This window comes from Grampus griseus (assembly GCF_964374135.1).
Source record: "Grampus griseus genome assembly, chromosome: 6".
In the NCBI taxonomy this organism is placed as follows: Eukaryota; Metazoa; Chordata; class Mammalia; order Artiodactyla; family Delphinidae; genus Grampus; species Grampus griseus.
This window is the reverse complement of record NC_139000.1, coordinates 90048014-90336371: the sequence shown is the minus strand read 5'-3', so window position 1 is coordinate 90336371 and position 288358 is coordinate 90048014. Positions and strand designations below refer to the sequence as shown.

Sequence of the window (288358 nt, the reverse complement as noted above, 5' to 3'; positions counted from 1 at the left end):
TTCACTGTTCTCTTGTCTGGGTGGCATAGTGTAGATGATGGGTAATAAAAAAAAAATGAGATTCAAAGCAATTATTTTCCAAACTGCTGGCATTGAAAAAATTGTAGTCATTTGGAAACATTTAGGGCTCTGAACCAAATGAACTTACTATTATATAAAATGCAAGAATCAAAATACATAACAGTAATCCCTGAATTTCAAGGGCAAATCACTTAGCTATAATAATTTTAAGTCCTTGAGCATTTATTATAAAGCATACTGACAATGTGAATATACACCTGGCTATATATCTCCCAATAACACATTGATTTTCAGCTATTTCAATAATGGTATAGATCTCAGCATAGGACTGTTCTATGATAGAAGCAATCATTCTAAGGAAGGTATGTATTTAAGGTTATGTCAAGTTGTGAGAAACTTACTAAGTACTTCTGTTTAAAAAGTTCCCTGTTTAATATGTTAAAACTGTGTTTACAATATTCCAAGGGTATTTTATTCCAAAGGTCTTTCATCATAAAATATTTTCAGTGTAACATTTACTATTATGTGACAATTCAAGCAGGCAATACATACTTAAGAATTTACAGTTTGTCAGAGTCAGATGTGAAGTTGTCTTTCTTAGAAAGTGACATCTAAGAGAAGACTAATGTTCCAAATAATACAATAGTACTGCTATATACAGAAAAAACCACGTGCTTAAAACAACACACAACAAAACAAAATTGGTAGGATGCTAGAAGAGCAGATACTTGAAGAAGGATGATTGCAGGCTGGCAATGCCATGTGAAACAACACTGCACTGAAGAAACTGGAGGAGTCTGCATGCCCTGAAGGACTCTTTCTTCATGAACCCCATTGGCCTCTCACAGCAAAGGGTCTGAAAAATCAACTACGAAGTGCCTATGGTGATACAGACTGGAGAGGGGAACACAGTCACGTGGGTGGGACAAGTATATGCATCCTGATGCTTCCTCTTTATTTCCACCACAAGACAAAAGCTTTAATCAGAAAGAACAGTGACACTACTGGCCTTAGGGTATATTAAGGCCCGTTTTATCGAGCTTATATGATAGGTGAAACAATCATTTGAGGGTAGAACCTGATTAATTAAAGGTATATTCATTAAAAATATAACAATGTATCTTTTAAATTAGCAGGAAATTACTACAAACTTTATAAGAGATGTATAAGTAATAAGTCAATAGTGGAGGTAAAATGATATACTATATAATGTTTATTTAATGCAAAAGAAGGCAGAGCAAGAGTATATAATAAATTAAATAAATACAAAACAGCTAGCAATTTAGTAAAGTTTTTATCCAACGACATCCATAATCACGTTACTTATGAATGGCTTAAATATAACTTTCTTAAGAATGCAATTGTCAGATTGGATCAGACAGCAAGATCCAATTCTACTGTGTCTATTAGAAATGCAGTTAATATATACTGATAAAGATAAGTTAAAATAAAAAGATGGAGAAAGGTATGCCATGAAAATATCCCCCAAAACCTTGAATAGCTATGTTAATATCAGAAAAAGCCAGCTTCAGAACAAGGAATACTATCCAGAATAAAATGGGACAGTATATCATCATTAAGGGTCAATTCTCCAATAAGACATAATGACCATAAATACATATATATATATATATATTACTGATAACAGAGCATCAAAATAAATGAGACAAAAATGGAAGTTAGTAAAACAAGTTGGCAGTTCTAAAATTATAATTGAGACATCAAAAATCCTTTCCCAGTAATTGATAAAACAAATAGGCAGAAAGACAGTAAGAGTATAGAAGATTTGAACACTATCAACCAAATAGTCCTAATTGACATTTATAGAACAATTCACCCAACAGTAGAATACACATTATTTTCAAAGACATATGAATATTCAACAAGATAGACCATATAATAAGCCAATAAAAATACCTCAAACAATTTAAAAGAGTAGAAATCATAGCTACATTTTAATAGCATAATAGAATTTAGCTATAAGTCAAACAGGAATAAATCTAAAAAATTCTCAAATCTTTAGATATTAAACATCCCATTTCTAAATAACCCAGGGTTAAAGGGGAAGTCTAAAACCAATGAAAAAATAGTCTGTATGAAATACAGATAAAAATACAACACATCAAAATATGAGGGATACAGCTATAGCAGTGCTTTCAGGGTCATTTATAGTATTGAATACTTATATTAGGAAAGAAGAAATGACTCAGATCAATAATTTAAGTTTTCATCTTAAGAAATTTTTTTGTGTGTGTGTGGTACGCGGCCCTCTCACTGTTGTGGCCTCTCCCGTTGCGGAGCACAGGCTCTGGACGCGCAGGCTCAGTGGCCATGGCTCACGGGCCCAGCCGCTCCGCGGCATGTGGGATCTTCCCGGACCAGGGCACGAACCCGTGTCCCCTGCATCGGCAGGCGAACTCTCAACCACTGCGCCACCAGGGAAGCCCCATCTTAAGAAATTTTTAAAGAAAAATAGAGCAAACTAAACCCAAAGCAAGTAGAAAGAAGTAATAAAGAATGGAGAAGAAATTAATGAAATTGAAAATAGAAAAATTAAAAAAAAAATCAATGCAAATAAAAGCATATTCTTTGAAAAGTTCAATAAAATTGACAAACTTCTAGTTACAGTGACCAAGAAAAAAGGGAGAAGAGCTTCCTATAAGAATGAAAAATTTCAATATCAAGAATGGAAAATAAAGGGACCTTGTTACTGGCAACATCGGCTCTAAGAGGGGTCCCGTAGATAGCCTGTGACTTCAGTGTTGTCACAGAGTTGGATTTCAGAGTGGTGGATTTGGAGCCCTTAGTCAAGTTCATTCCTGGTATTTGGAAGTAAGTGAAGAAAATTCTCAGTCACAACTGTGAAAACGTCGTTATAAAAATAAAAGGAATATGGGTTGTTCTAGATGACCAGAAAATTCAATATGTGATCTTTTATTAGATCTTGGATCAGAACTAAGAAATAAAAACAACTAGAAAAATATTCAGTGGCATATTTGGGGAAAATTGTTATATTGAACACATGACATAAATATTAAAGAACATTTTGTATATCAGGCTTAAATTTTTTGGATGTGATAATTACAATTAGATAAAATATCTTTTAAAAAAAATGAAATACAAGCTAAAATATTTGTGTGAAGTATCAGAAACTTAGTTTTAAATAATTGATAAATATGTAATCAAAATGTGTATTGTTGTGAGTGTATGTTTAGGTAGACCGAGGGTGAGAGATAAAAGATATATAGCAAATAATGAAACCTGGAAACTCTAGGTAAGGGATATAGGAATGCAAACTTCTAATTTTTGAAGGTCACATATTTTTATACTAAAATTTGGGTTAAAAATAACAACGGTTTACAGTACATTCTTATGGTTAGCAGTTTATAAAAAGCCAACCCACTTCACAGTTCTTATCATTATTTTTTGCTGTCATACTGCTCAAGTGCCTTAGCCATTATAAATCTGAACTCTTCACCTTCCACCTATACCTCATCCAAATGACACATAAAATCTTTAGTGATTGTGCTGTTACATGGTGTTCTTATTGCTTTCAGTTGAGGGTAAAATTCAGTTCCGAAATTCCACCTTGAAGATTAGCATTCTAAGTACAAACTGGTAGCTTAGTCTTTCCAGAAAGCTGAGCCTGAGGCAGAGGAGTTATGTTCATTTCTAGGGAGAAGTGAAAGACAAAGTGGCAAGGAGGAAGGGAGAGATGACACAAGTATAGATTATTGAACTGCCTACCACTAAGTAAGACAAATTACAGAATACCATGATTACTCTCAAAAATCCATACTAGCTTCATTTGGGGTCCTTCTATTGCAAGGGATAAATAGGACTGAATTTACCAACAAATTACTGAATCCTACTGTTCAAAGTTTATCCCTTGGGAGATTAACTCCCACATACTTTCAGGTTGTGCAAAGGAACGTGCCAAAAGAGGTCCTGTAACGGCTCAAACAAAGAAGTCGTCAGACAGGGAGTAAGAGGGGCACAGTATGGGCGTTTTGCAAAGCACTGTCAGCTTGTGCGTACGTGAAGATTTTTATGGTTCAGCCACAGCTTATGGTCACCCTGGGAACAGAAACAATAGACAGTGAGATGGAGAAGATTGGAAGGATGGAGTGTGCATGTGTGTGTGTGGTGGTATGGGTCACGGAGGGAGGGGCTGTGGGTGGTGCAGGCTGGACTTATGGAGTCCTTTGTAACATAGAATAGCAGAAGGGGTGACTTGTCATTTCCAAGATTAGGCTGTAAAAAGACTGGCTTCCATCTTGGCTGCTTTCTCTCATGCTTTCTTGGATTTGATCACCATGTTAGGCCACCTTGTCGAGCAGCCCTGTAGGAGGCTCATGTGTCGAGGGACAGAGACTTGCCAACAACCACATGAATGGACTCGTAACTGGATTTATCCCTCCTCACTTTGAGTCTATAGGTGTGACCAGAGCCCCAGGTGGCCTACAGACTATAATTTCAGTATTGATGTTAGACAAAGGCACTTAACTAAGTCACACTCTGATCCCTGACTCCCAAAAACTGTTAGAAAATACATTTTTATTGTTAGAAACCATTAAAATTAGGTAATTTCTTACACAGCAGTAGATAATACACTCTCCTATCTCATTCCCCTTTGTGGTCTCTGCCTCAGTCACCAGGCCCTAGGCTCTCCATTGTGCCCTGTTTTCCCTCATGTCTGGACCTTTCAAATAGTGCCACCCATGTAAAATAATATTCCGTATAACACTTCTAGTTAACTGCAGCATTTCTCTAAAATCTGAACTGCTAATCACATGCCCCGTGGCATACATTAAAAGCTTTCTGTATTTTCTTGGGCTTCCCTGGTGGCGCAGTGGTTAAGAGTCTGCCTGCCAATACAGGGGACACAGGTTTGAGCCCTGGTTCGGGAAGATCCCACATGCGGAGCAAATAAACCTGTGGACCACAACTACTGAGCCTGCGTTCTAGAGCCCGCAAGCCACAACTACTGAAGCCCGCGTTCCTAGAGCCAGTGCTCCACAACAAGAGAAGCCGCTGCAATGAGAAGCCCTTGCACCGCAACAAAGAGTAGTCCCCGCTCGCCACAACTACAGAAAGCCTGCGTGCAACTAGAGAAAGCCTGTGTGCAGCAACGAATACCCAATGCAGCCAAAACTAAATAAATAAAATAATAAATTTATTGAAAAAAAAACTTTCTGTATTTTCTTAATGGAACCTATCCAATTTGGAATTATATTTCTGTATGATTATTTGGCAAATGCCTGAGATTACCAGTAAATTGTAAGTTTAATGAGGCAAGGTTTTGCTTTTTGTTTTTTTCACTCCAACACTCAATGCAGTGCTTGACACAGTTCTTGATTAATAAGCATTTTTTCAATTATCATATGATTATATGAGAGGCATAAGTGGTATAAAATTTTAACAATTTACAGATACATTACCTAGAAAATTTTAGTAATGTAACAAAAAATTAAAATAAGCAATGTGTTAAATTGGTGATCTAATCATATACCAAAATTACTTCTCCTAATAAAAATTGATAAGAAACATCATAGAAAGAAAAAAAAAACTCTGTTGCAATAGAACAAAAATTTACATATTTAGAAATAACTCATTCAATACATTTTAGAAATTCAACAGATAAAATAGTGAAGCATTATGGAGAGTCTTCAAAAAAGATATGACTAATGGAAGTAAATACCTTGTTCTTGTATGGGAAGAATCAACATCAGAAAGGTGTCTTTCTATTAGTCATGTGATACATTAACATGGTACATAGTAATTATATAAATACATGTTGTTTTCAACTTGCACTATTAAAATTATGATTTTAAATAGAAGTGCCTAGCAGGGAGGAGTATGGGAGAAGTCTCTGCTGTGAGAGAGTGCTGATGCTTGCTACTTACAGGACATAGACAAATAGCTTCTCTTTTCTTAGACTAAATTCTTTATCAGAAGTATAAACTTAATTTGTAGGAACTCAGATTTTTATAAGGATTGGTAGAAACCATTAAAAGAAAGTTCATAGCAGACTGACAACTATAAAGCTATTAATTTGTTTGCTCTTGTAATTGTAATTATTACTATTACTCTCATAGTTAGCATTGCTGCAGCATTATCAAATCTGATTAACTATTTCTGTTGAGCTCTTTTATTGAGTGGTAAAATGAGTACGTACTCTCTTGGAACAGTGTCTCTCATTAGAATTACCTGGGGATTCTTGTTAGGAATTTAGTTTCTTGTGAATCTCATTAGGATATTTGGAAATGAGGACCAGGAATGCACACTTTAAAAAGAAACCGAGAGCTTCCCTGGTGGCGCAGTGGTTGAGAGCCCGCCTGCCGATGCAGGGGACACAGGTTCGTGCCCCGGTCCAGGAAGATCCCACATGCCGCGGAGCGGCTGGGCCCGTGAGCCATGGCCGCCGAGCCTGCGCGTCCAGAGCCTGTGCTCCGCAACGGGAGAGGCCACAACAGTGAGAGGCCCGTGTACCGCAAAAAAAGAACAAAAAGAAAAAAAGAAACTGAAGTGATTTTCCACCCACACTCAAGTTATGATTTGTAAAATTCACTGTATTACCTTTTGAATTAAAGTTACATTCTCTGTGGGATACATTCTATTCTACACCCAATTTAAATCTAGGATATGTCTATTTCTAATTATTTCAAACCAATTAACTTTCCTTAGTAATAAAATTCACATTTACTTTATTAGTGTATTTTTTTCTTGCTTAATTTTTAAAAACACTTTTAATGTGGATGTATTAATCGTACCTTTCATTTTAATTAATGATAAACTGGATTCCAGAAAACTGTATGTAATTTTATTAAAATTAATCATAATGAAGTTAAAATAATCACATTTAAGAATGTGCATTTCCTTCTAATAGGGCTTAGATTTCAACTGCTGTTTATATGTCCATGTATAACTCATAGAACCATACTCTGTATTAAACTCTGATTGGTATTAACTGTTTTTTCTGCTCCCTCACTGTGATAATATTACCTAAAAAAAAGAGACTTGGGGTTTCAAAATGGCTGACTAAGGGCATGTTTTAATCTCTTCTTCCTTCAAAAATCCCATTGAGATTATAGAAATCACAAAATATAGTAAATAAACAGTTAAAGACTTGGAGGTCCTAAAAAACCAAGAGAAGTCCCTAGTAAATCAATTATTCAGTTATTTCTGAAGGATACAGAGCCAATAAGATCAGATTGCCTTGAGAGGATAAACCTAATCTGAAACTTCCACAACCCAATATAAGCAAAATTAAGACACTTCAAAATAATGTGATTTCAAACGTCCTTAAATGCATCAGGTCAAGAAATATATGGGAAACTAGAGAAGACTGTCTTGTAGCCAAGTATGAAAGCTGTTAATTCTGTGCCAGTTACCTCTTAACATTTTCTGTATCTAGAGGATTTGTCCCAGAATACCTCTCCAAAGAGATCAAGTATGGCAGGTTCCCAGAGTGTTGAAGCTGGAAGGAGAAGCTGAGAGGTGTGCTGAGGAAAACTTCTGGTCATCACCATAGAAAAGGCTATTTCTTCCTGTTCAACAGAAAAACCAGACCAGACTCAAGTTCATAATTACAATCACAGCTAGAAATCACATAAAGTAAAAGTGCATCTGCTGTTTGGAAAAGAAAAATATTTAGTGTTGTGCTGAGTGAATAAAAAGAAGCCACTTAAACAACTACTATTGATCAATGCTAACTACTGTTATAAATTTACACAGAAAAATCCATAATGACCAAATATCTGAGTAGAACATAGAAGAGGAACACTGGCTGGAGCTAATGAAAGAACTATCTATTAAGGAAAGAAATTAATGGAAAAATAAAGACAAATAACTTCATAAATATGCTTAGTAATGTTTGAGAAGATAGCATTCCTGCAAAATATGAATATGAAACTTTTCTTTAAGGGAGCTTAGGAATTTAAAATAAATGCATATGCAACCTCAGTAACATATATCCTACTAAGGGATAGAGAGAATATAAGAGAAAAAGGTATTTAGATAAATAAATAGTACAACATATCACTGAATTAAAAACAACCCCCCAAAACCCTGTTAAGATTGATGATGCTTTCATCTGAAACATTCAGACAAAATTAATGAACAAACAAAATAATAATAAATTGCTACAAACTCCTAGAGAAAAGGAATATTTACACTTTAAAACAGTCACATTTTCTTTATTATCTGATGAGGTAATAAAACATGTATTGAGAGATGACCCCATTCTCCAAAACAATATAGCGACATGTGCAAGTGTGGTCAAAAAAAAAGATATTGCAAAAACAACTCTGTAACTAATTATCCAAGTATAAAAAAACAAATATATTGAAGAAATATAAAAATTAAAAAATAAAGTACATACATATTTTTTTCAGAAAAAGAAAATTAATCACATAGAAAAGGTCAGTAAAACTGATAATAAATTTATATATAAAAAACTATATATGTATGTACATATATATGTAAATAGCAAAACACAGCTTATGCTAAATTGTGATAGATAATTTTATGCATCAACTTGCTTGACTGGGCTGAGGGATGCCCAGATACCTTGTGAAACATTATTTCTGGGTATGTCTGTGAGGGTTGTTTCTGGAAGAGATTAGCATCTGAATCAGTAGACTGAGTCAAGAAGATGGCCCTCACCAATGGAGGGGGCATCACGCAATCCACTGAGGGCCTGAATAGAACAAGAAGGCAGAGAAAGGGTGAATTTACTCTCTGTTGGAGCCAGGAGGTCCCTCTTCTGCCCTTAGATATCAATGATTTCGGTTCTCAGGCCTTCAGACTCAGACTGGGACCTACGCCATTGGCTCCCTCCACTTAGCCTTTGGGTTTGAAGAGGAACTGTGTCACCAGTGTTCCGGGCCTCCAGCAAGCCAACTGCAGATCGCAGAACTTCTCAGCCTCCATAATCACGTCACCTTCATAAAAAACTCTCTCTGCATATCTTTATATCTGCTGCAGGCTCTGTTTTTCTGGAGAAAACTGACTAAAACATAAATACTTTTTGACAACACTACTTTGGAATGTAATGCAATTTAAGTACTAAATATTTGTATTGCAAAATAATACAAGTTCAATGCAATCACAGAAATAAAACATTTTCTAGCTCCTTCAAGCAATGAGTTTTTTTTTTTTATGTATAACTTATTACATCTTTCCTCATGAATTTAAAAAGATACTGAAACCCAGCAGGACCCTATGGGGCTCCTGGGCACAAAAGCCTTTCTGTATCCCCTTCTCTGAGTTCCAAAGGCCAGGTTCAAACAGTTGCTAATCAGGAGACGGGGGGGGGGGGGGGGGGGGGGGGGGGGGGGGGGGATGCAGAGACAAGGGAGGAGCAGTCTAGAAACAATAGTACAGCCTTGAGGGCAGGGTCCTGGTCCCCCCCCACCCCCACCCCCACCCCCCGCAAAGGATATTCATAACAATATCTTTGAGCTCTTCTGCAGAACTAAACCCCTCACCAAATGGAAGATGTTAACTACTTGATGAAGCACTCTTCATTCCAGATAAGGTAACAGTTTGCCCATCACCACCTGATGCCAGATGATATTTGGATTGAAGGAATGCACAGCCCGATCCTTATCAGCAACCCTGCCCCCTTGACTATAAGGCTCTTCACAACCCCCCCTCCCTTTTTGGACACACAGTTTTGAGGACATTATACCGCTGTGTCCCCCTTTGCCCTGGCAAAGTAATAAAGCTATTCTTTTCTACTTCACCCAAAACTCTGTCTCTGAGATTCAATTCGGTGTCAGGGTACAGAGGCTGGATTCGGCTTCAATACCACGCACCCATACAAAAAACATACATACACACAAACACGTATGTGATGTGTTTGCTGTTTACTTCTATAAAGAATGGAAGCAAACTATGGACAGTACTCTGAAACCCGCATTTCCCACTTAAACATCAATCAAGATATCATGTGAGGACGGACATAAAGTCACATATAAAAACGGTAATATTTCTGTATTTATATGTACTATCATTTATTCAGCATTTTTACCATTTAAGAACGTTCATGTTGTTTACTGTTTTTGTTTGTATATATAAAAACTTATAAACAAGAAGAGATATTTTAGATGGCAGGACCAACCCTTGGGTTTAGAGGTAGGGGAGGGGAGAAGGATCAAGAAATTCCATGCAAAATGTATTGCTATGTTATAGGAGAAGTTATGCATAGTGATATTTTTGTTATTTGTTTGTTTTACCAGGGATATATACATAGATGTTTATGCTGCAGTTAAAGTTGTTTTACATTTAGATACGGTCATTTCAGTTACCTGTGATGTCGAAAGCTCAGCTTCTCCGTACACCAGTGCTGAATCGAACCTCGGGAGACAGAGCTTTGGATGAGATAGAAGAGGACAGCTTTATAACTTTGCCAGGCAAAGGGGGACACAGGGGGCTTCTGCCTCAAAAAACTGTGTGTCCCCACCCAGGAGGATTTGATAAGGAGTTTTATAACAATGCTTCCCAAGGGTGGGGTTGCTGACAAGATTAGGGTGTGTGCAGGGTCTCAGTGGCGGGGTCTCCTAATCTAGATGAGCTTCTCTGCTCCTTTAATCTTGCCTCAAGTGGTTTTTTGGCTCCTCCTCCCTTGATTAGCAACTGTTTGAATCTGCCCTTTGGAACTCAGGGAAGGTCAAGGAGGCTGGAGTCTCGCCGACAAGAAATAGGGGACAAAAAAGAGACCTCCGTGCCCGGGAGCCTCAAAAGGGCCCTGCTTGGTTCACATGTACCATTTATAAAGAGAGGATAGACATTTTTAAGTATTAGAGAAAAATAAGAACCATAAATATAAAATACAAACTATTTCTAGAAAGTTTTTAAATTGGAATACAAGAAAATGCAGAAACAAGGAAAAAGCAAAAGAATTTCAATGAAAACCAGATATAAGATGAAGTATATTATGGATCATAATAATTGTGAATTGATATAAAGCTTGCATTAAAAGACAAATTTTCCTAGACTGACTCCTTAAAATTCTATCACTATATTATTTATAGTAGACAAATCAAAAGCAAAATTTAAGACATTTAAAAGTATCTCCATTTATAGACCTGGAAATTTTAAGCAAGATTAAAACAAGATTTCCAATGTAAATCTCAGTCAAAATAGAATTTACGGTAAAAATGCTTTAAAAATCAAGGGGTTTGCTTTATATCAGTAAAAATTATGATAAACAAGAACAGAGAAACAATCATAAGTGTGTAAAACTTGCACAATATAACACGCATGTGAATGAGGGAAATACTCTAAAAAGTGGAATAAGAAATAGAAAATTCTAGCAGTTAAGACATACTTAAGAATTTACAATTTGTTAGAGTCAGATGTGACGCTGTCTTTCTTAGAAAATGACATCTAAGAGGTAACTAATGTTCCAAATAATGCAATAGTGTTGCCCGGTCCAAGCTCGCTCTGCTCGCCGCACGGCAGGCCAATAAATCGGGACAGGAAGTGGTGAGGCAAGGAAGAGCGATTTCATTCAGAAAGCCGGCAGACCGAGAAAATGTCGGATTGGGGTTCCCAAAAAAACAACTTATCGGGGTCTGGATGCCAGTTTCTTTTACAGAACAGAGAGGGAGAGAAGGTGAAGAAGTAAAGTAAAAAAGGCCATTTATCTTGCAAAATAGGAGGAGATGTGTTAATTTCTTCTTAACTGCAGCTTAACTGCAGCCATTCACAAGCGGGCAGGGTCAGATCGGCTCCCTGGGAGCTGAACAAAGGCAGTTTAGTTTAACATTCAGGCAGAGGGGCAGTGTTCCTTGAGGCAGGCCATTATGTATGATATAATAAGAAAAGCAACGAAAAGCAAAGGTTAAATTCAAAGAAACAGATCTAACCTGGAGTCCAATTTAGCTCTTCACTGTTACAATAGTACTGTTACATACAGATAAAACAAGTTCTTAAAACAACACAAAAGTAAACAAAATTGGTAGACACAGCAGGAAGCTGGTAAGAAGAATTTAGTTAGAAGGACAGACATTTGAGGAAGGTTAATTGCAGGCTGGGAATGCCATGTGAAACAACCCTGCACTGAAGAAACTGGGAGAGTCTGCTCGCCCTGGAGGACTCTTTCTTCGTTAAATCCATTGGTCTCTCACAGTAAAGGTCTGAAAGATCAACTAGGAATGCTTATTAGTGATGCAGACTGGAGAGGGGAACACAGCCATGTGGGTGGGACAAGTATATGCATCCTGATGCTTCCCCTTTATTTCCACCACAAGACAAAAGTCTTTAGCTAAAAAAACAGTGACAATGTTGGCCTTAGGGCATTTTAAGGCCAGTTTTAAAGACCTTATATGACAGGTGAAACAACATATCACCTATAGGTAGAAACTGGTTAACTAAAGGTCTATTAATTAAAGATATAACAATGTATATTTTAAATTCACAGGAAATCATTACAAACTGTATGACATGTGTAAGTAATAAGTCAATAGAAAACAGTTTTGTTCAAATATAGCAAAGCAAGCAAAAAACTAAGAGGAGAAAACAAAGAAGGAATTATATCATAATAAAACTTGGTTTTACTTGATATTAAAAAGTATCTATCCATACCCCTCTATATATTAACGTATAATATATGTGTCTACGATATGAATAACATTCAATCGATTCAAACATCTATAATGTTTTACAGACATAGAATATGGGCACTAAGAAAAATCTCACTAAATTTGCTTAAATGGCAACCGTATGGATTATGGGCTGATGAATATATAATATGATAAAAATAGTTCTCAGAAAGACATTGATGTTTCAAGAATTAACTAAAAACCAAGAAATAAATTAGCTAAGCCCTCAATCAAGAAGATAACATAAGAATAATTTTTCCAAGTCATAAAAAGTTTCTGTAACAATTCAGCAGATACTTGGCTTAAAACAAGCAAAATGTGTTCCATTTATTCTCTCACAATTCTGTCAGTATTACTTAATCTGAGTCATAGTGGCGGCAGGGCCATGGCCCCCTAGAGGCTCTATAGGAGAATTTTTTCCTTGACTTTTCCAGTTTCTGGTGGCTGCAGGCATCCCGTCAAATGTGGCCCCATCATTCCAGTGTCTTTAAGTATCTCTCTGCTCCATCTTCACGTTGCCTTCTCCCCCATCTGTGTAGAATCTGAGTCCCTTTTATAGGGATACATGTGATGGCATTTAGGATAATCCAACATAATTTTCTATCTTAAGATCTCAATTTAATCACATCTGCAAATACCCCTGTTTTTTTGCAATATAAGGTAACATTCACAGGTTCCAGGGATTAGGTTGTGAATATTTTGGGGGAAGACATTTTTCAGCTTACTACGATGCAATTACAATATTAATAGATACACAGAGATATAATACTTTAATTTTAACTGGTATTGGAAATATTTAATATTTACTTTCAAAATATTTTTAATGACCATAGGAAAGGATTAGAAAAATGTTTCCTTCAACTGAGAATGTGTATTTATAGAAACCATCACCATCATTCTTCACTCAGGCACTGTGATAAGACAGATAATGCAAATGAATGAACTCTAAATCTCTGAACAAATAATAAATGTTGCTAAAAATCTACTGATTCTACTAGAGAGTCAAGGATGTCAAAATATCATCAGGATAGTATCGGTCATATTTTAAAGTCTACACGTTACCCTGAATCAGGCCTGAGGAACTAGAATTCACTGGTTATGGAGCAGAATTCCATGAGTAGTGGTCATAAATAAGTAAACAAATAAGTTTTTCAAATATCAAACTAAGCTTTCATACTGTTCATTAATCTCACTGAACTAGCACCTGATCCTCAGAGCAATGGTCTCAATCTCATTAAGTTGAGGCAGCTGCCATTCCAAAGAAAATAAACAGAGAGGAAGAATATATTCTCTCTATAGGAGTATTTTAAAAGAATGCCCATCAGAAGCTCTGTGGTTTGAACAAGTACACCTATTACAGTTAACTGGAATAGGGCAGAGTGAATCAGTTTCCCAGTTCTGAAATGTTAAAGGGCAGACATTTCATTTTATTTCTTCCTGGCTTCTCTACATTAAAAAAAAGATTCCATTCTTGACAGACGGCAGCAGTAGAAGGCCTTGTTACAATGCACGGTCATTCTGGTGAATGACTTTGATTACCCCGGGTCCTGGTGCTGTGAAAATCCGGTAAAACATATAAGAATAGTTTCTTTTTAGTAAAAAAAGGAGAATGCCAGGAAATTCTCTCTTAAAAGAAGAAATATCCCTTCCTATGGAAGTGAGAGAAAAAGCTGAAGCATCCTTATTTTACACAAGGTAAATGCTTTGATGAGAAATGGATAATTTTGTTTTTGAAATTTGAAAGATATACTTTCTCTCTCTTGTTTTTTTTCTTAACTTAAATCAACCTGAAATTTTATATGAGTATATAATTTATCTTTAATTCTTTGAATTGAGTCTGTTTTAGAAACAACAACAAAAGTTCTTTACAAAAGACTTTTTAATGTAATTAAGATTTATAGGACTGAGCTCCATGAGTTTAGGACTCACGTCTTTTGGAAACTTACAGAAATTCCATAGCTTGGAGAAGGACCTGCCCCTAAATCAGTGCTCCATAAATATTGTTGAATGAATTAATGATAATTTATATTTAGTTTGGACTAAATGACCCTTAAGTAAATGAAAATTAATAAAATAGGTTGTTTTATTGCTAGCTCAAGTCTGTTTCACAGTGAGCCCAGTGAATATTAGATAATATATATTCTGCAACTATTGTGATGCATTTCTAAGTGGTATCCTATTTCTCAATAAAGGATGTCCTTGTGGTTAAGTGGCTTTCATTGCTTGAAACAACAAAATCCAGTATGTGAAAATGATTGGTGTTGAATTAGTTCACGGTACACCATTATTAGAAACATTTGGGCTTCCCTGGTGGCGCAGTGGTTAAGAATCTTCCTGCCAATGCAGGGGACACGGGTTCATGCCCTGGTCCGGGAAGATCCCACATGCCGTGGAGGAACTAAGCCCGTGACCACAACTACTGAGCCTGCGCTCTAGAGACCGCGAGCCACAACTACTGAAGCTCGCGTGCCTAGAGCCCATGCTCCGCAACAAGAGAAGCCATCACGATGAGAAGCCCTCGCACCACAAGGAAGAGTAGTCCCCGCTCCTCACAACTGGAGAAAGCCCGCGCACAGTAACGAAGACCCAATGCAGCCAAAAATAAATAAATTAAATAAATAAATTTTTTTTAAAAAAAGAAAGAAACATTCAAAAATATGCTGAAGTTCATAGGCTAAAAACCTAACTTGGAAAATAAAAAGTTAGATTGTTTCAGGAAATATATCAGGACTAACATTTATTTGGTGAAGGGAAATTCTTCTTTCAAAACTGCAATACTGGCAGTACTTTGAGCTATCGGCTATTCACTTAAAAGTGAATGCATGTTATATTTTGTTTATTAACAAAATGCACATAAAATATTTCCCCCCACACCTAATCACTTATTAATAAGATTTTATTATGATCGTATCTAAAATATTAATTTTATTGATTGTGGTTTTTGAATATGTCTGTTACCCAGTGGAATAATTTTCAAGTCACTGCTAATGTGAAAATGGGCCCAGTCTCACAGTTATCCAAAAATAAGCCCCCAAACCCTTAAAGTATAACACCAGTGACCTTAATTCTTGCATTCAGACTGAAGTATACAAAAGTCTGAAAAACGAGACCCATATTAGAGAGACACATCACACCATTTTAATTTTTTCCAAATAAAAATCTAAAACTTTTTCAAATACACACACATATACAGATGGGGGTGGGGATAAGGTGGTACCAGAGAACCTCTTTAAAGGGATAGATCATGAGATTGAAATCATTTCATTGAAATTTTTCTATAAATAAAGAAGACTCACATTGAACTCGCTGCTGCTTTTACATTTTTACTATATATAATTTGCCAACTTTTTCCATAAAATGAGGCATATGATTATATGTATGTTGAAAATGGTATAAGTAAATATATAAGATTTTTTGATAGTTGCTGATTTTAAGAATTTCTTTTTCTCTTTCATTTCATGTATACCTATTTCTTACATCTTATAGTTGCAGTTATTTTGACTTTCTCTTGAGATTAACTTAGAAATAAATAACTATATTTCAAATTTTAAAAAATCCTATAAGATTTTTTAAGATAAAATCATTAAAAAACATTTGTCTATGAGAATCTCCTCCACTGAATATCAGAATGTATGAAAAACCCACTCTGGTACAATTATTTGGAAAAACAGAAAGTAACTTCTTAAAAATAAAATAAAGAAAAAAGGCATAAAAGGCAAAAATTTTCAGCCCCAAAGTAACATATTTGTTAACAAAATTATTGCACAAAACAAAAAAGTATAAGGAGAAATAATCACATGTAATAACACTAGAAAGAGTCAGTGTTAAGCTTTTGTTTGCCGTCAAATAGATGCATTAGTAAAGTTCTTAAATTGTGTGATAAATCGTAGGAACTATAGGAATGTTTGTCTTTGCTATTGTTTTTGTTATTACGTATTTTATCTAAATTATAAGGTTTTTTAGATTTATCTTGTGTTTAAGGCCCAAAGATTTAGAATATATCATATAGTTATATAATTAGAGAGGTCTTACTAATTTGTATGACATTTTTATTATTCACTATTATCCATTTTCAGAAGGTTTGTAAATTATTCAAATAGAAAACTAATTGGACAATATACTTCTTGAAATATATTCTTGTTAACAAACTAAGTTACAGCAACTTAGTCGTATTAATGCAATACCCAATGTTTGTAATATTATGGATGAGCACTATGTGAGAAAAATACATTTTAAAATATTGTAAAACCACTAGTAAATACAGAGGAAAAGTACTACCTTTTCTTAAAGTTAAAATTAGAAAACAGAGCAAAGGCAAATGTTTATATAGATACCCACAAATAAAAATATTTGGAAAATAATTGAATCTTAATTCTAACTATACATTACATAAGGTATTACATATACATATAAAGTATTAAGTTACATTGAATATTCTAAAGTCATTAGTTTTATAACTTAAAAATTACTTATGAAATAACAAAGAAAAAGCTCAGGTTATACATGTGATGGAGAATGATTCAATTCAAAGCTCATAGATAAGTTATTTAAGATCTGGATGAGGATGAAAAAAAGTCAAAGCAGAATGCAATCTTTGCTACAACCGAGGTGATAATTATTATGGGACTTAAGATGGAGAGATGATCATTTATATCAGGGGATTTAGTTGGGCTTTAAGATGAAGGAGGGAATGTCTGAAATGAAATTTGAGAGGACAATATCATCAGGGAGAAATTTCAGTAAAGTAGGTTAAACAACTATAGAATGTAGATCAATCAAAGGGGAAACACATACATACGGAAAGCATGTTGCAGAAGTGAAAATAATTGTGTTGAGAACTTTTTTGTTTTTATTGTGATTTCTAGTTGTTATAAAATGCCCCTAGGAAATTAAATGTGACATGAAAATTTTTATCACTGGATAGGAAAATAGACTATAATCACTAACACACAGTACTTTAATGTAGATAAGGCTGCATTCGAAGTGTTTCTCGTGTATTTATTTATTCTTGACAACAGATATGAATATATTATCTCCATTTTACAGATGAGGAACAAAGACCCAGAGACATTAAATAGCTTGCTCAAGTAAACACAGCCAATAAAAGGCAGATGTATTTATTTTACCCAAATAATCTGACCTCAAATCTGTGCTCTTAACAATTACACTAAATACTCTTTCTCAAATTTTTAAGAGCAATGTCCTTGAACAAATATAACAACACTTCAAATTCTCATTGTTCTTCCACTTATGAATTCAAGCTATGCCATTTGGTGTAAAAATTTATTTTTCCAAGAGTATCATACTTACTAGAAATCTTATAAATATTCTTAAATATTTATTCTCAGTACCCTCTCTGTTGTGTTCTTAAACCTGAATATGTAACATGAGTGGAAAAATGACAAACTCCTTTCTTTGAAGAGTAGGGAACATGCAGATAAATAAGATTATATTTAGAAATTCATCATTCTTTCTCCTATTAAATGGAAAATAATTATTGATAAAGAGCAGAGTGGATGTTGCAAGAATTCAGTGAAATAAAATAAAACAAAATATATGAATAAGAATAAACAATCTGAACTATATATACTATACATGCCAGGGACTAAAGAATATATGGATTTGATTCAAATCATGCTTTATTCTTTCTATTTTTATCTTGGACTATTTTTGTTCATTTACATTGAAAATAAATAATTTTCCAATTATTTATTGAAAAAGTACATGAGTGTACTTGGCAGACAAATTCAGAAAACTTGACAAAATCTGTAAACATTGATTTAAATAAAAATATCACCCAAGAGTTCTTTTAAGAGAGTCACACAAATGTTTGGGTTCTGAGTCAGCCTTTGGTATTTGTTTTCTTTGACCACCCTGAGATCACTGATTTTAACTATCTTCTGAGGTCTGGAGAGTGAATATTTCTCAGCTGCCCAATTTGTTCTGAAAATGTTAGCTCTCAGGAGAAAGCTTCATCTTTCAGACCTCTTTTTCACATTACCCTCTAGCTGCCAATGCCACGGTATATATACTCCTAAGAGATAACCCAAAGTTTCTAAGATGTCTTCTAAGTAGCTAGAAGGGAATATCAGAGATAGCCTCTCTCTCTCAATCACACACACACACACACACACACACACACACACACGCTTCCACAAACACAGAGCTTGTAGTCAGTAAATTGTAGATTGGTGTGGTATTTGCAACGCTGCTTATCTGATTTCTTCCTAAAGATTTTAACCTTTACAGAGTATCAATCCTACGCAAAGTTGTGAAATAATCAAACCATGCCTTTAGTGCCTTTGGTCTGACACAGAGTATTGTTCCTTTTTGAAAGGCAGCTTATTCTAACTCTTCTGTTACTCCATGTCCTTCATGTGCTTCTCCTCCTACGAATCCCTCCAGCCTGCCGCATTGACACCTACATAAAGATCTGGAAAGCTCACTCCCGAAAATGTATGTTAATATCTTACCAGCTTCAAAGTAGTTCCTATTTTATGTGTGTTTTGCATTTTCCTATCTTCCATCATCACATGTGCTAGAGCATCATCTTTTGCTCCCTGAACAATCTCAGCATTTTTGACCATATATGTATGAGTTTATATCTAGACTCCCTATTCTGTTTGTTTATCCTTATGCTAATACTACACTATTTTAATTATAGTAGCTTTATAATAAATCTTGAAATTATGTAGGATATGTTCTCTTCCAAAATGGTTTTAGCTAACTTAGATCTTTTGTATTTATATATACATTTTAGAATCAGTTTGATTATTTCTTTGTAAAAAGACTACATTAAGTCTATAGAGCAACTTGGAGATAACTTCATAATATTGTTTCTCCATTTATTTTAGTTTTCTCTAGTTTATCTCAGCAATGTTTTATAATTTCTAGTCCTCAGCACTTACATATATTTTATCAAATGTATCACAAAGTATTCATGTTTGCTGATGCTACTCTAAATGGTATTTTTAAAATGTTCAATTTCCCATTTTTCCTTGCTAGTATATAGAAAAACAATTGACTTTTGTATATTAATATTGTACTCTGTTTCCTTGCTAAACAAATTTGCAAGCTCTAGTAGCTTTTTAAATAGATTCCTTAAGATAGTCAATGTACACAAACAGGTCAGCTGTGAATGAAGAGAGTTGTATTTCTTTCTATCCAATCTACACAGTCTTTATTTCTTTCCCTTGCCTAATTCCACCAACTAGTATTTCTAGTTTATTTTTGAATAGAATTAGTGAGAGTGGAAAAACCTTCTTGTGCCCAAACATAAGAGTAAATTTTATAATTTCACCATTACATAAAATATTAGCAGTAGCTTGTCCAGTTTAGAAAGTTACTTGTTATTCCTAGTGTTTACTGTTTAGGTCTATGATCCATTCTGAACTAATTTTCTGTTTGATTAAGGTAAAAGTTGAGGTTATTTACCTATTGTTTCATATGGATATCTACTTGTTCCAAAAGGATTTGTTCTAAAAGCATCCCTTTCTCCACTGGCATTTTTGTTGAAAATTAATTAACCATGTATGAGTGTATCTATTTCTTGATATTCTGTTACATTAATCTATATTTCTATACTTACACCAATACCATACCAATGTGATAAAGTATGTTTAGAGTAAATCTCGGAATCAGGTAGTACATGTGTTCCAACTTTTTTTTCTCTTTGAAAGTCATTTGGGCTTTTCCGTGTCCTCTGCATTTTCATAAAATATTTAAAATCACTTGTCAATTGCTACAAAAATAATAAATATTTTTCTGCAGTATTAATTTAGATTGTGTTAAATCTATAGATTGATTTATTAATGATGACATTTGGAAAAGTCCATTTAATAAAAAAATTATCATGCCTTCTTATAATCATTATCATACTTCACATGATGTATATAACAAATAAAACATATACAACAAAACAACCTATAGTCATTGGTATAAAATATTAGGATCCACCAAATGACAATGAGGTGTTTCTAGAATTTGGGTCAGATGATGACTCAAGGGTTTGTTTGCTGGCCTTAGAAATTATGTGGATAATTGAGGACATACACACACACACACACAATTTGGAAATGTAACATAAAATATCGTCTTTTAGAGCAATCTAATAAGGAAAGATACATTCATATCAAATTAAACAAACTAAAAGTTTAGGCCAGCAGAAGAAGTCATCACTTTCGTAGGGAAAAAATAAGCATGTATAGATGAAAAGGGATAAGTAAGAGGAATATTGCAATTGTAGTTCTCATTATAATGTGGGAGCTATAGGCAAGAAGTATTTCATAGAAACAATGAGCTTCCTGGATTACATACTATGAGTTAACTTTGTCATAGCACAATAGTTTAAAAATCCTAATTCAAACTCATAGTCTTTTGATAGTGTTGAAAATTCATTTGGTGGGAGTATGGATAAATTGACTTTCAATTAATGAAATTACTATAACAATTCCTTTATAAATACTTAAGAGATTTAAGTGTATCCTAGCATTTTGCTTATTTGGTACTGCTTATAATTTTGCATTTATCCATTATTAATACATGGAACGCATGAGTTAGAAAACACCCATACTCATTAAAGTTAGAGGTAACGTACATAGGCAGGGTTCCAAATTTTATTCTACTGGTAAGTTTGAAACTTTGCTTTTGCCATTTTTCTTTTCTTTTGTAATTGTAATTGGACTTACCTCAGTAGGAAAATGTTTTAAACTTGACTGCAGTTTCCATATTCTCTTAATTTTTCTTTGCATTTTATTTGATACATTTTTCTCAAAAAACATAGTAATGGTTTAAATGTAAATAATTAAATATACCATTCATTCTTGTTAAACATGTTTGGGAATTAAAAATGACTGTGCCCATTGGCTCCTCTTTTCTGTTAGTGGCTGGTGTAGGAATCAGGCTCTGCATGACTATGCAGATTGAGACTGGGAAATGTGAAAGGCCAACAGAAGAAATAGGAGTTAGCAAAGAACATTAATTGTCTTTAATGACGTGCTCTGTTTAGGTTAGAGTGGGCCTAAGTTACAGTTTGTCATTTTTATAAGAGTAAAGCAGTTCACTGATATCACATTTGATTATTTTATTTATATTACAGGGCTCCTTACTAGTTGGTAACCCCTGAATGTTGTCTGGCTCATCTATTTCCGTATCACACTCTAACATGGCCAAGACTTCAAACTGAGTCACCCCTACCTACCTTTCCAACCAGAAAAGACTTAACACCACATATCTCATTGATTCCAAGTCTTTTACCCCAAAGTCTATAAGGCTATTTCTTAAAAAGTCCCTGACTCACTGGTTAAAATATCTATGAATTGAGTCAACTATGCTAGAGACAGGACTGTGGGTTGGAACAAGGTTTTAATTCTGAAATTGGGGACTTCCCTGGTTGTCTAGTGGTTGAGACGCCACACTTCTACTACAGGGGGCACGAGTTTGATTCCTGGTTGGGGAAGATCCCATATGCTACGCGGTGTGGCAAAAAAAAAAACAAATTCTGAAGTTTAAGAGGCTGGGAGCAGAAAGGTATAAGCACCCTTTACATCGTTGCACAATTCCTTTACCTTCCAGAAGTAACTGGCTACTTGATCAAGAGCCTTGAAGCTGGTGCGACATAAAGGAGGTTTAGTAGCTCAAACAGGTGGCTTTGGAGCCTCTATCCTTGCCAGAGAACTTGAGGGAAACATGTCTGGAGTTTTAGCATAGATATACAGGTATCCAGTTGCTGACTCTGTGTAATGCAGGTATTCTCTTGAAAGAGAGATCATTTTGGTGATCCTCTGCTAAAGCATTAACAAGAAAGAGTCTCTGATATACATCTATTCTTTAACTTAGCATAAAAGAACCTCTTTTATTGCCCCTTTTCATTAGTACTGGTACATAAACTTCAATGTAATATAAGGTTGCCTTTAAGTAGGCATGAACTTTTCACTGTTTCATATATTTTTCATTATAACACTGTCTTCTTCGCATTCATTCTAACAGGAGTACAGGCCTCTTGAACTTAGGTCTGCATGTTGCCGAACATTGTGTAAAAACCTAGTTTATATACAGACGAGAGCAGCAAGATTCTCACACACATGTTTCTTTTCTGGATGTGAAAAATAATTAATTGTCTGTTAAACACTCTCAGTGTCCATTACTCCTGGTATGTGATTGTACTGAACAACTCTGTATTCTTCTGCTTATTGTTTTATCAATTCTCACGGGTGGGTAGGGTTGAAATACCATTTATGTGCAGCTATACTTTATCACTTTTTCACCATTATGAGATTAAAAGGTCAATATCATTCTAAAGGTCATAACTGACAGGTTATTTGCAATATTTTTATAGACTTACAAGAAGAAAAATTAATTTGTTGCATCTGTTCACACTAGAAAAACTGTTTTTGGAAAACATAATTGTAAAAGTCTTTCCTGTAGTAAAGACTCATAGTTCTGCTGTTTTAGGTATAGCCTATAGTCTCAATACTATTGTGGGGCTTGGAATGCAAGTGTAACTAAAGGCACAAATTCTGTGCCTCAGATAATCATAGGATTATAAAATGCTTAAATAGTTTCTACTTTGCCCTCAATTTTATCTTACCTACCTGTCTGATAAGCATCATGTCTTAGCCTTGGTTTCCTAGAAATCAGAACATGAGGAAAATCTTACATATTCAATTATTGTTGGAGGAGTGGTAATCAACTGAAAGCAAAAGTGTAGAAAAAGAGGGATAGGAAATAAAATGTCATGTTTTATCAAACTGAACATAGTTTCAAAAAAACAAGTACGATTGCTCAGTTATGGAACATCTCCATGAGATTACACAGCACCACATAGAGCAGTTCCTTGAAGGAAGAAAGGAAAGACATTTCTGTTAGTTGCTTTCCACCTCCTGTCTCTTGTAATCAAAATCTTTGTGAGGCATTAATTCACCTAAACTGGGCCACTAGGAAGGCAGGAATTTTCAGTTGGACATGAGTCCAGCTCAGGTGGACTGGATGCTGGAGCTGCTGGAGCTCATGCCTTGGAGGGCACACAGGTGGTCATGTCTAATATCCATTCCTGGTCCTTTGGCACCCTGGGACAACTTACGGTGTTCAGAGATGAGAGGCAGTCACTGGAGCCAGGATTTTAAAATCATTGCCTTCACTCTGGAAGTGAGGGAAATGAATGAGACCCAAGTAACTATGAGTGGTGTATTGACTCGGTCTGTAACAGTTTACCCTTCATGCCAATTAAATAGCATATACTCTTATGATATACAAATCTGTTATTAGTAAAAGAAGCCCTGAATTCTATCTCAAGAAAGAAGGAGCAACTACAATCCCTCAGAGTAGAGGTCAATGTCAATATCCTTCAATATATTCCTTGATGTTACAGGTGATCCTAGAATCAAAGTTGACATTTATCTTATACTTCCTTTACCATTCAATCTAGATTTCAGTCACCTTTGGACAACATTTTTATTCTCACTCATTTGTCTGATGGAGTGATGAGAATTTCATCTCTTGAGGCATAAGACTGTTGATAAGAATTTTCCTACTTCTTCCACTCAGTTTTCAAACCTTTAACTTTCACCAGACCCTGTTAAGTCTCTTGCTCTGTAGTTCACTAGGACCTAGACCATTTTGATGTTCCAGAAAACAACATGCTGATTCACTATATTAGTGATATACTCATTAGACCAGGGAAGCAGTAAGTAGCATGTAGTCTTATCTACTAAGACACAGGCAAACCAGAGGGTGAGAGAGAAAATTTCAAAGATTCATCCATCTGCAGTTATTTGTGATGTTTTTGTGAGTCTAGTGCTCTGTGACATTAGAGGAAATTCTCCTAATTTATAATACTTGTTATACTTTGAACTTCCAGCCTATAAAAAATGAGGTGTGGTTTTTAGTGCACCACTTGAATTTTAGAGGGCTTGTGGTTACTGTTCTGGTGTTTTTATGTGGTATTTTAGAAGATAACTTGATTTGAGTGAAGCATAGAGAGGGTGCTACATGATATTGCAGCCTACCACTTAGGTATATAATCCAGCAGATCTGATGGTAATAAATATATCTGAGGTAGGTAAGGATGCTAGGCAGAGTTTTAAGGGATTCTCTACAACCAGAAGTTGTATAGATAGAGGTGGAAAAGACAAAGGCCTGGTTGAAAGTTTGGCATGGTCTAGCGCCACTATGGAAAATTAACTACTATCTCCTTGCAGTGCCCCCTCTCTCCCTGGGATGACCAGGGTTTTGGTGATGGGAAATACTCCTAATAGGCAAAGATACAAGCAATACACTTAGTTATCCAATATGTATGTCTGATGTGTGGAAATACTCTAAATTCTGTGCTGTGGTAGAGAACTCTGCCATGAGGTCAATGGCCTGAAAAGAATAATGCAAGAAGCTTAGGGCTAAGGACTTCTAGGGAAAATACATATGGATTATTTAGAACACTTTAGTAAGGGCTGGGTTGGAGACTACAGAAAGAGTAAATCATGATTATTCTCCCTACCATGGGAAAGAGGAAGCCATGGAGATGGATGGCTATTCTTACTGATTCAAGCAGCCAGCATTATAGTAGAGAAAGATAGAATCTTCCATTCTAAGCAATTCTGAATATTAAATTTGCTCTGGATATAGATTTGGGCTCTCCTGTTCTCAATTCACGCTTTTTTCCAAGAACTAAGTAAACTATACCACCTATACACTGAAGACCCCCAAATTCAGTATTTGGGATCATTGGAAAGGTGGCCGTATTTTCATAGAAGATAGTGATGGAGCAGACAAGGATGTAGGAGGACTGTGAAAAAAATGTACAAACTTGGAGGCCAGTCAAGAAATGTGAGTATTTTAAAAAGGAAAAAGAGTTCAACTGCATTGAATGTTGTTGCTAGATCAAATAAAATTAGATATCAGATCTTAGCAAAGCGAAGTCATTTGAGTGTTAGGTGCAAAGCACACATAGAGGTTGGTTAAAAAGTGAGTAGGTATGGAGGTGAAGGCATCCTGAATCCACTAAGAATCTTTACAAACAATTTTCCATTTTCTAGCAATTTGTTTTTACATTGCCATCAAGCATAATTTTGCCATATCTTAAATGATGACTGCTAATCTACTTCTTTTTTGTTTTACTAAAACCATTTACCCTTTTATCTCCTTCACTCCTTACTTCACTGACTTTTGATCTAAAAAAATAAAAGTGAATATATCATGAGGCTTGACCCATTGCCATTTTCTTACTCTATTAATCTCTCTACTTTCTTATCCTGTCACTATAGATCCACTGACTAACCAAAAAAAAAAAAAAAAATGCAAGTAACTAATTAAGATAGTGTGTCTATCATTTTACCTCTTATTATTTCTTTGTATCTTCATAGTAATCCTATAGGAATATCATTTTTTTTACTCTCATTTTACAGATGAATAAGCTGACACTCAAAGTCACAAAATACGGAAGTGGTAGAAGTGGGTTTCAAACCCATTCATTCTGATTCGATACTTGTTTTTTGATCACAGCTCTCTATTAAACCCTCACCAATCATTTGAACTACCCTTCTGTTCAAATTGCTCATACCTTAAAGCTTCCCATGAATTAGCTATTGAAAGATGTCATTAATATAGAGTAACCTCTATGTCACTTCTATCCTCTTTCTCAGCTCTTGACCTTGCCTTCACTAGAATTATTAGGGTCAGAAGACATAAGATAGGTATTTTCTTTGTCAACCACATAGTATTTTTTATTCAGAAACTCAACTACTGCTTCCTTTTCCTCAGTTCCAAAGGCTGGGTGCTCATTTCTTTTGCAAGGTTATATCAACTGTCTCTGCATTGGATTCTATCTTCTTCCATCTGTTTCAGTACTGAAATATTGCCCTAGATTTAGGACTTTCTCTCTTCTACATTTTTAGTTCTCTTATCAGTTGCTCTTTTCTCTGTAGGTATAAAAATACTTAAGTATTTCCCATAGTGGTTAAAAAATAAATCAACAACAACAACAAAAATATTCTCAAACCTGTGTACTCCTGTAACTATTTATTGAAATAAAGAAATATCTAAAGCTGCCTAGTAAATGTAGTCATAATCAATGCCAAGATATATCCAAAGTGAAATTATTAGACCTTTTGAATAAAGAAAGAGTCTTAGCATACTCAAGACAAAATAATAATAATTTATTGAACTACTATGTGTGTGTACCCAGGTTATTCCTTATCATTCCATTGTGTGACTGTAGCAAAATCTGTGTATTCATTCTATTACTGATGGACATTAGGGTTGTTTCCATTTTTTGGCTACATTATATGTAGTGTTGATACCAATAGTTTTGTTCAAAGTTTTAGGTAAATATGTATAGCAATTTCTATAAATAGGTTACTTATCTAACAGTGGAATTGTTGGGTAATATGGAATAATATTGTTCAGTTTTAGTACAATACTGACAGTTTTCCAAAATAGTTGGGTCAATGAACACTAGATGTTCAGTTGTTCCATAAAATTGCCAACACTTGATACTGTTTTTCTTTTCATTTTACCTATTCTGTTGAGTGTGAAAGATTTCTTAAATTCAGAAACCACTAAGCATAGAGGAAAAAAAAATACAAGTTTACCTACATAAAATAAAGATGTTCTACTTATCAAGAGACACCTTTAAGAGTCTAAAAAGGCAAGCTTCAGCATGGGAAACTATATTTGCAATTCATATATTTGTAAGATACACATAAATATTTACTAAGAAATTGAATAAATTTGAATTTATTCAAATAAATTTCTATGAATAAATCATAGAAAAAATGAACAAAACACTTGAACAGGGCTTTTACAAACAAAGATATCCAAATAACCAATACATATATGAAAAGGTGCTTAACTTCCCTAGATGTTGGGGAAAAGGCAAAATAACACTTTATACCAATCAGAATGGCTAATCTGGAAAATATTTTCTTTTGTTTCTATTAAGTTTCTGGAGTGATACCAATTAGTCATATCTTTAACTTTTTGAGTTTGTATTTCCTTGACTCTATGAGTAACGTAAATTTAAAACCCAAATCCTACAAAAGAGCAGAATTACCGTATATGATTTTTCACGAGAGCTTGCCTTGCATTCTCCATCTAGCATTCAGGCCATTTGCGAAGATTTCTGTCATGTAAACACGTGTACTTTTTATTTCCTGCTGATTTTTCCATAAAGGTATAACACTTTCAAAGTCCCAGTTTCATCCAAAATATCGATTCCAGCTGACCATCTTGTGTCAGTACAAAATACTGTCTCCTATTCCCTCTAAGGCTATTCAACCTTGGGATCTGGGATAAATATACCATCATAGGCCTTCAGGGAAGCCTTGGTTTCAGGGGCAGTTTACTTGTCTGACTTTCCACTTATTTTCACTGTCAGCCTCCTACCTCCTGGTTTGGAAGTAAAAATGTTAGCAGTTGGATTTGAGTCTGAGCTGAACGTGTCTGCATATCATCCAGACTGAAAACATGTCTGAAGATCAAATTGCTGCATGAGAATATGTAGAATGAGGAGAGACTATAAGCTAGAAAAAAAAAATCTACTGGAATGTTCACATTTAAGAGGCAAATGGAGAAAAATTAACAAAGGTGAAAAAGAAAGAGTAGAAGAAATTTAAAGTAGGAAGTTTTCTCAAGATGTTTGTTAATGAAGAAAAGGCGAGAAATAGTATGATAATTCATGTGAGGTTTGCTAATAAGCAGGATTTTGGTTAATTTGATGAGACAAACATGAACAACTGCTGATGAGGACGATTTTTTTTGAAGGAGAAATATGGAGGAATTTCTGAAATATGGAGGAATAAATATTCCAAGATTGAGTCATTGTAAAATGTCTCTCTTTAAGGAATGATGTTGGATCTATATGATTGATATCTGACTGATATTTTACAACATTTCCATGTATGGAACAGTATGGATCATTGACCAAATAAGTTGTTCCAACTTTAAACAGAAATTTTTCTTAGTCCTACCAGTTCATAGAGATCATATTACTCATCTCTACTCCACTGAAGAAAGCCATTGCCAATATTTGCATATCTAAAGGATTATGTGACCATATGCCTCTCTTATAACCCTAAGCTTGCTCTCTTCCAAAAAATGGCAAGATTATTTCTCCAATTAACTAATTGATAAATTTGTCAGCTTCTCTCTTTTTCTTCTCCTTTTGTTCTCTTCAATTCCCAAAACTGTGCCATCTGCTATGCACAAAAAATTTTGCTCATATTAGCTATCTACTACTGGTGGCTACTTATGCATAGCTACTCTCCAAAAATTTCATGCCTAAGCCATGCCAATGATACATTTATATATTTTTTTAATTTGCTTTGCAAGTGTATTCAATATGTCCTTATTGTTAAATAAAGTGGACATTTTTCAACCCTCATTTTCTTTGGACTCTGAAAATATTTCATATCTATTCCATAACATTTTCATAGTTATACATGTACTTCCAATGCTGCCCATATTACTCAGTTTTGTGTTCTGGATTCTCCTCCCCTAACTGTATTCCAATGCTGAGGTTGCTCATTTAATCTCGAGACGTCTCTTCTTCTTAAGAAAGTCATACATTCCCAGATGTTTAAATGGTGATGATAGTGACGGCAATAATAGCTAACATTCGTGAATATGTATAAAACTCTAGACGTATGACAAGTGTCTTGCATATAATATCTCATTGAATTTCCACAATAATCCTCTAAAATCAAGAGGTGCCACTGCAATCCCACTTTTGCAGGTGAAGAAACTGAGGTATAATCCTTTGATTAGGAAAATTGTTTGTAAATGGTCAAGCTTTTAAACCCAATTTATCCAGTACCTCTGCTTGTCTATAAGCCCATTGTACTCACATACTTTCTTTATAGCCCAGAAATCTTATTTTTTCTACTTGGTAATATCTTGCAGACAATTGGACAGCTCCACTCAAATTTTACTTGTCCCAAACTTAACTTGTGATATTATTCCATCAAAATCTCTCCTATTCCTGAATCTCTTTCTTAGTAAATGGATTGACATTCCATTAATACAGTTATCACGCAAGACACCTTTGCCCACCTGTCACAAAGCACCAAAAATTCTTTATTCTCCCTCCTACATTATTTATTTTCTCCATTTCTACTGTCACCTCTTTCCAGCTGCCACTATCTTTCTGTTAACTGCTGAAATGACCCTTGACTTGTTGATCTGAATTCCTTTTTTTTTTTCCTTGCTTTCCAATCCAGTATTCAGACTGCAAAGGAAACAGTTTACAGAAACACGAATTCATCCTACTGTTATCACATGTAAGGTATTTCCACAGTTTCTCTTTTCTACTTAATAAAACTGCAAACTAAGAATAATTTCAGGGTTTTTTTTTTTTCTTGATATGATCCCTTCCTACTCTTTTAAGCTCATTCCATAGCAGCCTCTTCCTCTCTTTATATTCATGTTGAACTTTCTTTTTCAGGAGGCCTGGGCTCTAGAAAGTTTTTCATCTGTTAGGAAAGTCTTTGCTTGCTTCCAAATGCACCTTACCCTGTGTTGTGTTATACCTCCATGTGGTATATTTTCTTGGCATGTTTTGACTTTGCTTAGAAGAGAGTAGGAAATTTGCCACATGTTCAAGACACAACTTGTTTCAGCCCAGTCCTAGAAAATGTGCAATTTCCATGCGTATGTAAAGTAGGGAGGAAATACATGGCTAGCCTAAGGTAAATTGGACAAAACAATTACAAAGTAAACTGGCAGAAAGAGGGCCGAACACTGATCTCCCCAGTTCTTTGTAGGGGGAGTGTATTTTTCTCTTGACCATATGTTTTCATAGATGTTAATGATGTGCTTTCCCTTGTTCTTCTTCTCTTCATCCTTCACCTCCTCTGTCTTCTCTTTCTTCTCCATTTCTTCTTATTTTCCATTTGAACTAATTTCTTTAAAAAATTCATGACATTTCTCTTCAATATATGTAGAGGAAATCTGAAATTCATTGAGAAAGAATTTAGGGACATTGAAATAGTCCCCACCACGCACATTGGAGGTCTAAATACAAAGAACTTATCTGATATCAATGGATTTTTAATGTTTTGTATGAAAATTAAAAACTTGATTCTCTCCATGCCCTTTTCCCTTTATCTGTCTTCAATTTCTACAGAAGAGTGAATCTATGAAGAGTTCTCTTTAGTCTCTGATATTAGTTTCATTTCACTCACGTTTATGTTTGGCTATGCTCATCACTTTACAAATTATTGTTATTAATTAAATTTTATTTCATGTAAAATAATATACAATGATATTTTTATTTCTTTTACTTTAACTTTCCCACCTCCTCTTGCCGTACACTGTAAGATACTCTCTCATTCTACCCATTATGCCAACAATATATTCTTCCAAAGTCTTAATGGAAAAATGTATCATAAAACACTTTATTACCATTATGCAAAAAACATTGTAGGACCTTAAGCAACAAGCCACTATACGTAGTCTTCATACTGAATTAAGCTGCATTTTGACAGGAAAAAATAAAAGAAAAAGAATTTCCTTAAGATAGTGAGAGATGTCATTCCCTTCAGACCTGCTCTACAGTTTTCAGTGGGGAAGGATTTTATTCTCCAGCATGGACTTTGACATTCTTTCTACACCAGCTTTTCAGTACTAGATAGTACTAGATGTTTGGGGAAGTAAGTTTACTGATGGGAAATACATTTATATGCAAACCTATGCCTCCCCTCAGCCCCGCCTCATTACATTAAAGAAAATCTCACTAAAAGGGGCTTTTTGGCAAAGAGTAAGGAAAATTCTGGTTTTTGATCATCAAACTTGATATATTGATCAATATTTGAAAAGACAGCTTAAATGATTCAAAATTTGCATATGTTTATACAGGATAGGTACCTCACCTTTGGCACTCAAAGTGACAGTTAAGGAGATTAGCAAAGAATAAGTGCTTGGAATGCAGTTAAATGCAGCATAAATGGATCCTTTTCTATAACACTTTTAATGGTTACTTAACCTACATATGACTCCATTTCTCCTACAGAAAAATAGGGATAATATTTATCATTCATAAAACTTTTAAATATGTTACCCCATTAATCTCCTGTTGTTTTGTATAACCCTGAGAGAGAAAAGCTCTAGACAAAATACAGAGGCTGTGATGCTGGCACTCAATTTTAGAGACAGAAACTGATATACCCAAAGGCTTGAGCTATTGCAATTTAAAGCTATTACAGGAGTTGCAATCTCTCACAACAAGCTGAAACTAAATAACCTGGACTTTTGCCTCACTAAGTTACTTAAAAATATAATACATTAGTATATAAGGACACACCAAAGCAATCAATATTTTATGAAATTGCTGGACTGTAATATGGATTTTGAACAGTATTAGTGTTAAATGCATTAACTTCAATGAGGAACTTAGAAATGGTCTCTTAATAACCTTATTGGGAAATGAATACTTTTAAATGGCTTTTACTTTGTCCTTGGAATTCATATGATGCATGTGACAGTGGCTTGTTTAGTGTTAACAGAGGATTAGATGAAGGAAATTAATTAAAGCTTCCTAGCAACGTTTTCCCCTTGAGCTATTCAGTATGCTAAAGTGGTGTGACAGGGTACCATCCTTTCTCTAAATCTACTCATTAAATAACTCAATTGGGTTTAAACACACATCCTTTTTTAAAAAAATTAGACCATAATTTTTCTCCTCGTCTTTCTAACCTGACCCCTTCGAGCCGCTGCCACCTCTGTGATTTGTAATTACCTTTTAGCTTCTAATAATAGGACGGTCACAAAGTGTGTCCATGTGTTTCAGAGTCCACCAATTCACTTCTTGAGACCTGTCTTCAATTGAGATGACAAATTTAAATAGGTTAGGGACATTTGTTTAACTAATCCCCTGGACAAATAAGTATCTAGAATGATTTCCTATATTAGATGAAATACAAGTCTATAAATCTTTTTAAACACTGCTCATGCCGCACTTGAATACTTGTAATAATAATCATTTTTCAACTTTATGTTTTAGAAATAAATAGATCTATTTTGGCTTTAAATTCTCACAAATTGTGATTTTCTCTGTTTTTAAGACATTGTTATAAATGTATTAATTCTTAGCTATTAAAAACAATTACTTATAATATAAACTAAAAATAATATTTACCAGTATTTATTGTTTGTGGATTTTTTGATGATAGCTATTTTGACTGGTGTGAGGTAATATCTCATTGTATCGATAGTTTTGATCTGCATTTCTCTAATAATTAGCAATGTTGAATATCTTTTCATGTGCCTCTTGGCCATCTGTATATCTTCTTTGGAGAAATATCTATTTAGGTCTTCTGTGCATTTTTTGTTTGGGTTGTTTGTTTTGATGATATTAAACCACATGAGCTGTTTGTAAATTTTGCAGACTAATCCCTTGTTGGTCACATCATTTGCAAATATTTTCTCCCATTCTGTGGGTTGTCTTTTCATTTTGTTTATGGTTTCCTTTGCTGTGCAAAAACGTTTGAATTTAATTAGGTCCCATTTCTTTATTTTTGTTTTTATTTCCATTACTCTGGGAGACGGATCGAAAAAGATATTGTTGCAATTTATGTCAGAGAGTGTTCTGCCTATGTTTTCCTTTAAGAGTTTTACAGTTTATGGTCTCACATTTAGGTCTTTAATCTATTTTGACCTTATTTTTGTGTATGGCATTAAAGAATGTTCTAATTTCATTTTTTTACATGTAGCTGTCCAGTTTTCCTAGCACCATTTATTGAAGACACTGTCTTTCTCCCATTGTATAGTCTTGCCTCCTTTGTCATAGATTAATTGACCATAGGTGTGTGGGTTTATTTCTGGGCTTTCTATCCTATTCCATTGTCCTATATTTCTATTTTTGTGCCAGTACCATACTGTTTTGATGACTATAGATTTGTAGTATAATCTGAAGTCAGGGAGCCTGATTCCTCCAACACCGTTTTTCTTTCTCTAGATTGCTTTGGCTATTCAGGGTCTTTTGTGTCTCCATACAAATTTTAAAATCCACAAACAATAAATGCTGGAGAGGGTGTGGAAAGAAGGGAACCCTCCTACACTTTTGGTGGGAATGTGAATTGGTACAGCCACTATGGAAAACAGTATGAAGTTTCCTTAAAAAACTAAAAATAAAGCTACCATATGATCCTGCAATCTCACTCCTGGGCATATATGCAGAGAAGAACATGGTCTGAAAAGATATATGCACCCTAATGTTCATTGCAGCACTGTTTGCAATAGCCAAGACATGGAAACAACCTAAATGTCCATCGACAGAGGAATGGATAAAGAAGATGTTGTACGTATATACAATGGAATATTACTCAGCCATTAAAAAGAATGAAATCATGCCATTTGCAACAACATGGATGGACCTAGAGATTGTCATACTGAGTGAAGTAAGTCAGACAGAGAAAGAGAAATATGTATTATATACCTTATATGCGAAATCTAAAAACAAATGAGACAAATGAACTTATTTACAAAATAGAAACAGACTCACAGACTTAGAGAGCAAACTTATGGTTACCAGGGGGGAAGGGTGGGGGGAAGGAATGGTTAGGGAGTGTGGGATTGACATGTACACACTGCTGTATTTAAAATGGATAACCAACAAGGACCTACTGTATAGCACAGGAAAATCTGCTCAATATTATGTAACAACCTAAAAGGGAAAAGAATTTGAAAAAGAATAGATACATGTATATGTATAACTGAACCACTTTGCTGTACACCTGCAACTAACACAACATTGTTAATCAACTATACTCCAGGGAATTCCCTCATGGTCCAGTGGTTAGGGCTCTGCACTTTCACTGACTAGGGCCTGGGTTCGATCCCTTGTCAGGGAACTAAAATCCCACAAGCCGCATGGTGTGGCAACAAAACAAAACAAAACAAAACAACTATACTCCAATATAAAATGAAAAGTTAAAAAAAATTTATTCACAAAGGAAAACTTTATCTTCTTGGAAAAAAGAGAACACTTGACTATAACAATGACATACGAAAAGTAAACTAGAATATAATATATCTTTTGAGTTGTATTAAATTTGATGTTTTCAGGTAAACAAGTACAAAATCCAGAGTTCCTTATTTTCTAATCTTGGTCAAATAAAATGCTCAAGCTTTAAAATGTTATGATGTCAGGGATGAAGATAAAAAGCTATCCCTCTAAAATTAGGGTTAGACTGTGCAGTCTTTCTTCTTTTTCTCATCAAGATATTATTCTTCTACACACAATTTCGATGAGGAAAACCAACCTGGATAAAGGAACATGACTTCTGTTTAAAATAATTATTTAGGAAATCAGAAATAGATGGTCAATAGCATGGTTGAATTAATAACACTCTGTTCAAAATAGAAATAAAATGTGTTCACACAGATAAATATAACTGTATTTTAAAATATCAATATTATAATTAAACATGTACTCTGTGTGCACACAGGCATATGTGCACTTTCATACACACACACACACACACACACACACACACACACACAAGGACTGTTTATCCAAATTGTTAACATACTTTGCTGATTGCATTGTGGTAATAACTCTGTGAGAAAGCCAGTGTTATTATTCCTCATTAAATTGGACTATATCATCTGAAAGTAAAAAAGACAAAGCTGATCACATTGACAAATTTTACCTAATTTAAAACACTGATACACCAATATAAAAAGCCACTGTTTATATGGTTAGCACATTTGTTAATCCATTATTTTAATCATTATAGCATTGACAGTTTCATTCTTCTGCAAGCCAGACACATTCGATTTTTGAATCAACCCTTCTAATAACTCAGATGTCTAAGATTAAACATTTAAAATAAGTTACAATGCAAATTTGACCAAGTGAAATGCATTTGGTGTGTTTCAGGATCATAACAATTAAGAGATGATAGCTATTGTTCTAAAATAAAATTCTATGAATGTAATATTTAATGAGATTCAGAAATATTATAACACATTCACGTAAAATTTTACTCCATCATTAGTGAGAAGCATAGTAATTCAACTGTCTTAAAGCATGTACATAACATTTTATTGCAGAAAGGATCAGAAACATTTAAATTCTCACTGTGCATAGTAATGAAAGTTGTATTTTACCTAACTAAGAATGTGAACTGCAAAATTGCAAGATTTCCTGTAGGAAAATATAATACCAGTTTCTCTGTGGAGTTTTTGATACATTGGTAAAGAGTATAACTGCAAACAATTATTTTGCTTGGACATTAAAAATAAAATAGTTTACCTAAATAGCAAATAATAAGAGTTTTGTCTTAATTAAATCACCTAGAAGTTCTGTCCTTGTAGTGTCTTTTTTTTTTTTTTTTTTTTGTGGTACGCAGGCCTCTCACTGTTGTGGCCTCTCCTGTTGCGTGTCACAGGCTCCGGACACGCAGGCGCAGCGGCCATGGCTCACGGGCCTAGCCGCCCCGCGGCATGTGGGATCTTCCCGGACCGGGGCACGGGCTCGTGTCGCCTGCATTGGCAAGCGGACTCTCAACCACTGCGCCACCAGGGAAGCCCTTCTTGTAGTGTCCTTTAAATAGAATGAATCTCAAAATAATTCCAATGAATAAAGATAATGTCTTATGACATTCAAGTGCACCATTTATAGTAAAATTCAGGTAATACGTTGGCAGCTGGTAGGAAGCTCCAAACACAGAAGTATTTCCACAGGGTTTGTTTAGATTTAGGTGGATTTCCAACAGTTACTGTGATTTTAATTCATCAGTCCTCTACAGTGGGATTTCTGAATATATAATCTGTACAGCACTTTCATCAGAATCAGCAGGTGTGCTTATTTCAAATGTGAATTCCTAGGTCCCATCAGAGACCAAATGAATCAAAATCTAGGTGGCAGAGCATGCATTTGCATTTTAATGATTTGTCCAAGTGATCCTCATGCACATTAAGTTTGAGAACGCATGTGCATCCTTAAATCCAAGTAAAGAATATATGAAATATATATCAAGTAGTTCACAGAGTTGTTAGTCACAAATAAGACCAGGTGAGCAAATGCTGTAAAATAAAACAAATAGTTTATATAATCTGACAATTATAACCTACTTCACAAACTTTAAGTACAAATGAGGAAGATTAAAAGGCTCAGAGTGTGCTAAGGTCACAGACCTCTTAGCCTTGGTGATTTTCAAGCTTGCCTGAAGAGTCCCCAGGAGGACTACAGGTACACTATAGATAACAATGTCACAATACAATCTACTGAATGAGAATCTCTTGGGGCAGAGGTCTGATAATCATTACGTTTAGCTATCTCGTCTGGTGACATTTATCATTAAGGAAGTTTGGAATATACTTCCTTGAGCATTCCCAGGCTGACACTACAAAACACTCATAATAATCTGAATTGCTAGTGTGGCATTGTAGCCTTAGTTAGCCCAATCACTTTAATTTATGTCTCTAATATCTATTAACACCCTATATGCCATTACTTTTTACTTCAAAGGATTGGCTTAATACCGACATCTTATTACTGTTTTTACCTAGGATTGTTTTTAATGAATAATCGTTAATGTACTCAATATTTGTACAATCTAATCTGTGAGCTGTCTGATATAATTTTCCCACATGAATTTTCAAAAGTTTCATTGCATATACAAATGCATTAATAGCATTTGTATTGACAATAGTTAGGGGAAATTGTCATATCTTATAATTTGACGAGGTGTGATCAGTAGTGATTTTTTCTCTAAATATTCACTTCCATATATTTTTCTATATATTTTTTATAAATTCAATATCTTGAAATATGTGTATATATTATGGCATGAGACAAACAAGCTTAGAAATGATTACTCTTATCAACACTCACATAAGTATATTGATTCAAGGCTTATAATTTTAAAAACGTCATAATGAATACAAGTGAAAACAGAAAAAGTAAAATCAGTCATCTCTCAGTTAAGAAAACATTTATACAACTGTTTAAAAATAACTGTAAAATTCAGTTGTATATATTCATTACTATACATGTAAAACCAAAAACTCAGTTCCTTAAAAGATTCTCCTTCAAGAATAATCTGTAGTTTAGAGTGGCTTAAATGTCCAGCTTCCTTGCCTGTTCTTTGCCAGTGTTTTCTGTGCTGGGAAGCAGAGAATGCAAAGGGCAGCACCGTATTCTGGTCCTGCAAGAGAAACAGAATGGTAAGATTTGGGAGATACAAGCTGCATTAATTATGCCACAGAGACTAGAACAGCAGTGATTTTCCCCCCATTATTATTATTTTATATCAGTAGAATCTATTTAATATATTCAATAATTCTATTATTTCTAAGACCTTCCACAAAAGGGCATTACAATCCGTTTAGTTTATTGCAAACATATATATTTTTTTAAGTGGATTCACTTTATTTATTTTTTGTCTGCGCTGCAGGATTTGTCAGAAGACAAACAGTAAGTTGTGAGTTCCATTTTGCCCAACTACTTTTTTCTTCACACCCTGGAGGATCTGGTGTCTGGAACTGTAGAGACATCATCATGTTACCACCCCTTCTCCTCTCAGGTTGAATCCACTGTGACAGAACACTCATGTCCTTAAGAGGCAAGGCCTAGCAAATAGCCTCTCACAAATCCACTGAACATCACAATGTCCTGTTTGATAAATTCTGTTGCTGCTTCAATTATATTGCTGATTTCAGGTGCTGCTTTATTTGCTCATTTCTGAATCAGGTCTTCCTGCTTTCTTTATATCTTTTTTCAACTCTGTCCCAGTTGATTTGCACATAGTTACTTTGACTGGTAAATCTGAAGAAGATGGCCAGCAGCCTACTGTTGCTGTAAGTTTTCCAACTTTCTGGAACAAAAATCCTGCACAATGGCCAGTGCAATCTGGATAGCTACTGAGTATTGTTCTACCGGAAGTGCCAAACTATGGCCAAACATAGATTCTACCAGCGGTGTCTTCATGTATACTGAGTTAGGTCCAATATGAATCATCATCACTTTCATATTCAGGTGAGAGAGATCCCATCTAGATTGGCCTGGCCTTGGAATCCAGAACCAAGTGAAGAGGACTCAGCTGTCAAAGCGGGGCAAAGAGGGCCTGGGGTTGGAAGAAAGGGTCATAGACGCAGAAGTAAGCACTTCATGAAAACTAAGCAAATGGTATTTCTAGGTAAATCAGTCTTTCTGTGCTGGACTAATTAAAAGAACTTCACAGCTCTCTATCCCCAAGCTTTCTCACCCTCTGGAATTGAGGGCTTTTACTGTTTCCCCCATTATTTTTTTTAATTAAGTAATGAATAGTATTTTATTATTATTATTATTTTTGGCTGCATGGCATGGCATACATGATCTTTTCTCCCTGACCAAGGATTGAACCTGTGCTCCCTGAAGTAGAAGCATGGAGTCTTCACCACTGGACCCCCAAGTAAGTCCCTGAAGAGTATTTTATAGATAAGAAAACTTTAGCCTCAGCAGGATAAATTTGAGGACAGTTCCAATAGCTAGTTTCCCAGAGATGCACTTGAAGTGGTCCTTACAGTTTTTGCAAACTAGAATACCTGATAGTGTTTAATCAGTGCAACACGTCAGGTGCAGTGTAAAGGTACGGGTACTGAAAAAGTAATATTGACCCTAACTATGCATTCACGCACAGGCATTTACAGATTTTTACCCAGTCTTTGAATTAAAAGATAGATTCTCTGAGTCTGATCAATGTCAGCCTCTTGAGATGCACTAAAATGAAATTCAGAAAAAGTTGAATAACTTAAACTACTCTGGAGTTACAGACAACTGACGTAGAAAGCCTCTTAAGCAATGTGAGAGAAGAAAAAAGGGGCAAAAATCTACCTACTAGCTTGGGTTGTAGAACTCATGTTTTTAGGAGTTGGGAGAAAAGAAACTTTGGAGCAGGTGTTTTATGTGACAGATCATTAGATCTGTTATCTAGGTCTGTATTAGATCTGTAGAGTATCTATTGAGATACTACAGATGAGGAAAGATGTTAAGTGTATTTGCTTTGTATCATCAATGGAGATTTTTTGCTGCCTCTGAAAGCTTGCTGTCAAGATTTAATTTAATATTTAATTAATTTCCTCTCTGCCGATCTGTGATTTCCCTTAATGCCATTTCCTTAATGCCATTTCCCTTAATGCCATTTCCTTTTCTAGAGAGATCACAGATTACTGTAAATTATTTGTGTTCAGTGAGGATGGGCATAACAGTAGCAATAATGAGAACAAGAATAGTGACTGGCCATTTATACATAAAATGAATTCTGTTAGAAACACCTATAAATATTGTACCAGCGTTATTAATTGGCTTAATAAGATCAATTGGCATAATAAGATCTAAGTTGTTTATTATAAATAAAATGAATAAAAATTCACTAGTCAGCAATAGATATTAGTATTTTTCTTTTTTAAAAATCTCTTCTTTGCTAGCCCTAAGTGCTTTATTTCTTAGGGGTCTAATATTGACTTCACTAGTCTTAGTGGAGTTACCAGCTTGTGGCTGAATCACGCTCACTCTAGTATTCAGACATGGTTTGACACATCTAAATTAGGGTGAGGAAGATTATTCCAGAATATCGAGGCTCTCTTTTGTCAGGAATGGGGGATGGGGACTTATTCTGAATAAAGAGGAAGTGAAGACTGGAAAGGTTACTTGGTCAACAGAGAGAAAAGATTAGCCTGAAAATAGAAACTGTCATTCCCAACATTCTCAAGCTCAGACTGCATGAACATATGAATACTTGGCACTAAGTAAATGGTTATAAAAAAACACATCTAATTCCTAGTCTGTAATCTACCAGTGACATTAAAAAATAAGATACCACCACTGGTGATGATGTAAGTGTTGTTTTCGAGAAGGGCTGCTAGTACAGCTTATGATAGCATCTTAATAAACAAAATATTAGTTGTGAGTTGTAATGAGGATTAAAACTTAGATTGAGAATCAAGCTTCTCTGCATATATGTATGGATAAGGAAAATCTATTTTTCCTTAAAACACCTGCATTGTATCACTTTAGAGGTAAAGGATGGTTTTCTCCCTTCTTAAATCTCCTCTTGATAAATATATTTTCATTGGAAGATGTTTACACGCACATACACACCTTGGCAAAACAGAAAACATTATAACCAAACTGTGTAAAATAATATCATTCTTATATTCCTATACATCTTTCCCATTTTATATGAATTATCACTCCCTAACTTTCCAAGTTCATTACTATCCTTCTTTGTCCATTTCTTTATAATGTATTGTTATGATCTGAATTATGTCCCCCCCCCCCCCCAAATTCATATGTTGAAACCCTAATTCCTAGTACCTTAGAATGTGAGACTATTTGGAATAGTGTCTTTAAAGAGGTAATTAAGGTTAAAAGAGATCATAAGGGTGGGGCCCTAATCTAATAATACTATGTCCTTATTAGAAGAGGAAGAGACTCCAGGGGTACAGGCACACAAAGAAAAGGCTATGTGAGGACACAGCAAGGAGGTGGCTGTCTTCACGCCAAGGAGAGACACCAATGCTGCCAGCACCTTGACTGTGGTCTTTCAGCTTTCTGAACTCTGAGAAAATAAATTCCTGTTGTTTAAGCTACCATTCTGTGGTATTTTGTTATGGCAGCCCTAGCTGATGTAGGGGAAGAAAGACTTTCTTTCTACCCTCCTAGGTTCAACAGCTGTCTCTATGAAATAAACTGATAAGAGGCAGACTAACAGGGGAAAAGATACATAAGTTTATTAATTTTTAAAATCACATGCACAAGAGCATTACAGAAGAAAAGTGAATACCCCAAAAAAGCAGAAACATGGGAGAGCTTACGTTCAAGAAGAAAACAAATATGTGGTATGTCGGTGGAATTATCTAAAGCTGACTCTGTCTTGAATAAAAGCAAGACTAGACTAGGAACAGTCTAAAATAGACATTGTGAAAAAAACAGGGAAAAGAATTATTTATTTTACATTCCTTTATTCTAATATTTTAATCTACTCTATACTATACTACACTAAATTTTATAAGGTGTGAAAATAAATAAAAGACAACTTCATTTAAAACATTATCAGGAAGTTTAGAAGGGAGAGCTCTCATGCACATACCAGCCTGAATAATCAGAAGGAAGAGAAGCGATTTTTAAAGGGTCTTTTTGTATAGAATTCTTTGTGTAACATTCTCTGGGTTTCAACTTTTTATCCATGATGTCAAGAATGTTGTTTTTCTTCTGGTATGAGGGAGGACATTTTTTACATGGGAATTTCATCTCCTGCTTTTAAGAAAAGGAAGGAATGTCTATTTAGGTCTTCTGGCCATTTTTTAACTGGATTGATTGTTTTTATGGTATTGAGCTCCATGAGCTCTTTGTAGATATTGGAGATTAATCCTTTGTCCATTGTTTCATTTGCAAATATTTTCTCCCATCCTGAAGGTTGTCTTTTCATCTTGTTTATGGTTTCCTTTGCTGTGCAAAAGCTTTTAAGTTTCAATAGGTCCCATTTGTTTATTTTTGTTTTTATTTTCATTACTCTAGGAGGTGGGTCAAAAAAGATCTTGCTGTAGTTTATGTCAAAGAGTGTTTTTCCTGTGTTTTCCTCTAAGAGTTTTATAGTGTCTGATCTTCCATTTAGGTCTTTAATCCATTTGGAGTGTATTTTTGGGTATGGTGTTAGGGAGTGTTCTCATTTCATTCTCTTATATGTAGCTGTCCAGTTTCCCCAGCACCACTTATTGAAGAGGCTGTCTTGTCTCCACTGTATGTTCTTGCCTCCTTTGTCATAAATTATGTGACCATATGTGCATGGGTTTGTCTCTGGGCTTTCTATCCTGTACTATTGATCTATATTTCTGTTTTTGTGCCAGTACCATACTGTCTTGATTACTGTAGCTTTGTAGTATAGTTTGAAGTTGGGAAGCCTTATTCCTCTGGCCTGCTTTTCTTTCTCAAGATTACTTTGACTATTCAGTGTCTTTTGTGTTTCCATACGAATTGTAAAATTTTTTGTTCTAATTCTGTGAAGAATGCCAGTGGTAGTTTGATAGGGATTGCATTGAATCTGTAGCTTGCTTTGGGTAATATAGTCATTTTCACAATATTGATTCTTCCAATCCAAGAACATGGTATATTTCTCCATCTGTTTATGTCATCTTTGATTTCTTTCATCAATGTTTTATAGTTTGAGTACAAGTCTTTTGCCTCCTTAGGTAGGTTTATTCCTAGGTATTTTATTCTTTTTGTTGCGATGGTAAATGGGATTGTTTCCTTAATTTCTCTTTCTGATTTTTTGTTGTTAGTGTATAGGAATGCCAGAAATTTCTGTGCATTAATTTTGTATCCTGCAAGCGGAAGACCTAAATAGATATTTCACAAAAGAAGACATACAAATGGCCAAGAGACACATGAAAAGATGCTAAAAATCACTAATTATTACAGAAATGCAAGTCAAAACTACAATGAGGTATTACCTCACACCAGTCAGAATGGCTATTATCAAAAACTCTAGAAACAATAAATGCTGGAAAGGGTGTGGTGAAAAGGGTACACTCCTGTATTGGTGGTGGGAATGGAAATTGATACAGCCACTATGGAGAACAGTATGGAGGTTCCTTAAAAAACTAAAAATAGAACTACCATACGACCCAGCAATCCCACTACTGGGCATATAACCTGAGAAAACCATAATTCAAAAAGAGACATGTACCACAATGTTCATTGCAGCTCTATTTACAATAACCAGGACATGGAAGCAACCTAAATGTCCACCAACAGATGGATGGATAAAGAAGATGTGGCACATATATACGAGGAATATTACTCAGCCATAAAAAGAAACGAAATTGAGTTATTTATAGTGAGGTGGATGGACCTAGAGTCTGTCATACAGAGTGAAGTAAGTCAGAAAGAGAAAAACAAACACCGTATGCTAACGCATATATATGGAATCTAAAAAAAAAAATGGTACTGATGAATTTAGTGGCAGGGCAGGAATAAAGATGTAGACATAAAGAATGGACTTGAGGACACAGGGTGAGTGGGGAAGCTGGGGCAAAGTGAGAGTAGCATTGATATATATACACTACCAAATGTAAAATAGCTAGTGGGAAGCAGCTGCATAGCACAGGGAGATTGTGCTTTGTGACCTAGAGGGGTGGGATAGGGAGGGTGGGAGGGAGGCTCAAGAGGGAGGGGCTATGGGGATATATGTATGCATATGGCTGATTCACTTTGTTGTCCAACAGAAGCTAACACACTATTGTGAATGAATTATATTCTAATAAAGATCTATTAAAAAAAGAAGCAGAAAAGGAAGATTCCTCCCTGCCCTAGCAACAATGCGCTAACCACCAGTAAGAAACTGCCACAACCTCGAACTCCTGTTCTTCTCCAGTGAAATTTTATTCAAAACAACCTTCCCCAATTTCCTCCTAAAACCTAGTAGAAATTGACCTTTCTTTTGTCTCTTCACACTTGCCAATGATTCACTATAGCTTGCCTGCCCCAGAACTGCAATTCCCTGCTTTCCAGATTACACCCATTTTACTGGTAAAGTAACTGGCTATGTTACTTTTTGAGGTTGACATTAGTCACTTTCAAAGCCCTGCTACTTTCTGTGAGAAATAAAAACATTTCATTTTACTGGGAAGTTATCTTATAGTATAAGATTGCGAATGATGATAAAGAGTAAATAGATCCAATATTCTCTCAGATATATGTGAAATAAGCAAGAAATAAAACAGAAAGGTAGATATGTTTATTCCTTGATAGTTTATATCTTAAAAATCCATTACCATAAGGTAGATGGCCATAGAATCTACGATGATTAAAAACATATATGAATACATTGCTTATCACAGCATTCTGATTTCAGATAAATAGAAATCAGGTGATAATTTCATATCAATCATTCTATTGTCTTTGATATTTTTAAAAAGAACAAATTGTTTGCCTTAATTTCACAGCATTTATGTTACCTATCATTTTAATTGGTTAGGTACTAGGTGATTTTTAAAGTTGTATGTATGTGATATATAGCACTAAAAATAAGTTTACTGTCCATCAGTAAGGGAATGCACTATTACATTTTGATGCAGTCATACACTAGAAACAATGAGAGTTACTTAAATGAAAATGAACAAAAGTAAAAATGAATGTTGACTTAACAAAGAAAAGATAAATATCAAAATTAGAACAATAGTTTTTCACTGGCTATATAAAGAAAGGAAGGGCTTGTCGTATGAGCCTGTTACAGCTTCCACATTTATTTCTAAACAAAAACGACACTTGCAGCAACTATTGTGAAGTATTTACACCTGACAAATCTAGATAAATGGTGCTCTATATTTTATGTACTTTTATGCATGTTTGAAATATTATATGATTAAATTCTTTTTAAAATGACAATTTTGTATTTCAAAGTTTTCTTTGAAAATTTCCTGCTCAAATTGAATTTTAAAGAATCTAGTAATGATTTTTCAGTGTGAAAATGATTTTATACCAACTCCATTAGATAAACAATAGATATTCCTAGATCCATCTGCACCAAGCCTTTCCTTTTATGTGTGCAGAGATTCTTGGCTAGCTTTATCTTTGTCTCTGGGGGATGTATAATATCATTCTAAATTAGAAAAAAATGTACCCATGTACAATGTATACGTCTTCCATATAGCACTATCTTAAAATGTGTTAATCGAAATATAATGTATATACAAAAATGCACAAATTATAAGTATATAGTTCAATTAATTTGCACATAGGGAGAACACTTAAGTAACACCTACACAGGTCATAGAACAGTACTTCAAAAATGTTTTCCCGCCTCTCCTTCTAAATAACCATTACCTTTATTTCTAATAGCTTAGATAGTTTTGTCTGGTTGTGTGTGTGTGTATGCATTGTGCATGGTGGGGGTTGCTGTGTATGTATGTATGTGCATGCAAGTATGTGAGGGTCTCCTTTAGCCCACTTATGGGTTGATGAGATTCATTAGGGATGTTGCTTATAGCAATAGTTCATTAATTTACTTTGATTTATAATTTCATGTTACAGGAATATATTACAATTGATTTATTCATTACATTGTTGATAGATATTTGATTTGCTTCCAGTTTAGAACAAGTACAGATAAAGCTCCCATGTGTATTTTTGTTTTGTCTCTTGATGAACATATTGATATTCTGCATTTCTATTTGGTACATATAATTGGATAAAATTGTTGGTGCATGGGTGTCAACAATAGATAGTGCCAGTTTTCCATTTTTACCTGCCACATTGTAGTTCCGTCAGTGATATATTTTATTGTCAATCCTGTTAATTGTAGCGACCTGGTGGGTGTGTAGTGTTATCTTGTTTATTTATTTTTCCTCATGGTAACTATGTCTTGTATTGCCCTTGTGATTAATGGGAACATTTTCATACAGTAATTGGCCATTCGGATGTCCTTTTTATTTAAGTGCCTCATCAACCATCCTGTCAATTGCTTATGAGATTCTCTGTATTTTCCTATTGATTTGTGGGACTTTATATATTTTTCTAGAAATGAGTTTTTGTCAGTTATATGTTTTGCAAATATTGTTTCTCAGCTTGTGACTTGAATATTTACTCTAATATATATAGTATTATATTAACTAGTACATTATTATATATGTGTGTGTGTGTATGTTTAACAAATTGACAAAACACTATTTATTGAACAGACCATCCTTTCCCTATTGTCATATATCAAGTGTCCATATATGTGTGAGTGTGTTCCTGGACTCCCAAATCTGTACCATTGATTTTTTTGCTTATCCTTAATCCAAAACATAGCTTCCTAATTTATTTTCCAATAAATGTGATCGTCATTAGAATAATCACCAACTCTTTAATTCTTTTTAATTAAATTGCTTTTGTATTACTTATACTTCAAATTTTAATATGTATTTTACAATATCCACAAAAAAACCCGATTGTAATTTTGTTTGTGATTGTGTTGCATGTTTAGAATGATCTGAGCAGATTAACATTCAACAATACTGAATCATTGATTGCAGGAATAGGATATCATCCTGCATTTATTTAGTTCTTTTCAAATGTACATAAATAAGTTTTAAAGTCTTTAATGTAAAGGACTTGTACATTTAATATGGATATATTTCATGCTTTTTGATTTCGCTGTTGATGCTACCATTTTCTTTCCATATGGCTTATATCTGGTATATAGATATTCAATCAATTGTTGCACATTTGTCTTATATTCAGAAAACTTGATAAGTTTATTTTATAAGTATAATGGTATATCAGCAACTTACTGAATTATTCATCAATATTATATTTCTCAATAATAATAGCTTTATGCTTTCTTCTAATGTTTGCCTTATTCCAAGAGTTCTAAAAAATAAGTCTACTAGAATTAACAACAGGCTTCCTTGCCTTCTTCCTTTGTTCAGAGAGAAAACTTTAAAAACTTGTTTTCAATTTTATTGTAATTTTTTTGCTGGAGTTCGTAAATATACTTTATCAGGTTATGGAAATTCTTTTCTATTACTAGTTTATTAAGATTGGTAACTAATTTTACCTGATGCTTTCATTGGTATTTAATGTTACAATCACGTATGTTTTCTCCTGATTCAGTCATAATGGAATTATACTGACAGAGTTTTGAATTGCAAAGGACTCCTCATTCTTGGACAAAACTCAATGTGTCCATGATGAATTGTTGTTCATATATATTGTTCAAAATATTTTATTTAGGATTTAGGCGTACTCATTTAAGTGAGAGATTGACCTGACTTTAGCAAGTATTTCTTCTTTTTCTGATCTTGGCAGAGTTTGTGTAGGATTTATGTTCTGTTTTTCACTGTAAGTTTCAAAGAATTCATCAGAGAAATTCATTGGTCTTCCTGTGGAAATTTAATCAGATATTCAATTTATTCATTGGTTATAGGACTATATAAAACCTCTGTTCTCTTTTTTAATCACTTTTAATGAGTTGTATGTTGCTTTTTTTAAGGCTTTTCAATTTACTGAGATACCCTACTCAAAAGCTGCTTATCTTCTTTAGATCTGAATGTGACAAAATTGAAAGAGCAATAAAGTAGAGCTATATCCAGCGTTAATCCTAAGAAATCCTTTTTATCCAATTCCTTTAAAATTCTCCACAATTAGTTTTTTCTGTGTTGTTGTATTTATGCCTCATCATTTAAGTATGATTTAATGTGTGTAAAAATGCCTGTATAAATGATGATCATTATTTCTAGGTTATCAAGGCAAATTGCTAGTAATTTACAGGTGTTGGACCTATGGTTTTGACTCCTGCTTTTACCTAAACTGATTAACACTTTGACAGAAAAAAAGTAAAATAATGATATATTTATTGCAAAAATAAGAAATAATATTTAAAATTAATTTTTCAATTAGTTGGAGTGATAATGCAGCTGTTTGCTTGCATATCACAGAAAACATGAGATGAAGGATGTCATCTGTACATTTTAGGTTAACATCAAAGAGGAATCCTATGAAATATTAACAGGAACAGAATTAAAGTATGTATAGGTAATTTTTAAAGATTCTAATGTTCCCTGTAAAACTAATAATTGGATAGACATCAGCATTATTACTTCCCCAACATTAAAATTTTTTAAATGATTCAAAATTTAAATACAGTAACTTATGAAGTAACTAGGTCCCATTATGACTGACCACTGAAGGGTAAATTGCATGAGGCACAATTACATGAGCCCAAGTGCCAGCTTATTCCCACTACTTCCCTCAAAGCAATTTTTACAGGGAATACTAGTTACACGTATAAGCTATTGATACATATTTTTCTTTTGACCGATCATTTAATTGTAGAGAAGGACACTATTAATCCTCATTTATAATATAAAATAAAAGCAGAGTGAAAATCTAATATCTTTATTCAGAATATGGAAACAGCAATATTCCTTGAAATATTAAGGAAAATATAAAGTACACCTAGGTTTCACCACAATTACAAGTTGCATCAGTAAATGTAATTGCTCTGTATTACAGCAATTACTTTAAACTGTTTAGCCTTCTGTCCATAGGAGGGTTTTGTTTTTCTAATAGTATCAGGCCATTAAATGTGCTGACCAGTGTTATCATTGAATTTTCCTTTCCTCCTAAATCTCATGACAATGAAAGCATTTGTGCAGAGTCTATACAAAGTCACTAGGCTGGAGCTTGTCACCCAGTAATAGACTCTGTCATTTATGAGTTCCCACTTTATGTCACTCCTGAATGCTTTCACCTGAACCATTACTGAGCAACCTGAAATGTGGGGATAAATCTGCCACTGTGTTCTGCATACAATGACAGATCATCTGAGGGTGAAAGAGTCTCAGTGAGAAGAGAGCCATTTCTATCACACCTCCCCTCTGCCTATGTATATGCATGCCTGAGCAGGACAAAACTCTGCTTTTTTTACAGTGTTATTTATTGGAAGCTGTTACTCCGTTGCATTTTTCACTCACAATTTGACACTTCCTCCTACAATGTAGTTGCTGCAGCGAACACATCTTTTCTGTTGTAACTGCTGTCAGTAAAGGAGAGTTAATTTCCTTCTTGCTGATTCTCAATTTGAGCATCTATGTGCCAGGCATTCTGCCTGCAGTTTGCATTCATTATTTCATTTAGTTCTCATGGCAGCCCTATGGAATGGATATTATTGCCTCCCTTTTAAAAAATGTCCAGGTCACAAACATAGTAAGTGGTGCAATAACTATTCAACCTTGATTTCCTCTGATTCCAAACTCTCTGCCCTTTGAATGGGCTGCGTCTCTAGTGTTTGTGCACATAATGTATTATTAGCATTGCATTTAAAAAATGTTTTTAAGTCATTAAATATACATACAACTGCTGCATATAACTTAGATGTACAATTAAATCATCATGATAAACCAAACAATATATTCAGAAGTCAGGGTAATACCTTAAAAGCCCCTGTTTGTTCCCTGTCAACATCATTCCCTCGGGAGTAATAACCACTTATTCCAAGTTATGTGTTATTAAATCTCTCTTTTTCTTTAGAATTTTACTATCCATGTAAGATATATAATACGTATGTATATATATTTAGTTAGTTCGTTCATTCATTTCTAGTGCATTTGTCAATTTATATAAATGAAATTAGTATATATTCTTTTGCAGCTTGCTATTCTCAGTTAATGTTATGCTTTTGAGATTCACCCAATCTGATTCATGCAGCTGCAGTCTATTCCATGGTTGATGGACATCTGGGTAGTTTTCGGTGTTTTACTCTTATGAACAGGGCTGCAAGGAAAATTCTGGTTTCATGTCTGCAGAAGCATATGTGTAGGATTGTCTCTAGGATGTATACCGAGTAGTGAGATTGCTGGGTCATAAAACATGCACTTGTCAACTGTATTAAATAACGTCAAATTATTTTCCAAAGTGGCTGCAGCAATTTGCTGTAAGACGAGCAGTTGCTAGGTAGTTAATAAATGTGCCCCTTACTCATATCTTTGGCAATAATTGGTTTTGTCCAACTTTGGAATGTTTTCCAAATTGGTCACTGTGGTTTTGATTCACATTTCTCTGCTCTCTAATGTCCCTTTATTATTCATGTTTTATCTGTGAAATCTTTGTTCATATATTTTTACCATTTTAAAACTTTGTTAGTGGTCTTTCTCTTACACACACACACACACAATTTACTCACTTATATATCATAACTATTCTCTTAGAACACTAATTCTTTGTGAGTTATATTTGTGGAAAGTATTTTCCACTTTGGCTTATCATTTCTTTTCTCTAGACCAACAGAAGTTCTTAAATTTATAATGTTCTTCTTTTTTATAACTTGTGAATATTAAGAAATTATTCCCTACCCAAAGCCATAAACTTATTCTCTTATATCATCTTCAAAAACTATATATAAATTTCACTTATGCATTTAAGCCAATGACATATCTGGAATCAGCTGTTGTTTGTGTTGTAAGATAAGCATTCATCTCCTTTTTACATAATGATAATTATTTTTGTATACCCATTTATTTATTAGTCCACCTTATCCCCCAAGAATGTATAAGCTCTGTGATAAATTTGATTACCACATATAAATGACTATATTTCTATTTGGGTTGAGATTTCAATTATATAAATACACAGATCAGTTTGGAAAGTATAATTGAAGAAACACACAAAAAATGTTAAGCTCCTAAAAATGAAAAGTAGTAAAGCAAAAATACAAAGACAGGGCTTCCCTGGTGGCGCAGTGGTTGGGTGTCCGCCTGTCGATGTGGGGGACGCGGGTTCGTGTCCCGGTCCGGGAGGATCCCACGTGCCGCAGAGCGGCTGGGCCCATGGGCCATAGCCGCTGGGCCTGCGCGTCCAGAGCCTGTGCTCCGCAACGGGAGAGGCCGCGGCAGTGAGAGGCCCGCTTACCGCAAAAAAAAAAAAAAATATATATATATATATACAAAGACAATGCAAGAATATATATTAAAAGATAATATATAATGAACCATTTGTTTTTTCCCCAGAAATTTGCAACCTTTAGCCAGTCTATAAAAATAATATTTCTATCAATTTTATAGGTCTTCTCTAAGGTTTTAAGGTTTTATTTTTCCAGTAAAGACCATTTTGTTATATTTGATAAAATGTACTTTTTATATTACTTCTGGTATATGTCATTAAATTTTTTTGCACAGTCTCAATATTAAGCTAAAAGTTTACTTTCCTAATTTACTAAGATTTTCTAATCATAAGATGGTATATAATTGTATTGCCCCTTTTTCTGCAGGTATTGTCACAGCCATATAGCTTCCTTTCTTTAATTTGTTAATGTTTAAAAACATATTGATCAGTTTTCTGTTGTTAACTTAATCTAGGGGCTACCCTGGTGGCTCAGAGGTTGAGAACCCACCTGCCAATGCAGGGGATACCGGTTTGGGCCCTGCTCAGGGAAGATCCCACATGCCACAGAGCAGCTAAGCCCGTGCACCACAACTGCTGAGTCTGTGCTCTGGAGCCCGGGAGCCACAACTGCTGAAGCCCACCAGCCACAACTACTGAAGCCTATGTGCCTAGAGCCCGTGCTCTGAAACAAGAGGCCACCCAGTTAGAAGCCCGGGCACCGCAACGGAGAGTAGCCCCTGCTCACTGTAACTAGAGAACGCCCGTGCGCAGCAACGAAGACTCAACACAGGCAAAAATAAATAAATAAATAAATAAACAAAAATAAATTTTAAAAAAATTAATCTAGAATTTCTGGGAAACAAACAAATGGTTCATTATGTATTATCTTTTAACATATATTATTTTATTGTCTTTATATTTTTGCTTTTACTACTTTTCATTTTTAGGAGCTTAACATTTTTTTTGTTTCTTCAACTCTCTGCAAGTATATGTGTGAGACACGACTTATCTCTAGATGAATGTTTAGGGAAAAAAATATATTCTAGGGGCTTCCCTGGTGGCGCAGTGGTTGAGAGTCCACCTGCCGATGCAGGGGACGCGGGTTCGTGTCCTGGTCCGGGAAGATCCCACATGCCGCGGAGCGGCTGGGCCGTGCGCCACGGCCGCTGAACCTGCGCGTCCCAAGCCTGTGCTCCGCAACGGGAGAGGCCACAGCAGTGAGAGGCCCGCGTACTGCAAAAAAAAACCCCAAAACATCTGACCATTAACTTCTGGAAAATGGTTCTTGCCCTTGGGGTGGGTGTGTGTGTGTTGTGTACCACGGTAGCTTTCATCTTTAATAGTGAATAGGTGCATAAACTTTGATTGTATATCCCATAATAGCATAGCTACAAATTTACTAAGAATGTTTAAGAGTTAATGTTTTACCTGAGAATGGAAATTAAAGTTTATGTAAATCCCTCTATTAGAGTGTGGCTAAGAATAAGCTCTCAAAAAATGGTGATTTTTATTTCATACAATGGTTAGGTTTTTTAAAATAAGAATATTTTGAAATACCTCTAAACTGATGTTTTTCTCTGGGAATATTTTGTTTTTATTTCTCTGAGAGCTTTGCCCTCATTTAGAACTTTTATGTTAGTGTTCCAGGGAAAATTATGCCAGTTGCACCTCAAATAAAAGGAAGAAAATTAACCTTTTTTTTTTAAAGTAGGGAATGAAATTGAGAACTGAGGAGAAGGTAAATCTTATTTCCCTGAGGAAACTAATGCCCACCTACTAAGGATAAGTCCCAGGGAGAAGGAAGTGGTCAAATACAGATACAGTCAACCCTTCATATCTGTGGGCTCTGCATCCATGAATTCAAGCAACCACTGATTGAAAATATTTTTTAAAATTCTAGAAAGTTCCAAAAAGCAAAATTTGAATTTGCTGCACACTGGACCATTTACCTAGCATTTACATTGTATTAGGTATTATAAATAACCTAGAGAAACCATTTTATACAAGGGACTAGAGCATCTGTGGATTTTGATATCTGGTGGGGGGGGTCCTAGAACAAATCCCTCCTGGATAACGAGGGATCATAGTACATGATGTAGACTAAGGTAAAATTTCAAAAGAGTGAATGCTTCCCCTACTAGACCTTTAAAACTCTTCAGGGAAATGATGAGCCAATATATGTATGTTATGTTGATAATAAAAACTAAAAATAATGGCAAAGCATGTGTAGAAGTAAATCACTTGAACTGGCTGTATGTCATGTTTAGAAAGTGACCTAGTATGTTTAGGAAGATAAGCAATCAGAAATAAGAACCTTCTACCCTCCCCAAACTCACCCTATTTTTTTTATATTTTAATTTTTTTAATTTCAAATTGAGTTATAAATGACATAACATTACATTTTATGTGTACAACATAATGATTCAATATTTGTATACACTTTGATATGATCACTAAGTCCAGTTAACATCACCTTACATAGTTACACTTTTTTTCTTGTGATGAGAACTTTAAGATCAACTTTCTTAGCAACTTTCAAATATGCACTATGGTATTATTAACTGTAGTCACCATATTGTACATTATATTCCCATGACATTTTATGACTGGAAGTTTGTACCTTTTGACCCCCTTCACCCATTTCTTCTACCCCCATCCCTTTCCAATCACCAAGCTATTCTCAGTATCTATGAGTTTGGTTGTTTTGTTTTTGTTTTATATTCTACGTATAACTGAGATCATTTGGTATTTGTCTTTCTGACTTATTTTACATAGCATAATACCTTTGCGGTCCATCCACGTTGTCACAAATGGCAAGATTTCATTCTTTTTTTATGACTGAATGTATTCCATTGCGTATATATATCCATTCATCTGTAGATGAACACAGGTTGCTTCCATAACTTGGCTATTGTAAATAAAGCCACAATAAACATTTGCATGTGCACATCTTTTTGAATTAATGTTTTTGTTTTCTTGGGGTAAATACCCATAAGTGAAATTGCTAGATTATATGTTAGGTCTATTTTTAGTTTTTTTGAGGAAACACCTTACTGTTTTTTATAGTGGCTGCACCAATTTACAATACCACAAACAGTATGTGATGGTTCCTTTTTCTATACCTCCTTGCCAACACTTGTTGGATGTGCAGCCTCAGCGGCCATTGCTCACGGGCCCAGCTGCTCTGCAGCATGTGGGATCTTCCCGGACCGGGGCAGGAACCCGTGTCCCCTGCATCGGCAGACAGACTCTCAACCACTGTGCCACCAGGGAAGCCCTCTCATTGTGGTTTTGATTTACATTTCCTTGATGATTAGTGATGTTGAGCATGTTTTTCATGTTGCTGTTGGACATCTGTATGTCATCTTTAGAAAACTGTCTATTCAGGTCTCCTGCCGTTTTTTTTAATCCTTTTATTTGTATAAGTTCTTTGTATATTTCAGGTATTAACCCCTTATAGAATATATTGTTCACAAATATCTTCTCCTATTCAGTAGGGGGGCTTTTAATTTTGTTCAGTTTCCTTTACTGTACAAAAGTTTCCTAGTTTGACATGGCCCATGTCTTTATTTTTGCTTTTGTCCCTTGGCAGAGGAGACAAATCCAAAAAAAATTATTGCTAAGATCAGTGTCAAAGAGCATACTGCCTAGGTTTTCTACAGGAGTTTTAAGGTTTCAGGTCTTACATTATCTTTTTAATCTATTTTGAGTTTATTTTTGTAAACGCTGTGAGAAACTAGTCTAGCTTGATTATTTTGCATGTAGCTGTTCATTTTCCCAGCACCATTAATTGAAATGTCCGTCTTTTCCCCATTGTATAATCTTGCCTCCTTTGTTGTAAATTAATTGACCATAAAAGTATGGGCTTATTTCTAAACCCTCTATTCTGTTCCTTTTTTGTCACTACCCTACTGTTTTGATTACTGGAGATTTTTAATATAGTTTGAAATTGGGGAGCAGATTTGTTCTTAAGATTGCTTTGGCTTTTTGGGGTCTCCTGTGTTTGTATATAAATCTTAGAATTCTAGTTCTGTGAGAAATGCCTTTGGTATTTTGATAGGGATTGCACTGAATTTGTAGATTGCCTTGAGGAGTATCTTACCCGTATTCTTTTAATCCGTGAGTACAGTATATCTTTACATTTGTTTGTGTCATCTCTAATTTCTTTCACCAGTATCAGTTTTCCAAGTACAAGTATTTTACCTCTTTGGTTAGATTTATTCCTAGGTATTTTATTCTTCTTGATGCAATTGTAAATGGGATTGTTTTCTCAATTTCTCTGATAGTTTGTTGTTAGTATATAAAATGCAACAGATTTTTGCATTATTAACTTTGTACTCTGCAACTTTACTGAATTTGAGTTCTAGCAGTTTTGGGATGGAGACTTTAGGGTTTTCTATATATATAAAATCATGTTGTTCACAGATTACAGTTTTACTTCCCTTTTCCAATTTTTATTTCTTTTTCCTAGGATGCATTTTATGTCTTTTCCTTGCCGAGTTGCTCTGGCTAAGACTTCCAATACTATGTTGAATAAAAGTGGCAAGAACGGCCGTCCTTGTCTTGTTCCTGACCTTAGAGAAAATGCTTTCAGGTTTTCCCTGTCGAATGTGATGTGAGCTGTGAGAATGACATATGTGGCTTTTGTTATGCTGAGGTGTGTTTCCTCTACACCCACCTTGTTGAGAGTTCTTACCATAAATGAAGTATTTTTTCAAACTTTTTCTGCATCTATTGAGATGATCATATAAATTTTATTCAGTTTGTGAATGTGATATATCAGGTTGATTTGCACATATTGAACCTTCCTTGTCTCTCTGGGATAAATTCTACTTGAACACGTTGTGGATGATCCTTTTAATGTATTGTTGAATTCAGTTTACTAATATTTTGTTGAAGATTTTTGCATCTTTGTTCATCAGGGATATTGGCGTGTAATATGTGTGGGTGGGTGGTGTCTGGTTTTGGGATGAGCATTATGCTGTCCTAGTAGAATGAGTTTGGAAGGATTCCTTCTTAGATTATTTTGGAATAGTTTGAGAGAGACAGGTATTAACTTTTCTTTAAATGTTTTGTAGAATTCACCTGTGAAGTCATCTGGTCCTGGACTTTGGTTTGGGAGTTTTTTTGTTTGTTTGTTTTAACTGGTTCAATTTCATTACTGGTAAATTTGTTTATATTTACTATTTCTTCCTGATTCACTTTTGGGAGATTTTATGTTTCTAGGAATGTATCTATTTCTTCTAGGTTGTTCATTTAATTAGCATATAATTGTTCTTAGTAATCTCTTATCATTTGTTTTTCTGTAGTGTTGTAACTTATTTCTGATTTTAGTTAAACCTCTTTTTTTCTTAATGGGTTTTGATAAAGCTTTATTAATTTTTCCAAAGTAACAGTTCTTAGTTTTTTGTTTTGTTTTGTTTTTTTCTGCGGTACGCGGGCCTCTCACTGTTGTGGCCTCTCCCATTGCGGAGCACAGGTTCCGGACGCGCAGGCTCAGCGGCCATGGCTCACGGGCCCAGCCGCTCCACGGCATGTGGGATCTTCCTGACCGGGGCACGAACCCGTGTCCCCTGCATCGGCAGGCGGACTCTCAACCACTGCGCCACCAGGGAAGCCCAACAGTTCTTAGTTTTAATTTTTTCTCTATCAGATCTCTATCTGATCTTTATTTCTTTCCTTCTTCTAACATTGGGTTTTATTTGTCCTTTTTCTAGTTTCTTTAGAGGTAAAATAGTTTCAGATTTTTGTTTCCTGAGGTATGCTTGTATCACTATAAACTTCCCTCTTAGAACTGCTTTTGCTGTGTCCCATAGGTTTTGGATTGTTGTGGTTTTTTCTTCATTTGTCTCCAGGTATTTATTAACTTTTGTTTCTTCAGTGACCCATTGGTTCTTTAGTAGCATGTTGTTTAGATACCATATGTTTGTGTTTTTTGCAGTTTTTATCCATGTAGTTAATATGTAGTCTAATATTGTTGTAGTTAGAAGATATGCTTGACATTTCAATCTTCTTAAATTTATTGAGACATATCTTGTAGCCTAACATATGATCTATCCTGAATAATGTTCCATGTGCACTTGAACATAATGTGTATTCTCCTGTCTTTGGTGAAACATACGTATTAATTTTACCTATTAATTGTATATTTATATCTGACCTACTACCTCATTTAAGGCCAATGTTTCCTCACTGATTTCTTTTTTGTCTGCATGATCTGTCCATTGATGTAAGTAAGATGTTAAAGCCCCTTACTATCACTGTATTGTCAATTTCTCCCTTTATGTTCGATTCTAAATGCCAGAAGTGAAGAATGCACTGAGCACTAGACAGAGGTAAATAAGATGATACAGCAACAGTTCTGTGAAATTATTGAAATAGTGATGGTTTGAGTAGTGTGCTTTCAGGCCTACAAAATTCCTATAGAGTAGATTCTGTCAAAGGCCTTTAGTATTAGTGGTAAGGGAACTAACTAAATCTGCCACCAGAGAAAATTAAGCTTGCCTTTGTCATAACTCTGTGTGGGGCAACAATTCTCGCAAGAAATCAAAAGAGTAGCCCTGCAACTTTGATGTGTTTGAACATGAATTTACACTATGCTCATAATATGGGGATATTCTAAGCTGAGAAAGTAGCAATTAAAAAATGATCCTGGTGTCATGAAAATCCTAGGGAGTCTAGAAATCAAATGCAAAATTTCTCTGGAGGGACACATTGGTCCATGTAGGATTTATAAAGGGGAAAATCAAAAGAGACCAGATTAAGATGAGCTCACAAGCTCAAAATCAGAAATTACAAAGTTCATAGTAAGTGAAAGTCATCAGTCACAAGCACCAGGAGAACTCAAGCTATTGGATTTAAAACCTCAATTAAAACCCAAGAGCATGAGATCATGGGATGACAGAAAAACTGCACACACATGTATACATACGTATAGCCTAAATGTCTAAAAGGATTAAAGAGATAGCAGTGCCTTCTGCTTACATGCAGTAAGCTTGGGAAGACAGAACCTTAATTTAGCAGTGGGGAAATTTAAGAATGAAGTAAACCTATCCCCATAGAGCTTCCAGAAGCCATACTAATTGGTGGCAGTAAACTCTGAAAGGTAAAGGAAGGTGACCTTTACAGCAGGTGGACTGGTTGAAAGTCTAATTGAGAAGAAATTATACCCAAGTATCCTCCCCCCATTCCAAGCAGGCAGGAGATTGTAACTTCCCTACTTAAGAGAAGATTCAGAATTATACTCTAGAGTGTAAAATATAAATTATCTTTCTTGGAGGAAAAGTTGAAGCTTGGGGGACGATCACATGAGGATTAAGGAACACCCAAGGGCTTTTTCTGCTATTGGTATTCTAACTGGGACAAAGGTGTTCACACTTAAGGCAGGAGACGGACATTATCTTCTCTACAATATATGGGAAGTCCAAGCAAATGAAAAAATAAATAAATAAAAAGTATTATCACCAGCGATTTCTACAATAAGTGCCAGCAAGATCAATCTACAGTAAGGATAGAGAGGCCAAGTATTCCCACACACCTGTTAGTTGACCTTGCTTTTTAGTATCCCTATCTTATACATAAGATGATTGATCAAGATCACCAGGAAACAAAATAATATGAAAACAAACCAAAGCAACTTGAGAGAATCAATTTATTTATGGGGAAGAAATACTACTATTATCCTTAAAGATATGAGAGAATACTGCATCCTTCTAAAGTCAGATGTAATATACCTTTATATTAATTTATAATACATATATATGGAATAAATATATATATATGTGTGTGTATATATATATATATATATATACACTTCTGATACAATGCTGAATAGAAAGGAGACAGTCTTGTTCCTGAGCTCAAGGGGAAAGTATTCGATCTTCCATCGTAAGGAAGATATTTGTTGTAGCCTTATCAAATATGCTCTATATCAGGACAAGGATGTCTCTGTGGCAGCCAGGGGAGTGCTCCACTCAGAACTCTCTTCAAGAGAGAATCTGTGTTGGAAAGAGTAAAGTTACTTGAGAGCCTCCAATTGCCATAACTTAAGGATCTTCCAGAACATTTTATCAAACCACACTCTTCCCAGACTACTCCCAGCCAATGACTGAACATGGTTCAGGTACTTGAGCTATGATACATATTCCTGCCTAATATGTGATTCCTTAAATGGGACATCTTTGTCCTGAGGCTCTGATCATCCTGGCCAATACTTTGTCAGAGCTGCATTACAGGCTGAAGCTCTTTCTATCCCTCCTTTTCTTCTCTCCCTGCGTTTAGGTTTGAGGGTCCATTTTTCTCTATGCTCCATTTTTCCACTACTGCTCCATTTTTCTCTATGCTCCCCAGTGTAGAATTCTATACCTAGTTAAATACCATTTAAAATGGAAAGAAAATAAATATTTTATAACATGAAATATGAGATAATTATCTCCAGGAGATCCATACTAAAAAATGTTAAATGTTGTTCTTCAGACAAAAAGAAAGTAACAACCAAATGGAAATAGGGATCTACACAAAAGAATAAAGAATACTTGGAATAAACATGGGTCAGAAAATAGACTCTGCTTAAATTATACTAATTTAGAGTTGTTTTTATGGTCCATCTTATTAATTACCTTAGTTAATTACTATGTACACTTGAGAGGAATATTTAAGCTTCAGTGGTAAGTTGTATTTGTCCTTTAGATGTCAGTTAGGTCAATTAGATCCACAGAACTTAAGTTGGTTGATAGTACTGATCAAATATCTGTATCTTTACTCATTTTTTTACACTTTCTCTATCAATTACTAAGAGAGTATTATTGAAATATTTAACATTTATTATGGATTTGTCTACTATTTTTAGCTTTGTCAATTTTTCTTCAAGTATCTTATAGCTCTGTTAGTGGGTAAACACTTAGGATTGTTAGATCTTCTTGAATAATTGATCCTCCTTTAATTATAAAATACCCTTTTTAACTCTGGTAATACATTTGACTTGAAATCTACCTTGTCAGGTATTATTATAGCCACTACAGCCTACTTTAGCTTAGTGTTTTCATAGTATGTAATTTTCAACATTTTAGTTTCAGCCACTATGTCTTTTTTTTTTAATGTGTTTCTTATAAGCAACATATAATGTGGTCTTACTTCATCATCTGGTCTGACAATCTTTGCCTTTTCATGAAGAATCTTAATTCAAACATATAAAATTAATAATAGATTTGTCTGGGTTAAGACTCCTGTCTTGGTATTTGGTTTTAATTTATCCCATTTGTTTTTGTTTTTGATTTTTTTTTGTTCATCCTCTTGAACAATTTTATACAGGTTTCCTGGTTAAATATTTTATTCTTCTTCATTAACAATCTTGTCTCTTATTTTCCTGGCAATACCTTTTTTTAAAAAAAAAATTTAATTTTTTACACAATTTTTAAAAGTTACTTTCCATTTACAGTTATTACAAAATATTGGCTATATTCCCCGTGTTGTACAATACCTCTTTGATCCTATCTTACACCCAATAGTTTGTACCTCCCACTACCCTATCCCTACATTACCCTTCACCTCTCCCACTGGTAACCACTAGTTTATTCTCTTTATCTGTGAGTCTGCTTATTTTTTTAATATTCACCAGTTTGTTGTATCTTTTAGATTCCACATATAAGTCATCTCATACCATATTTGTCTCTCTGTCTCACTTGTTTTACTTAGCATAATGCTCTCCAAGTCCATCCATGTTGCTGCAAATGACAAAATTCTGATCATTTTTATGGCTCAGTAGTATTCCATTGTGTGTATATATATATACCATATCTTCTTTATCCATTCATCTGTTGATGGACACTTAGGCTGCTACCATATCTTGGCAATTGTAAATAATGCTGCTATGAACATTGGGGTACATGTATCTCTTCAAATTAGTGTTTTTGTTTTTATTTCTTTGGTTTTTGTCCTCTGCCTATTTGTGGTGAGGGTACCCTTTATTGACTTATTATCTATATATTTTTGAGTTTGCTATGCTAGAGATATTAATATATAATAATATGATATTTCATAATCATATTACAAAACATCAAATCATATCACAGTAAAATATATTTACTTCCCTTCAAATATTTGTGGACATCTTATATTTTACTTCCTTCTGTATTATAAACCCGCTAACATATTTTACTCTGAAGAGTCACTAGGTTTTTAACAATTTAAAATATCTAAATATAAAAATACAAATACTAAAACAATGATGTTCTGTTATTTCCCTAGAGATATTCTTTTTCTGGGTCTTCATCACATATATAAATCTGGCTTTTTATCTGTTAGTTTTCCATTCCACTTGAAGAATTTAGTTTAACCATTTATTATAGTGCATTTACTAGATGCAAATACTTTCAGGCTTTGTCTGGAAATGTCCTTTAAAATCCATTAAAATTTAAGCAATATTTTTACTGAATATAAAAGTGTAGCTAAAAATTAGTATTTATTTTCTATTTATTTATGTTTTATTTTTTATTTATTTATGTTTTCCCTGATGGGATGTTGACATCATTAGTCACTCGTTTTGTTGTTCTACTATATGTAATGAGTATTTTTAGCCTTGTCCCTTAAGATTTATCCTTTTTTGGTTTTAAATAATTAATTTATAACATGCTGGGTGTGGTTTTATTTGTATATTAATTGCTTGGAGTTTTGCTGAATTTCTTGCACATATACAATAATATCTTTCATCAATCTGGAAATCCCCAACTCTTTATTTCTTCAAAAAGTTCTTCTGATATATCCTATCTTTCCTCTCCTTCTTGGATACTAGTTAGATACTAGATACAAGTTTTTCATTTGCTAATGTAACACATATCAGCCATGCTCTATTCTTCTTTGTTTCTCACTCTTTTTTCTCTTTCTGTTCCACTTTGACTAGTTATTTTCAACCTGTCTTCAAGTTTTCTGGCCTTCCTATTTCAAATCCAGTCTGAAGTTAAGGCTATCTAGTGGAAAATATTCAAAATGAAACACAGAGAGGAAAGAATAAGGCAGCACAGAACAAGTGCAAAGTGGTGAAAAAGTTTAGCCTGCATACAATTTGATTTATAGGGGAAAAGGAGAGAAGAAAATGGAGTAGAAGTAATATCTGAAGATATATTCACCATGAATTTTCTAAAACTGAAGAAAGATACCAAAACACAGATTCATAAAGCATTGTGAACACCAAGTAGTATAAATGAAAATAAAATGACATCTATAAACATCATAGTAAAATATTTGGGAAAAACAGGGAAAATATTCAAGAAAACAATTTTTTAAAGACAGTATTTTAAATTAAGAACCAGTAAAACTGACATCTGACTTCTCAGCAAAATCAGTGGAATCCAGAAGACAGTGGAATTATATCATTAAAGCAGTGCAATAAATATAAAATTCTACAAGTAGTAATCTTCAAAAATTAAGATATTTTATAATACTTTAAAACAAACAAAAATAAAAGTAATGTTTCATCAGCATTCCTATACTACAACACAATTCTGTAGAGTGAAGGAAAAATGATCCCAGTCAGATATGGGGATTAAGGGGAAAAAAGTGTACTTGACAAGGAATTGAATGTCAGGGTAGACAAGTTTGAAATTTTTAAATTAATGTGCCAAGTAGATGAATGGGTTGATAAAATGAATTTAAAGCAGACAAAGATAAATTAACAGAGAACTAATATACAAAGAAGATAGCTGTATAAAGGGAATAGAAACAATTATTCTACTACTTTATATTTTTAACTATCCCAACTTTAAAAAGTGATGAGATTATGTGAATTGAAAGGGACCGTTCGTTTTCAGGGAAGTGAAATGTTGAGGAGCAATGTCCAGGCTGCCAGTATTTTGTTCCAGGGAAAGTTAATGAAAAGTGAAGCGGGTTGAAACCAATCTTATTTTTTTGGTTTTTTGTTTAATTAAAGTGCATTTTAAATAGTTGATAATAAACAAAGGGAAGGGAAGCACAATAGCAAAATAAAAGCAAAACTCTCATAGCTTTCTGAAAATTTTCTTCAAAATATGTCTGGTTTAGTACCTTCTGATTTACTCATATCCAAGATGAGAGATGGGTCTCAAAATTTCAAGTTTGTTTTCTTAAGTCCATTAGTGTCCATTTATTGGATTCTGTTGAAATGTGACACTAGTATTGCCCACCCTTACTTAATTGCACTCTCCATAACTACCAGCTGATCTACTTGACAATCTAAAATCGTCATCATTCTTACGATACTAAAGTTTTGACTGCATTTATCTCTACATTCAGTATTTCTCAGGTGGATCAACCTCCCAGAATGCAATGTTACATTATTGGCCCCTCTCACTCACATCCCGTCTTGTTTCTTAAAGTGTCACCACACAGGGACATAAAATAAAAGATCTACTAATAAAGGATAGGTACAAAATCCATTTTTGAAGAAAAGTGTGGCTGCCATACAGCAGCAATTGCAAGAGAGGTGTGGCTATTTGGGTTTGTAACCAGCTTGAAGGCAGTAGAAAACCTTTTTTTTTTCCAAGCAGCAAAATTTCTGTATAGATTAATTAGTCAATTGTATCCTTTATTTATTACCTATAAAATGTATTTATCTATGAAATCTTGAAAAAATGTTTAACACTTTTCATTATATCTGTGCCTTTGTGTGCCTTAATTTATCATTTTTCAAGTGTATTTAAAATATGTCTTTTATCTCATTTGATTCTTACTCAATGCTCTGAGATAAACTAAGTGTTACTAGCCACATTTTAAACATAAAGAAACTAGAGACTAGTGAGATTTTAATAGCTTGCCCTGGTGAAAGAAAGAAAACGGGATTGCAGTGGTTGTTGTCATTTCTATTGGGTTGGCCAAAACGTTCATTTGGGCTTTTCTGAAACATCTACTCCTGCCTCTCTGTCTTAAGAATAAAATGAGACCAACTGCTTTTTTTGAAACATATTTGGATAAAATATAGATCCAGTTTTTAAAGTCTATACTTCTAATTGCATCTATTGATATTGTCATTTAATTTGCTTTTAGTAGGCTACAGTTTGAATATATGGGAGACTTTTTGTGTATTCTTATGTTTCGATTATTTCCCCCAGGATTCCTTCCTTCCAGAGTATGATCTTATTTAATCAAAGAGAAATAGTCCATCATCTCAGTACTTAACCCTAATATAATGTGCATCATCAGCAAACAATATATAAAACATGATGCCAATATAATATATTACTGGTTTCTATCATGAGAATAATGTTATGGAAAAGTAGCAACGGCAATGTTTTACTGAGTGCTTACTATGTGTCAGAATATTTTTATGTCTTTTACATACATTAGATCATTTAATTCTAAAAAAAAAAGAGCAAAATAAATTAGAAAGGCATTATTGATTGGTATCCATCCTCTAGAGATGAGGAGTCATTGGGAGGAAAGCAAATAATTTGCCCAAGGTCATCCAGCTAGTAAGGACAAGGTTAGGATCAAAACCTAGGCAGTCTGACCCCTGCTCCTCTACCTTCACACTCATCCACATTTCCATGTCCAGCTCCCAAATCGCTTCTCCCCAACTTGTCTTATAAGCAGATTGAAAAGGAATTCCTTGATACTCCTATAAACCTCAGCAGTTTCCTCTAGGTTGCAACAAGATGTGTTGTATTTCCTGTTTTTTGGCTTCATCACACTAAGCTCCTTGACCTTATTTATACTTTGCAACCCAAGCACATCCTTAGGTAAGAATTCTTACTCAATAAACTATGGTTGAATAATAAATGATAGGATGAACACATTATCAAATTTTATTGAACATCTGCTATGTACTGGGCATGATCTAGATACAGTGAAAGCAGTATTAAACAAAAAACTAGCAAAATATTTTGTTGCCATGGAGATTATAATTGTTCCAAAGGTCTTAAACAGCTTCATATGATCCTGAAAGACTAAATCCTATTTCAAATTAGTTGAGTTTCCTGGCATCTGAGGCTGAAATAGACAATATTTACTAGTTTCAAAATGATACAAATGTCAGTTCATTTAATTTTTTTAAAAGTCTAAACCTGAGAACCAAGCTTGTCAAGATGGTGCAACATAAGTCTTTCTCCATACAGTTTAATTAGACTTTGTTAAGTAGAGTCATCTGTGCTTTTACTTACCACTTTTTTTATCCCACATTAAATAGGGTTACTCTGCTGTCCTTATCTACTTTTTCTTTCTGTATTTTGTTTCCACTCTGTATAAACACCTAGTCTTTGACTATTTCAAGTCAATCATAAATTTAGTTTAAAAAAATCTTCTTCTGCATGATCAAACCTATTTGAAGTGCGGGAATCAGAAATCATCCTGGTCGATCTTATAGTTTTTGTCAGAACTGAATTTACCTCTGAGAAGGGAGCTAAGTGATTCATTGAAATATTATAGAGTTGTCTCCTAAAAACCTCAGTATACTTGTGTGATTCAACTCATCACAAAAATCATCTATTATTTTAAAAATATATGTACTTACCAAAAGAAATAATTTATTATATCATCTCTGAATAGATAAGTTCAGTTTTTACTACCTTTAATATCACTTATATATATATATGAACATTTGCTAATTTATTTATAAAAATACATTTTAAAAAATGCTTTAATTTTTCTATGCTTTGTCATTTTACGTTCTATAGCAATAGGGTGCTACAAACTACGAGCCAAATTATGTGTCTGAATTTACTTAGAGTTTGTGTACTTTCTGTGATATCTTGTGTTTTCTTTCTTTTTAAAGTTATCTAGTTGATTCCCGTTGGTGTGTTGAAAGACTTGCCATTTCTCAACCATATAATTTTAGGCCTTTTACTTAATATTGTAATGGCTTATTCCCTACTACCACCACTAATGTAGAGATAATAATACTTGCCTCAAAAGGTTATGGAAAATGAGTCATAATATTAAACAACTAAATGTGTGAAGTATTGCCTAACATGTAGTTAAGTATTTATTAAATCTAGTTTTATTTTCATATCCTGATTTCATTCATTCATTCATGAAATCTTTTTGGATAACTTTTCATGCCAAGAACTGCATAATGGTTGGAAATATAAATATATATATATATATATATATATATATATATATATATATATATATATAATAAAACATTCTCTACTTCATGGTGCTCCCTGGGTATCATAGGCGTTTAAGATGATGACACAATACAATATGTTGAATGTCAGAAGTGGAATTATCTGCAGTCCCAAAGTATGCCATTCCATGTGTATGGGCACACAAAGAAGGGGCATTGATCCCAGTTAGAGAACTAGAGGGAAAGGAAGGAGAAGAATTGGGATTGGTAGGAAAGAACAAGAAAAGCAGGTACGTAGGATGAAAATGTGGTGACCACTAAAATCGCTGATGTAAATAGAGAAATCTAGAAAGCGGTTGAGATACATGTCAGAATCTAGAGAATTATTCTAAGCATGAAGTATACTTGGAGATGTAATCAACATCTAGAGTGAATAATAGCATCAGGGGAGGAGGGCAAGTAGAGTGAAACAGCCAGTTAGTGGCTAGCGAAGGGAATGCTAGGGAACCCTAGCCTTTAAGGAGCATGGAGAGGAACTCTTGAAGAGTGAGAGGAGGCAGCCAGAGCTGTCTCAAAACTACATGATGGGGCTTCCCTGGTGGCACAGTGGTTGAGAGTCCGCCTACCGATGCTGGGGACACGGGTTTGTGCCCTGGTCCTGGAAGATCCCACATGCTGCGGAGCGGCTGCGCCCGTGAGCCATGGCCGCTGAGCCTGCGTGTCCGGAGCCTGTGCTCCGCAATGGGAGAGGCCACAACAGTGAGAGGCCTGCGTACTGCAAAACAAAAAACAAACAAACAAAAAAACTACATGATGGGTATAAAGTTTCCAAATGCATAAGAACTGAGGAGCAAAAAATTTTGCAAAAAGGTCAGTCGATTTATATAAGGATTGAAAACCTTTTCAGATTTAGAATTAGAAGTTCCCCAGAGACTTCATTTTTTTTAGTAGTAATTTTTAAAAATTTTATTGGAGTATAGTTAATTTACAGTGTTGTGTTGGTTTCAGGTATACAGCAGAGTGATTCAGTTATACGTATGTTCATTCTTTTTCAAATTCTTTTCTCATATAGGTTATCACAAAATATTGAGTAGAGCTCCTTGTGCTATACAGGAGGTCCTTGTTAGTTATCTATTTTATATTTAGTAGTGTGTGTATGATAATCCCAAGCTCCTGATTTATCCCCCCCATTTTTCCCCTTTGGTAAACATAAGTCTGTTTTCAATATCTGTAAGTCTGTTTCTGCTTTGTAAATAAGTTATTTTGTGTCATTTTTTAAAAATTAGATTCCTTATACAAGTGATATCACATGATATTCGTCTTTGTCTGACATACTTCACTTAGTATGATAATCTCTAGGTCCATCCATGTTGCTGCAAATGGCATTATTTTGTTCCTTTTTATAGCTGAGCAATATTCCATTGCATACATGTACCACATCTTCTTTATCCATTCCTCTGTCAATGGACATTTAAGTTGCTTCCCTGTCTTGACTAGTGTAAATAGTGCTGCAACGAACACTGAGGTGCATGTATCTTTTCGAGTTATGGTTTTCTCCAGATATATGCCCAAGAGTGGGATTGCTGGCTCACACATTAGTTCTATTTTTAGTTTTTTAAGGAACTTCCATACTGTTCTCCGTAGTAGTTGTACCAACTTACGTTCCCACCAACAATGTAGGAGGATTCCCTTTTCTCCACACCCTCTCCAGCATTTATTGTTTGTAGACTTTTTGGTGATGGCTGTTGATTTTACGTTTCTCTGATAATTAGTGATGTTGATCATCTTTTCATGTACTTTTTGGCCATCTATATGTCTTCTTTGTAGAAATTCTATAATGATGAATATAAAAGCATCAAATCTCTTTGGACAAAAAGGTGTAGAGACTGTGAATGGCCTGTGTAGTGGAAAATACAAAACAGTGGAGGAATGTGTAAGATATGGCATTCACAAAAACTGATCTAATTATATGCATAGAAGGATGGTTTATTATTGCCAAGTAAAGGACCTGACAATTATCATCCTGTTTTTCTTTCTTTTTATCCTCTCTCCAGAGACTTTAAAATTAGAAAATTTCAGTAGATTATTTCAGTAAGATTATTTTATAGATTATTTCAGTAGAGTAAATGTAAACTACTCTCTCAAAACACAAGATAAAAAGAGAACATATAGGTAAATTTTTCCATTTGGATTATCAGTCAATATTATCACTAAATATTGACCACATGCAATTTAAAAGCCTGTTTCTATATTTTTTCTATTTAATGTTTCTAAATATGAAAATGTATATGTAAATATAAATTTTTAAAAATTGTTATTAAATCTAAATATTTTCTGAAAAATGAAGATATTCCTTTTAAGTTCTTTGCTCAAACTCTCCTATTTGATAAATTCTCTAGTTGGATTTTAATGGAATTTTTCTTCCAAATTGTGCATTTTTCCTATATAAAATTTAGGTCATTATCATTCATTTCTGCATTAAATTTCTTAATCTTTGAAAAATTTTTCATTTAAAAATTAATAACCTATATTCTGTATAAAATTCATATTCAATTTTTCAGAATAAAGAAAAAGTTGAGTATTAGGACTTCACATTGTAAAAATTTACATATACATTTTAAAATGTTTATCTTTGCTATGATTTTTTCATAATCTATTGTTTTTTTCTTTACATGTACCCACGTACTTCCTGACCTAGTAAGGCAGCTATTCTATTTCATATACAAATGAAGAGAGGAAGGATGAGCAAATCTGAAATTTTAATTGTATGTGCTTTAAAAAGTCAAACAAAAACCCTTAAATGATCTTGGTGCTTAGACTATAAATTCAGTGACCCTATTTTGGTCTTTTTGGTGGTTAGTTTCTTAAAGTCTGAATATCATGTATGCTGAGTTGATAGTTATGGATTTTTTAAAAATCATAAACCACTCAGGTGATCGTGGGCTTCTACACTTTTTCTGCACCTATTATTCCTATATTCTACCCTGTCTTAAATTTTTTTTAAGTTATAAAAGGAATTCTTTGTATCATCTTTTTGTATCCTCTCTCCCACGTCTGCCTCTAAATGTAACCCGTTCTCGCTCTATTATCACTCAATTTTAGCCTCTAATTATGTCCCTGCTGTCTTTTTATTTCTCCCTCTTTGTCCATATTAGCCCTTTGAACCATAACTTTCTGAGAAAATGGAAATGCCCTCCATCTGCACTGTTCAATAAGGTAATGAGTAGCCATGTGTAAATACTGAGCACTTGAAATGAGGCTAGCAAGTCTGAGGAAGTGAATTTTTAATTTTATTTAATTTTAATTAATTGAAATTTGAATAACTTCACATGGCTAATGGTTACCATATAGGACAATGCAGCTTTATACCCCTTATTCATTCTCATTTTCTCATTCTTTCTCCTCTGCCTTGGTATATATTTCTTCTTTGTCTCTGTCTCTAATTCTAACTGTAGTTATTTTTTTTTCAGAACTTAGGGTCACTTGCTTAACCCAAATGAAAGGCAGAAACTATACTTCAAGTGCAACCACAAGGCAATGATCCTGTTCATAACATTAACTCCTCTTCCAGCACCTCCAGGGGCTGCTGACTGGAGCTGTTTGAATCTTTTGCTGGTTCAGTTGTGATAAACTCTGAGGGGGTTTATCATACACTACTTTTTTTTTGGTTATTGTTCTTGAGCTCCACAAAAATCAGAAGCCATTAGGACACTTTCAAGTTTATGATTCTTGAAGTGAGTTGAAGGCAAGGAAATGTTGCAAACGACTTTAAGCTTGAAAAATGTAGGCCTTTACTCATGATCTTTTACTCTTTCCAACATTGTTCCTCACATTATTTGCCCTAACTCACTTATCGATCTTATACATTTTGCATCTTCTTTCAGATACTACTCTATTAAAATACATCTTCAGTCTATTCTTTCAATACTTAAGGCATGTCCAAAATTTGATATATCCCATATTTTAGAGATCAGGTGAAGCCTCAACTGAAGCAAAGACCATTCAATTTTAACTTTTACAGCATTATTTCTAAAACCACTGTATTATAAAGCTGTTTACTTTTCAAATTCTTAGATCCATGGGAAATTTTATTTTTGCTTATATACATTGTAGGATTTACTGCTTCGTTTAAGAAAAGTTAACTTACTAATCAGGAAAATGAATCAAAAGCCTTTAAGTATTTTGTATAACACTAGTAAGAACAGGCTAAGGATTTTTAAAAAGGGCTAGCTAAGCTTGGTCCCAGAAAACTTGTGAGCACATTACAATTGCATGTTAAATTGTAATCTCTCAGTAAACTGATTATGTCATTTTAAATTGTGTGAATCTGTGCCTTCCTAATGATTTTATTTTTCTTTGTGATAGAATGCCTCCTTTTCCCTTTCTGTCACATATACATGTGCAGACACACACACAAAGGTTTTCAAATTCTTGTGCTGGATTTGAAAAGCTCTGAAAGCCAACCAAACTAGTTTCACTCCCTTTGAAATAAAATAAGCAACCTGTCATCTACTGAGTTTAAAGCACTATTCCAAAAATATGTTCAATAAAATTTATATGTTTTAAAGTTTAACTTTGGAGTTTTTTTCTTTTTGTTTTGTTGCTTTTTAAAAATGGAGACATTCATATTTCATGGCTATTTTTTTGGAAGAATTTTCAGAAACATTTTAAAGAAGAAACTTTAAATTTAATTCAAAATTAATTTATTTATACATTCACACTTATAGACAAGTTTTAAGATTCCTGAGAAGCCCCAGTTTCCCAAACAATACTAACGTATTTATTTTCACCACAAAATGAAATCGATCCAAAAACATGACTTTTATGATTCTATAAAACCAATGCTTATCATCTTATCAACAATGACCAAAACTATATTTGCCTCTGAGGCGTGGGATAGGGAGGGTGGGAGGGAGGTGCAAGAGGGAGAAGATATAGGGATATATGTATATGTATAGCTGATTCACTTTGTTATACAGCAGAAACTAACACACCATTGTGAAGCAATCATACTCCAATAAAGGTGTTAAAAATAATAAAAGCTAAAGTGATATACACAGTGTTTCACTGCTCCAACTTCAGGTAGTGGGTAAATAAGAATGACAATAAAATACAGTGTGTGACAGGATGAAGTCAGGTAACAGGAATCCAGTAGATCTTACTGAAGTCACCATTCATCCTGCTTATACAGGTAACAAAGCTTGGCTGACATGCAGGTGATAGATGGCTGGCTCTATCCACTCACTGGGTGGAACATGTAGGTGAATAATCGTGATTCAGATCTGTGCCTTAGTTATTCAACAAGTTACTCTGTATAGTGAATTTGGGGGGTATCTTGTGGGTATCACAAGAATAAACACAAAAGTAAAATCTGCCAATATTAAATATGTAAATTCTAATTTTTTCTTATCTGGACTATTGTCTCCTGTAAATAAGAAAATTTAAAAACTGTCAGTGTTGGCTAAGAGAGTTTCATATATACTGTATCCATACTTTTTGTGCTCTTACTGTTGTTTTAAGATTTTATGATTTTTCTTGTTTCTGTTAACTCAGGCCAATTAAAGCAATTCCTTTTACGGGCATTTGGGTCATTGTTTTCAAGTTTATTGATTCAACTGCATTCTATAAATATTTGTGAAAAATCACTTCTTGTCATACTCCATGCCAGATGCTGGCAAAATAAAGATAAATGAGGCACAATTACCATGGTGAAGGAAGTAACTAGATACCACAGTAGATGATGGAGTTCTACAACTTGAGTACGGAAGAGGGCTGCAGTCTGTAGTACCTCATTACCCACAGAATTATGAAGACAGAACACATCAGGGTGGAGATTTTGGTGTGTATATTAGATGTCACCTCCAGAAAGAATTGCAGTCTTCTTTTCCCGTTTGCCTGGTGCTATTAAGAAAGTACGAATCCACTGAATTCTGAATACTAATCTTGTGACAAGTACTTTCAAATGTATGACAACTATAGGTTTCATGTTGTGGACAGCTTGGCTACAAAACACTAAATAAATGGAGAGCCTAGGTATAGTGGCACTAGGTGGGAACACTTAGGCTTTCCTGAGAGTAGAGTGATGAGTATCCATACAGATCTGCATTGGTATCAAGGAGCAAGGCTAACCGTTTGATTGATGTCACTCCCCACTCCTTGATTGCAAGTCTGTTAAATAAAACAATGTAGGCTGTCTTGGACACATCATGTGCTATGGAAGATATTAAGTTTCAATTCCTTTTCCCATAAAGTTGACAAGTTCTTATATCATACCATAAAAAAATCCTCTGTCTCTAGCAGAAACCAATCAACATATAGGAAAGAGAAGATACTTAATATTATAAAAAGAATGTAAAGTTAAAGGCAATGTAGTAAAGAATTATTGGCAAACAGTTGCTATTTGTGTTGATCTTTCCTTTCTTTCCAAGTTTTGATTTTAGATTTTAAGGATTTTTAGGTTAGCAACATCATATCTAGGTTTTCTCATATTTTTGTATATCAGCAAGATTTCACACTTCTTGATATGTTATGATTTTAGACGTTTGTGCTTTAAGAGTCCCCCCAAAATGTATCTCGGGTATTGAAATTCTAGACTTCAAATTCACAGAACAGGAACCATGTCTTATTTCTTTTTGTATCCCTCACAGATTGCTTTGTAAATAACTATTTATTTACTAAGATATAGGGTTTACTAAATAATATCTGAATGGCAAGTCAAAAATCAGTAGTTTTTTTTTCTAATTTGTCCAGGCACTTAGGAAAAATTCTCGCTAACAATTTATAGCATAACACCAAATGTAACACGTAGGGAACATAATGCATATAAAAGGCGTGGAACATATTTAAATGCTATGTAAGCAGGATTAGACATGAATTATCTGTGGAAAGATCATGTTTTCCTTAATTTACAATCTCTAGGTACATGTTATTTATTATATATGAAACATAGTGTTCTAACACACTGTTTTTCCAAATAGTCTGAGTCTTGGTAGGTAAATTAAATTTCACTGGTGCTACTTTCACTGGCCTAAGTCATTCCTAGTGATGGCTCACACTCTTGTTTCTTGAATTCAATGCTGCCCACAACCTGGGGTTATGCTTTTGTTATTTGATAAAGCAATGACCATGTTATTGAGGAATAAACATCTAAGTCCCTAAAATACGCTCATATTTTTCTCCACTTACCCCAAACATAACTACCGTGTAATATAATAGATGCTGAAGAACTGAACATTTCCCACTGACCCTTGCTAAACACTAGCCCCAACTATTCCTCACTACCCCTCTTTTTTAAAATTAATTTTTTATACTGGAGTATAGTTGATTTACAATGTTGCATTAGTCTCAGGTGTATACCTATTCAGTTATACAAATACATATATCCATTCTTTTTCAGATTCTTTTCCCATATAGGTTATTACAGAATATTGAGTAGAGTTCCCTGTGCTATACAGGAGTTCCTTGTTGGTTATCTATTTTATATATAGTAGTGTGTATATGTTAATCCCAAACTCCTAATTTATCCCTACCCCACCATGTTTCTCCTTTGGTAACCATAAGTTTTCCAAGCCTGTGAGTCTGTTTCTGTTTTGTAAATAAGTTAATTTGTATCATTTTTTTAAGATTCCACATATAAGTGATATCATATGATATTTGTCTTTATCTGACTGACTTCACTTAATATGATAATCTCTAGGCCCATCCATGTTGCTGCAAATGGCATAATTTTGTTCTATTCTATGGCTAATATTCCATTGTATATATATACCACATCTTCTTTATCCATTCTTCTGTCAGTGGACATTTAAGTTGCTTCCATGACTTGACTATTGTAAATAGTGCTGCAGTGAACACTGGGGTGCATGTATCTTTTCGAATGATGTTTTTCTCCAGATATATGACCAGGAGTGGGATTGCTGGCTCACACGTTAGTTCTATTTTTAGTCTTTTAAGGAACTTCCATACTGTTCTCCATAGTGGTTGTACCAATTTACATTCCCACCAACAGTATAGGAGGATTCCCTTTTCTCCACACCCTCTCCAGCATTTATTTTTTGTTTGTAGAACTTTTGATGATGGCCATTCTGACAGGTGTGAGGTGATACCTCATTGTAGTTTTCATTTGACCACTCCTCTTGTTATACCCAAATTGACTCACCAACGGAGGCTAAGCCCGGCTTCAGACATAATGTCTTTATATATGATCCTGTATTTGTCATAGCCACATACAAATACTCAGAAAAAACAAATCTGACTGATCATCTTCAATCTAAGGTATATAGATTTGGCTGAGAATCAGAGCATGGCCAAGGAAGACAGAAGGAGAAACCAGAAAGTAGTTAGCTGAAATACAGGGCAAAGCTGATGAAACTGGAAACTTGAATTTATGTGGTTTTCAAGGTCACATATAATCTTTATCAAAATTGTCTATATTGGTTGCTGAGAAGTTATCAACAAAGATTGAAATCAGATATATATATATATTAATCTATATTTATCCCCTTTTCTATAAGTTATTTACATGTTAAAATGACCAAAAATTTTTGTTATATAAAGGAATGATCAGGGTTGAATCTGGAAACAATTTTAACTTTTATCTTTTTCACTCTCTTATATAGTAATATACACATATGTATATCTTTATTTTAATGTGTATATGTTTATATACATATATGTACATATATAGAATATATCCATATGTGTGTCTATATACACACATATATATGCAAAGATGCACATTTTCTAGAAATATATCCCCAAATTTCTATCCCTGTGCTTCTCCTAAGTGTATAGTACCCCAAGTTAGTTTTCTTTGACTCTTAGAAACATGTAATCTGTTGGAAAAAAAGATATTGCATTAATAAGTAATTTTTATCTTTAAATGTCTAACTTCCTATGGATACTTACGTTTGTATACTCAAAAATAGTTCAAGTCAACAAAACCCAGTAGCAAAAACTACAGTTGATGGCCAGATCTTGTTTCGTAATACCATTCTCCAAAATGCAACCAGTACTCTTTGGAGAAATGGCTATTTCTAGGACTGGGACAGAAAATGTGTATGATGATTGTAGAGTAATTTGTAGTGCCAGAAAGTAAGGAAGTGACACACACACACACACACACACACACACACACACACACACACACGCAATGATGAAGAAATACAAAAGTGATACAGGGGCCAGCCAAAAGACCTGGCACAATTTGAGAAACAAAATAGAATACTTTTAGATTATAAGGTATAAAATATCCATGCATTCATGTCGATATAAAGAAATGATTGAATAAATGAGGAATAATAGACAAATTTCCTGCACAGAAGAATTTAAAACTATTTATGTAGATATGCTACCCTTCAGAAGGTACAGATTAACTCCCCACACCTTAAGTGTGAGCTGTGCGTAGTGACTGTTTTCAGGAGTACAGTATGGAAAGGGAAGAAAGTTACTTGACAGTGGAGAAACCTAATAAACACTACCTCAAGTTACATGAACAAAGTTAGCATCAAAAATGGTGTCATATTGACAGTATATACTCATGAAGCAATGTGCTAAGAATGGCATTTTACTTCTGAGCTCTTCCTCCAAAAAATACCCAACCCCAGTCTAATCATGGGACAAAAATCAGACAAATCCCAATTGAGAGACATTCTACAAAATGATGAACAGTAATAAAAACTGTTAAGATCATCAAAACCAAGGAATGTCTGAGAAACTGTCATAGACAAGAGGAGTCTAAAGAAACAACACTGTTAGATGCAAGATGGTATCCTGGATGAAATCCTGAAACTGAAATGGGGCATTAAGAAAAAAATGAGGAAATCATAATAAAGCATGAACTTCAGTTAATAAAATATATCAATATTAATTGTGACAAATGTATCATACTAATATAAGATTTTAATAATATGGGGGACTGGGCATGGGGTATATGGGAACTCTTTATCTTCACAATAATTCTGTAAATCTAAAATTGTTCTAAGTTTATTAACACAAATAACTCAATTTACCAGAAAAATTATCTTTGTATCAGTCCTTAAAGTATATTTTTGTGTATATGTATTAGTTCATAATATTTTTTGCTTTCACCCACTATTCCATATCCCTTGGGGTATAGTATGCTTTTCTTCTGCACAGATTATGGATTTGCCTTTGACTTGGTTTGTTCAATGATCTGTGAGTGGTTTTGGTTCTTGTGTGGTTTGGCTTGAACTCTTTTACTCCTGGGTCGACCATGAAAGTAATATCCCTGGGTAGTGCTTGCCCACGGAGAATGTGAACACATGTGGAATATATCTGAACCCTACTCAAATCCCAGAGCCAAGCTGAGCTCACTGAAATATGATGCAGTGTCACCCAGTTGTTAAACAGACCATGAGTAGAAGAATAAATGCTTGCTAGATAGGCCACTGAATTTTCTGGTGGCCTGTTAGTTTATTGCAACAATAGCAGAATAATTTAGTGTGTAACACAAATCTTCATGGAGATGACCGTTGCTCTTTGCTGTAATGTATGTGCATCCCTATTAATTGTGTGTGTGTGTGTGTTCAGTATGAGCACAAGTCAAATTTCTAAAAAACTTGTTCTACTGGGAAAATGCCAGCTAAGTGTATAATACTATTTTAACTAGTATTCAATAAATCAGTAAAACCATATGTAACTGACATACTTTGATTATAGTCTTTTATTTAGGAAATGATTTTAGTTCATCATAGTTAACGTGGTTTTTTTATTCAAGATTTTGTGAAGCAGACCCAGTCCAATTTCACAGTCATGCCATTTGTAAACTGGTGTAATCCAGTGAATTATGAATGTTGGAATGGACTCATATATTAGGGGCTCTCTCTCTCTGCGAATATTGAAATGTATTTTGCTGATATAAGTGATAATTGTTTAAAAAGAAATTTAACAGCATCAGCAGTAAATGAAGTACTATTTGAATATATGTGTATGTTTTGATTTTTTAAATACATGGTGCATATGTTTTTGTGCATATATAACGTCATGCATTTAACACACAGAGATACATAAAATCTCATGTACGCCCCCCTCCAAATATGTATAAATGAGTAAATACCTAGGCAGTGCGCTAGATGGCGCTATAGCATATAAAAATGTAATTTTCCTTTAGAATCCATGGATTATGACCCCATAGGTCTAGGTCTTGAGAAACTCTAGCAACAATAGTCTGTATGAAATGCATTAAGTATTATTTTTCTCTTATTGAATAGAATTTAATTGTAAATATATGGAATATAATCTTCCTGAGTCACATAAAATGGCACTAATAGTAAAGGAAAAAGTTTTAGCAAAGAATATTTCTGTTATGCTCCTTATATGTTGAAACATTTTTCATAAGAGTTTATATAGTTAAATACTGAACTATCAAAATGTGTTATTTTTGGCAATGTGCTTTGCTGATGAGATAAGCATATGTTTATTGTTTTAATTTATATATTTCACTTTTTATTTTTACAAGCTTCTTTGAATAATGAAAAATATTTGGGGCATAATATTTAACTTAATATATGATATTACGTTGAATGGCAAGTAAAATGTTTAAAAGTTTTTCTTACTGTGGCTATTATATTAGCCATAATTTCAGGTTTCAGGGCCAAAAGAAGGATATCCTAAAAAGCACAGAATGTTTCATAGCTTTTCATCCTTCTTAACCTTCTACATTGTCCTCCTGGTAACACATCACATATCAGGAGATCATTAGGCAAATGCAGATAATTGGCAATTTTGATTAAACGTGGAAAAAACTATTTTGTAAAGAAATAAAAACATGTATCATAGTGGACTAAGTGTCCCTAATGACTGTGAGTAGGTTGACACATATAGTAATTAGAAAATGACTCTAAAATAAGACATTCTGTACACACACAGACACACACCCATAATTCCATTGATTTTTAAGTTACATGTAGCATCCTGAAGGAAAACTAACAAGAATAGTAAGTCAATACTTTTACAAAGGTCTGAAAATTTAAGGGACAAACTTAACAGTAATATCCAACATCAAATGTATGTGTGCAAAGCATTTCCTGAACAGAAAGGAAAGAAAAAGCATGGTGAGAATAGGTTGAGGATGGAATAATAATATTTGTGGACAGGGAAATTATTTGTCCAGTACTGTGTTAGTTTTCTTAATATTGACTATAATTATATCAAAACTCCTTTCATATTTATTTTCTAGGCATCTTTCAAATATGCCACTGAGAATTATTCTATTCCCAAAGTGATTTTCAATGTGTTTATTGAGATGTCAAATACCATAAAATTCGTGGCCCTTGTTTTCTAACAGTCACCATCGTGGAGGGTAAAAGTAGTTGGCTCTGTACTTTCATGATGCTGGATGTCAGCAGTGGAGGATTCCATGCTTTATAGTAGGAGATATGAACCTCCCTCCCCATTTTTAAAAAAATATTTATTTATTTATTTTTGGCTGCGTTGGGGCTTCATTGCTGCACACAGGCTTTCTCTACTTGCGGCAAGAGGGGGCTACTGTTCGTTGCGGTGCACGGGCTTCTCACTGCGGTGGCTCCTCTTGTTGTGGAGCACAGGCTGTAGGTGCACAGGCTTCAGTAGTTGTGGCACGTGGGCTCAGTAGTTGTGGCTCGCGGGCTCTAGGGCGCAGGCTCAGCAGTTGTGGTGCACGGGCTTAGTTGCTCCGTGGCATGTGGGATCTTCCTGGACCAGGGCTTGAACCCGTGTCCCCTGCATTGGCAGGCGGATTCTTAACCACTGCGCCACCAGGGAAGCCCTCCCTCCCCATTTTTTTTACCCACTCTGTTATCTTATCACTCTTAGTCTTCAGTTGGCTCTATACTTAGGGCCACACGGAGACAATTCAGGTATCCCTTTTAAGTTGCACCCTATTAACAGAGCCTACTGAACTGAGAAGTAGGAGTGTAAGGCCAATTAATAATCAAATGCTTTTGCTTTTTGTTTTTGTTCGTGTTTGATGTTTTTCTCTGTTGAGAATCTCAGGAGAAGGAGTGTTGTCTTATCTGGTAACAATCCAGTATTCAGTAGTCTTAGGATCATCATATCTTATATTACATTTTGCCTAAAATGTATAATTGTGGGCTCTAAAAATAAATCTAAGATTAAAATATGATTGAAGTAAAAAAATATATATAAACAACATTTTTGAATGCTGTCAGAGACAATTTTCTTAAATAATTTTCTCTAAAAGAGAATAATAATGATGGTTGAAAATGTTGTTTCATGATCCAGGCAATGCAGGAAAGCAAAATTTTAGAATTGCTTAGAAAATAACACATTGATTAGAATTAAAAGTTTTATTTTCTGCTTTTTAAAAAAATTTTGGGTTTTAGTGTCTTCACTCCTTTATGTCTTGCCTACTTTTGACTTTTTCTTTTTACCTGGATTCAGTTGTCATCTCCTAGATGAACCAATCTTGATTACCTAAACAAGTTATGCTTAATTAATTGTAATATTTGTATTAGTGTTATAAACTGAACTGTGTTCCTCCAAATTCATATGTTCAAGTCCTAACCTCCAGTACCTCAGAAAATGACTATATATGGAGGTAGGGTCTTTAAAGAGGTAGTTAAGTTAAAAATGAGGCTGGTTTGGTGGGCCCTAATCTATTCTGACTTGTGTCTTTATAAAAAGAGGAGATTATAACATACAGAGAAACACCAGAGGCACATGTGCACAAAGGGAAGACCAGGGGAAGACACAGAGAGAAGGTGGCTATTTGCAAGCCAAGGAAAGAGACCTCAGAAGAAATAAGACCTGACCATATATTGATCATGGACTTCTGGCCTCCAGGGTAGTGAAAAAATAAATTAGTCTTCTTTAAGCCACCTAGTCGGTGGTATGTTATTATGGCAGCCCTTGCAAACTAATACAAATAGTAAGCATTAACCTTAACATTTTGGAATGTTGACTAATACTTTATGCATTTTATGAGTCAATGCTCATGTGAAAAGTAGTTTTTCAATCACATAGCACGTTTTTCTTCTTAGGAAATAGTAAGATGGGCTGTTTTGCCCAAGAATCATAGTAGTTCAATATTACTGGCATGGTGCACATTTGATCATGCTCTTGAGTTTCCTCCAGTTAAATATTATGAAAATGTAGATGTCCAACATGACTAATGATATCACTAGTTTATTCCTTTTGTATGTCCTGAATTTACATTTTACAATTTGATTATATTAATCAGTAAAAAAATATATATATTTTAAAAATTCTCTCTCTATATATAGATATATATAGATAGAGTTTTAATACTTTCAAAGCAAACGAAAACCCTGCCGCCCTCCACATAAAAGAGTTTGTTTCCTTATTGAACAGTTTGTTTTCTGCTTTGTTTACTAAGTTCTTAAAATATCACAATAATATAAGGCAGGTCATAGAGGAATTAATTTCTAATATAGCAAAATTAACTTTAGTGTTAAATAAAACCCACCAATATTCATTCATTTATTCAAAAACATACTCAGCACCTCTTAGGTACTAAGCACTGTGTTTTACATTGCAGATACAATTTTGAACCAGACAGAAATGGCCCCAATCCCCTAAAGTACAAACCATATTGACTGAATAGAGCGTGTGATTTTCTTTTCCCGACACTGATAAGTAAAAAAGTTTTGAAACAGTGCCATTTATTAATAGTCTTTTATACCTAATGATTATCTAATTTATACTTATACCTCAGAAAACCAAATATTAATAATTTAACCTGTTATTATGATTTAATAGAAGAGATTGCAAAATTTGGAACGAAAACATTCCTTAGTTTACAACCTAGCTTTGCTGTGTCATAGTTTTATTATTTTGGGCAAATTACTTAAACTATTCAAACCTGTTTGCTTATGTGTAAGCCCCCATTATTAATATTTACCTTGAAGCTTGACTTAAAGTCAGAGATCATAAGAAGTACATGGTGGGCATATAATAATTATTACCTTTATTTTTATATTAAAATTAGTAGTATTAGGTTTAATCAGATAAAATTATGTCAGAACACATATGTCAGAATTACTTTCAAAGCAATCTTGGGTTCCAGATCAAGCTACTTTTTTGATGGTCAGGTTTTTAACCATTGTGCATTTTACTTAGCAAATATATAAACTTTTAAAGAGACAAACAAAAAAACCTTTTATTATATTCACCAGAATTAAACACAGTATCCGATACGGCAATATGGTTCCAGTTTTTCATTTCCAAGTGTCATTCTAACAAGATTCAAATATAATATTTTTTAGTGAGGTTCTATATAAATTCACTAATGAGAACAGTTGTGTTGTTTTAGCTTAATTTTTTTTCTGCCTCACATTGTGCCTGAGAATTCTTTTTTATTCTTATGGGGTGTGTGTGTGTGTGTGTTTGTGTGTGTGTATGTATGTATGTGTGTGTATGCATGCATGTGTTTGTGTGTGTTTAAAGTGTCCTGTTCTGATTCTATTACCCTAGGGCTTGATTTTCTTTTGTGAGTTTTGAGATTCCATAGAAAGAAGACTGCTTTCAACATGTAAATGCTTCTGCCACTTTACATTTAGTGAAGCAGGTCGTTTTAGCTTCCTTCCAGCAGTAAGATTCATTATTTTAGTGAGTTTTGACATAGGCTCTGATTGGTTAAAAAACCTATGTTCATCATTTGCAGTTTTACTTTTGTTTTGGTATTAGGAAGAATATAGAACATATTCAGCAGTAAAACCCTAGTCAAGTGATTTAATCTGTAAGAAAAATAAGCCTTACCTTGAAATGCTTTTAAATATGTTTTTTGTTTATTTAGGGGTTGGAGGAGGGAAAGGTCACTGTTAATAGAGAGCTTTAACCAATTCTGACAAATCTGTAAACTAAAATGATGGTTCATCATAAGATTATGAAAACTCCTAAAAAGGGCATAATGGAAATATTTAAACTTTCTACTTTAGGATAAATGGTATTAAATCATGACCCTCATAGTCATCCTACATAAAGTTATGCTGCGATCACTGATCTTTCCTCAATCTCCTCTGGAAAGTGGTATCAACAACATTGACACATTAAAAAAGGAAAGATAAACCCACTAGCATTTGATGAGTTAATGTGATAATAATTGGCATTGTGCTATTCATTTAGAAGTATTTAGAAAAAGAGTAAAAACCTGCAGAAACCTATCATCTTTATATGAGGCTCCCAAGCTGTCTCTAAGCAGACTGGCTGTACCTCAGTGGTCACATGAAGCCCCCTTTGTCATATGACTTTAGGGGCATGAACATATAACTACCCTCTTGAAAACTCTATCTGAATTTAAGTTTTAAATGATACTAATTAAAATGGTACTAATTAAACGTAAATGGTACAATTACTCTCACAAGAATAGGTACAAAATATTTTTGAAGTAATCTGCACTTCTCAAATTTAGGACTATGTTTCTAATTATTTTTGTATATTTTCTTGAACATTCTTGTTTTTCCTATCTTCCAAATGATGCACCACTGGTTCTTTTTTTTTTTTTTAATCTTTATTTTTGGCTGCGTTGGGTCTTTGTTGTTGCGCGTGGGCTTTCTCTAGTTGCAGCGAGCGGAGGCTACTCTTTGTTGTGGTCCGCAGGCTTCTCATTGCGGTGGCTTCTCTTGTTGCAGACCATGGGCTCTAGGCATGCGGGCTTCAGTAATTGTGGCATGGGGGCTCAGTAGTTGTGGCATATGGGCTTAGTTGCTCCGTAGCATGGGAGATCTTCCCAGACCAGGGCTCAAACCCATGTCCCCTGCATTGGCAGGCGGATTCTTAACCACTGTGCCACCAGGGAAGTCCCATTCCACTGGTTCTTGTTTTGGATTTTCATATTACCATTACTCGTTTTAGTGACTCTAATTCTTATTGAAAAAATAAAAAAGCTACATACCCATTCCTAACAAAAACAATTGGACTTCCCAAAAAACATAAATGGACTCCATAGATCAAGAATCCCAACTTTGAGAACCTTTAATAAACTTAGAAAATGATAACCCATTTGTCTTAATATATTTATTCTAATATTTTCTACAATATACATTTTTGAGGCTGCTAAATACTGTGTGTGTGTGTGTGTGTATACACACACACACATATATATTTCTGAGATTAAATTTGACCAGCTCCTAAATCTGAGACTTGGAAGATTTGGATATACTTTTCTCTCTCTCTTTTTTTTTTTTTTTTGCGGTATGCGGGCCTCTCACTGTTGTGGCCTCTCCCGTTGCGGAGCACAGGCTCCGGACGTGCAGGCTCAGTGGCCATGGCTCACGGGCCCAGCCGCTCCGCGGCATGTGGGATCCTCCCGGACCGGGGCACAAACCCGTGTCCCCTGTATCGGCAGGCGGACCCTCAACCACTGCGCCACCAGGGAAGCCCCTACTTTTCTCTTTATGTTAGAAAATGAAAGTCCCTTTGCACGCCGTGGAAAAATACACAATTCCCAGGCTTTTAAAATACTATATCCCATGTAGTAGTATTTATTGATTCATTACAATATAACACAATTTCCACTTCATTGAGTGGACATTTATTACTATTTAGCCTTCAAGTTAATTTCAGTGATATTATTAGGTCAGTTTTAACTTTTTGCACAAAATGTGAGCCCATATCCATTATTGGATGTCATTAACGTATCTAAAGGTGTAATCTGGCCATTGAATGTGAAAATAGGTATGCTTTTCATCGCCTGTCAGTGCTATTAAACTACAGTATTTTTCACTTCCATAGTAATTTAACTGTATGTTTTTAACTTGATGTTTCTACTATGATTTTTTTAAATTGCGCTTCATACTATGTCTGCCATCAAACTTCATCCAAAAACCTATCTCTGCCAGACTCAAATGGATACAATTATTTTCCTAGAAAAAATGTGAGCCTGGAATATGTCCACTTTGCTTCCGTTTGAACTAATCTAAGCTTTTATATTTTAAAGTTCTCCATGGATATTCTTGGACATGTCAGAGATCTTTTACCTTTGTTCATCAGTATATGTTGCTGTGAGTTGGTTCTGGTTTGTTAAGCACTTTAAAGAAATGGAAAACTTATATTCTATAGGGTTAAGAAAGGGAATCTTATAGAAGAAAATATGCTTTACTGTTATCCATGAATTTAATCTTTATCTTTTAAATATTTATTAGTTATACTAAGTGAATTTAACAATATATGTGATCAATAATGAACTTTTTAAGTATAGAAAGATGTGTGGAGAACATGAACTGAACGTTTTATGACTATTTGACCAATGTGAAACTATCCCTGGCTAAAGAAATTTCATTTTCTGGCTCCTAAATCTTGAAATAAAGAATGTTTAACATAAAAACACCTTTATAATTGGCTCTAATATAGGCAGAAGGAGACCAAACACACAATTAATACATAATCTCAATTTAGGAATGATTTCAGAAATTTCTGGAAAAACAAGTGATTTCACAAGAAAAATAATAGTTGTAGAGCATCTTGGTCTGATTTCTCTGAGCTTTATTTGCAAAGGAAAGAAGTTATGAATGACTGTTGAAAGAAGGTAAAGTCCTATCTGATCCAAAAAGACTAAGCTTCCTGAAACACTATTTTTTATAATACAGTCAGGCCACCATTCAGTATGGTGTTAAAATAACAATCTGAACTCTTTTATTTAACTGAATATTTGCAAATAATAGATTTTCCTGTGACCTCACCAAGCTCTACAATGTCAAGGCTACCTCCTTAAGAAAGGAGGCAGAATTAATGCCCAAGCATGCCTTCCAATTATATCTCACTTTGGCTTTCCTGTGTCCAAGGAAATACATTTCTGTCTCTTGTACCCTGCTTTGAGTGGCATTAATTTCTATTGATTGATTATTCCATTTCTAATTATTTCCATAAATGATACAGAGAAAAACATTAAATACATTTTATCTTCTAATTTGTGTCTGTAAGATATTTCGAGTAATCCACCTATTTGTTATTTGTGTTAAAATTTGACAGGTCAATTTGCCCAAATAAGGGTAACCTGGATGCCTCAGGATCTGAAAATAATATCAAATGAAAAATGATTTAAGAGTTGGAAAAGGCATTTAATCAAAAATCATGTGACATAAAAACCATGAATTTTTATCATCTGGAATCCTAAATTCCTGCTTCCAGCTCCACTATCTAGAGCCAAACCGGGCTAGTTCAAATCAGACAGGTTTAATTTTTCCCATATTGTGGAAGAGATACTCATATGCCTAAGAAGTTCAGTAAAAGACTGATGCAAAATAAAATCTTACCACATGGTGAGGGACATGAATATATCCTGATAAATTGTGGGAAGAAGGCAGAGGTTAAGCAAACAGTGAAATAGTGACCCCGTCTGCTCATATTACCTATGTAACTTGGAAGAGAATTAAAAGTTATCAAATGCTTTACAGAACATTGTCTTTAATATCCTATTCAAAATCAGTGCTTCAACTTGTCTTAGTAACAGAATATCTATTCCCATTTCCCAAATCTATGTTATAGAAAGGCAGCAGGGCTCCATGCACTTAAACACAGCTGTACAATAATACTTATTGGTTTACTATTCAGTATTAGCTACCTGAATAATATTTGGGATTTCTTAGAAGCTCTATTTGGTTTTAGTGTATATTACACTAAAGACACAGAGTTAAAATGTTGTATTCTAAAGTCATTTGAAATAATTATCATTTGTGCATGTATGTTAGGTCCCCAATATGATATGTGGTTGGATTAATTTATTTTAGTTAGTTTTCAATTAGAGGAAATTGCTTTTGTAATTAATTTGGTTTTTATTTTTTTAATTGAAATACATTTGACATACATTGTTTAAGATGTACTACATGTTAAATATGTATTGTAATATGACTGACATTGTAGTGATAATTAGTAGCTCTTTCACATCACATAAGTATTTCTTTAGTTGGAATAATTAAGATAAGTTTGATGATTATAATACAGTATTGTTGTCTATATTGACTATACTGTGCACTAGATCTCTAGGGCTTATCTACTACTGGTTGCAAGTTTGTACCTTTCAACAACATCTATCCTATCCCTTCCACCTCCATTCTTAGCCCCATCCCCTGGTAACCACCATTTCACTCTCTGTTTTTACAAGTTTGGCTTTTTTAGATTCCACATATAAGTGATATCATATGGTATTTATCTTTGTCTGACTTGTTTCACTTAGCATAACATTCTCAAAGTCTATCCATGTCACACATGGCAGAATATCCTTATTTCTCATGGCTGAATAATATTACACACACACACACACACACACACACACACACACCCACACCCCACATCTTCTTTATTCATTCTTCCATCGATGGACACATAGGTAGTTTCTGTATCTTGGCTATTGTGAATACTGCTGCAATAACATGGGAATGCATATATCTCTTCAATGTCATGTTTTTATTTGGGTATTTACCCAGGAGTGGAATTGCTGGATCATATGGTAGATCTATTTAATTTTTGGATAAACCTCCATATTGTTTTCCATAGTGGTTGAACCACTTTATATTCCCACCAACAGTGGGAATATATCCTTGCCAACATTTGTTATCTCTTGTCATTTTGATGATAACCATTCTAACAGGTGTGAGGTGATATCTTATTGGGTTTTGATTTGCATTTCCCTGATGATCAGTGATGCTGAGAATACTTTCATGTACCTGTTGGTCATTTGGATGTCTTCTTTGGAAAATGTCTATTTAGTTCTTCAGGGCATTAAAAATTTTTTTGTTGTTATAGAGGTGTATGAGTTCTTTTTATATTTTGGATATTAATTCCTTATTGGATATACAGTTTACAAACATTTTCTTCCATTCTGTATGTTGCCTTTTTATTTTATTAATTGTTTCTTTTGCTGTGCAGAAGTTTTTGGTTTTATATAGTCCCATTTGTTGAATTTTGCTTTTGTTTGTGTTTTTGGTGTCATATCCAAAAACTCATTGCCAAGATCAATTATTTTCTTCTAGGAGTTTTGTGGTATCAGGTGTTATGTTTAAGTTTTTGAAATTTCAAGTTAATTTTTGTGAGTGGTGTAATACAGGGGTCCAATTTTATTTTTCTGCATGTGTTTATCCAGTTTTCCCAGCACCATTTGAGGAAGAGACTATCCATTCCACAATGGGTGTTCTTGGTTCTCTTGTCATATATGAGTTGACTATATATATGGGGGTTTAATTCTGGGCTCTCTGTTCTGTTTATTTGTCTATGTCTATTTTTATGTCAGCATCATACTGTTATAATCACTATAGCTTTATAGTATAGTTTGAAATCAGAAAGTGTGATACCATAATTTGGTTTTTAAATATGTAAAATTATACCATTCCAAAGGCAAAACTATAAAATGATAAATATTTAGAAAACCAAACACCATATTTCTCTTCCTATTCTCTCCAATCTATGCCTTTTACTCTTTAAAAGGAACAATTTGTATTATAATTGTGGTTATTTCAGGGTTTCCTTTTTCAAATATATATTTTCCTTCATTTCTTTCATAAAATGCAGCTAATATGTATACATACACATACAAACTCTCTTGCACCTTTTCCTTGTCTTCTTAAGAATATTTGCATGAAGGTATGACTCCATACCAATGTATAAAAATTTTCCCCATTCATTTTTATGGATTCTTTGTTTTCAATTGGGCAGGTATAACAAAACTTATTCATTCAAGCCCTTCCATTAATTTGGGGTTGTTTTAAAATTTTAATGTCATAAATAATGCCAAAATGAACATATTTGTGTATAAGTCATTCTTGGAGAAGAGATCAGTATTATCTTTTACAGCTTAAAATTTTTAATTTATTTTAGGTTTGAGAAGAGAAAATAAAATTTATATATTTGAGGTCAGTGTGTACAGACAAAAATGGTTAACAGGCTGATTTTATCTCTTGCAGCCTAGGTTAAGTTGGAGGTCCAATATTTAGGTGGACACTGTGATAATGCTTTTCTTGCATTAGACTTGTGTCTCCATTGTTACACTGTAGTATTCATATATTGAGTAGAAGTACCCATATAATAGTCATATACTGAGTATAAGTACCATAGAATAACTAGTCCAAAGATAGACGTTATACAGTGTTCAATTGCCAAAGACACTCCAAAAGTAAGCATTAAATGCCCTAACATAAGAAGAATGAGGTCATGTTGTTGAGTACAGAAATTCCCTATGCACTAAATCACTTACAAGATTGTATTTAGTGAATTCTTAATTTTATAAAAGGAAGTTTTCAAGAAAAGATGAAGAAACTGTTGCACAAATATATATCTCATTATAAAAAGCAGAATGAGTAGATTCTTAGAATTGAAATTGCTAGGTGAAAGGGTAAATGTATATATTGTTGATATCATCAAAGGAATATAACATTTTTCATTTTATTGTGGAAAAATGCCTATTTTCCCATAGTCTTGTCATTACAGTATATTCTCAAACTTGGATTTTTCCAGTCAGATAGGTAAGTAAATTTAATATTTATATGAGTTTAATATTTTTAAATTCTATATTCAGTTCTAAATATATACTTAATTTACATAATCTCATTTTCTTTATTGATATTACAGATTCTAAGTGTGTGACATAAATTACAAATACTTTTCCTTTGTTTCCTATTTGTGATTTCCTTTTTGATTTTTATTTTTAATGCATGTAAAGTCTGATTTGGTTTGTTTGTTTGCTTTTTAAATGAGTTGTATTTATCAATCACTATTACTATTGCTTTGGAATTTTACAATGGTATTACGCATTCCAAGATTACAAAGGAATTTAACCATTTTTAACATCTGTATTATTTCACTGTTTACTATTTAGATCACTCATCCATCTGGAATTTATCCTTTATACAATACCATACAGGTTCAATTCTATACTCATCTGAATATCTATTAAATAATTTATTTAAAAAGTTAACCTTCTTTCATTGTAATGTGATGCCAAGTTTATCAGCTAGCAAATTTTACTATCTTCTGTGTATATTCCTGGTATTTTAAATTTTGATATGTTGCTCTTATATTTGTGCATTAATACCACACACAATTAATTATAGAAGCTATACATTTAAATAGCTGGAAGTATAGAGCTATACATTTAAATAGCTGGAAGAACCTAATATTGCTTTTCTACTTTTTCTTTGTCTATTTATTTTGCTTACTCATGCTTTCCAAATGAATATCATAATCAAGTTAGCTGGCTCCATGAAAAGCAATTGTTGGAAATTTTATTTTATATGAATTTAATTAAATCTATAAATTAGGTTATGGAAAATTGACAGTTTATAAAGTTACAACTTCCTATTCAAGAGCATAGACATTTCTTTCTGTTTAATAATATATACTCTGTGCGTTCCAGTTTTGCACATTACTGTTTAGGTTTGTACTGAGGCACTTTTCTGTAACTGTTTTTTGTTGTTAACTCAAATTGAATCTTCTCTCTCATTATATCCCGTATTTACTGTTTTACTTTTATTGTCACATTTCTGGTAGTTATTGTGTTGATATTGGTTTTATCCTAATATTCAGTCATATACTGTGATGATGAATGTAGTTTTATTTCCTTTCTAATTATTTAGATTAGAACTGAATTTTCTTACCTAATTGCATTAGTTAATACCTCGAATGCTGAGTAAAACTGTACTAGTCATAGTGAACATCTTTGTCTTATTCTTTAGTGAGGTAAGGGTTTTGTTTCTGACACTTGAAAAACAAAACAAGTATTTTCCTTTTCTCTTGACAAAAATAGTAATTACATTTTTATTGACAGATGTTGGAAGGAGCAAAGAAAAAGGCTTTATTAAAGAAACCAGTGAGCTTTACCCAAGGAATTTTATTATATACAGGAATTTCTCTCTCCCTATCAGAATCCATTTCAAATGGCAGAACAAATATAAAAATATTAAATCTGCAATAGTTCTAGAATTAAAAATCAGAATCCATTTGTTCTTGCTTTTAGCAGTATTTCATTTCTGTTAAGTTCTACAGCAAATTGGATCAGAAGGTGTTCAAATCCAAAGACCTATAAAATCTACCACTCAACACCAATAAGAATAAGTCCATCAAAAAAATACTCTTAGTATAATTCCTCATTATTAGCAAAATATATGTGGGAGAGTTGAGAGCTGGGCGATGGAATGAGCCTTGGATTTTCATTCCCAAACAATTGACTAAAGAACAATGAAACCACTCTGATATAATGAATGTGAGAGTAGGATTAAAAAGTAGCTCCCCCTCTTTAAATAAAAGGGAGAGAGAATTCAATGGAAGAACCTGTTCAAATGTGAGTCCTCTCAACTCTCATGTAGAATCATGGAGCAAAGACATTTTATTTCTTATCAGAATTGTCTCCATACTCAGGAAAACATCCCTCCTTTAACTAAGGAAACTAACTAGAGTGATATCCCTCTAGATATCTGTGCTGATCAAGCAAAGGTCTGGATTACAATAAGAAAAACATATATCTGAGGTAGCATAACTATCAAAGAAACAAAGTATCATACTTAAAGACATGAGCAATACTCAAAATATCTTTTAGAGAAAAGAATTTTTGAAAAGTACATACAGTATTATTATCTATATTGTATTATAAACAGAAAAGCAAAAATAGATGAATAAGCATTTATTTTGGAAAGAGGCAAGTAGAGGTTTCAGATGATAAAGCCAAATGTTTTTTGATGTGGACCATTTTTAAAGTCTTTTATTGAATTTGTTACAGCATTGCTTCTGTTTCATGGTTTTTTGGTTTGTTTGCTTTTTGTTTTTGGCCACGAGGCATGTGGTATCTTAGCTCCCTGACAGGGGATTGAACCCACAACCCCTGCATTGGAAGGCAAAGTCTTAATCACTGGACTGCCAGGGAAGTCCTAATAAAGACAAAAATGAAAACAAAAAATCTACATGTAGTGTGAATAACAGAATGCACAATCCAGAAAAAGAATTAGAAAGCCAGAGGTAGTCAAGACTTATTTCTCTAACATACCACAGAAACAAATAAACACACAATATAGGATAAATAATTATGGTAGAAAATAAATTCAGAGTTCTTCATATATGCTTGGTAGGAAATACAGCAAAATATATCAGACATAGAGGAAAGTAATATTTAATGTAATAGAATGTCAAAAAACATTCATTTTTGTTTGAACTTTTTACAACAATCAAGTGGTCAAATGTTCCAGTAAAAATTTTACAATGTAAGCTTATACCCCTGTGGTACTTGAATGGTATCAAAAGTAGATTATGGAAAAAAAAAAAAAAAAAGTAGATTATGCTGCTTCCTGACACTATAGATATAATCCTTCTAGAAAAGGAACATTAGCCTCTCAAACTCCTACATTACAAAGGGCTTAACAAAAGAGTTTGTTATATATGGGATACTGCTTAAAAATAATTTTTAAAATGAATAAATTCTAAAGATTTTTAAAATCTTAGAAATAGTATCTCAATAAATTTCCATGCATGTTGTAGTTCACACTACTTTTGATGTTTCATTTTTTGTTGTTATTTATCACTATATGAAACATGCCCTCATCCTTTAGCACAGCCTAAGGCTTTCTCTGGAAAAAAAGTGTTACAAGCAGCTTCTTCACAAACAGGAAAAACACTGCAAATTTGTGATTGCTATTCTTAAAAAGGTATGTATTAGTTAGTGTGCTATATAGTACTAAAAATGTACCTTTAGGGCTTCCCTGGTGGCGCAGTGGTTGAGAGTCCACCTGCCGATGCAGGGGACACGGGTTCGTGCCCAGGTCCAGGAAGATCCCACATGCCGCGGAACAGCAGGGCCCGTGAGCCATGGACGCTGAGCCAGCGCGTCCGGAGCCTGTGCTCCACAACGGGAGAGGCCACAGCAGTGAGAGGCCCGCGTACCACAAAAAAATAAATAAATTTAAAAAAATAGTACCTTTATTACTAAATTAAGATGATTATTCTGTCAATAATATTTATTGGGCCCAGAATTTTGAAGTTTTTGGTTAGCTATGATTCATAAAGATAATTTAGAAATATATGAATTGTAAAAAAAAAATCATTTGATCTTTCCTAATTCTGAAACCGTAATATTTTAGACATCTTTAAAGCATGATAAGGAAATAATTTATAACTAACTGTAAAAAGAATCATACATGACAATTACTTCTCTTAAACAGCCACATCACTAGTAATAAAAATACAATATATCCTACATTGAATAAGTATGTACTGAAGCTACTACTCTTAGCTTATTTATTGCTTTTATTATTTGATAAACATATCCATTACTATCACTTAAGATCATTTATCATTTTAATAGAGAAAAATGTGCCAGTCTACCCAATTTCTAAGGAACTAGAAATCATGAAGTGTGATATAAATACATTGATTATCATCAAAAACAGTAACAAGTTGTTCACCATCTAAATTATAATTTTTTCTTAATTTGTACAAATAATTTTATAATTTTTGCATTCTTCTTTTCCTGAGACTAAATAACTTATATTATCATTGTATCGTTACATGATGAAGCAAAAACAAAAAGGGGAGGTAGGTCAATGTAACTCACTTTTTCTCGTTTTAAAGGCAGGATTATTGTGATTTAATATACCTAAAGTAAATTTCATCCTTTAAAGATGTACATTTCTATGAACATGTAGATACTTTTCTCTTACTAATGTTTCAGATATATCACAAAAACTTAAAAGGCCCAAAAGACAAAACTACCTCAATTTCCTACCCTCAATCCCCACAACACATGCTCTTATTTTTTCTTTATTACTTATTGAACAGGAGGGGACGTCTGTCTTCTTACCAAACACTTTCCTGTCTTCCCCTCCACTTCCACTCCCTGGCTCTGGATCCCATCGTACCTGACATCTCAACAAAGTTATGCCATCATTTTTTCTTTCTTTTCTTTGGTATTGCTGCCTTTTCCTTCTCCACCATTTCCATTAGCATGTATACAGGCATACCTTGTTTTCTTGTGCTTCGCTTTATTGCCCTTTGCAGATATCGCATGTTTTACAAATTGAAGGTTTGTGGCAAGCCTCCATCAAGCAAGTCTATTGGCACCATTTTTCAACAGTATTTGCTCACTTTGAGCCTCTGCATCACATTTTGGTAATTCTTGCATATTTCAAAATGTTTTATTATTTGTTATGGTGATCTGCGAATAGTGATCTTTGACGTTACTATTGTAATTGTTTTGAGGTGCCACAAACCACACCTATATGACAGCAAATTTAATCAATAAATGTGTGTGTTCTGACTGCTCCACCGATGGGCCATTCTCCATCTCTCCCTCTCCTTGGGCCTCCCTATTCTTGAGACACAACAATACTGAAATTAGGTCAGTAAATAAGCCTTCAATGACCTCTAGGTTTTCAAATGAAAGGAAGAGTTACATGTCTCTTACTTTAAATCAAACTCTAGAAATGATGCAGCTGGGTGAGAAAGGCACGTTAAAAGCAGATAGACTGAAAACTAGGCCTCTTGTGCTGCCAGTTAATCAACTTGTGAATGCAAAGGGAAAGTTCTTGGAAGAAACTACAAATGCTACTCCAGTGAACACAAGAAAGCAAAGCAGCCTTATTGTTGATATGGAAAAAGTTTTAGTGGTCTGCATCAAAAAATCAAACCAGTCACAACATTCCCTTAAGCTAAAGACTAATCCAGAGGAAGACCCTAAATCTCTTCAGAGGAAGGCCCTAACTCTCTTCAATTCCATGAAGGTTGAGAGAGGTGAGGAAGCTGCAGAAGGAAAGTTTGAAGCTAGCAGAGACTGGTTCATGAGGCTTAAGGAAATAAGTTGTCTCCATTAATGTTAAGTGCATGCAAGATGAAGCAGCAAGTGCTGATTTAGAAGCTGCAGCAAGTTATCAAGAAGATCTAGCTGAGGTCCTTAAGGAAGGTGGCTACCCTAAACAACAGATTTTCAATGTAGACAAAACAACCTTATACTGGAAGAAGATACCATCTAGGACTTTCATAGCTAAAGAGGAGAAGTCAATGCCTGGTTTCAAAGAACAGGCTGACTATCTAGCTAGGGTCTAAGGCAGCTGGTGACTTGAAGTTGAAGCCAATAATTTACCATTCTGAAAATCCTAGGGTCCTTAAGAATTATGCTCAATCTACTCTGCCTGTGCTCTATAAATAGAATACCAAAGCTTGGATGACAGCACATCTGTTTATAGCATGGTTTGCTGAATATTTTAAGCCCACCTTTGAAGCCTATTGCTCAGAAAAAGATTCTTTTCAAAATACTACTGTTCATTGACAATGCATCTGGTCACCGAAGAGCTCTGATGGAGATATACAATGAGATTCGTGTTGTTTTCATGCCTGCTAACACAACACCTATTCTGTAGCCAATGGATTAAAGAGAAGTTTTGACTTTCAAGTCTTATTTAAGAAATACACTTCACAAAGCTATAGCTGACATAGATAGTGATTCCTTTTATGGACCTGGACAAAATAAATTGAAAACCTTCTGGAAAAAATTCACCACATTCTAGATGCCATTAAGAACATTTGTGATTTATGAGAAAAGGTCAAAATATCAACATGGGTTTGAAAGAAGTTGATCCCAACCCTAATGGGTGACTTTGAAAGTAGCAGGAGAACTGGAATTAGAAGTGGAGCCTGAAGATGTGACTGAATTGCTGTAATCTCAGGATAAATCTTTAACAGATAAGGAGTTGCTTCTTATGGATGAGCAATGATAGTGTTTTCTTGAGGTGGAATCTCCTCCTGGTAAAGATGCTCTGAAGATTGTTCAAATGACAACAAAGGATTTAGAATATTAGATAAATTTAGTTGATAAAGCAGTGGCAGGGTTTGAGAGGATTGACTCCAATTTTGAAAGAAGTCTACTGTCGGTAAAATGCTGTCAAACAGCATTGCATTTTATCGAGAAATTGTTCATGAAAGGAAGAGTCAGTTGATATGGGAAACTTCATTGGTGTCTTATTTTAAGGAATGCCACAGCCATCCCAACCTTCAACAACCACCACCCTGGTCAGTTGGTAGCCATCAACATCAAGGCAAGACCCTCCACTAGCAAAAAGATGACAACTTGTTGAAGGCTCAGATTATGTTTAGCATTTCTTAGCAATAAAGTATTTTTCTTTTTTCTTTTTTTTTTTTTAAACATCTTTATTGGAGCATAATTGCTTTACAATGGTATGTTAGTTTCAGCTTCACAACAAAATGAATCAGTTATATATATACATATGTTCCCATATCTCTTCCCGCTTGCGTCACCCTCCCTCCCACCCTCCCTATCCCACCCCTCCAGGCGGTCACAAAGCACCAAGCTGATCTCCCTGTGCTATGCGGCTGCTTCCCACTAGCTATCTACCTTACGTTTGGTAGTGTATACATGTCCATGCCTCTTTATTGCTTTGTCACCGTTTACCCTTCCCCCTCCCCATAGCCTCAAGTCCATTCTCTAGTAAGTCTGTGTCTTTATTCCTGTTTCACCCCTAGGTTTTTCATGACATTTTTTTTTTTCTTAAATTCCATATATATGTGTTAGCATACGGGTCTCTTGTAGACAGCAAATATATGGGTCTTGTTTTTGTATCCATTCAGCCAATCTGTGTCTTTTGGTGGGAGCATTTAGTCCATTTACATTTAAGGTAATTATCGATATGTGTGTTCCCATTCCCATTTTCTTAATTGTTTTGGGTTTGTTATTGTAGGTCTTTTCCTTCTTTCGTGTTTCTTGCCTAGAGAAGTTCCTTTAGCAGTTGTTGTAGAGCTGGTTTGGTGGTGCTGAACTCTCTCAGCTTTTGCTTGTCTCTAAAGGTTTTAATTTCTCCATCAAATCTGAATGAGATCCTTGCTGGGTAGAGTAATCTTGGTTGCAGGTTTTTCTCCTTCAACACTTTCAATATGTCCTGCCACTCCCTTTTGGCTTGCAGAGTTTCTGCTGAAAGATCAGCTGTTAACCTTATGGGGATTCCCTTGTGTGTTATTTGTTGTTTTTCCCTTGCTGCTTTTAATATGTTTTCTTTGTATTTAATTTTTGACAGTTTGATTAATATGTGTCTTGGCGTATTTCTCCTTGGATTTATCCTGTATGGGACTCTCTGTGCTTCCTGGACTTGATTAACTATTTCCTTTCCCATATTAGGGAAGTTTTCAACTATAATCTCTTCAAATATTTTCTCAGTCCCTTTCTTTTTCTCTTCTTCTTCTGGAACCCCTATAATTCGAATGTTGGTACGTTTAATGTTGTCCCAGAGGTCTCTGAGACTGTCCTCAGTTCTTTTCATTCTTTTTTCTTTATTCTGCTCTGCAGTAGTTATTTCCACTATTTTATCTTCCAGGTCACTTATCCGTTCTTCTGCCTCAGTTATTCTGCTATTGATCCCATCTAGAGTACTTTTAATTTCATTTATTGTGTTGTTCATCGTTGCTTGTTTCATCTTTAGTTCTTCTAGGACCTTGTTAACTGATTCTTGCATTTTGTCCATTCTATTGTCCATTCTATCTCCAAGATTTCGGATCAACCTTACTATCATTATTTTGAATTCTTTTTCAGGTAGACTGCCTATTTCCTCTTCATTTGTTAGGTCTGATGGGTTTTTATCTTGCTCCTTCATCTGCGGTGTGTTTTTCTGTCTTTTCATTTTGCTTATCTTACTGTGTTTGGGGTCTCCTTTTTTGCAGGCTGAAGGTTCGTAGTTCCTGTTGTTTTTTGTGTCTGTCCCCAGTGGCTAAGGTTGGTTCAGTGGGTTGTGTAGGCTTCCTGGTGGAGGGTACTAGTGCCTGTGTTCTGGTGGATGAGGCTAGATCTTGTCTTTCTGGTGGGCAGGTCCACGTCTGGTGGTGTGTTTTGGGGTGTCTGTAGACTTATTATGATTTTGGGCCGCCTCTCTGCTAATGGGTGGGGTTGTGTTCCTGTCTTGCTAGTTGTTTGGCATAGGATGTCCAGCACTGTAGCTTGCTGGTCGTTGAGTGAAGCTGGGTGCTGGCGTTGAGATGGAGATCTCTCGGAAATTTTTGCTGTTTGATATTATGTGCAGCTGGGAGGTCTCTTGTGGATCAGTGTCCTGAAGTTGGCTCTCCCACCTCAGAGGCACAGCACTGACTCCTGGCTGCAGCACCAAGAGCCTTTCATCCACACGGCTCCTTAATTTGGGATGATTGGTTGTCTATTCAGGTATTCCACAGATGCAGGGTACATCAAGTTGATTGTGGAGCTTTAATCCGCTGCTTCTGATGCTGCTGGGAGAGATTTCCCTTTCTCTTCTTTGTTCTCACAGCTCCCAGGGGCTCAGCTTTGGATTTAGCCCCGCCTGTGCGTGTAGGTCGCCGGAGGGCGTCTGTTCTTTGCTCAGACAGGACGGGGTTAAAGGAGCCGCTGATTCGGAGGCTCTGGCTCACTCAGGCCCGGGGGTAGGGAGGGGCACGGAGTGTGGGGCGGGCCTGCGGCGGCAGAGGCCGGCGAGACGTTGCAGCCTGAGGCGCGCCTGTGCGTTCTCCCGGGGGAGTTGTCCCTGGATCCCGGGACCCTGGCAGTGGCGGGCTGCACAGGCTCCCCGGAAGGGCGTGTGGCTAGTGACCTGTGTTCGCACACAGGCCTCCCGGTGGCGGCAGCAGCGGCCCTAGCGTCTCATGTCTGTCTCTGGGCTCCGCACTTTTAGCCGCGGCTCGCGCCCGTCCCTGGAGCTCTCTCAAGCAGCGTTCTTAATCCCCTCTCCTCGTGCACCAGGAAACAAAGAGGGACGTAAAAGTCTCTTGCCTCTTCGGCAGTTCCAGACTTCTCCCCGGACTCTCTCCCGGCCAGCCGCGGTGCACTAACGCCCTGCAGGCTGTGTTCACGCCGCCAACCTCAGTCCTCTCCCGGCGCTCCGACAAAAGCCGGAGCCTCAGCTCCCAGTCCCGCCCGCCCCGGCGGGCGAGCAGACAAGCCTCTCGGCTGGCGAGTTCCGGTCGGCCCGATCCTCTGCGCTGGAATCTGTCCGCTTTGCCCTCCGCACCCCTGTTGCTGTGCTCTCCTCCGCGGCTTCCAAGCTCCCCCACTCCGCCTCCCGAAGCCTCCGCCCGCGAAGGGGCTTCCTAGTGTGTGGACACTTTTCCTCCTTCACAGCTCTCTCCCGCTGGTGCAGGACCCGTCCCTATCCTTTTGTCTCTGTTTAGTTTTTTCTTTTGTCCTACCCAGGTACGTGGGGGATTTCTTGCCTTTTGGGAGGTCTGAGGTCTTCTGCCAGCGTTCAGTAGATGCTCTGTAGGAGTTGTTCCATGCGTAGATGTATTTCTGGTGTATCTGTGGGGAGGAACGTGATCTCCGCGTCTTACTCTTCCGCCATCTTCCCGGAAGTCTCTAAAGTATTTTTCAATTAAGGTATGTACATTGTCTTTTTAGACATAATGCTACTGCAATTTAACAGATTATAGTGTAAAAATAACTTTTATATGAACTGGGAAATTTTTTAAAATTTGGGACTCACTTTATTGTGGTATTTTCTTTATTGCAGTGGTCTGAAACCAAACCACAATACCTCCGAGGTATGCCTGTACACGTTCCATTCTCTTTGATCTAAAGACAAGCAATCACAAACTCTAAACCGCAGAACCACATATACCTCTTTAGCTCAAATCTAACTTGCTGAAAGCATTGTTTCCATTTAGGGTTCTGACGGCCGACTGCCTAACCTCCCATTTAGTAGTTCCACCCTCCTCTCCATTTTTCCCCGTCTCTCCAATTAAAATATCTACATCCCTTCCTTCAAATAATTGCTCCCTCTTTCAATCCTTTCTTCCCTTGACTTATATAGCACTAGAGTCTCTCACTTCTCCTACAAATGTTTTGTCTGAACTTTCTGATAGATTTCTTCTCCATGATCTTATTTTGTAAATTGAGATTCTCATCTCACCAAAAATAGTTCAATGTTGACAGAATGCCCAGATATTATGTACAGCATCTGGCAGAGTATAGATGAGAAATATTTGTTGAAAGAGTAAAAGAAAAAAGAAGGAAGGCAGACAGGCAGACAGGTGAAGGAGAGGAAGAATTAATGAAGCTAATTTCCTAATTTTCCCATCAAAAGATAAAGTTTATTTCCTTTTAAGTAAAAGTAAGTCTCTTTTTCTATTAATTACTGTGACTGAATGTGCATATTGTCATTGCATTGAACCAAGCGCTAGTTAGGACACAAGATTTTGTTTCCTAACATTGACAAATGGAAAATTTTAACTATTAGTGGCATATTTACTAAAGTCAGACATACAGAGTTCACAAATTGTATATTTTCACAAGGAAGGACACCCATCTAGCTATCAGTAGATGGAGAAATTGGTCATAACTAGCATACCAGATTCTTCTCATATGAACCCTCCTGTGAACTAAACCTCATTCTCTTTAAAATAATTACTCTTACCAACAAAAAATCCTTTAAATTTATATAAGTGTACTCATGCCTTATGTGTTCTTTTTTCTCTAGCTTCTTTGGCCAACATTTAATTGGCTGTGGTGGTGAGATAGATCTATATTACTGTGTTTTGATAATTTGGCTTATGAATTGGCAGTTACCTAAGTGAAAAAGTGGTGCAGAGTATCAGACTCACAATGATGCATTTCCTTCTTTTAGGACTTAGTCTATCAAATCTACTCTAGCTTTGTGTCTCTCTGATGCCCACAAATAATATTCTTTTAATTTAACGAACTTACCTATTTTTTTTCCAGCAGTTGAATTAATCTGTTACAAGCTATTCCAGTATTGTAAAAAGCAGAAAATACCTAAATCCATTCTTACCTCCACAATTTTGCTATGTATCTTCCTCCCTGAAATGTTTCTTATGCAAGTCTTCAAATGCTTTCTGAAGTGACATCATTCAGTATGAGTAAAGGAAAGGCTGGTGTCAGATTTAATATAAAAGACATTCTTAGAAATAATACAGTGATGTATTCTTGCCCTTTGAGAAAGAAAAGCACAGCTCATACCAAAGAGGATTCAAACTTGCAGTAGGTTTAAGTCTAGAAAACACAATATATCAGAGGCAGCTTGCCCAGTGAAATGTTGTGAGTTTTATCATTGTCATAAATATTTCTAAGAAACACTGAAGGATTTGAACCAAAAAGGATAAACTCTCTATTTATAATAGTAATATGATAAAGTTAAAGAGGATATTGTATTGAAAACCTGGCTTTGCTCCAGTCATTAGAAAAAGAAGTTGCAGACAGACATACAGAATGACTGAGAGAACCCCCACGAATATTATTGTTTTCTTTTTACTTTTATTGAGCATGCCACTCACTCTTATAAGGATATTACTTGTATTAACACCTTTGCATGCATTAACCTTCTACAGTAGTTGTCCCCATTTTGCAGATAGAAAAAAATGGCACAGAGACAGACAAAGTCAGAGCTGGGGTTAAAACCAATCTCAGGGATTGTAACAGCTCTGACATACTAAAGCTGGCATTGCATTGAGACAAAACTCAACCAGTACACTGACCCTTTGAGAGCAGATCTAACAAATGAAGTAATGAAACTAGAAAAGTAATGACCCAGTGGGGCCATAACACCAACATACACACACCTCCAGTAATATCAATCCTAAGGGAGAATTCAGGAAGCATGAAGATTATCTACCTTGTCATCAAGTGGAAAAGGGGTTCCACTTATTTGCTCAATTTAATGAATATCTTTATTTACTAGCTCTTCAGTGCCAAGTTTTAGACTACTAAAATCAGTTGAAACATTTCAAAGGCTAGAAGGAAATAAAATAATATTTCTTAGTTTATGTTGCATTAAACTCCCTTCCCCAACAGTTATCAACTTGCAAGTCAAGTTCAAAGTAATTCTTTCTCAAAATGTCTCCCCTCCTTGCATTGGCCTCCATGGAACTCGCTCTATAAAAATCTATGTCTACACATTTTTTTGTTTCCATTTTAATGTTAATTCCAATCTTATAAAATAATATTCAAATAAATAAAAGGTATGGCTGGTAACTTTCAGGCACATACCAACTATGAGATTTTAAAAATGATTGGCATTTATATGTCTGTAAAAAGAAAAGGAAGAAAAATTAGAGTTAGCAATTACAGTTCCTTTCACTCTCAGATTTTAGATAACTACTCCTCTACAATTCCCCTCATTTCTATAAATTTCCATGTTTTTCATCTTCTTGGGAATTCACCCAGATGATTTATATATTGTTATTACTATAAATATATATAAATGTATATAAATATTAATAAAGAGTAACTTAATGAACTCATATATAAATAATGTTAATTAAAATACATAGTAGGCTTCTATTAATTTATAAACTTTATATGAATAATATATTGTTGATATCCTTCTGGAACATGGGGTTTTTTTCGGTATTTTAATGTCAAGATGTGTATGTTTTATTTTTTTTAAAGGAATCTCATTATCTTTATTTTTTAAATTTTTATTTATATTGGAGTATCATTGATTAACAATGTGGTGTTAGTTTCAGGTGTACAGCAAAGTGACTCAGTTATACATATACATGTATAAGTACTTATTCAAATTCCTTTCCTATTTAGGTTATTACGGAATATTGAGGAGAGTTCCCTGTGCTATACAGTAGGTCCTTGTTAGTTATGTATTTTAAATACAGCAGTGTGTACGTGTCAATCTCAAAATCCCTATCTATCCCTCCCCCCACCCCTCCCTCCCCAGTAACCAAAAGTTCATGCTCTAAGTCTGTCAGTCTGTTTGTTTTGTAAATAAGTTCATTTGTATCATTATTTTAAGATTCCACATATAAGCGATATCATATTATATTTGACTTTGTCTGACTTACTTCATTTAGTATGATAATCTACAGGTCCATCTATATTGCTGCAAATGGCATTATTTCATTCTTTTTTTATGGCTGGGTAATATACCATTGTATATATGTACCACTTCATCTTTATCCATTCCTCTTTTGGTGAACATTTAGGTTGCTTCCATGTCTTGGATATTGTGGACAGTGCTGCCATGAACATTGGGTGCATGTATAATTTCGAACCATGTTTTTCTCCAGACATATGCCCAGGAGTGGGATTGCTGGATCATATGGTAGCTCCATTTTTAGTTTCTTAAGGAACCTCCATACTGTTCTCCATAGTGGCTGTACCAATTTACATTCCCACCAACAGTGTAGAAGGTTCCCTTTTCTTCACACCCTCTCCAGCATTTATTGTTTGCAGATTTTTGATGATGGCCTTTCTGACTGGTGTGAGGCGATATCTCACTGTAGTTTGTTTTGCCTTTTTCTAATACTTAGCAATGTTGAGCAAATTTCATGTGACTCTTGCCCATCTGCATGTCTTCTTTGCAGAAATGTCAATTAAGTTCTTCTGCCCATTTTTTGATTGGGTTGTTTACTTTTTGATATTGAGCCACACGAGCTGCTTGTAAATTCTGGAGATTAATCCCTTGTTGGTCACATGGTTTGCAAATATTTTCTCCCATTCTATGGGTTGTCTGTTCATTTTATTTATGGTTTCCATTGATGTGCAAAAGTTTTTGAGTCTAATTAGGCCCCATTTTTTTATTTTTGTTTTTATTTCCATTACTCTAGGAGATAAGGAAAAATATTACTGAAAGTTATGTTGCAAAGCATTCTGCCTATGTTTTCCCCTAAGAGTTATATAGTATCTGGTCCTACATTTAGGTCTTTTATCCATGTTGAGTTTTTTTTTTATTTACATGAAGCTGTCCAGTTTTCCCAGCACCATTTATTGAAGAGACTATCTTTTCTCCTTTGTATAGTCTTGCCTTCTTTGTCATAGATTAGGTGACCATAGGTCTGTGGGTTTATCTCTGGACTTTCTATCCTGTTCCATTGATCTATATTTCTGTTTTTGTGCCACTACCATACTGTTTTCATGACTGTGGCTTTGTAGTATAGTTAGAAATCAGGGAGCCTGATTGCTCCATCTCTGTTTCTCTTTCTCAAGATTGCTTGGGTTATTCAGGACCTTTTGTGTCTCCATACAGATTTTAAGACTTTTTTGTTCTAGCTCTGTGAAAAGTGCCATTGGTAATTTGATAGGGATTACATTGAATCTGCAGATTGCCTTGGGTAATATAGTCATTTTGATAATATTCTTCCAATCCAAGAACATGGAATATCTTTCCATTCGTTTGTGTCACCTTTGATTTCTTTCATCCGTGTCTTATAGTTTTTGGACTACAGGTCTTTTGTCTTCTTAGGTAGGTTTATTCCTAGGTATTTTATTTTTTTGAGGTGATGGTAAATGGGATTGTTTCTTTAATTTCTCTTTTCAATCTTTCATTGTTAGTATGTAGAAATGCAACAGACTTCTGGGTATCCAGCAACTTTACTGAGTCATTGATAAGCTCTAGTAGTTTTCTGGTAGCATCTTTACAATTTTCTATGTATAGTATCATGTCATCTGCAAACAGTGATAGTTTTACTTCTTCTTTTATAATTTGGGTCCATTTATTTGCTTTTTCTTTTCTGATTACTGTGGCTAGGACTTCCAAAACTATGTTGCATAAAAGTGGCAAGAGTGGACATCCCTGTCTTTTTCCTGATCTTAGAAGAAATGATACACACTTGCCTATGTATTTATATGTGTATGTACATGCACATCTTTACATATAGGTGTGTATGTGTATGTATCCTATATGTGATATGTGTGTGTATATATACGACGAATTTATAGATGCACTACATATATATTTTTATTCTACATGCTTTTATATGTAGGTGTATATGTGTGTCTATATGTATGTACGTGTATGTATTGCATATATTATATGTGTATGTATGTATACTGTATATATACACACCTAAATATCTTTGTATGTGTGTATATATGTATGATATAGACGAACCTAGGTGTGTATATTGCATATCTTATACGTATGTGTACATACTGTATATATATACAAACTATGCATTTCATATGTATGTATAGTGTATATGTATGTGTCTATTGTATATATTATGTGTATATGTGTGTAGACATACTGTATATATACAAACTGCATTTTATATATATGTGTGTATATATGTATTTGCGTATTGCATATACGATATGTGTATATGTCTGTATGCGTACTGCATATATATAGAGCTGTATATTTTTGTATGCGTGTACATATGTACGTGTGTGTGTATATACACACACACCCTATGGATTCTGTTTGTCTGGAGAACGCTCACTGATACGGACACTTATGAAAATTGAGCACCTGCTCTTTGCCAGCCAGGGAGCCAAACGCTTGTCCTTTCTGTGTCTCCCTTAACTGTCACAAGTCCCGGGAGGGAAGGTGATGCCGCTCCTACCAGTTGAGGTGCCTCAGGGTCAGAGACGTGCACAGGGCGGGGGGCTGGAGCCTGGTGGAGCCCAGGTGGAGTTCTAGCAGCAGTACAGCCTAGCAGTCCCACTTCCCCGGGTGCCTCTCACAAAGACGCCGAGGGAGAGACGGGGTTTGAAGGAGGGGATGAGGAAGCTTCCGTGGGTCTGCAAGCCCAGACCAAGGCTGACTCCTCAAGGGTGTTAGAGGTCAGGACTCTGGTTACCCTGGGGATGGGGTTACACAGAACCATTCCCATTCTGAAAAAGTATCCATTCTGCTCTTGTTTGTATGTTTACCCCCCATCCCCCAAATCTTCTAAAAACACATTCTCTTGGTTGCTGGGAGCACACAAGGGGAAGTTGTGTGTGAGGGGGTGTGATCCAGGGGACAGGGAGGATAAGCCCCCCACTCGTAGGGCCAGGAGTGGCTCAGCTTTGTGAGCTAAGGATGGCCCGCGAGGTCCCAGAGAGAAGGGTCCCTGCTCCGTGCACCCCATTCCCAGCCTGAGAAGTCCAGAGCCCACCCCCCTCCCCCGCCATACACACACCAGGGAGGAGAGCCAGTCACCCTGGCTCCCAGGCTCCGGCTCCAAGGCTCCCGGCACTAGGAGCTATTTTCAGCTTTCATGCCCTAGGACACGGCCAGAGCTAGTGTCTCCGGAAACTCTCTGTCTGTCTCTCGCCCGCCCGCCATCCCTCCCTCCCTCCTCCGCCTCTTCCCCTCCCGCTCCAGCTGTCCTGCCCTCCACCCTGCATTTCTACACAGGATGGCTCACAGACAGCTGCTCCCCGTGCCCACCCGCCACCATTCGATGGATGTCAAAGCAAGCCCTGGGGACTTCCCTGGAGGTCCAGCGATTAAGACTCTGAGCTTCCACTGCAAGGGGTGCGGGTTCGATCCCTGGTCAGGGAAATAAGATCCCACATGCCGCCCGGCACGGCCAAAGAAATAAATGAATAAAAAATAAAGTTATAGTGATGAAACAGCCCTAGTGGTGCAAGGATGGGACGTATACCTCTATGGTAGAGAATAAAGGTCCAGAAACAGATAGATGAGAACTTGATATGACAGAAAGTGGGGAAATTAAGGAGTTTTCAATAAATGACATTAGGACAATTGCATATCCATGTGGGAAAAAGTAAATTAGAAAAAAAGAAAAAAAGCAAGCCCTGGTCAGGTGTGACCTTGGGCCCAGGGCCATTGGCACACATTGTCATGTGGGATGTTCTTCCTTAGACTCCTCCCTCCCTCCTGTGTCACTGTCACTTCCTCCAGAACCTTCCTGGACTCCCCTACACAAGCCCGGGGTGTGCCCTCACCCGCCCACCCTGGATCACCGGAATTCCAATCCCGGCCCACACTTCCCCGCCAGGTAAAGAACTGGGCCTGGACAATAAGACCGTAGAGGTCCTCGGCCATTGCTATTGCAGTTGCAATTGTTACTGTGTTTACACAGGGTGACCAACACCCGCCCCCAGTTTGCCCAGGACCGCTCAGGTTTGAGCGCTGGAACTGTGGGGAAACCCTCATTTCCGGGGAACCCCAGAAGGCTGGTCAGCCTATTTAGGATGGATCTTTCATTTGATATCCCAACCCCCGAGAGCCAGAAAGGGAATCTCCCCCCTCCTTCCATGGTAACCTTCATTCATTCATCCACTCATCCCTTTATTCAACTCCTTTATTCAGCAAGTATTTAGGAAGCATCTACTACACAGCAGACACTCTTCTAGGTGCTGGGGACAGTAAACTGAGAAGGTGTGATTTGTTACATGGGGATGATGTCTCGGGGACCACTGCAGGGCATGGGAGGTGGGAGAGGAAGGGGCAGTTCTAAATGCAGGCTCTGACGGGACTGGGGCAGAACTTGCCCTAAGCCAGGCTGGTTGCTTCAACACAGCTGCTTCAACACAGCTCCTCACCCAGGGCCATCCTGCTTCCGTCTCACCCAGTTCTTCGGTGATGTCTGGGGAAAATCTGTGGTTGTCACAACTGGGGGGGAAGGGGCCCCTGGAATCAAATGGGTGGGGACAGGGATGCTGCTGAACCCCACACAGTGCCCAGGAGGGGCCCCCAGCAGAGAATGACCCGCCCCAAATAACCCCAGTGCCATGGGGGAGACCCTGCACTAATATTATTCAGACCCGCTGGTGCCCCTAGATTCCTGCACAGGCTGGGACTCTAACCGGGTCACCTCTGTATCCCGAGGTGACCTAGAGTGGGGCAGCCAGGAGGGCTGAGTATCAGGGATGAAATGACAAATCTCCGTGCCCACTCTCCCCGCCGCAACCCAGGGTCGATGGCCTCTATCTCCTCCCTGTGCAGGTAGCTTTTCCCTGAGCCATTTCTTCTTGTCAAGGTCCCTGTCGCAGGTTGTGTTCCCCGAAGATGACGTTGAGAGCAAGCAGTGGAGTGCAGGTGGTTGATGTGAGACGTGCAGAGAACAGATACAGCTGCCATAGGGTCCCGCAATTCCACTCCTGGGCATAGATCTGGAGAAAACTCTAATTCAAAAATATACATACACCCCTGGGATTTCCCTGGTGGTCTAGTGGTTAAGACTCTGTGCTTCCGGTGCAGGGAGCATGGGTTCCATCTCTGGCCAGGGAACTAAGATCCCACATGCTGTGTGACAAAAAAATAAAGAAAGAGAGAAAGAAAGAAAAAGAAAGAAAGAAAAGAAAGAAAAAGAAAGAAAGAAAGAAAGAAAGAAAGAAAGAAAGAAAGAAAGAAAAAGAAAGAAAGAAAAAGAAAGAAAGAAAAAGAAAGGAAAGAAAGAAAAGAAAGAAAGAAAGAAAGAAAGAAAAGATACATGCACCCCAATGTTCATTGCATCACTATTTATAATAGGCAAGATGTGGAAGCTACCTAAATGTCCACTGATGGATGAATGGATAAAGAAGATGTGGTACATATATACAATGGAATATATTCAGCCATAAAAAGAATGAAATAATGCTATTTGCAGCAACGTCGTGGATGGACCTAGAGATCATCATACTAAGTGAAGTAAGTCAGCAGGGAAAGACACATATATGATCTCTCTTATATGTGAAATCCAAAATACGACACAAATGAACTTGTCTACGAAACAAAAACAGACTCACAGACATAGAGAACAGACTTGTGGTTGCCAAGGGGGAGAAAGAGGGAGGGAGGGTTGGATTGGGAGTTTGGGGTTAGCAGAGGCAAACTATTAAATATAGGATGGATAAGCTACAAGGTCCTACTGTCTAGCACAGGGAACTATATTCAATATCCTGTGATAAGCCATAATGGAAAAGAAAAAGAGTTTTATTTATAGGTTCCATCCCTAACTGAGCTGGCCCATCCCCTCCCATGGTTCTAAGTGCAGCCCGAGGCTGCAGACTTCCCACCGTGGTCTTCAGCTCCAGAGCAAGCCACCTGCAAACCAGCCGCATCTTCCCAGGGGCTGGCAACTCTCCTTTGCTACTGATTCCAAGACACATCCAGATAGCACAAATGTGACCATGAAAACAAACTCAGGCATGTTCAAATCAGGGAAATAACATTCTTATCTCTGTTTAGTAGTTGCTTAATTTTAGAATAGCTTAGAGTTACAAAAAAGTTGCAAAGATCTGTACAGAGTGTACAGAGTGCTGTGGACCCCCGACCCAGTACCCCTATTTCCAACACGTTAGTACTTTAGTACGTTAGTACGACATGCTTATCCAACTAAGGAACCGAGATGGATACGTTATTATTAACTAAAGTCCGCACTTTACTAGAATTTCCCTAGCTTTCCCCTAACATCCTTTTTCTGTCCCAGTCTCCTCTGGGCTGTGACATTTCTCAGACATCCCTGGGTTTTAATACCTTGAAAGTTTTGAGGAGGACTGGTCAGGTATTTTGTCCCTCAATTTGTTTGTCTGTTGGTTTTCTGATGTTTTTCTTATGGTTGGGCTGGAGTTACGGGGTTTGGGGCGGAAGATCCAGACACAGATAAAAATGTCATTCTCCTCAGGTCACATCATCAAGGATACACACCATCAAGGATACACACATCAAGGATACACCCCATCAACGGGACTTGTGACAAACAATTTTACCCTTGATCACCTGGCCGGTATCGTCTTTTTTTTTTTTTTTGCTGCGTTGGGTCTTCATTGCTGCACACGGGCTTTCTCTAGTTGCGGCGAGCAGGGGCTCCTCTTTGTTGCGGGCACGTGCTTCTCATTACAGTGGCTTCTTTTGTTTCGGAGCACGGGCTCTAGCTGTGCGGGCTTCTGTAGTTGTGGCATGGCGGCTCAGTAGTTGTGGCTCCCAGGATCTAGAGCACAGGCTCAATAGTTGTGGCCCATGAGCTTAGTTGATCTGCGGCACAGGGGATCTTCCCGGACCAGGGCTCGGACCCGTGTCCCCTGCATTGGCAGGTGGATCCTTTTTTTTTTCTTTGTTCCTTTTGGAACCAAAACTTTAATCCCAAGGAGTCTCACAAAACATATTACGAATGACAGCATGAAAAAAAATTGCACAGTAACTCAAAGTTCAGCTCTACAATATACTCTTCATCTGGCAAGACATTGGTATCTTGATCATCTCAACTTCCAAAAAACATTACAAAGAGCTATGTATTCATGTACGGCAATCACAGAGGGGACTTATGACCTAACTCAAAGGGAAACTAACTTCCTTGAAACTTCTTAGATTCTAAACTCACTGGACAACCTCTTGTCCAGTGTGAAGACTAGTGGAATTCTTAAACCTCTAATCTAGGGTAAGGGTGCGGCTTTCATTTCTACCTGCTGGCTTGTGTTCACAGCACCTTTTAAAGACTGCTTGCTTAACTACAGCTGCATACCATATCCCAGCTACAGAAAGTCTTTTCAATGTTTGCCAGTGTTGCTTCCATAATAATAAACATCACACTTTAGGTGGGCAGGAGTTAGAGTTTTATTCTCAGTCTAGGCAAGACCAAAAATTCAAAGCAAATTCAATTTTGCTTAAGAGAACATTGTAAAGAAACAATTCTGCATATTACATGCCTCATATGACCCATTTCAAACCATAGAGAATGACACCTTTATGTGTCACTGTCCCAAGAGACAAACAAATGTGAACAGCTAAAACATTTAAAAAGTGCATCAAGCTTCGGAAGTCTCAAACGAAACTTGAATTTTCTGTACATACTCCTGTCAAATGAAGTTATTTCCTGTGCACCACTCCTCTTGCAAAGTGGTCTGCTATTTCCTTTCATTTGACCTGGATCGGCTAGGAGACCTAGAGAAAGATCGGGACGGCTTGCGATTTCTCTCCTGGGACAGTGATCTCTCTCTTCTCCTATATCTACTAAAGGGACCTGCTCTGGCTGCGGGAGAAGCTTCTCCGTCTTGGACATCTGTGGTGAGGGGGAGGACTCCTCCTCCGATAATCATCTCGAGGGCGACGACCCCAAGAAGGAGGCGGCCACGATCTCGACTTCTCCTTTCCCCATTGGACAGGTCCACTCTTACTCGGCAGCCACAGAGTGTTCTCCCGTCTAGTTCTCAGACAGCATCCGCTGCATCTCGGGGATCTTCATTTTCAACAAGAGCGAAGCCGGGAGGGTTTTTAGCAACCCACACACTTCGGAGTGGTCCATAATATCCTAAAGCTCGTTCGAATTCACTCTTGTTACCACTGTTTCCAAGATTCCTTACATAAACGTTACAGTCCAACGGACAGGAATCCCCATGCAAGACCCTCCTGGCTCCTGGGTTTCATGGGCCACAGGGTGATCCCGGGCCTCTAGAATCTCGCAGCTGAATCGGCTCGCACAAGCTGTCCTGTGGGGATGCTTTTCCCCCTATGTGTCCAGCCCGGGGCCCTGCTGTCTAGGCCCGACCTCCAGGGTGACAGGGTGAACCCCAGGTCCCTGGAGCAAACACTCAAGAGCCCTGGTGACCAGACTCAGGGGGCTGGGGCGGCAGCTGGACATGTGTGGCCACCCTGGTGGTGTTTCGCCCCATCTGCAGTTCCAGTTCCAGCTGAGAAAGAGCCTCGCTGTGTTATTTTCTCCTGGTTGTGTAAGGATCCCCGGTGTCATTTGACAGAAATGTACATGGTGTGTTCTTTCTCTCTTTTCTCCCTGCTTCCTCTCGTCCCTCTCCCCCTCCCTCTCTCCCTCTCCCTCTGTCCCCCTCTCTCTCTCTCTTCCCTCTCCCTCTTTCCTCTGCGTCACTCTCTTTCCCTCTCTCCCTCCCCCCCTCCCTCTCCCCCCTCCCCGTCCCTCTCCCCGACCCTCTCCCAACTCCCTCTCCACCTCCGTCTCCCCCTCGCTCTCCCACATCCCTCTCCCTCTCCCCTCCCCCTCCCTCTACCTCCTCTGTCTCCCCCGTCTCTCTCCCGCCTCCCCCGTCCCTCTTCCCTGTCCCTCTCTCCCTTCCTCTCTCCCTGTCCCTGTTTCCCTGTTCCGCACGCCCTCCCTCTACCTCTTTCCCTCTCCCTGTCCCTCCACCTCCTTCCCTCTCTGGAGAGGGAAGGAGGTGGAGGGACAGGGAGAGAGAGCAGGAGGGGGGGAGAGAGAGAGAGAGGGAGGAGAGGGAGAGAGGGATAGAGGGAAGGAGCGAAAGACGTCTCTCCCTCCCTCTATCCCTCCCTCCCTTTATCCCTCTCTCCCACCCTCCCTCTATCCCTCTCTCCCTCCCTCCCTCTATCCCTCTCTCCCTCCCTCTCCCTCTCTCCCTCTCCCTCCCTCTATCCCTCTCCCTCCCTCCTTCTCCTCCCTCTCCCTCTCCCTCCAACTCTCCCGCTCCCTCCATCTCTCCATCTCCCTCACTCCCTCCCAGAGACGGAGAGATGGAAAGGCAGAGACAAGGGAGAGGGAGAGAGGGAGAGGGAGAGATGGAGGGAGAGGGAGGGAGAGGAAGAGAGGGAGAGAGATATGGAGAGGAGAGGGAGAGAGGGGGGGGAGAGGGAGAGGGAAAGAGGTCTCTTCCTCCCTCCCTCTCCCTCTGTCCTCCTTCTCTCCCTCTCCCTCCCTCTCTCCCTGTCCCTGTTTCCCTGTTCCGCTCTCCCTCTCCCTCTTTCCCTCTCCCTCTCCCTCCACCTCCTTCCCTCTCCAGAGACGGAAGGAGGTGGAGGGAGAGGGAGAGGGAAAGAGGGAGAGGGAGAGCAGGAGAGGGAGGGGGGAGAGGGAGGGAGAGGGGGGAAGGGAGAGAGGGATAGAGGGAGGGAGCGAAGATGTCTCTCCCTCTCTCCCTCCCTCTCTCCTTCTTCTCCCTCTCCCTCTTCCACCAACTCTCCCTCTCCCTCCATGTCTCCATCTCCCTCACTCCTTCCCAGAGACGGAGAGATGGAGAGGCAGAGACGAGGGAGAGAGGGAGAGGGAGAGATGGAGGGAGACGGAGGGAGAGGAAGAGAGGGAGAGAGATATGGAGAGGAGGGGGGGGGAGAGGGAGAGGGAAAGAGGTCTCTTCCTCCCTCCCTCTCCCTCTGTCCTCCTTCTCTCCCTCTCCCTCCCTCTCTCCCTGTCCCTGTTTCCCTGTTCCGCTCTCCCTCTCCCTCTTTCCCTCTCCCTCTCCCTCCACCTCCTTCCCTCTCCAGAGACGGAAGAAGGTGGAGGGAGAGGGAAAGGGAAAGAGGGAGAGGGAGAGCACAAGAGGGAGGGAGGAGAGGGAGGGAGAGGGGGGAAAGGGAGAGAGGGATAGAGGGAGGGAGCGAAGATGTCTCTCCCTCTCTCCCTCCCTCTCTCCTTCTCCTCCCTCTCCCTCTTCCACCAACTCTCCCTCTCCCTCCATGTCTCCATCTCCCTCACTCCTTCCCACATAGGGAGAGATGGAGGGAGAGGCAGAGATAAGGGAGAGGGAGAGAGGGAGAGGGAGAGATGGAGGGAGAGGGAGAGAGGATGAGAGAGAGAGGGACGGGGGGGGGGGAGAGAGAGAGAGAGAGAGAGAGAGAGAGAGAGAGAGAGAGAGAGGGAGACTGGGAGAGGGAATATGGTCTCTTCTTCCCTCCCTCTCCCTCTCTCCTCCGACTCTCCCTCTCTCACCCTCCCTCCGTCTCCCCCTCTCCTTCCCTCGCCCTTTCCCTTCCTCTCTCCCTCTTCCTCCCTCTGTCACTCCCTCTCCCTCCATCTCTCCCTCACCCTCACTCCCTCTCAGGGAGGGAGAGATGGAGGGAGAGGCAGAGACAAGGGAGAGGGAGAGAGGGAGAGGGAGATCAGAACAGGGAAACAGGGACAGGGAGAGAGAGAGGGAGAGGGAGAGAGGGAGAGAAGGAGGAGAGAGGGAGAGGGAGGGAGGAAGAGACCTCTTTCTCTCTCCCTCTCTCCCTCTCCCTCTCCCTCCCTCTACCTCTTCCTCCCTCTCCCTCTCCCTCCATCTCTCCCTCTCCCTCTCTCCCTCTGCCTTATCTCTGCCTCTCTGGGAGGGAGTGAGGGAGATGGAGAGACGGAGGGAGAAGGAGAGTTGGAGCGAGAGGGAGAGGGAGGAGAAGGAGGGAGGGAGAGGGAGAGAGGGAGGGAGAGACATCTTTTGCTCCCTCCATCACTCTCTCCCACTCCCCCCTCTCCCTCTCCCCCCTCTCTCTCCCTCTCCCCCCTCCCTCTCCATCTCTCTCTCCCTCTCCCCCTCCCTCTCCATCTCTCTCCCTCTCCCCCCTCCCTCTCCATCTCTCTCTCCCTCTCCCCCCTCCCTCTCCATCTCTCTCTCCCTCTCCCCCCTCCCTCTCCATCTCTCTCTCCCTCTCCCTCCACCTCCTTCCCTCTCCAGAGAGGGAAGGAGGTTGAGGGAGAGGGAGAGGGAAAGAGGTAGAGCCAGAGCGTGCGGAACAGGGAAGCAGGGACAGGAAGAGAGGAAGGGAGAGAGGGAGGAGAGAGGGAGAGGGAAAGGGGGAGAGGGAGAGGGGGAGGGAAAGAGGGAGAGAGAGAGAGGGACAGGGAGAGAGGGAGGGAGAGAGGCAGGGGGAGAGATGGAGGGAGAGGGAGAGGCAGCGAGGTAGAGGGAGAGAGGGAGAAAGGGAGAGAGAGAGGGAGAGCGGTAGAAGTGCTGAGGAGGGGGGCTCCCTCCCCCTCCCACTCCCATCCTCTCCCTACTGCTTTCTCTTTTCTCTGCTTCAACAAACACCAGGCGCCTTTTAGATCAGCCCTGAAGTCAACGTTGATGCTTGGACAGCCTGACCTCCCCGCTGACTTCCAGCCCAGGACCACCGCTGGGAGATGAAGTCTGCGGGGCCCTGGGCGCAGGCTGCACAGACACCTCCCCTGATGCCCAATCTCTCCCCGTTTACGAGGCAGCCGACACTCCCCTCCCTGACTCCCCAAGATCTGGGGCCTTTTTAGTATGTGTCGATAATGCCATTGAGCTACTATCTAACTCTTCCACGAGGACCCATCTCCCAAAATGCAGTGGTTTTCAGCCTTGGCTGCACTAGAGAACCCCCAGGGAAGGGAGAGACGTCTCTCCCTCCCTCTCTCTTTCTCTCCCTCTGTACTTCTGTCTACCTCTCTCCCTCTCCCTCTCCCTCTGGGGTGATGCCCGATGAGCTCAGAATCGCAGATGGCCCCCCCATCCCCTCTCTGTGGCTTGCATGGGGGATGCACCTTCTCACCGTGGCCCAGGCATGGCCTTGACAGTCAGACATCGGGTCCTGCGTGGACACTTGTGTTTGTTCCATAGCGCAGGTGGCTGCAGTCTGTGCTTCTGTAGATGGGGGCTGTGCGTGAGCCCTTCATCTTCCCCGCAGACACCACTGGTGCTCGCTCGGCCTCGCGGGTGATGCGGGGGGCACGGGGGACAGTCTTGTGTCCCCACCTTCTTGGGCTACAGACAGGCCACGCTGGTCCCGTGGTGACTGGGGGCTCCCAGGAGAACCCCACTGCAGACCGGAGAGGTGGCCCCAGAGAAGGTGGCGTACGCCTGGGGCTGGGCCTCATCAGTGAGCCACGGGCCACCTGCAGCAACAGCTGTCTCACCGTCCAGGGGCTGGGTGTTCGGGCGCCATGGGGTTGAGCCACTGTCTGCACGGCAGCCGTGTTTGTCTTGTTGAGCCCGGGGAGGCCCCTTGGTGGCTCCTGGAAAGACTGGCCGCATTTCTTCCTGCCCTTGGCCTTAGAGCCCATCACGTTCATGCCGTTTCTGGTTCCAAAAGGACCTGTGTTAATAAAGACCATGTGTTAGGACAGCACCAAAGTGTCTAGAAATCCGGGCCAGGAGGAGGAGGGAGGGGGATTGGCTGTGCCCGCCAGTGGCCTGGGAGCCCTGCCCGCCTGCAGAGACCTGGCCCGGGGCCCGCGGGGAGGCCGTGGCCCTCGGTCCCCAGCGCCTTCCGTCTCTGGGTTCCAGGAGAACTGCGTGATCCTCAGGGAGCTGGTGAGGCTGCAGGCCCTGAAGTCCCGCCTGCTGGGGTTCCGCACGCATGCTGACTCCGTGCTGGAGATGAACATGGACAAGACCAGCCAGGTGGTGGCCACTGTCCTAGGTAACACCGCCTCCCCCTGAGTCCCAGTGGGGACGGGGTCAGGCGGACCTTGACCGGAGACCCCACTGTGTCAGCCCTTGGGGGTCACCTTCCCAGACCCTTCATTCTGCCTCGAGGGGCGCGGGGTCGGGGGTGGCTGGGGGGCCGCCCCAGGGACGTAGCCGCGCCTCTCCCCTCCGCCCGCAGGTGAGCTGGCCCAGAAGCTGAAGCCCCTCGGGGAGCAGGAGCAGCCGTGATCCTGGAGCTAAAGAAGGCCGAGTGCCAGAGGCGGGGCCTGCACTTTGAGGGTCCCATCAACGCCTGGGACCTGCGCTACTACATGAACCGGGGGAGGAGACGCGCTACCACGTGAACCAGTACCTGCTCAATGAGGCTTTCCCCATGCAGGCGCTCACACGCGGGCTGCTGGGCATCTCCCAGGAGCTGCTGGGGCTGACCTTCGACCTGGAGGAGGGCACCAGCATGTGTCACGAAGACGTGAGGCTCTAAACGGTCTGGGACGCGGCCTCGGGCAAGGTCATCCATCGGCAAGTTCTACCTGATCTCTATCCTCGGTGCGTGTGTGGGGGAACCTGTCGGCCGTGGGCCGGGGCTCCTCTGTGGAAGCGGGGCCCCATCCACGTCCCTCCGCAGGGTGGGGAAGTCCGGGCACGCGGCCTGCTTCGGCCTGCAGCCGGGCTGCCTACAGCACGATGGGAGCTGCCAGATCGCCATCGCGGCCATGGTGGCCAACTTCACCAAGCCTACGCCCAACCTGCCCTCCCTGCTGCAGCATGATGAGCGGGAGACCAACTTCCACGACGTCGGGCACGCGATGCACCAGCTCCGCTCCCAGGCGCAGGGCTGCAGGCAGGGGGCGGGGAGGGCCCGGGCGTGCGTGGTCCTCAGGCAGGCCCTCGCCATGGGATTCTTCCACTGACATCACCCCGCACGTGGTGACGCCCTCGGTGTCAGCTTCCATCATCAGACCCCAGGCACTGGGCGCATAAATAACGGAAATGGATGTCCTCGAGGCTCTAGAGGCTGGAAGACCCAGATCAAGGAGTCAGGGCTGGTTCCCTGCATGTTAAATACATGCACTCAAGAGTTGCCTTGGAAAAAGACAAAAGAAAAGAAAGGAATGTTGCCTGCAAGTCTGCTGACAGCCGGTGATGAGAACCAGAGGGAAGGCTCTGGGGCCGGGGGCGCAGTGCCCTGTGAGCTCGGGGGCTGCTGCCAGTCTCCGTGGAGGCTCAGCAAGTCCCCGTGACTTCCCCACGTGGGGGGCGCCAGCTGAGCGTCTGGGCCCAGGACCCACTGCTCGTTCAGTCTTCCTGTGGTCAGCCCTTCATCCTGAGCGCGATGCTCTCACAGGCTGCACCGGGGCATGTGGGGACAGTTTACTGAGCTGTACAGACGTCACTACTGCTTTGGACCATTTCCGTCACCCCGAAAATGTCCCTCACGCCCTTAGCTATCACTCCGTCCCCTCGCCAGCCCCTGACAACCAGGAACCCACTCGCTGACTCTGTGGATCTACCTGCTCTGGACGTTTCTCCTCAGTGGGGTCACGCCCTGTGTGTCCTTCTGTGTATGACTTCTCTCGCTGAGCATCGTGTTCTCGGGGTGTATCGACGCGGCAGCGAGCGTCAGGGCTTCACCGCGTTGCGTGGCTGAGGGACGTAAAGACGACAAGAGAAAAGAAAAGAACGTTGCATGCAAGTCTGGTGACAGCCGGTGACGAGAACCAGAGGGAAGGCTCTGGGGCCGGGGGCGCCGTGCCCTGGGAGGCCCTGGCGCTGCTGCCAGTCTTGGTGGGGCACGGGCAGCACCGTCCCTCAGGAGCTGCTGGACAAGCTCATCAAGTCCCAGGAGGCCAACCCAGATGCGGCCGGACCGAGGGAAGGGAAGGGGGCTTCCGGTCTGCCCGGCTGGAAAGCGCGGCCTGGACACGGTGCCAGCCCCCCGTCTCCTTCCTCCCGCCCCCCAGGCCTCTTCAACCTGTGCCAGATCGTCCTGGCCAAGGTGGTTCAGGCCCTGCACACGCAGACGCCCGCGGACCCGGCCCAGGAGAATGCCCGCCTCTGCCAGGAGATCCTGGGGTTCCCAGCCATGCCAGGTAGCCAAGCGCGCACCGGGCTCACCTCAGCGGTCGGTTGGCGGCTACTGCCCAGGTCAAGAGGATCGTCTGGTGGTGTGTGAATGGGGACCGACTGACGGGCTCCGGCCGAGGCCCGCTGACCTCTGGCCTCTTCCTGCCACGGTTCCTTGGCTGGTCCCTCCAGCTGTGGCCCGCGGAGTCCGAGGGTGGGGTGGGAGGCTCTGCACATGCTTTCTAGAGAGCCTGGAAGAGGCAGGAGAGGGCTTCATACCCCGAACAGAAGGCATCGACGAGGTCTGCCCGTGCGTGTCGGTGCGGACACGCGGTTCACTCCCTCGTGAGCGCTTTAACCAGCGATCTCCCCGTGGTGGAGCGCGAGCCCCGACTCATCTCTCGCAGCCTCGGCAGCTGACCTTGTAAGAGGCTTAGGAGTGAACCCTCGTGAGCTTCAGCAGAAAGTCGGCAAAGATTTATTTGTGTCCCTCCACTGAACTGCCAGCAAGGTCCCCGTTTTCTACAAGTGTTGGGCCAATACTCTCTCTAGTGGCAGGGGACTCAGACAAGGCTGCTTTGGGGCCCCCACCCCCGCTCTGGGGCAGGGGCACTGAGCGGCCAGGGAGCCGGGCAGGAGCCCCTCCGCGTGTGTCCCAGTGACCCACCTGCCTGCGACCTTCGGCCGCCTGGCAGGAAGCTACGACGCCCAGTCCTGTGGCCAGTCATTCCTGCAAGAAACACTGGAACCAGTTTCTGCCAACCCGCCAAAGAAAAACGACTTCAAAGGCAACGTGGTGTCACAGGAAGGGCTTGTTTCTGTGTTTCTTTGTTTTTAGTTCATTAGGCCTCACTTAAAATTCTGATTCCACAATGCACTTGCTTTGGGATCTTGAACAACACTCATAACCTCTGCAAGTTTCAGTAGAGTAAGTTTATGTGATTACCTTCATCTGTAATATCCCTGTGTTGCAATCTTAATTAATTCAGATTAATTCATCTTAATCTTAATCTCAAGTTCAGATCAAAGACTCGTTCCTCTGTGACTTCTCCTCTGAACTGATTCAAAAGCCTCCTCTCCCGTCCTCATTTGGCTTCGCTTCTCTTCTGGAATCTCATAAGAACTTCTATGACCTCTCTGGTTTTTTGTTGTTGCTGTTGTCTGTTGGTTTGGGTTTTAATTGAAATATAGTTGATTTTCAATGTCGTGTCCGTTTCAGGTGTACAGCACAGTGATTCCGTTTTCAGATTCTTTTCCCTTATAAGTTATTACAAAATATTGAGTACAGTTCCCTGTGCCATAGAGGAGATCCTTGTTGTATCAACTCTATGCCTTCTTTGAATGACCGTAGCACTTTGTTGTCTGTATCATTTTTATGTCTGTTGTGGCTTTGTGACTGAAAATGAAAATTTTCTATTTGTTCATGTCCTGGCCCTTCCTTAGAAATGTGTTCATTTACCTATTTCATATTTATTGACTACATCTTAGACACCGTGTTAGCTGCTTGTTCTAGATGTTAGTAAAACATAGACCTTCCTGCTCAAAGGGTCACAGTATTTGTGGGAAAACAAACAAACAACTTACGTCTCAAATAGCTTTGTACTTCCCAAAGAGAGCACACCTCGTAGGTACAATAAATGTATGTATTATACATAAATGTATAAATAGTTAATGGCATTAAAAACTTGAGATAACTGCTTTTCTATTCTGAGGAAATGATGATAATATTTCACCAGGAGCTCAACACCACTCTGAGAATGAGGGCTTAAGCCCCGACCTGGCTCACTGCATCGCTTTCTTATATGAAAATAGACAAGTCTGTACATGCTCTCTACAAAAAGGCTTATCTGGCATGAATTTCAGATAGCAAGAAGAAAAATTCAAGAGGTTCAGAGAAGCATCCAGAAGCTCAGGTGATTGTCTGGCACTAATACAACTTGCTTGACAGGAAAAGAGAGCTGTAAATCTCACAAAATTAGATGATCTTCTAAGAATTTCAAAACCGCCTGCTAGTAATTAGAAATCCTAGAAGAACCGCTTCTTTTAAAGCATACTGATAATATGCTTTACAGCTTAATATTCAGAAGCCTATGTTTTGGCTAAGTGAGCTTCAGGAATGAAGGAAACTTGTGGTTCAGTTCCATCTACTCTGGAACCTCTGGTCAAAACACCTACTTCTGTGCTCAGCCACCTTATCATCTGTAAAATGGAGGCAACTCTAAGAAAACATAGTTACAGAGATGTTGCACAGTTTCCTGTGTCACTGTCTTCATTTGTTTCAGAAAACCAATAACGTCTAAGCTACTACTGCAAAGAGTGCAGTGTTACTTGGGGTCATCTAGTGCAGCTCTGTCAAAGTAAAGAAAAGCAAAGGGGCCTAGAATAACTATAATTTTCCCAAGAGGACACTATTATTTTATGGCAAATCTGAGTCAGGAACCCTGATCTCTTTGATGCCATTCCATTGTTCTCTCGTTGGGTTCTCAGCAACCCAGAGAAAGAAAGAGAAATAAAACTCCTATGTGCTGTGTCACTGGTACAGGACGTGGCAAGATTGGAATTGGAGAACTACATATTAACAGGTATTTGGGAAATTCTTCAAACTAATTAAGATATATACCAGGTACATAAAAAACAGTTATGTTTTCCCAAGATGATTCTGTGGAATGAACAGAACTGGTAACTGAAGGTGCCTGTGTGCTGCAGTTCCAAACAGGACGGGTGAATGCTTGTTTTCTGGCACCTTTAAGACTCCACCCCAATATACACATTAAAATAAAATTAACATTTCAACTGGGTCATATTTAATTCTGCATGCTCTTGTAAGTCAGCAAAATAGTCCATATATCATTTAAGTTGTCACTCACTTTCTTTTCTTTTCTTTTCTTTTTTTTGCGGTACACGGGCCTCTCACTGCTGTGGCCTCTCCCGTTGCGGAGCACAGGCTCCGGACGCGCAGGCTCAGCGGCCATGGCTCACGGGCCTAGCCGCTCCGCGGCATGTGGGATCTTCCCGGACCGGGGCACGAACCCGTATCCCCTGCATCGGCAGGCGGACTCTCAACCACTGAGCCACCGGGGAAGCCCGTCACTCACTTTTTAACTTGAGTTTTAATTTCTGAAAGTCTTTCCAAACACAAAACAGAGGTGGGAAAATGGTATATGGGAAGCTGCAGAGATGAAATAAGCTTACTGCATTCGGCATAAAGATGAATACCCAAACAACTTCTGCATAGCTGGAAGTGTCCAAATCTACTATCTTCGTTTTGTAGTCAAGGCTTCCGGAAAAATATGCTAACCGATTCCTAATTACCCAAATGCCCCATATCTGTTTCAGTAAGTATCATTATATATTATGGAAATTTTTCTCAGTGACAGAGAAAGACATCCTGGCCGAGCATCCCCCTGCCCATGACACACAGATGATGGGTCTCAAGCTACCTTGAAGGTGTTGGAGCCCACTTTATCCATTACTAATATTAATGGAGGACAAAACTTCATATTCTGTTTGCTCTGTGTTTGTTAAATCACTTCTTCCCCTCATTAAGAGGGATGACACATAATTGAGTCTGTAGTGTGTGTATCACTGGAAACTGAACATATTTTTGTTGGTTTTATTAACGTCATAGGTTTCTAGGGGGGGTCTACTAAATAACTAAGGCTAGTTTCACAGTTACAAATAAATTACGATGTAATTTTGAATAACGTAAGCTCATCGTAAAGGAAGGATACTGAGAGTTGCTACTACCCCTTCCTTGAGGGGCTCTTGTAAAGCACTAAATCAAGTAACAGAGGTTTATATGCATGCATATATTTTCAATGATATTTGAACACACTTGAAAAGAACTCTACGGAATGCATTATAAAACCTCGATGCTGTGTGTCCCTAGTTCCCGGCTCTCTCGTTCAAACTATTTAAATGAACAAAATGTTATCTATTAGGATAGCTATCAGAGTACTCCAAATACTACTTCTTGCAGTACCCTGGCCCAACCATTTGCCTTCCTCTTCCCATTAGTCCTTAATTCAGAAACCCCAGAGATTTGTTCAGTAATTTATGAACATATTTCTTCATTCAGCCAAGAAAACTGATGGATCCCTTACCAAATTTCAGGCACCCTTCTTCAGGATGTTTTCTAGGCATGTTCAGGAAACACAGCAGTGATTAACACAGATGAATATAGCCTCTCTCGAGCTGAGGGGAGAGACAAAAGTAAAGAAGCAAATATAAAATCATAAGTGTAAATACGTAAATAAAAATTGAATAAATGGGTAGAATAACTAGTATATCAGGTAAGTGCTGGAGAAAAACAGCAAGCAGGGAAGGCGGATGGAGATGGTTAGCTGGTAGGAGGAGGCTGCGATCGGAAACTAAGTGATCACTGAGGGCTTTCTGGGGAAGATAAAATTTACGAGGGAACCTAAGGTTGTGAGAGGGAGCAAGGTGCATATCTGGGAAGTGAATAGTACAAGCAGAGGGAACAGTCAGATGGAAAGGCAATGAGGCAAGAGTGGGCTTGGAGTATCCAAGGAGCAGAAAGGATGTCAGTGTGTGGAAAACAGAGGGCGCAAAGTGGAGAGGAGAAGGAAACAGTCAGAGAGGAAACAGAGGCCCAGATTTCTAGGGCTGTGGAGGCACTTTGAGGACTTTGCTTTTCCTGTGAAGAAGCCATTGAAGAGACTTGAGTGACATGATCTGACTTATGTTTTAACAGGATCTCTCTGGATGCCATGTTGATTAGAGACTGCAGGAGAATAAGGACAAGCCCCAGAAGACCAATAGTTGATTCAAATGTCAAGAAACATTTATGCCTTCACCCTTCAACTTCACAAATGATGCCATTTCCATTGAGCTATTGAAAAATATCATCTGGCTTTCAAAACAATAAACCAGAAGGCATTTTCTCACATAAGCAAGGTCACAAACAACTGTCAGCTAAAGGTGAAATAGCAACAAATCAAATAATAACAAAAACATTTTTTATAGATTTTAAAACCTTACAAAGCATTTTCTTGTCCATTATCTAAGTTAATCCTCAAATCAACGCCATGAGATAGTTATTATTTTCCCATTAGAAGTGACCGCATATTAAATCCTTAGTGATTGCTCAAGAAAAGCTGAAATCTTGAGTGTACATCTATTAATGCCAAGGTTGGGTTTTTTACCCATGGGAACATTGGATGCTAAAATCCACAGGGATTTTCAGCTCAAGATGGCAGACTAGGAAATATATTTACTTTCTGGTCCTCCTGAAACCATGTTTAAATAAAACTGCAGAAATACCAAAATTAATCAACCAATAAAAGCCAAGACATTGTGGAAGTCATCAACCACAGAAAGATTTCAACACATTTCGAGAAGGCAAACAATGAAATGGAGGGGCCATGAATAAAATAATGAAGAAAAGACTACCCTAAGTAGGGTCTGCACAAAGCCAGGCAGCTTTTGCTGAGCCCTGGTTATAGTAAAGGACAGAGGAAAGAAGAGGGGCTGAAAACAAGGAGACAAAAGTCATTTTAGGAAAAAACGTTCACTTAATGAGCTCCAGGGAACACTCAGCCTGCTGCCATACTCACTCATGGATTACAGTGGATTGTTGGTAAGCAAGACAAGAAAACAGGGAACCAACAAACAAAAATCAAGACACGGTTTCTTACTGAGCTCTTCTCAAATGAGATCAAGAAATTATGGTTCAATGCCATAGCTGTAAATCATTTCTGCTCCTGGAGAGGTTAGAAAGGGCTTATAATAGTTACCCTTTTTCTTCAGACAGGATTTAGGTCTGAGCAAAAGCTTTTGTGTCCTCCAACCTCAAAGTTTATTGGGGATGGAAGTCCAAATTTGCTTTGACATACCATAAAAAGAATCTCACGAGCAGAGGGTCAAACTACTTTTGGAATATATGAATTATGCCCAGTGTGATTTTAAATAGATTTTAAACAAAAATATATAAATTTTCACTGATCTATATGATTCTGGGTTCTGAAACTTCTACATGTTACATGCCTGATATATAACACACAATGTCAGTCCCAGGAGAGAGAAGACACTCCAATGAAGCAAGCCAAAGAAACAAGATTCGAACAAGGTAAAGTGATGTGTAGACCAAGACCAGGATTTTTCAGTTCTTTCCTGTCATGCTGTAGCTTCCAGCTCCTGAATAACAACACATGTTTCCCTTGTCCTAGACACACAAGAGTATGTCTCCTCTATGGGGCGTAAGAAGCTCTAGAGTTACATATGTGTAGTAAAGAGTGGACCCAGCCGGCATACTCACAATGACCAAATTGTGTTGATCGTACTTTATTTTAAACCAATACATCGCTCCATGCTGAAGTTGCAATCAATGATATATTTGCTTTCTAGACATGAATGAGATGCCTTACTGGATATACTCCAGGAAGGCCAGAGAAACTGGCTTCTAATCCATACAGAATAATTCATTGATGAATTCCTTTCAGGAGAGCCCCTGATTTATCTAGAATATAAGCCTTACATACCTGGATCCTTCAAACTAGACCAAAGGGACAAATCTAGGCTGCAAGCCTCAATCAGAAATGTGGGATGGTGCTATGCTGACAACTGGTGGTCCCTGACCTATCTTCTGAGATTAGAACCCAGTGTGGTGGATGACCAATTCACGCGTTGAACAAAAGAACACCTCCTACAGGGCAGTGTATGTGTTCATTACAGGTATGGCACTTAGGGCTAAAAGTAACACATGAAGCATATATGATAAGGAGGCACCAGAGTCCAGAGCACGAGCTCTGGAATCACACAGGCTTGCTTCGAATCCCGGCTAAGCCACTACCATCTGTATACCCTGAAGAACAGTCGAAGGTTTAAATGTTCTTTTACCAAATTTCGAAAAACAAGCGAAGAAAGAACCTACCTGCCAGGAAGGGACATCGTGGGGTGCAGCATCCAGTCGCATCAGGGCTCTGCATCCCCTGCTCAGAAACCTTCACCGCCTGGCTCATGGTGATGCTGGCAGCTCAGCAGCCCTGGAGAAGGCGCTCCTGTCTCCAGGGCTCGCGGACAAGCTGGGGAGGTCCACGGAGGTGGCGGGCCACAGCCTGGCAAACTCTGGGTGCCTCCTCCACTCAGCTCTGGGCAGGCTCTCGCCTCTGGGCCCCGTTGCGGGGAAGGGCTGGCCGATACATAGCCAGGGCTGAGGGGTCTGCAGAGCCGGTGCCCAGGCAGGGTGAGCTCTGGAGGAGAAGACTTCCACAGTCCCCAACAGTCTCCGCATGGTGGCCCATCCGGTGCCAAACACCTGCCACCCACAGCGACAAGTCCCAGCCGCTAGAAAGCCCACAAGGGGTCGGGCTCTTTGCCCTCGGGCCGGGTTTCTCCAGGGCCTGGGCTTGTGTGGGGCCCCCATACCACCCCCTGACCCGCCCTTGCTCTGTGACACGTACAGTGCAATGTCAACACCCAGGCTGAGCCGGCCAGTGTTCAGTGCGTGCTAGACCTTGAGAAGACTTAGCAGCTAGGGAGAAGCTCTCCCACTTTCACTCGCTTTTCTCAGATCAGGCAGGCAGCCCATCTCACCCCAAAGCTATGGACACCACACCTCCTTCCCAGGCTATCGTTTTCCGTTCTGCCCCTGTTGTCCCTTTCCATTCTGCCCCCCATTTCCCCAGCACCCCATTTACGGCTTCGGGTGTCATCGGTGCTGCAGCAGGCAGCACCTCTGACCCCGAAGCTATGGACACCACACCTCCTCCCCAGGCTATCGTTTTCCGTTCTGCCCCTGTTGTCCCTTTCCATTCTGCCCCCCTTTTCCCCAGCACCCCATTTACGGCTTCGGGTGTCATCGGTGCTGCAGCAGGCAGCACCTCTGACCCCGAAGCTATGGACACCACACCTTCCCAGGCTATCGTTTTCCGTTCTGCCCCTGTTGTCCCTTTCCATTCTGCCCCACTTTTCCCCAGCACCCCATTTACGGCTTCGGGTGTCATCGGTGCTGCACCAGGCAGCACCTCTGACCCCGAAGCTATGGACACCACACCTTCCCAGGCTATCGTTTTCCGTTCTGCCCCTGTTGTCCCTTTCCATTCTGCCCCCCTTTTCCCCAGCACCCCATTTACGGCTTCGGGTGTCATCGGTGCTGCAGCAGGCAGCACCTCTGACCCCGAAGCTATGGACACCACACCTCCTTCCCAGGCTATCGTTTTCCGTTCTGCCCCTGTTGTCCCTTTCCATTCTGCCCCTCATTTCCCCAGCACCCTATTTACGGCTTCGGGTGTCATCGGTGCTGCAGCAGGCAGCACCTCTGACCCCGAAGCTATGGACACCACACCTCCTTCCCAGGCTATCGTTTTCCGTTCTGCGCCTGTTGTCCCTTTCCATTCTGCCCCCCTTTTCCCCAGCACCCCATTTACGGCTTCGGGTGTCATCGGTGCTGCACCAGGCAGCACCTCTGACCCCGAAGCTATGGACACCACACCTCCTTCCCAGGCTATCGTTTTCCGTTCTGCCCCTGTTGTCCCTTTCCATTCTGCCCCCCTTTTCCCCAGCACCCCATTTACGGCTTCGGGTGTCATCGGTGCTGCAGCAGGCAGCACCTCTGACCCCGAAGCTATGGACACCACACCTCCTTCCCAGGCTATCGTTTTCCGTTCTGCCCCTGTTGTCCCTTTCCATTCTGCCCCCCATTTCCCCAGCACCCCATTTACGGCTTCGGGTGTCATCAGTGCTGCAGCAGGCAGCACCTCTGACCCCGAAGCTATGGACACCACACCTCCTTCCCAGGCTATCGTTTTCCGTTCTGCGCCTGTTGTCCCTTTCCATTCTGCCCCCCTTTTCCCCAGCACCCCATTTACGGCTTCGGGTGTCATCGGTGCTGCAGCAGGCAGCACCTCTGACCCCGAAGCTATGGACAGCACACCTCCTCCCTAGGCTATCTTTCTCCGTTCTTCCCCTCTTTTCCCTTTCTATTCTGCCCCTGTTTTCCCCAGCCCCCCCCCATTTACGGCTTAGGCCGGCATCGGTGCTTCAGCAGGCAGCAGCTCTGACACCAAACCTATGGACACCACACCTCCTTCCCAGCGCTGTCATTTTCCAGTCTGCCCTGTCTCCACGTAGAACCGCTACCTATTTCACACGGCTGTTCCTAGTTCTGGGAACACACCACTCACTGGTAGCAATGCCTCAGCCCATGCCTCGACTCATTTACCTGCAACGCTGGCCAACAGATAGACCAACACTTCAAAGTTATGACAGAAAGTTGAGTAAGTTATACGCTTGGAATTGCATTTATTATTATTAACAAGCACAACTGTAGTGCTTAGACTATAACAAGTAATCTTCTAAGTGCTTAGCAAATATTAACTCACTTAATCCTCATAATGGCAACCCTATAGGTAGGTAATGTTCATAATATTCACCTTTTTGGGGGGAAACTGAGGCCCAGAGGGGTTGAATAGCTTGTCTAATGCCACACAGTAAGTAGCGGGCAGAAACCCAGGATGAAAACCAGACCGTCGAGACTTTCATCACTTTGCTGTGTCACCTTAATAGATGTTGTGGTTAGGGAAGGGACTAAACTGACAAGACTCTGAACTTGAGAAGGGAGAAATTAGAAAGTGACTGATCCTAGAAACTAGAGAGGATTTCAGCTCAGAAATTTCTGGTGATGAGACCCGGAAGAACAAGAACATGGTTGGATTATTAACTTGGGGTAGTATCTGAATCCATTGAGAAATGGTTTTGTCTTGTTTTTTTTTTTTAACTTAGAAAGGCCAGTTGGATGAAGATTAATGAAAAAAAAAAGTAGAAAGGAAAAGAGGAAGGTGCCTGAAGTGAGACATAACCTCTTCCCTGTAAGTACTACGGGTGGGTGTCCTGTGGGAAAGGATGGAGCTCTCTCTACAGGTTTGTCACCAGGATGAACAAGGAGGAACATGGCAACCATTGTACTGGTTTTGATGATTCCTCAAAAACCAAGGCTTTAGTTTCCAAGAACTACCCACAGTAGCACACCTACCATGTGTCAGACATGCCACCAAGTGTGTTTCCAGTCACACATTTTAATTGGAGAAATAGTTCCTATGAGGTACGCATTAGTTCCCTATGGCTGCTGTAACAAATTACTACCAATGAGCTTGCGTAAAACAAAACACACTCATTCTCTTATGGTTCTGGAAGACAGAGGTCCAAAACCAGTTTCCCTGGGCTGGAACCAGGAGTTGACAAGGCCGTCCATCCACCTTCTAGAGGCTCTAAGGGAGAATCTGTTTCCTTGACAGCATTCCTTGACTTCTGGCCACATCAATCCAACCCCAACTTCATCATCACATTCTCTTTGGAGTAAAAACTCCCTCTGCCTCTCTCTTACGAGAACACCAGTGGTTACATCTGGGTCCATCCAGGTAGGCCAGAAGAATCTCCCCATCTCAAAACCCTTACTTTCATCCCATTGGCAAAGTCCCTTCTGCCATTTAAGGTGACATTCACAGGTTCTGGGGATTAGAAGGTGGACATTTGGGGGCAATGGTACTATTCAGTCTACTACAAGGTAGATACTATTATCTTCCTCAGATGTAGGAAATGAAGTTTAGGGAAGTAATTTGTCTCAGGTCTACAATTTCCAGAGTAGAGATTTAAATTCTGCCAGTGAGACTTTAGGACACACTCTAAACAACTTTAACCTGTGTCCTTAATTACTGCATAATCCTTGGTTAAGAGTCACACTTAGGTATCAAGACCCAACTGAATATAACACAAGTACTGTCTCCTCTTTCACTATGTTTGCCTGGTGTATTTATGAATCTTGCCCAGAGCAGAAGAGTTCAGAAAATTGTTATGCACCTTTACTAGGAGAAAGCATTTACTGTTTGATGTGCACGGAGTAATGGAAGGCTATTTAAAGTAAAATAAAATAAAATAAAATAAAATAAAATATGCCACCAAATCGTCAAGTGTCACAACAGAGGTAACCCCGTGGGAGTCTTGAGGAGACTAAAATTATCTCCAATTGTGCAGGTGAGAAAAGTGTCACTAAAGGCAGTTGTAGTTCAGCCAAGCCCTACGGCACAGAAGTAGGAATTTGGATAGGTACGAATGGGAAAAAAGACATTTTAGGCATGGGAAACAGTTTAATGCTGAATGGATGAGAAATATACGTTAGACCTTTCTAAATCAACTGGCTTATTATTAACTCAGTAAATCAGATTTGGTCAGTCAAACTAGCTTTAGCTGATTACTTATCCAGGGCATAGCTGTTGAGAGTAATTTTTGTCATAGAACAGTAAATAAAATTGTTGAACTATAACTTTAGGCTTGCTAAGTGAAATAGATTGCTCTAGCTGATGTTCAAGTGACTTACTTGGGACTATTCACGAAATTGGGGGTTAACAACTGCTTAAGACAACATAGAGAATTGATCTTAAATAGTACTTGAAGTAGTTACTGTGTAAAGTATCTGTTCAGTAGCTCATGGTAAATGGATGTTTATAATCCCCACTGGACAACCAACTGCTTTTTTGCAAATGGTAATGTGAATTGCTGTCGCATAAACTATAGTAATGACCACCTATCTAATTTGTTGTCCAAACCAGAAATCTTCTAACAATACTGGTCTCCTAATAAAAGTAAGCATGAAGCTAACACACACTGGGTGTCTCCCGTGTGCCTGTGCATGCATCTATATCTCACTGAACCCCCATAACAGCCCCCAAGAGAGGGACTCTGAGTGTCCCCATGCTGCTGGTGGAGAAACAGGCACAGGAAGGTTCAATAGTCTATCTACCTAAGATAACACAGAGGGTGGGAGAGCCTGTTTTTAAACCATCTCCCTCCAATTCCAGGTGCCAGGAGCCAGATTCAGCCTACAGGCCTCTTCTGCTCATCTGGAGGCGAAACCATGTGTAAGGATTAGTCAAATCCTGTCTTCAATCCTCAAGGTAGCTTGAACACTTGCACGTCCTCCAAATAACATGTAGCATAAGCAATAAGATGTTTGCCCCGGGTATTGGCCAGGAACTTGGAATCAGCTGTGTCTAGTTAGGCTGAGCTGGTTGAGACTGGAGAGGACCACCGATCTTCCACCTGGGCCAGTGCCTTTTGACCTCCTGCCATCAGAGGGCCGAAAACTACAGCCTGAGAATGTGCTGAGCCCCGTAGCCTAGTTACGCCAGCTCAGAACAATGACGAGCACACCTTTTTCCAATCACCTTTCCTCATGCTCCCTATGCCTCATACTGCCCTGCTTCTTTATTCTTTATCCCATAGACACCCCAAGCCCCTTGCCTTTGGGGAGGCGGATTTGAGACCTATTGTCACGTCACTTCCTCGCTTGGCTGCCTTGTGAATAAACCTCCTCTTTGCTGCAAACCTCAGCGTGTCAGTGTTTTGGCTTGCTGCGCCTCAGACAAAATGGTAGGGAGCTGTGGTAAAGGTCCCTTGCCTGTGAGGGAAGCTGGTTACTAGTAGTCACGTTGCGGATGTTTTCTCCTCCCGGGGTGGGGGGGCAGACGTCCTGCTCTTCCAGAAAGAAGGGAGAAAGGCAGGAGCTGGACCCTTGCTCTCAGGGTCACCGTCACCTAGGAGCTCGTTAGAAGCACAGAATCCAGGCCCCACCCAGAACTACTGAATTACAGCCTGCATTTAACAAGATCCACAAGAGAGGCATACCCACAGTAAAGTTGGAGAGGCACCAAGCTGGAGTCCACGTAGCAGAGAAGCAGAGAGGATTCTAGACCACGCAGAGTGTTAAAGGCCAACAGTTTGTTTTCTATTCTCAAAACAATGTTTTTGAGCCATGTTTATGAGCAATGTCCCAACTTGCTTTTAAGGTTTCTTGTGTGAAGAATGGATTGGAAGGAAACAAGATATATGGACACTGGTTAGGACCTCATTGCAACAGACAGGCAAGTTCGGTATTAGGATGTTGAGGAAGAGTTGACAGATTCAGAAGAAATTCAGGAGATAAACTGAAGCGGGCTTAATGGGGTATGAGATGGAGGAAAGGAAGGTCTTAGGGAATTAAAGGGTTTACTACACGTATGAGCAAAGCCTCAAAATTAATCCTTTGAACGTACAGAGGTAGAGCTCTCAAAGGACACCGGTTAGGAAGCAACTGTACGCCCTTTATAATTCCAAGAGACGACACAGATCAACTGTTGCGATGGAAAATTCGGCGGTACCGGTGCCTTTTTTCACTCAAACTTAGTTCCAGTGACTATTACTCACATTTTCTGTGCCTAAACAACACAGCTTGAGGAACTGAAGGGGATTCCATCCTGGTAATTAAGGAGGGTCCCCAACACTGACAGTCCCATCTTAAAAAGCAGTCCCCCTGCATTTTACCCGAGGAGCAATGGCCAGAGCCTCCCTTTTAAAACGATGGGGAGAAACCAGAACATCACACACTGTCCCTTTCAGCTACTGTGAACTGAGCCGCGAGACGACCAGTACCCCCTAGCACAGCGCGGACGGGCCAGCGCGCGGGGGCCACTGTGACAGGCGACAGCACAAGAGACGAAGCCCAGGCCCAGGGGCTCTGAGCTCCACCGGCAACGCCCAGGGGCCAAGGCGTATTACCTTTCCGGGATGTGCTTCCCGCCCTTCCTCGTGGCCGACGAACTGGCTCATGTCACCCCCAAGATACCGCCCACCCAACGCCAGGACTGCCAAAGTCGCCAACCCGGCCTCCCCGGTGCCAGCACAAGGCCACGAACCACAGGCGCCTAGGCACAAGCCCACGCAGCTCGCGGACCTCCTCCTACCGCGCATGCGCCACCGCGGGGCGTCTCGAGATGACTCTCAGCACGCAGGCGGATTAACGCGCTTGATTGGTAAAGAGGATTCTGATGCCTGCGATTTCCCTCCTTAGCCGGAGGCTGGGAGCACACGTCCATTAGTTCGTGTGTGTACCCTTCAGAATTCCAATCATACGGGACATGGAAAGTTGTCCGACTCTCCCAGTTCCTTGTGTGGTTCTTCCAGATATTTCCCAAGTGCTTACATTCACACTTGTATCTTGTATGTAAGTATTGGTACGTAACAGGTATCCTGTAGTTTACAGAAGAGCAGCACACTAGACACATACTATATACATAGTCTACAATGTGTCTTGGATAGTGATGCTGTTATCTTTCTAAAATATAAACTTGGCTGGATTGCTCTGTTGCTTGAACATCTTCACTTAGCACAGAATACAGCCCAGGTTGTTAGCATAGCATTGAGAACTCTTTATAAACAAGTATCAGTCTGTCTCTCCAACTGAATTAGAAGTTCAAACTATGACTTCCAAGGACCTACATCATCCACCTCCCTCCTTTGCCCTGCCAGCCTCCCCTGATCTCATTCTCTACTGCCCTGCCCTCACTCACTTTCCCCTGTCCAGCCACACTGGCTTCCTTACTATTCCTCAAACATGCCAAGCACAGTCGTGCCTCAGGGACTTTGCACCTACTATTCCTTCTGCTTCAGAACACACCCTCCCACCCCATCTCCACTCTCCCAGAACACACCCTCCCACCCCATCTCCACTCTCCCAGATAGCCAATGGCTTGTTTCTCACTTCAAGGCTCTGCTCAATCGACATCTTAATAGAGGGGACTTCCCTGATCACCTACCACATTCCCTCACCTCTTCATCTTCTTTTGTTATTCTCCAAAGCACTTACCACCGCTTGACACTCCATATATTGACTTATTTATTCATCTCTCTCCCCCACTAGAATGGAAAGTACGTAAGGGCAAGAACTTTGTTCTCTTCCTACTTCCTAGAACAGTGCCTTCAATTTAGAAGGTGTTATACAACTATTTGCTGAAAATCAATGTATGACTTCTTTGCCCTTTCACACTACCCTCTAGTCACACCAGAGGCTGCCCCTCCAGAGCACAAGTTCAAGCCCTGTGCCTTCTGTACCTGTCCCCAATACCTGGGCTGTCCTTTCCTCATTCCGGCAAAATCCTCTTCCCCCAAGCCCAGCTCAAACGCTGTCTCCTCAGTCAGGCCTTCCTCACTTTCTCCTCTATGTTCCTGCTGCACTTGATTCTTTTATCATAATTAACCCACTTATACTCACTACATGTTTCTCTTCCTAGATAACTGTAAGTTGCTACTGAACAAAGACTTCTACTCACCTCTGTATCCCCGTGCCCTAACAACAAACCTATAAGGCTCTCGGTGTTTACCGAAACAATTTATTTTCTGAGTCTCTACCAATCCTAGGGAGTGCATAGTATAGTCTCCTCCTCATTATCAGTGAGTCTGGCACCTGTGGGAGGGCCTTACAGCAGAGGAGAGTCACCAATGGATCATAACTAAGGTCCTGAGACTGCAATGGCAGACAGCATGGTGAAGTTAGCCCACTGCATGCAGAAGACCCACAGAGGAGTCAGCATATGCAATGGACTACACTTGGTATAACATGCGAACAATCAAGGTTTACAAACGTGTTCTCATGCACTTGTAAGGATCTTCTAGCCCACGCGGAACAGACAGAACACACACAAAGGAGCCTGGAGGAAGTGAGTAGGCCGGCAGCTGCGCCCTAACATCTTAAGAGGGAACATTTCTGTGACTACAGTTTAAACAAATCAGATAATTTGCCTCCTTTCTAGACACCCTGGTTATCACAGGACAGGCCAAGCCTCTCAAGTTTTAAAGCTAAAGTACACGGAAGATCTGTGAAGAGGGCTTAAGATATTTAAGAGCTAGTACCTGCATTAAGCAACCAGGTTATAGAATGAAAATTTATCTTGAAATGCCCGTCTCTCCCTCTCTCTCTCGCCTCCTATCCCCTATCTTCCCACCTCCATCTCTATTCCTTCTCCCCTACTCCCTGTTTTATGTATATACGTGCATCATTTTATATATACACGGAATATTTACTGTCTGTTACGTTTATTTAATAAAGTGCACACTCCTCAGGCTAAATTTAGAAAGAGGACAAAATGAACACTTTCGCATGGGCGTCAGTGGTGTTCCAAAGACAAAAGATTCCTCAGCCTTAAAACATGGCAAACACCACGTTCCTTCTGATAGTTAGATGCTAGAAAAAGGCAAGTGGATCCTTAAAATTCACACGCTATTAAGACCTACTATCAACAGAGTAGATCTTAAAGCAGAAACAAGAAAACACCAGCCTTTTAAGTTCTTCCTGTCTGAAGATAAGAATAAGAGGTGGCAGTGTTCTTCCTCACTTGCACCGAAGTGTAAAAGCGGCAAAAATATCTTCAACACATATATGATGAGGAAGCCGCTCTTCTGGTCCACTCTGTTTTGTTTTGCTTCTAGGGATTTGTCTCACTCGAAACCTTTGCTTTTTGTTTTCTCTTTTATGTACACTAAGAACCCGAGAGTCTTAACCTTTTCTTCCACCTCTCAACCAATAAATAGGACACAAGAACATTTTTATGTTTTTATGTATTTTCCATTCAAATTTTTAAAAAAGAGATAAGTAAGCTAGCTCAGTTCATATTTCTCACAAAAATCACTTTCCAAACTAAACTAAATTGTTTGTGACCATAAACAGGAAAAAACACCGTACTCTATTAGCACCATCTGACATTTCCACCTTAATGTTACCAAACACAACTTGACACTAATGTCAGAACTATTAAAAATGTTAAAAACCCCCAAGCCCACTCAAAATGCATACCAAAGTTCAGGTAAAGGAAAAACAAAAACAAAAACAAAAGCAACTCACCGTTATCTTTATGTTCTTTCAGAAACCCATTAACAACACACTGCAATTTAAAACTAGCGTCGTCATCTGACACCTGATGCCCAATTGTACAACTTTTTAAATAAGGAATAGTTTCTGGTAAGTCCTATAAGGCAAAACCATGAAAATATGTATTATTTCCTTTGTAGGGAAAGAATAAAAAATTAATTAGAGAAGGCAGACTATAAACCAGGAGAGTACATTAAACTTTGTATGTCAGTCATTCTGATGAGAGCCATTTTTTCCAAAGCTGCTTTAACCAGTAATTATCACTTGATTTTCATTAAAACTGCAGAACGGACAGTTACCAGGCATGCAAAAAGGAAAAGCAAATCTATGTGAATGAATGCACATGTAACTCAAAATGATATAAAGAGTTCTACCTACACTTATGTTCTATCTTACATTTCAAGGGCCATAAAGCGGCTGTGATTTAAGGAGAGTAGTAGAACAGAGTCAGAAGAACTTGGATTCGAATTAGGAAATAGAGGCAATTTCAGGCATTGTTGAGAACTGGTATTCTTGAGGTGGGAGAAAGTAGACTATCAATAGAAGACAGAAAAGGATAAGTGAAAATTCTCTAGTTCTGAATTTAAATGGAAAGTAGCAGCAGGAACCTATGACATATTTTAAAAATATTAAAAACAAACATACATATTTCCTAGCTCTGACCACTGAAAAAGTCTAGAAACAACTGATGTCATGTCAAAAGGACTCAGGAGTCACCGAGAAGCTCCAACTGGCCAAAGACAGGGCCTCAGTTAGAATAATAACTGTAACGGAGTCCACGGTGATAGGAATAAATAAAATTTTACAAAACTGCTCACCACTGGAGGATATTTGTGAATCAACTCATTATTCTGAAAACTGTTAAATAAAAGAAGAGAATCATGCCTCTACAACTGGGCAACCAAACAGTTGATGAGGGGAATCTTCTCCTCGTACAAATATACCCAGCTAATAAGTGAAAAAAAGAACAACAGAATTCACCATTCTTTGAAGCCTCAACTGAATTAATGGATGTAGCTATGAATCATCAGTGACTGCTAATACCACAGAAAGACACAATTATATATGTCTCCATGGAAGAACACATCATCACCTATGAAACTGTCTCGCCAAAACAAAACATGCAAGCTTCATTCGGATCAACTACCAATTTACAGGAAATAAAAGGACTGAAGAATATGTTACCAACACATGGAATGTAATCATCGACATCTAGATGGGAAAGATTACCTGGTTTCTTTAAAAACAAAATTCAAGGAGGAAAAAAAAGTGAGAGAGACATGGAGGGAGAACCTATAGATTAAACAAGACTTCAGAGACCTAACAATCCACGGCAAAGTGTGGACCTTATTGGGATCTAATTCAAAATTCTTATAAACCATTTTTTATGACGTTTAGGAGACAACTGCAAATTTGAGCACTCCCTGGGTATTTAATATTAAAAAATGATATTAAGGAATAAAAGTCTTATATTTTAAATGCACGTACCAAAAACGTACAGGTGTAATTACATGCTGTCTCGGAGCTGCTTCAAGATAATATGGAATGGGGTGAAACAGGTGGGGGTACAGATAAAACATGACAGCCATCAGTTGGTAAATAAGAAAGCTGGATGAGTTCATGGGTATACAAGGAACACTCACAGTATTTTTATACTTTTGTATATGCTTAAAATTTGTGATAATTGTTTAAAAACAAGACGACCCTGTAGAAAACAGTTTGGCACTTTCTCAAAGGTTAAGTGTAGAGCTACCGTATGATCCAACAACTCTGCTACTACCTACGCTGCACATCTAACAGAACTGAAAGCAGGGATTTGAACAAATATCTGTACACCAATGATCATAGCAGCATGATTCACAATACCTACAAGGTGGAAAACAACCAAGTGTCAATCAACCGTTGAATAACAAACTATGGTCTATATACACACAATGCGATTTTCTAAGCCAAAAAAGAAACGGCATTTCGTTACGTGCTATAACATGGATAAACCTTGAAAACATGATGTTTAGTGCAATAAGCCAGACACAGAAGGACAAATACTGCAGATTCCACTTACACGAGGTACCTAGAATAGGCCAATTCACAGAGACAGAAAATAGAATAGAGGTTACCAAGGGTTGGTGGGAGGGAAAATGGGGTTGTTACTGTTTGATGGTTACAGAGTTTTTGTCGAGGATGATGAAAAAGTTTTGGTTATAGACAGCGGTGATGGTTACACAACACTGTAACTGTACTTAATGCCACTGAACTGCATATTTATAAATGGTTAAAATAAATATGATTTCTCTATATTTTACCACAATAAAAAAAAGGAATAACAGAGCTGAAATTTCAATTCTTCCTTTTCCGAGAGTCAGTTTCATCGTCTGTAAAATTAGTAATTGTAGTTGTCTATCCTCTGAGCTTAGTGCAGGGTAAGCACTCAGTAGGAGATAGCAGTACTACTTCCACTTCAAGAGCAAAGGATTGCTGTGAAGATTAACTAAGTCAATGGATATGAAAGAACTTTCTAAATGGCAAACTGCTCTACAAATATTAAAAGACATTAGGTGTTACTGTCTCCCAAGGCCATGGAACAGGTCAGAAGAAGGATAATTCTTTTGCACTGGAATGTCCTACATGGGCCAAGAGAATCTATGGGTTTCTGTACTATATCAGAAGGCATTAGGAAAAGGAAGCATAAAACTTAGAGAACAATTGTCTTTTACAGTGATGCTTAAACACGCTCAAGCAACTGCTTAAAGTAAGTGCTAAAGACACAATGGACATACCTTTCCTTTTAGGATACTGCTGTAACTACTAAAAGTTTACTTCATTTTCAAAATATAGAACATGGAAGCTTATAGAATTTCTTAAGCATATCTAGAGACTACTGCCAAATACTATAGTTCAATTCATATCTTTAATCTCATTTTGAAACAGCAATTACAAATGTGTATTTAAGGAAACCACTAGCTTCCCTTTTTGAACCCACGAGAGAAGGCCAGGATTCACCTTAGCATAAGATGATAATTACTGAACTACCATGAATTATTCCAGTATCAGAAAGAAGGTCATTTTCAATTACGGCTTCCATTTACCTCTGGCTTGTAATAGCGGCGAGTATTTGTTAAGTCAATAATCAGCCCAAGTTCTTCATTCTGTCCTTGGATTTTGTTAAGAGATCCAAGGGGGAGAAACGTTCTTCTGGAGCAAGATTCTTTTCAAAACTCTGTCAGAAAGAATAAAATAAGGAAGAACATATGTTTAAAATCCTTTACTACATTATCCATTTATTCAAACCCTGTGATGCTAACATATGAGATTCAAAGTAAAGTTTCCTCCTCTGGAGTTTACAAGCGATATTACAATCCTTTCTTCCAGAGAGATTAGACGGAAGAAAATAAGCTCACTTCTATATAGTTATTTCTGTGTTTGTTTATTTCATGTTGGTCTCCTAACCTGACTCTAAACTCCCAGAAGGCAGGGACCACATCCATTTTGCCTACCACTGTATTGCCAGCTCCAAGCAGAGTGCCTGAAAATAAGACACAGAAATAAATACTTCTTGAATATCTACATATAGGAAGGATGGCTTTCACTGCTAAATATTCTTTCATGTATTTGGCTTATACATGTACCCTGTTCCATTGATCTCTTTGGTTATTCAAGTGTCAGCAACACACACTTTTTTTAAAATTAGTAGACTCGTTTTAGAGCAGTTTGAGATTCACAGCAAAACTGAGCAAAATGTACACAGTTCCCACTTACACCCTCTCTCTTTCACCCCACACAGCCTTCCCCATTATCAACATGCCATACCAGTGTGCTTCATTTGTTAGAATTCATGAACCAACACTGACACATCATTACCAATCAAAGTCCATAGTTTATTGCATTCATGGTACAAGTAACTGACTATTTCTTTATTTCTAGTATAGTCATCCCCAAACATTTACATACTGAGATACATATTACTTTCTTATAAATTACTTTATTCTTTATTTATAGTTAGGGCATTGCATTTTTTTTTTGTTTTTTAATTAAGTACAAAAGTTGGTTGTATTTGTCTATGAATCCCATTTCTGGATAGTAAAAGAGGTATTAAAAAGTATTTGCTATAAAAAGGGAAAATGGAGTACGACAGGGTTGAGAGCCAGGGCTCTATATGGTGAATTCAGATTTCTGGAAGAATACGGTATTAACTTTTGCTCACCTTTTTTAAAGGAACTTTGAAAGCAGTGAAACGAGTCCCAGGCATCCGCTGTTCAACTGGGAGATAGTCTTTCCACCTGTTAATATATTTTTTGTTAGGCAAATTGTATGTTAGGCTGTTTCCCTGCATAGGATGAATGCGCCTTGAAAATGGAAATCATATCCCTCTACATCGGCTCCCAGGTGGTCCCAGCGTCCCGACCCCGACCCCGGCCGCGACACACTTTCCACAAACTGACACACACGGAGCCCGCGCGAGGGCCGGGTCGCGCGGGCCTCCCCGCCGGGTCGCCTGGAGGCCGGTCCCCCGCAAGCCGAGCGCACGAAAGGGCGCCCCAAAGGCGCCGGCCCAAGGCGCCCGCTGCGCTTTCCCTTCGGAAGGTGGGCTGCGGGGCCCAAGCGTAAACCCTGACACAAGGAACACGCGCACCACACCGCCACGGGGGACGAGAGGCCGGGCGCCCACCTAGCCGGACACGCTGCATTTCTGGAATCACCGGACGCCTGTGTACATTTCCGTCTGGCCTGTCATTTTCCAAAGGCCACTCAAGATCAGGGGACAGAACGCCTCCTCTCCAAGTGTCCTGCCAGCCCACCCACTCAAGATCAGAGGGACAAAATGCCTAACTAAAACAAAACAAAACAGAAACACAATAAAACTGGAGAGAGGGAGGAAAGGGTGACCTGAAAAAAAACAACAACAAAAAAAAAACTAAGCACGTTGACAGCGCTAAGAATAAACTACCAGGAAAAAGAAACCCTACATGTCAGATCCTAAAGTACAGAAGGGCAAGCCCGCCGACATTCCAGGCCCGGGGGGACCGGGGTCCCCAGCCCTGCAGAGCCAACCGCAGACCGGCTCGGGCGCCCCGCAGAAGCGCGGGGTCCCCGCGGCCGAGTCTGTGCCCCCCGGCCGGCGCCGGCTCCCCTCTGCCCACCCTGCGCGCGGGGGCTGGAAACTGCCGCGGAGAACCACGGCGGGGCGGGAAGGGGGGCTCCAAAGAGGGTCTGGCGACTCGAGTCGCTCCGTTTCTCAGTGGGCTCAGCGCGCGCCGTTGGGGAAGAGGAGCTGGGTTCCGGGAGGAGGGGACGGGCGGCACTTACGTAGACCGGCAGCGGCCACGGGCAGACGGCGGGCTCGGTCCCCAAGAGCGACTCCAGCCTCAGCTCCAGCTTCTCCCCCATGTCTTCGCGCGCGGCCCATATAGCAACTTTGAATTTTAATAATAAATACATATATGTATCAAACATTAATAAAAGAATAAAATGATCCAATATGAGTACATTTGCTCTTGTTTTGCAATTAGTTCCAGGATTCTATTTTAGATTACTACTTCATATCTGCGAGAGTTGGGTGTGTGTTTGTGTGTTTGGTTTTGTGGAAGCTGCATTGTGCTAAATTTTACATTTCTTTCTTGAATTAAATGGCTTTTGTTATCCCTTGGGAATACAGCAACAGCAGATTACTGAAGACAGCGACAGCAAGATGACTACCTACCAGTGGAAAAGTGTAAGTAGCAATTGTAGCCGCTAGTGATTCTGAAATTGCCTTAACTTTGTCCTTATAAAAGTGCTCCAAGAATTACACAAATCCACAGATTTGCTATCCATATTCAAGTCATTTATGTAGACAAAGAATGTAGCCAGCCTTATCGGTAACACAGGATGTTATAGCCATCAAGCCATCAGCCACTGAAGCCACACCCAAAGCCGCACCCTGAGGGGATTCAGGATGGAGAAAACAGGATACTGGCCCTAGATAATTAAAGTGAACATCAAGGGACTGATTTCCAGGAGACCAGATTCTTGCATCTCACCATATATAGAAAAGTGCTACATTTATTAACTTAAGATGTCTAGTTTCTTTAATTAACAGTAATCTTTTGATGTTCCAACTACCTGGTTTTTTTTTTGGAAGAACCTCTAAATACCCTGCGCCCTCCCTTACCTCTTCACAGCTATCTGAGAGGCTGTCTCCTGATTTCAGTCCTCAGTATGTCCTCCACATAAAACATAATTCTCAATTTCTAGGTTGTGCATTGAAGTCAACACACGAAAATACAAGGATAAAACACATTTTCTACCATATTAAATTTTTTCGTTCATTAATTCATCCCGAAGTCATTCAACACGCATCTTCTTATTGAATACTGATGAGGGGTCAAATGCTATGCTAAACACTCAGTATATAACTGCAAACGAGATGGATAGGCCCTGATTTTGATGTCACTACTATCTTTTGTCCTGCCATATAATGGGACAGCTTCATTATTCCCTTTACCCTAAGTTTTTATCACAAATTGCTAATGAAAATAAAGCTGTTAGTGGAGTTTCAACATGCATAGGTCAATGAGAACACAGAACTCCCCTTTCGCATGCCCCATTCTCCTCCTTCTAACTCCCTATGTGAACTCACTTTGTGCCAAGACCAAGAAGCTGTGCCCCAATAAGAACCAAGCTGATTTCCTCACACTGACTGGGGCTATTGCTCACTTAGAAGACTTGATGCTTAATTTTGATAAGCAACTAGAAGACCATGGAGACAACCTATAAAAATGATTTGTCTTGGGAGAAAATACTAAAGTGGGTTAATGTGCTGTTCCACATGTCTAACCTCCTGGGATTCAACCACAGGCACCAAGATCACCAAGTGTACTTGGCAACAATGAGCTAAAAATTAAAAAAAAAAGCATCATACTGTTATTGTATTCATTTTCCCCCAAGGCACTCTCTGATAAGCACCACAACCTCTAAGGGAATTGAGAACAGCTTCCTTGTGGGGTAGGTTATATAATATATATGCATCTTTTTCCAAGCAGTTAAATCATATCCAGCTATCAGCACACCTTACTTAAGGTGGTCGTAATGTATGAGATTAAATGTTCCTACCTGATTGGAAACCTTCTTGTCCTCAATTCATTGGCTGTACTGGATTTGTTTTTCTTGGGTCAGACCTTCAGACTTCTACCAGAAATCGTTCCTTTGGGGAAACCAGGCCTTCCCAGAAACTCAGGAAACTGAAATGGAGACAGCAAGAGAGAAGGAAATTATTTGGACATATAGACCTCAATTGTTTGGTTTTAAGTAAACGTCCAAGCAAACATCTTCTAAATGGTATAATAACTTTAGGGAAATTCACGGTTTATAAGTTTGTGTACTCATGAACTGAACATATTATGATAAGAGTACAGGTTGCATTTTGTGTCTTCAACTCAAGCAAAGGCTTCAAAAAAGGCCCAGTTATCCTTTGTTCATTAAGACACAAAGAGAGGGCAAAAAGGGCAAGTTTCAAAGTCTTTTTCTTTACAATTTACTTCCTTTCTTCAGTCTTCAACAAGATCTTCAGGAAATTAACTTTACTAAAGTTAATTATTCATAAAATAAACATAGGAACCTGCAGAAGACTATTTCACACAGACGTGTAATGTACAATATCCATTGCATACATGCACCATGAGCTTGTCTTTTCTAGCACTGGCATACACAAAACTCTGTGTGTGTGTGTGTGTGTGTGTGTGTGTGTGTGTGTGTGTGTGTGTGTGCGCGCGCGCGCACATGTGTGTCTTTTTTTGTGATGGAGCCATAGGGAGAAAATAAATCTATTGGCTGCAATTCAGTGATGTAGAAAGATTTAAGGGTAAAGGAGAAGGTTACATCAAGTGAAACAATAAAGTCATGAGGTTGTGGTTCCATAATAATAACAACAGCAGTCTTCTGTAACCAAGGGAGCAGGCTCCTCAAATTATAGTCACACCTGTTAGACCATCTGCCCATACATTTCACACCATCATTAATGGAAAACAAATGGCACTGTCTCTCCTTCCCTTTATCCATTGGCCGTCCTCATATAAACTCTTTTTCTCTTCAAGGTCATGCTCTTTCCTATCTGTTTAAAAATATTAGGATTTAGGAGGAGTGATACATAATGTGCCGTGCCTTGGTACTTGTACCAGTGACGGCTCTGTAAGCAGCACTGGGTTGTTAGGAGGCTATCAATTGAATTCCCCTAGAAGCAGAACTTCAGGCAATAATTTGAGTGCAAACTGCTCATCTGGGAGGTGCTTTCAGAAAACTCAGAAGTGGAGTGGGAATTGAGAATGGAGGCATGGAAGGCAGCCAACAGAGGTGCATTACCGAATAAAAATTACTCCTGCAGGGAACTGCTGCCAGTACTTCAGGGGAGTTCTGTGAAACTCTACAGAACATGTCTCAGAGTTATCCCAAGAATCGGTGAGAAACTTGAAGTACCTATCTTCCAGTCCCCTCTGTCCTTGGTTGAAAGCTACACCCAGATACATTAACTCCTGTACACTTCTGGCCTGCCCTAAGGTGGATAATTGCAGGTGGCAGCATGATTCTATCAGCATATACTGGAAGGATGAGTGCTGGGGAGATATGAGTGGAGCATCAAAACCATCTAATACAGTCGGGGCAGGAGATATCAGTTATTGGCTAGAAAGTCCAAATGGATAACCTTAAATTCCTGGGTTTATGGTTTTACTTTGAGGTATTTAAGCATGATGTATGAGTAAAAATTTCCTCTGTTAAATCAAGTTTAAGGTCCTCAATCCCTAATCTTCTGGAAAACGGTGGTATCTTTTAACAGATTTTGGAAAGGTAACATGATTAAGATTTCAAATTGACCATTCATTCATTCACTCATTCAACAAACATTTATTGAACACCTAAAGTATGTCACGGGTTAAACTAGGCACCAGTGTTACTGTTACTAAAATCATTAGAGTGCCACCTAGAATTCAATGTACTGTGACACTCAAATAAGAAAATCCATAGTTACCGTACAAGATATTACAGAGTGCTACAGGAAGACACGGTAAGACCTTAATTCACGCTGTGGACAGTAGTATATGGGCGATATCAGTAGGGCTTCCTGTAGAAGGCAATTGAAATGGATATGTAACATGAAGGAAGGGTGAAGTTTTGAGGAAAAGAGAAGATAAATTCACGGTTGCCAGAAAATGAATGGTTAAGGATCAGTCCAGAAAGGAGTTCCATTCATAATCAGTATAAGAAATGCTCACTGGGGCTTCCCTGGTGGCGCAGTGGTTGAGAGTCCACCTGCCGATGCAGGGGACACGAGTTCGTGTCCCGGTCCGGGAAGATCCCACATGCTGCGCAGAGGCTAGGCCCCGTGACCCATGGACACTGAGCCTGCGTGTCCGGAGCCTGTGCTCCGCAACGGGAGAGGCCACAACAGTGAGAGGCCCGTGTACCGCAAAAAAAAAAAAAAAAAAAAAAAAGAGAGAAATGCTCACTGGAGTGCAGGAAAAGAAGACAATGGAGAGTGTGGTAGAAGCCAGATCATGCATGGTCCATGTATGTATAGTAAGTGCTATGGTCTAGTCTTTGTGTTCCCCTCCAAATTCATACATTGAAATCTTAATTTCCGTAGCTGATAGTATTAGTAGGTGGGGCCTTTGGGAAATGATTATGGTATTAGTGCTCTTATAAAAGAGACCCCACAGAGCTCCCTAAGCTCTTCTGCCATGTGAGGATACAATGAGAAGTCTGTGATTCAGAAGAGGGCCCTCATCTGACCATACTGGCACCCTATTCTTGAACTTGCAGCCTCCGGAACCGTGAGAAAAAAAAATTCCTGTTGTTTAGGAGCCACCCAAGCTGCAGGATAATCTTACAGCAGCCCAAAAGGACAAAGAGAGTTTGGATGGGAGCTTTTACTCCAAGAAAGATGGGAATCCGTTGAAGGGTTTTACCTGGTAACTTAGAAGAGAGAAAAGTTTCATAACACAGTCAGGTGTTTTTATAAGAAAAATTTGCTTCTTTTTCAGAAAGATCACTCTGGAAATACTGTGACTAGATTTTTGGAGAAGTGTGATGGCAGACCCGGATATAGAAAGATGAGTTAGTAGTCCATTAATATAAGTCAAACAAGAAAGTGGATATAAAAAGTGTGAATTTGTGGCTGAGAGTTCTTTTCTTTTACTACTTGAAAAATGTTATGTCAATGCTTCTGACTCCATAATTTTAGACACGAAATATGCTGTCATTGGAACTGGTTTCTCAATAAGTGATGCATCGTTTCTGCCTGTCCACTTTCGAGATTTGTTTTGTCTCTACTTTTCAGAAGTTTAATTACGACGCGTCTTGACAAGGATACCTTTGTGGTTTTCCTCTTTGGATTTGCTCAGATTCTTGAATGTGTGCTTATGTCTTCTAAAAAATTGGGAACGTTTTAGTCATTATTTCTTTGAATACTTTGTCAGTCCTACGTGCTCTCTTTTTTCATTCTGGAACTTTGATGATATGAATGTTAGTGCTTTTGTTACTGTTTACAGGTTCTTGAGATCCTGTTCTTTCTCCCATCTCTACCCCTCAGCCTATTTTTCTCTGTACATTTGGTACACTGTATTGATCTCTTCGAAGTTCATGATTCTATGCTTTGTAATCTCCAGTCTACTCTTGAGCAAAGTTTTTTGATTGTTGTATTTTTCAGTTCTACTGTTCTCATTTGTTTTTATTTTTATAACTTCTAGTTCTTTGTTTACATTTTCTATTTTTCCCATTTCCGTCAAGGAACACATAATTGCTAACTGAAGCATTTATGTGACAGCTTATTTAAAATCCCTGTCTGATAATTTCAATAGATGTTTTATCTCAGTGCTGGTGTAGGTTTATTGTCTTTTCTCATTTATTCTGTGATTTCCTGGCTCTTGGTGCCATGAGTATTTTTCAATTGGATTCTAAACATTGTGAGTTATTACATGACTCTGTATCCCACTTAATTTTATTATTACTTTTTAGAAGGAAGTCATCCTATTGGAGGTGTAGTATGAGGACTGGGGGGTTACGTACAGATTTCCATTGGGCCCTACTGTCAATACCCCAGCAAAAGTGGGCACTTACATTCTCTCACTGCAGACAGATCAAGTAGAAGTTCAGCTATCCTATTGGCCCTTCTGACACCTTCCCCCCAAAAGTGGGAACATTAATATCATTGTGTTGCCTTTTAGTAGGAGTGGAAGTTCATCTCCCCAGTAGATTTCTTGACACCAGGGGAGGGGAGAAGTGAAGTGTTTGCTGTCCTTCCTCCCACTTCATTCCTTCTTGTTGATGCCGGGTGTGGGTAGAGGGTCAGCTACCTGCTGGCCCCACTGACACCAGGGTAAGAGGAAGAGAACTGCCAACTAGCCCTGCTTGTGCCATCTCATTCTGTCTTACTGCCTCAGGACGGTTATGAGGATTCAGCACCCCATTGGGTCTCACTGGCACCATGTGTTGGGGGTTAGTGGGGTGCCTACTCCCTCCAACCTGTAACATCCTATTCTTATTGATGTCAGGGAGAGACGGAGGCTAGGTCCCACCATTGGACCCCACGACTGTGTGAGGGCAGCCCAGTGTTAACTAGCCTGTCAGGCACCACCTTTGAAAGTCTCTTTGCTAATGCAAAGGGGTGGAGGCTCAGCTCACCACTGCACCATACTGAAACAGCCCTGGTGGCGAATCAGAGCGCTGCCTCTTCTGGAGGGCAGGAGTGGGGTGGTGTGGAAGATCAAATCCTAGCTTGGCCCAACTGAAACCACAGGACATAGGGGACGGGTGCAATATTCCACTGGCACTTGGCTCGAGTAGTGTGTATATTATTGCCCAAATGCTTTTCTCTCTTTGGCAACCCCTTTCCTCACACCTTGGCTAGGGGGAACGGGGGTTTTGTGTTTTCTTTTTTGAAGCTTTTTCGTCTGTTGTTCTGTTGGTGGTTATTGATTGGGGGTTCCTGTATACCCTCTCCAGGATGTATGGGAAGCAACAGGAAACACAGGGGACTCATCACCATGTTATTCCTCAAGTCCCAAAGTCCTTAGTTAAGTCTGCCTTCTCATTTCCACCTTTCAGTGTCTTCCTATGTTTGTCTGTTGTTATGTTCAGGGTTTTAGTTTTAAGTGGAAGAACCTGGGAGAAATGGGCTACTTCATCTTCTTGGAAGCAGAGGTCTGGAGGCCTATGGATGTTACAAAGTGCTGCTGACTGTAAATTAAAATTTGATGATATACACCTTGCCCTTTCAGAATTATTCTGCTAGATGATGTGGCTTCCCAAAGTAGCTACAATTTGATTTCCATACTTCTAAAAGTCAAGTGTTTTGCTGGAGTTGAAATTTAAAGATAAGCAAGAGATGAGGCTAAGATGGTCTATGTGGTAACAGATTAAAGTTGGAAACATCAATATACATTCATGTTTAGCTTAATATTGCTTCATATTACCTTAATACACATGGTTATGTAGAGAGATACTTATAGATGTGTGCATATACATGGGTAATGTACACACATGTTATCTCTTTGCTCTGTCAGCTGAGAAGATCTAGAAGCAATGACATCCGGGCAGCAATCAGCACACCCCACACCCAGATCCTGCTGTCTAATACTGTGCTCCACTAAAAAGACCTGGTTATCCTTGAAGAAGTAGCTGATTCTAGGACTGGGGCAGTAAATATACAAGATTTATATACAAGACCATCTTATAGTGTCAGAAAGTAAGGAAGTTCCAAAAAATTATATAGGATGGGGATACCTCAGAGTGGCACACGAGCCACTGAACTGAAAAGAGTTCACAAGGGTCAGGACTAGAGCAATTTGAGGAACAAAGTAACTAACGTAGAATTAGATTATAAGCCAAAGTATAAAATAAAAATCCATGAGTTCTTCTGATATAAATAAATGATTGGATATGTAAATAAATGCGGGAGAATAGATAAATCTCCAGTGCAAAAGAATTCCAAATAGTTTATGTAGTACTCCATCTTAAGCATAACTCTCCATTCCTTAGTTGTGGGCTGAGCATATTGACTTCCTTCCAAAAAGTACAATATGGAGAAGGGAAAACAGTAATTTTACAATGGAGAAACCTGAAAAACACTACCTCAGCCTGGTGATCAAGGTTGACCTCAGCATTCATAATGCATATTGATACTTTGTACACTTGATGTGATCTGACAAAATAACCCTTCTACTCTTGTGGTCTTCCTCCCCAAAACACATAATCCCAATATTATCATGAAAAATGCATCAAACAAATTCTAGTAGTGGGCATCCTACGCAAACCTAACTACTCAAAATTGCCAAGGTCATGCAAGGAAAATCTGAGAAGCTATCAAACCCAAGAGGAGCCTAAGGAAACATGGCAACTAAATATAATGTGATGTTTTGGATGAAATCCTGGAATAGAAAAAGGACATTAGGTAAAAACTAAGGAACTGGACTAATGTATGGACTATAGTAAACAATAATGTATCAATATTTGTTCATTGATTGTAACAATGGAACATACTAATATAAATTGATCATCAGAGAGGGAAATGGGTATAGTGTATATGGAAACACTTTATACTATCTTCTCAATTTTTCTGTAAAATTAAAACACTTCTAAAAAATAAAGTCTATAAAAACGTTGTGTTTTCTTGTTTTATGATTATGTGCCTGTATTTCCTAATAAATATGCAAATTTGCTTTGCCTTCCTTGATACTGATATTAAAGAAAATACTAAGTAACTCTGAAAGAATTTCTAACTCCAATTTAACAAGCAATAATTCTTGGTATTAACTTTTTAGGAGAACCCACTGAATAAATCAAAGCAAATTGTCTTTAAAGGCTGAATTTCTTTTCAGTGTTTCATCTTTTATATGATTAATGCATACCACAAGCATGGTTCTGTTTCAAAGGGCAGAAAACATTGATTGTAGGCCATGTCTAAAATACAGTGAAATATTAATGGATGATGCTATAACAACTTTAATGTATTTTATGTTTTCAAAATGATGAATTGTTATTTCAGTCAATAAAGTATTCACTTGTATACATTTCTTACCCACCTTTCCCCAGAACACCCACAAGGAAATGATACTATCATCTGATATTAGGTTCATCAATTTAAATGGGAGTTTTTGGTAGCTGTGGTTGCCAACGGTACTGGAACGTGTGATACTTTTACAAATCCTCTCCATGGCAAAATCTGATCTTCACAAGGTAAATCACAGTAGGTGCCTAAAGCCAAATGACAGAGAGTTTTGTAGCTAGATTACCAAGCATTTTACTTAGAGGCACAATAGAATGTAGAAAAGGCCATTTCCCCTTCTGTCTTTTTCTGCTCAAAGGTCACTCACCATCTCAGAAGTTTTCCATAAATTTAGACTATATAATGTCACTTAATGTGAATGTAGCTCAACATTCTGTTTTAGTACAGCTAATCTCACATTATTTTATTGGTCCTAAATATGTAAATCATCAGCAAATTTTTGTACTTAACTTTTTTTTTTTGATGTGGATCACTTTTTAAAGTCTTTATTGAATTTGTTACAATACTGCTTCTGTTTTATGTTCTGCTTTTTTAGCTGCGAGGCATGTGGGACCATAGCTCCCCGACTAGGGATTGAACCCACACCCCCCTGCATTGGAACGCGAAGTCTTAACCACTGGACCGCCAGGGAAGTCCCTGTACTTAACTTCTAAAAATAATTAAAATAAGCTATTCAACACATTTTTCCTACAAAAAAAAAAAAAAACAAGCAATTCTTCTTAGGCTGGCCCTGGGCACATACATGACTTTGCCATTTTTTCCATGGATTATTTTCTTATGTGTTCTACTGTGTCACATTTGTTCTACCTTCTCAAAAAGAAGCATTTAAAAATTCATCTACGCGTTCAAGCATTCATACATTTATTAAATAAATCTACTGAACACCTACATACGGCACAGAAAAAGAGGCAGAAAACTAATCTGGGTTGCACAGAAAGTAATGAACTCAGTTAAAATTTTTGGTGAAAACAGGTGTTACTCAATCTACTGGAAATCACATTTCATCATGGGGACTCACAGACTCAAGGAAAACCAAGACCGAAATAATAATAAAGTAATAAAAGCACTAGCCATTTACTGAGTGCCTGCTTTTACCTGACTCTGAAACTCTAAAATCATTACGGATGTTTTGAGGATTGTCTGATATAATTGTAATTTCTATTTTACAGATGAAAACAACAAGGTTCAGAGACATTAGGTTACTTGACTGAAGTGAAGTGGCCCAGAAACTACAGAACTGGAAATTGAATCTTAGATTTCATAATGCCATATCTGTGCTTTTAATCACCAAGTGTGTGTGTGTGTGTGTGTGTGTGTGTGTGTGTGTGTGTGTGTGAGAGAGAGAGAGAGAGAGAGAGAGAGAGAGAGAGAGAGAGACAGAAAGACAGAGAGAGACAGAGAGAGACAGAGAGAGAATGTGTTTAATAGAGAACTTCCGAGAAATGGCAAGAAAACTGCCAGGTATCCATAAAACAATAAATTAGGAGCTTCTTACTATACAAGTAATTGTTAATCATATGGCTGAACTAAGGATCTCTCACTTTTGAACTAAGAAATCAAAGCTTCCAGAAGTTGAGTCTAAATTTTACACTTACATAAGATACTTCATACAGAATGCTAAAGTATACTAACTAAAGAGCTCTGAAAATACTGGAAGCATTCATACAAGTATGATTTCATAATGTGGATAATAGAGGATTTAAGAAATTGGCAGATGCAACTGCAGACTCATTTGTTATCATTTCTGTGAAGGGCAAGATAAATCAATAAAATGAGAAAAATGAAAAAAGAACGGCTAGCAATTTTAGGTAGTTTGCTTCATCTCCATACCAGGAAAGACTAAGCAAAAAAAAAAAAATTCTCGAAAATTTATTTTGAAAGCACCTACAATTGTATATGGTCTTTTTATACCAAATAACTTGGAATTATGAACTGTCAAATAAGTCTAATCTTCTCTGATGATAAAATTGCTGACTTTATTTGAAACTATGAAATGAAAAATGAGGTAAGAGTCAGAAATTCTTAAGAAAAGGAGTAGACAAAACAAAATTATAAGAGTTATGTTAAAAAATATTTTGAAACAAACATAAAATCCCCATTACTGGTACAGAGCTTTTAAAACTTTATTTTGGTTTTAAGTTTTAATAAATATTGATATGTTTACATAATTACTGTCACAAGGAAGACACAATTTTAGGTCAGCTTTCTTCATTCTTTCTTTAGTAAGCATTATTTTATTTTGCTCCATCATCGTGTAATTATAATATAGTAACTGTGTCACTTTCTACTAAGTGGATATAATTTCCTAAACTGTTTTCCTATTGTTAACAATTAAAGGTGTTTCCAATTTTTTGTTATTACAAATGACATGACAATGAGCATCTTTATATAATAATTTTCTGGATTATAAATTATTTATCGGCATAAGCTTCCAGAATTAGAGTTAACGTGTAAAAAGCTATTAACATTTTTATCTTGCTAGACATTGCCAAATTACTTGTCAAAAGACGGAACCAAATTATATTGCAAAAATCTCTGCCAACAGAAAACATTATACACAATTTTTGATTTTGCTAAATTAATAAGTTGGAAACCTATGTTCCATTTCTTTGAATTCTTTGATAACAGAGTGCTGCTGGAGGCTGGGAGGGCAGCCATGTCCATGAAGGCTCCCCAGAGTTGGAGCGGGGAAGTGGAAAACGGTAAACAAAAATACTAATTGTATTTCCCCTCGATTGTTATCTCTCATTCTTTTCTGCCTCTGTGTAACTTATATCCAGGTAGCCGGAGAAAACTCATGTGGCAGGGCAAATTGGTATTCCAATAAATTAATAATCACCAACTCCAAATGGATTTTCGAGACTGGAAATATTGCTCTGACTTACAGTAAGTTCTTTCTAATTCTCCTTAAGGACTATTTTCTTAGAAGCTTTCCCTACCCTCCTCAAATTTTCCTCCATCCTCTCTACTTCCTTCACTCTGAGCTGGTGAGGCGCTTCCTAACTCATTAGGAACACAGAAGTCAGTAAATAGTCCACTGCCAAATCCGTTAATTCATTAGCATTTGCATTGATCTTTGTATTCCCTTTCACTACAGGAGTTCAAGTTCAAAGGCCACGTGCACTACAGACAGCATTTCATTTTCTCTCATCTTCTCAAGTACTTCACAGCACTGCATTTTCTACAACCCATTCTACTCCTTATGCATGATTCTTGCCAAAATTCAACCTCACTCTAGACTAGTAACTCCAACTTAAAATGTTGAAAACTGTACGTGTAACACGAAAGCCTCCCTCCTCCTCTAATCCCTGCATATCTTCTTTAGCCAATTCATGTCTGAACTTTTCAAAATTGTTATCATCATGTATTGTTTCCATTTCCTCACGTCCCACTTACTCTATAATTTACATCCACCTGACTTCTCTCACCGTAATCTCTCTGCCCACTGTCCTGAAATTTTACTTATGAAGGTCACCAGGGGTCTCCATGTCAGTATAGCCAATGAATAGTTTTTGTCCTATTTCTAGGCTCTTTCCTTCTTTAAAAAAGAAAAAGAAATACAAAAACCATGTTTTTTCCTCTATGCTTTCACACTGTCATCATCTTCTGTCCTGGTATATTTTACTGGCTTTCTGTGTTTAATCTGATTTCTAATATTCTATGAGTTTCCTTTATCTTCAGTGGAATAAACCACTATATGAAGGATTATTCTCAACAGTTAGTTCTCATAATAACAGTACTAGTAGCAGCAGTCAATACTTCTATAATGCTTATCATGTGCCAGACACTATTCTAAGACACTGTTTAAATACATATAGACACACACACACACACACACATATGTAAAGTTCTCCTCCTCATAGGCGTATGAAATAAGCCGATTATTATACCCATGTTACAAATGAGAAAACTGAGGCAATGAGAGGCCAAGGTCACATGGTCAGTACTTGGTGAAGCCCCGCCTGAGTTAATGCTGGAACTTTACAGTAGACAAGTTAAATAATGTCTCACAGATTGGCCTTAAAAGTGAGCAACATTTAATCAATGACTTGTGAAAGTATCAGAAAAAAAGGGAACATTTTAAATTGAATGGGATCTACTAAGTCACGTATCAGTAACTAAGAATGACTCTTATTGAATGAAATTATTTTTCATTATTCTTTTGAAAGAAGAATATTCTTGTGTTAGTGTTTCACAGTTTTTTTTTATTCACGTATTTATTCTTTATTAGACACACATTTCCTACACACCTATGTGCCAGTGTGTGCTGCAAGCCTTGGAAGATTCAGTGGTGAGCAAAAAATTACAAAGTCCCTGCTCTTAAGCAAATGTCCAGTGGTGGAGGAAGACAGAGTAAACATGTAAATAAATGTTGTACGGTGACAGAAATACGACTGGACAAAGGGATGGAGAGGCACTGAGGAGGCAGGTCTCTTTGGTCAAGATAGCAGTGGTGGCGTTTGAACCGAGACCTTAACGATAAGAGGGAAATTGGTCTGGGTACATGGATTAGCCAATCTAAAGCTGGGAGAGCAAGAAGTAGAGCTTGTTGCATCTGAGGGACTGAAAAAGACAACTGTGCCTCGAACCCCATGAAGGTCAGGGAAAGATGTAGTAAGTGACCAGAGCACATGGTCTCTGTGAGCCTGGCTAAGTAGTTGAAAATTTAATCTCTTTACAATAGATAGCCTTTAGAGGTTAGAAGCAGTGCAATAATAGCATCTGATTTGTGCTTTTTAAAAGACTACTTTGACTGTTGAGCGTCCTACAAAAGCAAAATACTTGTGTGTCTATGAAGCGCAGATAGTAAATTTTAAAAAGCCCAATGAGCTCATAAGCAGTTGGTTTACTAACTGTAATCATTTATCTTAACTAGACTTCATCAATATAAGCTTGGTGACCTTGGGGTCCTGGGACATATTAGATCTGGGCAACCCAACTATTTTCAAATAGTGTGATTTGAAAAATTCTTGAAATTGTTGGGGTTCAGGAAGATTATTTTATTGCTGGGGCTGGATGGGAAGTTTAGAATAAGAAAAGAAAGTATGATGGCTGGCTTCCATCTATTCTCCCTTTCTCTGGGAGAAATGATGGTGGGGTGACTACTTTGCTGTTGACCCAATGCTTAAATTTCAGAGCTGGTTCAATCCAGTAAATATGTGCTGAACAACTATTATATGTTAGGCACCTAGCTGGAACTGGGAATATAAAGAGAATAATTAATAATAAAAGCAGGTACTACTAACAAGAGACAGGCACTGTGCTAATGCTTAACATGCACCATCTCAAGTTACATTAATTTACACACTAACCATATGAGGTAGATGCATTTATTATACCATTTTCCGGGTGAGAAATCTAATCCCTTTAAGGGGCTTAAGTTACTTCTCCAAGGTTACACAGCTAGTTAGGGGCATAGGCAGTATTTGGACTCAGGTCTGGTATCAGCACCAATTCTCTTAGCCATTATGCTCTCTAAGGACCTTACTTGAGAAGTTCAGGATTATACATATAGGGGTACAACCAACCCTAAGACCATCTGGCAAAACTGGCTGCTTGAGAAGTCCTGGATTTATGTAAGATGCTCTTGGAATGCAGAAGATCGTGAAGGAGGGTCCCCAAAACACACTCTCTATACTAAGGGGCGACAGAAGAGAGAAAGAATTAGCCTACAGCAGCATGATATTGAGGACCAAGAAACAGTGTTTCTCTCTTTTGTGAACAGTTATTAAATTATTTCTACTTCAGAATATCAGAAAGGAATCACAGGACTATGGACAGTTTGCTGAGCCACCCTATCTATCTTAGCGTGAATCCTGGCAGGTGTAGAGCTCATAGTATGACCCTGGCACCTAAGTGTAGTTAAGTAAGCTTTCATTTTTCTTCAGCCTTAAAGCAAAGCAGCTTTCTGATAGGTATAATTTAGGAAAGTCTTCCAAGAAAATAGTTAAAGTCCACTTTAAATATCTCAGAGAAAAGCAATTTTGCAAAAGATCAATCAACAAAAGCAAGGCCAAACACACCAATTATTTCGTGAGACTTGTATTGTTATGTCATTGCTCATGTTGTTTCTTTATGCATTTAACTGGAAGAAGGCTTTTAATGTTCAACAATTCTCAAAGAGATAAAGACCCACACTGATGTGTCAGAAAGAGCTTTGCCCTGGAATTAGATCAGTTTAGGTTTGGCTGCTTACTAGAATTAGGTAACATTCTTAATCTTTCTGAGCCTGTTTCCTATCTGCAAATAGGGATAACACTATCTATTACAGAGGGATGTGGTTAAATTAAATGACACATGTCAGTGAAATATATCCTTCCAGACTGAGAACATACCTAGTAAATGTTAAGTGATCTGCAAATATTCTGCTTTCTTGAAATGGATGAAACCTGTTATCATGATTTTAACCAATGGTCTAAATATCAAGACAATATTTAGTTAAAAGTTATATTTGTTCTTTCACTGTCCATCTGCATTTTAACATATTCTAACATATTCTCCTTGATAAATTGTGTCAATATTAGTAACATTTGTCATTTCAGCTATTACTGTTCATATGTTTAAAATATTTCAATGTGGTATAAGCCATTACGCAAAGGGATGCCTAGCTGGCTTTGTCAAACATTTATTTTAAGTAAAAATGAAAGACTCATTTTCACCAAGTTTTATTGAACAGTGTATTCATTAACTGTATGAACTTTCTGGCCAACCCAATACAGGAGCCAAGACATGGAAACAACCTCAGTGTTTTTTTGTGGATGAATGGATGAAGAAAATGGGATGCATACAACCTACTATTATTCAGCCGTGATAAAGAAGGAAACCTGCCTATTTGTGACCACATGGGTGGATTTGGGGGGCATTATGCTAAATGAAATGTCAGACAGAGAAAGATAAATACTTTATGATCTCATATGTGAAATCTAAAATACTGAACTCATGATAGAATGGAATGACGGTTGCCAGAGCTGGGGGTTGGAGGTGAGGAAAATGAGGGAAGACGATCAAAAGGTAGAAACTTCTAGTTATAAGACAAGGGAGTAATGGTGATGTAATGTACAGCTCGGTCACTACAGTTAACAGTACCGTATTTTATGTTTGAAAGTTGCTAAGAGAGTACATCTTGAAAGTTCTCATCACAAAGATAACATTTGTAATTATGTGAATTAAGGTTAACTAAACTTATTGTGGTAATCATTTCACACACTATATATATACCAATCATCACATTGTACACCTTGGACAGATACAATATTATATATCAATTAAGTTAAATTTCCGTCTGGCCTGTCATTTTCCAAAGGCCACTCAAGGTCAGGGGACAGAACGCCTCCTCTCCAAGTGTCCTGCCAGCCCACCCACTCAAGATCAGAGGGACAAAATGCCTAACTAAAACAAAACAAAACAGAAACACAAAAAAACTGGAGAGAGGGAGGAAAGGGTGCCCTGAAAAAAAAAAAAAAAACTAAGCACGTTGATACCGCTAAGAATAAACTACCAAGAAAAAGAAACCCTACATGTCAGATCCTAAAGTACAGAAGGGCAAGCCCGCCGACATTCCAGGCCCGGGGGGACCGGGGTCCCCAGCCCTGCAGAGCCAACCGCAGACCGGCTCGGGCGCCCCGCAGAAGCGCGGGGTCCCCGCGGCCGAGTCGACGCCCCCGGCCGGCGCCGGCTCCCCTCTGCCCACTCTGCGCGCGGGGGCTGGAAACTGCCGCGGAGAACCACGGCGGGGCGGGAAGGGGGGCTCCAAAGACGGTCTGGCGACTCGAGTCGCTCCGTTTCTCGGTGGGCTCAGCGCGCGCCGTGGGGGAAGAGGGGCGGGGGTCCGGGAGGAGGGGACGGGCGGCACTTACGTAGACCGGCAGCGGCCACGGGTAGACGGCGGGCTCGGTCCCCAAGAGCGACTCCAACCTCAGCTCCAGCTTCTCCCCCATGTCTTCGCGCGCGGTCCCCGCACCGCGCTAGTCTGGCGCTTGGGGGAGGGGCGCGGCGCCGCCGGCGGGGGCGGGGCAGACGGGCAGGCGGGCGGCTGAAGGGACGGGGCCTGGCCTGGGCCTCAGCTGCCGCCGCCGCGCTCCCGTCCGGGCCCCGGCTCCCTCTTTGTGGTCACAGGCCCGGGGCCCCCAGCGCTGCTGCGAACTCGGGCCGGCGTGAGGCGAGCACAGTGAGCCGGGGGCCGGACTGAAACACTCACGGCCCGCGCGGCCCGCCTCCTGGACTCGCACGCTCCCACGCACGCACGCTCCCACGCACGCACGCTCCCACGCACGCACGCACGCACGCACGCACGTCATCGGCTGCCCCTGGCCACACCCACCGGCCCGAAGTGGGGACCCGGCCAAACCTCTCAGGGCCAGTGGTGGCGGGTTCGACTCCTGACCTCGACATACCGTCACACACACACACACACACACACACACACACACACACACACACACACACACACACACACACACACACACACACACACACACACACACACACACACACACACACACACACACACACACACACACACACACACACACCCCACACACACACAGTAATAAGACTATAATTCCTATTAAATATGACAGCTGGAATCCCGGCTTCTGTTCACAAAAATGCCGTGTATTTAGCCTATGCTAGGCACCAGACGGCGGACGCTCAGTACTGGCAAAAAAGGAAATGCCCTGCCCTCATAGCACTGCCATTTTAATTGGAATAGTAGTGACAATGGTCAAGGGAGAAAATAAAGTGTCATCATCGCCACGGGGATGGTTAATCTCATGTGCGCACTGCGTGGGGCCCCGGCAACCGCAAACATTATTCCAGATGTGGCCAGGAAGGTATTCTTCAGAAGAGATTAACACTGAAATTGGTCCACTTTGCGTAAAGGAGATTGTCAATGCCGCGGCGTGGGTGGGCCTCGTCCATCAGTTGAAGGACTGGAGAGAAAAATGAGGTGCCCTAGGAAGAGGGAAGTGTTCCTCCAATGGACTTGGCACATCAGCTCTTCCCTGTGTCTCCAGCCCAGAGTCCTGCCCTGACTTGCCTGCCTCACGGTCACAAGAGTCAACTCCTTAAAACGAAACTATATATGTAAAAATATTGAATATATACAAGCCTATTAATTTGTATATGTGTGTATAGATATGATATATATATGTATACACATATGTTTATATGTGCATGCGTTTGTAGTCTATGTGTAAGTACTATATACAGTATACATACAAGCCTATATATTTGTGTGTATATATTGTATACATGTATGTATGTGTATATATACAGTATACATATTATGAAGGTGAACATGCTGTATATATACACACACCCATGTATTGATATATGGGTGTGTATGTGTACAGTATATGTACACTGTATGTATGTATGTATACAGTGTATATTGATATATAGGTGTGTATATATGTTGTATACCTGTATGTGTATAGGTATTATATGTATATATGTATGTACTCTCTCTATATACACACTTGCGTGTGTACTTATATGTGTATGTACATGCACATATTTACATATAGGTGTGTGTGTATACATTGTATATATGTATGTGTATGTATCCTATATATGATATGTGTATGTATATATACGACGAATTTATAGATGCAGTACATATATATTTTTATTCTACATGCTTTTATATGTAGGTGTATATGTGTGTCTGTATGTATGTACGTGTATGTATTGCATATATTATATGTGTATGTATGTATACTGTATATATACACACCTAAATATCTTTGTATGTGTGTATATATGTATGATATAGACGAACCTAGGTGTGTATATTGCATATCTTATACGAATGTGTACATACTGTATATATATATACAAACTATGCATTTCATATGTGTGTATGTATAGTGTATATGTATGTGTCTATTGTATATATTATGTGTATATGTGTGTAGACATACTGTATATATACAAACTATGCATTATATATATGTGTGTATATATGTATTTGCGTATTGCATATACTATATGTGTATATGTCTGTATGCGTACTGCATATATACACAGCTGTATATTTTTGTATGCGTGTACATGTGTACGTGTGTGTGTATATACACACAGAGGCTATGGATTCTGTTTGTCTGGCGAACCCTCACTGATACGGACACTTATGACAATTGAGCACCTGCTCTTTGCCAGCCAGGGAGCCAAACGCTTGTCCTTTCTGTGTCTCCCTTAAGTGTCACAAGTCCCGGGAGGGAAGGTGATGCCGCTCCTACCAGTTGAGGTGCCTCAGGGTCAGAGAGGTGCACAGGGCGGGGGGCTGGAGCCTGGTGGAGCCCAGGTGGAGTTCTAGCAGCAGTACAGCCTAGCAGTCCCACTTCCCCGGGTGCCTCTCACAAAGACGCCGAGGGAGAGACGGGGTCTGAAGGAGGGGATGAGGAAGTTTCCGTGGGTCTGCAAGCCCAGACCAAGGCTGACTCGTCAAGGGTGTTAGAGGTCAGGACTCTGGTTACCTTGGGGATGGGGTTACACAGAGCCATTCCCATTCTGAAAAAGTATCCATTCTGCTCTTGTTTGTATGTTTACCCCCCTCCCCCAAATCTTTTAAAAACAGATTATCTTGGTTGCTGGGAGCACACAAGGGGAAGTTGTGTGTGAGGGGGTGTGATCCAGGGGACAGGGAGGATAAGCCCCCCACTCGTAGGGCCAGGAGTGGCTCAGCTTTGTGAGCTAAGGATGGCCCGCGAGGTCCCAGAGAGAAGGGTCCCTGCTCCGTCCCTGCTCCGTGCACCCCATTCCCAGCCTGAGAAGTCCGGAGCCCACCCCCTCCCCCCCCACACACACATCAGGGAGGAGAGCCAGTCACCCTGGCTCCCAGGCTCCGGCTCCAAGGCTCCCGGCACTAGGAGCTATTTTCAGCTTTCATGCCCTAGGACACGGCCAGAGCTAGTGTCTCCGGAAACTCTCTGTCTGTCTCTCGCCCGCCCGCCATCCCTCCCTCCCTCCTCCGCCTCTTCCCCTCCCGCTCCAGCTGTCCTGCCCTCCACCCTGCATTTCTACACAGGATGGCTCACAGACAGCTGCTCCCCGTGCCCACCCGCCACCATTCGATGGATGTCAAAGCAAGCCCTGGGGACTTCCCTGGAGGTCCAGCGATTAAGACTCTGAGCTTCCACTGCAAGGGGTGCGGGTTCGATCCCTGGTCAGGGAAATAAGATCCCACATGCCGCCCGGCACGGCCAAAGAAAGAAATGAATAAAAAATAAAGTTATAGTGATGAAACAGCCCTAGTGGTGCAAGGATGGGACGTATACCTCTATGGTAGAGAATAAAGGTCCAGAAACAGATAGATGAGAACTTGATATGACAGAAAGTGGGGAAATTAAGGAGTTTTCAATAAATGGCATTAGGACAATTGCATATCCATGTGGGAAAATGTAAATTAGAAAAAAAGAAAAAAAGCAAGCCCTGGTCAGGTGTGACCTTGGGCCCAGGGCCATTGGCACACGTTGTCGTGTGGGATGTTCTTCCTTAGACTCCTCCCTCCCTCCTGTGTCACTGTCACTTCCTCCAGAACCTTCCTGGACTCCCCTACACAAGCTCGGGGTGTGCCCTCACCCGCCCACCCTGGATCACCGGAATTCCAATCCCGGCCCACCCTTCCCCGCCAGGTAAAGAACTGGGCCTGGTCAATAAGACCGTAGAGGTCCTCGGCCATTGCTATTGCAGTTGCAATTGTTACTGTGTTTACACAGGGTGACCAACACCCGCCCCCAGTTTGCCCAGGACCGCTCAGGTTTGAGCGCTGGAACTGTGGGGAAACCCTCATTTCCGGGGAACCCCAGAAGGCTGGTCAGCCTATTTAGGATGGATCTTTCACTTGATATCCCAACCCCCGAGAGTCAGAAAGGGAATCTCCCCCCTCCTTCCATGGTAACCTTCATTCATTCATGCACTCATCCCTTTATTCAACTCCTTTATTCAGCAAGTATTTAGGAAGCATCTACTACATAGCAGACACTCTTCTAGGTGCTGGGGACAGTAAACTGAGAAGGTGTGATTTGTTACACGGGGATGATGTCTCGGAGACCACTGCAGGGCATGGGAGGTGGGAGAGGGAAGGGGCAGTTGTAAATGCAGGCTCTGACGGGACTGGGGCGGACCCTGCCCTAAGCCAGGCTGGTTGCTTCAACACAGCTGTCCTCACCCAGGGCCATCCTGCTTCCGCCTCACCCAGTTCTTCGGTGATGTCTGGGGAAAATCTGTGGTTGTCACAACTGGGGGGGAAGGGGCCCCTGGAATCAAATGGGTGGGGACAGGGATGCTGCTGAACCCCACACAGTGCCCAGGAGGGGCCCCCAGCAGAGAATGACCCGCCCCAAATAACCCCAGTGCCATGGGGGAGACCCTGCACTAATATTATTCAGACCCGCTGGTGCCCCTAGATTCCTGCACAGGCTGGGACTCTAACCGGGTCACCTCTGTATCCCGAGGTGACCTAGAGTGGGGCAGCCAGGAGGGCTGAGTATCAGGGATGAAATGACAAATCTCCGTGCCCACTCTCCCCGCCGCAACCCAGGGTCGATGGCCTCTATCTCCTCCCTGTGCAGGTAGCTTTTCCCTGAGCCATTTCTTCTTGTCAAGGTCCCTGTCGCAGGTTGTGTTCCCCGAAGATGACGTTGAGAGCAAGCAGTGGAGTGCAGGTGGTTGATGTGAGACGTGCAGAGAACAGATACAGCTGCCATAGGGTCCCGCAATTCCACTCCTGGGCATAGATCTGGAGAAAACTCTAATTCAAAAATATACATACACCCCTGGGACTTCCCTGGTGGTCTAGTGGTTAAGACTCTGTGCTTCCGGTGCAGGGAGCATGGGTTCCATCTCTGGCCAGGGAACTAAGATCCCACATACTGTGTGACAAAAAAATAAAGAAAGACAGAAAGAAAGAAAAAGAAAGAAAGAAAAGAAAGAAAGAAAAGATACATGCACCCCAATGTTCATTGCATCACTATTTATAATAGGCAAGATGTGGAAGCTACCTAAATGTCCACTGATGGATGAATGGATAAAGAAGATGTGGTACATATATACAATGGAATATATTCAGCCATAAAAAGAATGAAATAATGCTATTTGCAGCAACGTCGTGGATGGACCTAGAGATCATCATACTAAGTGAAGTAAGTCAGCAGGGAAAGACACATATATGATCTCTCTTATATGTGAAATCCAAAATACGACACAAATGAACTTGTCTACGAAACAAAAACAGACTCACAGACATAGAGAACAGACTTGTGGTTGCCAAGGGGGAGAAAGAGGGAGGGAGGGTTGGATTGGGAGTTTGGGGTTAGCAGAGGCAAACTATTAAATATAGGATGGATAAGCTACAAGGTCCTACTGTCTAGCACAGGGAACTATATTCAATATCCTGTGATAAGCCATAATGGAAAAGAAAAAGAGTTTTATTTATAGGTTCCATCCCTAACTGAGCTGGCCCATCCCCTCCCATGGTTCTAAGTGCAGCCCGAGGCTGCAGACTTCCCACCGTGGTCTTCAGCTCCAGAGCAAGCCACCTGCAAACCAGCCGCATCTTCCCAGGGGCTGGCAACTCTCCTTTGCTACTGATTCCAAGACACATCCAGATAGCACAAATGTGACCATGAAAACAAACTCAGGCATGTTCAAATCAGGGAAATAACATTCTTATCTCTGTTTAGTAGTTGCTTAATTTTAGAATAGCTTAGAGTTACAAAAAAGTTGCAAAGATCTGTACAGAGTGTACAGAGTGCTGTGGACCCCCGACCCAGTACCCCTATTTCCAACACGTTAGTACTTTAGTACGTTAGTACGACATGCTTATCCAACTAAGGAACCGAGATGGATACGTTATTATTAACTAAAGTCCACACTTTACTAGAATTTCCCTAGCTTTCCCCTAACATCCTTTTTCTGTCCCAGTCTCCTCTGGGCTGTGACATTTCTCAGACATCCCTGGGTTTTAATACCTTGAAAGTTTTGAGGAGGACTGGTCAGGTATTTTGTCCCTCAATTTGTTTGTCTGTTGGTTTTCTGATGTTTTTCTTATGGTTGGGCTGGAGTTACGGGGTTTGGGGCGGAAGATCCAGACACAGATAAAAATGTCATTCTCCTCAGGTCACATCATCAAGGATACACACCATCAAGGATACACACATCAAGGATACACCCCATCAACGGGACTTGTGACAAACAATTTTACCCTTGATCACCTGGCCGGTATCGTCTTTTTTTTTTTTTTTTTGCTGCGTTGGGTCTTCATTGCTGCACACGGGCTTTCTCTAGTTGCGGCGAGCAGGAGCTCCTCTTTGTTGCGGGCACGTGCTTCTCATTACAGTGGCTTCTTTTGTTTCGGAGCACGGGCTCTAGCTGTGCGGGCTTCTGTAGTTGTGGCATGGGGGCTCAGTAGTTGTGGCTCCCAGGATCTAGAGCACAGGCTCAATAGTTGTGGCCCATGAGCTTAGTTGATCTGCGGCACAGGGGATCTTCCCGGACCAGGGCTCGGACCCGTGTCCCCTGCATTGGCAGGTGGATCCTTTTTTTTTTCTTTGTTCCTTTTGGAACCAAAACTTTAATCCCAAGGAGTCTCACAAAACATATTACGAATGACAGCATGAAAAAAAATTGCACAGTAACTCAAAGTTCAGCTCTACAATATACTCTTCATCTGGCAAGACATTGGTATCTTGATCATCTCAACTTCCAAAAAACATTACAAAGAGCTATGTATTCATGTACGGCAATCACAGAGGGGACTTATGACCTAACTCAAAGGGAAACTAACTTCCTTGAAACTTCTTAGATTCTAAACTCACTGGACAACCTCTTGTCCAGTGTGAAGACTAGTGGAATTCTTAAACCTCTAATCTAGGGTAAGGGTGTGGCTTTCATTTCTACCTGCTGGCTTGTGTTCACAGCACCTTTTAAAGACTGCTTGCTTAACTACAGCTGCATACCATATCCCAGCTACAGAAAGTCTTTTCAATGTTTGCCAGTGTTGCTTCCATAATAATAAACATCACACTTTAGGTGGGCAGGAGTTAGAGTTTTATTCTCAGTCTAGGCAAGACCAAAAATTCAAAGCAAATTCAATTTTGCTTAAGAGAACATTGTAAAGAAACAATTCTGCATATTACATGCCTCATATGACCCATTTCAAACCATAGAGAATGACACCTTTATGTGTCACTGTCCCAAGAGACAAACAAATGTGAACAGCTAAAACATTTAAAAAGTGCATCAAGCTTCGGAAGTCTCAAACGAAACTTGAATTTTCTGTACATACTCCTGTCAAATGAAGTTATTTCCTGTGCACCACTCCTCTTGCAAAGTGGTCTGCTATTTCCTTTCATTTGACCTGGATCGGCTAGGAGACCTAGAGAAAGATCGGGACGGCTTGCGATTTCTCTCCTGGGACAGTGATCTCTCTCTTCTCCTATATCTACTAAAGGGACCTGCTCTGGCTGCGGGAGAAGCTTCTCCGTCTTGGACATCTGTGGTGAGGGGGAGGACTCCTCCTCCGATAATCATCTCGAGGGCGACGACCCCAAGAAGGAGGCGGCCACGATCTCGACTTCTCCTTTCCCCATTGGACAGGTCCACTCTTACTCGGCAGCCACAGAGTGTTCTCCCGTCTAGTTCTCAGACAGCATCCGCTGCATCTCGGGGATCTTCATTTTCAACAAGAGCGAAGCCGGGAGGGTTTTTAGCAACCCACACACTTCGGAGTGGTCCATAATATCCTAAAGCTCGTTCGAATTCACTCTTGTTACCACTGTTTCCAAGATTCCTTACATAAACGTTACAGTCCAACGGACAGGAATCCCGATGCAAGACCCTCCTGGCTCCTGGGTTTCATGGGCCACAGGGTGATCCCGGGCCTCTAGAATCTCGCAGCTGAATCGGCTCGCACAAGCTGTCCTGTGGGGATGCTTTTCCCCCTATGTGTCCAGCCCGGGGCCCTGCTGTCTAGGCCCGACCTCCAGGGTGACAGGGTGAACCCCAGGTCCCTGGAGCAAACACTCAGAGCCCTGGTGACCAGACTCAGGGGGCTGGGGCGGCAGCTGGACATGTGTGGCCACCCTGGTGGTGTTTCGCCCCATCTGCAGTTCCAGTTCCAGCTGAGAAAGAGCCTCGCTGTGTTATTTTCTCCTGGTTGTGTAAGGATCCCCGGTGTCATTTGACAGAAATGTACATGGTGTGTTCTTTCTCTCTTTTCTCCCTGCTTCCTCTCGTCCCTCTCCCCCTCCCTCTCTCCCTCTCCCTCTGTCCCCCTCTCTCTCTCTCTTCCCTCTCCCTCTTTCCTCTGCGTCACTCTCTTTCCCTCTCTCCCTCCCCCCTCCCTCTCCCCCCTCCCCGTCCCTCTCCTCGACCCTCTCCCAACTCCCTCTCCACCTCCGTCTCCCCCTCACTCTCCCACATCCCTCTCCCTCTCCCCTCCCCCTCCCTCTACCTCCTCTGTCTCCCCCGTCTCTCTCCCGCCTCCCCCCTCCCTCTTCCCACATCCCACGTCCCTCTTCCCTGTCCCTCTCTCCCTTCCTCTCTCCCTGTCCCTGTTTCCCTGTTCCGCACGCCCTCCCTCTACCTCTTTCCCTCTCCCTGTCCCTCCACCTCCTTCCCTCTCTGGAGAGGGAAGGAGGTGGAGGGACAGGGAGAGAGAGCAGGAGGGGGGGAGAGAGAGAGAGAGGGAGAGAGGGATAGAGGGAAGGAGCGAAAGACGTCTCTCCCTCCCTCTATCCCTCCCTCCCTTTATCCCTCTCTCCCTCCCTCCCTCTATCCCTCTCTCCCTCCCTCTCCCTCTCTCCCTCTCCCTCCCTCTATCCCTCTCCCTCCCTCCTTCTCCTCCCTCTCCCTCTCCCTCCAACTCTCCCGCTCCCTCCATCTCTCCATCTCCCTCACTCTCTCCCAGAGACGGAGAGATGGAAAGGCAGAGACAAGGGAGAGGGAGAGAGGGAGAGATGGAGGGAGACGGAGGGAGAGGAAGAGAGGGAGAGAGATATGGAGAGGAGGGGGGGGGAGAGGGAGAGGGAAAGAGGTCTCTTCCTCCCTCCCTCTCCCTCTGTCCTCCTTCTCTCCCTCTCCCTCCCTCTCTCCCTGTCCCTGTTTCCCTGTTCCGCTCTCCCTCTCCCTCTTTCCCTCTCCCTCTCCCTCCACCTCCTTCCCTCTCCAGAGACGGAAGAAGGTGGAGGGAGAGGGAAAGGGAAAGAGGGAGAGGGAGAGCACGAGAGGGAGGGAGGAGAGGGAGGGAGAGGGGGGAAAGGGAGAGAGGGATAGAGGGAGGGAGCGAAGATGTCTCTCCCTCTCTCCCTCCCTCCCTCTCTCCTTCTCCTCCCTCTCCCTCTTCCACCAACTCTCCCTCTCCCTCCATGTCTCCATCTCCCTCACTCCTTCCCACATAGGGAGAGATGGAGGGAGAGGCAGAGATAAGGGAGAGGGAGAGAGGGAGAGGGAGAGATGGAGGGAGAGGGAGAGAGGATGAGAGAGAGAGGGACGGGCGGGGGAGAGAGAGAGAGAGAGAGAGAGAGAGAGAGAGAGAGAGAGAGGGAGACCGGGAGAGGGAATATGGTCTCTTCTTCCCTCCCTCTCCCTCTCTCCTCCGACTCTCCCTCTCTCACCCTCCCTCCGTCTCCCCCTCTCCTTCCCTCGCCCTTTCCCTTCCTCTCTCCCTCTTCCTCCCTCTGTCACTCCCTCTCCCTCCATCTCTCCCTCACCCTCACTCCCTCTCAGAGAGGGAGAGATGGAGGGAGAGGCAGAGACAAGGGAGAGGGAGAGAGGGAGAGGGAGACCAGAACAGGGAAACAGGGACAGGGAGAGAGAGAGGGAGAGGGAGAGAGGGAGAGAAGGAGGAGAGAGGGAGAGGGAGGGAGGAAGAGACCTCGTTCTCTCTCCCTCTCTCCCTCTCCCTCCCTCTACCTCTTCCTCCCTCTCCCTCTCCCTCCATCTCTCCCTCTCCCTCTCTCCCTCTGCCTTATCTCTGCCTCTCTGGGAGGGAGTGAGGGAGATGGAGAGACGGAGGGAGAAGGAGAGTTGGAGCGAGAGGGAGAGGGAGGAGAAGGAGGGAGGGAGAGGGAGAGAGGGAGGGAGAGAGGGAGGGAGGGAGAGACATCTTTCGCTCCCTCCCTCTATCACTCTCTCCCTCTCCCCCCTCTCTCTCCCTCTCCCCCCTCCCTCTCCATCTGTCTCTCCCTCTCCCCCCTCCCTCTCCATCTCTCTCTCCCTCTCCCCCCTCCTTCTCCATCTCTCTCTCCCTCTCCCTCCACCTCCTTCCCTCTCCAGAGAGGGAAGGAGGTGGAGGGAGAGGGAGAGGGAAAGAGGTAGAGCCAGAGCGTGCGGAACAGGGAAACAGGGACAGGGAGAGAGAAAGGGAGAGAGGGAGAGGGGGAGAGGGAGAGGGAAAGGGGGAGAGGGAGAGGGGGAGGGAAAGAGGGAGAGAGAGGGACAGGGAAAGAGGGACAGGGAGAGAGGGAGGGAGAGAGGCAGGGGGAGAGATGGAGGGAGAGGGAGAGGCAGCGAGGTAGAGGGAGAGAGGGAGAAAGGGAGAGAGAGAGGGAGAGCGGTAGAAGTGCTGAGGAGGGGGGCTCCCTCCCCCTCCCACTCCCATCCTCTCCCTACTGCTTTCTCTTTTTTCTGCTTCAACAAACACCAGGCGCCTTTTAGATCAGCCCTGAAGTCAACGTTGATGCTTGGACAGCCTGACCTCCCCGCTGACTTCCAGCCCAGGACCACCGCTGGGAGATGAAGTCTGCGGGGCCCTGGGCGCAGGCTGCACAGACACCTCCCCTGATGCCCAATCTCTCCCCGTTTACGAGGCAGCCGACACTCCCCTCCCTGACTCCCCAAGATTTGGGGCCTTTTTAGTCTGTGTCGATAATGCCATTGAGCTACTATCTAACTCTTCCACGAGGACCCATCTCCCAAAATGCAGTGGTTTTCAGCCTTGGCTGCACTAGAGAACCCCCAGGGAAGGGAGAGACGTCTCTCCCTCCCTCTCTCTTTCTCTCCCTCTGTACTTCTGTCTACCTCTCTCCCTCTCCCTCTCCCTCTGGGGTGATGCCCGATGAGCTCAGAATCGCAGATGGCCCCCCCATCCCCTCTCTGTGGCTTGCATGGGGGATGCACCTTCTCACCGTGGCCCGGGCATGGCCTTGACAGTCAGACATCGGGTCCTGCGTGGACACTTGTGTTTGTTCCATAGCGCAGGTGGCTGCAGTCTGTGCTTCTGTAGATGGGGGCTGTGCGTGAGCCCTTCATCTTCCCCGCAGACACCACTGGTGCTCGCTCGGCCTCGCGGGTGATGCGGGGGGCACGGGGGACAGTCTTGTGTCCCCACCTTCTTGGGCTACAGACAGGCCACGCTGGTCCCGTGGTGACTGGGGGCTCCCAGGAGAACCCCACTGCAGACCGGAGAGGTGGCCCCAGAGAAGGTGGCGTACGCCTGGGGCCGGGCCTCATCAGTGAGCCACGGGCCACCTGCAGCAACAGCTGTCTCACCGTCCAGGGGCTGGGTGTTCGGGCGCCGTGGGGTTGAGCCACTGTCTGCACGGCAGCCGTGTTTGTCTTGTTGAGCCCGGGGAGGCCCCTTGGTGGCTCCTGGAAAGACTGGCCGCATTTCTTCCTGCCCTTGGCCTTAGAGCCCATCACGTTCATGCCGTTTCTGGTTCCAAAAGGACCTGTGTTAATAAAGACCATGTGTTAGGACAGCACCAAAGTGTCTAGAAATCCGGGCCAGGAGGAGGAGGGAGGGGGATTGGCTGTGCCCGCCAGTGGCCTGGGAGCCCTGCCCGCCTGCAGAGACCTGGCCCGGGGCCCGCGGGGAGGCCGTGGCCCTCGGTCCCCAGCGCCTTCCGTCTCTGGGTTCCAGAACTGCGTGATCCTCAGGGAGCTGGTGAGGCTGCAGGCCCTGAAGTCCCGCCTGCTGGGGTTCCGCACGCATGCCGACTCCGTGCTGGAGATGAACATGGACAAGACCAGCCAGGTGGTGGCCACTGTCCTAGGTAACACCGCCTCCCCCTGAGTCCCAGTGGGGACGGGGTCAGGCGGACCTTGACCGGAGACCCCACTGTGTCAGTCCTTGGGGGTCACCTTCCCAGACCCTTCATTCTGCCTCGAGGGGCGCGGGGTCGGGGGTGGCTGGGGGGCCGCCCCAGGGACGTAGCCGCGCCTCTCCCCTCCGCCCGCAGGTGAGCTGGCCCAGAAGCTGAAGCCCCTCGGGGAGCAGGAGCGGCCGTGATCCTGGAGCTAAAGAAGGCCGAGTGCCAGAGGCGGGGCCTGCACTTTGAGGGCCCCATCAACGCCTGGGACCTGCGCTACTACATGAAGCGGGGGAGGAGACGCGCTACCACGTGAACCAGTACCTGCTCAATGAGGCTTTCCCCATGCAGGCGCTCACACGCGGGCTGCTGGGCATCTCCCAGGAGCTGCTGGGGCTGACCTTCGACCTGGAGGAGGGCACCAGCATGTGTCACGAAGACGTGAGGCTCTAAACGGTCTGGGACGCGGCCTCGGGCAAGGTCATCCATCGGCAAGTTCTACCTGATCTCTATCCTCGGTGCGTGTGTGGGGGAACCTGTCGGCCGTGGGCCGGGGCTCCTCTGTGGAAGCGGGGCCCCATCCACGTCCCTCCGCAGGGTGGGGAAGTCCGGGCACGCGGCCTGCTTCGGCCTGCAGCCGGGCTGCCTACAGCACGATGGGAGCTGCCAGATCGCCATCGCGGCCATGGTGGCCAACTTCACCAAGCCTACGCCCAACCTGCCCTCCCTGCTGCAGCATGATGAGCGGGAGACCAACTTCCACGACGTCGGGCACGCGATGCACCAGCTCCGCTCCCAGGCGCAGGGCTGCAGGCAGGGGGCGGGGAGGGCCCGGGCGTGCGTGGTCCTCAGGCAGGCCCTCGCCATGGGATTCTTCCACTGACATCACCCCGCACGTGGTGACGCCCTCGGTGTCAGCTTCCATCATCAGACCCCAGGCACTGGGCGCGTAAATAACGGAAATGGATGTCCTCGAGGCTCTAGAGGCTGGAAGACCCAGATCAAGGAGTCAGGGCTGGTTCCCTGCATGTTAAATACATGCACTCAAGAGTTGCCTTGGAAAAAGACAAAAGAAAAGAAAGGAATGTTGCCTGCAAGTCTGCTGACAGCCAGTGATGAGAACCAGAGGGAAGGCTCTGGGGCCGGGGGCGCAGTGCCCTGTGAGCTCGGGGGCTGCTGCCAGTCTCCGTGGAGGCTCAGCAAGTCCCCGTGACTTCCCCACGTGGGGGGCGCCAGCTGAGCGTCTGGGCCCAGGACCCACTGCTCGTTCAGTCTTCCTGTGGTCAGCCCTTCATCCTGAGCGCGATGCTCTCACAGGCTGCACCGGGGCGTGTGGGGACAGTTTACTGAGCTGTACAGACGTCACTACTGCTTTGGACCATTTCCGTCACCCCGAAAATGTCCCTCACGCCCTTAGCTATCACTCCGTCCCCTCGCCAGCCCCTGGCAACCAGGAACCCACTCGCTGACTCTGTGGATCTACCGGCTCTGGACGTTTCTCCTCAGTGGGGTCACGCCCTGTGTGTCCTTCTGTGTATGACTTCTCTCGCTGAGCATCGTGTTCTCGGGGTGTATCGACGCGGCAGCGAGCGTCAGGGCTTCACCGCGTTGCGTGGCTGAGGGACGTAAAGACGACAAGAGAAAAGAAAAGAACGTTGCATGCAAGTCTGGTGACAGCCGGTGACGAGAACCAGAGGGAAGGCTCTGGGGCCGGGGGCGCCGTGCCCTGGGAGGCCCTGGCGCTGCTGCCAGTCTTGGTGGGGCACGGGCAGCACCGTCCCTCAGGAGCTGCTGGACAAGCTCATCAAGTCCCGGGAGGCCAACCCAGATGCGGCCGGACCGAGGGAAGGGAAGGGGGCTTCCGGTCTGCCCGGCTGGAAAGCGCGGCCTGGACACGGTGCCAGCCCCCCGTCTCCTTCCTCCCGCCCCCCAGGCCTCTTCAACCTGTGCCAGATCGTCCTGGCCAAGGTGGTTCAGGCCCTGCACACGCAGACGCCCGCGGACCCGGCCCAGGAGAATGCCCGCCTCTGCCAGGAGATCCTGGGGTTCCCAGCCATGCCAGGTAGCCAAGCGCGCACCGGGCTCACCTCAGCGGTCGGTTGGCGGCTACTGCCCAGGTCAAGAGGATCGTCTGGTGGTGTGTGAATGGGGACCGACTGACGGGCTCCGGCCGAGGCCCGCTGACCTCTGGCCTCTTCCTGCCACGGTTCCTTGGCTGGTCCCTCCAGCTGTGGCCCGCGGAGTCCGAGGGTGGGGTGGGAGGCTCTGCACATGCTTTCTAGAGAGCCTGGAAGAGGCAGGAGAGGGCTTCATACCCCGAACAGAAGGCATCGACGAGGTCTGCCCGTGCGTGTCGGTGCGGACACGCGGTTCACTCCCTCGTGAGCGCTTTAACCAGCGATCTCCCCGTGGTGGAGCGCGAGCCCCGACTCATCTCTCGCAGCCTCGGCAGCTGACCTTGTAAGAGGCTTAGGAGTGAACCCTCGTGAGCTTCAGCAGAAAGTCGGCAAAGATTTATTTGTGTCCCTCCACTGAACTGCCAGCAAGGTCCCCGTTTTCTACAAGTGTTGGGCCAATACTCTCTCTAGTGGCAGGGGACTCAGACAAGGCTGCTTTGGGGCCCCCACCCCCGCTCTGGGGCAGGGGCACTGAGCGGCCAGGGAGCCGGGCAGGAGCCCCTCCGCGTGTGTCCCAGTGACCCACCTGCCTGCGACCTTCGGCCGCCTGGCAGGAAGCTACGACGCCCAGTCCTGTGGCCAGTCATTCCTGCAAGAAACACTGGAACCAGTTTCTGCCAACCCGCCAAAGAAAAACGACTTCAAAGGCAACGTGGTGTCACAGGAAGGGCTTGTTTCTGTGTTTCTTTGTTTTTAGTTCATTAGGCCTCACTTAAAATTCTGATTCCACAATGCACTTGCTTTGGGATCTTGAACAACACTCATAACCTCTGCAAGTTTCAGTAGAGTAAGTTTATGTGATTACCTTCATCTGTAATATCCCTGTGTTGCAATCTTAATTAATTCAGATTAATTCATCTTAATCTTAATCTCAAGTTCAGATCAAAGACTCGTTCCTCTGTGACTTCTCCTCTGAACTGATTCAAAAGCCTCCTCTCCCGTCCTCATTTGGCTTCGCTTCTCTTCTGGAATCTCATAAGAACTTCTATGACCTCTCTGGTTTTTTGTTGTTGCTGTTGTCTGTTGGTTTGGGTTTTAATTGAAATATAGTTGATTTTCAATGTCGTGTCCGTTTCAGGTGTACAGCACAGTGATTCCGTTTTCAGATTCTTTTCCCTTATAAGTTATTACAAAATATTGAGTACAGTTCCCTGTGCCATAGAGGAGATCCTTGTTGTATCAACTCTATGCCTTCTTTGAATGACCGTAGCACTTTGTTGTCTGTATCATTTTTATGTCTGTTGTGGCTTTGTGACTGAAAATGAAAATTTTCTATTTGTTCATGTCCTGGCCCTTCCTTAGAAATGTGTTCATTTACCTATTTCATATTTATTGACTACATCTTAGACACCGTGTTAGCTGCTTGTTCTAGATGTTAGTAAAACATAGACCTTCCTGCTCAAAGGGTCACAGTATTTGTGGGAAAACAAACAAACGAACAACTTACGTCTCAAATAGCTTTGTACTTCCCAAAGAGAGCACACCTCGTAGGTACAATAAATGTATGTATTATACATAAATGTATAAATAGTTAATGGCATTAAAAACTTGAGATAACTGCTTTTCTATTCTGAGGAAATGATGATAATATTTCACCAGGAGCTCAACACCACTCTGAGAATGAGGGCTTAATCCCCGACCTGGCTCACTGCATCGCTTTCTTATATGAAAATAGACAAGTCTGTACATGCTCTCTACAAAAAGGCTTATCTGGCATGAATTTCAGATAGCAAGAAGAAAAATTCAAGAGGTTCAGAGAAGCATCCAGAAGCTCAGGTGATTGTCTGGCACTAATACAACTTGCTTGACAGGAAAAGAGAGCTGTAAATCTCACAAAATTAGATGATCTTCTAAGAATTTCAAAACCGCCTGCTAGTAATTAGAAATCCTAGAAGAACCGCTTCTTTTAAAGCATACTGATAATATGCTTTACAGCTTAATATTCAGAAGCCTATGTTTTGGCTAAGTGAGCTTCAGGAATGAAGGAAACTTGTGGTTCAGTTCCATCTACTCTGGAACCTCTGGTCAAAACACCTACTTCTGTGCTCAGCCACCTTATCATCTGTAAAATGGAGGCAACTCTAAGAAAACATAGTTACAGAGATGTTGCACAGTTTCCTGTGTCACTGTCTTCATTTGTTTCAGAAAACCAATAACGTCTAAGCTACTACTGCAAAGAGTGCAGTGTTACTTGGGGTCATCTAGTGCAGCTCTGTCAAAGTAAAGAAAAGCAAAGGGGCCTAGAATAACTATAATTTTCCCAAGAGGACACTATTATTTTATGGCAAATCTGAGTCAGGAACCCTGATCTCTTTGATGCCATTCCATTGTTCTCTCGTTGGGTTCTCAGCAACCCAGAGAAAGAAAGAGAAATAAAACTCCTATGTGCTGTGTCACTGGTACAGGACGTGGCAAGATTGGAATTGGAGAACTACATATTAACAGGTATTTGGGAAATTCTTCAAACTAATTAAGATATATACCAGGTACATAAAAAACAGTTATGTTTTCCCAAGATGATTCTGTGGAATGAACAGAACTGGTAACTGAAGGTGCCTGTGTGCTGCAGTTCCAAACAGGACGGGTGAATGCTTGTTTTCTGGCACCTTTAAGACTCCACCCCAATATACACATTAAAATAAAATTAACATTTCAACTGGGTCATATTTAATTCTGCATGCTCTTGTAAGTCAGCAAAATAGTCCATATATCATTTAAGTTGTCACTCACTTTCTTTTCTTTTCTTTTCTTTTTTTTGCGGTACACGGGCCTCTCACTGCTGTGGCCTCTCCCGTTGCGGAGCACAGGCTCCGGACGCGCAGGCTCAGCGGCCATGGCTCACGGGCCTAGCCGCTCCGCGGCATGTGGGATCTTCCCGGACCGGGGCACGAACCCGTATCCCCTGCATCGGCAGGCGGACTCTCAACCACTGAGCCACCGGGGAAGCCCGTCACTCACTTTTTAACTTGAGTTTTAATTTCTGAAAGTCTTTCCAAACACAAAACAGAGGTGGGAAAATGGTATATGGGAAGCTGCAGAGATGAAATAAGCTTACTGCATTCGGCATAAAGATGAATACCCAAACAACTTCTGCATAGCTGGAAGTGTCCAAATCTACTATCTTCGTTTTGTAGTCAAGGCTTCCGGAAAAATATGCTAACCGATTCCTAATTACCCAAATGCCCCATATCTGTTTCAGTAAGTATCATTATATATTATGGAAATTTTTCTCAGTGACAGAGAAAGACATCCTGGCCGAGCATCCCCCTGCCCATGACACACAGATGATGGGTCTCAAGCTACCTTGAAGGCGTTGGAGCCCACTTTATCCATTACTAATATTAATGGAGGACAAAACTTCATATTCTGTTTGCTCTGTGTTTGTTAAATCACTTCTTCCCCTCATTAAGATGGATGACACATAATTGAGTCTGTAGTGTGTGTATCACTGGAAACTGAACACATTTTTGTTGGTTTTATTAACGTCATAGGTTTCTAGGGGGGGTCTACTAAATAACTAAGGCTAGTTTCACAGTTACAAATAAATTACGATGTAATTTTGAATAACGTAAGCTCATCGTAAAGGAAGGATACTGAGAGTTGCTACTACCCCTTCCTTGAGGGGCTCTTGTAAAGCACTAAATCAAGTAACAGAGGTTTATATGCATGCATATATTTTCAATGATATTTGAACACACTTGAAAAGAACTCTACGGAATGCATTATAAAACCTCGATGCTGTGTGTCCCTAGTTCCCGGCTCTCTCGTTCAAACTATTTAAATGAACAAAATGTTATCTATTAGGATAGCTATCAGAGTACTCCAAATACTACTTCTTGCAGTACCCTGGCCCAACCATTTGCCTTCCTCTTCCCATTAGTCCTTAATTCAGAAACCCCAGAGATTTGTTCAGTAATTTATGAACATATTTCTTCATTCAGCCAAGAAAACTGATGGATCCCTTACCAAATTTCAGGCACCCTTCTTCAGGATGTTTTCTAGGCATGTTCAGGAAACACAGCAGTGATTAACACAGATGAATATAGCCTCTCTCGAGCTGAGGGGAGAGACAAAAGTAAAGAAGCAAATATAAAATCATAAGTGTAAATACGTAAATAAAAATTGAATAAATGGGTAGAATAACTAGTATATCAGGTAAGTGCTGGAGAAAAACAGCAAGCAGGGAAGGCGGATGGAGATGGTTAGCTGGTAGGAGGAGGCTGCGATCGGAAACTAAGTGATCACTGAGGGCTTTCTGGGGAAGATAAAATTTACGAGGGAACCTAAGGTTGTGAGAGGGAGCAAGGTGCATATCTGGGAAGTGAATAGTACAAGCAGAGGGAACAGTCAGATGGAAAGGCAATGAGGCAAGAGTGGGCTTGGAGTATCCAAGGAGCAGAAAGGATGTCAGTGTGTGGAAAACAGAGGGCGCAAAGTGGAGAGGAGAAGGAAACAGTCAGAGAGGAAACAGAGGCCCAGATTTCTAGGGCTGTGGAGGCACTTTGAGGACTTTGCTTTTCCTGTGAAGAAGCCATTGAAGAGACTTGAGTGACATGATCTGACTTATGTTTTAACAGGATCTCTCTGGATGCCATGTTGATTAGAGACTGCAGGAGAATAAGGACAAGCCCCAGAAGACCAATAGTTGATTCAAATGTCAAGAAACATTTATGCCTTCACCCTTCAACTTCACAAATGATGCCATTTCCATTGAGCTATTGAAAAATATCATCTGGCTTTCAAAACAATAAACCAGAAGGCATTTTCTCACATAAGCAAGGTCACAAACAACTGTCAGCTAAAGGTGAAATAGCAACAAATCAAATAATAACAAAAACATTTTTTATAGATTTTAAAACCTTACAAAGCATTTTCTTGTCCATTATCTAAGTTAATCCTCAAATCAACGCCATGAGATAGTTATTATTTTCCCATTAGAAGTGACCGCATATTAAATCCTTAGTGATTGCTCAAGAAAAGCTGAAATCTTGAGTGTACATCTATTAATGCCAAGGTTGGGTTTTTTACCCATGGGAACATTGGATGCTAAAATCCACAGGGATTTTCAGCTCAAGATGGCAGACTAGGAAATATATTTACTTTCTGGTCCTCCTGAAACCATGTTTAAATAAAACTGCAGAAATACCAAAATTAATCAACCAATAAAAGCCAAGACATTGTGGAAGTCATCAACCACAGAAAGATTTCAACACATTTCGAGAAGGCAAACAATGAAATGGAGGGGCCATGAATAAAATAAGGAAGAAAAGACTACCCTAAGTAGGGTCTGCACAAAGCCAGGCAGCTTTTGCTGAGCCCTGGTTATAGTAAAGGACAGAGGAAAGAAGAGGGGCTGAAAACAAGGAGACAAAAGTCATTTTAGGAAAAAACGTTCACTTAATGAGCTCCAGGGAACACTCAGCCTGCTGCCATACTCACTCATGGATTACAGTGGATTGTTGGTAAGCAAGACAAGAAAACAGGGAACCAACAAACAAAAATCAAGACACGGTTTCTTACTGAGCTCTTCTCAAATGAGATCAAGAAATTATGGTTCAATGCCATAGCTGTAAATCATTTCTGCTCCTGGAGAGGTTAGAAAGGGCTTATAATAGTTACCCTTTTTCTTCAGACAGGATTTAGGTCTGAGCAAAAGCTTTTGTGTCCTCCAACCTCAAAGTTTATTGGGGATGGAAGTCCAAATTTGCTTTGACATACCATAAAAAGAATCTCACGAGCAGAGGGTCAAACTACTTTTGGAATATATGAATTATGCCCAGTGTGATTTTAAATAGATTTTAAACAAAAATATATAAATTTTCACTGATCTATATGATTCTGGGTTCTGAAACTTCTACATGTTACATGCCTGATATATAACACACAATGTCAGTCCCAGGAGAGAGAAGACACTCCAATGAAGCAAGCCAAAGAAACAAGATTCGAACAAGGTAAAGTGATGTGTAGACCAAGACCAGGATTTTTCAGTTCTTTCCTGTCATGCTGTAGCTTCCAGCTCCTGAATAACAACACATGTTTCCCTTGTCCTAGACACACAAGAGTATGTCTCCTCTATGGGGCGTAAGAAGCTCTAGAGTTACATATGTGTAGTAAAGAGTGGACCCAGCCGGCATACTCACAATGACCAAATTGTGTTGATCGTACTTTATTTTAAACCAATACATCGCTCCATGCTGAAGTTGCAATCAATGATATATTTGCTTTCTAGACATGAATGAGATGCCTTACTGGATATACTCCAGGAAGGCCAGAGAAACTGGCTTCTAATCCATACAGAATAATTCATTGATGAATTCCTTTCAGGAGAGCCCCTGATTTATCTAGAATATAAGCCTTACATACCTGGATCCTTCAAACTAGACCAAAGGGACAAATCTAGGCTGCAAGCCTCAATCAGAAATGTGGGATGGTGCTATGCTGACAACTGGTGGTCCCTGACCTATCTTCTGAGATTAGAACCCAGTGTGGTGGATGACCAATTCACGCGTTGAACAAAAGAACACCTCCTACAGGGCAGTGTATGTGTTCATTACAGGTATGGCACTTAGGGCTAAAAGTAACACATGAAGCATATATGATAAGGAGGCACCAGAGTCCAGAGCACGAGCTCTGGAATCACACAGGCTTGCTTCGAATCCCGGCTAAGCCACTACCATCTGTATACCCTGAAGAACAGTCGAAGGTTTAAATGTTCTTTTACCAAATTTCGAAAAACAAGTGAAGAAAGAACCTACCTGCCAGGAAGGGACATCGTGGGGTGCAGCATCCAGTCGCGTCAGGGCTCTGCATCCCCTGCTCAGAAACCTTCACCGCCTGGCTCATGGTGATGCTGGCAGCTCAGCAGCCCTGGAGAAGGCGCTTCTGTCTCCAGGGCTCGCGGACAAGCTGGGGAGGTCCACGGAGGTGGCGGGCCACAGCCTGGCAAACTCTGGGTGCCTCCTCCACTCAGCTCTGGGCAGGCTCTGGCCTCTGGGCCCCGTTGCGGGGAAGGGCTGGCCGATACATAGCCAGGGCTGAGGGGTCTGCAGAGCCGGTGCCCAGGCAGGGTGAGCTCTGGAGGAGAAGACTTCCACAGTCCCCAACAGTCTCCGCATGGTGGCCCATCCGGTGCCAAACACCTGCCACCCACAGCGACAAGTCCCAGCCGCTAGAAAGCCCACAAGGGGTCGGGCTCTTTGCCCTCGGGCCGGGTTTCTCCAGGGGCTGGGCTTGTGTGGGGCCCCCATACCACCCCCTGACCCGCCCTTGCTCTGTGACACGTACAGTGCAATGTCAACACCCAGGCTGAGCTGGCCAGTGTTCAGTGCGTGCTAGACCTTGAGAAGACTTAGCAGCTAGGGAGAAGCTCTCCCACTTTCACTCGCTTTTCTCAGATCAGGCAGGCAGCCCATCTCACCCCAAAGCTATGGACACCACACATCCTTCCCAGGCTATCGTTTTCCGTTCTGCCCCTGTTGTCCCTTTCCATTCTGCCCCCCTTTTCCCCAGCACCCCATTTACGGCTTCGGGTGTCATCGGTGCTGCAGCAGGCAGCACCTCTGACCCCGAAGCTATGGACACCACACCTCCTTCCCAGGCTATCGTTTTCCGTTCTGCCCCTGTTGTCCCTTTCCATTCTGCCCCCCTTTTCCCCAGCACCCCATTTACGGCTTCGGGTGTCATCGGTGCTGCACCAGGCAGCACCTCTGACCCCGAAGCTATGGACAGCACACCTCCTTCCCAGGCTATCGTTTTCCGTTCTGCCCCTGTTGTCCCTTTCCATTCTGCCCCCCATTTCCCCAGCACCCCATTTACGGCTTCGGGTGTCATCGGTGCTGCAGCAGGCAGCACCTCTGACCCCGAAGCTATGGACACCACACCTCCTTCCCAGGCTATCGTTTTCCGTTCTGCGCCTGTTGTCCCTTTCCATTCTGCCCCCCTTTTCCCCAGCACCCCATTTACGGCTTCGGGTGTCATCGGTGCTGCAGCAGGCAGCACCTCTGACCCCGAAGCTATGGACACCACACCTCCTCCCTAGGCTATCTTTCTCCGTTCTTCCCCTCTTTTCCCTTTCTATTCTGCCCCTGTTTTCCCCAGCCCCCCCCTATTTACGGCTTAGGCCGGCATCGGTGCTTCAGCAGGCAGCAGCTCTGACACCAAACCTATGGACACCACACCTCCTTCCCAGCGCTCTTATTTTCCAGTCTGCCCTGTCTCCACGTAGAACCGCTACCTATTTCACACGGCTGTTCCTAGTTCTGGGAACACACCACTCACTGGTAGCAATGCCTCAGCCCATGCCTCGACTCATTTACCTGCAACGCTGGCCAACAGATAGACCAACACTTCAAAGTTATGACAGAAAGTTGAGTAAGTTATACGCTTGGAATTGCATTTATTATTATTAACAAGCACAACTGTAGTGCTTAGACTATAACAAGTAATCTTCTAAGTGCTTAGCAAATATTAACTCACTTAATCCTCATAATGGCAACCCTATAGGTAGGTAATGTTCATAATATTCACCTTTTTGGGGGGAAACTGAGGCCCAGAGGGGTTGAATAGCTTGTCTAATGCCACACAGTAAGTAGCGGGCAGAAACCCAGGATGAAAACCAGACCGTCGAGACTTTCATCACTTTGCTGTGTCACCTTAATAGATGTTGTGGTTAGGGAAGGGACTAAACTGACAAGACTCTGAACTTGAGAAGGGAGAAATTAGAAAGTGACTGATCCTAGAAACTAGAGAGGATTTCAGCTCAGAAATTTCTGGTGATGAGACCCGGAAGAACAAGAACATGGTTGGATTATTAACTTGGGGTAGTATCTGAATCCATTGAGAAATGGTTTTGTCTTGTTTTTTTTTTTTTAACTTAGAAAGGCCAGTTGGATGAAGATTAATGAAAAAAAAAAGTAGAAAGGAAAAGAGGAAGGTGCCTGAAGTGAGACATAACCTCTTCCCTGTAAGTACTACGGGTGGGTGTCCTGTGGGAAAGGATGGAGCTCTCTCTACAGGTTTGTCACCAGGATGAACAAGGAGGAACATGGCAACCATTGTACTGGTTTTGATGATTCCTCAAAAACCAAGGCTTTAGTTTCCAAGAACTACCCACAGTAGCACACCTACCGTGTGTCAGACATGCCACCAAGTGTGTTTCCAGTCACACATTTTAATTGGAGAAATAGTTCCTATGAGGTACGCATTAGTTCCCTATGGCTGCTGTAACAAATTACTACCAATGAGCTTGCGTAAAACAAAACACACTCATTCTCTTATGGTTCTGGAAGACAGAGGTCCAAAACCAGTTTCCCTGGGCTGGAACCAGGAGTTGACAAGGCCGTCCATCCACCTTCTAGAGGCTCTAAGGGAGAATCTGTTTCCTTGACAGCATTCCTTGACTTCTGGCCACATCAATCCAACCCCAACTTCATCATCACATTCTCTTTGGAGTAAAAACTCCCTCTGCCTCTCTCTTACGAGAACACCAGTGGTTACATCTGGGTCCATCCAGGTAGGCCAGAAGAATCTCCCCATCTCAAAACCCTTACTTTCATCCCATTGGCAAAGTCCCTTCTGCCATTTAAGGTGACATTCACAGGTTCTGGGGATTAGAAGGTGGACATTTGGGGGCAATGGTACTATTCAGTCTACTACAAGGTAGATACTATTATCTTCCTCAGATGTAGGAAATGAAGTTTAGGGAAGTAATTTGTCTCAGGTCTACAATTTCCAGAGTAGAGATTTAAATTCTGCCAGTGAGACTTTAGGACACACTCTAAACAACTTTAACCTGTGTCCTTAATTACTGCATAATCCTTGGTTAAGAGTCACACTTAGGTATCAAGACCCAACTGAATATAACACAAGTACTGTCTCCTCTTTCACTATGTTTGCCTGGTGTATTTATGAATCTTGCCCAGAGCAGAAGAGTTCAGAAAATTGTTATGCACCTTTACTAGGAGAAAGCATTTACTGTTTGATGTGCACGGAGTAATGGAAGGCTATTTAAAGTAAAATAAAATAAAATAAAATAAAATAAAATATGCCACCAAATCGTCAAGTGTCACAACAGAGGTAACCCCGTGGGAGTCTTGAGGAGACTAAAATTATCTCCAATTGTGCAGGTGAGAAAAGTGTCACTAAAGGCAGTTGTAGTTCAGCCAAGCCCTACGGCACAGAAGTAGGAATTTGGATAGGTACGAATGGGAAAAAAGACATTTTAGGCATGGGAAACAGTTTAATGCTGAATGGATGAGAAATATACGTTAGACCTTTCTAAATCAACTGGCTTATTATTAACTCAGTAAATCAGATTTGGTCAGTCAAACTAGCTTTAGCTGATTACTTATCCAGGGCATAGCTGTTGAGAGTAATTTTTGTCATAGAACAGTAAATAAAATTGTTGAACTATAACTTTAGGCTTGCTAAGTGAAATAGATTGCTCTAGCTGATGTTCAAGTGACTTACTTGGGACTATTCACGAAATTGGGGGTTAACAACTGCTTAAGACAACATAGAGAATTGATCTTAAATAGTACTTGAAGTAGTTACTGTGTAAAGTATCTGTTCAGTAGCTCATGGTAAATGGATGTTTATAATCCCCACTGGACAACCAACTGCTTTTTTGCAAATGGTAATGTGAATTGCTGTCGCATAAACTATAGTAATGACCACCTATCTAATTTGTTGTCCAAACCAGAAATCTTCTAACAATACTGGTCTCCTAATAAAAGTAAGCATGAAGCTAACACACACTGGGTGTCTCCCGTGTGCCTGTGCATGCATCTATATCTCACTGAACCCCCATAACAGCCCCCAAGAGAGGGACTCTGAGTGTCCCCATGCTGCTGGTGGAGAAACAGGCACAGGAAGGTTCAATAGTCTATCTACCTAAGATAACACAGAGGGTGGGAGAGCCTGTTTTTAAACCATCTGCCTCCAATTCCAGGTGCCAGGAGCCAGATTCAGCCTACAGGCCTCTTCTGCTCATCTGGAGGCGAACCCATGTGTAAGGATTAGTCAAATCCTGTCTTCAATCCTCAAGGTAGCTTGAACACTTGCACGTCCTCCAAATAACATGTAGCATAAGCAATAAGATGTTTGCCCCGGGTATTGGCCAGGAACTTGGAATCAGCTGTGTCTAGTTAGGCTGAGCTGGTTGAGACTGGAGAGGACCACCGATCTTCCACCTGGGCCAGTGCCTTTTGACCTCCTGCCATCAGAGGGCCGAAAACTACAGCCTGAGAATGTGCTGAGCCCCGTAGCCTAGTTACGCCAGCTCAGAACAATGACGAGCACACCTTTTTCCAATCACCTTTCCTCATGCTCCCTATGCCTCATACTGCCCTGCTTCTTTATTCTTTATCCCATAGATACCCCAAGCCCCTTGCCTTTGGGGAGGCGGATTTGAGACCTATTGTCACGTCACTTCCTCGCTTGGCTGCCTTGTGAATAAACCTCCTCTTTGCTGCAAACCTCAGCGTGTCAGTGTTTTGGCTTGCTGCGCCTCAGACAAAATGGTAGGGAGCTGTGGTAAAGGTCCCTTGCCTGTGAGGGAAGCTGGTTACTAGTAGTCACGTTGCGGATGTTTTCTCCTCCCGGGGTGGGGGGGCAGACGTCCTGCTCTTCCAGAAAGAAGGGAGAAAGGCAGGAGCTGGACCCTTGCTCTCAGGGTCACCGTCACCTAGGAGCTCGTTAGAAGCACAGAATCCAGGCCCCACCCAGAACTACTGAATTACAGCCTGCATTTAACAAGATCCACAAGAGAGGCATACCCACAGTAAAGTTGGAGAGGCACCAAGCTGGAGTCCACGTAGCAGAGAAGCAGACAGGATTCTAGACCACGCAGAGTGTTAAAGGCCAACAGTTTGTTTTCTATTCTCAAAACAATGTTTTTGAGCCATGTTTATGAGCAATGTCCCAACTTGCTTTTAAGGTTTCTTGTGTGAAGAATGGATTGGAAGGAAACAAGATATATGGACACTGGTTAGGACCTCATTGCAACAGACAGGCAAGTTCGGTATTAGGATGTTGAGGAAGAGTTGACAGATTCAGAAGAAATTCAGGAGATAAACTGAAGCGGGCTTAATGGGGTATGAGATGGAGGAAAGGAAGGTCTTAGGGAATTAAAGGGTTTACTACACGTATGAGCAAAGCCTCAAAATTAATCCTTTGAACGTACAGAGGTAGAGCTCTCAAAGGACACCGGTTAGGAAGCAACTGTACGCCCTTTATAATTCCAAGAGACGACACAGATCAACTGTTGCGATGGAAAATTCGGCGGTACCGGTGCCTTTTTTCACTCAAACTTAGTTCCAGTGACTATTACTCACATTTTCTGTGCCTAAACAACACAGCTTGAGGAACTGAAGGGGATTCCATCCTGGTAATTAAGGAGGGTCCCCAACACTGACAGTCCCATCTTAAAAAGCAGTCCCCCTGCATTTTACCCGAGGAGCAATGGCCAGAGCCTCCCTTTTAAAACGATGGGGAGAAACCAGAACATCACACACTGTCCCTTTCAGCTACTGTGAACTGAGCCGCGAGACGACCAGTACCCCCTAGCACAGCGCGGACGGGCCAGCGCGCGGGGGCCACTGTGACAGGCGACAGCACAAGAGACGAAGCCCAGGCCCAGGGGCTCTGAGCTCCACCGGCAACGCCCAGGGGCCAAGGCGTATTACCTTTCCGGGATGTGCTTCCCGCCCTTCCTCGTGGCCGACGAACTGGCTCATGTCACCCCCAAGATACCGCCCACCCAACGCCAGGACTGCCAAAGGCGCCAACCCGGCCTCCCCGGTGCCAGCACAAGGCCACGAACCACAGGCGCCTAGGCACAAGCCCACGCAGCTCGCGGACCTCCTCCTACCGCGCATGCGCCACCGCGGGGCGTCTCGAGATGACTCTCAGCACGCAGGCGGATTAACGCGCTTGATTGGTAAAGAGGATTCTGATGCCTGCGATTTCCCTCCTTAGCCGGAGGCTGGGAGCACACGTCCATTAGTTCGTGTGTGTACCCTTCAGAATTCCAATCATACGGGACATGGAAAGTTGTCCGACTCTCCCAGTTCCTTGTGTGGTTCTTCCAGATATTTCCCAAGTGCTTACATTCACACTTGTATCTTGTATGTAAGTATTGGTACGTAACAGGTATCCTGTAGTTTACAGAAGAGCAGCACACTAGACACATACTATATACATAGTCTACAATGTGTCTTGGATAGTGACGCTGTTATCTTTCTAAAATATAAACTTGGCTGGATTGCTCTGTTGCTTGAACATCTTCACTTAGCACAGAATACAGCCCAGGTTGTTAGCATAGCATTGAGAACTCTTTATAAACAAGTATCAGTCTGTCTCTCCAACTGAATTAGAAGTTCAAACTATGACTTCCAAGGACCTACATCATCCACCTCCCTCCTTTGCCCTGCCAGCCTCCCCTGATCTCATTCTCTACTGCCCTGCCCTCACTCACTTTCCCCTGTCCAGCCACACTGGCTTCCTTACTATTCCTCAAACATGCCAAGCACAGTCGTGCCTCAGGGACTTTGCACCTACTATTCCTTCTGCTTCAGAACACACCCTCCCACCCCATCTCCACTCTCCCAGAACACACCCTCCCACCCCATCTCCACTCTCCCAGAACACACCCTCCCACCCCATCTCCACTCTCCCAGATAGCCAATGGCTTCTCACTTCAAGGCTCTGCTCAATCGACATCTTAATAGAGGGGACTTCCCTGATCACCTACCACATTCCCTCACCTCTTCATCTTCTTTTGTTATTCTCCAAAGCACTTACCACCGCTTGACACTCCATATATTGACTTATTTATTCATCTCTCTCCCCCACTAGAATGGAAAGTACATAAGGGCAAGAACTTTGTTCTCTTCCTACTTCCTAGAACAGTGCCTTCAATTTAGAAGGTGTTATACAACTATTTGCTGAAAATCAATGTATGACTTCTTTGCCCTTTCACACTACCCTCTAGTCACACCAGAGGCTGCCCCTCCAGAGCACAAGTTCAAGCCCTGTGCCTTCTGTACCTGTCCCCAATACCTGGGCTGTCCTTTCCTCATTCCGGCAAAATCCTCTTCCCCCAAGCCCAGCTCAAACGCTGTCTCCTCAGTCAGGCCTTCCTCACTTTCTCCTCTATATTCCTGCTGCACTTGATTCTTTTATCATAATTAACCCACTTATACTCACTACATGTTTCTCTTCCTAGATAACTGTAAGTTGCTACTGAACAAAGACTTCTACTCACCTCTGTATCCCCGTGCCCTAACAACAAACCTATAAGGCTCTCGGTGTTTACCGAAACAATTTATTTTCTGAGTCTCTACCAATCCTAGGGAGTGCATAGTATAGTCTCCTCCTCATTACCAGTGAGCCTGGCACCTGTGGGAGGGCCTTACAGCAGAGGAGAGTCACCAATGGATCATAACTAAGGTCCTGAGACTGCAATGGCAGACAGCATGGTGAAGTTAGCCCACTGCATGCAGAAGACCCACAGAGGAGTCAGCATATGCAATGGACTACACTTGGTATAACATGTGAACAATCAAGGTTTACAAACGTGTTCTCATGCACTTGTAAGGATCTTCTAGCCCACGCGGAACAGACAGAACACACACAAAGGAGCCTGGAGGAAGTGAGTAGGCCGGCAGCTGCGCCCTAACATCTTAAGAGGGAACATTTCTGTGACTACAGTTTAAACAAATCAGATAATTTGCCTCCTTTCTAGACACCCTGGTTATCACAGGACAGGCCAAGCCTCTCAAGTTTTAAAGCTAAAGTACACGGAAGATCTGTGAAGAGGGCTTAAGATATTTAAGAGCTAGTACCTGCATTAAGCAACCAGGTTATAGAATGAAAATTTATCTTGAAATGCCTGTCTCTCCCTCTCTCTCTCGCCTCCTATCCCCTATCTTCCCACCTCCATCTCTATTCCTTCTCCCCTACTCCCTGTTTTATGTATATACGTGCATCATTTTATATATACATGGAATATTTACTGTCTGTTACGTTTATTTAATAAAGTGCACACTCCTCAGGCTAAATTTAGAAAGAGGACAAAATGAACACTTTCGCATGGGCGTCAGTGGTGTTCCAAAGACAAAAGATTCCTCAGCCTTAAAACATGGCAAACACCACGTTCCTTCTGATAGTTAGATGCTAGAAAAAGGCAAGTGGATCCTTAAAATTCACACGCTATTAAGACCTACTATCAACAGAGTAGATCTTAAAGCGGAAACAAGAAAACACCAGCCTTTTAAGTTCTTCCTGTCTGAAGATAAGAATAAGAGGTGGTAGTGTTCTTCCTCACTTGCACCGAAGTGTAAAAGCGGCAAAAATATCTTCAACACATATATGATGAGGAAGCCGCTCTTCTGGTCCACTCTGTTTTGTTTTGCTTCTAGGGATCTGTCTCACTCGGAACCTTTGCTTTTTGTTTTCTCTTTTATGTACGCTAAGAACCCGAGAGTCTTAACCTTTTCTTCCACCTCTCAACCAATAAATAGGACACAAGAACATTTTTATGTTTTCATGTATTTTCCATTCAAATTTTTAAAAAAGAGATAAGTAAGCTAGCTCCGTTCATATTTCTCACAAAAATCACTTTCCAAACTAAACTAAATTGTTTGTGACCATAAACAGGAAAAACACCGTACTCTATTAGCACCATCTGACATTTCCACCTTAATGTTACCAAACACAACTTGACACTAATGTCAGAACTATTAAAAATGTTAAAAACCCCCAAGCCCACTCAAAATGCATACCAAAGTTCAGGTAAAGGAAAAACAAAAACAAAAACAAAAGCAACTCACCGTTATCTTTATGTTCTTTCAGAAACCCATTAACAGCACACTGGAATTTAAAACTAGCGTCGTCATCTGACACCTGATGCCCAATTGTACAAATTTTTAAATAAGGAATAGTTTCTGGTAAGTCCTATAAGGCAAAACCATGAAAATATGTATTATTTCCTTTGTAGGGAAAGAATAAAAAATTAATTAGAGAAGGCAGACTATAAACCAGGAGAGTACATTAAACTTTGTATGTCAGTCATTCTGATGAGAGCCATTTTTTCCAAAGCTGCTTTAACCAGTAATTATCACTTGATTTTCATTAAAACTGCAGAACGGACAGTTACCAGGCATGCAAAAGGAAAAGCAAATCTATGTGAATGAATGCACATGTAACTCAAAATGATATAAAGAGGTCTACCTACACTTATGTTCTATCTTACATTTCAAGGGCCATAAAGCGGCTGTGATTTAAGGAGAGTAGTAGAACAGAGTCGGAAGAACTTGGATTCGAATTAGGAAATAGAGGCAATTTCAGGCATTGTTGAGAACTGGTATTCTTGAGGTGGGAGAAAGTAGACTATCAATAGAAGACAGAAAAGGATAAGTGAAAATTCTCTAGTTCTGAATTTAAATGGAAAGTAGCAGCAGGAACCTATGACGTATTTTAAAAATATTAAAAACAAACATACATATTTCCTAGCTCTGACCACTGAAAAAGTCTAGAAACAACTGATGTCATGTCAAAAGGACTCAGGAGTCACCGAGAAGCTCCAACTGGCCAAAGACAGGGCCTCAGTTAGAATAATAACTGTAACGGAGTCCACGGTGATAGGAATAAATAAAATTTTACAAAACTGCTCACCACTGGAGGATATTTGTGAATCAACTCATTATTCTGAAAACTGTTAAATAAAAGAAGAGAATCATGCCTCTACAACTGGGCAACCAAACAGCTGATGAGGGGAATCTTCTCCTCGTACAAATATACCCAGCTAATAAGTGAAAAAAAGAACAACAGAATTCACCATTCTTTGAAGCCTCAACTGAATTAATGGATGTAGCTATGAATCATCAGTGACTGCTAACACCACAGAAAGACACAATTATATATGTCTCCATGGAAGAACACATCATCACCTATGAAACTGTCTCGCCAAAACAAAACATGCAAGCTTCATTCGGATCAACTACCAATTTACAGGAAATAAAAGGACTGAAGAATATGTTACCAACACATGGAATGTAATCATCGACATCTAGATGGGAAAGATTACCTGGTTTCTTTAAAAACAAAATTCAAGGAGGAAAAAAAAGTGAGAGAGACATGGAGGGAGAACCTATAGATTAAACAAGACTTCAGAGACCTAACAATCCACGGCAAAGTGTGGACCTTATTGGGATCTAATTCAAAATTCTTATAAACCATTTTTTATGACGTTTAGGAGACAACTGCAAATTTGAGCACTCCCTGGGTATTTAATATTAAAAATGATATTAAGGAATAAAAGTCCTATATTTTAAATGCACGTACCAAAAACGTACAGGTGTAATTACATGCTGTCTCGGAGCTGCTTCAAGATAATATGGAATGGGGTGAAACAGGTGGGGGTACAGATAAAACATGACAGCCATCAGTTGGTAAATAAGAAAGCTGGATGAGTTCATGGGTATACAAGGAACACTCACAGTACTTTTATACTTTTGTATATGCTTAAAATTTGTGATAATTGTTTAAAAACAAGACGACCCTGTAGAAAACAGTTTGGCACTTTCTCAAAGGTTAAGTGTAGAGCTACCGTATGATCCAACAACTCTGCTACTACCTACGCTGCACATCTAACAGAACTGAAAGCAGGGATTTGAACAAATATCTGTACACCAATGATCATAGCAGCATGATTCACAATACCTACAAGGTGGAAAACAACCAAGTGTCAATCAACCGTTGAATAACAAACTATGGTCTATATACACACAATGCGATTTTCTAAGCCAAAAAAGAAACGGCATTTCGTTACGTGCTATAACATGGATAAACCTTGAAAACATGATGTTTAGTGCAATAAGCCAGACACAGAAGGACAAATACTGCAGATTCCACTTACACGAGGTACCTAGAATAGGCCAATTCACAGAGACAGAAAATAGAATAGAGGTTACCAAGGGTTGGTGGGAGGGAAAATGGGGTTGTTACTGTTTGATGGTTACAGAGTTTTTGTCGAGGATGATGAAAAAGTTTTGGTTGTAGACAGCGGTGATGGTTACACAACACTGTAACTGTACTTAATGCCACTGAACTGCATATTTATAAATGGTTAAAATAAATATGATTTCTCTATATTTTACCACAATAAAAAAAAAGGAATAACAGAGCTGAAATTTCAATTCTTCCTTTTCCGAGAGTCAGTTTCATTGTCTGTAAAATTAGTAATTGTAGTTGTCTATCCTCTGAGCTTAGTGCAGGGTAAGCACTCAGTAGGAGATAGCAGTACTACTTCCACTTCAAGAGCAAAGGATTGCTGTGAAGATTAACTAAGTCAATGGATATGAAAGAACTTTCTAAATGGCAAACTGCTCTACAAATATTAAAAGACATTAGGTGTTACTGTCTCCCAAGGCCATGGAACAGGTCAGAAGAAGGATAATTCTTTTGCACTGGAATGTCCTACATGGGCCAAGAGAATCTATGGGTTTCTGTAGTATATCAGAAGGCATTAGGAAAAGGAAGCATAAAACTTAGAGAACAATTGTCTTTTACAGTGATGCTTAAACACGCTCAAGCAACTGCTTAAAGTAAGTGCTAAAGACATAATGGACATACCTTTCCTTTTAGGATACTACTGTAACTACTAAAAGTTTACTTCATTTTCAAAATATAGAACATGGAAGCTTATAGAATTTCTTAAGCATATCTAGAGCCTACTGCCAAATACTATAGTTCAATTCATATCTTTAATCTCATTTTGAAACAGCAATTACAAATGTGTATTTAAGGAAACCACTAGCTTCCCTTTTTGAACCCACGAGAGAAGGCCAGGATTCACCTTAGCATAAGATGATAATTACTGAACTACCATGAATTATTACAGTATCAGAAAGAAGGTCATTTTCAATTACGGCTTCCATTTACCTCTGGCTTGTAATAGCGGCGAGTATTTGTTAAGTCAATAATCAGCCCAAGTTCTTCATTCTGTCCTTGGATTTTGTTAAGAGATCCAAGGGGGAGAAACGTTCTTCTGGAGCAAGATTCTTTTCAAAACTCTGTCAGAAAGAATAAAATAAGGAAGAACATATGTTTAAAATCCTTTACTACATTATCCATTTATTCAAACCCTGTGATGCTAACATATGAGATTCAAAGTAAAGTTTCCTCCTCTGGAGTTTACAAGCGATATTACAATCCTTTCTTCCAGAGAGATTAGACGGAAGAAAATAAGCTCACTTCTATATAGTTATTTCTGTGTTTGTTTATTTCATGTTGGTCTCCTAACCTGACTCTAAACTCCCAGAAGGCAGGGACCACATCCATTTTGCCTACCACTGTATTGCCAGCTCCAAGCAGAGTGCCTGAAAATAAGACACAGAAATAAATACTTCTTGAATATCTACATATAGGAAGGATGGCTTTCACTGCTAAATATTCTTTCATGTATTTGGCTTATACATGTACCCTGTTCCATTGATCTCTTTGGTTATTCAAGTGTCAGCAACACACACTTTTTTTAAAATTAGTAGACTCGTTTTAGAGCAGTTTGAGATTCACAGCAAAACTGAGCAAAATGTACACAGTTCCCACTTACACCCTCTCTCCTTCACCCCACACAGCCTTCCCCATTATCAACATGCCATACCAGTGTGCTTCATTTGTTAGAATTCATGAACCAACACTGACACATCATTACCAATCAAAGTCCATAGTTTATTGCATTCATGGTACAAGTAACTGACTATTTCTTTATTTCTAGTATAGTCATCCCCAAACATTTACATACTGAGATACATATTACTTTCTTATAAATTACTTTATTCTTTATTTATAGTTAGGGCATTGCATTGTTTTTTTTGTTTTTTAATTAAGTACAAAAGTTGGTTGTATTTGTCTATGAATCCCATTTCTGGATAGTAAAAGAGGTATTAAAAAGTATTTGCTATAAAAAGGGAAAATGGAGTACGACAGGGTTGAGAGCCAGGGCTCTATATGGTGAATTCAGATTTCTGGAAGAATACGGTATTAACTTTTGCTCACCTTTTTTAAAGGAACTTTGAAAGCAGTGAAACGAGTCCCAGGCATCCGCTGTTCAACTGGGAGATAGTCTTTCCACCTGTTAATATATTTTTTGTTAGGCAAATTGTATGTTAGGCTGTTTCCCTGCATAGGATGAATGCGCCTTGAAAATGGAAATCATATCCCTCTACATCGGCTCCCAGGTGGTCCCAGCGTCCCGACCCCGACCCCGGCCGCGACACACTTTCCACAAACTGACACACACGGAGCCCGCGCGAGGGCCGGGTCGCGCGGGCCTCCCCGCCGGGTCGCCTGGAGGCCGGTCCCCCGCAAGCCGAGCGCACGAAAGGGCGCCCCAAAGGCGCCGGCCCAAGGCGCCCGCTGCGCTTTCCCTTCGGAAGGTGGGCTGCGGGGCCCAAGCGTAAACCCTGACACAAGGAACACGCGCACCACACCGCCACGGGGGACGAGAGGCCGGGCGCCCACCTAGCCGGACACGCTGCATTTCTGGAATCACCGGACGCCTGTGTACATTTCCGTCTGGCCTGTCATTTTCCAAAGGCCACTCAAGATCAGGGGACAGAACGCCTCCTCTCCAAGTGTCCTGCCAGCCCACCCACTCAAGATCAGAGGGACAAAATGCCTAACTAAAACAAAACAAAACAGAAACACAATAAAACTGGAGAGAGGGAGGAAAGGGTGACCTGAAAAAAAAAACAACAAAAAAAAACTAAGCACGTTGACAGCGCTAAGAATAAACTACCAGGAAAAAGAAACCCTACATGTCAGATCCTAAAGTACAGAAGGGCAAGCCCGCCGACATTCCAGGCCCGGGGGGACCGGGGTCCCCAGCCCTGCAGAGCCAACCGCAGACCGGCTCGGGCGCCCCGCAGAAGCGCGGAGTCCCCGCGGCCGAGTCTGTGCCCCCCGGCCGGCGCCGGCTCCCCTCTGCCCACCCTGCGCGCGGGGGCTGGAAACTGCCGCGGAGAACCACGGCGGGGCGGGAAGGGGGGCTCCAAAGAGGGTCTGGCGACTCGAGTCGCTCCGTTTCTCAGTGGGCTCAGCGCGCGCCGTTGGGGAAGAGGAGCTGGGTTCCGGGAGGAGGGGACGGGCGGCACTTACGTAGACCGGCAGCGGCCACGGGCAGACGGCGGGCTCGGTCCCCAAGAGCGACTCCAGCCTCAGCTCCAGCTTCTCCCCCATGTCTTCGCGCGCGGCCCATATAGCAACTTTGAATTTTAATAATAAATACATATATGTATCAAACATTAATAAAAGAATAAAATGATCCAATATGAGTACATTTGCTCTTGTTTTGCAATTAGTTCCAGGATTCTATTTTAGATTACTACTTCATATCTGCGAGAGTTGGGTGTGTGTTTGTGTGTTTGGTTTTGTGGAAGCTGCATTGTGCTAAATTTTACATTTCTTTCTTGAATTAAATGGCTTTTGTTATCCCTTGGGAATACAGCAACAGCAGATTACTGAAGACAGCGACAGCAGATGACTACCTACCAGTGGAAAAGTGTAAGTAGCAATTGTAGCCGCTAGTGATTCTGAAATTGCCTTAACTTTGTCCTTATAAAAGTGCTCCAAGAATTACACAAATCCACAGATTTGCTATCCATATTCAAGTCATTTATGTAGACAAAGAATGTAGCCAGCCTTATCGGTAACACAGGATGTTATAGCCATCAAGCCATCAGCCACTGAAGCCACACCCAAAGCCGCACCCTGAGGGGATTCAGGATGGAGAAAACAGGATACTGGCCCTAGATAATTAAAGTGAACATCAAGGGACTGATTTCCAGGAGACCAGATTCTTGCATCTCACCATATATAGAAAAGTGCTACATTTATTAACTTAAGATGTCTAGTTTCTTTAATTAACAGTAATCTTTTGATGTTCCAACTACCTGGTTTTTTTTTTTGGAAGAACCTCTAAATACCCTGCGCCCTCCCTTACCTCTTCACAGCTATCTGAGAGGCTGTCTCCTGATTTCAGTCCTCAGTATGTCCTCCACATAAAACGTAATTCTCAATTTCTAGGTTGTGCACTGAAGTCAACACACGAAAATACAAGGATAAAACACATTTTCTACCATATTAAATTTTTTCGTTCATTAATTCATCCCGAAGTCATTCAACACGCATCTTCTTATTGAATACTGATGAGGGGTCAAATGCTATGCTAAACACTCAGTATATAACTGCAAACGAGATGGATAGGCCCTGATTTTGATGTCACTACTATCTTTTGTCCTGCCATATAATGGGACAGCTTCATTATTCCCTTTACCCTAAGTTTTTATCACAAATTGCTAATGAAAATAAAGCTGTTAGTGGAGTTTCAACATGCATAGGTCAATGAGAACACAGAACTCCCCTTTCGCATGCCCCATTCTCCTCCTTCTAACTCCCTATGTGAACTCACTTTGTGCCAAGACCAAGAAGCTGTGCCCCAATAAGAACCAAGCTGATTTCCTCACACTGACTGGGGCTATTGCTCACTTAGAAGACTTGATGCTTAATTTTGATAAGCAACTAGAAGACCATGGAGACAACCTATAAAAATGATTTGTCTTGGGAGAAAATACTAAAGTGGGTTAATGTGCTGTTCCACATGTCTAACCTCCTGGGATTCAACCACAGGCACCAAGATCACCAAGTGTACTTGGCAACAATGAGCTAAAAATTAAAAAAAAAAGCATCATACTGTTATTGTATTCATTTTCCCCCAAGGCACTCTCTGATAAGCACCACAACCTCTAAGGGAATTGAGAACAGCTTCCTTGTGGGGTAGGTTATATAATATATATGCATCTTTTTCCAAGCAGTTAAATCATATCCAGCTATCAGCACACCTTACTTAAGGTGATCGTAATGTATGAGATTAAATGTTCCTACCTGATTGGAAACCTTCTTGTCCTCAATTCATTGGCTGTACTGGATTTGTTTTTCTTGGGTCAGACCTTCAGACTTCTACCAGAAATCGTTCCTTTGGGGAAACCAGGCCTTCCCAGAAACTCAGGAAACTGAAATGGAGACAGCAAGAGAGAAGGAAATTATTTGGACATATAGACCTCAATTGTTTGGTTTTAAGTAAACGTCCAAGCAAACATCTTCTAAATGGTATAATAACTTCAGGGAAATTCACGGTTTATAAGTTTGTGTACTCATGAACTGAACATATTACGATAAGAGTACAGGTTGCATTTTGTGTCTTCAACTCAAGCAAAGGCTTCAAAAAAGGCCCAGTTATCCTTTGTTCATTAAGACACAAAGAGAGGGCAAAAAGGGCAAGTTTCAAAGTCTTTTTCTTTACAATTTACTTCCTTTCTTCAGTCTTCAACAAGATCTTCAGGAAATTAACTTTACTAAAGTTAATTATTCATAAAATAAACATAGGAACCTGCAGAAGACTATTTCACACAGACGTGTAATGTACAATATCCATTGCATACATGCACCATGAGCTTGTCTTTTCTAGCACTGGCATACACAAAACTCTGTGTGTGTGTGTGTGTGTGTGTGTGTGTGTGTGTGTGTGTGTGTGTGTGTGTGTGTGTGTGTGTGTGTGTGTGTGTGCGCGCGCGCACATGTGTGTCTTTTTTTGTGATGGAGCCATAGGGAGAAAATAAATCTATTGGCTGCAATTCAGTGATGTAGAAAGATTTAAGGGTAAAGGAGAAGGTTACATCAAGTGAAACAATAAAGTCATGAGGTTGTGGTTCCATAATAATAACAACAGCAGTCTTCTGTAACCAAGGGAGCAGGCTCCTCAAATTATAGTCACACCTGTTAGACCATCTGCCCATACATTTCACACCATCATTAATGGAAAACAAATGGCACTGTCTCTCCTTCCCTTTATCCATTGGCCGTCCTCATATAAACTCTTTTTCTCTTCAAGGTCATGCTCTTTCCTATCTGTTTAAAAATATTAGGATTTAGGAGGAGTGATACATAATGTGCCGTGCCTTGGTACTTGTACCAGTGACGGCTGTGTAAGCAGCACTGGGTTGTTAGGAGGCTATCAATTGAATTCCCCTAGAAGCAGAACTTGAGGCAATAATTTGAGTGCAAACTGCTTATCTGGGAGGTGCTTTCAGAAAACTCAGAAGTGGAGTGGGAATTGAGAATGGAGGCATGGAAGGCAGCCAACAGAGGTGCATTACCGAATAAAAATTACTCCTGCAGGGAACTGCTGCCAGTACTTCAGGGGAGTTCTGTGAAACTCTACAGAACATGTCTCAGAGTTATCCCAAGAATCGGTGAGAAACTTGAAGTACCTATCTTCCAGTCCCCTCTGTCCTTGGTTGAAAGCTACACCCAGATACATTAACTCCTGTACACTTCTGGCCTGCCCTAAGGTGGATAATTGCAGGTGGCAGCATGATTCTATCAGCATATACTGGAAGGATGAGTGCTGGGGAGATATGAGTGGAGCATCAAAACCATCTAATACAGTCGGGGCAGGAGATATCAGTTATTGGCTAGAAAGTCCAAATGGATAACCTTAAATTCCTGGGTTTATGGTTTTACTTTGAGGTATTTAAGCATGATGTATGAGTAAAAATTTCCTCTGTTAAATCAAGTTTAAGGTCCTCAATCCCTAATCTTCTGGAAAACGGTGGTATCTTTTAACAGATTTTGGAAAGGTAACATGATTAAGATTTCAAATTGACCATTCATTCATTCACTCATTCAACAAACATTTATTGAACACCTAAAGTATGTCACGGGTTAAACTAGGCACCAGTGTTACTGTTACTAAAATCATTAGAGTGCCACCTAGAATTCAATGTACTGTGACACTCAAATAAGAAAATCCATAGTTACCGTACAAGATATTACAGAGTGCTACAGGAAGACACGGTAAGACCTTAATTCACGCTGTGGACAGTAGTATATGGGCGATATCAGTAGGGCTTCCTGTAGAAGGCAATTGAAATGGATATGTAACATGAAGGAAGGGTGAAGTTTTGAGGAAAAGAGAAGATAAATTCACGGTTGCCAGAAAATGAATGGTTAAGGATCAGTCCAGAAAGGAGTTCCATTCATAATCAGTATAAGAAATGCTCACTGGGGCTTCCCTGGTGGCGCAGTGGTTGAGAGTCCACCTGCCGATGCAGGGGACACGAGTTCGTGTCCCGGTCCGGGAAGATCCCACATGCTGCGCAGAGGCTAGGCCCCGTGACCCATGGACACTGAGCCTGCGTGTCCGGAGCCTGTGCTCCGCAACGGGAGAGGCCACAACAGTGAGAGGCCCGTGTACCGCAAAAAAAAAAAAAAAAAAAAAAAAGAGAGAAATGCTCACTGGAGTGCAGGAAAAGAAGACAATGGAGAGTGTGGTAGAAGCCAGATCATGCATGGTCCATGTATGTATAGTAAGTGCTATGGTCTAGTCTTTGTGTTCCCCTCCAAATTCATACATTGAAATCTTAATTTCCGTAGCTGATAGTATTAGTAGGTGGGGCCTTTGGGAAATGATTATGGTATTAGTGCTCTTATAAAAGAGACCCCACAGAGCTCCCTAAGCTCTTCTGCCATGTGAGGATACAATGAGAAGTCTGTGATTCAGAAGAGGGCCCTCATCTGACCATACTGGCACCCTATTCTTGAACTTGCAGCCTCCGGAACCGTGAGAAAAAAAAATTCCTGTTGTTTAGGAGCCACCCAAGCTGCAGGATAATCTTACAGCAGCCCAAAAGGACAAAGAGAGTTTGGATGGGAGCTTTTACTCCAAGAAAGATGGGAATCCGTTGAAGGGTTTTACCTGGTAACTTAGAAGAGAGAAAAGTTTCATAACACAGTCAGGTGTTTTTATAAGAAAAATTTGCTTCTTTTTCAGAAAGATCACTCTGGAAATACTGTGACTAGATTTTTGGAGAAGTGTGATGGCAGACCCGGATATAGAAAGATGAGTTAGTAGTCCATTAATATAAGTCAAACAAGAAAGTGGATATAAAAAGTGTGAATTTGTGGCTGAGAGTTCTTTTCTTTTACTACTTGAAAAATGTTATGTCAATGCTTCTGACTCCATAATTTTAGACACGAAATATGCTGTCATTGGAACTGGTTTCTCAATAAGTGATGCATCGTTTCTGCCTGTCCACTTTCGAGATTTGTTTTGTCTCTACTTTTCAGAAGTTTAATTACGACGCGTCTTGACAAGGATACCTTTGTGGTTTTCCTCTTTGGATTTGCTCAGATTCTTGAATGTGTGCTTATGTCTTCTAAAAAATTGGGAACGTTTTAGTCATTATTTCTTTGAATACTTTGTCAGTCCTACGTGCTCTCTTTTTTCATTCTGGAACTTTGATGATATGAATGTTAGTGCTTTTGTTACTGTTTACAGGTTCTTGAGATCCTGTTCTTTCTCCCATCTCTACCCCTCAGCCTATTTTTCTCTGTACATTTGGTACACTGTATTGATCTCTTCGAAGTTCATGATTCTATGCTTTGTAATCTCCAGTCTACTCTTGAGCAAAGTTTTTTGATTGTTGTATTTTTCAGTTCTACTGTTCTCATTTGTTTTTATTTTTATAACTTCTAGTTCTTTGTTTACATTTTCTATTTTTCCCATTTCCGTCAAGGAACACATAATTGCTAACTGAAGCATTTATGTGACAGCTTATTTAAAATCCCTGTCTGATAATTTCAATAGATGTTTTACCTCAGTGCTGGTGTAGGTTTATTGTCTTTTCTCATTTATTCTGTGATTTCCTGGCTCTTGGTGCCATGAGTATTTTTCAATTGGATTCTAAACATTGTGAGTTATTACATGACTCTGTATCCCACTTAATTTTATTATTACTTTTTAGAAGGAAGTCATCCTATTGGAGGTGTAGTATGAGGACTGGGGGGTTACGTACAGATTTCCATTGGGCCCTACTGTCAATACCCCAGCAAAAGTGGGCACTTACATTCTCTCACTGCAGACAGATCAAGTAGAAGTTCAGCTATCCTATTGGCCCTTCTGACACCTTCCCCCCAAAAGTGGGAACATTAATATCATTGTGTTGCCTTTTAGTAGGAGTGGAAGTTCATCTCCCCAGTAGATTTCTTGACACCAGGGGAGGGGAGAAGTGAAGTGTTTGCTGTCCTTCCTCCCACTTCATTCCTTCTTGTTGATGCCGGGTGTGGGTAGAGGGTCAGCTACCTGCTGGCCCCACTGACACCAGGGTAAGAGGAAGAGAACTGCCAACTAGCCCTGCTTGTGCCATCTCATTCTGTCTTACTGCCTCAGGACGGTTATGAGGATTCAGCACCCCATTGGGTCTCACTGGCACCATGTGTTGGGGGTTAGTGGGGTGCCTACTCCCTCCAACCTGTAACATCCTATTCTTATTGATGTCAGGGAGAGACGGAGGCTAGGTCCCACCATTGGACCCCACGACTGTGTGAGGGCAGCCCAGTGTTAACTAGCCTGTCAGGCACCACCTTTGAAAGTCTCTTTGCTAATGCAAAGGGGTGGAGGCTCAGCTCACCACTGCACCATACTGAAACAGCCCTGGTGGCGAATCAGAGCGCTGCCTCTTCTGGAGGGCAGGAGTGGGGTGGTGTGGAAGATCAAATCCTAGCTTGGCCCAACTGAAACCACAGGACATAGGGGACGGGTGCAATATTCCACTGGCACTTGGCTCGAGTAGTGTGTATATTATTGCCCAAATGCTTTTCTCTCTTTGGCAACCCCTTTCCTCACACCTTGGCTAGGGGGAACGGGGGTTTTGTGTTTTCTTTTTTGAAGCTTTTTCGTCTGTTGTTCTGTTGGTGGTTATTGATTGGGGGTTCCTGTATACCCTCTCCAGGATGTATGGGAAGCAACAGGAAACACAGGGGACTCATCACCATGTTATTCCTCAAGTCCCAAAGTCCTTAGTTAAGTCTGCCTTCTCATTTCCACCTTTCAGTGTCTTCCTATGTTTGTCTGTTGTTATGTTCAGGGTTTTAGTTTTAAGTGGAAGAACCTGGGAGAAATGGGCTACTTCATCTTCTTGGAAGCAGAGGTCTGGAGGCCTATGGATGTTACAAAGTGCTGCTGACTGTAAATTAAAATTTGATGATATACACCTTGCCCTTTCAGAATTATTCTGCTAGATGATGTGGCTTCCCAAAGTAGCTACAATTTGATTTCCATACTTCTAAAAGTCAAGTGTTTTGCTGGAGTTGAAATTTAAAGATAAGCAAGAGATGAGGCTAAGATGGTCTATGTGGTAACAGATTAAAGTTGGAAACATCAATATACATTCATGTTTAGCTTAATATTGCTTCATATTACCTTAATACACATGGTTATGTAGAGAGATACTTATAGATGTGTGCATATACATGGGTAATGTACACACATGTTATCTCTTTGCTCTGTCAGCTGAGAAGATCTAGAAGCAATGACATCCGGGCAGCAATCAGCACACCCCACACCCAGATCCTGCTGTCTAATACTGTGCTCCACTAAAAAGACCTGGTTATCCTTGAAGAAGTAGCTGATTCTAGGACTGGGGCAGTAAATATACAAGATTTATATACAAGACCATCTTATAGTGTCAGAAAGTAAGGAAGTTCCAAAAAATTATATAGGATGGGGATACCTCAGAGTGGCACACGAGCCACTGAACTGAAAAGAGTTCACAAGGGTCAGGACTAGAGCAATTTGAGGAACAAAGTAACTAACGTAGAATTAGATTATAACCCAAAGTATAAAATAAAAATCCATGAGTTCTTCTGATATAAATAAATGATTGGATATGTAAATAAATGCGGGAGAATAGATAAATCTCCAGTGCAAAAGAATTCCAAATAGTTTATGTAGTACTCCATCTTAAGCATAACTCTCCATTCCTTAGTTGTGGGCTGAGCATATTGACTTCCTTCCAAAAAGTACAATATGGAGAAGGGAAAACAGTAATTTTACAATGGAGAAACCTGAAAAACACTACCTCAGCCTGGTGATCAAGGTCGACCTCAGCATTCATAATGCATATTGATACTTTGTACACTTGATGTGATCTGACAAAATAACCCTTCTACTCTTGTGGTCTTCCTCCCCAAAACACATAATCCCAATATTATCATGAAAAATGCATCAAACAAATTCTAGTAGTGGGCATCCTACGCAAACCTAACTACTCAAAATTGCCAAGGTCATGCAAGGAAAATCTGAGAAGCTATCAAACCCAAGAGGAGCCTAAGGAAACATGGCAACTAAATGTAATGTGATGTTTTGGATGAAATCCTGGAATAGAAAAAGGACATTAGGTAAAAACTAAGGAACTGGACTAATGTATGGACTATAGTAAACAATAATGTATCAATATTTGTTCATTGATTGTAACAATGGAACATACTAATATAAATTGATCATCAGAGAGGGAAATGGGTATAGTGTATATGGAAACACTTTATACTATCTTCTCAATTTTTCTGTAAAATTAAAACACTTCTAAAAAATAAAGTCTATAAAAACGTTGTGTTTTCTTGTTTTATGATTATGTGCCTGTATTTCCTAATAAATATGCAAATTTGCTTTGCCTTCCTTGATACTGATATTAAAGAAAATACTAAGTAACTCTGAAAGAATTTCTAACTCCAATTTAACAAGCAATAATTCTTGGTATTAACTTTTTAGGAGAACCCACTGAATAAATCAAAGCAAATTGTCTTTAAAGGCTGAATTTCTTTTCAGTGTTTCATCTTTTATATGATTAATGCATACCACAAGCATGGTTCTGTTTCAAAGGGCAGAAAACATTGATTGTAGGCCATGTCTAAACTACAGTGAAATATTAATGGATGATGCTATAACAACTTTAATGTATTTTATGTTTTCAAAATGATGAATTGTTATTTCAGTCAATAAAGTATTCACTTGTATACATTTCTTACCCACCTTTCCCCAGAACACCCACAAGGAAATGATACTATCATCTGATATTAGGTTCATCAATTTAAATGGGAGTTTTTGGTAGCTGTGGTTGCCAACGGTACTGGAACGTGTGATACTTTTACAAATCCTCTCCATGGCAAAATCTGATCTTCACAAGGTAAATCACAGTAGGTGCCTAAAGCCAAATGACAGAGAGTTTTGTAGCTAGATTACCAAGCATTTTACTTAGAGGCACAATAGAATGTAGAAAAGGCCATTTCCCCTTCTGTCTTTTTCTGCTCAAAGGTCACTCACCATCTCAGAAGTTTTCCATAAATTTAGACTATATAATGTCACTTAATGTGAATGTAGCTCAACATTCTGTTTCAGTACAGCTAATCTCACATTATTTTATTGGTCCTAAATATGTAAATCATCAGCAAATTTTTGTACTTAACTTTTTTTTTTTTTGATGTGGATCACTTTTTAAAGTCTTTATTGAATTTGTTACAATACTGCTTCTGTTTTATGTTCTGCTTTTTTAGCTGCGAGGCATGTGGGACCATAGCTCCCCGACTAGGGATTGAACCCACACCCCCCTGCATTGGAACGCGAAGTCTTAACCACTGGACCGCCAGGGAAGTCCCTGTACTTAACTTCTAAAAATAATTAAAATAAGCTATTCAACACATTTTTCCTAAAAAAAAAAAAAAAAAAGCAATTCTTCTTAGGCTGGCCCTGGGCACATACATGACTTTGCCATTTTTTCCATGGATTATTTTCTTATGTGTTCTACTGTGTCACATTTGTTCTACCTTCTCAAAAAGAAGCATTTAAAAATTCATCTACGCGTTCAAGCATTCATACATTTATTAAATAAATCTACTGAACACCTACATACGGCACAGAAAAAGAGGCAGAAAACTAATCTGGGTTGCACAGAAAGTAATGAACTCAGTTAAAATTTTTGGTGAAAACAGGTGTTACTCAATCTACTGGAAATCACATTTCATCATGGGGACTCACAGACTCAAGGAAAACCAAGACCGAAATAATAATAAAGTAATAAAAGCACTAGCCATTTACTGAGTGCCTGCTTTTACCTGACTCTGAAACTCTAAAATCATTACGGATGTTTTGAGGATTGTCTGATATAATTGTAATTTCTATTTTACAGATGAAAACAACAAGGTTCAGAGACATTAGGTTACTTGACTGAAGTGAAGTGGCCCAGAAACTACAGAACTGGAAATTGAATCTTAGATTTCATAATGCCATATCTGTGCTTTTAATCACCAAGTGTGTGTGTGTGTGTGTGTGTGTGTGTGTGTGTGTGTGTGTGTGTGTGTGTGTGTGTGTGTGTGTGTGAGAGAGAGAGAGAGAGAGAGAGAGAGAGAGAGAGACAGAAAGACAGAGAGAGACAGAGAGAGACAGAGAGAGAATGTGTTTAATAGAGAACTTCCGAGAAATGGCAAGAAAACTGCCAGGTATCCATAAAACAATAAATTAGGAGCTTCTTACTATACAAGTAATTGTTAATCATATGGCTGAACTAAGGATCTCTCACTTTTGAACTAAGAAATCAAAGCTTCCAGAAGTTGAGTCTAAATTTTACACTTACATAAGATACTTCATACAGAATGCTAAAGTATACTAACTAAAGAGCTCTGAAAATACTGGAAGCATTCATACAAGTATGATTTCATAATGTGGATAATAGAGGATTTAAGAAATTGGCAGATGCAACTGCAGACTCATTTGTTATCATTTCTGTGAAGGGCAAGATAAATCAATAAAATGAGAAAAATGAAAAAAGAACGGCTAGCAATTTTAGGTAGTTTGCTTCATCTCCATACCAGGAAAGACTAAGCAAAAAAAAAAAAATTCTCGAAAATTTATTTTGAAAGCACCTACAATTGTATATGGTCTTTTTATACCAAATAACTTGGAATTATGAACTGTCAAATAAGTCTAATCTTCTCTGATGATAAAATTGCTGACTTTATTTGAAACTATGAAATGAAAAATGAGGTAAGAGTCAGAAATTCTTAAGAAAAGGAGTAGACAAAACAAAATTATAAGAGTTATGTTAAAAAATATTTTGAAACAAACATAAAATCCCCATTACTGGTACAGAGCTTTTAAAACTTTATTTTGGTTTTAAGTTTTAATAAATATTGATATGTTTACATAATTACTGTCACAAGGAAGACACAATTTTAGGTCAGCTTTCTTCATTCTTTCTTTAGTAAGCATTATTTTATTTTGCTCCATCATCGTGTAATTATAATATAGTAACTGTGTCACTTTCTACTAAGTGGATATAATTTCCTAAACTGTTTTCCTATTGTTAACAATTAAAGGTGTTTCCAATTTTTTGTTATTACAAATGACATGACAATGAGCATCTTTATATAATAATTTTCTGGATTATAAATTATTTATCGGCATAAGCTTCCAGAATTAGAGTTAACGTGTAAAAAGCTATTAACATTTTTATCTTGCTAGACATTGCCAAATTACTTGTCAAAAGACGGAACCAAATTATATTGCAAAAATCTCTGCCAACAGAAAACATTATACACAATTTTTGATTTTGCTAAATTAATAAGTTGGAAACCTATGTTCCATTTCTTTGAATTCTTTGATAACAGAGTGCTGCTGGAGGCTGGGAGGGCAGCCATGTCCATGAAGGCTCCCCAGAGTTGGAGCGGGGAAGTGGAAAACGGTAAACAAAAATACTAATTGTATTTCCCCTCGATTGTTATCTCTCATTCTTTTCTGCCTCTGTGTAACTTATATCCAGGTAGCCGGAGAAAACTCATGTGGCAGGGCAAATTGGTATTCCAATAAATTAATAATCACCAACTCCAAATGGATTTTCGAGACTGGAAATATTGCTCTGACTTACAGTAAGTTCTTTCTAATTCTCCTTAAGGACTATTTTCTTAGAAGCTTTCCCTACCCTCCTCAAATTTTCCTCCATCCTCTCTACTTCCTTCACTCTGAGCTGGTGAGGCGCTTCCTAACTCATTAGGAACACAGAAGTCAGTAAATAGTCCACTGCCAAATCCGTTAATTCATTAGCATTTGCATTGATCTTTGTATTCCCTTTCACTACAGGAGTTCAAGTTCAAAGGCCACGTGCACTACAGACAGCATTTCATTTTCTCTCATCTTCTCAAGTACTTCACAGCACTGCATTTTCTACAACCCATTCTACTCCTTATGCATGATTCTTGCCAAAATTCAACCTCACTCTAGACTAGTAACTCCAACTTAAAATGTTGAAAACTGTACGTGTAACACGAAAGCCTCCCTCCTCCTCTAATCCCTGCATATCTTCTTTAGCCAATTCATGTCTGAACTTTTCAAAATTGTTATCATCATGTATTGTTTCCATTTCCTCACGTCCCACTTACTCTATAATTTACATCCACCTGACTTCTCTCACCGTAATCTCTCTGCCCACTGTCCTGAAATTTTACTTATGAAGGTCACCAGGGGTCTCCATGTCAGTATAGCCAATGAATAGTTTTTGTCCTATTTCTAGGCTCTTTCCTTCTTTAAAAAAGAAAAAGAAATACAAAAACCATGTTTTTTCCTCTATGCTTTCACACTGTCATCATCTTCTGTCCTGGTATATTTTACTGGCTTTCTGTGTTTAATCTGATTTCTAATATTCTATGAGTTTCCTTTATCTTCAGTGGAATAAACCACTATATGAAGGATTATTCTCAACAGTTAGTTCTCATAATAACAGTACTAGTAGCAGCAGTCAATACTTCTATAATGCTTATCATGTGCCAGACACTATTCTAAGACACTGTTTAAATACATATAGACACACACACACACACACACATATGTAAAGTTCTCCTCCTCACAGGCGTATGAAATAAGCCGATTATTATACCCATGTTACAAATGAGAAAACTGAGGCAATGAGAGGCCAAGGTCACATGGTCAGTACTTGGTGAAGCCCCGCCTGAGTTAATGCTGGAACTTTACAGTAGACAAGTTAAATAATGTCTCACAGATTGGCCTTAAAAGTGAGCAACATTTAATCAATGACTTGTGAAAGTATCAGAAAAAAAGGGAACATTTTAAATTGAATGGGATCTACTAAGTCACGTATCAGTAACTAAGAATGACTCTTATTGAATGAAATTATTTTTCATTATTCTTTTGAAAGAAGAATATTCTTGTGTTAGTGTTTCACAGTTTTTTTTTATTCACGTATTTATTCTTTATTAGACACACATTTCCTACACACCTATGTGCCAGTGTGTGCTGCAAGCCTTGGAAGATTCAGTGGTGAGCAAAAAATTACAAAGTCCCTGCTCTTAAGCAAATGTCCAGTGGTGGAGGAAGACAGAGTAAACATGTAAATAAATGTTGTACGGTGACAGAAATACGACTGGACAAAGGGATGGAGAGGCACTGAGGAGGCAGGTCTCTTTGGTCAAGATAGCAGTGGTGGCGTTTGAACCGAGACCTTAACGATAAGAGGGAAATTGGTCTGGGTACATGGATTAGCCAATCTAAAGCTGGGAGAGCAAGAAGTAGAGCTTGTTGCATCTGAGGGACTGAAAAAGACAACTGTGCCTCGAACCCCATGAAGGTCAGGGAAAGATGTAGTAAGTGACCAGAGCACATGGTCTCTGTGAGCCTGGCTAAGTAGTTGAAAATTTAATCTCTTTACAATAGATAGCCTTTAGAGGTTAGAAGCAGTGCAATAATAGCATCTGATTTGTGCTTTTTAAAAGACTACTTTGACTGTTGAGCGTCCTACAAAAGCAAAATACTTGTGTGTCTATGAAGCGCAGATAGTAAATTTTAAAAAGCCCAATGAGCTCATAAGCAGTTGGTTTACTAACTGTAATCATTTATCTTAACTAGACTTCATCAATATAAGCTTGGTGACCTTGGGGTCCTGGGACATATTAGATCTGGGCAACCCAACTATTTTCAAATAGTGTGATTTGAAAAATTCTTGAAATTGTTGGGGTTCAGGAAGATTATTTTATTGCTGGGGCTGGATGGGAAGTTTAGAATAAGAAAAGAAAGTATGATGGCTGGCTTCCATCTATTCTCCCTTTCTCTGGGAGAAATGATGGTGGGGTGACTACTTTGCTGTTGACCCAATGCTTAAATTTCAGAGCTGGTTCAATCCAGTAAATATGTGCTGAACAACTATTATATGTTAGGCACCTAGCTGGAACTGGGAATATAAAGAGAATAATTAATAATAAAAGCAGGTACTACTAACAAGAGACAGGCACTGTGCTAATGCTTAACATGCACCATCTCAAGTTACATTAATTTACACACTAACCATATGAGGTAGATGCATTTATTATACCATTTTCCGGGTGAGAAATCTAATCCCTTTAAGGGGCTTAAGTTACTTCTCCAAGGTTACACAGCTAGTTAGGGGCATAGGCAGTATTTGGACTCAGGTCTGGTATCAGCACCAATTCTCTTAGCCATTATGCTCTCTAAGGACCTTACTTGAGAAGTTCAGGATTATACATATAGGGGTACAACCAACCCTAAGACCATCTGGCAAAACTGGCTGCTTGAGAAGTCCTGGATTTATGTAAGATGCTCTTGGAATGCAGAAGATCGTGAAGGAGGGTCCCCAAAACACACTCTCTATACTAAGGGGCGACAGAAGAGAGAAAGAATTAGCCTACAGCAGCATGATATTGAGGACCAAGAAACAGTGTTTCTCTCTTTTGTGAACAGTTATTAAATTATTTCTACTTCAGAATATCAGAAAGGAATCACAGGACTATGGACAGTTTGCTGAGCCACCCTATCTATCTTAGCGTGAATCCTGGCAGGTGTAGAGCTCATAGTATGACCCTGGCACCTAAGTGTAGTTAAGTAAGCTTTCATTTTTCTTCAGCCTTAAAGCAAAGCAGCTTTCTGATAGGTATAATTTAGGAAAGTCTTCCAAGAAAATAGTTAAAGTCCACTTTAAATATCTCAAGAGAAAAGCAATTTTGCAAAAGATCAATCAACAAAAGCAAGGCCAAACACACCAATTATTTCGTGAGACTTGTATTGTTATGTCATTGCTCATGTTGTTTCTTTATGCATTTAACTGGAAGAAGGCTTTTAATGTTCAACAATTCTCAAAGAGATAAAGACCCACACTGATGTGTCAGAAAGAGCTTTGCCCTGGAATTAGATCAGTTTAGGTTTGGCTGCTTACTAGAATTAGGTAACATTCTTAATCTTTCTGAGCCTGTTTCCTATCTGCAAATAGGGATAACACTATCTATTACAGAGGGATGTGGTTAAATTAAATGACACATGTCAGTGAAATATATCCTTCCAGACTGAGAACATACCTAGTAAATGTTAAGTGATCTGCAAATATTCTGCTTTCTTGAAATGGATGAAACCTGTTATCATGATTTTAACCGATGGTCTAAATATCAAGACAATATTTAGTTAAAAGTTATATTTGTTCTTTCACTGTCCATCTGCATTTTAACATATTCTCCTTGATAAATTGTGTCAATATTAGTAACATTTGTCATTTCAGCTATTACTGTTCATATGTTTAAAATATTTCAATGTGGTATAAGCCATTACGCAAAGGGATGCCTAGCTGGCTTTGTCAAACATTTATTTTAAGTAAAAATGAAAGACTCATTTTCACCAAGTTTTATTGAACAGTGTATTCATTAACTGTATGAACTTTCTGGCCAACCCAATACAGGAGCCAAGACATGGAAACAACCTCAGTGTTTTTTTGTGGATGAATGGATGAAGAAAATGGGATGCATACAACCTACTATTATTCAGCCGTGATAAAGAAGGAAACCTGCCTATTTGTGACCACATGGGTGGATTTGGGGGGCATTATGCTAAATGAAATGTCAGACAGAGAAAGATAAATACTTTATGATCTCATATGTGAAATCTAAAATACTGAACTCATGATAGAATGGAATGACGGTTGCCAGAGCTGGGGGTTGGAGGTGAGGAAAATGAGGGAAGACGATCAAAAGGTAGAAACTTCTAGTTATAAGACAAGGGAGTAATGGTGATGTAATGTACAGCTCGGTCGCTACAGTTAACAATACCGTATTTTATGTTTGAAAGTTGCTAAGAGAGTACATCTTGAAAGTTCTCATCACAAAGATAACATTTGTAATTATGTGAATTAAGGTTAACTAAACTTATTGTGGTAATCATTTCACACACTATATATATATCAATCATCACATTGTACACCTTGGACAGATACAATATTATATATCAATTAAGTTAAATTTCCGTCTGGCCTGTCATTTTCCAAAGGCCACTCAAGATCAGGGGACAGAACGCCTCCTCTCCAAGTGTCCTGCCAGCCCACACACTCAAGATCAGAGGGACAAAATGCCTAACTAAAACAAAACAAAACAGAAACACAAAAAAACTGGAGAGAGGGAGGAAAGGGTGCCCTGAAAAAAAAAAAAAAAAACTAAGCACGTTGACAGCGCTACGAATAAACTACCAGGAAAAAGAAACCCTACATGTCAGATCCTAAAGTACAGAAGGGCAAGCCCGCCGGCAGTCCAGGCCCGGGGGGACCGGGGTCCCCAGCCCTGCAGAGCCAACCACAGACCGGCTCGGGCGCCCCGCAGAAGCGCGGGGTCCCCGCGGCCGAGTCGACGCCCCCGGCCGGCGCCGGCTCCCCTCTGCCCACTCTGCGCGCGGGGGCTGGAAACTGCCGCGGAGAACCACGGCGGGGCGGGAAGGGGGGCTCCAAAGAGGGTCTGGCGACTCGAGTCGCTCCGTTTCTCGGTGGGCTCAGCGCGCGCCGTGGGGGAAGAGGGGCGGGGGTCCGGGAGGAGGGGACGGGCGGCACTTACGTAGACCGGCAGCGGCCACGGGTAGACGGCGGGCTCGGTCCCCAAGAGCGACTCCAGCCTCAGCTCCAGCTTCTCCCCCATGTCTTCGCGCGCGGTCCCCGCACCGCGCTAGTCTGGCGCTTGGGGGAGGGGCGCGGCGCCGCCGGCGGGGGCGGGGCAGACGGGCAGGCGGGCGGCTGAAGGGACGGGGCCTGGCCTGGGCCTCAGCTGCCGCCGCCGCGCTCCCGTCCGGGCCCCGGCTCCCTCTTTGTGGTCACAGGCCCGGGGCCCCCAGCGCTGCTGCGAACTCGGGCCGGCGTGAGGCGAGCACAGTGAGCCGGGGGCCGGACTGAAACACTCACGGCCCGCGCGGCCCGCCTCCTGGACTCGCACGCTCCCACGCACGCACGCTCCCACGCACGCACGCTCCTACGCACGCACGCACGCACGCACGTCATCGGCTGCCCCTGGCCACACCCACCGGCCCGAAGTGGGGACCCGGCCAAACCTCTCAGGGCCAGTGGTGGCGGGTTCGACTCCTGACCTCGACATACCGTGACACACACACACACACACACACACACACAGACACACACACACAAACACACACACACACACACACACACACACACACACTAATAAGACTATAATTCCTATTAAATATGACAGCTGGAATCCCGGCTTCTGTTCACAAAAATGCCGTGTATTTAGCCTATGCTAGGCACCAGACGGCGGACGCTCAGTACTGGCAAAAAAGGAAATGCCCTGCCCTCATAGCACTGCCATTTTAATTGGAATAGTAGTGACAATGGTCAAGGGAGAAAATAAAGTGTCATCATCGCCACGGGGATGGTTAATCTCATGTGCGCACTGCGTGGGGCCCCGGCAACCGCAAACATTATTCCAGATGTGGCCAGGAAGGTATTCTTCAGAAGAGATTAACACTGAAATTGGTCCACTTTGCGTAAAGGAGATTGTCAATGCCGCGGCGTGGGTGGGCCTCGTCCATCAGTTGAAGGACTGGAGAGAAAAATGAGGTGCCCTAGGAAGAGGGAAGTGTTCCTCCAATGGACTTGGCACATCAGCTCTTCCCTGTGTCTCCAGCCCAGAGTCCTGCCCTGACTTGCCTGCCTCACGGTCACAAGAGTCAACTCCTTAAAACGAAACTATATATGTAAAAATATTGAATATATACAAGCCTATTAATTTGTATATGTGTGTATAGATATGATATATATATGTATACACATATGTTTATATGTGCATGCGTTTGTAGTCTATGTGTAAGTACTATATACAGTATACATACAAGCCTATATATTTGTGTGTATATATTGTATACATGTATGTATGTGTATATATACAGTATACATATTATGAAGGTGAACATGCTGTATATATACACACACCCATGTATTGATATATGGGTGTGTATGTGTACAGTATATGTACACTGTATGTATGTATGTATACAGTGTATATTGATATATAGGTGTGTATATATGTTGTATACCTGTATGTGTATAGGTATTATATGTATATATGTATGTACTCTCTCTATATACACACTTGCGTGTGTACTTATATGTGTATGTACATGCACATATTTACATATAGGTGTGTGTGTATACATTGTATATATGTATGTGTATGTATCCTATATATGATATGTGTATGTATATATACGACGAATTTATAGATGCAGTACATATATATTTTTATTCTACATGCTTTTATATGTAGGTGTATATGTGTGTCTGTATGTATGTACGTGTATGTATTGCATATATTATATGTGTATGTATGTATACTGTATATATACACACCTAAATATCTTTGTATGTGTGTATATATGTATGATATAGACGAACCTAGGTGTGTATATTGCATATCTTATACGAATGTGTACATACTGTATATATATATACAAACTATGCATTTCATATGTGTGTATGTATAGTGTATATGTATGTGTCTATTGTATATATTATGTGTATATGTGTGTAGACATACTGTATATATACAAACTATGCATTATATATATGTGTGTATATATGTATTTGCGTATTGCATATACTATATGTGTATATGTCTGTATGCGTACTGCATATATACACAGCTGTATATTTTTGTATGCGTGTACATGTGTACGTGTGTGTGTATATACACACAGAGGCTATGGATTCTGTTTGTCTGGCGAACCCTCACTGATACGGACACTTATGACAATTGAGCACCTGCTCTTTGCCAGCCAGGGAGCCAAACGCTTGTCCTTTCTGTGTCTCCCTTAAGTGTCACAAGTCCCGGGAGGGAAGGTGATGCCGCTCCTACCAGTTGAGGTGCCTCAGGGTCAGAGAGGTGCACAGGGCGGGGGGCTGGAGCCTGGTGGAGCCCAGGTGGAGTTCTAGCAGCAGTACAGCCTAGCAGTCCCACTTCCCCGGGTGCCTCTCACAAAGACGCCGAGGGAGAGACGGGGTCTGAAGGAGGGGATGAGGAAGTTTCCGTGGGTCTGCAAGCCCAGACCAAGGCTGACTCGTCAAGGGTGTTAGAGGTCAGGACTCTGGTTACCTTGGGGATGGGGTTACACAGAGCCATTCCCATTCTGAAAAAGTATCCATTCTGCTCTTGTTTGTATGTTTACCCCCCTCCCCCAAATCTTTTAAAAACAGATTATCTTGGTTGCTGGGAGCACACAAGGGGAAGTTGTGTGTGAGGGGGTGTGATCCAGGGGACAGGGAGGATAAGCCCCCCACTCGTAGGGCCAGGAGTGGCTCAGCTTTGTGAGCTAAGGATGGCCCGCGAGGTCCCAGAGAGAAGGGTCCCTGCTCCGTCCCTGCTCCGTGCACCCCATTCCCAGCCTGAGAAGTCCGGAGCCCACCCCCCTCCCCCCCCACACACACACCAGGGAGGAGAGCCAGTCACCCTGGCTCCCAGGCTCCGGCTCCAAGGCTCCCGGCACTAGGAGCTATTTTCAGCTTTCATGCCCTAGGACACGGCCAGAGCTAGTGTCTCCGGAAACTCTCTGTCTGTCTCTCGCCCGCCCGCCATCCCTCCCTCCCTCCTCCGCCTCTTCCCCTCCCGCTCCAGCTGTCCTGCCCTCCACCCTGCATTTCTACACAGGATGGCTCACAGACAGCTGCTCCCCGTGCCCACCCGCCACCATTCGATGGATGTCAAAGCAAGCCCTGGGGACTTCCCTGGAGGTCCAGCGATTAAGACTCTGAGCTTCCACTGCAAGGGGTGCGGGTTCGATCCCTGGTCAGGGAAATAAGATCCCACATGCCGCCCGGCACGGCCAAAGAAAGAAATGAATAAAAAATAAAGTTATAGTGATGAAACAGCCCTAGTGGTGCAAGGATGGGACGTATACCTCTATGGTAGAGAATAAAGGTCCAGAAACAGATAGATGAGAACTTGATATGACAGAAAGTGGGGAAATTAAGGAGTTTTCAATAAATGGCATTAGGACAATTGCATATCCATGTGGGAAAATGTAAATTAGAAAAAAAGAAAAAAAGCAAGCCCTGGTCAGGTGTGACCTTGGGCCCAGGGCCATTGGCACACGTTGTCGTGTGGGATGTTCTTCCTTAGACTCCTCCCTCCCTCCTGTGTCACTGTCACTTCCTCCAGAACCTTCCTGGACTCCCCTACACAAGCTCGGGGTGTGCCCTCACCCGCCCACCCTGGATCACCGGAATTCCAATCCCGGCCCACCCTTCCCCGCCAGGTAAAGAACTGGGCCTGGTCAATAAGACCGTAGAGGTCCTCGGCCATTGCTATTGCAGTTGCAATTGTTACTGTGTTTACACAGGGTGACCAACACCCGCCCCCAGTTTGCCCAGGACCGCTCAGGTTTGAGCGCTGGAACTGTGGGGAAACCCTCATTTCCGGGGAACCCCAGAAGGCTGGTCAGCCTATTTAGGATGGATCTTTCACTTGATATCCCAACCCCCGAGAGCCAGAAAGGGAATCTCCCCCCTCCTTCCATGGTAACCTTCATTCATTCATCCACTCATCCCTTTATTCAACTCCTTTATTCAGCAAGTATTTAGGAAGCATCTACTACATAGCAGACACTCTTCTAGGTGCTGGGGACAGTAAACTGAGAAGGTGTGATTTGTTACACGGGGATGATGTCTCGGAGACCACTGCAGGGCATGGGAGGTGGGAGAGGGAAGGGGCAGTTGTAAATGCAGGCTCTGACGGGACTGGGGCGGACCCTGCCCTAAGCCAGGCTGGTTGCTTCAACACAGCTGTCCTCACCCAGGGCCATCCTGCTTCCGCCTCACCCAGTTCTTCGGTGATGTCTGGGGAAAATCTGTGGTTGTCACAACTGGGGGGGAAGGGGCCCCTGGAATCAAATGGGTGGGGACAGGGATGCTGCTGAACCCCACACAGTGCCCAGGAGGGGCCCCCAGCAGAGAATGACCCGCCCCAAATAACCCCAGTGCCATGGGGGAGACCCTGCACTAATATTATTCAGACCCGCTGGTGCCCCTAGATTCCTGCACAGGCTGGGACTCTAACCGGGTCACCTCTGTATCCCGAGGTGACCTAGAGTGGGGCAGCCAGGAGGGCTGAGTATCAGGGATGAAATGACAAATCTCCGTGCCCACTCTCCCCGCCGCAACCCAGGGTCGATGGCCTCTATCTCCTCCCTGTGCAGGTAGCTTTTCCCTGAGCCATTTCTTCTTGTCAAGGTCCCTGTCGCAGGTTGTGTTCCCCGAAGATGACGTTGAGAGCAAGCAGTGGAGTGCAGGTGGTTGATGTGAGACGTGCAGAGAACAGATACAGCTGCCATAGGGTCCCGCAATTCCACTCCTGGGCATAGATCTGGAGAAAACTCTAATTCAAAAATATACATACACCCCTGGGACTTCCCTGGTGGTCTAGTGGTTAAGACTCTGTGCTTCCGGTGCAGGGAGCATGGGTTCCATCTCTGGCCAGGGAACTAAGATCCCACATACTGTGTGACAAAAAAATAAAGAAAGACAGAAAGAAAGAAAAAGAAAGAAAGAAAAGAAAGAAAGAAAAGATACATGCACCCCAATGTTCATTGCATCACTATTTATAATAGGCAAGATGTGGAAGCTACCTAAATGTCCACTGATGGATGAATGGATAAAGAAGATGTGGTACATATATACAATGGAATATATTCAGCCATAAAAAGAATGAAATAATGCTATTTGCAGCAACGTCGTGGATGGACCTAGAGATCATCATACTAAGTGAAGTAAGTCAGCAGGGAAAGACACATATATGATCTCTCTTATATGTGAAATCCAAAATACGACACAAATGAACTTGTCTACGAAACAAAAACAGACTCACAGACATAGAGAACAGACTTGTGGTTGCCAAGGGGGAGAAAGAGGGAGGGAGGGTTGGATTGGGAGTTTGGGGTTAGCAGAGGCAAACTATTAAATATAGGATGGATAAGCTACAAGGTCCTACTGTCTAGCACAGGGAACTATATTCAATATCCTGTGATAAGCCATAATGGAAAAGAAAAAGAGTTTTATTTATAGGTTCCATCCCTAACTGAGCTGGCCCATCCCCTCCCATGGTTCTAAGTGCAGCCCGAGGCTGCAGACTTCCCACCGTGGTCTTCAGCTCCAGAGCAAGCCACCTGCAAACCAGCCGCATCTTCCCAGGGGCTGGCAACTCTCCTTTGCTACTGATTCCAAGACACATCCAGATAGCACAAATGTGACCATGAAAACAAACTCAGGCATGTTCAAATCAGGGAAATAACATTCTTATCTCTGTTTAGTAGTTGCTTAATTTTAGAATAGCTTAGAGTTACAAAAAAGTTGCAAAGATCTGTACAGAGTGTACAGAGTGCTGTGGACCCCCGACCCAGTACCCCTATTTCCAACACGTTAGTACTTTAGTACGTTAGTACGACATGCTTATCCAACTAAGGAACCGAGATGGATACGTTATTATTAACTAAAGTCCACACTTTACTAGAATTTCCCTAGCTTTCCCCTAACATCCTTTTTCTGTCCCAGTCTCCTCTGGGCTGTGACATTTCTCAGACATCCCTGGGTTTTAATACCTTGAAAGTTTTGAGGAGGACTGGTCAGGTATTTTGTCCCTCAATTTGTTTGTCTGTTGGTTTTCTGATGTTTTTCTTATGGTTGGGCTGGAGTTACGGGGTTTGGGGCGGAAGATCCAGACACAGATAAAAATGTCATTCTCCTCAGGTCACATCATCAAGGATACACACCATCAAGGATACACACATCAAGGATACACCCCATCAACGGGACTTGTGACAAACAATTTTACCCTTGATCACCTGGCCGGTATCGTCTTTTTTTTTTTTTTTTTGCTGCGTTGGGTCTTCATTGCTGCACACGGGCTTTCTCTAGTTGCGGCGAGCAGGAGCTCCTCTTTGTTGCGGGCACGTGCTTCTCATTACAGTGGCTTCTTTTGTTTCGGAGCACGGGCTCTAGCTGTGCGGGCTTCTGTAGTTGTGGCATGGGGGCTCAGTAGTTGTGGCTCCCAGGATCTAGAGCACAGGCTCAATAGTTGTGGCCCATGAGCTTAGTTGATCTGCGGCACAGGGGATCTTCCCGGACCAGGGCTCGGACCCGTGTCCCCTGCATTGGCAGGTGGATCCTTTTTTTTTTCTTTGTTCCTTTTGGAACCAAAACTTTAATCCCAAGGAGTCTCACAAAACATATTACGAATGACAGCATGAAAAAAAATTGCACAGTAACTCAAAGTTCAGCTCTACAATATACTCTTCATCTGGCAAGACATTGGTATCTTGATCATCTCAACTTCCAAAAAACATTACAAAGAGCTATGTATTCATGTACGGCAATCACAGAGGGGACTTATGACCTAACTCAAAGGGAAACTAACTTCCTTGAAACTTCTTAGATTCTAAACTCACTGGACAACCTCTTGTCCAGTGTGAAGACTAGTGGAATTCTTAAACCTCTAATCTAGGGTAAGGGTGTGGCTTTCATTTCTACCTGCTGGCTTGTGTTCACAGCACCTTTTAAAGACTGCTTGCTTAACTACAGCTGCATACCATATCCCAGCTACAGAAAGTCTTTTCAATGTTTGCCAGTGTTGCTTCCATAATAATAAACATCACACTTTAGGTGGGCAGGAGTTAGAGTTTTATTCTCAGTCTAGGCAAGACCAAAAATTCAAAGCAAATTCAATTTTGCTTAAGAGAACATTGTAAAGAAACAATTCTGCATATTACATGCCTCATATGACCCATTTCAAACCATAGAGAATGACACCTTTATGTGTCACTGTCCCAAGAGACAAACAAATGTGAACAGCTAAAACATTTAAAAAGTGCATCAAGCTTCGGAAGTCTCAAACGAAACTTGAATTTTCTGTACATACTCCTGTCAAATGAAGTTATTTCCTGTGCACCACTCCTCTTGCAAAGTGGTCTGCTATTTCCTTTCATTTGACCTGGATCGGCTAGGAGACCTAGAGAAAGATCGGGACGGCTTGCGATTTCTCTCCTGGGACAGTGATCTCTCTCTTCTCCTATATCTACTAAAGGGACCTGCTCTGGCTGCGGGAGAAGCTTCTCCGTCTTGGACATCTGTGGTGAGGGGGAGGACTCCTCCTCCGATAATCATCTCGAGGGCGACGACCCCAAGAAGGAGGCGGCCACGATCTCGACTTCTCCTTTCCCCATTGGACAGGTCCACTCTTACTCGGCAGCCACAGAGTGTTCTCCCGTCTAGTTCTCAGACAGCATCCGCTGCATCTCGGGGATCTTCATTTTCAACAAGAGCGAAGCCGGGAGGGTTTTTAGCAACCCACACACTTCGGAGTGGTCCATAATATCCTAAAGCTCGTTCGAATTCACTCTTGTTACCACTGTTTCCAAGATTCCTTACATAAACGTTACAGTCCAACGGACAGGAATCCCGATGCAAGACCCTCCTGGCTCCTGGGTTTCATGGGCCACAGGGTGATCCCGGGCCTCTAGAATCTCGCAGCTGAATCGGCTCGCACAAGCTGTCCTGTGGGGATGCTTTTCCCCCTATGTGTCCAGCCCGGGGCCCTGCTGTCTAGGCCCGACCTCCAGGGTGACAGGGTGAACCCCAGGTCCCTGGAGCAAACACTCAGAGCCCTGGTGACCAGACTCAGGGGGCTGGGGCGGCAGCTGGACATGTGTGGCCACCCTGGTGGTGTTTCGCCCCATCTGCAGTTCCAGTTCCAGCTGAGAAAGAGCCTCGCTGTGTTATTTTCTCCTGGTTGTGTAAGGATCCCCGGTGTCATTTGACAGAAATGTACATGGTGTGTTCTTTCTCTCTTTTCTCCCTGCTTCCTCTCGTCCCTCTCCCCCTCCCTCTCTCCCTCTCCCTCTGTCCCCCTCTCTCTCTCTCTTCCCTCTCCCTCTTTCCTCTGCGTCACTCTCTTTCCCTCTCTCCCTCCCCCCTCCCTCTCCCCCCTCCCCGTCCCTCTCCTCGACCCTCTCCCAACTCCCTCTCCACCTCCGTCTCCCCCTCACTCTCCCACATCCCTCTCCCTCTCCCCTCCCCCTCCCTCTACCTCCTCTGTCTCCCCCGTCTCTCTCCCGCCTCCCCCCTCCCTCTTCCCACATCCCACGTCCCTCTTCCCTGTCCCTCTCTCCCTTCCTCTCTCCCTGTCCCTGTTTCCCTGTTCCGCACGCCCTCCCTCTACCTCTTTCCCTCTCCCTGTCCCTCCACCTCCTTCCCTCTCTGGAGAGGGAAGGAGGTGGAGGGACAGGGAGAGAGAGCAGGAGGGGGGGAGAGAGAGAGAGAGGGAGAGAGGGATAGAGGGAAGGAGCGAAAGACGTCTCTCCCTCCCTCTATCCCTCCCTCCCTTTATCCCTCTCTCCCTCCCTCCCTCTATCCCTCTCTCCCTCCCTCTCCCTCTCTCCCTCTCCCTCCCTCTATCCCTCTCCCTCCCTCCTTCTCCTCCCTCTCCCTCTCCCTCCAACTCTCCCGCTCCCTCCATCTCTCCATCTCCCTCACTCTCTCCCAGAGACGGAGAGATGGAAAGGCAGAGACAAGGGAGAGGGAGAGAGGGAGAGATGGAGGGAGACGGAGGGAGAGGAAGAGAGGGAGAGAGATATGGAGAGGAGGGGGGGGGAGAGGGAGAGGGAAAGAGGTCTCTTCCTCCCTCCCTCTCCCTCTGTCCTCCTTCTCTCCCTCTCCCTCCCTCTCTCCCTGTCCCTGTTTCCCTGTTCCGCTCTCCCTCTCCCTCTTTCCCTCTCCCTCTCCCTCCACCTCCTTCCCTCTCCAGAGACGGAAGAAGGTGGAGGGAGAGGGAAAGGGAAAGAGGGAGAGGGAGAGCACGAGAGGGAGGGAGGAGAGGGAGGGAGAGGGGGGAAAGGGAGAGAGGGATAGAGGGAGGGAGCGAAGATGTCTCTCCCTCTCTCCCTCCCTCCCTCTCTCCTTCTCCTCCCTCTCCCTCTTCCACCAACTCTCCCTCTCCCTCCATGTCTCCATCTCCCTCACTCCTTCCCACATAGGGAGAGATGGAGGGAGAGGCAGAGATAAGGGAGAGGGAGAGAGGGAGAGGGAGAGATGGAGGGAGAGGGAGAGAGGATGAGAGAGAGAGGGACGGGCGGGGGAGAGAGAGAGAGAGAGAGAGAGAGAGAGAGAGAGAGAGAGAGAGAGAGAGAGAGAGAGGGAGACCGGGAGAGGGAATATGGTCTCTTCTTCCCTCCCTCTCCCTCTCTCCTCCGACTCTCCCTCTCTCACCCTCCCTCCGTCTCCCCCTCTCCTTCCCTCGCCCTTTCCCTTCCTCTCTCCCTCTTCCTCCCTCTGTCACTCCCTCTCCCTCCATCTCTCCCTCACCCTCACTCCCTCTCAGAGAGGGAGAGATGGAGGGAGAGGCAGAGACAAGGGAGAGGGAGAGAGGGAGAGGGAGACCAGAACAGGGAAACAGGGACAGGGAGAGAGAGAGGGAGAGGGAGAGAGGGAGAGGAGGAGGAGAGAGGGAGAGGGAGGGAGGAAGAGACCTCGTTCTCTCTCCCTCTCTCCCTCTCCCTCCCTCTACCTCTTCCTCCCTCTCCCTCTCCCTCCATCTCTCCCTCTCCCTCTCTCCCTCTGCCTTATCTCTGCCTCTCTGGGAGGGAGTGAGGGAGATGGAGAGACGGAGGGAGAAGGAGAGTTGGAGCGAGAGGGAGAGGGAGGAGAAGGAGGGAGGGAGAGGGAGAGAGGGAGGGAGAGAGGGAGGGAGGGAGAGACATCTTTCGCTCCCTCCCTCTATCACTCTCTCCCTCTCCCCCCTCTCTCTCCCTCTCCCCCCTCCCTCTCCATCTGTCTCTCCCTCTCCCCCCTCCCTCTCCATCTCTCTCTCCCTCTCCCCCCTCCTTCTCCATCTCTCTCTCCCTCTCCCTCCACCTCCTTCCCTCTCCAGAGAGGGAAGGAGGTGGAGGGAGAGGGAGAGGGAAAGAGGTAGAGCCAGAGCGTGCGGAACAGGGAAACAGGGACAGGGAGAGAGAAAGGGAGAGAGGGAGAGGGGGAGAGGGAGAGGGAAAGGGGGAGAGGGAGAGGGGGAGGGAAAGAGGGAGAGAGAGGGACAGGGAAAGAGGGACAGGGAGAGAGGGAGGGAGAGAGGCAGGGGGAGAGATGGAGGGAGAGGGAGAGGCAGCGAGGTAGAGGGAGAGAGGGAGAAAGGGAGAGAGAGAGGGAGAGCGGTAGAAGTGCTGAGGAGGGGGGCTCCCTCCCCCTCCCACTCCCATCCTCTCCCTACTGCTTTCTCTTTTTTCTGCTTCAACAAACACCAGGCGCCTTTTAGATCAGCCCTGAAGTCAACGTTGATGCTTGGACAGCCTGACCTCCCCGCTGACTTCCAGCCCAGGACCACCGCTGGGAGATGAAGTCTGCGGGGCCCTGGGCGCAGGCTGCACAGACACCTCCCCTGATGCCCAATCTCTCCCCGTTTACGAGGCAGCCGACACTCCCCTCCCTGACTCCCCAAGATTTGGGGCCTTTTTAGTATGTGTCGATAATGCCATTGAGCTACTATCTAACTCTTCCACGAGGACCCATCTCCCAAAATGCAGTGGTTTTCAGCCTTGGCTGCACTAGAGAACCCCCAGGGAAGGGAGAGACGTCTCTCCCTCCCTCTCTCTTTCTCTCCCTCTGTACTTCTGTCTACCTCTCTCCCTCTCCCTCTCCCTCTGGGGTGATGCCCGATGAGCTCAGAATCGCAGATGGCCCCCCCATCCCCTCTCTGTGGCTTGCATGGGGGATGCACCTTCTCACCGTGGCCCGGGCATGGCCTTGACAGTCAGACATCGGGTCCTGCGTGGACACTTGTGTTTGTTCCATAGCGCAGGTGGCTGCAGTCTGTGCTTCTGTAGATGGGGGCTGTGCGTGAGCCCTTCATCTTCCCCGCAGACACCACTGGTGCTCGCTCGGCCTCGCGGGTGATGCGGGGGGCACGGGGGACAGTCTTGTGTCCCCACCTTCTTGGGCTACAGACAGGCCACGCTGGTCCCGTGGTGACTGGGGGCTCCCAGGAGAACCCCACTGCAGACCGGAGAGGTGGCCCCAGAGAAGGTGGCGTACGCCTGGGGCCGGGCCTCATCAGTGAGCCACGGGCCACCTGCAGCAACAGCTGTCTCACCGTCCAGGGGCTGGGTGTTCGGGCGCCGTGGGGTTGAGCCACTGTCTGCACGGCAGCCGTGTTTGTCTTGTTGAGCCCGGGGAGGCCCCTTGGTGGCTCCTGGAAAGACTGGCCGCATTTCTTCCTGCCCTTGGCCTTAGAGCCCATCACGTTCATGCCGTTTCTGGTTCCAAAAGGACCTGTGTTAATAAAGACCATGTGTTAGGACAGCACCAAAGTGTCTAGAAATCCGGGCCAGGAGGAGGAGGGAGGGGGATTGGCTGTGCCCGCCAGTGGCCTGGGAGCCCTGCCCGCCTGCAGAGACCTGGCCCGGGGCCCGCGGGGAGGCCGTGGCCCTCGGTCCCCAGCGCCTTCCGTCTCTGGGTTCCAGAACTGCGTGATCCTCAGGGAGCTGGTGAGGCTGCAGGCCCTGAAGTCCCGCCTGCTGGGGTTCCGCACGCATGCCGACTCCGTGCTGGAGATGAACATGGACAAGACCAGCCAGGTGGTGGCCACTGTCCTAGGTAACACCGCCTCCCCCTGAGTCCCAGTGGGGACGGGGTCAGGCGGACCTTGACCGGAGACCCCACTGTGTCAGTCCTTGGGGGTCACCTTCCCAGACCCTTCATTCTGCCTCGAGGGGCGCGGGGTCGGGGGTGGCTGGGGGGCCGCCCCAGGGACGTAGCCGCGCCTCTCCCCTCCGCCCGCAGGTGAGCTGGCCCAGAAGCTGAAGCCCCTCGGGGAGCAGGAGCGGCCGTGATCCTGGAGCTAAAGAAGGCCGAGTGCCAGAGGCGGGGCCTGCACTTTGAGGGCCCCATCAACGCCTGGGACCTGCGCTACTACATGAAGCGGGGGAGGAGACGCGCTACCACGTGAACCAGTACCTGCTCAATGAGGCTTTCCCCATGCAGGCGCTCACACGCGGGCTGCTGGGCATCTCCCAGGAGCTGCTGGGGCTGACCTTCGACCTGGAGGAGGGCACCAGCATGTGTCACGAAGACGTGAGGCTCTAAACGGTCTGGGACGCGGCCTCGGGCAAGGTCATCCATCGGCAAGTTCTACCTGATCTCTATCCTCGGTGCGTGTGTGGGGGAACCTGTCGGCCGTGGGCCGGGGCTCCTCTGTGGAAGCGGGGCCCCATCCACGTCCCTCCGCAGGGTGGGGAAGTCCGGGCACGCGGCCTGCTTCGGCCTGCAGCCGGGCTGCCTACAGCACGATGGGAGCTGCCAGATCGCCATCGCGGCCATGGTGGCCAACTTCACCAAGCCTACGCCCAACCTGCCCTCCCTGCTGCAGCATGATGAGCGGGAGACCAACTTCCACGACGTCGGGCACGCGATGCACCAGCTCCGCTCCCAGGCGCAGGGCTGCAGGCAGGGGGCGGGGAGGGCCCGGGCGTGCGTGGTCCTCAGGCAGGCCCTCGCCATGGGATTCTTCCACTGACATCACCCCGCACGTGGTGACGCCCTCGGTGTCAGCTTCCATCATCAGACCCCAGGCACTGGGCGCGTAAATAACGGAAATGGATGTCCTCGAGGCTCTAGAGGCTGGAAGACCCAGATCAAGGAGTCAGGGCTGGTTCCCTGCATGTTAAATACATGCACTCAAGAGTTGCCTTGGAAAAAGACAAAAGAAAAGAAAGGAATGTTGCCTGCAAGTCTGCTGACAGCCAGTGATGAGAACCAGAGGGAAGGCTCTGGGGCCGGGGGCGCAGTGCCCTGTGAGCTCGGGGGCTGCTGCCAGTCTCCGTGGAGGCTCAGCAAGTCCCCGTGACTTCCCCACGTGGGGGGCGCCAGCTGAGCGTCTGGGCCCAGGACCCACTGCTCGTTCAGTCTTCCTGTGGTCAGCCCTTCATCCTGAGCGCGATGCTCTCACAGGCTGCACCGGGGCGTGTGGGGACAGTTTACTGAGCTGTACAGACGTCACTACTGCTTTGGACCATTTCCGTCACCCCGAAAATGTCCCTCACGCCCTTAGCTATCACTCCGTCCCCTCGCCAGCCCCTGGCAACCAGGAACCCACTCGCTGACTCTGTGGATCTACCGGCTCTGGACGTTTCTCCTCAGTGGGGTCACGCCCTGTGTGTCCTTCTGTGTATGACTTCTCTCGCTGAGCATCGTGTTCTCGGGGTGTATCGACGCGGCAGCGAGCGTCAGGGCTTCACCGCGTTGCGTGGCTGAGGGACGTAAAGACGACAAGAGAAAAGAAAAGAACGTTGCATGCAAGTCTGGTGACAGCCGGTGACGAGAACCAGAGGGAAGGCTCTGGGGCCGGGGGCGCCGTGCCCTGGGAGGCCCTGGCGCTGCTGCCAGTCTTGGTGGGGCACGGGCAGCACCGTCCCTCAGGAGCTGCTGGACAAGCTCATCAAGTCCCGGGAGGCCAACCCAGATGCGGCCGGACCGAGGGAAGGGAAGGGGGCTTCCGGTCTGCCCGGCTGGAAAGCGCGGCCTGGACACGGTGCCAGCCCCCCGTCTCCTTTCTCCCGCCCCCCAGGCCTCTTCAACCTGTGCCAGATCGTCCTGGCCAAGGTGGTTCAGGCCCTGCACACGCAGACGCCCGCGGACCCGGCCCAGGAGAATGCCCGCCTCTGCCAGGAGATCCTGGGGTTCCCAGCCATGCCAGGTAGCCAAGCGCGCACCGGGCTCACCTCAGCGGTCGGTTGGCGGCTACTGCCCAGGTCAAGAGGATCGTCTGGTGGTGTGTGAATGGGGACCGACTGACGGGCTCCGGCCGAGGCCCGCTGACCTCTGGCCTCTTCCTGCCACGGTTCCTTGGCTGGTCCCTCCAGCTGTGGCCCGCGGAGTCCGAGGGTGGGGTGGGAGGCTCTGCACATGCTTTCTAGAGAGCCTGGAAGAGGCAGGAGAGGGCTTCATACCCCGAACAGAAGGCATCGACGAGGTCTGCCCGTGCGTGTCGGTGCGGACACGCGGTTCACTCCCTCGTGAGCGCTTTAACCAGCGATCTCCCCGTGGTGGAGCGCGAGCCCCGACTCATCTCTCGCAGCCTCGGCAGCTGACCTTGTAAGAGGCTTAGGAGTGAACCCTCGTGAGCTTCAGCAGAAAGTCGGCAAAGATTTATTTGTGTCCCTCCACTGAACTGCCAGCAAGGTCCCCGTTTTCTACAAGTGTTGGGCCAATACTCTCTCTAGTGGCAGGGGACTCAGACAAGGCTGCTTTGGGGCCCCCACCCCCGCTCTGGGGCAGGGGCACTGAGCGGCCAGGGAGCCGGGCAGGAGCCCCTCCGCGTGTGTCCCAGTGACCCACCTGCCTGCGACCTTCGGCCGCCTGGCAGGAAGCTACGACGCCCAGTCCTGTGGCCAGTCATTCCTGCAAGAAACACTGGAACCAGTTTCTGCCAACCCGCCAAAGAAAAACGACTTCAAAGGCAACGTGGTGTCACAGGAAGGGCTTGTTTCTGTGTTTCTTTGTTTTTAGTTCATTAGGCCTCACTTAAAATTCTGATTCCACAATGCACTTGCTTTGGGATCTTGAACAACACTCATAACCTCTGCAAGTTTCAGTAGAGTAAGTTTATGTGATTACCTTCATCTGTAATATCCCTGTGTTGCAATCTTAATTAATTCAGATTAATTCATCTTAATCTTAATCTCAAGTTCAGATCAAAGACTAGTTCCTCTGTGACTTCTCCTCTGAACTGATTCAAAAGCCTCCTCTCCCGTCCTCATCTGGCTTCGCTTCTCTTCTGGAATCTCATAAGAACTTCTATGACCTCTCTGGTTTTTTGTTGTTGCTGTTGTCTGTTGGTTTGGTTTTTAATTGAAATATAGTTGATTTTCAATGTCGTGTCCGTTTCAGGTGTACAGCACAGTGATTCCGTTTTCAGATTCTTTTCCCTTATAAGTTATTACAAAATATTGAGTACAGTTCCCTGTGCCATAGAGGAGATCCTTGTTGTATCAACTCTATGCCTTCTTTGAATGACCGTAGCACTTTGTTGTCTGTATCATTTTTATGTCTGTTGTGGCTTTGTGACTGAAAATGAAAATTTTCTATTTGTTCATGTCCTGGCCCTTCCTTAGAAATGTGTTCATTTACCTATTTCATATTTATTGACTACATCTTAGACACCGTGTTAGCTGCTTGTTCTAGATGTTAGTAAAACATAGACCTTCCTGCTCAAAGGGTCACAGTATTTGTGGGAAAACAAACAAACGAACAACTTACGTCTCAAATAGCTTTGTACTTCCCAAAGAGAGCACACCTCGTAGGTACAATAAATGTATGTATTATACATAAATGTATAAATAGTTAATGGCATTAAAAACTTGAGATAACTGCTTTTCTATTCTGAGGAAATGATGATAATATTTCACCAGGAGCTCAACACCACTCTGAGAATGAGGGCTTAATCCCCGACCTGGCTCACTGCATCGCTTTCTTATATGAAAATAGACAAGTCTGTACATGCTCTCTACAAAAAGGCTTATCTGGCATGAATTTCAGATAGCAAGAAGAAAAATTCAAGAGGTTCAGAGAAGCATCCAGAAGCTCAGGTGATTGTCTGGCACTAATACAACTTGCTTGACAGGAAAAGAGAGCTGTAAATCTCACAAAATTAGATGATCTTCTAAGAATTTCAAAACCGCCTGCTAGTAATTAGAAATCCTAGAAGAACCGCTTCTTTTAAAGCATACTGATAATATGCTTTACAGCTTAATATTCAGAAGCCTATGTTTTGGCTAAGTGAGCTTCAGGAATGAAGGAAACTTGTGGTTCAGTTCCATCTACTCTGGAACCTCTGGTCAAAACACCTACTTCTGTGCTCAGCCACCTTATCATCTGTAAAATGGAGGCAACTCTAAGAAAACATAGTTACAGAGATGTTGCACAGTTTCCTGTGTCACTGTCTTCATTTGTTTCAGAAAACCAATAACGTCTAAGCTACTACTGCAAAGAGTGCAGTGTTACTTGGGGTCATCTAGTGCAGCTCTGTCAAAGTAAAGAAAAGCAAAGGGGCCTAGAATAACTATAATTTTCCCAAGAGGACACTATTATTTTATGGCAAATCTGAGTCAGGAACCCTGATCTCTTTGATGCCATTCCATTGTTCTCTCGTTGGGTTCTCAGCAACCCAGAGAAAGAAAGAGAAATAAAACTCCTATGTGCTGTGTCACTGGTACAGGACGTGGCAAGATTGGAATTGGAGAACTACATATTAACAGGTATTTGGGAAATTCTTCAAACTAATTAAGATATATACCAGGTACATAAAAAACAGTTATGTTTTCCCAAGATGATTCTGTGGAATGAACAGAACTGGTAACTGAAGGTGCCTGTGTGCTGCAGTTCCAAACAGGACGGGTGAATGCTTGTTTTCTGGCACCTTTAAGACTCCACCCCAATATACACATTAAAATAAAATTAACATTTCAACTGGGTCATATTTAATTCTGCATGCTCTTGTAAGTCAGCAAAATAGTCCATATATCATTTAAGTTGTCACTCACTTTCTTTTCTTTTCTTTTCTTTTTTTTGCGGTACACGGGCCTCTCACTGCTGTGGCCTCTCCCGTTGCGGAGCACAGGCTCCGGACGCGCAGGCTCAGCGGCCATGGCTCACGGGCCTAGCCGCTCCGCGGCATGTGGGATCTTCCCGGACCGGGGCACGAACCCGTATCCCCTGCATCGGCAGGCGGACTCTCAACCACTGAGCCACCGGGGAAGCCCGTCACTCACTTTTTAACTTGAGTTTTAATTTCTGAAAGTCTTTCCAAACACAAAACAGAGGTGGGAAAATGGTATATGGGAAGCTGCAGAGGTGAAATAAGCTTACTGCATTCGGCATAAAGATGAATACCCAAACAACTTCTGCATAGCTGGAAGTGTCCAAATCTACTATCTTCGTTTTGTAGTCAAGGCTTCCGGAAAAATATGCTAACCGATTCCTAATTACCCAAATGCCCCATATCTGTTTCAGTAAGTATCATTATATATTATGGAAATTTTTCTCAGTGACAGAGAAAGACATCCTGGCCGAGCATCCCCCTGCCCATGACACACAGATGATGGGTCTCAAGCTACCTTGAAGGCGTTGGAGCCCACTTTATCCATTACTAATATTAATGGAGGACAAAACTTCATATTCTGTTTGCTCTGTGTTTGTTAAATCACTTCTTCCCCTCATTAAGATGGATGACACATAATTGAGTCTGTAGTGTGTGTATCACTGGAAACTGAACACATTTTTGTTGGTTTTATTAACGTCATAGGTTTCTAGGGGGGGTCTACTAAATAACTAAGGCTAGTTTCACAGTTACAAATAAATTACGATGTAATTTTGAATAACGTAAGCTCATCGTAAAGGAAGGATACTGAGAGTTGCTACTACCCCTTCCTTGAGGGGCTCTTGTAAAGCACTAAATCAAGTAACAGAGGTTTATATGCATGCATATATTTTCAATGATATTTGAACACACTTGAAAAGAACTCTACGGAATGCATTATAAAACCTCGATGCTGTGTGTCCCTAGTTCCCGGCTCTCTCGTTCAAACTATTTAAATGAACAAAATGTTATCTATTAGGATAGCTATCAGAGTACTCCAAATACTACTTCTTGCAGTACCCTGGCCCAACCATTTGCCTTCCTCTTCCCATTAGTCCTTAATTCAGAAACCCCAGAGATTTGTTCAGTAATTTATGAACATATTTCTTCATTCAGCCAAGAAAACTGATGGATCCCTTACCAAATTTCAGGCACCCTTCTTCAGGATGTTTTCTAGGCATGTTCAGGAAACACAGCAGTGATTAACACAGATGAATATAGCCTCTCTCGAGCTGAGGGGAGAGACAAAAGTAAAGAAGCAAATATAAAATCATAAGTGTAAATACGTAAATAAAAATTGAATAAATGGGTAGAATAACTAGTATATCAGGTAAGTGCTGGAGAAAAACAGCAAGCAGGGAAGGCGGATGGAGATGGTTAGCTGGTAGGAGGAGGCTGCGATCGGAAACTAAGTGATCACTGAGGGCTTTCTGGGGAAGATAAAATTTACGAGGGAACCTAAGGTTGTGAGAGGGAGCAAGGTGCATATCTGGGAAGTGAATAGTACAAGCAGAGGGAACAGTCAGATGGAAAGGCAATGAGGCAAGAGTGGGCTTGGAGTATCCAAGGAGCAGAAAGGATGTCAGTGTGTGGAAAACAGAGGGCGCAAAGTGGAGAGGAGAAGGAAACAGTCAGAGAGGAAACAGAGGCCCAGATTTCTAGGGCTGTGGAGGCACTTTGAGGACTTTGCTTTTCCTGTGAAGAAGCCATTGAAGAGACTTGAGTGACATGATCTGACTTATGTTTTAACAGGATCTCTCTGGATGCCATGTTGATTAGAGACTGCAGGAGAATAAGGACAAGCCCCAGAAGACCAATAGTTGATTCAAATGTCAAGAAACATTTATGCCTTCACCCTTCAACTTCACAAATGATGCCATTTCCATTGAGCTATTGAAAAATATCATCTGGCTTTCAAAACAATAAACCAGAAGGCATTTTCTCACATAAGCAAGGTCACAAACAACTGTCAGCTAAAGGTGAAATAGCAACAAATCAAATAATAACAAAAACATTTTTTATAGATTTTAAAACCTTACAAAGCATTTTCTTGTCCATTATCTAAGTTAATCCTCAAATCAACGCCATGAGATAGTTATTATTTTCCCATTAGAAGTGACCGCATATTAAATCCTTAGTGATTGCTCAAGAAAAGCTGAAATCTTGAGTGTACATCTATTAATGCCAAGGTTGGGTTTTTTACCCATGGGAACATTGGATGCTAAAATCCACAGGGATTTTCAGCTCAAGATGGCAGACTAGGAAATATATTTACTTTCTGGTCCTCCTGAAACCATGTTTAAATAAAACTGCAGAAATACCAAAATTAATCAACCAATAAAAGCCAAGACATTGTGGAAGTCATCAACCACAGAAAGATTTCAACACATTTCGAGAAGGCAAACAATGAAATGGAGGGGCCATGAATAAAATAAGGAAGAAAAGACTACCCTAAGTAGGGTCTGCACAAAGCCAGGCAGCTTTTGCTGAGCCCTGGTTATAGTAAAGGACAGAGGAAAGAAGAGGGGCTGAAAACAAGGAGACAAAAGTCATTTTAGGAAAAAACGTTCACTTAATGAGCTCCAGGGAACACTCAGCCTGCTGCCATACTCACTCATGGATTACAGTGGATTGTTGGTAAGCAAGACAAGAAAACAGGGAACCAACAAACAAAAATCAAGACACGGTTTCTTACTGAGCTCTTCTCAAATGAGATCAAGAAATTATGGTTCAATGCCATAGCTGTAAATCATTTCTGCTCCTGGAGAGGTTAGAAAGGGCTTATAATAGTTACCCTTTTTCTTCAGACAGGATTTAGGTCTGAGCAAAAGCTTTTGTGTCCTCCAACCTCAAAGTTTATTGGGGATGGAAGTCCAAATTTGCTTTGACATACCATAAAAAGAATCTCACGAGCAGAGGGTCAAACTACTTTTGGAATATATGAATTATGCCCAGTGTGATTTTAAATAGATTTTAAACAAAAATATATAAATTTTCACTGATCTATATGATTCTGGGTTCTGAAACTTCTACATGTTACATGCCTGATATATAACACACAATGTCAGTCCCAGGAGAGAGAAGACACTCCAATGAAGCAAGCCAAAGAAACAAGATTCGAACAAGGTAAAGTGATGTGTAGACCAAGACCAGGATTTTTCAGTTCTTTCCTGTCATGCTGTAGCTTCCAGCTCCTGAATAACAACACATGTTTCCCTTGTCCTAGACACACAAGAGTATGTCTCCTCTATGGGGCGTAAGAAGCTCTAGAGTTACATATGTGTAGTAAAGAGTGGACCCAGCCGGCATACTCACAATGACCAAATTGTGTTGATCGTACTTTATTGTAAACCAATACATCGCTCCATGCTGAAGTTGCAATCAATGATATATTTGCTTTCTAGACATGAATGAGATGCCTTACTGGATATACTCCAGGAAGGCCAGAGAAACTGGCTTCTAATCCATACAGAATAATTCATTGATGAATTCCTTTCAGGAGAGCCCCTGATTTATCTAGAATATAAGCCTTACATACCTGGATCCTTCAAACTAGACCAAAGGGACAAATCTAGGCTGCAAGCCTCAATCAGAAATGTGGGATGGTGCTATGCTGACAACTGGTGGTCCCTGACCTATCTTCTGAGATTAGAACCCAGTGTGGTGGATGACCAATTCACGCGTTGAACAAAAGAACACCTCCTACAGGGCAGTGTATGTGTTCATTACAGGTATGGCACTTAGGGCTAAAAGTAACACATGAAGCATATATGATAAGGAGGCACCAGAGTCCAGAGCACGAGCTCTGGAATCACACAGGCTTGCTTCGAATCCCGGCTAAGCCACTACCATCTGTATACCCTGAAGAACAGTCGAAGGTTTAAATGTTCTTTTACCAAATTTCGAAAAACAAGTGAAGAAAGAACCTACCTGCCAGGAAGGGACATCGTGGGGTGCAGCATCCAGTCGCGTCAGGGCTCTGCATCCCCTGCTCAGAAACCTTCACCGCCTGGCTCATGGTGATGCTGGCAGCTCAGCAGCCCTGGAGAAGGCGCTCCTGTCTCCAGGGCTCGCGGACAAGCTGGGGAGGTCCACGGAGGTGGCGGGCCACAGCCTGGCAAACTCTGGGTGCCTCCTCCACTCAGCTCTGGGCAGGCTCTGGCCTCTGGGCCCCGTTGCGGGGAAGGGCTGGCCGATACATAGCCAGGGCTGAGGGGTCTGCAGAGCCGGTGCCCAGGCAGGGTGAGCTCTGGAGGAGAAGACTTCCACAGTCCCCAACAGTCTCCGCATGGTGGCCCATCCGGTGCCAAACACCTGCCACCCACAGCGACAAGTCCCAGCCGCTAGAAAGCCCACAAGGGGTCGGGCTCTTTGCCCTCGGGCCGGGTTTCTCCAGGGGCTGGGCTTGTGTGGGGCCCCCATACCACCCCCTGACCCGCCCTTGCTCTGTGACACGTACAGTGCAATGTCAACACCCAGGCTGAGCTGGCCAGTGTTCAGTGCGTGCTAGACCTTGAGAAGACTTAGCAGCTAGGGAGAAGCTCTCCCACTTTCACTCGCTTTTCTCAGATCAGGCAGGCAGCCCATCTCACCCCAAAGCTATGGACACCACACATCCTTCCCAGGCTATCGTTTTCCGTTCTGCCCCTGTTGTCCCTTTCCATTCTGCCCCCCTTTTCCCCAGCACCCCATTTACGGCTTCGGGTGTCATCGGTGCTGCAGCAGGCAGCACCTCTGACCCCGAAGCTATGGACACCACACCTCCTTCCCAGGCTATCGTTTTCCGTTCTGCCCCTGTTGTCCCTTTCCATTCTGCCCCCCTTTTCCCCAGCACCCCATTTACGGCTTCGGGTGTCATCGGTGCTGCACCAGGCAGCACCTCTGACCCCGAAGCTATGGACAGCACACCTCCTTCCCAGGCTATCGTTTTCCGTTCTGCCCCTGTTGTCCCTTTCCATTCTGCCCCCCATTTCCCCAGCACCCCATTTACGGCTTCGGGTGTCATCGGTGCTGCAGCAGGCAGCACCTCTGACCCCGAAGCTATGGACACCACACCTCCTTCCCAGGCTATCGTTTTCCGTTCTGCGCCTGTTGTCCCTTTCCATTCTGCCCCCCTTTTCCCCAGCACCCCATTTACGGCTTCGGGTGTCATCGGTGCTGCAGCAGGCAGCACCTCTGACCCCGAAGCTATGGACACCACACCTCCTCCCTAGGCTATCTTTCTCCGTTCTTCCCCTCTTTTCCCTTTCTATTCTGCCCCTGTTTTCCCCAGCCCCCCCCTATTTACGGCTTAGGCCGGCATCGGTGCTTCAGCAGGCAGCAGCTCTGACACCAAACCTATGGACACCACACCTCCTTCCCAGCGCTCTTATTTTCCAGTCTGCCCTGTCTCCACGTAGAACCGCTACCTATTTCACACGGCTGTTCCTAGTTCTGGGAACACACCACTCACTGGTAGCAATGCCTCAGCCCATGCCTCGACTCATTTACCTGCAACGCTGGCCAACAGATAGACCAACACTTCAAAGTTATGACAGAAAGTTGAGTAAGTTATACGCTTGGAATTGCATTTATTATTATTAACAAGCACAACTGTAGTGCTTAGACTATAACAAGTAATCTTCTAAGTGCTTAGCAAATATTAACTCACTTAATCCTCATAATGGCAACCCTATAGGTAGGTAATGTTCATAATATTCACCTTTTTGGGGGGAAACTGAGGCCCAGAGGGGTTGAATAGCTTGTCTAATGCCACACAGTAAGTAGCGGGCAGAAACCCAGGATGAAAACCAGACCGTCGAGACTTTCATCACTTTGCTGTGTCACCTTAATAGATGTTGTGGTTAGGGAAGGGACTAAACTGACAAGACTCTGAACTTGAGAAGGGAGAAATTAGAAAGTGACTGATCCTAGAAACTAGAGAGGATTTCAGCTCAGAAATTTCTGGTGATGAGACCCGGAAGAACAAGAACATGGTTGGATTATTAACTTGGGGTAGTATCTGAATCCATTGAGAAATGGTTTTGTCTTGTTTTTTTTTTTTTAACTTAGAAAGGCCAGTTGGATGAAGATTAATGAAAAAAAAAAGTAGAAAGGAAAAGAGGAAGGTGCCTGAAGTGAGACATAACCTCTTCCCTGTAAGTACTACGGGTGGGTGTCCTGTGGGAAAGGATGGAGCTCTCTCTACAGGTTTGTCACCAGGATGAACAAGGAGGAACATGGCAACCATTGTACTGGTTTTGATGATTCCTCAAAAACCAAGGCTTTAGTTTCCAAGAACTACCCACAGTAGCACACCTACCGTGTGTCAGACATGCCACCAAGTGTGTTTCCAGTCACACATTTTAATTGGAGAAATAGTTCCTATGAGGTACGCATTAGTTCCCTATGGCTGCTGTAACAAATTACTACCAATGAGCTTGCGTAAAACAAAACACACTCATTCTCTTATGGTTCTGGAAGACAGAGGTCCAAAACCAGTTTCCCTGGGCTGGAACCAGGAGTTGACAAGGCCGTCCATCCACCTTCTAGAGGCTCTAAGGGAGAATCTGTTTCCTTGACAGCATTCCTTGACTTCTGGCCACATCAATCCAACCCCAACTTCATCATCACATTCTCTTTGGAGTAAAAACTCCCTCTGCCTCTCTCTTACGAGAACACCAGTGGTTACATCTGGGTCCATCCAGGTAGGCCAGAAGAATCTCCCCATCTCAAAACCCTTACTTTCATCCCATTGGCAAAGTCCCTTCTGCCATTTAAGGTGACATTCACAGGTTCTGGGGATTAGAAGGTGGACATTTGGGGGCAATGGTACTATTCAGTCTACTACAAGGTAGATACTATTATCTTCCTCAGATGTAGGAAATGAAGTTTAGGGAAGTAATTTGTCTCAGGTCTACAATTTCCAGAGTAGAGATTTAAATTCTGCCAGTGAGACTTTAGGACACACTCTAAACAACTTTAACCTGTGTCCTTAATTACTGCATAATCCTTGGTTAAGAGTCACACTTAGGTATCAAGACCCAACTGAATATAACACAAGTACTGTCTCCTCTTTCACTATGTTTGCCTGGTGTATTTATGAATCTTGCCCAGAGCAGAAGAGTTCAGAAAATTGTTATGCACCTTTACTAGGAGAAAGCATTTACTGTTTGATGTGCACGGAGTAATGGAAGGCTATTTAAAGTAAAATAAAATAAAATAAAATAAAATAAAATATGCCACCAAATCGTCAAGTGTCACAACAGAGGTAACCCCGTGGGAGTCTTGAGGAGACTAAAATTATCTCCAATTGTGCAGGTGAGAAAAGTGTCACTAAAGGCAGTTGTAGTTCAGCCAAGCCCTACGGCACAGAAGTAGGAATTTGGATAGGTACGAATGGGAAAAAAGACATTTTAGGCATGGGAAACAGTTTAATGCTGAATGGATGAGAAATATACGTTAGACCTTTCTAAATCAACTGGCTTATTATTAACTCAGTAAATCAGATTTGGTCAGTCAAACTAGCTTTAGCTGATTACTTATCCAGGGCATAGCTGTTGAGAGTAATTTTTGTCATAGAACAGTAAATAAAATTGTTGAACTATAACTTTAGGCTTGCTAAGTGAAATAGATTGCTCTAGCTGATGTTCAAGTGACTTACTTGGGACTATTCACGAAATTGGGGGTTAACAACTGCTTAAGACAACATAGAGAATTGATCTTAAATAGTACTTGAAGTAGTTACTGTGTAAAGTATCTGTTCAGTAGCTCATGGTAAATGGATGTTTATAATCCCCACTGGACAACCAACTGCTTTTTTGCAAATGGTAATGTGAATTGCTGTCGCATAAACTATAGTAATGACCACCTATCTAATTTGTTGTCCAAACCAGAAATCTTCTAACAATACTGGTCTCCTAATAAAAGTAAGCATGAAGCTAACACACACTGGGTGTCTCCCGTGTGCCTGTGCATGCATCTATATCTCACTGAACCCCCATAACAGCCCCCAAGAGAGGGACTCTGAGTGTCCCCATGCTGCTGGTGGAGAAACAGGCACAGGAAGGTTCAATAGTCTATCTACCTAAGATAACACAGAGGGTGGGAGAGCCTGTTTTTAAACCATCTGCCTCCAATTCCAGGTGCCAGGAGCCAGATTCAGCCTACAGGCCTCTTCTGCTCATCTGGAGGCGAACCCATGTGTAAGGATTAGTCAAATCCTGTCTTCAATCCTCAAGGTAGCTTGAACACTTGCACGTCCTCCAAATAACATGTAGCATAAGCAATAAGATGTTTGCCCCGGGTATTGGCCAGGAACTTGGAATCAGCTGTGTCTAGTTAGGCTGAGCTGGTTGAGACTGGAGAGGACCACCGATCTTCCACCTGGGCCAGTGCCTTTTGACCTCCTGCCATCAGAGGGCCGAAAACTACAGCCTGAGAATGTGCTGAGCCCCGTAGCCTAGTTACGCCAGCTCAGAACAATGACGAGCACACCTTTTTCCAATCACCTTTCCTCATGCTCCCTATGCCTCATACTGCCCTGCTTCTTTATTCTTTATCCCATAGATACCCCAAGCCCCTTGCCTTTGGGGAGGCGGATTTGAGACCTATTGTCACGTCACTTCCTCGCTTGGCTGCCTTGTGAATAAACCTCCTCTTTGCTGCAAACCTCAGCGTGTCAGTGTTTTGGCTTGCTGCGCCTCAGACAAAATGGTAGGGAGCTGTGGTAAAGGTCCCTTGCCTGTGAGGGAAGCTGGTTACTAGTAGTCACGTTGCGGATGTTTTCTCCTCCCGGGGTGGGGGGGCAGACGTCCTGCTCTTCCAGAAAGAAGGGAGAAAGGCAGGAGCTGGACCCTTGCTCTCAGGGTCACCGTCACCTAGGAGCTCGTTAGAAGCACAGAATCCAGGCCCCACCCAGAACTACTGAATTACAGCCTGCATTTAACAAGATCCACAAGAGAGGCATACCCACAGTAAAGTTGGAGAGGCACCAAGCTGGAGTCCACGTAGCAGAGAAGCAGACAGGATTCTAGACCACGCAGAGTGTTAAAGGCCAACAGTTTGTTTTCTATTCTCAAAACAATGTTTTTGAGCCATGTTTATGAGCAATGTCCCAACTTGCTTTTAAGGTTTCTTGTGTGAAGAATGGATTGGAAGGAAACAAGATATATGGACACTGGTTAGGACCTCATTGCAACAGACAGGCAAGTTCGGTATTAGGATGTTGAGGAAGAGTTGACAGATTCAGAAGAAATTCAGGAGATAAACTGAAGCGGGCTTAATGGGGTATGAGATGGAGGAAAGGAAGGTCTTAGGGAATTAAAGGGTTTACTACACGTATGAGCAAAGCCTCAAAATTAATCCTTTGAACGTACAGAGGTAGAGCTCTCAAAGGACACCGGTTAGGAAGCAACTGTACGCCCTTTATAATTCCAAGAGACGACACAGATCAACTGTTGCGATGGAAAATTCGGCGGTACCGGTGCCTTTTTTCACTCAAACTTAGTTCCAGTGACTATTACTCACATTTTCTGTGCCTAAACAACACAGCTTGAGGAACTGAAGGGGATTCCATCCTGGTAATTAAGGAGGGTCCCCAACACTGACAGTCCCATCTTAAAAAGCAGTCCCCCTGCATTTTACCCGAGGAGCAATGGCCAGAGCCTCCCTTTTAAAACGATGGGGAGAAACCAGAACATCACACACTGTCCCTTTCAGCTACTGTGAACTGAGCCGCGAGACGACCAGTACCCCCTAGCACAGCGCGGACGGGCCAGCGCGCGGGGGCCACTGTGACAGGCGACAGCACAAGAGACGAAGCCCAGGCCCAGGGGCTCTGAGCTCCACCGGCAACGCCCAGGGGCCAAGGCGTATTACCTTTCCGGGATGTGCTTCCCGCCCTTCCTCGTGGCCGACGAACTGGCTCATGTCACCCCCAAGATACCGCCCACCCAACGCCAGGACTGCCAAAGGCGCCAACCCGGCCTCCCCGGTGCCAGCACAAGGCCACGAACCACAGGCGCCTAGGCACAAGCCCACGCAGCTCGCGGACCTCCTCCTACCGCGCATGCGCCACCGCGGGGCGTCTCGAGATGACTCTCAGCACGCAGGCGGATTAACGCGCTTGATTGGTAAAGAGGATTCTGATGCCTGCAATTTCCCTCCTTAGCCGGAGGCTGGGAGCACACGTCCATTAGTTCGTGTGTGTACCCTTCAGAATTCCAATCATACGGGACATGGAAAGTTGTCCGACTCTCCCAGTTCCTTGTGTGGTTCTTCCAGATATTTCCCAAGTGCTTACATTCACACTTGTATCTTGTATGTAAGTATTGGTACGTAACAGGTATCCTGTAGTTTACAGAAGAGCAGCACACTAGACACATACTATATACATAGTCTACAATGTGTCTTGGATAGTGACGCTGTTATCTTTCTAAAATATAAACTTGGCTGGATTGCTCTGTTGCTTGAACATCTTCACTTAGCACAGAATACAGCCCAGGTTGTTAGCATAGCATTGAGAACTCTTTATAAACAAGTATCAGTCTGTCTCTCCAACTGAATTAGAAGTTCAAACTATGACTTCCAAGGACCTACATCATCCACCTCCCTCCTTTGCCCTGCCAGCCTCCCCTGATCTCATTCTCTACTGCCCTGCCCTCACTCACTTTCCCCTGTCCAGCCACACTGGCTTCCTTACTATTCCTCAAACATGCCAAGCACAGTCGTGCCTCAGGGACTTTGCACCTACTATTCCTTCTGCTTCAGAACACACCCTCCCACCCCATCTCCACTCTCCCAGAACACACCCTCCCACCCCATCTCCACTCTCCCAGAACACACCCTCCCACCCCATCTCCACTCTCCCAGATAGCCAATGGCTTGTTTCTCACTTCAAGGCTCTGCTCAATCGACATCTTAATAGAGGGGACTTCCCTGATCACCTACCACATTCCCTCACCTCTTCATCTTCTTTTGTTATTCTCCAAAGCACTTACCACCGCTTGACACTCCATATATTGACTTATTTATTCATCTCTCTCCCCCACTAGAATGGAAAGTACATAAGGGCAAGAACTTTGTTCTCTTCCTACTTCCTAGAACAGTGCCTTCAATTTAGAAGGTGTTATACAACTATTTGCTGAAAATCAATGTATGACTTCTTTGCCCTTTCACACTACCCTCTAGTCACACCAGAGGCTGCCCCTCCAGAGCACAAGTTCAAGCCCTGTGCCTTCTGTACCTGTCCCCAATACCTGGGCTGTCCTTTCCTCATTCCGGCAAAATCCTCTTCCCCCAAGCCCAGCTCAAACGCTGTCTCCTCAGTCAGGCCTTCCTCACTTTCTCCTCTATATTCCTGCTGCACTTGATTCTTTTATCATAATTAACCCACTTATACTCACTACATGTTTCTCTTCCTAGATAACTGTAAGTTGCTACTGAACAAAGACTTCTACTCACCTCTGTATCCCCGTGCCCTAACAACAAACCTATAAGGCTCTCGGTGTTTACTGAAACAATTTATTTTCTGAGTCTCTACCAATCCTAGGGAGTGCATAGTATAGTCTCCTCCTCATTATCAGTGAGCCTGGCACCTGTGGGAGGGCCTTACAGCAGAGGAGAGTCACCAATGGATCATAACTAAGGTCCTGAGACTGCAATGGCAGACAGCATGGTGAAGTTAGCCCACTGCATGCAGAAGACCCACAGAGGAGTCAGCATATGCAATGGACTACACTTGGTATAACATGTGAACAATCAAGGTTTACAAACGTGTTCTCATGCACTTGTAAGGATCTTCTAGCCCACGCGGAACAGACAGAACACACACAAAGGAGCCTGGAGGAAGTGAGTAGGCCGGCAGCTGCGCCCTAACATCTTAAGAGGGAACATTTCTGTGACTACAGTTTAAACAAATCAGATAATTTGCCTCCTTTCTAGACACCCTGGTTATCACAGGACAGGCCAAGCCTCTCAAGTTTTAAAGCTAAAGTACACGGAAGATCTGTGAAGAGGGCTTAAGATATTTAAGAGCTAGTACCTGCATTAAGCAACCAGGTTATAGAATGAAAATTTATCTTGAAATGCCTGTCTCTCCCTCTCTCTCTCGCCTCCTATCCCCTATCTTCCCACCTCCATCTCTATTCCTTCTCCCCTACTCCCTGTTTTATGTATATACGTGCATCATTTTATATATACATGGAATATTTACTGTCTGTTACGTTTATTTAATAAAGTGCACACTCCTCAGGCTAAATTTAGAAAGAGGACAAAATGAACACTTTCGCATGGGCGTCAGTGGTGTTCCAAAGACAAAAGATTCCTCAGCCTTAAAACATGGCAAACACCACGTTCCTTCTGATAGTTAGATGCTAGAAAAAGGCAAGTGGATCCTTAAAATTCACACGCTATTAAGACCTACTATCAACAGAGTAGATCTTAAAGCGGAAACAAGAAAACACCAGCCTTTTAAGTTCTTCCTGTCTGAAGATAAGAATAAGAGGTGGTAGTGTTCTTCCTCACTTGCACCGAAGTGTAAAAGCGGCAAAAATATCTTCAACACATATATGATGAGGAAGCCGCTCTTCTGGTCCACTCTGTTTTGTTTTGCTTCTAGGGATCTGTCTCACTCGGAACCTTTGCTTTTTGTTTTCTCTTTTATGTACGCTAAGAACCCGAGAGTCTTAACCTTTTCTTCCACCTCTCAACCAATAAATAGGACACAAGAACATTTTTATGTTTTTATGTATTTTCCATTCAAATTTTTAAAAAAGAGATAAGTAAGCTAGCTCCGTTCATATATCTCACAAAAATCACTTTCCAAACTAAACTAAATTGTTTGTGACCATAAACAGGAAAAACACCGTACTCTATTAGCACCATCTGACATTTCCACCTTAATGTTACCAAACACAACTTGACACTAATGTCAGAACTATTAAAAATGTTAAAAACCCCCAAGCCCACTCAAAATGCATACCAAAGTTCAGGTAAAGGAAAAACAAAAACAAAAACAAAAGCAACTCACCGTTATCTTTATGTTCTTTCAGAAACCCATTAACAGCACACTGGAATTTAAAACTAGCGTCGTCATCTGACACCTGATGCCCAATTGTACAAATTTTTAAATAAGGAATAGTTTCTGGTAAGTCCTATAAGGCAAAACCATGAAAATATGTATTATTTCCTTTGTAGGGAAAGAATAAAAAATTAATTAGAGAAGGCAGACTATAAACCAGGAGAGTACATTAAACTTTGTATGTCAGTCATTCTGATGAGAGCCATTTTTTCCAAAGCTGCTTTAACCAGTAATTATCACTTGATTTTCATTAAAACTGCAGAACGGACAGTTACCAGGCATGCAAAAGGAAAAGCAAATCTATGTGAATGAATGCACATGTAACTCAAAATGATATAAAGAGGTCTACCTACACTTATGTTCTATCTTACATTTCAAGGGCCATAAAGCGGCTGTGATTTAAGGAGAGTAGTAGAACAGAGTCGGAAGAACTTGGATTCGAATTAGGAAATAGAGGCAATTTCAGGCATTGTTGAGAACTGGTATTCTTGAGGTGGGAGAAAGTAGACTATCAATAGAAGACAGAAAAGGATAAGTGAAAATTCTCTAGTTCTGAATTTAAATGGAAAGTAGCAGCAGGAACCTATGACGTATTTTAAAAATATTAAAAACAAACATACATATTTCCTAGCTCTGACCACTGAAAAAGTCTAGAAACAACTGATGTCATGTCAAAAGGACTCAGGAGTCACCGAGAAGCTCCAACTGGCCAAAGACAGGGCCTCAGTTAGAATAATAACTGTAACGGAGTCCACGGTGATAGGAATAAATAAAATTTTACAAAACTGCTCACCACTGGAGGATATTTGTGAATCAACTCATTATTCTGAAAACTGTTAAATAAAAGAAGAGAATCATGCCTCTACAACTGGGCAACCAAACAGCTGATGAGGGGAATCTTCTCCTCGTACAAATATACCCAGCTAATAAGTGAAAAAAAGAACAACAGAATTCACCATTCTTTGAAGCCTCAACTGAATTAATGGATGTAGCTATGAATCATCAGTGACTGCTAACACCACAGAAAGACACAATTATATATGTCTCCATGGAAGAACACATCATCACCTATGAAACTGTCTCGCCAAAACAAAACATGCAAGCTTCATTCGGATCAACTACCAATTTACAGGAAATAAAAGGACTGAAGAATATGTTACCAACACATGGAATGTAATCATCGACATCTAGATGGGAAAGATTACCTGGTTTCTTTAAAAACAAAATTCAAGGAGGAAAAAAAAGTGAGAGAGACATGGAGGGAGAACCTATAGATTAAACAAGACTTCAGAGACCTAACAATCCACGGCAAAGTGTGGACCTTATTGGGATCTAATTCAAAATTCTTATAAACCATTTTTTATGACGTTTAGGAGACAACTGCAAATTTGAGCACTCCCTGGGTATTTAATATTAAAAATGATATTAAGGAATAAAAGTCCTATATTTTAAATGCACGTACCAAAAACGTACAGGTGTAATTACATGCTGTCTCGGAGCTGCTTCAAGATAATATGGAATGGGGTGAAACAGGTGGGGGTACAGATAAAACATGACAGCCATCAGTTGGTAAATAAGAAAGCTGGATGAGTTCATGGGTATACAAGGAACACTCACAGTACTTTTATACTTTTGTATATGCTTAAAATTTGTGATAATTGTTTAAAAACAAGACGACCCTGTAGAAAACAGTTTGGCACTTTCTCAAAGGTTAAGTGTAGAGCTACCGTATGATCCAACAACTCTGCTACTACCTACGCTGCACATCTAACAGAACTGAAAGCAGGGATTTGAACAAATATCTGTACACCAATGATCATAGCAGCATGATTCACAATACCTACAAGGTGGAAAACAACCAAGTGTCAATCAACCGTTGAATAACAAACTATGGTCTATATACACACAATGCGATTTTCTAAGCCAAAAAAGAAACGGCATTTCGTTACGTGCTATAACATGGATAAACCTTGAAAACATGATGTTTAGTGCAATAAGCCAGACACAGAAGGACAAATACTGCAGATTCCACTTACACGAGGTACCTAGAATAGGCCAATTCACAGAGACAGAAAATAAAATAGAGGTTACCAAGGGTTGGTGGGAGGGAAAATGGGGTTGTTACTGTTTGATGGTTACAGAGTTTTTGTCGAGGATGATGAAAAAGTTTTGGTTATAGACAGCGGTGATGGTTACACAACACTGTAACTGTACTTAATGCCACTGAACTGCATATTTATAAATGGTTAAAATAAATATGATTTCTCTATATTTTACCACAATAAAAAAAAAGGAATAACAGAGCTGAAATTTCAATTCTTCCTTTTCCGAGAGTCAGTTTCATCGTCTGTAAAATTAGTAATTGTAGTTGTCTATCCTCTGAGCTTAGTGCAGGGTAAGCACTCAGTAGGAGATAGCAGTACTACTTCCACTTCAAGAGCAAAGGATTGCTGTGAAGATTAACTAAGTCAATGGATATGAAAGAACTTTCTAAATGGCAAACTGCTCTACAAATATTAAAAGACATTAGGTGTTACTGTCTCCCAAGGCCATGGAACAGGTCAGAAGAAGGATAATTCTTTTGCACTGGAATGTCCTACATGGGCCAAGAGAATCTATGGGTTTCTGTAGTATATCAGAAGGCATTAGGAAAAGGAAGCATAAAACTTAGAGAACAATTGTCTTTTACAGTGATGCTTAAACACGCTCAAGCAACTGCTTAAAGTAAGTGCTAAAGACATAATGGACATACCTTTCCTTTTAGGATACTACTGTAACTACTAAAAGTTTACTTCATTTTCAAAATATAGAACATGGAAGCTTATAGAATTTCTTAAGCATATCTAGAGCCTACTGCCAAATACTATAGTTCAATTCATATCTTTAATCTCATTTTGAAACAGCAATTACAAATGTGTATTTAAGGAAACCACTAGCTTCCCTTTTTGAACCCACGAGAGAAGGCCAGGATTCACCTTAGCATAAGATGATAATTACTGAACTACCATGAATTATTACAGTATCAGAAAGAAGGTCATTTTCAATTACGGCTTCCATTTACCTCTGGCTTGTAATAGCGGCGAGTATTTGTTAAGTCAATAATCAGCCCAAGTTCTTCATTCTGTCCTTGGATTTTGTTAAGAGATCCAAGGGGGAGAAACGTTCTTCTGGAGCAAGATTCTTTTCAAAACTCTGTCAGAAAGAATAAAATAAGGAAGAACATATGTTTAAAATCCTTTACTACATTATCCATTTATTCAAACCCTGTGATGCTAACATATGAGATTCAAAGTAAAGTTTCCTCCTCTGGAGTTTACAAGCGATATTACAATCCTTTCTTCCAGAGAGATTAGACGGAAGAAAATAAGCTCACTTCTATAGAGTTATTTCTGTGTTTGTTTATTTCATGTTGGTCTCCTAACCTGACTCTAAACTCCCAGAAGGCAGGGACCACATCCATTTTGCCTACCACTGTATTGCCAGCTCCAAGCAGAGTGCCTGAAAATAAGACACAGAAATAAATACTTCTTGAATATCTACATATAGGAAGGATGGCTTTCACTGCTAAATATTCTTTCATGTATTTGGCTTATACATGTACCCTGTTCCATTGATCTCTTTGGTTATTCAAGTGTCAGCAACACACACTTTTTTTAAAATTAGTAGACTCGTTTTAGAGCAGTTTGAGATTCACAGCAAAACTGAGCAAAATGTACACAGTTCCCACTTACACCCTCTCTCCTTCACCCCACACAGCCTTCCCCATTATCAACATGCCATACCAGTGTGCTTCATTTGTTAGAATTCATGAACCAACACTGACACATCATTACCAATCAAAGTCCATAGTTTATTGCATTCATGGTACAAGTAACTGACTATTTCTTTATTTCTAGTATAGTCATCCCCAAACATTTACATACTGAGATACATATTACTTTCTTATAAATTACTTTATTCTTTATTTATAGTTAGGGCATTGCATTGTTTTTTTTGTTTTTTAATTAAGTACAAAAGTTGGTTGTATTTGTCTATGAATCCCATTTCTGGATAGTAAAAGAGGTATTAAAAAGTATTTGCTATAAAAAGGGAAAATGGAGTACGACAGGGTTGAGAGCCAGGGCTCTATATGGTGAATTCAGATTTCTGGAAGAATACGGTATTAACTTTTGCTCACCTTTTTTAAAGGAACTTTGAAAGCAGTGAAACGAGTCCCAGGCATCCGCTGTTCAACTGGGAGATAGTCTTTCCACCTGTTAATATATTTTTTGTTAGGCAAATTGTATGTTAGGCTGTTTCCCTGCATAGGATGAATGCGCCTTGAAAATGGAAATCATATCCCTCTACATCGGCTCCCAGGTGGTCCCAGCGTCCCGACCCCGACCCCGGCCGCGACACACTTTCCACAAACTGACACACACGGAGCCCGCGCGAGGGCCGGGTCGCGCGGGCCTCCCCGCCGGGTCGCCTGGAGGCCGGTCCCCCGCAAGCCGAGCGCACGAAAGGGCGCCCCAAAGGCGCCGGCCCAAGGCGCCCGCTGCGCTTTCCCTTCGGAAGGTGGGCTGCGGGGCCCAAGCGTAAACCCTGACACAAGGAACACGCGCACCACACCGCCACGGGGGACGAGAGGCCGGGCGCCCACCTAGCCGGACACGCTGCATTTCTGGAATCACCGGACGCCTGTGTACATTTCCGTCTGGCCTGTCATTTTCCAAAGGCCACTCAAGATCAGGGGACAGAACGCCTCCTCTCCAAGTGTCCTGCCAGCCCACCCACTCAAGATCAGAGGGACAAAATGCCTAACTAAAACAAAACAAAACAGAAACACAATAAAACTGGAGAGAGGGAGGAAAGGGTGACCTGAAAAAAAAAACAACAAAAACAAACTAAGCACGTTGACAGCGCTAAGAATAAACTACCAGGAAAAAGAAACCCTACATGTCAGATCCTAAAGTACAGAAGGGCAAGCCCGCCGACATTCCAGGCCCGGGGGGACCGGGGTCCCCAGCCCTGCAGAGCCAACCGCAGACCGGCTCGGGCGCCCCGCAGAAGCGCGGAGTCCCCGCGGCCGAGTCTGTGCCCCCCGGCCGGCGCCGGCTCCCCTCTGCCCACCCTGCGCGCGGGGGCTGGAAACTGCCGCGGAGAACCACGGCGGGGCGGGAAGGGGGGCTCCAAAGAGGGTCTGGCGACTCGAGTCGCTCCGTTTCTCAGTGGGCTCAGCGCGCGCCGTTGGGGAAGAGGAGCTGGGTTCCGGGAGGAGGGGACGGGCGGCACTTACGTAGACCGGCAGCGGCCACGGGCAGACGGCGGGCTCGGTCCCCAAGAGCGACTCCAGCCTCAGCTCCAGCTTCTCCCCCATGTCTTCGCGCGCGGCCCATATAGCAACTTTGAATTTTAATAATAAATACATATATGTATCAAACATTAATAAAAGAATAAAATGATCCAATATGAGTACATTTGCTCTTGTTTTGCAATTAGTTCCAGGATTCTATTTTAGATTACTACTTCATATCTGCGAGAGTTGGGTGTGTGTTTGTGTGTTTGGTTTTGTGGAAGCTGCATTGTGCTAAATTTTACATTTCTTTCTTGAATTAAATGGCTTTTGTTATCCCTTGGGAATACAGCAACAGCAGATTACTGAAGACAGCGACAGCAGATGACTACCTACCAGTGGAAAAGTGTAAGTAGCAATTGTAGCCGCTAGTGATTCTGAAATTGCCTTAACTTTGTCCTTATAAAAGTGCTCCAAGAATTACACAAATCCACAGATTTGCTATCCATATTCAAGTCATTTATGTAGACAAAGAATGTAGCCAGCCTTATCGGTAACACAGGATGTTATAGCCATCAAGCCATCAGCCACTGAAGCCACACCCAAAGCCGCACCCTGAGGGGATTCAGGATGGAGAAAACAGGATACTGGCCCTAGATAATTAAAGTGAACATCAAGGGACTGATTTCCAGGAGACCAGATTCTTGCATCTCACCATATATAGAAAAGTGCTACATTTATTAACTTAAGATGTCTAGTTTCTTTAATTAACAGTAATCTTTTGATGTTCCAACTACCTGGTTTTTTTTTTTGGAAGAACCTCTAAATACCCTGCGCCCTCCCTTACCTCTTCACAGCTATCTGAGAGGCTGTCTCCTGATTTCAGTCCTCAGTATGTCCTCCACATAAAACGTAATTCTCAATTTCTAGGTTGTGCACTGAAGTCAACACACGAAAATACAAGGATAAAACACATTTTCTACCATATTAAATTTTTTCGTTCATTAATTCATCCCTAAGTCATTCAACACGCATCTTCTTATTGAATACTGATGAGGGGTCAAATGCTATGCTAAACACTCAGTATATAACTGCAAACGAGATGGATAGGCCCTGATTTTGATGTCACTACTATCTTTTGTCCTGCCATATAATGGGACAGCTTCATTATTCCCTTTACCCTAAGTTTTTATCACAAATTGCTAATGAAAATAAAGCTGTTAGTGGAGTTTCAACATGCATAGGTCAATGAGAACACAGAACTCCCCTTTCGCATGCCCCATTCTCCTCCTTCTAACTCCCTATGTGAACTCACTTTGTGCCAAGACCAAGAAGCTGTGCCCCAATAAGAACCAAGCTGATTTCCTCACACTGACTGGGGCTATTGCTCACTTAGAAGACTTGATGCTTAATTTTGATAAGCAACTAGAAGACCATGGAGACAACCTATAAAAATGATTTGTCTTGGGAGAAAATACTAAAGTGGGTTAATGTGCTGTTCCACATGTCTAACCTCCTGGGATTCAACCACAGGCACCAAGATCACCAAGTGTACTTGGCAACAATGAGCTAAAAATTAAAAAAAAAAGCATCATACTGTTATTGTATTCATTTTCCCCCAAGGCACTCTCTGATAAGCACCACAACCTCTAAGGGAATTGAGAACAGCTTCCTTGTGGGGTAGGTTATATAATATATATGCATCTTTTTCCAAGCAGTTAAATCATATCCAGCTATCAGCACACCTTACTTAAGGTGGTCGTAATGTATGAGATTAAATGTTCCTACCTGATTGGAAACCTTCTTGTCCTCAATTCATTGGCTGTACTGGATTTGTTTTTCTTGGGTCAGACCTTCAGACTTCTACCAGAAATCGTTCCTTTGGGGAAACCAGGCCTTCCCAGAAACTCAGGAAACTGAAATGGAGACAGCAAGAGAGAAGGAAATTATTTGGACATATAGACCTCAATTGTTTGGTTTTAAGTAAACGTCCAAGCAAACATCTTCTAAATGGTATAATAACTTTAGGGAAATTCACGGTTTATAAGTTTGTGTACTCATGAACTGAACATATTATGATAAGAGTACAGGTTGCATTTTGTGTCTTCAACTCAAGCAAAGGCTTCAAAAAAGGCCCAGTTATCCTTTGTTCATTAAGACACAAAGAGAGGGCAAAAAGGGCAAGTGTCAAAGTCTTTTTCTTTACAATTTACTTGCTTTCTTCAGTCTTCAACAAGATCTTCAGGAAATTAACTTTACTAAAGTTAATTATTCATAAAATAAACATAGGAACCTGCAGAAGACTATTTCACACAGACGTGTAATGTACAATATCCATTGCATACATGCACCATGAGCTTGTCTTTTCTAGCACTGGCATACACAAAACTCTGTGTGTGTGTGTGTGTGTGTGTGTGTGTGTGTGTGTGCGCGCGCGCACATGTGTGTCTTTTTTTGTGATGGAGCCATAGGGAGAAAATAAATCTATTGGCTGCAATTCAGTGATGTAGAAAGATTTAAGGGTAAAGGAGAAGGTTACATCAAGTGAAACAATAAAGTCATGAGGTTGTGGTTCCATAATAATAACAACAGCAGTCTTCTGTAACCAAGGGAGCAGGCTCCTCAAATTATAGTCACACCTGTTAGACCATCTGCCCATACATTTCACACCATCATTAATGGAAAACAAATGGCACTGTCTCTCCTTCCCTTTATCCATTGGCCGTCCTCATATAAACTCTTTTTCTCTTCAAGGTCATGCTCTTTCCTATCTGTTTAAAAATATTAGGATTTAGGAGGAGTGATACATAATGTGCCGTGCCTTGGTACTTGTACCAGTGACGGCTGTGTAAGCAGCACTGGGTTGTTAGGAGGCTATCAATTGAATTCCCCTAGAAGCAGAACTTGAGGCAATAATTTGAGTGCAAACTGCTTATCTGGGAGGTGCTTTCAGAAAACTCAGAAGTGGAGTGGGAATTGAGAATGGAGGCATGGAAGGCAGCCAACAGAGGTGCATTACCGAATAAAAATTACTCCTGCAGGGAACTGCTGCCAGTACTTCAGGGGAGTTCTGTGAAACTCTACAGAACATGTCTCAGAGTTATCCCAAGAATCGGTGAGAAACTTGAAGTACCTATCTTCCAGTCCCCTCTGTCCTTGGTTGAAAGCTACACCCAGATACATTAACTCCTGTACACTTCTGGCCTGCCCTAAGGTGGATAATTGCAGGTGGCAGCATGATTCTATCAGCATATACTGGAAGGATGAGTGCTGGGGAGATATGAGTGGAGCATCAAAACCATCTAATACAGTCGGGGCAGGAGATATCAGTTATTGGCTAGAAAGTCCAAATGGATAACCTTAAATTCCTGGGTTTATGGTTTTACTTTGAGGTATTTAAGCATGATGTATGAGTAAAAATTTCCTCTGTTAAATCAAGTTTAAGGTCCTCAATCCCTAATCTTCTGGAAAACGGTGGTATCTTTTAACAGATTTTGGAAAGGTAACATGATTAAGATTTCAAATTGACCATTCATTCATTCACTCATTCAACAAACATTTATTGAACACCTAAAGTATGTCACGGGTTAAACTAGGCACCAGTGTTACTGTTACTAAAATCATTAGAGTGCCACCTAGAATTCAATGTACTGTGACACTCAAATAAGAAAATCCATAGTTACCGTACAAGATATTACAGAGTGCTACAGGAAGACACGGTAAGACCTTAATTCACGCTGTGGACAGTAGTATATGGGCGATATCAGTAGGGCTTCCTGTAGAAGGCAATTGAAATGGATATGTAACATGAAGGAAGGGTGAAGTTTTGAGGAAAAGAGAAGATAAATTCACGGTTGCCAGAAAATGAATGGTTAAGGATCAGTCCAGAAAGGAGTTCCATTCATAATCAGTATAAGAAATGCTCACTGGGGCTTCCCTGGTGGCGCAGTGGTTGAGAGTCCACCTGCCGATGCAGGGGACACGAGTTCGTGTCCCGGTCCGGGAAGATCCCACATGCTGCGCAGAGGCTAGGCCCCGTGACCCATGGACACTGAGCCTGCGTGTCCGGAGCCTGTGCTCCGCAACGGGAGAGGCCACAACAGTGAGAGGCCCGTGTACCGCAAAAAAAAAAAAAAAAAAAAAAAAAACAGAGAAATGCTCACTGGAGTGTAGGAAAAGAAGACAATGGAGAGTGTGGTAGAAGCCAGATCATGCATGGTCCATGTATGTATAGTAAGTGCTATGGTCTAGTCTTTGTGTTCCCCTCCAAATTCATACATTGAAATCTTAATTTCCGTAGCTGATAGTATTAGTAGGTGGGGCCTTTGGGAAATGATTATGGTATTAGTGCTCTTATAAAAGAGACCCCACAGAGCTCCCTAAGCTCTTCTGCCATTTGAGGATACAATGAGAAGTCTGTGATTCAGAAGAGGGCCCTCATCTGACCATACTGGCACCCTATTCTTGAACTTGCAGCCTCCGGAACCGTGAGAAAAAAAAATTCCTGTTGTTTAGGAGCCACCCAAGCTGCAGGATAATCTTACAGCAGCCCAAAAGGACAAAGAGAGTTTGGATGGGAGCTTTTACTCCAAGAAAGATGGGAATCCGTTGAAGGGTTTTACCTGGTAACTTAGAAGAGAGAAAAGTTTCATAACACAGTCAGGTATTTTTATAAGAAAAATTTGCTTCTTTTTCAGAAAGATCACTCTGGAAATACTGTGACTAGATTTTTGGAGAAGTGTGATGGCAGACCCGGATATAGAAAGATGAGTTAGTAGTCCATTAATATAAGTCAAACAAGAAAGTGGATATAAAAAGTGTGAATTTGTGGCTGAGAGTTCTTTTCTTTTACTACTTGAAAAATGTTATGTCAATGCTTCTGACTCCATAATTTTAGACACGAAATATGCTGTCATTGGAACTGGTTTCTCAATAAGTGATGCATCGTTTCTGCCTGTCCACTTTCGAGATTTGTTTTGTCTCTACTTTTCAGAAGTTTAATTACGACGCGTCTTGACAAGGATACCTTTGTTGTTTTCCTCTTTGGATTTGCTCAGATTCTTGAATGTGTGCTTATGTCTTCTAAAAAATTGGGAACGTTTTAGTCATTATTTCTTTGAATACTTTGTCAGTCCTACGTGCTCTCTTTTTTCATTCTGGAACTTTGATGATATGAATGTTAGTGCTTTTGTTACTGTTTACAGGTTCTTGAGATCCTGTTCTTTCTCCCATCTCTACCCCTCAGCCTATTTTTCTCTGTACATTTGGTACACTGTATTGATCTCTTCGAAGTTCATGATCCTATGCTTTGTAATCTCCAGTCTACTCTTGAGCAAAGTTTTTTGATTGTTGTATTTTTCAGTTCTACTGTTCTCATTTGTTTTTATTTTTATAACTTCTAGTTCTTTGTTTACATTTTCTATTTTTCCCATTTCCGTCAAGGAACACATAATTGCTAACTGAAGCATTTATGTGACAGCTTATTTAAAATCCCTGTCTGATAATTTCAATAGATGTTTTATCTCAGTGCTGGTGTAGGTTTATTGTCTTTTCTCATTTATTCTGTGATTTCCTGGCTCTTGGTGCCATGAGTATTTTTCAATTGGATTCTAAACATTGTGAGTTATTACATGACTCTGTATCCCACTTAATTTTATTATTACTTTTTAGAAGGAAGTCATCCTATTGGAGGTGTAGTATGAGGACTGGGGGGTTACGTACAGATTTCCATTGGGCCCTACTGTCAATACCCCAGCAAAAGTGGGCACTTACATTCTCTCACTGCAGACAGATCAAGTAGAAGTTCAGCTATCCTATTGGCCCTTCTGACACCTTCCCCCCAAAAGTGGGAACATTAATATCATTGTGTTGCCTTTTAGTAGGAGTGGAAGTTCATCTCCCCAGTAGATTTCTTGACACCAGGGGAGGGGAGAAGTGAAGTGTTTGCTGTCCTTCCTCCCACTTCATTCCTTCTTGTTGATGCCGGGTGTGGGTAGAGGGTCAGCTACCTGCTGGCCCCACTGACACCAGGGTAAGAGGAAGAGAACTGCCAACTAGCCCTGCTTGTGCCATCTCATTCTGTCTTACTGCCTCAGGACGGTTATGAGGATTCAGCACCCCATTGGGTCTCACTGGCACCATGTGTTGGGGGTTAGTGGGGTGCCTACTCCCTCCAACCTGTAACATCCTATTCTTATTGATGTCAGGGAGAGACGGAGGCTAGGTCCCACCATTGGACCCCACGACTGTGTGAGGGCAGCCCAGTGTTAACTAGCCTGTCAGGCACCACCTTTGAAAGTCTCTTTGCTAATGCAAAGGGGTGGAGGCTCAGCTCACCACTGCACCATACTGAAACAGTCCTGGTGGCGAATCAGAGCGCTGCCTCTTCTGGAGGGCAGGAGTGGGGTGGTGTGGAAGATCAAATCCTAGCTTGGCCCAACTGAAACCACAGGACATAGGGGACGGGTGCAATATTCCACTGGCACTTGGCTCGAGTAGTGTGTATATTATTGCCCAAATGCTTTTCTCTCTTTGGCAACCCCTTTCCTCACACCTTGGCTAGGGGGAACGGGGGTTTTGTGTTTTCTTTTTTGAAGCTTTTTCGTCTGTTGTTCTGTTGGTGGTTATTGATTGGGGGTTCCTGTATACCCTCTCCAGGATGTATGGGAAGCAACAGGAAACACAGGGGACTCATCACCATGTTATTCCTCAAGTCCCAAAGTCCTTAGTTAAGTCTGCCTTCTCATTTCCACCTTTCAGTGTCTTCCTATGTTTGTCTGTTGTTATGTTCAGGGTTTTAGTTTTAAGTGGAAGAACCTGGGAGAAATGGGCTACTTCATCTTCTTGGAAGCAGAGGTCTGGAGGCCTATGGATGTTACAAAGTGCTGCTGACTGTAAATTAAAATTTGATGATATACACCTTGCCCTTTCAGAATTATTCTGCTAGATGATGTGGCTTCCCAAAGTAGCTACAATTTGATTTCCATACTTCTAAAAGTCAAGTGTTTTGCTGGAGTTGAAATTTAAAGATAAGCAAGAGATGAGGCTAAAATGGTCTATGTGGTAACAGATTAAAGTTGGAAACATCAATATACATTCATGTTTAGCTTAATATTGCTTCATATTACCTTAATACACATGGTTATGTAGAGAGATACTTATAGATGTGTGCATATACATGGGTAATGTACACACATGTTATCTCTTTGCTCTGTCAGCTGAGAAGATCTAGAAGCAATGACATCCGGGCAGCAATCAGCACACCCCACACCCAGATCCTGCTGTCTAATACTGTGCTCCACTAAAAAGACCTGGTTATCCTTGAAGAAGTAGCTGATTCTAGGACTGGGGCAGTAAATATACAAGATTTATATACAAGACCATCTTATAGTGTCAGAAAGTAAGGAAGTTCCAAAAAATTATATAGGATGGGGATACCTCAGAGTGGCACACGAGCCACTGAACTGAAAAGAGTTCACAAGGGTCAGGACTAGAGCAATTTGAGGAACAAAGTAACTAACGTAGAATTAGATTATAACCCAAAGTATAAAATAAAAATCCATGAGTTCTTCTGATATAAATAAATGATTGGATATGTAAATAAATGTGGGAGAATAGATAAATCTCCAGTGCAAAAGAATTCCAAATAGTTTATGTAGTACTCCATCTTAAGCATAACTCTCCATTCCTTAGTTGTGGGCTGAGCATATTGACTTCCTTCCAAAAAGTACAATATGGAGAAGGGAAAACAGTAATTTTACAATGGAGAAACCTGAAAAACACTACCTCAGCCTGGTGATCAAGGTTGACCTCAGCATTCATAATGCATATTGATACTTTGTACACTTGATGTGATCTGACAAAATAACCCTTCTACTCTTGTGGTCTTCCTCCCCAAAACACATAATCCCAATATTATCATGAAAAATGCATCAAACAAATTCTAGTAGTGGGCATCCTACGCAAACCTAACTACTCAAAATTGCCAAGGTCATGCAAGGAAAATCTGAGAAGCTATCAAACCCAAGAGGAGCCTAAGGAAACATGGCAACTAAATATAATGTGATGTTTTGGATGAAATCCTGGAATAGAAAAAGGACATTAGGTAAAAACTAAGGAACTGGACTAATGTATGGACTATAGTAAACAATAATGTATCAATATTTGTTCATTGATTGTAACAATGGAACATACTAATATAAATTGATCATCAGAGAGGGAAATGGGTATAGTGTATATGGAAACACTTTATACTATCTTCTCAATTTTTCTGTAAAATTAAAACACTTCTAAAAAATAAAGTCTATAAAAACGTTGTGTTTTCTTGTTTTATGATTATGTGCCTGTATTTCCTAATAAATATGCAAATTTGCTTTGCCTTCCTTGATACTGATATTAAAGAAAATACTAAGTAACTCTGAAAGAATTTCTAACTCCAATTTAACAAGCAATAATTCTTGGTATTAACTTTTTAGGAGAACCCACTGAATAAATCAAAGCAAATTGTCTTTAAAGGCTGAATTTCTTTTCAGTGTTTCATCTTTTATATGATTAATGCATACCACAAGCATGGTTCTGTTTCAAAGGGCAGAAAACATTGATTGTAGGCCATGTCTAAACTACAGTGAAATATTAATGGATGATGCTATAACAACTTTAATGTATTTTATGTTTTCAAAATGATGAATTGTTATTTCAGTCAATAAAGTATTCACTTGTATACATTTCTTACCCACCTTTCCCCAGAACACCCACAAGGAAATGATACTATCATCTGATATTAGGTTCATCAATTTAAATGGGAGTTTTTGGTAGCTGTGGTTGCCAACGGTACTGGAACGTGTGATACTTTTACAAATCCTCTCCATGGCAAAATCTGATCTTCACAAGGTAAATCACAGTAGGTGCCTAAAGCCAAATGACAGAGAGTTTTGTAGCTAGATTACCAAGCATTTTACTTAGAGGCACAATAGAATGTAGAAAAGGCCATTTCCCCTTCTGTCTTTTTCTGCTCAAAGGTCACTCACCATCTCAGAAGTTTTCCATAAATTTAGACTATATAATGTCACTTAATGTGAATGTAGCTCAACATTCTGTTTTAGTACAGCTAATCTCACATTATTTTATTGGTCCTAAATATGTAAATCATCAGCAAATTTTTGTACTTAACTTTTTTTTTTTGATGTGGATCACTTTTTAAAGTCTTTATTGAATTTGTTACAATACTGCTTCTGTTTTATGTTCTGGTTTTTTAGCTGCGAGGCATGTGGGACCATAGCTCCCCGACTAGGGATTGAACCCACACCCCCCTGCATTGGAACGCGAAGTCTTAACCACTGGACCGCCAGGGAAGTCCCTGTACTTAACTTCTAAAAATAATTAAAATAAGCTATTCAACACATTTTTCCTACAAAAAAAAAAAAAAACAAGCAATTCTTCTTAGGCTGGCCCTGGGCACATACATGACTTTGCCATTTTTTCCATGGATTATTTTCTTATGTGTTCTACTGTGTCACATTTGTTCTACCTTCTCAAAAAGAAGCATTTAAAAATTCATCTACGCGTTCAAGCATTCATACATTTATTAAATAAATCTACTGAACACCTACATACGGCACAGAAAAAGAGGCAGAAAACTAATCTGGGTTGCACAGAAAGTAATGAACTCAGTTAAAATTTTTGGTGAAAACAGGTGTTACTCAATCTACTGGAAATCACATTTCATCATGGGGACTCACAGACTCAAGGAAAACCAAGACCGAAATAATAATAAAGTAATAAAAGCACTAGCCATTTACTGAGTGCCTGCTTTTACCTGACTCTGAAACTCTAAAATCATTACGGATGTTTTGAGGATTGTCTGATATAATTGTAATTTCTATTTTACAGATGAAAACAACAAGGTTCAGAGACATTAGGTTACTTGACTGAAGTGAAGTGGCCCAGAAACTACAGAACTGGAAATTGAATCTTAGATTTCATAATGCCATATCTGTGCTTTTAATCACCAAGTGTGTGTGTGTGTGTGTGTGTGTGTGTGTGTGTGTGTGTGAGAGAGAGAGAGAGAGAGAGAGAGAGAGAGAGAGAGAGAGACAGAAAGACAGAGAGAGACAGAGAGAGACAGAGAGAGAATGTGTTTAATAGAGAACTTCCGAGAAATGGCAAGAAAACTGCCAGGTATCCATAAAACAATAAATTAGGAGCTTCTTACTATACAAGTAATTGTTAATCATATGGCTGAACTAAGGATCTCTCACTTTTGAACTAAGAAATCAAAGCTTCCAGAAGTTGAGTCTAAATTTTACACTTACATAAGATACTTCATACAGAATGCTAAAGTATACTAACTAAAGAGCTCTGAAAATACTGGAAGCATTCATACAAGTATGATTTCATAATGTGGATAATAGAGGATTTAAGAAATTGGCAGATGCAACTGCAGACTCATTTGTTATCATTTCTGTGAAGGGCAAGATAAATCAATAAAATGAGAAAAATGAAAAAAGAACGGCTAGCAATTTTAGGTAGTTTGCTTCATCTCCATACCAGGAAAGACTAAGCAAAAAAAAAAAAATTCTCGAAAATTTATTTTGAAAGCACCTACAATTGTATATGGTCTTTTTATACCAAATAACTTGGAATTATGAACTGTCAAATAAGTCTAATCTTCTCTGATGATAAAATTGCTGACTTTATTTGAAACTATGAAATGAAAAATGAGGTAAGAGTCAGAAATTCTTAAGAAAAGGAGTAGACAAAACAAAATTATAAGAGTTATGTTAAAAAATATTTTGAAACAAACATAAAATCCCCATTACTGGTACAGAGCTTTTAAAACTTTATTTTGGTTTTAAGTTTTAATAAATATTGATATGTTTACATAATTACTGTCACAAGGAAGACACAATTTTAGGTCAGCTTTCTTCATTCTTTCTTTAGTAAGCATTATTTTATTTTGCTCCATCATCGTGTAATTATAATATAGTAACTGTGTCACTTTCTACTAAGTGGATATAATTTCCTAAACTGTTTTCCTATTGTTAACAATTAAAGGTGTTTCCAATTTTTTGTTATTACAAATGACATGACAATGAGCATCTTTATATAATAATTTTCTGGATTATAAATTATTTATCGGCATAAGCTTCCAGAATTAGAGTTAACGTGTAAAAAGCTATTAACATTTTTATCTTGCTAGACATTGCCAAATTACTTGTCAAAAGACGGAACCAAATTATATTGCAAAAATCTCTGCCAACAGAAAACATTATACACAATTTTTGATTTTGCTAAATTAATAAGTTGGAAACCTATGTTCCATTTCTTTGAATTCTTTGATAACAGAGTGCTGCTGGAGGCTGGGAGGGCAGCCATGTCCATGAAGGCTCCCCAGAGTTGGAGCGGGGAAGTGGAAAACGGTAAACAAAAATACTAATTGTATTTCCCCTCGATTGTTATCTCTCATTCTTTTCTGCCTCTGTGTAACTTATATCCAGGTAGCCGGAGAAAACTCATGTGGCAGGGCAAATTGGTATTCCAATAAATTAATAATCACCAACTCCAAATGGATTTTCGAGACTGGAAATATTGCTCTGACTTACAGTAAGTTCTTTCTAATTCTCCTTAAGGACTATTTTCTTAGAAGCTTTCCCTACCCTCCTCAAATTTTCCTCCATCCTCTCTACTTCCTTCACTCTGAGCTGGTGAGGCGCTTCCTAACTCATTAGGAACACAGAAGTCAGTAAATAGTCCACTGCCAAATCCGTTAATTCATTAGCATTTGCATTGATCTTTGTATTCCCTTTCACTACAGGAGTTCAAGTTCAAAGGCCACGTGCACTACAGACAGCATTTCATTTTCTCTCATCTTCTCAAGTACTTCACAGCACTGCATTTTCTACAACCCATTCTACTCCTTATGCATGATTCTTGCCAAAATTCAACCTCACTCTAGACTAGTAACTCCAACTTAAAATGTTGAAAACTGTACGTGTAACACGAAAGCCTCCCTCCTCCTCTAATCCCTGCATATCTTCTTTAGCCAATTCATGTCTGAACTTTTCAAAATTGTTATCATCATGTATTGTTTCCATTTCCTCACGTCCCACTTACTCTATAATTTACATCCACCTGACTTCTCTCACCGTAATCTCTCTGCCCACTGTCCTGAAATTTTACTTATGAAGGTCACCAGGGGTCTCCATGTCAGTATAGCCAATGAATAGTTTTTGTCCTATTTCTAGGCTCTTTCCTTCTTTAAAAAAGAAAAAGAAATACAAAAACCATGTTTTTTCCTCTATGCTTTCACACTGTCATCATCTTCTGTCCTGGTATATTTTACTGGCTTTCTGTGTTTAATCTGATTTCTAATATTCTATGAGTTTCCTTTATCTTCAGTGGAATAAACCACTATATGAAGGATTATTCTCAACAGTTAGTTCTCATAATAACAGTACTAGTAGCAGCAGTCAATACTTCTATAATGCTTATCATGTGCCAGACACTATTCTAAGACACTGTTTAAATACATATAGACACACACACACACACACACATATGTAAAGTTCTCCTCCTCATAGGCGTATGAAATAAGCCGATTATTATACCCATGTTACAAATGAGAAAACTGAGGCAATGAGAGGCCAAGGTCACATGGTCAGTACTTGGTGAAGCCCCGCCTGAGTTAACGCTGGAACTTTAGAGTAGACAAGTTAAATAATGTCTCACAGATTGGCCTTAAAAGTGAGCAACATTTAATCAATGACTTGTGAAAGTATCAGAAAAAAAGGGAACATTTTAAATTGAATGGGATCTACTAAGTCACGTATCAGTAACTAAGAATGACTCTTATTGAATGAAATTATTTTTCATTATTCTTTTGAAAGAAGAATATTCTTGTGTTAGTGTTTCACAGTTTTTTTTTATTCACGTATTTATTCTTTATTAGACACACATTTCCTACACACCTATGTGCCAGTGTGTGCTGCAAGCCTTGGAAGATTCAGTGGTGAGCAAAAAATTACAAAGTCCCTGCTCTTAAGCAAATGTCCAGTGGTGGAGGAAGACAGAGTAAACATGTAAATAAATGTTGTACGGTGACAGAAATACGACTGGACAAAGGGATGGAGAGGCACTGAGGAGGCAGGTCTCTTTGGTCAAGATAGCAGTGGTGGCGTTTGAACCGAGACCTTAACGATAAGAGGGAAATTGGTCTGGGTACATGGATTAGCCAATCTAAAGCTGGGAGAGCAAGAAGTAGAGCTTGTTGCATCTGAGGGACTGAAAAAGACAACTGTGCCTCGAACCCCATGAAGGTCAGGGAAAGATGTAGTAAGTGACCAGAGCACATGGTCTCTGTGAGCCTGGCTAAGTAGTTGAAAATTTAATCTCTTTACAATAGATAGCCTTTAGAGGTTAGAAGCAGTGCAATAATAGCATCTGATTTGTGCTTTTTAAAAGACTACTTTGACTGTTGAGCGTCCTACAAAAGCAAAATACTTGTGTGTCTATGAAGCGCAGATAGTAAATTTTAAAAAGCCCAATGAGCTCATAAGCAGTTGGTTTACTAACTGTAATCATTTATCTTAACTAGACTTCATCAATATAAGCTTGGTGACCTTGGGGTCCTGGGACATATTAGATCTGGGCAACCCAACTATTTTCAAATAGTGTGATTTGAAAAATTCTTGAAATTGTTGGGGTTCAGGAAGATTATTTTATTGCTGGGGCTGGATGGGAAGTTTAGAATAAGAAAAGAAAGTATGATGGCTGGCTTCCATCTATTCTCCCTTTCTCTGGGAGAAATGATGGTGGGGTGACTACTTTGCTGTTGACCCAATGCTTAAATTTCAGAGCTGGTTCAATCCAGTAAATATGTGCTGAACAACTATTATATGTTAGGCACCTAGCTGGAACTGGGAATATAAAGAGAATAATTAATAATAAAAGCAGGTACTACTAACAAGAGACAGGCACTGTGCTAATGCTTAACATGCACCATCTCAAGTTACATTAATTTACACACTAACCATATGAGGTAGATGCATTTATTATACCATTTTCCGGGTGAGAAATCTAATCCCTTTAAGGGGCTTAAGTTACTTCTCCAAGGTTACACAGCTAGTTAGGGGCATAGGCAGTATTTGGACTCAGGTCTGGTATCAGCACCAATTCTCTTAGCCATTATGCTCTCTAAGGACCTTACTTGAGAAGTTCAGGATTATACATATAGGGGTACAACCAACCCTAAGACCATCTGGCAAAACTGGCTGCTTGAGAAGTCCTGGATTTATGTAAGATGCTCTTGGAATGCAGAAGATCGTGAAGGAGGGTCCCCAAAACACACTCTCTATACTAAGGGGCGACAGAAGAGAGAAAGAATTAGCCTACAGCAGCATGATATTGAGGACCAAGAAACAGTGTTTCTCTCTTTTGTGAACAGTTATTAAATTATTTCTACTTCAGAATATCAGAAAGGAATCACAGGACTATGGACAGTTTGCTGAGCCACCCTATCTATCTTAGCGTGAATCCTGGCAGGTGTAGAGCTCATAGTATGACCCTGGCACCTAAGTGTAGTTAAGTAAGCTTTCATTTTTCTTCAGCCTTAAAGCAAAGCAGCTTTCTGATAGGTATAATTTAGGAAAGTCTTCCAAGAAAATAGTTAAAGTCCACTTTAAATATCTCAGAGAAAAGCAATTTTGCAAAAGATCAATCAACAAAAGCAAGGCCAAACACACCAATTATTTCGTGAGACTTGTATTGTTATGTCATTGCTCATGTTGTTTCTTTATGCATTTAACTGGAAGAAGGCTTTTAATGTTCAACAATTCTCAAAGAGATAAAGACCCACACTGATGTGTCAGAAAGAGCTTTGCCCTGGAATTAGATCAGTTTAGGTTTGGCTGCTTACTAGAATTAGGTAACATTCTTAATCTTTCTGAGCCTGTTTCCTATCTGCAAATAGGGATAACACTATCTATTACAGAGGGATGTGGTTAAATTAAATGACACATGTCAGTGAAATATATCCTTCCAGACTGAGAACATACCTAGTAAATGTTAAGTGATCTGCAAATATTCTGCTTTCTTGAAATGGATGAAACCTGTTATCATGATTTTAACCAATGGTCTAAATATCAAGACAATATTTAGTTAAAAGTTATATTTGTTCTTTCACTGTCCATCTGCATTTTAACATATTCTAACATATTCTCCTTGATAAATTGTGTCAATATTAGTAACATTTGTCATTTCAGCTATTACTGTTCATATGTTTAAAATATTTCAATGTGGTATAAGCCATTACGCAAAGGGATGCCTAGCTGGCTTTGTCAAACATTTATTTTAAGTAAAAATGAAAGACTCATTTTCACCAAGTTTTATTGAACAGTGTATTCATTAACTGTATGAACTTTCTGGCCAACCCAATACAGGAGCCAAGACATGGAAACAACCTCAGTGTTTTTTTGTGGATGAATGGATGAAGAAAATGGGATGCATACAACCTACTATTATTCAGCCGTGATAAAGAAGGAAACCTGCCTATTTGTGACCACATGGGTGGATTTGGGGGGCATTATGCTAAATGAAATGTCAGACAGAGAAAGATAAATACTTTATGATCTCATATGTGAAATCTAAAATACTGAACTCATGATAGAATGGAATGACGGTTGCCAGAGCTGGGGGTTGGAGGTGAGGAAAATGAGGGAAGACGATCAAAAGGTAGAAACTTCTAGTTATAAGACAAGGGAGTAATGGTGATGTAATGTACAGCTCGGTCACTACAGTTAACAGTACCGTATTTTATGTTTGAAAGTTGCTAAGAGAGTACATCTTGAAAGTTCTCATCACAAAGATAACATTTGTAATTATGTGAATTAAGGTTAACTAAACTTATTGTGGTAATCATTTCACACACTATATATATACCAATCATCACATTGTACACCTTGGACAGATACAATATTATATATCAATTAAGTTAAATTTCCGTCTGGCCTGTCATTTTCCAAAGGCCACTCAAGGTCAGGGGACAGAACGCCTCCTCTCCAAGTGTCCTGCCAGCCCACCCACTCAAGATCAGAGGGACAAAATGCCTAACTAAAACAAAACAAAACAGAAACACAAAAAAACTGGAGAGAGGGAGGAAAGGGTGCCCTGAAAAAAAAAAAAAAAACTAAGCACGTTGATACCGCTAAGAATAAACTACCAAGAAAAAGAAACCCTACATGTCAGATCCTAAAGTACAGAAGGGCAAGCCCGCCGACATTCCAGGCCCGGGGGGACCGGGGTCCCCAGCCCTGCAGAGCCAACCGCAGACCGGCTCGGGCGCCCCGCAGAAGCGCGGGGTCCCCGCGGCCGAGTCGACGCCCCCGGCCGGCGCCGGCTCCCCTCTGCCCACTCTGCGCGCGGGGGCTGGAAACTGCCGCGGAGAACCACGGCGGGGCGGGAAGGGGGGCTCCAAAGAGGGTCTGGCGACTCGAGTCGCTCCGTTTCTCGGTGGGCTCAGCGCGCGCCGTGGGGGAAGAGGGGCGGGGGTCCGGGAGGAGGGGACGGGCGGCACTTACGTAGACCGGCAGCGGCCACGGGTAGACGGCGGGCTCGGTCCCCAAGAGCGACTCCAGCCTCAGCTCCAGCTTCTCCCCCATGTCTTCGCGCGCGGTCCCCGCACCGCGCTAGTCTGGCGCTTGGGGGAGGGGCGCGGCGCCGCCGGCGGGGGCGGGGCAGACGGGCAGGCGGGCGGCTGAAGGGACGGGGCCTGGCCTGGGCCTCAGCTGCCGCCGCCGCGCTCCCGTCCGGGCCCCGGCTCCCTCTTTGTGGTCACAGGCCCGGGGCCCCCAGCGCTGCTGCGAACTCGGGCCGGCGTGAGGCGAGCACAGTGAGCCGGGGGCCGGACTGAAACACTCACGGCCCGCGCGGCCCGCCTCCTGGACTCGCACGCTCCCACGCACGCACGCTCCCACGCACGCACGCACGCACGCACGCACGTCATCGGCTGCCCCTGGCCACACCCACCGGCCCGAAGTGGGGACCCGGCCAAACCTCTCAGGGCCAGTGGTGGCGGGTTCGACTCCTGACCTCGACATACCGTGACACACACACACACACACACACACACACACACAGACACACACACACAAACACACACACACACACACACACTAATAAGACTATAATTCCTATTAAATATGACAGCTGGAATCCCGGCTTCTGTTCACAAAAATGCCGTGTATTTAGCCTATGCTAGGCACCAGACCGCGGACGCTCAGTACTGGCAAAAAAGGAAATGCCCTGCCCTCATAGCACTGCCATTTTAATTGGAATAGTAGTGACAATGGTCAAGGGAGAAAATAAAGTGTCATCATCGCCACGGGGATGGTTAATCTCATGTGCGCACTGCGTGGGGCCCCGGCAACCACAAACATTATTCCAGATGTGGCCAGGAAGGTATTCTTCAGAAGAGATTAACACTGAAATTGGTCCACTTTGCGTAAAGGAGATTGTCAATGCCGCGGCGTGGGTGGGCCTCGTCCATCAGTTGAAGGACTGGAGAGAAAAATGAGGTGCCCTAGAAAGAGGGAAGTTTTCCTCCAATGGACTTGGCACATCAGCTCTTCCCTGTGTCTCCAGCCCAGAGTCCTGCCCTGACTTGCCTGCCTCACGGTCACAAGAGTCAACTCCTTAAAACGAAACTATATATGTAAAAATATTGAATATATACAAGCCTATTAATTTGTATATGTGTGTATAGATATGATATATATATGTATACACATATATTTATATGTGCATGCGTTTGTAGTCTATGTGTAAGTACTATATACAGTATACATACAAGCCTATATATTTGTGTGTATATATTGTATACATGTATGTATGTGTATATATACAGTATACATATTATGAAGGTGAACATGCTGTATATATACACACACCCATGTATTGATATATGGGTGTGTATGTGTACAGTATATGTACACTGTATGTATGTATGTATACAGTGTATATTGATATATAGGTGTGTATGTATGTTGTATACCTGTATGTGTATAGGTATTATATGTATATATGTATGTACTCTATATACACACTTGCGTGTGTACTTATATGTGTATGTACATGCACATATTTACATATAGGTGTGTGTGTATACATTGTATATATGTATGTGTATGTATCCTATATATGATATGTGTATGTATATATACGACGAATTTATAGAAGCAGTACATATATATTTTTATTCTACATGCTTTTATATGTAGGTGTATATGTGTGTCTATATGTATGTACGTGTATGTATTGCATATATTATATGTGTATGTATGTATACTGTATATATACACACCTAAATATCTTTGTATGTGTGTATATATGTATGATATAGACGAACCTAGGTGTGTATATTGCATATCTTATACGAATGTGTACATACTGTATATATATATACAAACTATGCATTTCATATGTGTGTATGTATAGTGTATATGTATGTGTCTATTGTATATATTATGTGTATATGTGTGTAGACATACTGTATATATACAAACTATGCATTATATATATGTGTGTATATATGTATTTGCGTATTGCATATACTATATGTGTATATGTCTGTATGCGTACTGCATATATACACAGCTGTATATTTTTGTATGCGTGTACATGTGTACGTGTGTGTGTATATACACACAGAGGCTATGGATTCTGTTTGTCTGGAGAACCCTCACCGATACGGACACTTATGACAATTGAGCACCTGCTCTTTGCCAGCCAGGGAGCCAAACGCTTGTCCTTTCTGTGTCTCCCTTAAGTGTCACAAGTCCCGGGAGGGAAGGTGATGCCGCTCCTACCAGTTGAGGTGCCTCAGGGTCAGAGAGGTGCACAGGGCGGGGGGCTGGAGCCTGGTGGAGCCCAGGTGGAGTTCTAGCAGCAGTACAGCCTAGCAGTCCCACTTCCCCGGGTGCCTCTCACAAAGACGCCGAGGGAGAGACGGGGTCTGAAGGAGGGGATGAGGAAGTTTCCGTGGGTCTGCAAGCCCAGACCAAGGCTGACTCGTCAAGGGTGTTAGAGGTCAGGACTCTGGTTACCTTGGGGATGGGGTTACACAGAGCCATTCCCATTCTGAAAAAGTATCCATTCTGCTCTTGTTTGTATGTTTACCCCCCTCCCCCAAATCTTTTAAAAACAGATTATCTTGGTTGCTGGGAGCACACAAGGGGAAGTTGTGTGTGAGGGGGTGTGATCCAGGGGACAGGGAGGATAAGCCCCCCACTCGTAGGGCCAGGAGTGGCTCAGCTTTGTGAGCTAAGGATGGCCCGCGAGGTCCCAGAGAGAAGGGTCCCTGCTCCGTGCACCCCATTCCCAGCCTGAGAAGTCCGGAGCCCACCCCCCTCCCCCCCCACACACACACCAGGGAGGAGAGCCAGTCACCCTGGCTCCCAGGCTCCGGCTCCAAGGCTCCCGGCACTAGGAGCTATTTTCAGCTTTCATGCCCTAGGACACGGCCAGAGCTAGTGTCTCCGGAAACTCTCTGTCTGTCTCTCGCCCGCCCGCCATCCCTCCCTCCCTCCTCCGCCTCTTCCCCTCCCGCTCCAGCTGTCCTGCCCTCCACCCTGCATTTCTACACAGGATGGCTCACAGACAGCTGCTCCCCGTGCCCACCCGCCACCATTCGATGGATGTCAAAGCAAGCCCTGGGGACTTCCCTGGAGGTCCAGCGATTAAGACTCTGAGCTTCCACTGCAAGGGGTGCGGGTTCGATCCCTGGTCAGGGAAATAAGATCCCACATGCCGCCCGGCACGGCCAAAGAAAGAAATGAATAAAAAATAAAGTTATAGTGATGAAACAGCCCTAGTGGTGCAAGGATGGGACGTATACCTCTATGGTAGAGAATAAAGGTCCAGAAACAGATAGATGAGAACTTGATATGACAGAAAGTGGGGAAATTAAGGAGTTTTCAATAAATGGCATTAGGAAAATTGCATATCCATGTGGGAAAATGTAAATAAGAAAAAAAGAAAAAAAGCAAGCCCTGGTCAGGTGTGACCTTGGGCCCAGGGCCATTGGCACACGTTGTCGTGTGGGATGTTCTTCCTTAGACTCCTCCCTCCCTCCTGTGTCACTGTCACTTCCTCCAGAACCTTCCTGGACTCCCCTACACAAGCTCGGGGTGTGCCCTCACCCGCCCACCCTGGATCACCGGAATTCCAATCCCGGCCCACCCTTCCCCGCCAGGTAAAGAACTGGGCCTGGTCAATAAGACCGTAGAGGTCCTCGGCCATTGCTATTGCAGTTGCAATTGTTACTGTGTTTACACAGGGTGACCAACACCCGCCCCCAGTTTGCCCAGGACCGCTCAGGTTTGAGCGCTGGAACTGTGGGGAAACCCTCATTTCCGGGGAACCCCAGAAGGCTGGTCAGCCTATTTAGGATGGATCTTTCACTTGATATCCCAACCCCCGAGAGCCAGAAAGGGAATCTCCCCCCTCCTTCCATGGTAACCTTCATTCATTCATCCACTCATCCCTTTATTCAACTCCTTTATTCAGCAAGTATTTAGGAAGCATCTACTACATAGCAGACACTCTTCTAGGTGCTGGGGACAGTAAACTGAGAAGGTGTGATTTGTTACACGGGGATGATGTCTCGGAGACCACTGCAGGGCATGGGAGGTGGGAGAGGGAAGGGGCAGTTCTAAATGCAGGCTCAGACGGGACCGGGGCGGACCCTGCCCTAAGCCAGGCTGGTTGCTTCAACACAGCTGCTTCAACACAGCTCCTCACCCAGGGCCATCCTGCTTCTGCCTCACCCAGTTCTTCGGTGATGTCTGGGGAAAATCTGTGGTTGTCACAACTGGGGGGGAAGGGGCCCCTGGAATCAAATGGGTGGGGACAGGGATGCTGCTGAACCCCACACAGTGCCCAGGAGGGGCCCCCAGCAGAGAATGACCCGCCCCAAATAACCCCAGTGCCATGGGGGAGACCCTGCACTAATATTATTCAGACCCGCTGGTGCCCCTAGATTCCTGCACAGGCTGGGACTCTAACCGGGTCACCTCTGTATCCCGAGGTGACCTAGAGTGGGGCAGCCAGGAGGGCTGAGTATCAGGGATGAAATGACAAATCTCCGTGCCCACTCTCCCCGCCGCACCCCAGGGTCGATGGCCTCTATCTCCTCCCTGTGCAGGTAGCTTTTCCCTGAGCCATTTCTTCTTGTCAAGGTCCCTGTCGCAGGTTGTGTTCCCCGAAGATGACGTTGAGAGCAAGCAGTGGAGTGCAGGTGGTTGATGTGAGACGTGCAGAGAACAGATACAGCTGCCATAGGGTCCCGCAATTCCACTCCTGGGCATAGATCTGGAGAAAACTCTAATTCAAAAATATACATACACCCCTGGGATTTCCCTGGTGGTCTAGTGGTTAAGACTCTGTGCTTCCGGTGCAGGGAGCATGGGTTCCATCTCTGGCCAGGGAACTAAGATCCCACATACTGTGTGACAAAAAAAATAAAGAAAGAGAGAAAGAAAGAAAAAGAAAGAAAGAAAAGAAAGAAAGAAAAGATACATGCACCCCAATGTTCATTGCATCACTATTTATAATAGGCAAGATGTGGAAGCTACCTAAATGTCCACTGATGGATGAATGGATAAAGAAGATGTGGTACATATATACAATGGAATATATTCAGCCATAAAAAGAATGAAATAATGCTATTTGCAGCAACGTCGTGGATGGACCTAGAGATCATCATACTAAGTGAAGTAAGTCAGCAGGGAAAGACACATATATGATCTCTCTTATATGTGAAATCCAAAATACGACACAAATGAACTTGTCTACGAAACAAAAACAGACTCACAGACATAGAGAACAGACTTGTGGTTGCCAAGGGGGAGAAAGAGGGAGGGAGGGTTGGATTGGGAGTTTGGGGTTAGCAGAGGCAAACTATTAAATATAGGATGGATAAGCTACAAGGTCCTACTGTCTAGCACAGGGAACTATATTCAATATCCTGTGATAAGCCATAATGGAAAAGAAAAAGAGTTTTATTTATAGGTTCCATCCCTAACTGAGCTGGCCCATCCCCTCCCATGGTTCTAAGTGCAGCCCGAGGCTGCAGACTTCCCACCGTGGTCTTCAGCTCCAGAGCAAGCCACCTGCAAACCAGCCACATCTTCCCAGGGGCTGGCAACTCTCCTTTGCTACTGATTCCAAGACACATCCAGATAGCACAAATGTGACCATGAAAACAAACTCAGGCATGTTCAAATCAGGGAAATAACATTCTTATCTCTGTTTAGTAGTTGCTTAATTTTAGAATAGCTTAGAGTTACAAAAAAGTTGCAAACATCTGTACAGAGTGTACAGAGTGCTGTGGACCCCCGACCCAGTACCCCTATTTCCAACACGTTAGTACTTTAGTACGTTAGTACGACATGCTTACCCAACTAAGGAACCGAGATGGATACGTTATTATTAACTAAAGTCCACACTTTACTAGAATTTCCCTAGCTTTCCCCTAACATCCTTTTTCTGTCCCAGTCTCCTCTGGGCTGTGACATTTCTCAGACATCCCTGGGTTTTAATACCTTGAAAGTTTTGAGGAGGACTGGTCAGGTATTTTGTCCCTCAATTTGTTTGTCTGTTGGTTTTCTGATGTTTTTCTTATGGTTGGGCTGGAGTTACGGGGTTTGGGGCGGAAGATCCAGACACAGATAAAAATGTCATTCTCCTCAGGTCACATCATCAAGGATACACACCATCAAGGATACACACATCAAGGATACACCCCATCAACGGGACTTGTTGACAAACAATTTTACCCTTGATCACCTGGCCGGTATCGTCTTTTTTTTTTTTTTTGCTGCGTTGGGTCTTCATTGCTGCACACGGGCTTTCTCTAGTTGCGGCGAGCAGGGGCTCCTCTTTGTTGCGGGCACGTGCTTCTCATTACAGTGGCTTCTTTTGTTTCGGAGCACGGGCTCTAGCTGTGCGGGCTTCTGTAGTTGTGGCATGGGGGCTCAGTAGTTGTGGCTCCCAGGATCTAGAGCAAGGCTCAATAGTTGTGGCCCATGAGCTTAGTTGATCTGCGGCACAGGGGATCTTCCCGGACCAGGGCTCGGACCCGTGTCCCCTGCATTGGCAGGTGGATCCTTTTTTTTTCTTTGTTCCTTTTGGAACCAAAACTTTAATCCCAAGGAGTCTCACAAAACATATTACGAATGACAGCATGAAAAAAAATTGCACAGTAACTCAAAGTTCAGCTCTACAATATACTCTTCATCTGGCAAGACATTGGTATCTTGATCATCTCAACTTCCAAAAAACATTACAAAGAGCTATGTATTCATGTACGGCAATCACAGAGGGGACTTATGACCTAACTCAAAGGGAAACTAACTTCCTTGAAACTTCTTAGATTCTAAACTCACTGGACAACCTCTTGTCCAGTGTGAAGACTAGTGGAATTCTTAAACCTCTAATCTAGGGTAAGGGTGCGGCTTTCATTTCTACCTGCTGGCTTGTGTTCACAGCACCTTTTAAAGACTGCTTGCTTAACTACAGCTGCATACCATATCCCAGCTACAGAAAGTCTTTTCAATGTTTGCCAGTGTTGCTTCCATAATAATAAACATCACACTTTAGGTGGGCAGGAGTTAGAGTTTTATTCTCAGTCTAGGCAAGACCAAAAATTCAAAGCAAATTCAATTTTGCTTAAGAGAACATTGTAAAGAAACAATTCTGCATATTACATGCCTCATATGACCCATTTCAAACCATAGAGAATGACACCTTTATGTGTCACTGTCCCAAGAGACAAACAAATGTGAACAGCTAAAACATTTAAAAAGTGCATCAAGCTTCGGAAGTCTCAAACGAAACTTGAATTTTCTGTACATACTCCTGTCAAATGAAGTTATTTCCTGTGCACCACTCCTCTTGCAAAGTGGTCTGCTATTTCCTTTCATTTGACCTGGATCGGCTAGGAGACCTAGAGAAAGATCGGGACGGCTTGCGATTTCTCTCCTGGGACAGTGATCTCTCTCTTCTCCTATATCTACTAAAGGGACCTGCTCTGGCTGCGGGAGAAGCTTCTCCGTCTTGGACATCTGTGGTGAGGGGGAGGACTCCTCCTCCGATAATCATCTCGAGGGCGACGACCCCAAGAAGGAGGCGGCCACGATCTCGACTTCTCCTTTCCCCATTGGACAGGTCCACTCTTACTCGGCAGCCACAGAGTGTTCTCCCGTCTAGTTCTCAGACAGCATCCGCTGCATCTCGGGGATCTTCATTTTCAACAAGAGCGAAGCCGGGAGGGTTTTTAGCAACCCACACACTTTGGAGTGGTCCATAATATCCTAAAGCTCGTTCAAATTCACTCTTGTTACCACTGTTTCCAAGATTCCTTACATAAACGTTACAGTCCAACGGACAGGAATCCCGATGCAAGACCCTCCTGGCTCCTGGGTTTCATGGGCCACAGGGTGATCCCGGGCCTCTAGAATCTCGCAGCTGAATCGGCTCGCACAAGCTGTCCTGTGGGGATGCTTTTCCCCCTATGTGTCCAGCCCGGGGCCCTGCTGTCTAGGCCCGACCTCCAGGGTGACAGGGTGAACCCCAGGTCCCTGGAGCAAACACTCAGAGCCCTGGTGACCAGACTCAGGGGGCTGGGGCGGCAGCTGGACATGTGTGGCCACCCTGATGGTGTTTCGCCCCATCTGCAGTTCCAGTTCCAGCTGAGAAAGAGCCTCGCTGTGTTATTTTCTCCTGGTTGTGTAAGGATCCCCGGTGTCATTTGACAGAAATGTACATGGTGTGTTCTTTCTCTCTTTTCTGCCTGCTTCCTCTCGTCCCTCTCCCCCTCCCTCTCTCCCTCTCCCTCTGTCCCCCTCTCTCTCTCTCTTCCCTCTCCCTCTTTCCTCTGCGTCACTCTCTTTCCCTCTCTCCCTCCCCCCTCCCTCTCCCCCCTCCCCGACCCTCTCCCAACTCCCTCTCCACCTCCGTCTCCCCCTCGCTCTCCCACATCCCTCTCCCTCTCCCCTCCCCCTCCCTCTACCTCCTCTGTCTCCCCCGTCTCTCTCCCGCCTCCCCCCTCCCTCTTCCCGCCTCCCCCCTCCCTCTTCCCGCCTCCCCCGTCCCTCTTCCCTGTCCCTCTCTCCCTTCCTCTCTCCCTGTCCCTGTTTCCCTGTTCCGCACGCCCTCCCTCTACCTCTTTCCCTCTCCCTGTCCCTCCACCTCCTTCCCTCTCTGGAGAGGGAAGGAGGTGGAGGGACAGGGAGAGAGAGCAGGAGGGGGGGAGAGAGAGAGAGAGGGAGGAGAGGGAGAGAGGGATAGAGGGAAGGAGCGAAAGACGTCTCTCCCTCCCTCTATCCCTCCCTCCCTTTATCCCTCTCTCCCTCCCTCCCTCTATCCCTCTCTCCCTCCCTCTCCCTCTCTCCCTCTCCCTCCCTCTATCCCTCTCCCTCCCTCCTTCTCCTCCCTCTCCCTCCAACTCTCCCGCTCCCTCCATCTCTCCATCTCCCTCACTCCCTCCCAGAGACGGAGAGATGGAAAGGCAGAGACAAGGGAGAGGGAGAGAGGGAGAGGGAGAGATGGAGGGAGAGGGAGGGAGAGGAAGAGAGGGAGAGAGATATGGAGAGGAGAGGGAGAGAGGGGGGGGAGAGGGAGAGGGAAAGAGGTCTCTTCCTCCCTCCCTCTCCCTCTGTCCTCTTTCTCTCCCTCTCCCTCCCTCTCTCCCTGTCCCTGTTTCCCTGTTCCGCTCTCCCTCTCCCTCTTTCCCTCTCCCTCTCCCTCCACCTCCTTCCCTCTCCAGAGACGGAAGAAGGTGGAGGGAGAGGGAAAGGGAAAGAGGGAGAGGGAGAGCACAAGAGGGAGGGAGGAGAGGGAGGGAGAGGGGGGAAAGGGAGAGAGGGATAGAGGGAGGGAGCGAAGATGTCTCTCCCTCTCTCCCTCCCTCTCTCCTTCTCCTCCCTCTCCCTCTTCCACCAACTCTCCCTCTCCCTCCATGTCTCCATCTCCCTCACTCCTTCCCACATAGGGAGAGATGGAGGGAGAGGCAGAGATAAGGGAGAGGGAGAGAGGGAGAGGGAGAGATGGAGGGAGAGGGAGAGAGGATGAGAGAGAGAGGGACGGGCGGGGGAGAGAGAGAGAGAGAGAGAGAGAGAGAGAGAGAGAGAGAGAGAGAGGGAGACTGGGAGAGGGAATATGGTCTCTTCTTCCCTCCCTCTCCCTCTCTCCTCCGACTCTCCCTCTCTCACCCTCCCTCCGTCTCCCCCTCTCCTTCCCTCGCCCTTTCCCTTCCTCTCTCCCTCTTCCTCCCTCTGTCACTCCCTCTCCCTCCATCTCTCCCTCACCCTCACTCCCTCTCAGGGAGGGAGAGATGGAGGGAGAGGCAGAGACAAGGGAGAGGGAGAGAGGGAGAGGGAGACCAGAACAGGGAAACAGGGACAGGGAGAGAGAGAGGGAGAGGGAGAGAGGGAGAGAAGGAGGAGAGAGGGAGAGGGAGGGAGGAAGAGACCTCTTTCTCTCTCCCTCTCTCCCTCTCCCTCTCCCTCCCTCTACCTCTTCCTCCCTCTCCCTCTCCCTCCATCTCTCCCTCTCCCTCTCTCCCTCTGCCTTATCTCTGCCTCTCTGGGAGGGAGTGAGGGAGATGGAGAGACGGAGGGAGAAGGAGAGTTGGAGCGAGAGGGAGAGGGAGGAGAAGGAGGGAGGGAGAGGGAGAGAGGGAGGGAGAGACATCTTTTGCTCCCTCCATCACTCTCTCCCACTCCCCCCTCTCCCTCTCCCCCCTCTCTCTCCCTCTCCCCCCTCCCTCTCCATCTCTCTCTCCCTCTCCCCCTCCCTCTCCATCTCTCTCCCTCTCCCCCCTCCCTCTCCATCTCTCTCTCCCTCTCCCCCCTCCCTCTCCATCTCTCTCTCCCTCTCCCCCCTCCCTCTCCATCTCTCTCTCCCTCTCCCTCCACCTCCTTCCCTCTCCAGAGACGGAAGGAGGTGGAGGGAGAGGGAGAGGGAAAGAGGTAGAGCCAGAGCGTGCGGAACAGGGAAGCAGGGACAGGAAGAGAGGAAGGGAGAGAGGGAGAAGGGGAGAGGGAGAGGGAAAGGGGGAGAGGGAGAGGGGGAGGGAAAGAGGGAGAGAGAGAGAGGGACAGGGAGAGAGGGAGGGAGAGAGGCAGGGGGAGAGATGGAGGGAGAGGGAGAGGCAGCGAGGTAGAGGGAGAGAGGGAGAAAGGGAGAGAGAGAGGGAGAGCGGTAGAAGTGCTGAGGAGGGGGGCTCCCTCCCCCTCCCACTCCCATCCTCTCCCTACTGCTTTCTCTTTTCTCTGCTTCAACAAACACCAGGCGCCTTTTAGATCAGCCCTGAAGTCAACGTTGATGCTTGGACAGCCTGACCTCCCCGCTGACTTCCAGCCCAGGACCACCGCTGGGAGATGAAGTCTGCGGGGCCCTGGGCGCAGGCTGCACAGACACCTCCCCTGATGCCCAATCTCTCCCCGTTTACGAGGCAGCCGACACTCCCCTCCCTGACTCCCCAAGATCTGGGGCCTTTTTAGTATGTGTCGATAATGCCATTGAGCTACTATCTAACTCTTCCACGAGGACCCATCTCCCAAAATGCAGTGGTTTTCAGCCTTGGCTGCACTAGAGAACCCCCAGGGAAGGGAGAGACGTCTCTCCCTCCCTCTCTCTTTCTCTCCCTCTGTACTTCTGTCTACCTCTCTCCCTCTCCCTCTCCCTCTGGGGTGATGCCCGATGAGCTCAGAATCGCAGATGGCCCCCCCATCCCCTCTCTGTGGCTTGCATGGGGGATGCACCTTCTCACCGTGGCCCGGGCATGGCCTTGACAGTCAGACATCGGGTCCTGCGTGGACACTTGTGTTTGTTCCATAGCGCAGGTGGCTGCAGTCTGTGCTTCTGTAGATGGGGGCTGTGCGTGAGCCCTTCATCTTCCCCGCAGACACCACTGGTGCTCGCTCGGCCTCGCGGGTGATGCGGGGGGCACGGGGGACAGTCTTGTGTCCCCACCTTCTTGGGCTACAGACAGGCCACGCTGGTCCCGTGGTGACTGGGGGCTCCCAGGAGAACCCCACTGCAGACCGGAGAGGTGGCCCCAGAGAAGGTGGCGTACGCCTGGGGCCGGGCCTCATCAGTGAGCCACGGGCCACCTGCAGCAACAGCTGTCTCACCGTCCAGGGGCTGGGTGTTCGGGCGCCGTGGGGTTGAGCCACTGTCTGCACGGCAGCCGTGTTTGTCTTGTTGAGCCCGGGGAGGCCCCTTGGTGGCTCCTGGAAAGACTGGCCACATTTCTTCCTGCCCTTGGCCTTAGAGCCCATCACGTTCATGCCGTTTCTGGTTCCAAAAGGACCTGTGTTAATAAAGACCATGTGTTAGGACAGCACCAAAGTGTCTAGAAATCCGGGCCAGGAGGAGGAGGGAGGGGGATTGGCTGTGCCCGCCAGTGGCCTGGGAGCCCTGCCCGCCTGCAGAGACCTGGCCCGGGGCCCGCGGGGAGGCCGTGGCCCTCGGTCCCCAGCGCCTTCCGTCTCTGGGTTCCAGGAGAACTGCGTGATCCTCAGGGAGCTGGTGAGGCTGCAGGTCCTGAAGTCCCGCCTGCTGGGGTTCCGCACGCATGCCGACTCCGTGCTGGAGATGAACATGGACAAGACCAGCCAGGTGGTGGCCACTGTCCTAGGTAACACCGCCTCCCCCTGAGTCCCAGTGGGGACGGGGTCAGGCGGACCTTGACCGGAGACCCCACTGTGTCAGCCCTTGGGGGTCACCTTCCCAGACCCTTCATTCTGCCTCGAGGGGCGCGGGGTCGGGGGTGGCTGGGGGGCCGCCCCAGGGACGTAGCCGCGCCTCTCCCCTCCGCCCGCAGGTGAGCTGGCCCAGAAGCTGAAGCCCCTCGGGGAGCAGGAGCGGCCGTGATCCTGGAGCTAAAGAAGGCTGAGTGCCAGAGGCGGGGCCTGCACTTTGAGGGCCCCATCAACGCCTGGGACCTGCGCTACTACATGAACCGGGGGAGGAGACGCGCTACCACGTGAACCAGTACCTGCTCAATGAGGCTTTCCCCATGCAGGCGCTCACACGCGGGCTGCTGGGCATCTCCCAGGAGCTGCTGGGGCTGACCTTCGACCTGGAGGAGGGCACCAGCATGTGTCATGAAGACGTGAGGCTCTAAACGGTCTGGGATGCGGCCTCGGGCAAGGTCATCCATCGGCAAGTTCTACCTGATCTCTATCCTCGGTGCGTGTGTGGGGGAACCTGTCGGCCGTGGGCCGGGGCTCCTCTGTGGAAGCGGGGCCCCATCCACGTCCCTCCGCAGGGTGGGGAAGTCCGGGCACGCGGCCTGCTTCGGCCTGCAGCCGGGCTGCCTACAGCACGATGGGAGCTGCCAGATCGCCATCGCGGCCATGGTGGCCAACTTCACCAAGCCTACGCCCAACCTGCCCTCCCTGCTGCAGCATGATGAGCGGGAGACCAACTTCCACGACGTCGGGCACGCGATGCACCAGCTCCGCTCCCAGGCGCAGGGCTGCAGGCAGGGGGCGGGGAGGGCCCGGGCGTGCGTGGTCCTCAGGCAGGCCCTCGCCATGGGATTCTTCCACTGACATCACCCCGCACGTGGTGACGCCCTCGGTGTCAGCTTCCATCATCAGACCCCAGGCACTGGGCGCATAAATAACGGAAATGGATGTCCTCGAGGCTCTAGAGGCTGGAAGACCCAGATCAAGGAGTCAGGGCTGGTTCCCTGCATGTTAAATACATGCACTCAAGAGTTGCCTTGGAAAAAGACAAAAGAAAAGAAAGGAATGTTGCCTGCAAGTCTGCTGACAGCCGGTGATGAGAACCAGAGGGAAGGCTCTGGGGCCGGGGGCGCAGTGCCCTGTGAGCTCGGGGGCTGCTGCCAGTCTCCGTGGAGGCTCAGCAAGTCCCCGTGACTTCCCCACGTGGGGGGCGCCAGCTGAGCGTCTGGGCCCAGGACCCACTGCTCGTTCAGTCTTCCTGTGGTCAGCCCTTCATCCTGAGCGCGATGCTCTCACAGGCTGCACCGGGGCATGTGGGGACAGTTTACTGAGCTGTACAGACGTCACTACTGCTTTGGACCATTTCCGTCACCCCGAAAATGTCCCTCACGCCCTTAGCTATCACTCCGTCCCCTCGCCAGCCCCTGACAACCAGGAACCCACTCGCTGACTCTGTGGATCTACCTGCTCTGGACGTTTCTCCTCAGTGGGGTCACGCCCTGTGTGTCCTTCTGTGTATGACTTCTCTCGCTGAGCATCGTGTTCTCGGGGTGTATCGACGCGGCAGCGAGCGTCAGGGCTTCACCGCGTTGCGTGGCTGAGGGACGTAAAGACGACAAGAGAAAAGAAAAGAACGTTGCATGCAAGTCTGGTGACAGCCGGTGACGAGAACCAGAGGGAAGGCTCTGGGGCCGGGGGCGCCGTGCCCTGGGAGGCCCTGGCGCTGCTGCCAGTCTTGGTGGGGCACGGGCAGCACCGTCCCTCAGGAGCTGCTGGACAAGCTCATCAAGTCCCGGGAGGCCAACCCAGATGCGGCCGGACCGAGGGAAGGGAAGGGGGCTTCCGGTCTGCCCGGCTGGAAAGCGCGGCCTGGACACGGTGCCAGCCCCCCGTCTCCTTCCTCCCGCCCCCCAGGCCTCTTCCCAGCCATGCCAGGTAGCCAAGCGCGCACCGGGCTCACCTCAGCGGTCGGTTGGCGGCTACTGCCCAGGTCAAGAGGATCGTCTGGTGGTGTGTGAATGGGGACCGACTGACGGGCTCCGGCCGAGGCCCGCTGACCTCTGGCCTCTTCCTGCCACGGTTCCTTGGCTGGTCCCTCCAGCTGTGGCCCGCGGAGTCCGAGGGTGGGGTGGGAGGCTCTGCACATGCTTTCTAGAGAGCCTGGAAGAGGCAGGAGAGGGCTTCATACCCCGAACAGAAGGCATCGACGAGGTCTGCCCGTGCGTGTCGGTGCGGACACGCGGTTCACTCCCTCGTGAGCGCTTTAACCAGCGATCTCCCCGTGGTGGAGCGCGAGCCCCGACTCATCTCTCGCAGCCTCGGCAGCTGACCTTGTAAGAGGCTTAGGAGTGAACCCTCGTGAGCTTCAGCAGAAAGTCGGCAAAGATTTATTTGTGTCCCTCCACTGAACTGCCAGCAAGGTCCCCGTTTTCTACAAGTGTTGGGCCAATACTCTCTCTAGTGGCAGGGGACTCAGACAAGGCTGCTTTGGGGCCCCCACCCCCGCTCTGGGGCAGGGGCACTGAGCGGCCAGGGAGCCGGGCAGGAGCCCCTCCGCGTGTGTCCCAGTGACCCACCTGCCTGCGACCTTCGGCCGCCTGGCAGGAAGCTACGACGCCCAGTCCTGTGGCCAGTCATTCCTGCAAGAAACACTGGAACCAGTTTCTGCCAACCCGCCAAAGAAAAACGACTTCAAAGGCAACGTGGTGTCACAGGAAGGGCTTGTTTCTGTGTTTCTTTGTTTTTAGTTCATTAGGCCTCACTTAAAATTCTGATTCCACAATGCACTTGCTTTGGGATCTTGAACAACACTCATAACCTCTGCAAGTTTCAGTAGAGTAAGTTTATGTGATTACCTTCATCTGTAATATCCCTGTGTTGCAATCTTAATTAATTCAGATTAATTCATCTTAATCTTAATCTCAAGTTCAGATCAAAGACTAGTTCCTCTGTGACTTCTCCTCTGAACTGATTCAAAAGCCTCCTCTCCCGTCCTCATCTGGCTTCGCTTCTCTTCTGGAATCTCATAAGAACTTCTATGACCTCTCTGGTTTTTTGTTGTTGCTGTTGTCTGTTGGTTTGGGTTTTAATTGAAATATAGTTGATTTTCAATGTCGTGTCCGTTTCAGGTGTACAGCACAGTGATTCCGTTTTCAGATTCTTTTCCCTTATAAGTTATTACAAAATATTGAGTACAGTTCCCTGTGCCATAGAGGAGATCCTTGTTGTATCAACTCTATGCCTTCTTTGAATGACCGTAGCACTTTGTTGTCTGTATCATTTTTATGTCTGTTGTGGCTTTGTGACTGAAAATGAAAATTTTCTATTTGTTCATGTCCTGGCCCTTCCTTAGAAATGTGTTCATTTACCTATTTCATATTTATTGACTACATCTTAGACACCGTGTTAGCTGCTTGTTCTAGATGTTAGTAAAACATAGACCTTCCTGCTCAAAGGGTCACAGTATTTGTGGGAAAACAAACAAACGAACAACTTACGTCTCAAATAGCTTTGTACTTCCCAAAGAGAGCACACCTCGTAGGTACAATAAATGTATGTATTATACATAAATGTATAAATAGTTAATGGCATTAAAAACTTGAGATAACTGCTTTTCTATTCTGAGGAAATGATGATAATATTTCACCAGGAGCTCAACACCACTCTGAGAATGAGGGCTTAATCCCCGACCTGGCTCACTGCATCGCTTTCTTATATGAAAATAGACAAGTCTGTACATGCTCTCTACAAAAAGGCTTATCTGGCATGAATTTCAGATAGCAAGAAGAAAAATTCAAGAGGTTCAGAGAAGCATCCAGAAGCTCAGGTGATTGTCTGGCACTAATACAACTTGCTTGACAGGAAAAGAGAGCTGTAAATCTCACAAAATTAGATGATCTTCTAAGAATTTCAAAACCGCCTGCTAGTAATTAGAAATCCTAGAAGAACCGCTTCTTTTAAAGCATACTGATAATATGCTTTACAGCTTAATATTCAGAAGCCTATGTTTTGGCTAAGTGAGCTTCAGGAATGAAGGAAACTTGTGGTTCAGTTCCATCTACTCTGGAACCTCTGGTCAAAACACCTACTTCTGTGCTCAGCCACCTTATCATCTGTAAAATGGAGGCAACTCTAAGAAAACATAGTTACAGAGATGTTGCACAGTTTCCTGTGTCACTGTCTTCATTTGTTTCAGAAAACCAATAACGTCTAAGCTACTACTGCAAAGAGTGCAGTGTTACTTGGGGTCATCTAGTGCAGCTCTGTCAAAGTAAAGAAAAGCAAAGGGGCCTAGAATAACTATAATTTTCCCAAGAGGACACTATTATTTTATGGCAAATCTGAGTCAGGAACCCTGATCTCTTTGATGCCATTCCATTGTTCTCTCGTTGGGTTCTCAGCAACCCAGAGAAAGAAAGAGAAATAAAACTCCTATGTGCTGTGTCACTGGTACAGGACGTGGCAAGATTGGAATTGGAGAACTACATATTAACAGGTATTTGGGAAATTCTTCAAACTAATTAAGATATATACCAGGTACATAAAAAACAGTTATGTTTTCCCAAGATGATTCTGTGGAATGAACAGAACTGGTAACTGAAGGTGCCTGTGTGCTGCAGTTCCAAACAGGACGGGTGAATGCTTGTTTTCTGGCACCTTTAAGACTCCACCCCAATATACACATTAAAATAAAATTAACATTTCAACTGGGTCATATTTAATTCTGCATGCTCTTGTAAGTCAGCAAAATAGTCCATATATCATTTAAGTTGTCACTCACTTTCTTTTCTTTTCTTTTCTTTTTTTTGCGGTACACGGGCCTCTCACTGCTGTGGCCTCTCCCGTTGCGGAGCACAGGCTCCGGACGCGCAGGCTCAGCGGCCATGGCTCACGGGCCTAGCCGCTCCGCGGCATGTGGGATCTTCCCGGACCGGGGCACGAACCCGTATCCCCTGCATCGGCAGGCGGACTCTCAACCACTGAGCCACCGGGGAAGCCCGTCACTCACTTTTTAACTTGAGTTTTAATTTCTGAAAGTCTTTCCAAACACAAAACAGAGGTGGGAAAATGGTATATGGGAAGCTGCAGAGATGAAATAAGCTTACTGCATTCGGCATAAAGATGAATACCCAAACAACTTCTGCATAGCTGGAAGTGTCCAAATCTACTATCTTCGTTTTGTAGTCAAGGCTTCCGGAAAAATATGCTAACCGATTCCTAATTACCCAAATGCCCCATATCTGTTTCAGTAAGTATCATTATATATTATGGAAATTTTTCTCAGTGACAGAGAAAGACATCCTGGCCGAGCATCCCCCTGCCCATGACACACAGATGATGGGTCTCAAGCTACCTTGAAGGCGTTGGAGCCCACTTTATCCATTACTAATATTAATGGAGGACAAAACTTCATATTCTGTTTGCTCTGTGTTTGTTAAATCACTTCTTCCCCTCATTAAGATGGATGACACATAATTGAGTCTGTAGTGTGTGTATCACTGGAAACTGAACACATTTTTGTTGGTTTTATTAACGTCATAGGTTTCTAGGGGGGGTCTACTAAATAACTAAGGCTAGTTTCACAGTTACAAATAAATTACGATGTAATTTTGAATAACGTAAGCTCATCGTAAAGGAAGGATACTGAGAGTTGCTACTACCCCTTCCTTGAGGGGCTCTTGTAAAGCACTAAATCAAGTAACAGAGGTTTATATGCATGCATATATTTTCAATGATATTTGAACACACTTGAAAAGAACTCTACGGAATGCATTATAAAACCTCGATGCTGTGTGTCCCTAGTTCCCGGCTCTCTCGTTCAAACTATTTAAATGAACAAAATGTTATCTATTAGGATAGCTATCAGAGTACTCCAAATACTACTTCTTGCAGTACCCTGGCCCAACCATTTGCCTTCCTCTTCCCATTAGTCCTTAATTCAGAAACCCCAGAGATTTGTTCAGTAATTTATGAACAAATTTCTTCATTCAGCCAAGAAAACTGATGGATCCCTTACCAAATTTCAGGCACCCTTCTTCAGGATGTTTTCTAGGCATGTTCAGGAAACACAGCAGTGATTAACACAGATGAATATAGCCTCTCTCGAGCTGAGGGGAGAGACAAAAGTAAAGAAGCAAATATAAAATCATAAGTGTAAATACGTAAATAAAAATTGAATAAATGGGTAGAATAACTAGTATATCAGGTAAGTGCTGGAGAAAAACAGCAAGCAGGGAAGGCGGATGGAGATGGTTAGCTGGTAGGAGGAGGCTGCGATCGGAAACTAAGTGATCACTGAGGGCTTTCTGGGGAAGATAAAATTTACGAGGGAACCTAAGGTTGTGAGAGGGAGCAAGGTGCATATCTGGGAAGTGAATAGTACAAGCAGAGGGAACAGTCAGATGGAAAGGCAATGAGGCAAGAGTGGGCTTGGAGTATCCAAGGAGCAGAAAGGATGTCAGTGTGTGGAAAACAGAGGGCGCAAAGTGGAGAGGAGAAGGAAACAGTCAGAGAGGAAACAGAGGCCCAGATTTCTAGGGCTGTGGAGGCACTTTGAGGACTTTGCTTTTCCTGTGAAGAAGCCATTGAAGAGACTTGAGTGACATGATCTGACTTATGTTTTAACAGGATCTCTCTGGATGCCATGTTGATTAGAGACTGCAGGAGAATAAGGACAAGCCCCAGAAGACCAATAGTTGATTCAAATGTCAAGAAACATTTATGCCTTCACCCTTCAACTTCACAAATGATGCCATTTCCATTGAGCTATTGAAAAATATCATCTGGCTTTCAAAACAATAAACCAGAAGGCATTTTCTCACATAAGCAAGGTCACAAACAACTGTCAGCTAAAGGTGAAATAGCAACAAATCAAATAATAACAAAAACATTTTTTATAGATTTTAAAACCTTACAAAGCATTTTCTTGTCCATTATCTAAGTTAATCCTCAAATCAACGCCATGAGATAGTTATTATTTTCCCATTAGAAGTGACCGCATATTAAATCCTTAGTGATTGCTCAAGAAAAGCTGAAATCTTGAGTGTACATCTATTAATGCCAAGGTTGGGTTTTTTACCCATGGGAACATTGGATGCTAAAATCCACAGGGATTTTCAGCTCAAGATGGCAGACTAGGAAATATATTTACTTTCTGGTCCTCCTGAAACCATGTTTAAATAAAACTGCAGAAATACCAAAATTAATCAACCAATAAAAGCCAAGACATTGTGGAAGTCATCAACCACAGAAAGATTTCAACACATTTCGAGAAGGCAAACAATGAAATGGAGGGGCCATGAATAAAATAAGGAAGAAAAGACTACCCTAAGTAGGGTCTGCACAAAGCCAGGCAGCTTTTGCTGAGCCCTGGTTATAGTAAAGGACAGAGGAAAGAAGAGGGGCTGAAAACAAGGAGACAAAAGTCATTTTAGGAAAAAACGTTCACTTAATGAGCTCCAGGGAACACTCAGCCTGCTGCCATACTCACTCATGGATTACAGTGGATTGTTGGTAAGCAAGACAAGAAAACAGGGAACCAACAAACAAAAATCAAGGCACGGTTTCTTACTGAGCTCTTCTCAAATGAGATCAAGAAATTATGGTTCAATGCCATAGCTGTAAATCATTTCTGCTCCTGGAGAGGTTAGAAAGGGCTTATAATAGTTACCCTTTTTCTTCAGACAGGATTTAGGTCTGAGCAAAAGCTTTTGTGTCCTCCAACCTCAAAGTTTATTGGGGATGGAAGTCCAAATTTGCTTTGACATACCATAAAAAGAATCTCACGAGCAGAGGGTCAAACTACTTTTGGAATATATGAATTATGCCCAGTGTGATTTTAAATAGATTTTAAACAAAAATATATAAATTTTCACTGATCTATATGATTCTGGGTTCTGAAACTTCTACATGTTACATGCCTGATATATAACACACAATGTCAGTCCCAGGAGAGAGAAGACACTCCAATGAAGCAAGCCAAAGAAACAAGATTCGAACAAGGTAAAGTGATGTGTAGACCAAGACCAGGATTTTTCAGTTCTTTCCTGTCATGCTGTAGCTTCCAGCTCCTGAATAACAACACATGTTTCCCTTGTCCTAGACACACAAGAGTATGTCTCCTCTATGGGGCGTAAGAAGCTCTAGAGTTACATATGTGTAGTAAAGAGTGGACCCAGCCGGCATACTCACAATGACCAAATTGTGTTGATCGTACTTTATTGTAAACCAATACATCGCTCCATGCTGAAGTTGCAATCAATGATATATTTGCTTTCTAGACATGAATGAGATGCCTTACTGGATATACTCCAGGAAGGCCAGAGAAACTGGCTTCTAATCCATACAGAATAATTCATTGATGAATTCCTTTCAGGAGAGCCCCTGATTTATCTAGAATATAAGCCTTACATACCTGGATCCTTCAAACTAGACCAAAGGGACAAATCTAGGCTGCAAGCCTCAATCAGAAATGTGGGATGGTGCTATGCTGACAACTGGTGGTCCCTGACCTATCTTCTGAGATTAGAACCCAGTGTGGTGGATGACCAATTCACGCGTTGAACAAAAGAACACCTCCTACAGGGCAGTGTATGTGTTCATTACAGGTATGGCACTTAGGGCTAAAAGTAACACATGAAGCATATATGATAAGGAGGCACCAGAGTCCAGAGCACGAGCTCTGGAATCACACAGGCTTGCTTCGAATCCCGGCTAAGCCACTACCATCTGTATACCCTGAAGAACAGTCGAAGGTTTAAATGTTCTTTTACCAAATTTCGAAAAACAAGCGAAGAAAGAACCTACCTGCCAGGAAGGGACATCGTGGGGTGCAGCATCCAGTCGCATCAGGGCTCTGCATCCCCTGCTCAGAAACCTTCACCGCCTGGCTCATGGTGATGCTGGCAGCTCAGCAGCCCTGGAGAAGGCGCTCCTGTCTCCAGGGCTCGCGGACAAGCTGGGGAGGTCCACGGAGGTGGCGGGCCACAGCCTGGCAAACTCTGGGTGCCTCCTCCACTCAGCTCTGGGCAGGCTCTGGCCTCTGGGCCCCGTTGCGGGGAAGGGCTGGCCGATACATAGCCAGGGCTGAGGGGTCTGCAGAGCCGGTGCCCAGGCAGGGTGAGCTCTGGAGGAGAAGACTTCCACAGTCCCCAACAGTCTCCGCATGGTGGCCCATCCGGTGCCAAACACCTGCCACCCACAGCGACAAGTCCCAGCCGCTAGAAAGCCCACAAGGGGTCGGGCTCTTTGCCCTCGGGCCGGGTTTCTCCAGGGCCTGGGCTTGTGTGGGGCCCCCATACCACCCCCTGACCCGCCCTTGCTCTGTGACACGTACAGTGCAATGTCAACACCCAGGCTGAGCCGGCCAGTGTTCAGTGCGTGCTAGACCTTGAGAAGACTTAGCAGCTAGGGAGAAGCTCTCCCACTTTCACTCGCTTTTCTCAGATCAGGCAGGCAGCCCATCTCACCCCAAAGCTATGGACACCACACCTCCTTCCCAGGCTATCGTTTTCCGTTCTGCCCCTGTTGTCCCTTTCCATTCTGCCCCCCATTTCCCCAGCACCCCATTTACGGCTTCGGGTGTCATCGGTGCTGCAGCAGGCAGCACCTCTGACCCCGAAGCTATGGACACCACACCTCCTCCCCAGGCTATCGTTTTCCGTTCTGCCCCTGTTGTCCCTTTCCATTCTGCCCCCCTTTTCCCCAGCACCCCATTTACGGCTTCGGGTGTCATCGGTGCTGCAGCAGGCAGCACCTCTGACCCCGAAGCTATGGACACCACACCTTCCCAGGCTATCGTTTTCCGTTCTGCCCCTGTTGTCCCTTTCCATTCTGCCCCACTTTTCCCCAGCACCCCATTTACGGCTTCGGGTGTCATCGGTGCTGCACCAGGCAGCACCTCTGACCCCGAAGCTATGGACACCACACCTTCCCAGGCTATCGTTTTCCGTTCTGCCCCTGTTGTCCCTTTCCATTCTGCCCCCCTTTTCCCCAGCACCCCATTTACGGCTTCGGGTGTCATCGGTGCTGCAGCAGGCAGCACCTCTGACCCCGAAGCTATGGACACCACACCTCCTTCCCAGGCTATCGTTTTCCGTTCTGCCCCTGTTGTCCCTTTCCATTCTGCCCCTCATTTCCCCAGCACCCTATTTACGGCTTCGGGTGTCATCGGTGCTGCAGCAGGCAGCACCTCTGACCCCGAAGCTATGGACACCACACCTCCTTCCCAGGCTATCGTTTTCCGTTCTGCGCCTGTTGTCCCTTTCCATTCTGCCCCCCTTTTCCCCAGCACCCCATTTACGGCTTCGGGTGTCATCGGTGCTGCACCAGGCAGCACCTCTGACCCCGAAGCTATGGACACCACACCTCCTTCCCAGGCTATCGTTTTCCGTTCTGCCCCTGTTGTCCCTTTCCATTCTGCCCCCCTTTTCCCCAGCACCCCATTTACGGCTTCGGGTGTCATCGGTGCTGCAGCAGGCAGCACCTCTGACCCCGAAGCTATGGACAGCACACCTCCTTCCCAGGCTATCGTTTTCCGTTCTGCCCCTGTTGTCCCTTTCCATTCTGCCCCCCATTTCCCCAGCACCCCATTTACGGCTTCGGGTGTCATCAGTGCTGCAGCAGGCAGCACCTCTGACCCCGAAGCTATGGACACCACACCTCCTTCCCAGGCTATCGTTTTCCGCTCTGCGCCTGTTGTCCCTTTCCATTCTGCCCCCCTTTTCCCCAGCACCCCATTTACGGCTTCGGGTGTCATCGGTGCTGCAGCAGGCAGCACCTCTGACCCCGAAGCTATGGACACCACACCTCCTCCCTAGGCTATCTTTCTCCATTCTTCCCCTCTTTTCCCTTTCTATTCTGCCCCTGTTTTCCCCAGCCCCCCCCCATTTACGGCTTAGGCCGGCATCGGTGCTTCAGCAGGCAGCAGCTCTGACACCAAACCTATGGACACCACACCTCCTTCCCAGCGCTGTCATTTTCCAGTCTGCCCTGTCTCCACGTAGAACCGCTACCTATTTCACACGGCTGTTCCTAGTTCTGGGAACACACCACTCACTGGTAGCAATGCCTCAGCCCATGCCTCGACTCATTTACCTGCAACGCTGGCCAACAGATAGACCAACACTTCAAAGTTATGACAGAAAGTTGAGTAAGTTATACGCTTGGAATTGCATTTATTATTATTAACAAGCACAACTGTAGTGCTTAGACTATAACAAGTAATCTTCTAAGTGCTTAGCAAATATTAACTCACTTAATCCTCATAATGGCAACCCTATAGGTAGGTAATGTTCATAATATTCACCTTTTTGGGGGGAAACTGAGGCCCAGAGGGGTTGAATAGCTTGTCTAATGCCACACAGTAAGTAGCGGGCAGAAACCCAGGATGAAAACCAGACCGTCGAGACTTTCATCACTTTGCTGTGTCACCTTAATAGATGTTGTGGTTAGGGAAGGGACTAAACTGACAAGACTCTGAACTTGAGAAGGGAGAAATTAGAAAGTGACTGATCCTAGAAACTAGAGAGGATTTCAGCTCAGAAATTTCTGGTGATGAGACCCGGAAGAACAAGAACATGGTTGGATTATTAACTTGGGGTAGTATCTGAATCCATTGAGAAATGGTTTTGTCTTGTTTTTTTTTTTTAACTTAGAAAGGCCAGTTGGATGAAGATTAATGAAAAAAAAAAGTAGAAAGGAAAAGAGGAAGGTGCCTGAAGTGAGACATAACCTCTTCCCTGTAAGTACTACGGGTGGGTGTCCTGTGGGAAAGGATGGAGCTCTCTCTACAGGTTTGTCACCAGGATGAACAAGGAGGAACATGGCAACCATTGTACTGGTTTTGATGATTCCTCAAAAACCAAGGCTTTAGTTTCCAAGAACTACCCACAGTAGCACACCTACCATGTGTCAGACATGCCACCAAGTGTGTTTCCAGTCACACATTTTAATTGGAGAAATAGTTCCTATGAGGTACGCATTAGTTCCCTATGGCTGCTGTAACAAATTACTACCAATGAGCTTGCGTAAAACAAAACACACTCATTCTCTTATGGTTCTGGAAGACAGAGGTCCAAAACCAGTTTCCCTGGGCTGGAACCAGGAGTTGACAAGGCCGTCCATCCACCTTCTAGAGGCTCTAAGGGAGAATCTGTTTCCTTGACAGCATTCCTTGACTTCTGGCCACATCAATCCAACCCCAACTTCATCATCACATTCTCTTTGGAGTAAAAACTCCCTCTGCCTCTCTCTTACGAGAACACCAGTGGTTACATCTGGGTCCATCCAGGTAGGCCAGAAGAATCTCCCCATCTCAAAACCCTTACTTTCATCCCATTGGCAAAGTCCCTTCTGCCATTTAAGGTGACATTCACAGGTTCTGGGGATTAGAAGGTGGACATTTGGGGGCAATGGTACTATTCAGTCTACTACAAGGTAGATACTATTATCTTCCTCAGATGTAGGAAATGAAGTTTAGGGAAGTAATTTGTCTCAGGTCTACAATTTCCAGAGTAGAGATTTAAATTCTGCCAGTGAGACTTTAGGACACACTCTAAACAACTTTAACCTGTGTCCTTAATTACTGCATAATCCTTGGTTAAGAGTCACACTTAGGTATCAAGACCCAACTGAATATAACACAAGTACTGTCTCCTCTTTCACTATGTTTGCCTGGTGTATTTATGAATCTTGCCCAGAGCAGAAGAGTTCAGAAAATTGTTATGCACCTTTACTAGGAGAAAGCATTTACTGTTTGATGTGCACGGAGTAATGGAAGGCTATTTAAAGTAAAATAAAATAAAATAAAATAAAATAAAATATGCCACCAAATCGTCAAGTGTCACAACAGAGGTAACCCCGTGGGAGTCTTGAGGAGACTAAAATTATCTCCAATTGTGCAGGTGAGAAAAGTGTCACTAAAGGCAGTTGTAGTTCAGCCAAGCCCTACGGCACAGAAGTAGGAATTTGGATAGGTACGAATGGGAAAAAAGACATTTTAGGCATGGGAAACAGTTTAATGCTGAATGGATGAGAAATATACGTTAGACCTTTCTAAATCAACTGGCTTATTATTAACTCAGTAAATCAGATTTGGTCAGTCAAACTAGCTTTAGCTGATTACTTATCCAGGGCATAGCTGTTGAGAGTAATTTTTGTCATAGAACAGTAAATAAAATTGTTGAACTATAACTTTAGGCTTGCTAAGTGAAATAGATTGCTCTAGCTGATGTTCAAGTGACTTACTTGGGACTATTCACGAAATTGGGGGTTAACAACTGCTTAAGACAACATAGAGAATTGATCTTAAATAGTACTTGAAGTAGTTACTGTGTAAAGTATCTGTTCAGTAGCTCATGGTAAATGGATGTTTATAATCCCCACTGGACAACCAACTGCTTTTTTGCAAATGGTAATGTGAATTGCTGTCGCATAAACTATAGTAATGACCACCTATCTAATTTGTTGTCCAAACCAGAAATCTTCTAACAATACTGGTCTCCTAATAAAAGTAAGCATGAAGCTAACACACACTGGGTGTCTCCCGTGTGCCTGTGCATGCATCTATATCTCACTGAACCCCCATAACAGCCCCCAAGAGAGGGACTCTGAGTGTCCCCATGCTGCTGGTGGAGAAACAGGCACAGGAAGGTTCAATAGTCTATCTACCTAAGATAACACAGAGGGTGGGAGAGCCTGTTTTTAAACCATCTCCCTCCAATTCCAGGTGCCAGGAGCCAGATTCAGCCTACAGGCCTCTTCTGCTCATCTGGAGGCGAAACCATGTGTAAGGATTAGTCAAATCCTGTCTTCAATCCTCAAGGTAGCTTGAACACTTGCACGTCCTCCAAATAACATGTAGCATAAGCAATAAGATGTTTGCCCCGGGTATTGTCCAGGAACTTGGAATCAGCTGTGTCTAGTTAGGCTGAGCTGGTTGAGACTGGAGAGGACCACCGATCTTCCACCTGGGCCAGTGCCTTTTGACCTCCTGCCATCAGAGGGCCGAAAACTACAGCCTGAGAATGTGCTGAGCCCCGTAGCCTAGTTACGCCAGCTCAGAACAATGACGAGCACACCTTTTTCCAATCACCTTTCCTCATGCTCCCTATGCCTCATACTGCCCTGCTTCTTTATTCTTTATCCCATAGACACCCCAAGCCCCTTGCCTTTGGGGAGGCGGATTTGAGACCTATTGTCACGTCACTTCCTCGCTTGGCTGCCTTGTGAATAAACCTCCTCTTTGCTGCAAACCTCAGCGTGTCAGTGTTTTGGCTTGCTGCGCCTCAGACAAAATGGTAGGGAGCTGTGGTAAAGGTCCCTTGCCTGTGAGGGAAGCTGGTTACTAGTAGTCACGTTGCGGATGTTTTCTCCTCCCGGGGTGGGGGGGCAGACGTCCTGCTCTTCCAGAAAGAAGGGAGAAAGGCAGGAGCTGGACCCTTGCTCTCAGGGTCACCGTCACCTAGGAGCTCGTTAGAAGCACAGAATCCAGGCCCCACCCAGAACTACTGAATTACAGCCTGCATTTAACAAGATCCACAAGAGAGGCATACCCACAGTAAAGTTGGAGAGGCACCAAGCTGGAGTCCACGTAGCAGAGAAGCAGACAGGATTCTAGACCACGCAGAGTGTTAAAGGCCAACAGTTTGTTTTCTATTCTCAAAACAATGTTTTTGAGCCATGTTTATGAGCAATGTCCCAACTTGCTTTTAAGGTTTCTTGTGTGAAGAATGGATTGGAAGGAAACAAGATATATGGACACTGGTTAGGACCTCATTGCAACAGACAGGCAAGTTCGGTATTAGGATGTTGAGGAAGAGTTGACAGATTCAGAAGAAATTCAGGAGATAAACTGAAGCGGGCTTAATGGGGTATGAGATGGAGGAAAGGAAGGTCTTAGGGAATTAAAGGGTTTACTACACGTATGAGCAAAGCCTCAAAATTAATCCTTTGAACGTACAGAGGTAGAGCTCTCAAAGGACACCGGTTAGGAAGCAACTGTACGCCCTTTATAATTCCAAGAGACGACACAGATCAACTGTTGCGATGGAAAATTCGGCGGTACCGGTGCCTTTTTTCACTCAAACTTAGTTCCAGTGACTATTACTCACATTTTCTGTGCCTAAACAACACAGCTTGAGGAACTGAAGGGGATTCCATCCTGGTAATTAAGGAGGGTCCCCAACACTGACAGTCCCATCTTAAAAAGCAGTCCCCCTGCATTTTACCCGAGGAGCAATGGCCAGAGCCTCCCTTTTAAAACGATGGGGAGAAACCAGAACATCACACACTGTCCCTTTCAGCTACTGTGAACTGAGCCGCGAGACGACCAGTACCCCCTAGCACAGCGCGGACGGGCCAGCGCGCGGGGGCCACTGTGACAGGCGACAGCACAAGAGACGAAGCCCAGGCCCAGGGGCTCTGAGCTCCACCGGCAACGCCCAGGGGCCAAGGCGTATTACCTTTCCGGGATGTGCTTCCCGCCCTTCCTCGTGGCCGACGAACTGGCTCATGTCACCCCCAAGATACCGCCCACCCAACGCCAGGACTGCCAAAGGCGCCAACGCGGCGTCCCCGGTGCCAGCACAAGGCCACGAACCACAGGCGCCTAGGCACAAGCCCACGCAGCTCGCGGACCTCCTCCTACCGCGCATGCGCCACCGCGGGGCGTCTCGAGATGACTCTCAGCACGCAGGCGGATTAACGCGCTTGATTGGTAAAGAGGATTCTGATGCCTGCAATTTCCCTCCTTAGCCGGAGGCTGGGAGCACACGTCCATTAGTTCGTGTGTGTACCCTTCAGAATTCCAATCATACGGGACATGGAAAGTTGTCCGACTCTCCCAGTTCCTTGTGTGGTTCTTCCAGATATTTCCCAAGTGCTTACATTCACACTTGTATCTTGTATGTAAGTATTGGTACGTAACAGGTATCCTGTAGTTTACAGAAGAGCAGCACACTAGACACATACTATATACATAGTCTACAATGTGTCTTGGATAGTGACGCTGTTATCTTTCTAAAATATAAACTTGGCTGGATTGCTCTGTTGCTTGAACATCTTCACTTAGCACAGAATACAGCCCAGGTTGTTAGCATAGCATTGAGAACTCTTTATAAACAAGTATCAGTCTGTCTCTCCAACTGAATTAGAAGTTCAAACTATGACTTCCAAGGACCTACATCATCCACCTCCCTCCTTTGCCCTGCCAGCCTCCCCTGATCTCATTCTCTACTGCCCTGCCCTCACTCACTTTCCCCTGTCCAGCCACACTGGCTTCCTTACTATTCCTCAAACATGCCAAGCACAGTCGTGCCTCAGGGACTTTGCACCTACTATTCCTTCTGCTTCAGAACACACCCTCCCACCCCATCTCCACTCTCCCAGAACACACCCTCCCACCCCATCTCCACTCTCCCAGATAGCCAATGGCTTGTTTCTCACTTCAAGGCTCTGCTCAATCGACATCTTAATAGAGGGGACTTCCCTGATCACCTACCACATTCCCTCACCTCTTCATCTTCTTTTGTTATTCTCCAAAGCACTTACCACCGCTTGACACTCCATATATTGACTTATTTATTCATCTCTCTCCCCCACTAGAATGGAAAGTACGTAAGGGCAAGAACTTTGTTCTCTTCCTACTTCCTAGAACAGTGCCTTCAATTTAGAAGGTGTTATACAACTATTTGCTGAAAATCAATGTATG

At 42.0% G+C, this 288358-nt stretch overlaps 1 protein-coding gene, 2 long non-coding RNA genes and 4 pseudogenes across 16 annotated transcripts; all 7 read right to left on the bottom strand.

Moving 5' to 3' along the window:
• Positions 1–109137: 109137 nt before the first annotated feature.
• LOC309824190 (serine/arginine-rich splicing factor 3-like) lies at positions 109138–113914 on the bottom strand (annotated as a pseudogene). The gene is made up of 2 exons: positions 113842–113914; positions 109138–109954 (listed from the first exon to the last, which is right to left on the bottom strand). The product of its transcript is annotated as a serine/arginine-rich splicing factor 3-like (transcript).
• Positions 113915–114095: 181 nt separating this feature from the next.
• Positions 114096–155682, bottom strand: LOC309824465 (uncharacterized protein). Its single transcript, XM_082657373.1, has 15 exons — positions 155314–155682; positions 140515–140642; positions 138730–138836; positions 137627–137702; positions 136512–136642; positions 133399–133522; positions 123625–123943; positions 120836–120926; positions 119600–119857; positions 117400–118128; positions 116784–116983; positions 116180–116312; positions 115199–115751; positions 115021–115104; positions 114096–114333 (listed from the first exon to the last, which is right to left on the bottom strand). The coding sequence occupies exons 13-15, from the start codon at positions 115561–115563 to the stop codon at positions 114291–114293; spliced, it is 492 nt and encodes a 163-aa protein (XP_082513499.1). The 5' UTR covers positions 115564–115751; positions 116180–116312; positions 116784–116983; positions 117400–118128; positions 119600–119857; positions 120836–120926; positions 123625–123943; positions 133399–133522; positions 136512–136642; positions 137627–137702; positions 138730–138836; positions 140515–140642; positions 155314–155682; the 3' UTR covers positions 114096–114290.
• A 6809-nt stretch (positions 155683–162491) lies between these two features.
• Positions 162492–163315, bottom strand: LOC309824189 (serine/arginine-rich splicing factor 3-like; annotated as a pseudogene). The gene has a single exon. The product of its transcript is annotated as a serine/arginine-rich splicing factor 3-like (transcript).
• Positions 163316–165844: 2529 nt separating this feature from the next.
• Positions 165845–207805, bottom strand: LOC309823773. Of its 5 annotated transcripts, XR_014296867.1 has the most exons (12): positions 207447–207805; positions 192612–192739; positions 190827–190933; positions 189726–189801; positions 188610–188740; positions 185498–185621; positions 172398–173724; positions 169578–169777; positions 168974–169106; positions 167993–168545; positions 167815–167898; positions 165845–167130 (listed from the first exon to the last, which is right to left on the bottom strand). It is a non-coding gene; the product is annotated as an uncharacterized lncRNA (long non-coding RNA). The 5 variants fall into 5 exon arrangements; XR_014296866.1 differs by having other exon boundaries at positions 167815–168545; XR_014296868.1 differs by having other exon boundaries at positions 167815–168545; positions 173634–173724.
• A 6745-nt stretch (positions 207806–214550) lies between these two features.
• LOC309824188 (serine/arginine-rich splicing factor 3-like) lies at positions 214551–215374 on the bottom strand (annotated as a pseudogene). Its single transcript has one exon. The product of its transcript is annotated as a serine/arginine-rich splicing factor 3-like (transcript).
• A 2540-nt stretch (positions 215375–217914) lies between these two features.
• LOC309824322 lies at positions 217915–259832 on the bottom strand. Of its 6 annotated transcripts, none has more exons than XR_014296912.1 (13): positions 259474–259832; positions 244691–244818; positions 242906–243012; positions 241805–241880; positions 240689–240819; positions 237577–237700; positions 228498–228816; positions 224473–225799; positions 221653–221852; positions 221049–221181; positions 220068–220620; positions 219890–219973; positions 217915–219205 (listed from the first exon to the last, which is right to left on the bottom strand). It is a non-coding gene; the product is annotated as an uncharacterized lncRNA (long non-coding RNA). The 6 variants fall into 6 exon arrangements; XR_014296913.1 differs by having other exon boundaries at positions 219890–220620; positions 224473–224730; positions 225709–225799; XR_014296911.1 differs by having other exon boundaries at positions 219890–220620.
• A 6720-nt stretch (positions 259833–266552) lies between these two features.
• LOC309824307 (serine/arginine-rich splicing factor 3-like) lies at positions 266553–267373 on the bottom strand (annotated as a pseudogene). The gene has a single exon. The product of its transcript is annotated as a serine/arginine-rich splicing factor 3-like (transcript).
• Positions 267374–288358: the final 20985 nt, after the last annotated feature.

What these genes read in the sequence shown, in the direction of transcription:
- LOC309824465 (XM_082657373.1), bottom strand. Translation starts at nt 115,563, where the DNA reads ATGGCGAGGGCCTGCCTGAGGACCACGCACGCCCGGGCCCTCCCCGCC. An exon ending in GCACCGAGGATAGAGATCAG is followed by an intron (nt 115,105 to 115,198) that starts GTAGAACTTGCC and finishes GCCCTCCTCCAG; the next exon opens with GTCGAAGGTCAGCCCCAGCA. An exon ending in GGGAAAGCCTCATTGAGCAG is followed by an intron (nt 114,334 to 115,020) that starts GTACTGGTTCAC and finishes TTATTAACACAG; the next exon opens with GTCCTTTTGGAACCAGAAAC.